Source organism: Polyodon spathula, chromosome 1 (genome assembly GCF_017654505.1).
Source record: "Polyodon spathula isolate WHYD16114869_AA chromosome 1, ASM1765450v1, whole genome shotgun sequence".
Taxonomy (NCBI): Eukaryota; Metazoa; Chordata; class Actinopteri; order Acipenseriformes; family Polyodontidae; genus Polyodon; species Polyodon spathula.
In genome coordinates, this window is record NC_054534.1 from 89,455,728 (window position 1) to 89,717,346 (window position 261,619).

General features: G+C 37.9%; 4 protein-coding genes and 1 pseudogene across 10 annotated transcripts; 3 read left to right on the forward strand and 2 right to left on the reverse strand.

Moving 5' to 3' along the window:
• The first annotated feature begins 13,580 nt into the window (after window positions 1–13,580).
• LOC121323855 lies at window positions 13,581–30,280 on the forward strand. The gene is made up of 3 exons (XM_041265142.1): window positions 13,581–14,001; window positions 25,867–25,918; window positions 27,531–30,280. Exons 2-3 carry the CDS (start codon window positions 25,887–25,889, stop codon window positions 28,411–28,413), a joined length of 915 nt encoding a protein of 304 aa, XP_041121076.1. The 5' UTR covers window positions 13,581–14,001; window positions 25,867–25,886; the 3' UTR covers window positions 28,414–30,280.
• A 4,937-nt stretch (window positions 30,281–35,217) lies between these two features.
• On the reverse strand, window positions 35,218–85,518 carry LOC121326146 (RELT-like protein 1). The gene is made up of 10 exons (XM_041269369.1): window positions 85,491–85,518; window positions 82,301–82,410; window positions 59,867–59,915; window positions 58,335–58,520; window positions 49,753–49,827; window positions 48,593–48,647; window positions 46,044–46,298; window positions 42,169–42,316; window positions 36,443–36,479; window positions 35,218–35,718 (listed from the first exon to the last, which is right to left on the reverse strand). Exons 1-9 carry the CDS (start codon window positions 85,516–85,518, stop codon window positions 36,456–36,458), a joined length of 930 nt encoding a protein of 309 aa, XP_041125303.1. The 3' UTR covers window positions 35,218–35,718; window positions 36,443–36,455.
• Window positions 85,519–95,972: 10,454 nt separating this feature from the next.
• Window positions 95,973–112,710, forward strand: pgm2 (phosphoglucomutase 2). 2 transcript variants are annotated; one of them, XM_041265155.1, is made up of 14 exons: window positions 95,973–96,169; window positions 98,907–99,074; window positions 99,260–99,366; window positions 100,150–100,234; window positions 103,145–103,228; window positions 103,642–103,835; window positions 104,179–104,368; window positions 104,659–104,756; window positions 106,541–106,721; window positions 106,853–106,946; window positions 107,053–107,182; window positions 108,549–108,738; window positions 109,874–110,007; window positions 111,038–112,710. In XM_041265155.1, exons 1-14 carry the CDS (start codon window positions 96,095–96,097, stop codon window positions 111,138–111,140), a joined length of 1,833 nt encoding a protein of 610 aa, XP_041121089.1. In that variant the 5' UTR covers window positions 95,973–96,094; the 3' UTR covers window positions 111,141–112,710. The 2 variants fall into 2 exon arrangements, with proteins under 2 accessions (XP_041121089.1, XP_041121097.1); XM_041265163.1 differs by lacking the exon at window positions 95,973–96,169 and adding an exon at window positions 97,095–97,276.
• A 4,196-nt stretch (window positions 112,711–116,906) lies between these two features.
• LOC121323871 (TBC1 domain family member 1-like) lies at window positions 116,907–207,182 on the forward strand. Of its 6 annotated transcripts, none has more exons than XM_041265174.1 (22): window positions 116,907–117,120; window positions 118,275–118,762; window positions 158,629–159,147; window positions 160,093–160,182; window positions 160,736–160,840; window positions 161,270–161,402; window positions 161,927–162,018; window positions 163,208–163,324; window positions 164,169–164,297; window positions 164,688–164,780; window positions 165,386–165,648; window positions 166,032–166,190; window positions 167,959–168,081; window positions 168,997–169,136; window positions 174,793–174,978; window positions 184,544–184,705; window positions 185,678–185,836; window positions 197,418–197,662; window positions 198,872–199,031; window positions 200,741–200,910; window positions 205,247–205,423; window positions 206,565–207,182. In XM_041265174.1, the coding sequence occupies exons 2-22, from the start codon at window positions 118,301–118,303 to the stop codon at window positions 206,748–206,750; spliced, it is 3,870 nt and encodes a 1,289-aa protein (XP_041121108.1). In that variant the 5' UTR covers window positions 116,907–117,120; window positions 118,275–118,300; the 3' UTR covers window positions 206,751–207,182. The 6 variants fall into 6 exon arrangements, with proteins under 6 accessions (XP_041121108.1, XP_041121117.1, XP_041121126.1 ...); XM_041265183.1 differs by having other exon boundaries at window positions 164,178–164,297; XM_041265192.1 differs by lacking the exon at window positions 166,032–166,190 and having other exon boundaries at window positions 116,908–117,120.
• Window positions 207,183–233,726: 26,544 nt separating this feature from the next.
• On the reverse strand, window positions 233,727–236,822 carry LOC121326223 (annotated as a pseudogene).
• Between the last annotated feature and the right edge of the window lie 24,797 nt (window positions 236,823–261,619).

A 261,619-nucleotide genomic window follows, 5' to 3' on the forward strand; every position in this document is an offset into this window, starting at 1 on the left:
ACTTCCTTTTTGACTTGTGTTTGCAGTTCTGTGTACTCTTTCTGCGTACTTTCTTTTTGGTCCTTTTTTAATGCTCTGTAAAGTGCCTTTTTTTGCTGAATATTTTTTTTAATTGATCTATTAAACCATTTTGGCAATTTAGTTTTACATTTAGATTTGTCTACTTTAGGGATGTAATTGTTTTGTGCCTCTAGTACTACATTTTTGAAGAACAACCATCCTTCTTCTGTGGGTGTTTTCTCTATTTTACTCCAATCTACTTCTGTTAGTCTTTGTTTCATACCTTCATAGTTTGCTTTTCTAAAATTGTAAACCTTAGCTTTAGTCATTACTTTTGGGGTTTTAAAAAACACTTCAAATGTGACCATGTTGTGGTCTGAGTTTGCCAGTGGTTCTCTGACCTCTGTTTTAGTTATTCTATCTTCGTTATTTGAAAAGACTAAATCAAGGCATGCCTCCCCTCTAGTCGGTGCCTTGACAAATTGTGTTAGGAAGCAGTCATTTGTCATTTCCACCATTTCTATTTCATCCTTCGTGCTACCCACCGGGTTTTCCCATTTTATCTGGGGGAAGTTGAAATCCCCCATTAGTATGGCTTCTCCTTTGCTACACGCATTTCTAATGTCATTGTATAACAGATTATTTTGCTCACCGTCTGAATCTGGCGGTCTATAGCATGCTCCTATTATTATGCCCTTTGAATTTTTGTCCGTTATTCTGACCCATATTGATTCGGTTTTATTTTCTTTGTCCAGGTTTAACACCTGGGCTTCAAGACTGTTTCTTATGTATAGCGCTACCCCTCCTCCTCTTCTGTCCTGCCTGTCTTTCCTATACAGTGTATACCCACAAATATTATATTCGTCCCCATCACTCTCAGACAACCAAGTTTCTGTAACACCTATCACATCATAGTTACCTGTTAGTGCAGTAGCTTCAAGTTCTAGAATTTTGTTTCTGATACTTCTAGCATTTAGATAAATACATTTAATGGTTGTCTTACCTGAGTTGTTGTTCTTGTTTTGATGCAGTCTCCCTTCTGTTTTTTTGTTGATTTCTCCCCCCTTCCTTTCTAGTTTAAATGCTTCTGAACCTGCTCGAGGATCTTTTCTCCAAGTAGACTGGTTCCCTTGTTATTTAAGTGCAGTCCGTCCCGTCTATACAGATAGTCCTCGTTGTAGAATGTGGTCCAATGATCAAGATAGGTGAAGCCTTCCCGTGTGCACCACATCTTCAGCCATGCGTTTTGATTAATTATTTCCAGCTGTCCATATGGTCCTTTGCAAGGTGCTGGTAGTATACCAGAAAATACCACAGTTTTGGTTTTCTCTTTTAATTTCCTTCCTAGCTCTCTGAATTTGTTTTGCAGGGATTTTGGTCTGTCTCTTCCAATGTTGTTTGTACCGATGTGGTTGACTACTACCGGGTCGTCTCCTGTTCATTCTACGAGCCTGTCCACGTTCTCAGTGATGTGCTTGACCGAGGCTCCCGGAAGGCAGCACACTGTTGTAGTAAGGGGGTCCAAACTGCGAATTGAACTTGCTGTGTTTCTCAATATGGAGTCCCCAACAATCATGACCTCCCTTCTTTTTGCTGTCTGGTCACCACTGTCAATGGGGTCCTGGATGTTGTTCCTTTCATTCTCTTGTTGTTGGTTCTGCTCATCAAAATTCTGCAGTGACTCAAATTTGTTGGTTGATTTCTGGTGGTTGTGTTTGACGAAGTTTCTTTTTTTCCCTGCTTCTGCCTACCTGAACCCAGCTGTTCTGATCTATCTCCCTGGTGGCTTTCAGTCTGTTAGGGGTGATGCAGACTTCCATGAATTGTGGGTTTTTTTTTTTTTTTTTTTTTTTTTTTTTTTTTTTTTAGTTTCTTCTGCAGCCATCAGCCAGCTTTCAAACTGCTTCTAAACTGCTTCTAAACTGCTCTGTACTTTTCCACGCCTGTACTTCTCCCACTCGCTGTCGCTGGGAAGACTGCCTCGTTTAACTGCGTTGTTCTGCTGTGCTGTTGGCTCCTCCCCTTGCCCGTGTCTCAGAACGGCACTGAATTTGAATCAGCTGCTCCGAGTTTCAGCTTGTTTGTTATCAGAAAAACACACGCGGCTGTGTGACTTTGAGCTGCTGCTGTGTTTCCACAATGTCCTGTGTTTTCTGATTAAAGCAATTAAAGATGCAATTTCTCCTTACTGCTTCGAAACTGCTCTGTACTTTTCCACGCCTGTACTTCTCCCACTCGCTGTTACTTCCACATGCTGTCGCTGGGAAGACTGCCTCGTTTAACAGTCGCTTCTCGAAGGAATATTTGCATACTGTAGCGCTGACCACTACAGAACTGTGTGGGATGCTGGGACTTCCCAGGAGCAGGAAATTGGATACACAAGACTTGGGGTAGACCTGGCAGGAGGCGGAGGCAGGTTTGGGACAGGGAGCTGTGATTAACCCTGCGTATAAAAAGCAGTGGTAAAGTGCAGGGATAGTTTGCAGAGTAGGGATATAAATCGTGGTGGAAAACTGTGTTAAGGGTGCAAGTTTGGAGATTGGTGGGAGCCTGCGACACCCAGTAAGAGAATAGAGGATGGAATAAAGTGTGTCCATTAAAAAAATTGAAAAAAAATGAAAAAAATGACGTTGGTTTATTTTGTGGCCATCAATTAAGCAACAGCAATCGAATGATTATATTGAAAGACTGCTGGATAACACCGTACCGTTTCCCGTGCCTGGCAGTGTAGACCACAGAAAAAAGAAACTCACTCTTCAGCACAAATGGCTACTGCAATATCCATCGCTGGCATACAGTGCTGCACAGCCAGGTGGATTTTGTAAATTTTGTGTGGCATTTACACCTGGCAGCGTTACACGAAGCAGGAGAGATGTGGAAAGCTATGATGCTTGCTGCCTAATCATCTGGCTGACTCTTCTGAGGAATCAATAATGGAGCTAGTTCAGGTAAGAGAGTACTTATTTTATACAGTGTTGTTACTAATTAGCAAATTGTCTTTGTTAAAGAATATATTCATTATATTTAGGAACACAAAATTATACCTAATTTTACTTTGGTGATGGAGAAGTCGGGGAACTGCTATTTGTAACACTGGAATTTGTTGTGCTTGTATTCAGTGTGTATCTGCAGTTGCTCTAAAACCTGAACATTCGTTGATTAAAAATGAATATCCTTCAGCACCCTCAGGCGAATTAAGAGCTACACATGCTCAAGTGTGGAAAAACATAGGCTCACTGGGTTAGCATTACCAGGCAGTGTGTCGCAGTCTCTGCCACTTGGCAGGTAACCTGAAGCTCTGGCAGTAGGTCGGTGTTAAGGTCACGTGATTGCTCTCTCAGCAGATGTTACAAACGGATGATAAAAATACAGTATTTAAAAAAAAATACAATATGTTGAATCTGCTACTAAAGAACAAATCTGATTGTTCAAAGTGATAAAGACAGCTTAACACAGCTTTGTCAAAAAGAAGCAGTCAATGAGTTACTGTTTATATATAATTAATATATATATATATATATATATATATATATATATATATATATATATATATATATACAGTGCCGTGAAAAAGTATTTGCCCCTGTCTGATTTTCTGCATTTTTGCACATTTTACACATTGAATTTGGTCAGATCTTTTTGTAGATTCTGGTAATATATAGAGGGAGTCTGAGAGAAAAAATTACACCAAAGTTTGGTGCTTCTTTCATTTATTTGGTGTGCAAGGTAATCAAACATGCAATCTTCAGGTGTGAAAAAGTTATTGCCCACCCTAGTTAACTCAATCCAATTAAAGGGATAATTAGGGTCAGCTGTTTGAATACTTTGGTTAACAATCAGGCCTCATTTGGGCCAGCCCTGCCAAATATAAATCTGACTAACTTTGTCCCTTACCATCAGAGTGAAGTTGTCAGCACACAGGTTCTAGAGGCACATCATGCCACGATCAAATGAAATTCCTGAAGACCTCCAGAAAATTTGTTATTGCCTATCAGTCTGGAAAGGGTTACAAAACCATTTCTAAGGCTCTGGGGCACCACCAAACCACAGTCAGAGCCATATTGTCGAAATGGAGAAAGTTTGGGACAGTAGTGAATCTTTCCAGGAGTGGCCTTCCTATCAAAATCTCTCCAATAGCAAGGTATAAAATTGTCCAGGAAGTCACAAAGAACCCTAGAACAACATCCAGGAATCTGCAGGCCTCTCTCTCCTCGGCTAAGGTCAGTGTTCATGACTCCACCATCAGAAAGACACCGGGCAAAAATGGGATTCATGGTAGAGTAGCAAGGCGGAAACCACTGTTCACTAAGAAGAACATGAATGCTTGTCTCAAGTTTGCCAAAAAGCACCTGGATGATCCTCAAGAGTTCTGGAACAATGCTCTATGGACAGATGAGTTACAAGTGGAACTTTTTGGCCAACATGGGCCCTGTTATGTCTGGCGAAAACCAAACACTGCATTCCACAGTAAGAACCTCATACCAACGGTCAAGCATGGTGGTGATAGTGTTATGATTTGGAGATGCTTTGCTCCATCAGGACCTGGACGACTTGCCATCATTGAAGGAACCATGAATTCTGCACTGTATCAAAGAATTTTATAGGAGAATGTCAGGCCAGCTGTCCATGAGCTGAAGCTGAAGTGCAGCTGTGTCATGCAGCAGGACAATGATCCGAAACACACAAGCAAGTCTACATCAGAATGGTTGAAGAACAAGAAATTTAAAGTTTTGGAATGGCCTAGTCAAAGTCCAGACCTAAACCACATTGAGATGTTGTGGCAGGACCTGAAACAAGCAGTTTATTCTTGAAAACCCACAAATGTTGAAGCAGTTCTGCATGAAGGAGTGGGTCAAAATTCTTTGACGACGCTGTGAGAGACTGATCAATAACTACAGTAAGCATTTGCTTGCAGTTATTGCTGCTAAAGGTGGCGTAACCAGTCATTGAGTCTAAGGGGGCGATTACTTTTTGTCTTTTATTAGACCTTTTTTACCTTTTTAACTTATCTAATATTAGATTTTGTTTGAAGATCTAATAACATTGAGTGTAAAAAATATGCAAAAATGCAGAAAATGAGACAGGGGGCAAATTCTTTTTCAAGGTGCTGTGTATATATATTTACACACACACACACACACACACACACACACACACACAACACACACACACACAGCTCTGGACCATTGCATAATGATCAGTCACTGACTCAGCTTATCGAAGGTGGCTGGGCATGTGTGTGTGTGTGTGGGCGGGGGGGGGGGGGGGGGGGGGGGGTGGGGGGGGCTGGCCCTCTTTATGTGTTTAATTCTTTATTCTCTTTTCCAGCGCTTTTGTTCTCCCTGCATAGATTACGATTCTCTCCATTCGGCCTTGGGGCACCTCTCTCGATTAGATGACTTAGTGAGCCAGGGAGACCTTGGTTCGTCCTCTATCCTTCCTTAGTTTCCCCTTGGGGATAATTCCTCGCTTCCCTGCCTTGGAGGTCAATCTGTTTGGCCACACCTCAGCGAGGGTGGTTCTCTGAGTAGTCAAGGGGAAACCCCTATCTGTTGCTAAAGTCACAAGCACTTTGTCTTTATTCTAGTAGCCCTTTACAGCTCGGCTTTGTTTGATGGCTAGTGACCATCCATCTTACTCTTGATCACATTCCAGAGGTTTTCAATGAGGTTCAGGTCTGGAGATTGGGCTGGCCATGACAGGGTCTTGATCTGGTGGTCCTCCATCCACACCTTGATTGACCTGGCTGTGTGGCATGGAGCATTGTCCTGCTGGAAAAACCAATCCTCAGAGTTGGGGAACATTGTCAGAGCAGAAGGAAGCAAGTTTTCTTCCAGGACAACCTTGTACTTGGCTTGATTCATGCGTCCTTCACAAAGACAAATCTGCCCAATTCCAGCCTTGCTGAAACACCCCCAGATCATCACCGATCCTCCACCACATTTCACAGTGGGTGCGAGACACTGTGGCTTGTAGGCCTCTCCAGGTCTCCATCTAACCATTAGACGACCAGGTGTTGGGCAAAGCTGAAAATTGGACTCATCAGAGAAGATGACCTTACTCCAGTCCTCTACGGTCCAAACCTTCTGGTCTTTTGCAAACCTCAGCCTGGCTCTTCTTTGCTTCTCATTGATGAAGGGCTTTTTTCTAAGCTTTGCATGACTTCAGCCCTGCCCCTAGGAGCCTGTTTCGAACCATCCTTGCTGTGCACTTCACCCCAGCTGCCATTTGCCATTCTTTTTGTAGGTCACTTGATGTCATCCTACGGTTGCTGAGTGACATTCGAATGAGTTGGCGATCATCCCGGTCAGTGGAGAGTCGTTTTCGCCCTCTGCCAGTCTGTAGCTTTGTTGTCCCCAATGTGGGCTGCTTGACCTTGTTCTTATGAACCGCCGTCTTTGAAATTTTAAGGATGGAAGCAACCCGACGCTCACTGTATCCCTCTGCCAGTAAAGCCAGAATTGAACCCTTCTTTTCCTCACTCAAAACTTTCCTTTTCAACTCTTTGGGCATGGTCAATAGTTATTTTTTGATTCCAATTACTTCTGAGGTACTACTAGCACTGTTTTGCCATCCAGCTGGTCCTATTGCAAGATGATAGTGATGACCACAGGAGTGGTTTTTATACTTTTCCTTGTTAAATAAGATTTGGTTCAGGTGATTCCCTAATCAGTACCTCATTCAGTAGAATGAGGTGTGCTTGTGTTGGAATTCAACAGACACTGGAATGGAATGGCTGCCATACATGTAGAGATGCATGTAGAGATATATACAGCAGAGCTGTATATATATATATATATATATATATATATATATATATATATATATATATTAGCTCAAAGAGCCATCTGCCCAATGTTTCGATATGTTGTACATATCTTTCTCAAGGGAGCCCTTATATATAAGAGTTGGATGTTTGTTTTGCTTCCATGATTTAGTACTATTTTAATGTAAGTGTCTTTCTTATTTACTACCTTGCTACAATTTAGAGAAATAACCTTGCTTGCTCATCTCTTACCCTATGGAAGTGCATTGGGGCCATGCGAGAAAAATAAAAACTAGACATTTTGAGCACTGTTACAATTCTAAGTTGCTAGTGCTGAGCAATCCTTCAGTAAACCATCTTCGATAAAGAATTACCTGCGGTCAACAATGTCACAGGCGAGATTGGCTGCATTGGTTGTAGTGTCAGTTGAAAATTGACTTGCAAGACAAGTATACTTTTTTGATGTGATCGAAATATTAGCATTAATTGGCTACTTTACAGTCTTGCACCATACCCACTAAATCCTAGCACTGGCACTGCATCAGTCAATCAACTTCCAGCCCTAGCAGGGTTCTAAATCCTCTTTCACACTGGCATGCTCTACCCGGTGTCATGACCTAGGTGACAGACACAAGTACACAATGTGCGTATCAATGCCCTGGAAGCAGCTTGTTACGGATGCTTCCATCCAAGATTCTCTGAATTGAACCGTCAGCCCAAATGTTGATTAAAGTAAATGTTTTTTCATCCCTGCTGCAATCTGGCTCATGGTGTGTGATATGGCTAAACAGAATAAACACATATGTCTTGTGGAAGTGAAACCTTCACGTAGGCGTGGCTGTTTGTTATTTTGTCAGTTTATGAACGGCCGTCATACATTTTGTCTCGCTCAACCCGGGTACGACTCGGGTACATGGTTTTACACTATGCGGGATTGGGACCCGGGTAGCCAGAACCCGGGCTGGGACCTGGGTAGGAAAGCCAGTGTGAAAGGGGCTTGCTGGAACATCACAGCATCAACTGTTACTCAAATTTCCACACAAGTGCCGACTTTTTCATTTTGACTTGCTGTATTGAAGTATTTAGCTATGTGTAAACAATACCTTACTACAATGATCTAGGGGTTTTACCACAATATCCTTCTATATCACCATCAAAACTACATTCATGTGAAGAAAGTTGAAACAGTCTTACAATGAAGAATTATATAGCTCAGCTTGGTTAAAACATTTCAATTTAGAAACTTGAGATCTGAAGTGTAGTCCTCTCCATTCGAGGTTGTTAAAGAAAAAACAAGATGGCTTTTTCTTCAGAACTCCATGTCCCACAATGCAACAGAACCACACACCAAGGGGTTTCCTCTTCTTGTTACAGGCTAGAGCGGCATCAACTCAAACTGGTTTAAAAAGCACTTTGGTATTAAGCAACTTTAGCATTGTTCTGTTTACTTCTTTGTGTATTTTAGTGTACTTTTAGATTTAGTAGCAACAAAAGTATTTTTATTAATTGTTTGAATTAAGGTATTTTCTTCAAGAAGTAATTTTCTTGTTGTCTGCAGCTGTGTTTGTTTTCATTCCTTGAAGTTAGAATGTCGAGAGTTGTTGTTGAGTCTTCAGTGATTCAGTCCAATTGTACATAGTTAGATGTTTCCATGTTGCTTTTCCAAGAGTAGTATTGTCTTTTGAGAGAGCGAGAGTTCTTTGAGAGATGTTATTGAGAGATTTCCTTTGAGAGAGTATATGGAGAGAACTTTTTCCAGTCTGGCTGACGAACACAGCAGGGATTCTCGCTAAACAAATTTCTCTAGTATGAGATGAGTTGGTCTTTATCTCTTTTAGAAATACAGTCAATGGTATATTTTCATTTAAGCAATTATAAATTGTATTTTTTACATCACAATAGAAAATCCACTTTAACAATCCATGTATAGGAACACCGCCTAAGGGCACACCATTGTGGTTTTCCGGCTAAAGGTACAGGAATTTCGCTTGAAAGAACACCTTCTTGGCACCAACAGTGATTCATTCACGATGGATACAGTACTGTTTTGTAAAAATAGTAACTTGTCATCACGTGAGGGACACTGATTGGTTTATTAAATCTTCCCAGGACTGCTGTCATATTATTGAATTATTTTGTATTCTGATGTCCACGAGTGCACCTCATCGCTACAAAATGGCAGGTAAACAAATGTCAAAATGCGCCGCTGTTTCTCTTTATACAAAGTTGAAAATTTTTCGTGCAATTGCTAAAAACCTGAATCAGGCACAAGTCGCCAAGCAAGTTTCTGTTTCCCATTCTGGTGAGTTGCTTCACCATCCTGTTACATAATGTGCATGCCTTGTTGCTGCTGCATTTGCAACACGTGCGGGGGAGCTGTGTTAATTTAGTTTGACAGCTAGTTTATTAACATTAAGCTAACCCTAAGTAACATTAGGTTATTACCATAACACTGGTTCCCTGAAAAAGAATGACAACCATTACTGAATGGGAAGAGCCTCTCTGACCCGTCAATCACTGAGTATATATAAAAAAGCTGCCCTATCAGGGCCCTGCTGTGAGGAGGAAGTCCCTCCCACCTCCTGCTGAAGAGGGTCGTCCTCACAGTAACATATTGACATTTTTTTTCAAAATCGGAGGTCAGCTAGGGACATGACCTCGAAGGGTAATGGTTGTCATTCTTTTTCAGGCAAACAGGCTTATGGTAATAACCTAACGTTCCCTTTCAATGAAATGACAACCATTACCGAAATGGAAGCTGTACCAAAGCTGTCATGGCTCCAGATAACCGACAGTACAGCCTCAAGGCGATAGCCACAGAGCCCTCATGATGCCTAAGGGCATGCCGCCTGCAACAGCCAAGAGCCCAGAGGGCCTCGCTCGGTTTGTAATATCAGGTTGGTAAAAACGTGCAAATGTCTGACTACCTGTCCATGTAGCAGCATTGCAAAGCTCATCCAAGGAGACACCATGAAGGAGAGTCCACAAAGTCACTTGGCTCCTGGTAGAATGGGCTGTAATGTCCCCCGGCATGGGGTCGTCCACCTGTACATACACCAAGCGTATGGCATCTGACACCCAGTCCACTAGATGTTTCTTTGATAGGGCTTGACCTCTAGAGTGATCCCATAGCAGACAAATAGCTGGTTGGACTGTCTAGAGGATGCTGTCCTATCCAGGTAACAGCGCACAGCCTGACCCGGGCAAAGCATAAGCTGTCTACTGTCCTCCTCTGAATCATCCGGGCGAGGTGTGAAAATTTCCAAAACCACTGGTTGGTTAATATGGAATGAAGAGACCACCTTTGGCAAAAAGGCTGGGTTTGTTCTTAATGTTACCTGCGAGTCATTTCCAGTGAAAGCCATACATGTGTCATCGATGGACAGCATATGAAGCTCACTTACTCGTCTGGCTGACGTAATGGCTATTAAAAACGCCACCTTCAAGGAAGGTTCGGGTGCCATAATAGCCCCTCCACTTGGCTCAGGAGGGCCTTGCATAGCGGGAGTTGCCACAGTTGACCCAACAACATGTTGGAGAGGAGAACAAACCAGGGGTGCCTCGGCCATCAGGGTGCAACCAGCAAAACCTGTGCTCTCTCCACCCTGATCTTCTCTAGTGTCAGGGGTAATAATGGTAGCGGAGGGAATGCATACAAGAGTCCCTGTGGCCAGGGGTGAGCTAGCACATCTACTCGCAGGGGGCCCCCGGCTCTCTCCATAGAGAACCATAGGGGGCAATGAGTGGACTTGGCTGAGGCGAAGAGGTCGACTTCTGCAGTATAAAACCTCTCCCAAATCTGTTCCACCACCTGAGGATGCAGTCTCCATTCTGAAGCCCCCTTGGTGCAGGCCGCCTTGGTGGTTTATGTAGGCTACCACTGTAGTATTGTCCGTCCGGACCAGCACATGTTTGTGTGCTAACTGCTAGAGAAAATGAGATAACGCCAGGGCTACTGCTCGTAGCTCTTGGGCATTAATGTGCGCTTGCTGCCAATGTCCCTTCCACTGACCTCTTATTCCCCTCCCATTCCAGACCACTCCCCAGCCCAGGCTGGAGGTGTCCGTAGTGACATCTTCCCTTCTGTGAGGGGAGCCGAGGGGAGATCCGAGGTGCAGATTGTCGGGACGGAGCCACCACTCCAATGTCTTCCGGTATTGTCTGGACACTCACACCAGTCAGTGTCGATCGCGGACCGGGTGCACTTTGAGTGTATTTACCCAGGCTTGAAGTGGGTGCATTCTCAGCAGCCCTAAGGGAAGGATTCTCGTGGCGGTTACCATCAGCTCCAACAACCTTTGGAATATTCTGACCTGTAGAAGGGCATCCTCTCTGAATTGGGAGTGTCCGGAGTCTATCAGTGCCGCGACTGTCGGTGCTGAGCCTTTCGATGCCGAGACTTGAGGTCAGTGCCAGGCGGTCGGGGCCGAGTCAGTCGGCACCGAGGTCGGTGTTCTGACCAGTGCCGAGTTTAATAGGCATCGGAAGCGGCGCTGAAGATGTTTTCCACCAGTGCCGAGTGTCGAGATGCTGTCCAAGCTGTAGCCGAGTCAATTGGAGTCGGTCAATCGCAGTTGTGCTAGGAAAGCCCGAGGCTTGGGAGGGGCACGTAGGCCCGAGTTGCAAGGTAGCTGAGGCCAAGTAAATCAACATAGGGGACGATGCCGCGAGCCCGCGGAGTCACCCTACAGCACCGCAATAGCTCACACAATGGTAATTTTGACTACACGAGGTAGTGAAAAGAGAATTACGGCTGCTTACCAATCTCAAAAGAGGGGTCGAAACCAGCTCTAATCAGTAATACTGACACGATGCAAGAGCAATCTCAAAAAAACACTCGAGAGTGTAACTTGCCATGCGAATAAATTTGTAGGCTCGAAGAACCAAACAAATCAGCCAATTTCTAGAACAAAGACGCACGAGGCAATCTGTGACCTGACTCAGTGGACTGAGAGAGAAAATGGCAATATGCTACGGTGAGGACGACCCTCTTCAGCAGGAGGTGGGAGGGTCTTCCTCCTCACAGCAAGGCCCTGATAGGGCAGCTTTTTATATATGCTCAGTGATTGACGGGTCAGAAAGGCTCTTCCCATTCCGTAATGGTTGTCATTCCATTGAAAGGGAACAGCCATTCCTTTTGCCTCCGCCATTGTGAGACCCTGAACCTCACCTGCCAGCTAATTTCATACAGTACATAGCGATTTTAGATTTTTGACCGGGTTGGTTTGCTTTAGTTTTATTAACGTTAGTTTGTCTCTTACTTTATTATTATTGTTTATTAACATACACTTGCCTACTGTTTTGCTTTTACTTATTCAGTTCATTTCATATGTTGATGCATGTGTGTCATGACAAGTAATACATATTTATGGTGGAAAACATTGTGTCTATATTGCTTGCTTCCCGGGGGTATTTTCTTAGCCAGAAACTACTGTACTACAAACATAGTCTTATGGTATTAAAAGAGTAAAAATATATATCTTAAAGTGTAATGTAAATGCATAGATTTTATATCAAAATGGTTTTGCCAAAGTAAAAAAGATAGCATAATCTTATGAAATGAGCAATTCTCTTTAACAGCCTTTTCCCATGTTCTAAACCATTGATCTCAGGACTCAAATGTCCATATTAAAATTAACACAAACACATAATAAAGAAAATTCAGCTAAGTGACTGTCTAACATAGGATTATAGTACTATACAACAGAGGGTGATTGGAACTGAAGGATAGAGACAATAAAAGAGCAACATTATATTACAAGGACCAAAAGGAAGATCGGGGTCTTGCATGCTGTAGTAGCCCTCGTTATCACAAAATGCACCCACTGCAGGAAAGGTTATAAAGGGTCTCCTGGGACAGAAATGAGACTGCAACAGTGAGTAGATGAAGGCTCAAGCCGTTTATTATTTACAATAATTAAGTAATCACAGAATAAAATCATAAAGTGAGGGAAGGGAACTGGGAGTCAAAAATGAAAATAAATGATTGCAATTGTACGTATTTGATTCCTCTGATCCTTTTCCTCTCTATCGCTATCTGCCCTCACTCCCCCGTATTTTGCTCCAAACTTGCACCCCGGTTCTCCTCCACACACATGCAACCCCTGCACGCATACACACAGCATGCAACCACAGCCAGCCCTCGGCCTCTGTGTGGATTGCCACGCCCTGTGTGATGCGCCTGCCAGCGGAACAGAGAAACCCACAATACATATGGTGGGCGTAGAGTTCCCCCTGTGAGAATCAGCTTTGAAATAGTGGCCCAAATCGATTTTAGTGTTACATTTGCGGGATGCAATAAAATAATACATTAAAATAAATAATACATTAAAATAATTACATTAGTCAACTGCTGTCTAATATTTACCAAAAAAAATTGCCTGTAAGAACCCCATTGAACTAAACTGCTACTTAAAACAGTAAAACCTTTACTTGTTTTATTAACTATCGTATTCTGTGTACGTATTTATTTTGCACGTTCACATAATCGGGTAACTAACTAAGACACCACACTTTGGACCCCGTTTGTCAACAAGAGCAAAGGCATTCCTATGCGTTTTACATAGTTTATCTAAATTACGAAAAAAAAACACTTTTCAATTTTACACCTGGTGTGTGTGTGTGTGTGTGTTGTGTGTGTGTATATATATATATATATATATATATATATATATATATATATATATATATATATATATATATATATATATAAAATGTGTGTGTGTATAATGTTTCTTCTAGATAGCAAAAGTGTTCTATAATTATATAATTCACGTCTGAACGGGAAAATCTAAAGTCTAAATACAAAACCAGCATCAGTTTAAAATAGGGGAATGTTTACTAAAATACTGGGCTTAACTTTTTTGTAAAATCCTAGTTAATTACAATTCATTGTTAATTATTTGTGGAAGTGGCGGCAAATAAATTGGTAATGTGTAAAGGAAGTTTGAGAATGCATAGTTTTAAAGGAATTAAGTTTGATCTAAAGGCACATGACACATCATTAGGCGGCCATGCAAATTTACAATTGAACGGAACAGTACATTTAAAATTCAAATACAGATGTAAGTCTAAACCACCGGAGAGACTGTGAGCTCCACTGCCATTTGTAAATCTGCGCTCAGATTCCTGCCACGCCTACACCGCAGGTAAACGCAATCCCTTTACTTGTGAAACAAAAGTACTGTACTAATGAGCAAGGTTAGAGTCTTCCGGACTTGCTGAATGTTTCAGTGGTGAGTAGCGGCTTCTGGCTATTTGACTTTTTTTTTTTTTTTTTTGTATCAATAAAAACAAGTGTTAGTTTATGTTTTAGTGATAATGGTTGTAGTGGCGTCTAATTATACACTGGCGAACTTGTCAACTTCTCTGACTAGTTTAAAATGTTGTAACCCTTACATACGGCGGATATGTGTGTGTGTGTTACATTTACATTTAAACATGCAACAAACATGGTATAAACAGGATTTCGACAAGCACGAGTTTATTGTGTTTAAGTTGTAAATCCAACTGCTTTGGTAGATTGTAAAAATAAATGTTTTTTTTTTTTGTTTTTTTTTTTTTAAACCCTCTGACCAAATGCAATGCCCTTTTCGGTAGTACTGTATTTATGAATTGTTTTGTATGCGAACATGGCCGTATTTAGTAATGCATATAAAGCAATGTATATTGTATTAGTGTTCATAACATACTGGATTATTTGGAGTTTTAATGTATGTTGGATTTCTACATTTCGGTCGGAGGTTTGCCACATCGTAAGCATATTTAATCACAAAAAGTATAATAATAATAATAATAATAATAATAATAATAATAATAATAATACATAAAATAAAGATTTAAAGCGAAAGCAAGCAGTGTAACGTTGGGTCATTCAACACAAGGACTAAATTTGTGCATCTTCTCCACCTCACCCTCTCAGGTTTTGATGTTGCAAAAAAGAGCCTGTCAAGATATCCTCTTGATAATCGCAGCACACAGGGAACTGCTCTTCTGGTTTATTAATGTGTCAACATATTACTTATTGGTGACCGTGGAGTTAATGTGTTTGAGCTAAATGTTATTTAAAAAAAAAAAAAAAAGTGCAATTACAAAGGTGAGAAGCTATATTGTACTTGGGAGGACTGCTGTAGTCCTTGCCTTAACTGTAGTTTCTCCAGGTTATCTAACAAAAAACAAGATTATGTATGCAATGTCAGTCTCACTGGGTCATTGCTTACTGATATGAGGTCAGATATGGCACCCCTTCAGCACCCAAAAGAGATGGTGGATACTTACTTCAGCTTTTAAAGTCATAAACCTGCGTTTTTTGGGGAGAAAAGTTGTAAAAAGCATGGCACAGTTGATTGTTAAAATGGCAAACATTTTGTACACACACCACATGTATGTTAGAATTAATTAATTTAGCGATCAGATATATTATAGCTTATCCCAGTGGTTTTCAACTTTAAAACTGTACCCCTTCTGTCTGGAGGTTTCAGCTTAAGTACCTTTTTAAAGTTTTCGATCCACCGAATGATACCACAGTTGCAATAAAAAAGTAGAATAATATTTAATTTATGTCATTAGTTTGGGACTGAAAAAAATGCTAGTTTAGGACAGAATACAAAGCAGTAATTCTTTGTATGAGAGAATCAAAAGACAGTAATTTGGCAATCACATCACAAACAAAACACACATATTTGCTTCCTATTCTGCAAAGTTATTATAGCTAGCCTGCACTGTAAATGTTTCACATAAATATTTACTTCCAATCTCAGCATAAGTGTGTGTTATTTAAAATGTTTACAACATAAACATTAACCTCAAGAAAAAACTAACTATTAATGACAAAGGGATTCGAAACAATAAGCAGGATAGTTTGGACATATTTAGAATGGGCTTGATGCTCGCATTGCTGGCACATGATTTTATATATGTTTTTGCTCCTGTTCCATCAATTTGTTGTCCAGGTGCATGTAAATTTATCTTCAAAATACAATTGGTAAGTGTACAAAAAGTGTGCCAGTTTGAAGGATAGTGTGCCATATTTAACTAAAAGGATACATTTTGCAATTCAGTTTTATTCCAGACTGGGCGATAGAAAGAAAAAAAAAAAAAACTGACGTGAAAGCACACGTGTTTATCTGCTGTCTTGGCTTCTGGGGTGCTCAGCTGAAAGATGCAATTTTTGATCTGACATCTGCTTTGGGACATTGAGAAAGCCTATAGTCTTTGCTGTTAGATAACCTGGATAAATTTGTATTGGTAACAATTGCACTGTTTACTACATTTGTCTCAACATCCATGGCTGCCACTAGATAAAATATGATTAAGCTAGAAGAGCAATTCTAAGTGCAGCGAGTATTAAGAACAGCTCTTACTTAATAATACTTTGAAAGATATGACCTTTCAAACTTGGCCCCTTCACTGTTTGTTTCATCCATCCTGGGCACCCCCCCACCACCCCACCCAAGACTAGGGCAAATGTTTCTGAATTATTTAAAACACTTCCAGGTACTTCAATATGCGATATCAAAAGAACTGGGAATGCGGTGGGGACCATTAGTCCATTTAATATGCAGTGACCTTATAATGTGTGTATTTTGAAACTTGAGGCTCCGTGCATCCTGTTTTGGCTTTTCTGTGGTAGAACAATGCAAATATGTGTTCAAAGTACGACTGCTTGCAAGTACAAAACAAAAGAAGTATAGTAAATGGTTTGTACTGCTTTGGTGTAATCATATACACTTCTGCCTTAATATTTATATTCTGTAGAACAGTTAATTCCGTCACAGTATGTCTTTATTATCATCCCTAGAGGATTGTATTGATTATGATTACACCGTGTAACAATTTTTTTTTTTTTTTTTTTTTTTTTTTTTGTTCCTGGGTAGTTAGTGTTATTTCCTAATTGCTTATGCCTCAAAAGTATAGAAAATGGCTATTATTCCCCACAAACTTTGCTTTTGTGACCAGGACAGTGATATTTCAAAATATCACTATTTCCAGTGGGAAAACGGGCAAATGTGTGTCTTTTCGTTCACATAAAGTCGGAAAAAAACAACATATGAATCCAAATTAACATGTATTTATACTAAAGTAATACAAAAATGACTACAAAAGATTTAGAAGTGAGTAGTTTTTCGAGATTTACGATTATACTGTAAATATGTCTACAAAAGATAATGTAAATACAGTATAATCGTAAATCTCGAAAAACTACTCACTTCTAAATCTTTTGTAGTCATTTTTGTATTACTTTAGTATAAATACATGTTAATTTAGATTCATATGTTGTTTTGAAATATCACTGTCCTGGTCACAAAAGCAAAGTTTGCGGGGAATAATAGCCATTTTCTATCTTTTCTGGCATAAGCTATTATGAAATAACACTTACTACCCAGGAACAAAAATTGTGTTACATAGTGTTATGATTGCTATCATACTGACTTGTGCTCCATGACGTCAGGTCTCCTAGTAACAATGCAGGTACTGTCAAGTACCTGCATTGTTAAATATTAGTCAAATATTAGTTTATGCGGAAATATATTCTAACAAAACAAAATTCTCACAGTGGCTTTTATTGCACACTTTTTGTCTGTGATCATTCAACTTCTTTAGATTAGCTATCATTGCTTGAGATTAAAATGTCTGTGGGGTATCACATTTTTCCACAACATGTTTTTCCGAGTTTCCGGAAAGGACACCCCTCAATTTTCTAACAGGTTATACGAGGTAATATGAAGTCATTCAGGACTATATTACAAGCAAAAAGAAAACCTGACTTACTCATATACCCAACATCTCAAATGAAATTAAAAAAATCACATAAAAAGGTATACCAAATTCTGAACTGGTTTAACTAGTGGATGTTTATTCTAGTCCCTAAAATAACTTGAGCTGTTTAATTACTTTATTGTTAGATAGCTTCCTGGCAGATTTATAGCATTACAATAACTTTAATAGTTGCCATTGAAGACCCAGATTTATCAGTAAATGCTATTAATAAACCTTTCTGGTGAATTGAAGTCATCCGCCAAACCAAGGTTTTACTTCTACCTTGAAATCATAAGAGGAAGTTTCTAGTCTCTTAACTAGTCTGGCCATTTGCCACATTGAGTGACTAGACTAATAAGCTCAAAACAGGAACCATTTTTAATATTTGAACACTGGGGAAGCCCCAGTGGGTTAAGGTTAACAAATTGGAAAGAAATCAGGTGAGATAATGTAGGCTGTATATTATAAAGTAAGTGTTAGTGATGCAGGAGTGATGGCAACAATGCAAGTCCCAGCAATGGTTAATAATTAACATGATGTCAAGTTGTCTAATAGTGCAGGTTGAATTCAATACCTGAGGCTGCTAAAGTGCTGCATGTGCGCCATTTTATAATGCCAAACAAACCTGCAAAAGATGTGCTGCTAGTGGATACTATTGAATAAACAGAAAGGTTGGACTGGAAAATTAGAGGTCTGCTCCTTATTGGTTTTGGATTCAGGCCATGAAAGTGTGCCATTTCATTGCCTGTAGCTCATGTCAGAATGCAAACCCCAGAAGGGGGATTAAATGTAAAATGCAGTTTTTTTCCCTATTTTAACATTTCAACTGCGGCTGTATTTTTGTTTTAGATCAATTTAATTTTAGAAGTATATTCTGACATTGAGAAAACAGAACTACAACATGTGTTCGTTTGCTTTGAGCGGCTTTATAAGGCACAAGAGGGCATGGGTCGTGCTGGTTATTGTCACTTCTTGGTGCTTTGTTAGGCACGAGACACAACTCATACCCTCAAGTGCCTTATTGCTTTTATAAAACAGATTTATAAGAGTTTTATTAAAAAAAGAAAGGAGAAATCTGTTTAGTTTCTAAAGATTTGTTAACATTTTGAGGTACAACCTTCCACAACAGAAAATGGTCCCTATGAACTGAAAAACAATATTCAAGTAAAACATGTTTGTTTTTTTGTTTTGTTTTTCAGTAAAAGCAAAGTTGTTGCTAGGTAATTCACTCCCATTGGCTCTAGCATATACCAAACGGCGCAAGAGTTTAAGGTGCTTTGTTGGGATGAAGATTATTCATTAAGTAGTTAATTTAAAGTCAGATTGTATTTTATAAGCGTTTAACACCCCAAGCTGTTTGTTTTGTGGTATTAATTCCATTTTGAGTTTTTTCCCTAGCACGTCAATGTTACATTTTTTTGTACCTATAAAGAGAGTGAGTGCGCGTTAAAGGAGACACAGTAAAGAAAAATATTAAATATCCACAGTTAAAAATTAATGGAGTTGGTTTCACAAAATGACTCCTGATACCAACTGGAGGAAGATAAAACTGAATATCTGACAACTCGATCCAATCAGATGTGGAAAAGTGCAGAGCTGTTAGAAGCAGTAAAGAGAAATGTAGTCTTTAACTGCTTTCATCAGAAAATACAGTACATTGGGAAATTATTGCAGCTTAAATTCTAACCGTTGCTTGTCTTTTTCTAATAACACGCTGAAACAGACCAGCTGATTCAAACTCGGCTCCCTTCTGAGACAAGGGTGCGGTGAGAAGCTAGCAAAGCACGAACAGACACAAAGCAAGGCAGTTCAAACAGCGACAGCGTAGAGAGTGACAGCGTGGGGAGAAATGCTTTGTTTGAAAGAGGGTTGACAGCTGCAGAAACAAAACTTAATAATAATAATAAAAATAATAATAATTTAACATGGCCTTCAAGCCAAGAATCTGTGACACCTGCATGATGTGAGAAATCTGAGAAAACCCAGCAGAGCTAAACCAAGTCTGTGTGAAGTGCTGCAAAATCCAGGACTTGCTTCAACGAGTAAGTATGCTAGAAATGGAGCTGCATGAAGTAACAGAGCAACAGGACTTTGAGGAGCTGGCACACCCGTAATTCTTGGAAGTTTGCACGCCTAACAATCAGAAAGCCACCAGGAAGATAGAAGAGGGTCAAAACAGCTGGGTTTAGATAGGCAGACAGAAAAAAAGAAACAGTCAAATACAACCACCAGAAATCAAATTGAATCTATTCAGTCTTGAACAAAGACGACTATGGCAATCTGATTCAAGCGTTCAAAATTTTGAAAGGTATTGACAGTGTAGACCCAAGGGACTTTTTCAACATGAAAAAAGAAACCAGGACCTGGTGGAGATTAAGTAAAGTGGCATTCAGAACAAAATAGGAGGCACTTTTTTACACAGAATTGTAGAGTCTGGAACTAACTCCTCAGTAATGTCAAGAAGCTGATTGATGAGATTCTGGGATCAACAAGCTAGTAACAACCAAACAAGCAAGATGGACCGAATGGCCTCCCGTTTGTAACCTTTCTTATGTTACAGAAAATGACTGGTATGTACTACAAATAAAATATCAAAACAGTGTTTTGTTTAAAATAGTAAACAGGTTTGTAGTGCAAATTAATATAAACTGGTGCAGTGATGCGTGGTTAGCACAGATGCCATGACCTTGTGCTGCTGGATGTTGTAACGGCTTGGAATGTTGATGGACCAATCAGCATGCAACATTTTAACAATCCATTTTATAAAAGGGAAATATTATTGATGATCAGTGTTTATTTGTCTGACATTTGCTTGACAAGTATGTTCTGAGGAAATAATTGCAAGGGTAGGTGTTTTAGGATTACCTGATCTGTGTCTGTCTTCTTCAGATGAGCACTGTGCAGTAAAAAATAAAAAAATAAAAAAAAGCTACTTGACAAGAATTGGAGCCACCTCTCAGCATCCCAGTTGCCTGGTGCCTCACTCTTTGTGACAGATGGGGTATTTTAAATTGAACTGTGTCTGATACAGTGCACTGCTTTTACAACCCCATACAAAAAAATGAAATAGGTGTATAGCTAATAAACACAGAAAAAACACTGGAAATGGTTACTCAAGTCACTGATTTGACCCTTTTCCCCGTGGGGTAAAAAATAAATAAATCAAATACAGTAACCTACAAAATAATAATAAAAAGAAACTTCTAAGTGCAGCTGGGCAATGTCCGTCCTTCCTGACTTGTATCTCGCATTGATTCATTCTGAATGTTTAAACCAGGGGTGAAATTCCCAATAAAAAAAGTGCAGGTACTCATATGCGCAGCCAGTACACAATACATTTATGAAAAATAAACCTTAAAAAATAACTGATAAAATAAAACCAATTAATTGTAAACAAAGAAGCTGAAAATAATGAAAGCTGTGTACCCTTCTGCAGGAATCACTCAGTCATGCACTATAATATAACACTTAAGTTAAACCTTAAAATATAACTATTAAGAAATATTACACTATGCAGTGACTGCTGTAGAGGGAGTTTTGTTTCAAGAAATCCTAAAAAGGTGGAATGTTATACAAAATGTGTATAAAAGAAAGAAACTGCTATGAACAAATTTTACAAAAAGGTCTAAGTCAAACAACGCACAGTACGGGCTGAAATACCCCTCTTTTTAAAAAAAAAAAAAAAAAAAAATTAGTAGTCGCCAATTTATTTATTTTTTCTTCCCAATTTAGTAGTGTCCAATTATTTTGTTTAGCTCAGCTCACCGCTACCACCCCTGCGCTTGACTCGGAAGGGGCGAAGACTAACGCACGCTGTCTTCTGAAACGTGTGCCGTTAGATGCCTGCTTTTTTACGCACTGCAGACTCACCATGCCACCGCCCAGAGGTACAGCGTCAGAGGACAACGCAAAGCTTGCAGGTGCCTGGCCAGACCACAGGGATCGCTAATGCACAGTAAGCCGAGGACACCCTGGCCATCCTAGCCCTCCTTTCCCTGGGTGGCGCCCCTTGGGAGCTCCCGTCCTCGGTCGGTAAAGGAATACCCTGGACTCGAACCAGTGACATACGGACTGTAGAGCGCATCCTGCACTCTATGAAAGTTTTACTGGATGCGCTACTTGGGAGCCCCCTACCTCTATTTTTTTAACATGCCAGGCACTACTGATGATGACTTGGCCATTTCAACCTCCAGTACATTCTCTGAAATCCTCCCCATACTTTCCAGACCCTGAGTGCTCACCTAGAACAGGACCTGGCCATGCTACATTAATAACCTTGATCCCTGTTTTATTTATTTTTATGGATTACTTGTCTCAATATATTCTGTGTAGATTAATTATACTATGATCTATTCCAGAAAAAAAGATTAGTAGATTTCAGGCAGAAACACTATAAAAGTAGACATCAGTTGTTTTTGTTTGTTTTTTTTAAATCCCTGGCATTGTGGTTCCTACACAATAACAAAGTGACAAATTACATTTTCATAAAGTAATAGCATTACTGTGGTTTACGTATGCCTTTACATGGAAGTGCAAACTCAAATTTAACTTCAATAAACTGTAGAAAAGGGGGCATTTGTATATTTACAGAACACTAGGATCAAAACAAAACAAAACTTTGATTACTGTACTTAACATTTACCTTGCAGGTTGGGCCAGTGTTTGGAAAGCGTAAAAGCACACCAGCATCTGTATGCTGATTCTGACTCTCTTGCCCAGTCTGAAGCAGCACTTTACTTTGTTGATCCTGTTTTTTTTATGTTAATCCCTACTGTCCCACACATCACTTTCCATTTTATAAATCGGTGAAAGACAAAGCATGTTGTCATAATGATTTCTAATATGTATCAACTGTGTCATTTGTGGCGGACACTAACATTCATTTCTGCCTTCAAATTCACGAATTTAAGAAAATAATAATTACTCCATGCTGCTGTTTCACATCTCACTGACGTCTTTCACTAAAGTCTTCTCTCTGATCAACCAATGAGCACTGACACAAAGCGAAATGGGCAGAGATTTGTGACGCATGCCAAAACGAAGTCTAATCAGAATGAAAGCTCAGCCTTTGACTTTAATGGTGGCCAATAGCAGGTAAGAGACAGAGAAGCAGTATTGGGAAAGAATGCAAGCAGTGTGAACTGTGCTGAATGAAAGCACATTTGAAAAACGTTGCGCTAGTGTGAAAGAACAGAATGCAAACGTATTGGATGAAAAGCAGATATAAGTACCGTTACCCAGGACCAAAATTAAAATAAGACTCAGTATGGAGTTCAAGTAGAATTTCACCACTGCTTTAAACCCACCCCAACTACTGACTGGCAGCACATTCCTACATTGCTATTGGATGATTGTAACACACTTGCAAAATTTAAAATTAGATTAGAATTATTTGAAGCAGAGTATTGTTCTTGCTCGTGAGATTTAAAGCTCTACTACTGTTCGGTAGTAAAACACTCGTGGAATTTAAACAGAATTGCAAATTTGGCGAACACAGCACCAGCACTCACCACTGAGCACTTCCCTCACCACTGAGCACTTCCCTTCACCTCACAGCACCACCACTCACCACTGAGCACTTCCCTCCCCTCACAGCACCAGCACTCGCCACTGAGCACTTCCCTTCACCTCCCAGCACCAGCGCTCACCACTGAGCAGTTCCCTCACAGCACCAGCACTCACCACTGAGCACTTCCCTCACCACTGAGCACTTCCCTTCACCTCACAGCACCAGCACTCGCCACTGAGCACTTCCCTCACAGCACCAGCACTCGCCACTGAGCACTTCCCTCACAGCACCAGCACTCACCACTGAGCACTTCCCTCACAGCACCAGCACTCGCCACTGAGCACTTCCCTCACAGCACCAGCACTCGCCACTGAGCACTTCCCTCACAGCACCAGCACTCACCACTGAGCACTTCCCTCACAGCACCAGCACTCGCCACTGAGCACTTCCCTCACAGCACCAGCACTCGCCACTGAGCACTTCCCTCACAGCACCAGCACTCACCACTGAGCACATCCCTCACCACTGAGCACTTCCCTTCACCTCACAGCACCAGCACTCACAACTGAGCACTTCCCTTACAGCACTCACCACTGAGCACTTCCCTCCCCTCCCCTCACAGCACCAGCACTCACCACTGAGCACTTCCCTCCCCTCACAGCACCAGCACTCACCACTGAGCACTTCCCTCCCCTCACAGCACCAGCACTCGCCACTGAGCACTTCCCTTCACCTCACAGCACCAGCACTCACCACTGAGTACTTCCCTTCACCTCACAGCACCAGCACTCACCACTGAGCACTTCCCTTCACCTCACAGCACCAGCACTCACCACTGAGCACTTCCTTTCACCTCACAGCACCAGCACTCACCACTGAGCACTTCCCTGCCCTTACAGCACCAGCACTCGCCACAGAGCACTTCCCTCCCCTCACAGCACCAGCACTCACCACAGAGCACTTCCCTCACCACTGAGCACTTCCCTCCTCTCACAGCAGCAGCACTCACCACTGAGCACTTCCCTCACAGCACCAGCACTCGCCACTGAGCAGTACCCTCACAGCACCAGCACTCGCCACTGAGCACTTCCCTTCACCTCACAGCACCAGCACTCACCACTGAGCACTTCCCTCCCCTCACAGCACCAGCACTCACCACTGAGCACTTCCCTCCCCTCACAGCACCAGCGCTCACCACTGAGCAGTACCCTCACAGCACCAGCACTCACCACTGAGCACTTTCCTTCACCTCACAGCACCAGCACTCGCCACTGAGCACTTCCCTCACAGCACCAGCACTCGCCACTGAGCAGTACCCTCACAGCACCAGCACTCGCCACTGAGCACTTTCCTCCCCTCACAGCACCAGCACTTGCCACTGAGCACTTCCCTTCACCTCACAGCACCAGCACTCGCCACTTAGCACTTCCCTCACAGCAGCAGCACTCGCCACTGAGCACTTCCCTCCCCTGACAGCACCAGCACTCACCACTGAGCACTTCCCTCCCCTCACAGCACCAGCACTCGCCACTGAGCACTTCCCTTCACCTCACAGCACCAGCACTCACCACTGAGCACTTCCCTTCACCTCACAGCACCAGCACTCACCACTGAGCACTTCCCTCCCCTCACAGCATCAGCGCTCACCACTGAGCACTTCCCTCACAGCACCAGCACTCACCACTGAGCACTTCCCTTCACCTCACAGCACCAGCACTCACCACTGAGCACTTCCCTCACAGCACCAGCGCTCACCACTGAGCACTTCCCTCACAGCACCAGCACTCACCACTGAGCACTTCCCTTCACCTCACAGCACCAGCACTCACCACTGAGCACTTCCCTCACAGCACCAGCACTCGCCACTGAGTACTTCCCTTCACCTCACAGCACTAGCACTCACCACTGAGCACTTCCCTCCCCTCACAGCAGCAGTACTCACCACTGAGCTCTTCCCTCACAGCACCAGCACTCGCCACGGTCTCCGCTTCTGAAGAGGACGCTTTCGTGCACAGGATTGTTTTGTTGGTAGAGGGGTGGCCCTTTTTGTTAGTTATTATTAAAATAAAGCACAGACGTTTGGGAAAAGTACTGTTTGAACATTGGTTTTGTTTCTAGACCACACGCACCTGAGGCACCTGTGATTGTTTTCACTAGTAAAATGATAATATTTGATGCAATGGAATGTGGCATTGCTTTTTGTCCTACGTTTTCTTCCTGTACTTTATGTACTCAGCTTATTCTTTATGCCATCTGGGTGTTCACTCAGCATATGGAAGTGGGTGACGGACATACTGGTTCCAAGCTTAATATTCTTGCGTTCTTAATGAAAATGATTCCTTTAAGCTTGCTGCAGCACAGTACTGCAAGCATTATTTTCCACTTGGCTGATTAACTTGGAACTTAAGTTAGTCCAAGATTAGGACTAATTTGGGACTGCAAAACCACCTTGCTGTGCTTCAATAGTAAAGCAGGACTTATTTAATTCACTTTCAGTAATTAAACCTGTTTGACACTGCACTTTTACTCTAAACTTGTTTACATATTTAACGTAAATGCAGGTGTGTTTTCAGCACAACTTACTTTTAGAAAATGTGCTATAAAGTACTATGTGCTCCCTCATTTCATATTTCAATAATTACAATACCTTATAGAATAAAGGCCTTTATTCTATATAAGTGCCCCCTTCAGTGACTCACTTTCTTTTAATGTAAAAAATAAATAAATGTCTAGGTATTAATGTCAGGCCAGGAAATTCCTGAAAATAACATTGCATTACACAGTAGTGCATTGGTAAAATAATAAATACTGTAAACAATTCTTGTCTTTGTAGATCTTAAAACAGCTGTCCAGATGGGGTGCAGATGCTGTCGGATGATAGAAAGGTAAAAAAAAAGTACTGTATTCATTCGAACTTAAAGACGCAGTCCAAATTTCCCACACTCAATTTGAGTAAAACATCAAGATGCAGTTAGAAAGATACAACCTCAATTATGCACACGAGCCATTTATATAAAGGAATACTACATTTTTTATTGTAATGCTACAAATTTGTCTATTGGACGTATTGGTAAATAACATGCCAGTGACAACAACAAATCTCGCCTAGTCATCATCCACTGAGTTGGAGGTCCTCTTTATTAGTTGACATCTCCCAGACAATGACTCCTGCTTCTTTGAGAAAGGCTGTCTGTCGGGGATAGAGATCAGGCAGTAACGTTTTTGTTCCTCTTTTCTCGGGCAGTCACTCATGTTCCTGTGTACTCTGAGAGTTACGTCTCTTGCTGGAAATGCAATACTTCCATTACTGTTACTCACTTTTATTGCAGTACCCCAGTATAGTTAGGTTTACTACTTTGTTACCAGTTCATTTTTTAATATGCTTTTTGTTGTTTTATAGTGTTGTTTGTTTTATCGTGTTTCTATGGACTTTATTTGTATTTGCTATTTGTGGTTATAATGAAATGTATAACTTTAATATATATATATATATATATATATATATATATATATATATATATATATATATATATATATATATATATATATATATAATGATTTTTCTCTTCATAATGCCAAGTTATTGAATCATAAAAATCAATAAAAAAAGCACTTCATTTTGTACTTATGTATTCATACATTTCAAGGCTAAACTGTTTTACATACAATTTGGCAATGTACTTTATTGTATTTTCCTCAGTCTGTACTATTTCCATGAAATAGCAGGCAGTGCTGAAAATAGGATTGTTTTAAGGCATTTTGTCACACAGACCGTGGCTCAGACAAAATCTTGTAGCTCCTCAAATGGTAGAAGATATTTGAATTTTTTATTTTTTTTTTTTTTTTTTTTAAATCCTCAGAAAATTTCACAACTATATTTTTTGTTATATCTAACTTAAGTGGAAGAAATTGGCAGCTTTTATTTATTTTATCATTTTTTTTTTTTAATGATTTTTTGGGGGATGTGGATTATATAAAAAAAAAAAAAAAAAAAAGTACATTCCACAACAAAATGCATTATATCATTGGAAACAGCTACTTAAGGCCTTTCTGTTGATATATTGGGTTGTATCAGTTAAGCAAAAGATAGTGTGCTTTGTTATCTTATGTATTTTAATACACGCCTAACCTCATTTTAAATTATTTCCCCGTGACCGTCTTAAATCTGCATGGCAAAACAGGCAACTTGCTTGTTTTTCTAGAACTGTGTTTTGTTTAAGTGCAATGTACCTTCAGAAAGCAGTAGGTTCAAGTTTTCAACAGAGAGGAAGGGGGGAATGTTCTGACTTCAGAATGTTTCAAAAAAAGTATAGCAAGATGAAAATCTTCAGGCTCTGACCAAATCCTTGGGCGCACATTATGCACAACTATTCTGCCGCACCAATGATGGCCTCATCATAATTAGAACTGAATTGTAAACTTATACTTTGTATGTTTTGTAATGGTTGATTCAATGAATTTAACATGCCTAAATTCTTTCTTTTTTATTTTTAAAAGCTACATATTTGAGCCAGCTGTTCCAGTAGAAGTGTATGGATGGAGTGATCAATCCAGTTCAGTTCACTCACACCAGGGGAAACCGATGGGTACACACAATTGCATAACAGGGCAAACGGTCAACAAGCAGGACTTTAATAATCAACAGACTTCAGCACAGAAACAAAGCGTCTCAAATATTGAAAATGACAAAAATCAGATCAATAGGACATACTTACCATCTGGAGAGAAGAAATATGGACTTGGGGAGAACAAGGAAGGTTTAAAAGGGGAAACTAATGGACTCTATATTTTGGAGAATAAGCGAACTCAAAGGAAGTGTACACTGCCTAATAATGAAGGAGGCAGTGACACCTCGTCCAGCCGGCTGAACAAGCCTTTAGTGGATAATTACATAGCTGCCCCTTCCCAAAACAACAGCAGTGTGGTAAAGGGATGTGAGGAACAAATTGAAGCCACATCAATACAAGCCACACCAAAAACTGAGAATATACTTGTTTCAAATGGAAATATTCAAGACAAAATACAACCCTCTTTATTGAATGACTGTCAACCTGAAGTAAACCTGCCTGCAATACAGACACATGACAGTTTTGAAAATGACTATGTAGGTGTTGCACACAATGCTTCAGTCGATGTAGTAGATGCCAAAATTACTATTATAAGTAATGCAAGTAGCTCCTCTGTGGATATAAAAGAATGTGTTACCCATCTAGGTGACTCGGATGAACTAAACTGCAGAATATCTCCGTTAGTAAGAGGGGAGCCTGATTCTGAAGAGAGCAAAAGTTCAATAGACAGCTTTGAGATTTGTGATGATGTGGACGTGGCAGAGGCACTTGCAGCTCTAGAAGCTGCTACAGCAGGGGAGGATGAGGAATAGCCATTTTAATAAAATATACCTTCACACTCCTGCAAACGCTGTCAGTGGGAGTCACAGCAAAGCATGTGTCAAAATGTAAGATGGAAGGAAAAAGACTTCTGTGGTTCGATGCCAAAATGTGGTCACTTTCTGTAAATGGACATAAAAGATTAATGCAACAATGGTCTATTATAAAACAAAGGTCAATGTTCTAAAAGCTGTATACTTCCAAATGTCATTCCCACTTTTATTTCAAAGTTACCACATGAGAAGTAAACAACTGAGACGTTTAATTTAAGGGCCTCGTCTGAAGTTGTAAATGGTGTTTTTTTTTTTTTTTTTTTCCACTTTACGGCAAAAATAACACTGACAATTTGGAGTGAAAATATAGCCCAGCGTTTTGGACAGGGTCATTTTGGTACGTCTATGGAATTCTAGTGATACGTGTTTGAAGAGTATAAATGTTTTTTGCAAAAACAAAGCTCACCCAAGCCTGCAGGTAATGTGAGACCTTCTCCTCAAAGCTGATCTTGCTATGCAAAAAAACATAGTCTGAATTTGTGGAGCCTAATATAAACAAACCTAATACAATAGCAAGAAAACACCATTCAGGTGACCTCACTGATCACCCAACGATGCCTCCTGTATGTAAATGATCAGAATAAAAACTAATATACCATATTCAGAAATACATATTGCTGCTGATGCCAGTGTCTGTGCTTTTCAATTAGATTGCTCTTGTGTATGAATGTGTGGTTCACTTTATTTTGAATAAAAAAAAAAAAAAAAAAAAGTTAAACAAGTATTTATTTTTTAAGTGTCAAAATATACCAATTTAGTGTGAATCTAAATTGCCACCTCACTTAGAAATTTTCTATACTTACATTTTTTTATATATAAGCCCTGCCCTCTCAGCTCTCACAGTATTACTTACTCAAATCCAAGGGGCCATGTTTTGCAAAGAATTTACCACTGTACTAAATTTTCACTATAAAAACTTACTGTACTACTGTATCAACAAACATGGTGCATGTAGCAATGGGTTGTTTTATAGAGCTTTTGAACATTATTTTCTTTTTAGACAATTTTAATTCTGTTTTAACAGGGTTGTAAATTATTTGTCTAAGGCCCCTTAGGTATAATTTCCTAACTTGCTAGTGTAAGAGCTACAGATTGAATGAAAGTGACTTGGAAGATTCTTGGGACAGTTTTAGTGGAATTTGGTGAACCTTAGAAAAACCATCACACATTTACATTTGGCATTTTCTCTAAATTAGTTGTTAAGCGATGCATGTAATTCATTGCAGAACTTTAGACTGGAAACTGGCATAGAGACATTCCTGAATTTTGTCACTGGATCTACACTAGTCTAGCAGTAATTTCACCATTATGTGAAGGGATCCATTAAAAAAATTCAGAGAACCTGGTGGAATTCTAGCTCACATACTGTAGGCCCATATTTACTGTTTTATAACTTGGTTGTTTTGAAGATAGGGTGGGAAAGCATTCGATTTTTCCCTATTTCAAGTGGTTTAAAAATAGTCTCCTTTAACATTTCAAAGATGCACAGTTACAAACCCCATGCTGTGCCTTCATGCAATGGTTGACCTTGTGAGTGCTACTGGGTCCTGCATTTCAGATCGTGCCTTTATATCAGAACTACAAAATCCGCCTATGGAGTTCCGTGTGTAAAGTCTGTTTTATATAGATAGAAAAAAGGCTAAAACAATTTAAGAAAAAAAGGTATGCTTGGAATATGTTGAATGGTTTGGATTTTTTGTGGTAAGAATGTCTACTTTTGTTTTGTTCATTTTACATTTCTATTAAGGAGAACAGAAGATGTACAATGTTACCCTTTTTTTTGTAAATTTTGATCTCTAGTATATACGGCCTGTATATAAAGTTTATATATTTTATCATTACATATTTATTAATGTATATGAATTGGGTAATTAAATGTACAGAATAAATAGTTTCTTGTATTCTAACTACAGTGTAAATGGTTTCATTTCAACACAAGCACCTGCATTCACTTCCACAATACATTTAAAAAGTATGATTAGGAAAACAAATAATATATTATTTTCATTAACATGATATACTTGCCAGATTATTATTATTATTTTAAACACTTTTTAATCTAACCATTTTCAGGAAAATGACGCAAAACTGTTAATATCCATTTATGGCCTTACCCATTCGAAAAGAAAAGGAATTGTTTGCTCCTGCATAAAGATGATGTGTGACAGGAGGAATGTACATGCAAAGCTGATTTATGTTTTGTTTAAAAGCAAACTTGCCTTGTAACATATTGGCAAAGATGAAACTTCGATACCTGAAACCTTGTGTGTAGGAGTCAAATCTGTGGACTGGAGATGCACTAGTGAACAAAGTGGCGATATTTTTAAGAGAGGTATTTAACTTTACCTAGAGAAAATCTGGAGAAAACACAAAAGCGGCTTTGGGTATTTTCATTGGTGACTCCACCATAGTCTAAACAAATTGGTGTTGTTTTGATACAGATCTATAGTAGACATTAAATTACTTCAGGAGTAAAAAGTTGTACTTCCATTGAAAGCTGATCAATGAAGGATAACGCACTAGACTCCAATAAGAGTACAAGTGGGTACTAGCCAAAGCAGACAGGGTTTAACAAGTTCAGTGTCATTTGGACTGTGTTTGTTTTCACAACAGCAGCCAGGTGACTTTGCAGGCACCGTGTATATCATTGTACCTAATGTAGTTCACATGATGCACTTCGCAGGGGTATTTTGTGTAATTAGCTTGCTTAGACTAACATTACCACTGATGATACCACTTGCAGCGTACCAAAACTTGATCAGCTCATTGGGATCATCAATTCATTTTAGCACTGTTTGCAGCGTACAACTGCAGACCCTTGCAGTGACAAAGTTCCACAGTAAGTGGATTAAGTTAGTCATGTGAAGGTAGAGACTACTTTTCCTTTCTCTGATTAGTCTCCCCTTTTCTCAAGTTACACACATTAAAAAAAAAAAAAAAAAAAAAAAAAAAACCATGTGTTCTTTATGTTCCATATGTGGTTATTACACTAGCCAGCATGCATCTTTTAATAAAGTGAACTACCAAATCAGGAATCCGCCATACCTGTAACAACTACAGCTGTATCCAGGATTTAAAAAAAGGCTTAAAGTCCATTTACTGTGTACCTATAGCATTAATGTTATTAATAAATGCATTGTATTCTTTAAAGTCATCACTATGAGCAAACATTTGCAGAGAGCAACCTTTGCTGCATGATTGATCTTCACAGTTATGCCAGGTGCTTTCCTGGATTTTTTCTTGCGTGAGCAAACTAACACTGGGTCTTTATACTAAAGACTAAACATGGTTTAATACCGCCCTACTTTACTTAACAAGGGATAGTCAAAACAACTAAGATTTGAGGTGTTTAACATTTGGTTTCATGATTTATAACTCATTTTCTGACAAGTGCTTTTCTGTTTTGCAATACTCTGCTGATAGATGTTCAGAAACTGCCCTACATGGCAGGATTTAATGCAAACAATATAAAAAAAATTAAATATATACTTCAATTTAATCAGTAGCAGACACTGCTTATACTGCAGTCAAAATTACCATCCTGCAAGAATTAGTATTAGAACGTATGTATTCAAAAATTGCTTAAACAATAAATATTTAAGGACTTTTAATTGAAAGAATCAGACATTACTCACAGAATCCAGGTGCTTGTTTACTGCAGCACACACAGACGACCAACTTCAGCTGCAGTACTGCCACAAAACAATTACAATCTAAGCAGTGGTGGAGCTACAGGAGCACAGGGGAAAGATTAACTGCTTCATGAAAACGTGGAAACAAAATAATACATGGCCCACGGTCCCTGACAGATAATAACCTCATTATTGCCTGGGGTAACCAACACTTGGAAACTCAACACATTAAGATTTTAAAGAAGTTAATTTTTTACTAGACAACACCAATAATAGAACCAGTAGTAGAACTTGAAAGAATCATAGAAAAAAAAAAGTATACAAACTGTAGAGACACTGTCAAAGTGTGTGTTATGTATCAGATATAGGCAGAGCTATAATAATAATAATGACAGGTAAATGTTTAACTTTTAGTGGACAAAACTGGTAATGGAACTTTGAGACATACTACTGTATTCTGCGATTCTCTCACTATTAGGTCATCCTGAAACCAAATAGTCACATGACCCCATTATGGTAACCATGTTAAGTCACAGTTTAAAGTCAAGGGTACAGTAAGATTTTGAACCGATACCTTTCAACAAAACTGACAAAAATCTGTCCATTGGAATCCAGGTCTTTAATTAGTTCAGTTATACAAAAGTATAAAAAAGACCTGTTTCTAACAAGGTTCTGTTCAATTGAATGAATGGAGGGGAATGGACTGAAAGAGCCACATGTGATACCCCAGGTTTATATCATTAACAAATCCACAGCCTACACCCCCTCCCTATCTATCTGACTCCCTATCTATGCTTCTTTAAATGGAATCAAACATATTGAGATTTTTTATTTATTTTAATGTCGGGGGGGGGGGGAGATAAAAATGCATGTTACAGTTTATAGAGAAAAAAAAATCAAACATGTTGGGCAAGCAAAACAATAGCAGAACAGCGACTACACAACCAGTGCCTTTGTTCTCAAATATATTCTTCATTACCCAATATGTAGTTTACCTATATAAATATATTGCTCACTATTTATAGCTAGGATACAGATATATAAATATCAATTTCTACATACAAACTGATATTATATACAGTGCCTTGCAAAAGTATTCAGACCCCTGACCAATTCTCTCATATTACCAAATTACAAATGGTACATTGAAATTTCGTTCCGTTTGATATTTTAAACTCAGAATCAATTATTGTAAGGTGACATTGGTTTTCTGTTGGGAAATATTTTTAAGAAAAATAAAACACTGAAATATCTTGCTCTCATAAGTATTCAACCCCTGTGCTGTGGAAGCTCCCAGTTTGCACTGATGAAAGAAATGGCCCTAACGAGGACACAATTACCTTACTACTGGCCTCCACCTGTGAACCTTTAAAGTTGCTGTCACATTTTCTGGATAAAAACCCCACTGTTGAAGGATCATTGGTAAGGCTGCGAATCTGAAGGAAAATGAAGACCATGAGCATTCTACAGAAGTTAGAGATAAACTAATACAAATGTATAGATTAGGGAAAGGGTACAAAATAATATCCAAGTGTTTGGATATCCCAGTGAGCACAGTTGGATCAATAATCAGGAAGTGGAAGCTGCATCACACCACACAGGCACTGCCAAGAAAAGGCCATCCCTCAAAACTCAGTGCTCAAACAAGAAGGAGACTTGTGAGAGAAGCCACAAAGAGGCCAACAATCACTTTGAAGAAGCTACAGAGTTCAGTTGGGAGTGGAGTAATGGTGCACCAGTCAACCATATCAAGAGCTCTGCATAACACTGGCCTGTAAGGGAGGGTAGCAAGAAAGACGCAGTTACTCAAAAAGTACCATCTGAAAGCACGTCTGGAGTTTGCCAGAAAGCATGAGAGTGACCCAGCTGCGATGTGGGAAAAGGTTTTGTGGTCAGATGAGACCAAGATAGAGCTTTTTGGCCAAAACTCAAAGCGCTATGTGTGGCGCAAACCTAACACTGCCCATGCCTCAAGACACACCATCTCTACAGTGAAGTATGGTGGTGGCAGCATCATGCTGTGGGGATGCTTCTCATCAGCAGGGACTGGGCATCTTGTTATAATTGATGGAAGAATGGATGGAGCAAAATACAGGAAAATACTACAAGAGAATTTGCTTCAGCCCGCTAAAAAACTGAAACTTGGGAGGAAATTCACCTTTCAGCAGGACAATGATCCCAAGCACAAGGCCAAAGCAACATTGGAGTGGCTCAAGAACAAAAAGGTGAATGTCCTACAGTGGCCCAGTCAAAGCCCTGATCTCAATCCCATTGAGAATCTGTGGCACTATTTGAAAATTGCGGTCCACAAGCGTCGTCCAACCAACCTGAACAACCTGGAGCAAATCTGCCAAGAAGAATGGGCCAAAATCACTCTGACACTGTGTGCAAAGCTGGTACATACTTACCCCAAAAGACTTAAAGCTGTTATTGCAGCGAAAGGTGGCTCTACCAAATATTAATGTGTGGGGGTTAAATACTTATGCAAGCAAGATATTTCAGTTTTTTATTTTTCTTAAAAATATTTCCCAACATAAAACCAATGTCACCTTACAATAACTGATTTTGAGTTTAAGTGTTTTAAAATAAAATATCGAACAGAATGAAATTTCAATGTACCATTTGTAATTCAGTAATATGAGAGAATTGGTCAGGGGTCTGAATACTTTTGCAAGGCACTATATATATATATATATATATATATATATATATATATATATATATACACATATATATATATATACACACACATATATATATATATACACACACACACACACACAATACACACACACATACATACACGTGTTACATCTTATATATATATATTGTATGTGTATATATATATATATATATGTATGTATTATAATATATATATACCCATATATCTTTATATATATATATATATATATATCTATATATATATATATATATATATATATATATTACTACAACAATATAATATATATATATATATTATATACACACACACACACACACACACACACACACACCACACACAGATAAATAGATAGATAGATATTACAAAAGTAAACATTTCTAAAAGCTATATCATATAAAACATTTTGTTAAGGAAAGATAGCACATTAAGTAAAAAGTTAGTTTTATTTTTTATTACAAAAAAAATACATATTGCTGACAGTAGAAATTCACATAACGTGGACAACAGATTTATCCTTGTCCTTTACACAGCTGCACATACAAAATGTGTGTTAAAGTACTGTTATTGTTGAATTACTGTAAACGTGAACACATTTTATGCAATACGAAGCTAGTACCAAATAAAAGAAAAGTAATAAAACAAGTGTATTTAAATTTTACTCAAAAGGCAAAATGGACAGTAAATAATACATTTTCAACGTTTTCTGGTGCGGTTTTCTAGTATATTAAAGTTTTGCTCATGTTCCACGAGCACTTTACATTCCAGTAAAAAAAAAAAAAAAAAAAAAAAAAAAATCTGTCGTGGCACCAGGGAACTATAAACTGAAGTAATTTGCTTTCTTGTTACAACAGGTGTGGAAAATAAGTACATATGCTTTACAATGTTTGCATGGAGTGACAAATAATGACATGGCACCACCACTACCAGGAACTGAAAGAAAAAAAAAAAAAATATATATATATATATTAATACATCCTGTTTCAGCTGACAGGAAACATTTCTAAGCACACATTATGTGGTATTTCTTTCTCTAACATATTTGGAGCAAAGGGAGCATTACTGTTGCAGGATTGAGGACTAAAACATTCTCTCAATTCTTCGGTTCAACTGTGTAAAGCATAGGTCTAAAAGCTATTATATAATTTGAAGTATTGCTTTTAACTTTTAGAGTAGACAAAAAAAAAAAAAAAAGACACAAATATGATTACTAGATTCCTACATCCATATGCCAAAAAAATGTTTTACAGTTTAAATACAGTAACAGAAGAATTCTTAGTCAGGTGAGTATAATGTCTGAGCAGGGTGGAATTTTTTTTCCCCACCATGTTAACGTGATACAAACCCTGCACAAAAATAAATTGTTAATGTTCCATGAAACCACAACTGAACATGCAAATCCTCAAGGCAACTCGGCTCTATTTGCATTAAAAGCATGTTTCCCAAACTGTAGTGACAATACCTTGAGAACTGTATGTTTGGTTTAAAACAGCAGTGATATTCTTATACCACTAAAAAGACTAACTAAAACATTTTTCTCCGTCAAGCATTTACATTGTGACACAGTAATCCCAGTGCATTGGGTAAAAGTAAGGCAGCCCATTCTGTATTTATTTATTAAGTTCTCAATAGCACTTTAACCATATCAAAAACATACCTTAAAAACTGCATCACAGGTCAGTACTACTTTGTTCCTACAAATCAAAGAAAATACACAAGTTAGGGTTGAGCTGGATTTGAACTACACTACACATCAATACAAAGCTGAACGAAATAAACAAGATCTTATCCGTCAAAAACTCAATACATTTTTTGAATCCAAAGTATGTGACAGATGTTGCATAACTATTATATTGATATGAAATTCGAAATACACGTCTGACTGGCTTGTATACAGTTTGCAGTTTGGTTTTACACGTGTTAAGGAATTAATTTTTTCATCAAACGCAAACCAGATTAATATACTTCTTGAGATCAGTTTCTGGTAGAAACTCAATGAAAGAGAAGTAGACGACCTTTCCATTGCACAGTATAAAATGACCTGTGCGCCTTGTTTAAATTCACAAAACAAAGCTAATTTAATAAAGCACTCATTCTCTCTATGTGGCAACAGTTGTTATTTTGGAAATCTACTTCAATTTCCATTGCAGATGCATTTCTAAAAACCATATAATAAAATCACATGTAAAAATGTAAACACTCAGGCTCAGTTCTGCAGTCAAGCATCTAGTTTATATCAGTTGTTCTACCCACTATTTATGTAGCAAGTTTTACAGTATTTAACATATTGTTTAAAGAAAAGAAAAACAAAGAATCTTTTTTGTTTGTTTTAATTAACTTGGCACTGAAAACATTTTAATGACGTAAATACTGGCAGACTGAAGCATTTGAAAATAGGTCACTGACAAAGTTTTGAAAAAAGTTATTTTGCATATTTGGGCTTAAAAAATGTGTGTGTAAACAAAGTATTGTAGAAATGTATTAATGTCACCATCTGGTGTTATAAAGTAGTATCACAATAAACATACAGTGTAGGTTAACATTTTTTGTTCTGAATATTGTTTGTGTATGAAGCAAAAATTTAGATGAATGAAAGGGAAATGCTGGCATAACCGATCCTGCAGCAAGACCTATTCTTGCCCCAACATTACTTGTTAAAGCATATTTGGTCAACTGCAACAAACTAAAATTAGTGTACTAACTGGGGATGATCTTGTGGTTTGTATGGAGGACAGTACTAATGCAAGTCTTCAGGACAGTTTCAATTGCAACAAGTCGAACGCTTCCAGATAAATTGCAGGTACGTTTTAAGATGTTCAACGAACATCTGCCCCCTAATGGATTGTAAAATAGGTATTAAAGTTATTCCACTGGTTCTTTAGACTAAGGACTGCACTAACTTGTTACTCATATGAATAGAACCATTTGATGTGAATTTTCCACCTATTAAACAAAGCCGTTATTTTTTAAATAATAAAGTTAAATATTATTCAGAACTTGTAAATAAAAAAAAATAAAAAAATCAGATTTCAATTCTAACAAGTAGCTAGGGCTAAAAAATAAGAAACTCACCGCTATGTCCGTGTTGTAAGGGTTGACTGAGAAGCCGACCTTAATACTCTAATTCCAAAAGCAGCGTCTGTAGAAACTAGTGAAGGTATGGGGAGGAGAAGTAGCAGAGGAAGAGGAGGAAGACTGTTCCCTGGGTGGGCTACTTTCCCAAGTGCGTTGTCCAGTCTAACTTGGCACAGAGCCATGGGGTGAGGACGCAGCCACTTCTCTAACAGAGGGTGATGAGGAAGAGCGCTGTGCAGGAGTAAGGGACGCTAGCTTTCTGTAGCGCTGTGGGAGAGATATGTTTCTCCAGCGTGCGCTTAGAGAAATGTGCAGAAAACTTGCTGAAACTGCGGTTCATCAGTGCCTCCTTGGCGTGCTGTGTTCTCAGGCAGGAAGAGCATCTGTCGTGCGTGTTTTCAACAGGCAGACTTGCCTTGCATGTCTCTCAGAGGTAAAACCCAGGCATGATGCAGGAAGCAAGCAATGCAGTGTACAGTATACAGATGTACAGCTGCTGCGTCAATCCGCTTATAGATAGCAATTGGGCGGGTCAAGACCAGTTTGGTACCGGACTGGGGGCGTGAGCACCGGTTGATAGCAGGCAGTGTAGGATCGGGTAGGAACCGGGTCAGTACGGGGCCGGTTTGGTGACTTTAGCACTGGGACGGTACGGTACCGGTTGGAACCAGGTAGGTTCGGTTACTTTAGCACCAGGTCGGTATGATACTGTACCGGGTCGGAACCGGTTCGATGACTTTAGCACCAGGTCGGTATGAGTCCTGCATCGGGTCGGGTACCCGCGGGTGACCTGCAAAAGTGGGTCAGGTTTGGGTTGGAATGTTAACTTTTACGGTTCGGGTCAAAAATTTTTAATTTAATTAAAATCCGGCTCGGGTCTGAATTTGAATCACTTAAAAATGTTTTTTTGTCCTTTCAGAGTACTCATCTGTAACTCTTTTCCAAATATTAGGGAGAAGTCAGCTGACTAAGCAGTGTTCTCAGTTTGCATTGGTCCTTTTATCAAGTCTGCCCATTTTGGTGATATTAAAAATGTCTGTGGATGAGGTGAAACAAAAGATAGCTCAGGGTTTATATCATGTAGTGGATAAATAGTTCGAGAGATAAATCAGAAAGCGTGGAATTCTTTTGGAATCAGCAAATTAAAATAATGAACATGTGACTGTATTCGTTGCTTGCAAAACCTAGCTTGTCATTATGTTTTTGTGAACGACAGCCACAAAACTGAAAAGGTGTAGCTCCCTTTCAACTGGTGGCATGAAAGGAACAGACAGGACTTTTACGGTAAAGTAAGTAGAGATAGTTAATATGTTACAATGTTAAAATATATCCAGACCACTAGATAAAGCTTTCACGCTGTACAGCCTATTGTATCAACTCAACCTGTGGATAGTGGCAGACATATGAGTGAGAATGTGAGAGCGTGAGAGAGTCAGTCGACGCAGGCAGTAGGTAAAGGATAAACACTTGCGGTTTCGGGTCAGGTTGTATGTCTTATTAAAGCGGGCTGGGTCGGGGGTAAGAAGACAGTACTGTAGCGGGTTGCGGGTTTAGGTTGGATCCTGTAGCAGTGGGTTCAGGTCAGCACTGGTACGGTAACCTCAGTAACGGTTCGGTACTGGGTCACTGGCAAAACCACTCAGGTCAGTACTCACGAGACTGAGGGATGCCTGCTTGTTAGAAACTAATAGGGATGCATCGAATCCAGGATTCAGTTTTGGATTCGGCACGAATATCTACTTTTTGAGCAGGGTTTGGATTTGGCCGAATACTTAGGATTCGGTCGACGGAATCTGAATTCTATATCTGCCCAGACGCACATCCATTTTAATACATCCCTCCAATGTGTGCAGTTCTTATTCAAATAAAATAATCTGGTATTAACAGTAACTGTTGTATTTAATAAGAACACGTTTGTTGAACTCTGTTGCAGCTCTCAACTCCCTAAATTACTGGTGGCGCACACACTAAACACACGCAGCTGCTGAATGCAAACATACCCCTGTATGCAACAGCACGTTCACATCACCCTTTTCTGGAGTAAAGTTATGCAGTAAACCTGGAATATATAGCAACGGCAAACTGTTGTAGACTGTTCTGCTTTGTTGCTTTGTCTTTCAAACGTGTTCTAGAGATCATACTGAGATAAAAGGAAAAAAAATCTGTGCACAAAATATATATATTTTTTAAATTTTACAACTGTCAGACGTGCAAGACATTGTTGAACAATATAAGTTAGTAAATTAAATCACGTTATTGTAATGTGCCAATACAAGTTGATTTATTTGGGAACGGCTGTGTTTTATTAAAATATTTTTTAATCTATTTCGTAGTCTATTTGATAGACCTATGTGCTACACACACAGTGCATTTAAATCAACGTGAGTTTTATTTTGCAGGGAGATTCAGGTCACTCACCACGGTAATTTGTTCCTCATAGCTCTCAGATAGAGTTGTCAACAGACTCCAGAACCTTGGCACACTAAAGCAGGTCAGGTTTTTTAACTCACCTCTCTAAACTGTATTTGACATGTAAAGTGAGTAAATTGATTCAGCAGATTAGTGAATGTATTGTTTAATTGGGGTGACGATTCTATCCGGAGAGCCTCATAACAACGATTAATCATATTGCATGAATTTTATTTAATTTTTTTTATACAGTAAACAATATCTGTCAAAATAGCTCAGCACCATTATTATAGATAACTTTGCACTCACCTGCACTCTTTAATTTAACCTTGTGACAGCAGATAAAGTTTCTATTTGTTTAATATTACTTGCTTCACACAGTCCCGCCCAGTCAGAGACTCACAAAGCCAATCAGCTGCAGTATAGGTCTGATTGATGGAAAAGATCCTAGCAGGTATGTGTGTGCTTTTGGTAACAACTATGTAAAACAATTAAATTAATTTAGCGACAGTTCACACTCACTTTACTGAATACATTGCAGAGGTGTGAGTTACAAAACCTGACTTTCCTTAAAGTGTCCCAAGATTTTGGAGACTGTTGGCAACCCTACTCTCAGATCAGGTGACACAGGTTGAAACGTCATTAAAGAAAATAGTGGGTTACGGCAAAGATGCAGCTCTCCTTTCTTGTAAAGGTAAAGTAGACGGCTCTGTATTTTGATGTTTCTGTTGTGGGGGTAGGGGGCTAGCGGTAAATTGTGCAAGTTTCAAACTGAAATCTTATTTCAAGGATATATTTCCATTTAGTAATAAAAATACTATTAACTAAAAGGCTCAAAACTATAGATTGTGCACATCCTTTGTTAGTAGCTGCCAGTCTGTTTTTCATTCAACAGTTTCCTTCAGTTTTCTTGACAGATTTTGAAGATTCGGTATTCGGTTCGGTATTCGGCCAAATCTTTTGAGATGTATTCGGAATCCCTAGAAACTAACAAGGTGAACTACAGTCACTCAGATATCCGTTACCCAGATACACGTTAGTGATGCTAAAGCTGTCACCAAAACTTCATCAGGCACTGTGGGAGAGACTGCAAGCAACCACAACCGAAGCATCCTGGTCCTGTGCAGTGCTGCTGTTACCCAGCAGCTGCTCTCACTACACGTGTGCTGTAGCACCACGTTGCAGACAGGCCTGCGTTTTGTCTCCGTAAAAACACTTCAACAAAATACAGTAATTTAACAATTACATAAATAATATAAAACATCTTGTAATTTTAGCCAAAGCCAAAACGAGAAACAAATAACTCCAGTCAGAGCTACTGCAGCCTGGGGGGAGAGCACAAAGTCAGCTGGCTTGATCCCTGGAAAGGAGCAACTGAAGACACAGGCTTCATGCGGGGCACAAGGCCGCAGTAGGACGTAACGAACTAATACAGCAATTCTTTTTAATATCACATATAATGTGTAAAAACACAATAAATGTAAAATGTATAGCAGGAAAAGTAACAAGTACCTCTGTCACTTTTGTGCAGCAAGATGCGAGTGGAGACGGCAACCAACTAAATGAGGGTACTGGCATTTCTTTTGCTTCCAGCATTATTATCCAAGGGAAACTAATTTCTTAAGTATGTTGTCAGCAATTGTGTAGTTTCCATTGGACAAATCACAAATGCAAGTGAAGCCTGCTCTTTAAAGGGGTAATGACCAATGCTTTAAACCTTCTTCTCTCTCATTAGCGTATGAATTCTCAGAAGTCCCTTATGAAATTAACTTAGTGAAAATAAAGTGTGGAAAGCTGAACAATCCACAAAAAATGACAAGGAATTAGGTTTTTATGCCAATAAGAACATGTTAAACACCTTGTTATTGCTCAGTATCAACATCAAGAGTCTCTCCTTACCTGCGACTCTGAGACGGTTCTGCTCTTTGATTCCTCTTGTGTAGGGGTAGCAGGGACTTCCCTATTTGAACCTGACTTTTCATCCTGTGAAATCAGACTCTTTCGTTGCTTTGGATTGGATTTGTTCTCTGTCTTTGTTACCCGGAACCTGAAAAAAGCAAAATATATACTTGCTATTTAGGATTAAGAACTATAATTTAAACACAGTAACCCATATTATAAACCACAAAGCCACTCTCAGACAATCTAAACAACATAAAAATGTAATATTAAATACATAGTTAATATGCTTAAAAGTACTAATAAAAAGACACTATTAACCATGACACACAGGTGTAATGGTTAACTTACAAGCTAAATGTAGTTTTATAAAATTCTTCAAAAATAAGAACAAATAGTTATTTTAATCCGAGATAGATAAACAGATAGAAAGATAGATCTCTCTCTCTCTCTCACAGTTCTATATATATATACACACACACACACACACACAGTGCCTTGCAAATGTATTCAGACCCCTGACCAATTCTCTCATATTACCAAATTACAAATGGTACATTGAAATTTCATTCTGTTTGATATTTTATTTTGAAACACTGAAACTCAGAATCAATTATTGTAAGGTGACATTGGTTTTCTGTTGGGAAATATTTTTAAAAAAATAAAAAAACTGAAATATCTTGCTTGCATAAGTATTCAACCCCTGTGCTGTGGAAGCTCCCAATTTACACTGATGAAAGAACTTGCCCTAACGAGGACACAATTACCTTACCATTGGCCTCCACCTGTGAACCATTAAAGTTGCTTTCACATTTTCTGGATAAAAACCCCAATGTTGAAGGATCATTGGTAATGCTATGAATCTGAAGGAAAATGAAGACCATGAGCATTCTACAGAAGTTAGAGGTAAAGTAATACAAACGCATAGATTAGGGAAAGGGTACAAAATAATATCCAAGTGTTTGGATATCCCAGTGAGCACAGTTGGATCAATAATCAGGAAGTGGAAGCTGCATCACACCACCCAGGCACTGCCAAGAAAAGGCCATCCCTCAAAACTCAGCGCTCAAACAAGAAGGAGACTTGTGAGAGAAGCCACAGAGAGGCCAACAATCACTTTGAAGGAACTACAGAATTCAGTGGCTGGGAGTGATGGTGCACCAGTCAACCATATCAAGAGCTCTGCATAACACTGGCCTGTAAGGGAGGGTAGCAAGAAAGAAGCAGTTTCTCAAAAAGTACCATCTGAAAGCACGTCTGGAGTTTACCAGAAAGCATGAGAGTGACCCAGCTGCGATGTGGGAAAAGGTTTTGTGGTCAGATGAGACCAAGATAGAGCTTTTTGGCCAAAACTCAAAGTGCTATGTGTGGCGCAAACCTAACACTGCCCATGCCTCAAGACACACCATCCCTACAGTGAAGTATGGTGGTGGCAGCATCATGCTGTGGGACTGCCTCTCATCAGCAGGGACTGGGCATCTTGTTACAATTGAAGGAAAAATGGATGGAGCAAAATACAGGAAAATACTGCAAGAGAATCTGATTCAGTCCGCTAAAAAACTGAAACTTGGGAGGAAATTCACCTTTCAGCAGGACAATGATCCCAAGCACAAGACCAGAGCAACATTGGAGTGGCTCAAGAACAAAATGGTGAATGTCCTACAGTGGCCCAGTCAAAGCCTTGATCTCAATCCCACTGAGAATCTGTGGCACTATTTGAAAATTGAGGTCCACAAGCGTTGTCCAACCAACCTGAACAACCTGGAGCAAATCTGCCAAGAAGAATGGGCCAAAATCACTCTGACACTGTGTGCAAAGCTGGTACATACTTACCACAAAAGACTTAAAGCTGTTATTGCAGCAAAAGGTGGCTCTACCAAATATTAATGTGTGGGGGTTGAATACTTATGATATTTCAGTTTTTGATTTTTCTTAAAAATATTTCCCAACATAAAACCAATGTCACCTTACAATAATTGATTTTGAGTTTAAGTGTTTTAAAATAAAATATCAAACAGAACGAAATTTCAATGTACCATTTGTAATTCAGTAATATGAGAGAATTGGTCAGGGGTCTGAATACTTTTGAAACCAATGTGTGTGTTGTGTGTGTGTGTGTGTGTGTGTGTGTGTGTGTCTATATATATATATATATATATATATATATATATATATATATATATATATATATATATATATATATAGACACACACACCACACCACAAACCCACAGTCTGTAGTGCAACTGTAATAGTTGATAAGTGGTAACTAATTTTGGTCTGAATTGATAAATCATGTTTAAGATTTATTGGTAACATATAATATGCTGACTACTTAAATAATGTATGTGTTACCTGAATGACTGAGAGAGACACTACATAGTTTTATATAGAGGTTTAATACTCTTGCTGTCACTGCATTTAGATCCACAAACTAATCGCCATCAATATTATCAGTTAACCTTACACAGTATATACCAGTTAGCATTTTACTATACAACATATACACTTGTACTGAATAGTTACAGCATTAAAAAAGACAATACAATCAAAACATGGTATTTCTTATTTTTGTTGTCATTCAATGCAGCCAGATGGTGCTTAAAATTTTAAATTATAAAAAGGTGGTATTTCCTACAGAAATAAATGCACTATTAGATGTAACCCACAATCTTTCCAAACTATAGCTAGAAAGGAAAGCTTACAATATGGCTATTCAATCCTGAATTAACTTACCTAAAGTGACATTAGGTAGTTCAGGATTAATGCCAATCAGGGTCTATAAAACTAGCCTTTTCCATGACTTTTTAGACGGATTTATTTAAAAGTTTAATTTCCCTAATATTAACATAAAGGCATTCTTGTTGTATACTTTTGTTACGACTTCTTTTTTGTTTTGTTGTCTCAACACTGCATTACACAACCTTACTGTTAACCCTGGATGCCTCTGAAATACTGGCATCTCAGCTAAATTCCAAAACATATGTCCTCAGTATGTTAAATTGTGTTAGTCACCCTATTTTAAAAGCATGTGGTCCGTGTCATTGACATGGCCAGCAATGCAGCAGGGAAAGTTTTACGGAACACTGGTAATGGAACTTAACCCATTAAGTACCAAAATTAATTTTGCTTTGAAAAACAACAGAACAGAAGCTCTACATAATTTGATACATTAGATTTAGACTTAACTTGTGCGGTTAACAAAATTAGAGTAAGATCATAACAATATAGTTAGAGAACAGTTAAATAACAGGCAGATGCCTCTCCTCAAATGATAACAATGGCACTTAATGGGTTAAGCTAAGTAAGAACACAGCTGTGTACAAAAAATAGACATAACTCAAAGTGTACCGCCTCTGAGCAGCAGTAAGTTTGAAGTCACAACACCTCAATATGTAAGACATATTAGATCAGAGTTCAGATTCATGATCAGCAACACATTTCGCATGAAGGTTTTATATAAACCTGCAAATATAAAGTCACTACCTCAAGTGGTTTCGGAGTTACAAGCAAGTTACATGGTGGCTGTTGCAGCTTTACCAAAATTATTCATAAACCAAAAAGTGACATGACCCCAAAATGTCAGCTATATAAAGTCACAGGTCAGAGTAAAAGGATCGGTTAGTGACTGCACAGTCAAAACACTGACAATAAGTAGTTGCCAGTTTTAACAGTTTATAAGAGATTAGCAGTAGTGGCTGTGGTGGTTGTAGTGATGGATTGACAAGCTCCTCTATACAGGGATGCTTAATAAAATCAGATCGATTGTAACTTGCCATTTTTGCCCTTTCCCTTCACTCCTTTCTGTAGGTGAACAGATGGAGGGTTCCTGCTGAGCTACTGAAGGACTCAAAAAAGTGAAAATGAAACTCTTACCTCCCCACAGACAGCACAGTGACCTCTCCTTGGCGAATCCTCTTTAATTCTCTTGACTTGCTGCCTTGTCGCATTAGAGGCCATTTCTTGTGGTTGCAGCGCGAGCAGACGTTCCTCTCAGCCACCCCACCGACTGTGTGCAGGTGGTTGCCTTGACAGGTGTGCTTAGAAGGTGTGGAACCAGGTTTAAGTGTCAACGGTGTGTCGGGGCTAGCTGGAATACTTTGGATACCTGGACTATTTGGAGATGTAGGACTGTTGAAAAACAAGACAGCAACATATTCTCAGAAAATGAAATAATTATTTTTTTTACTTATGAATTTGTACTGTGTATTTTTGAGTATAGTGATATTTTAACGGACCTGCAAATGCTGTCAGGTCAAGAGTTTAAGCTTTTCAAATTGGGATGATTTTTAGAATGCCTAGAGATGGAAACCATGTTCCCCAAGGACCACATATTTGCTTAACTGAACACCTGGGTTCAATGAAACAGTTAATTAAGGATCTAGTTGGATCAAGGTCCTGGACTGAAGGTAGCAGACTGAACAGCCACAAGTGAGTGTACCAATAGCATAAATTAAACTGTTAATTCAGCCAAGTCCATCAAATTTAACAAACTGTATATAATGGTTATTAAAGTCAATTTGAAATTGATAACATTAAATAAGTCAACTACATACGAGAGTTGAAGTGAGTCTGACCCAGGAGAAAAATCTCACAGTATTAACCTGTATGTGTTATACAGACACTAGAGACTTTGAAATCCCAGACACTCTCTCCTCCCTCCCCCCGTATCTTAACATCATCACAGTTAAATATTTTTGTTCATATTAAAAGTATGTGGCAACAGTGCTTTATGCAACTGTAATTACAGAAAATAATTCTGCTAAATTAAATAAGACGCTTTGTCCGAAGACACTGCTGAGATAAAATGACCTGAGAAGTTCACTAGTGTAGTACCAAGTGTCATGATTTTAAATGAAAATTCATGTTTGCTGTTTCTTTCAAAGCTGCACATTGAAGACAACAGGCAGCACTTATGAAATTAATTTACACCAGTTTAAAGTTGTGGTCTTGAAGTCTACCAGTTAAGCCTCATCAGCTATGAATTTGTGTGCTGACACCAGTCTATGAAAAACAGGGACTTCTCACACCAGGGGGTAGATTCAATCTAAAAGCTAAGATGGATCAGCTTTCCGAGTAGCTGTGAAAATTGTGCAAAGTAGCTGTGAAAAGAAAAATCATGTTACAGTTTGACTGCACTCACATTTCAATTTGTTTTAGAGACAAGATTACAAATCCTGCTGGATTCAATAATCTGCAGCTTTCAGATTGTTGAGGATATCACACCATTATTTTCAATAGGGATTTGGTTGGGACCCAAATCTTATGCAGATACAGAATGCTCAGTATGTAAAAGGGCAGGTTTAGACATGTTTTACTCTGTATTTGGTTACTGTACAAAAATAAAATGTATTTTCTTAAGTTTTGTGTTGTTCATACTTGTAGTCTACAGCTGCGCTTGGTGTAGTTTGGTATGACATGATTAAGGCCCTGTGAAAATCGTGGAAATTCTTTAAAATTCATGGCAGTATCACGGGTAAAATGTGTACAGATTATTGATTATTTATTTTTTAAAACATCAAAATAGAGATAATGCACTGATATCAAACCTGTACTACAAAATAATATGTATGCAAAATGTTAGGTTTAAGCATTTTAGGAATTAAACAGAAAAAGACAGTGTCTAGCTTTTTTTCACAACAGAATGGAAAGTACGCCACCTTGTGGAATCTAAGAATAAATCCTAAATATCACTCATTTCAATAACAAGCTTAAACAATGATATGAAAGCTTGGATTCTTCCTAAATAAAATGTCTCTACTAACTCGAATGCCACATTTTAGTTTCCTCAAGGGCAACCTTACACTATTTATTATGATATTTAACATTCTACCTGTTTTACTCTCAGCAATTTAAACTATAAGCATTTTTAAAATGCTGATGTATCACACGTTCAACGAATCACAGCGTAATGTGGACAGATATTTCTATATCCTATAAAAGTGTTTTACAATACAGAGGGTATTGACTTAGATTTTAAGCCAGTAATAAGGTTTTCTAAAGGGTAAATATAACTTAATAACATTTACAGGCTACTGCTCACACAGGATAAAGACTTCATCTTCGCATTTTATTAAAAACGTCAAATTAGACACAGCTGCCCCCTAAGTTCAACTTTTCATTTCTAATGTCATTTTGAAGCACCTTTGAGCAACATTGTAAAAGTCATTTCCACCACATTAGTCTTTGGTTATTACAGTCTCCCAATGCCACTGAACACATTTTTGATGTACGGTAGCCTGATGTTCATTTGTCTCTTGTTTAGTGTCTCTAAATCCAGGTTTGCTCAATTTAATGTAACTAGTGGTACGCCTGAGAATGACTTTACCTCCAATGCTGGGGTCTGTTTAACTAGAAAACGGCAATAAGTGTTGCTTTCACTTAAACAGTACAGTACATGCATCTTATTTAGTAACACGACTTACCTGTCAGGGTCAATATTGTTATCCTGTAGCATAGCCGTTAAAGCTTCTGAGTTAGCTGTGAAGGGAAATGAAAACAAATGTATTACAGAAAGAAAGAAACCCATAGGGCAAACTACTGTTTATGCTTTTATACTTTGTTCCATGGCTCTTGTGTGTGGTCATTTATGTTTCTGTTTTGGTACATTCAATATGGATAAATGAAAAACGTACTAAATGTGTCCAATTGCCATACATTTTCAATATATAAGGAATACTACAAAATAAAATACTGTAACATTAACTTTCCATCACAAAGGTGTTCTAAATAATTGTTAAAACATACGATTTATGACTGTCTGATAAGCGTGTCATTGTTATTTATTATATGACAGACTACTACTATTATTCTAAAAAAAGCATTGGACACACTATTGTGTCATTTTTAGTTTTTAGCACAAAGTAAAATGGCCAGACAAATACAATACAGTTTATAATATAAATGTAATGGTCTGCTATTTTGAGTAACAAGTTAACAAGAAAAATGTCATCAAATTTAACACTACTGTCTTATTCACAAATCATGAATACTAACTAATAGCTTACAGCAATAACAATACATATTTGCTAAACAGCTGCACCACAACTCACAGAATCTGTAAAGCATTAAAATATATTCAAATGACTGAACAGTGTTAAGCGTAGTCTGTATGCTACAGCATTTTCCTAGAATGTCACTTACAGATAGGTCTCCAGGAGGCTGAAATTCTGTTATAAATAGCCAATATAAATGCCTGATTTTGTCTGGTACCAAAATTCAAGCAAAGCCATGCATTAAACGCAGGCAGTAGTCCAATTTCCAATGAATAAAGTATTTCATATTTCAACCTGCTTCTAAAAAGGGATATTTTGCAGCAACATTTTTTCAATGATTAGCATGTGTTTTAAATCACTTTAAAACCAGTTAAAACAAACATTTTCCATCCCTATGGTTTTGTTATTATGACCAAGTATGAACACTAAGCACAAGTGAACTCGTCACTGCAAGTTCATAAATATGCTACTCAGAATGCCAATCTAGCACATCCAGACATGTTTTACGGTCTTCCCTGCCAGATCTGATACTTCTTTGAAATGCTCTGAACCACTCAAACTGCTGCTTATGAAAATAAGTTTAAAAATACCTTCATTCTTCATGATGTAATGCACAATTTGTCCAACAGTATCAGCATTGCACTCACTAAAGGTATCATTCATCTCTGTAAAAAAACAAAAAATATTAGTAGAAGGGTAGATTCATTAGCACAAGCCTGGAATCTAAAATCGGTCATTAATTTGTATATAAAAAATATCAACAGGTAATTTACTATGAAATAGTTTCATGAATAACTTTCTGTAACTAATGTCACACTTGGTGGGGTTTTAAAAAGTAATGATTCATGGAAAATATTATCAAATTATAATATGTATTTACATTAACACACACACACACATACATAATATACTGTACAATAATAGTTTCCAGAAATTATTCAATACATATATTGTATCTTTTACTGTTTAGAAATTAAATTAAGCAGAAATGTACTGTAACAGATATACAGTACGAAGTCAAAATAATCCATTTCAATTAAATCAAATAGATGAGTGTTATATCATTTACTGAATATAAGATCTGTGTCATTACTACTGGTAATGTTTCTTCACTGTGTTTGTTACTTCACCTGCTTTCAAATCCTCACATACAGTAGACTATAATTGCTTGCTGAGAAAGACAAAAAACTACAACTCTCAATACTAGTTTAGTTTAGCAAACGCTACCCATACACTTCTTACACATGTTGCTGATGTAATTTTACTACTTTTCTATGAAAACACAACTGTTAGTTATGTACATATATGCAATAAATGAGTTAATTATTAGTAGAGCGATTGCCCCAGGGTACTTTAGATTGTTAACCACCAGCACCTGCCTGTGCAATGTGAGACTCTGCTGTTGGTAATAAGCGGCCCCATAAAACGGAGCTGGAGGCAGTATCAAGGAGATTGCAAAATGCAGCCTGCAGTTTCAAAAGAAAACCCACACTAGCAAGGAAGAACATAGAAACGGGAGAAAAAGAAACAAAGTGAAGAGCAACCACGAAAGCATAGCAGTTTGTTTCGGAAGCCGGGGGTAGGAGTGAGACCTGCCAGGCCGACTAAGGGAGCACTAAACACTTTTTTTTTTAAATTTAATAGTCACAAATTATTTTTTGTATTTCCTCCCAATTTAGAATATCCAATTAATTTTAGGCTCAGCTCACCATTACCACCCCCACGCTGACTCGGGAGCAGCGATGATGAACACACGCTGTCCTCCGAAGCACATGCCGTCAGCCAACCGCTTCTTTTCACTCTGCAGGTCTGCCATGCAGCCAACCCAGAGCTACAGCGTCAGAGGACAACGCAGCTCTGGACAGCTTACAGGCAAGCTGGCAGGCACCCTGCCAGACTACAGGGGTCACTGGTGCGCGGTGAGCCGAGGACATCCTGGCTGACCTAAGCCCTCCACGCTGTTGTTTTTTGTTGTCCTGTCTTCACCCCTATGATTGGATAGTTTGTTTATTTTGAGCTGTGCCTGAGTCCACATGGAGTGTTTCCCATTGGTTATTCTCGTTCCGAGAGGACCCACTGTTCTTAATTGGTCTGCTGTTTCGCCCCCCCTAGCGGCTGTATTATTGAGGGGTACTGTTCTCTTTCAGGGGTGTCTGGGCATTCCAAACACTGGTTTTACCTTTTGCAAGACACTACCAGCACCAAAGGATTCATTCAGTGGTGATGGTGAAGATAAACCACTTGTCCAGCATTTGGGGGAGTTTGTGAAAAGAAACCAAGTGGACACAAAGAATGGCTTACGACCCCCCTCTGTATAGTCTATTTCATACACAGAATGATATTATGACCCAATCTGATGCTACAACACAGTGGGAAGTATTATTTGTGTTTATTACAGATGTATATGTAACACAGTTAAAATAAGGCAGCAAGTAGTACTGGGACTATTAATGTTTGATCAGATCAGAAAGTGATTTAAAGAGCCAGGGCTACTGGCATGTGCGCTGTAATGCCATTGCCTGCTGAAGGAAAAAAAAACATCAACAGCCACTGCTAAATTAGTGCACTGTGGAGAAGAGGGAGAGGTGATACGGCCCTGGAAAAACCTGACAACTGCAGAGAAGCAAGACGGTGTTTCGTTTTCACTTTGAACGCTGGGTTAGAAGCATTCAAATGGAACAGCGCAACGGGGGAGGAGCCGGCCTGGCAAGGAGTGAAACTGGCAAGAAACTGGCTGGCGAAGGGTGATTGTACTGAAGGAAGAGAAGTGCAAGTACTGTTTTGTTTAGCCTTCTGGCTATGAGTGCTGCAAAGACTGATTTTTAGTAAAGCCATTGGTGAGACAGGACTGAAATTACAGTATAGGGATTACTCGTCCTGGTTTAAATAAATATATTGTGGGACCAGTGATTTGGAAATAGCGGCCTCGGGGCAATCGCATATTTTTGAGGTCACTGTTGGGTTAATCATTGCATTCACACTGCCTGAGTAAATCCCAGCATTGTGGATTTTTACTATATTTAGTGTTTTAATTAGAATAGTAATTCAGTGCAATATTTTTTAGTATATATTCCTTGCTGGGGAGGTTCAACACTGGTTGCTGAAAAATCCTCATTAATCGCTTGTGCACTGTTATTTTACTTGTGTGTTAATAAAATATTCTGTGGAATTTACTGAATGGTGTGCGTGTGGTTGTGTATTACGGGTTGGGTTTGGGTTACATTGGTCCGAGGGCATTGTGTCGTCAGGGCCCTAGGGCCACTGTTCATAAAACTTAACAGGACATTACATATACCGTAAAAAGCGTAGTTTGCGGGACCCTTAAAAGGGGGGGATGTGACTAATACACCAGTGTGACATATGCGCCTGTGTGTCTAATATTAAACTACTGTACCAGTGCCACAATGGGATTACTGCAGCCAAGGTTATGGCTCACACAACCTTAACTGTCAGAAACCCGATTTAGTTGTTCAGGATTTACGGCATTCAAATCATGTTGCTAGGTAGAAAAACAAAACCATTGTTCTAACTAAAAGTTTGAATTTCTTACTCTCAATACCCTTAGTCATTTTGAATGTTAAACCAAGCTTTCAACTCTTGACTGACCTCCGACCTGTGCCTACATGTAAAAAATAAATTTGGGGTTAAAGTTAAAGTCTTCGGAATATGAAAATGTCACAGCTATACTGCTTCATTGTTAACACAATAGCTGTCAGTCTCTCATTGCTCATAAGCTCAAATAAAATACCGGCAGGTTAACACAGATGTGCGATATACAACCTCATTTTACGATCTGTTAATTATTTAACTGAAAACAACACAGTAAAATGATTAGTTATTTTTCTTTAGTTATTGGTGTTGAGAATGTAGGAAAAAATACATTTTTTTTTACAATTGATTTAACACAAAAAAAGTTATTTTCCAAAAATTGAAGTCTCAAAATGGGGGGAGCTACTTTTACAACCTAGAAAACGATTTTTGCGGTATGCATGTCTTGTATGTGAATTTGTGATAATATTTTATATATATATATTAGTATTAAGGGGGGGTATCTTATTCACATATATAGAAATGTGTGTAAAGCAAAACCAAAAACTTGACAACAAACATAAAAGGCAAAATGTACATTTCAAATTAGACTACAATGAAAACGTTGACATACATCAACAGTATTTACAAAACAATTCTAGAAGAAATGTCAATTCATCAATTAATGTAAATTGGGTAAGACCTACAGCAGATGTTATTAGGTGAGCAAATTAAGTGTTCAAGTGCAGTTGGGCAATGTCCCTTCTTCCTGACTTGTATCTCACATTGATTTGTTCTGAATACTTTAAACCCACCCCAACTACAGAGTGGCAGCAAATTCCTACATTTCTATTGGATGATTGTAACACGCTTGCAAGATTTAAAATTAGATTCCAATTACTTGAAGTGGAGGATTGCTCTTGCATGCAAGTGGCATTTAATGTGTGATTTACACATTGTCAGACGGTTTCTGTTAAAACACACAGAGCTTGAATGCCACCTGCCGAACCTGCGAAGGTCCTGGCTAGCGAACGAACGAACCGTTGAACGCAGTCAGTGTCCTTACATGACTTAGTTCCTGTAATATTTAACACAAATGGATGCCCTTTTTTATTCTGTTGTATCTCACTCCCTTCACCCTACTGCCCCAGCTTCTACACCCCATCAAAAAAAAGTAACATTCCACAGGCACTAAGAACCATCCCCATGCCTTATACTGTAAACTATAAGTGGCTCAATTGCTTTGTTTTTTTAGCAATACTTAAGTCCCATATAAGGGAGAGGGGTTACTGGTATTCTATTGGTGGGGTAATGTTGGGGGGTTAAACTGAACCCTGAAGAAGCAAACACAGCCCTCACATTTGAAGAAGTGTAGGTCTATTACAGTGTGTGTTTTCCAGCTCCAGTAGTAGCGATTCAAACAAGCAAAACAAAATAGAATGAGAATGGCCAGTCCTGACTCAACAAAACTGCAAGTCTGTCATCTGCTGCACATGCAGTGGGGAACAGATGAAGCTTCAATGTCAGGGAAAACTGAAAATAAAGGATCAACATCTTTACCACATAGATGAGCACTCTCAATAGCTTTGTTCATACTGAATGACCTGAGCCAAGGAATGTTGAATTTAGAATGCTTTCTAGAGAGATGTACTGTGTTTGGCTACTAGGTGAATCATTTATTACAAATGAATCATGCATCTGTAGTTCAACTGATTACTTAATTTATGTGTAAAATATAAAGATTACTACAGTATAGTGATGTTCAGCAGATTGCTTTACTTGGATACTGTATGGCTACATCACATATGCACATGCATTTTAAATTAATGTGGTTGTAGAACATTAGGAACCTAAGCAACAAAACTGAACTAGATTTTATATTCTGTTTCCACCCACACCCACTGCTAGTAGTGCTTTTTGTTTTGTTAAATGTGTATCCTAATATCACAACATTATCAACAGGACACGTTTGATATCACATTACAGGAACCAATTTAGCAGTAACTATTATTATGAAAGCAAATGTGGATTTAAATTGCAAATCATGCCTTGACAATGATGTTGACAAAGCATACTGCTGGTCTCTTTACCAATATTTACCCTCCACATTTCATTTAGCTGATTCACATTAAGAAATTAACCTACATACAACAGTATTTCAATAGTAATTGACTGAAATTGAAAAGTAGAAGCTTTTAGCCATTTAGTCTTTTTGGTTTGAAAGTACAGCTGCCTCTGGATTATACAAAAGCTGGCAATCCATTTATTTATTTATTTTACCTGATAAAAAATCCATTAAAAGGTAGCTATGTATTTTACACTTGGGGCCTATTGTGGCAAATCTTCAGATATTTGACAGTTACTTCCATCTTACTCATTGCCTACTCAAAAATGTTGAAATAAATATGCTTTATTCATGTATACGTAATATATACATAGCTAAAGTCTGGCTGCATTGATTCATTTTTATTAAACAGATATGTTTACATATAGTTATTTTGTTGGTCATTTAGCAAATTAAGTCGATATGATAGACAGACAAAAATCAAGCATTTCTCCTACCTTAACAAATTTGTTTAGAAAATATTTTATACAAAGTATGTTAAAGTGATGGGATCTTGAACTTTAAATGCTATATTAATGTTGTATACAGTGTATTTTTAAACACTCTGGCAGTGTGTAACACATATACATTTTCTCCACTAGCCAGCACAGAGTTAACTGTTAAATATCGGAATTTGTTAGACGATATGAAAAGTGTTTGTCAGTCAGAATACAATAAGAAGATTCTTCTGCTGATGGGGGCTTAAGGAGACCCTTAGCCCTCTGCCTTTTTCTGTCTCCCCATTTTTTTGAACACCAGCCACCACTGCAGAATTGTATAAACAAAGAATTAGCAGTGAAATGGTTAGCTATTCTCAAGATATACAAAAGGATGAACCGATAGACTGACGGCTTGATACATGCCCATAATCTATTTGTCTCAATAACTTAATGTTAATTCCAAGTTTAATGACAATTTAATAAGCAGTTCTCCAGACATATGGATCTGGCACCATATACATGGCTCCAGACTGAAGAATACTTTTTTGTATTGTAGCCGTCACCCATTTACATGCGCTATATGGGGGGGTTCTCTCTTGATAAGTGAGATTGGACAGCTTATTATATAATTTCATTGCTTACCTCAAAGGCTTGAATTAGCAATGTCAAGTACTCAAAAGATCAGTTTCAAGGATTGCGAAAGTATATGACCTTCTGCAATTGGTGTGGAAAACATGCCATTTCAGTCCAAAATTAAGCGTCAGTTGGCTCCTAATGAAAAAGTTTGTCTAGAGCCTGCCTACAGCATGTATGACTTCATCTTCTTTATCCTTAGGGATAATAATGTAGTGGGACAATGTCCACAAGGCAAGATAATCTAAAACTAAAAGTATTCCACCGTGTACAATCTGTAAATTTAATAGAGTATGATATTGGTTTTATTCTGGCCTGATAGAGTATTTATCTGGTAAAGCTACCATTTGAAATCAAGCAATGCTGTTCCTTTTTTAGCCTTGGAGTTAACATAAAGTACTGCAGAACTTGCTATACAGGCTGACTCTGTGCATCACTGCAGTCAGGATGTTGATTAAATGTGGAAAATAATGAAGTTTCATTCCTTAAATCATGCGATTCCTCAGTACCCGCTACAAAAAGCACCCTTCACATGGCAAATACTGGTTTTATCCTGTTATGATAATGACTGCTAGGCTGACTCACCAAAGCTGCAGAATTACAGCTTATCTTTGACTTTGGACAGCTCTATTAAGGACTTTGGAGCAAACTTGCTAACTTAAGGTTTACTCCGAGTATAGGGGGTAATGTGGTTACTTCTCAACATACTTAAGTAGGTCGAGATCAAGCAAGTAATTTGTAAGTTTAATGAAAAGCACTTGATTATTTAAAAGCAAAAATATGCCCACAAACCTGTAGTGCCCCTACTGTATATCTATCGGGTCAAAATGAGGTTCCTTTATAATACCATACTGCTACTGAAGACATTATCATTATCAATGGCAGTGGGCTATGCATGAATGGTTTATATAACCTTGAAAATACGATGTTGCTGATCTCAAATATTTTTCAAGTTATAAGGATTTGACTGTGATGGGAAAAACTGGCACAAAAGACTTAATTATTCTTGTATGACACCCATGATTGAACCTGACCTAGGGGATAACAGAATACACATTATATGTATAAAGATATGGACATGAATATGAAGCCAAGAACTCTGAAGCGTTATCTTTATCATCCGGGAACCAAAAGGTCACATGACCCCCATGCAGTGGCCATTTTAAGTCACAGTGAAGGGTGTTCTTTGAGTTCTTTGATATTTCCATAGCATTAATCCTTTGCAGTCCATTATTCGGCAAGTCAGGTCCGATCTATTTTCACACGCGCTGTTTATTTTACACGCACTTCAGAGTAAAACAGGTTTAAAATGCATTGCATGGCAAAACTTCATCAGTACTGCATCTCCAGCCAAGCCCCACCCCTTGTTCGTTGTATTTTTCACATACCTCTTTATAGACGCACATACTGATAAATCCTCTCCTGATCACTCATTTCATTACCAAACTCCTGCTAGTCATTATTTTATTACTATAACATCTCAAAAAACTCTGAAAATGTCTGTGATATTCTTTGAGTGCTGGATGCGGAAGCAGCTATCTCCTTTGTTTGTGTGCATCATTCTCTCTGTGGTGCAGCTGCTGGCTCTATTACTCACACGCCCCTTTTTAAAAACTAAATTTTGGCGTCATTCAGCTCCTATCAGTCTCACTCTGCTATTGAACTGTTTTCTCTGCTTTTTTCCGGAGAAAAAACGACCAGAGACCTGTGCTTTACGTCTTTTTGATAATGTCGGACAGGGTCTGACATCGGATTGAAAAGGGAAAAATCGGAATGTCGGACCGCAATGGGTTAAAAATGTGAAGTTGTCACCTTAAATAAAATATTAGCAGCTGCTGTGGCTGTGGTGGATTTGAAAACTTATGCAAGCATCCTTTATGGGTATGGTTTATTAAGCACATGTGAGCCGAGTGTAATATTTGTCAAGACTGAAAACGCCAACAGTCTAAGTCAAAATTCCTTCTCTGTATGGTTGACAGAAACTAGTCTAAAACGGGTGGTTAACAGTTATGTATAGATATAAATAGCTTGCTCGTACTGCATTTTTCAGAATCATTTCCTTCTTAACAATTGAACAGCTGTGTATGGTTTGCAACAAGCAACAGCACCATGAAAATGTTGATAAAAGTTAATTATGCCAAGCCCTAACTAGAGTGATTTCTTTTTATTTCCTAAGTTTCCTTCCCAACCCGTACACCGTGATCACGGAGACATTTCCTCCCCTTTCATCAACAGCTAATGCAGCCAGTAAGAAAAACTTTTCAGGCCAATCATTATTTTACCTCCCAGTACTAATGAAAGAACAGAACAATCAATCTCACAGAAATGCATTACCAGAAATGTTTTAAGCTTCTTCTAAGCTAAAATGTAAGAAATGTGGGACAGCACAGTATACAGTTCCACTATAAAGTATGCACCAGCAAAAGACAGCCAGTCGTAGTTACTTGCAAATTAAATGAGATCTTACCTGGCTCTTCCTCTATTTTTTCTTCTTCGATGTCTGCTTCAGCATTTGTGGTGCAGCGGTATCCCTTCTTTTTAAGAATATGACATAACAAGACTCCCAGAAGGCCCATTATAAAGAAGATTGGCACCAGGACAAAAGCAAGTGACCCCGAGTTCCCATCACCCACTGGGACACCTGTCCCGTTCACTGTAACACACAAAACAGGAACTTGAACATTGCAATTCAAAGTAAGAGAGCGCATTTTATTATTTTCAGAATATATTATTTAAATGTGTTGTCAAACAAATTATATTGAGCAGGTACTCCCATGTTAAACTGGTTACCAAATGAACAATTATAGCGGAAATGGCAAATCTCAAACCAGTGAGAAGGTTCCAAACACTGCCAATCTGTGATGCTAAGAACAGTGTTTTTCCAATGCCAGTTGTAGTTTTAAATACAGGTAGCCTTCTCTATTACAAATTATAAGACCACAAAAATGTGTCACCTGATTGAATACACTTTTAAAAATGTGTTATGCACCAGTACTTCCAGGAGGTGCCCATACTCCGGGCATACCAGGCACCACAGAGGCCCTTCAACTTTCAACTCCCTCTGATGGACATGCCACCTCTCCATATCCTCATCCACTTTGTCCATTAAAAATAAATAAATAAATAAATCCTTAAAAAAAAAAAATAATAATAATAATAATAATGTTAATAATCCCTGCAGTACTGTTCCTGGCCTGAGTCTGTGTAGCGCCGTTTCCCACTTTCTCACACCACGTGTGAACAGGCTGGATTGTATGGCGACATCAGGCCAGAGACAGCGCTGGGGTATGAAGGCGCTGCTGCACGTTTTATTGATAAATAAAAAGTTTAAACAAAACAGAAAACAAAAGGGCATGCTGGCCAAAACAGACAGACAAAACAGACACGGAACACACAAATATCGCGCTGGTATAAACCCAGCATGAATAGCAATTGATTTCTTTTAGTTTCTCTTTCACTCACGACTCATTCCGCCTCTGAACATACTCCCCAGTCTCCCAAAGCTGTAGGTTTATATACATGTAACTGTCTCCAAATTAGTAATAAATAAATGAATTAATCAATCAACCTGGAGACGGTTACATTCTGCACGAAGCATGCATGGTTTAACCCCATCCATGCTGCAAAAACAGTAAACAAACATCATGTTTTAAACAAATGAAACAATACGTTTTAAATAATAATATAACAAATACAAAATAACACACACATACACACAGGGCACTGCATCCAAGGAGGCAAGTGATAGCAGTTTATAACACAAAGACTGTAGACAAATAAACCGAAGGACAGGTTTAAGAAGACTACTGCTGGACAGAGTCATTATACTTACCTGTGACTGTGATAAACAATCCAACAACAGTTATTTAAGAAGGAGACAACGCAGTGAACAGTACTTGTGGAATTGTTTTATTAACTACTGTAAACGAATGCAGTGCGATTCCACGTTTCACCAGCAGAGGTCTTCGGGGGGTGGAATGCGAGAACTGGAGCACTTACCTGCAGTAAGGACGATAACGTAGGAGGTGCCAACGAGACAGTGAAGGACCTTTGGAAACGAAGAGAATTAATTAACAAGGAAAAATAACACCAGAATACTAAAAGTAATTAGATGGACTTTTTAAACACAACTTACCTTGGAAAGTTATCAGGAGATGATACAAACCTGTACATCGTGGGGGTTTGTTTTCTTATTGTATAGCTACGGCTGCAGTTAATTTCGAGCCCTGTTTTGTCATTTACACTTTCCAGGAAAACTACATGGCGTTGGGTTTCAAAAGCTTTCCTACTGCACACAAAATCCACATATACAGTAGAAAGTTTAAAGTAGCGAATTAACTTCAGATTGTAGGTTTAATACATTCTAGAAAACTTGATAGAAATGGCAGTATGTACAAAAACAACATCATTATTACAGTTCCGGACAAGGCCTTTAAATTGGCCATCCAGTCTGCTTTTGGAAATGAAGGCTTACTGTACGTTGTAATATCTTCAGCAACTTTTGCAAATATACATTTCTTCATGCTCACATAACTTCAATGGGCGTTGACCAGTATATTTAAAGACGTAAGTTTTGACGCGCAAACAAGAATGGACAGGTGTGGTGTGCATCCAGTACAGTATATTTCATTATATCTTGCAGGTGTAGGCTCATAATAAATATGCATTCCTCTGTATGAAGTGTTATTATTTACAACAACTGAAGAAACCGCATTTAGCTTTTTAAAGTTAATTTTGAATAATGAAATCATGAAAAAAAAAGAGGTTGATGAAATGTTCTCAACTGTTTGGAGAAGTTGAAATTAGTTGAGTCTTATTTTTCAGAGCAATGTTTTATCTTCGAGAATGCTTATAAAAACAGTATTTTACCTGGGCCTATATGTAAAAATGGGTGACATGTAGACAGGCTCCTAAAAACAGCCAATATCTATCAATTATCAAGCTGCTTCAAGTGTTGAAAAATACCATAAGGCTATAAAAACACCATAACGTAGAAATATACAGCCATAATAATTGCTGCTTGACTTGGTAGCATTTGTACTAAGACTTACTTTTACCTGATCATTTATCATATAATGTCTCCATAAGTGTAATTTAGTGATCGCCCACCTAAAAACTATAAAAGTATCAGTGGAAGCCACAACCCTCAGGAAGTAGGATCAGAAAGAATTTTATAAATACTGCAACTCGTTATGATTTTACACCACACTGTTTGACGTATTCTTAACACTAGAAGGACCGGAGCTATACTCACACCTAGAAGCCCCGACGCGGTCTTTTTGTTTTTGTTTTTGTTTTTTTTCTTTTGTTTGTTATTACGTACGCCACAAACATCTGAACAACTGAAGCACATATGTATATATATATACATACATACAGTGCCTTGCAAAGGTATTCAGACCCCTGACCAATTCTCTCATATTACTGAATTACAAATGGTACATTGAAATTTCGTTCTGTTTGATATTTTATTTTTAAACATTGAAACTCAGAATCAGTTATTGTAAGGTGACATTGGTTTTAGGTTGGGAAATATTTTTAAGAAAAATAAAAAACTGAAATATCTTGCTTGCATAAGTATTCAACCCCCACACATTAATATTTGGTAGAGCCACCTTTCGCTGCAATAACAGCTTTCAGTCTTTTGGGGTAAGTATGTACCAGCTTTGCACACAGTGTCAGAATGATTTTGGCCCATTCTTCTTGGCAGATTTGCTCCAGGTTGTTCAGGTTGGTTGGACGACGCTTGTGGACCTCAATTTTCAAATAGTGCCACAGATTCTCAATGGGATTGAGATCAGGACTTTGTTCCTTTTTGTTCTTGAGCCACTCCAATGTTGCTTTGGCCTTGTGCTTGGGATCATTGTCCTGCTGAAAGGTGAATTTCCTCCCAAGCTTCAGTTTTTTAGCAGACTGGAACCGATTCTCTTGCAGCATTTTCCTGTATTTTGCTCCATCCATTCTTCATTCAATTGTAACAAGATGCCCAGTCCCTGCTGATGAGAAACATCCCCACAGCATGATGCTGCCACCACCATACTTCACTGTAAGGATGGTGTGTCTTGAGGTATGGGCAGTGTTAGGTTTGCACCACACAAAGCGCTTTGAGTTTTGGCCAAAAAGCTCTATCTTGGTCTCATCTGACCACAAAACCTTTTCCCACATCGCAGCTGGGTCACTCTCATGCTTTCTGGCAAACTCCAGACACGCTTTCAGATGGTACTTTTTGAGTAACGGCTTCTTTCTTGCTACCCTCCCATATAGGCCAGTGTTATGCAGAGCTCTTGACATGGTTGACTGGTGCACCATTACTCCACTCCCAGCCACTGATCTCTGTAGCGCCTTCAAAGTGATTGTTGGCCTCTCTGTGGCTTCTCTCACAAGTCTCCTTGTTTGAGCGCTGAGTTTTGAGGGATAGCCTTTTCTTGGCAGTGCCTGGGTGGTGTGATGCAGCTTCCACTTCCTGATTATTGATCCAACTGTGCTCACTGGGATATCCAAACACTTGGATTTTATTTTGTACCCTTTCCCTAATCTATGCATTTGTATTACTTTATCTCTAACTTCTGTAGAATGCTCTTTGGTCTTTATTTTCCTTCAGATTCACAGCCTTACCAATGATCCTTCAACAGTGGGGTTTTTATCCAGAAAATGTGACAGCAACTTTAATGGTTCACGGGTGGAGGCCAATGGTAAGGTAATTGTGTCCTCGTTAGGGCAATTTCTTTCATCAGTGCAAACTGGGAGCTTCCACAGCACAGGGGTTGAATACTTATGCAAGCAAGATATTTCAGTTTTTTATTTTTCTTAAAAATATTTCCCAACATAAAACCAATGTCACCTTACAATAATTGATTCTGAGTTTCAGTGTTTTAAAAATAAAATATCAAACAGAACAAAATTTCAATGTACCATTTGTAATTCAGTAATATGAGAGAATTGGTCAGGGGTCTGAATACTTTTGCAAGGCACTGTGTATATATATATATATATATATATATATATATATATATATATATATATATATATATATATATATATATATATATATATATATATATATACACACACACAGCTCTGGAAAAAATTAAGAGACCACTGCAAATTTTTCTTAAATCAGCATCTCTACATGTATGGCAGCCATTCCATTCCAGTGTCTGTTGAATTCCAACACAGGCACACCTCATTCTACTGAATGAGGTACTGATTAGGGGATCACCTGAACCAAATCTTATTTAACAAGGAAAAGTATAAAAACCACTCCTGTGGTCATCACTATCCTCTTGCAATAGGACCAGCTGGATGGCAAAACAGTGCTAGTAGTACCTCAAAAGTAATTGGAATCAAAAAATAACTATTGACCATGCCCAAAGAGTTGAAAAGGAAAGTTTTGAGTGAGGAAAAGAAGGGTTCAATTCTGGCTTTACTGGCAGAGGGATACAGTGAGCGTCGGGTTGCTTCCATCCTTAAAATTTCAAAGACGGCGGTTCATAAGAACAAGGTCAAGCAGCACACATTGGGGACAACAAAGCTACAGACCGGCAGAGGGCGAAAACGACTCTCCACTGACCGGGATGACCGCCAACTCATTCGAATGTCACTCAGCAACCGTAGGATGACATCAAGTGACCTACAAAAAGAATGGCAAACGGCAGCTGGGGTGAAGTGCACGGCGAGGACGGTTCGAAACAGGCTCCTAGGGGCAGGGCTGAAGTCATGCAAAGCTAGAAAAAAGCCCTTCATCAATGAGAAGCAAAGAAGAGCCAGGCTGAGGTTTGCAAAAGACCATAAGGATTGGACCGTAGAGGACTGGAGTAAGGTCATCTTCTCTGATGAGTCCAATTTTCAGCTTTGCCCAACACCTGGTCATCTAATGGTTAGACAGAGACCTGGAGAGGCCTACAAGCCACAGTGTCTCGCACCCACTGTGAAATGTGGTGGAGGATCGGTGATGATCTGGGGGTGCTTCAGCAAGGCTGGAATCGGGCAGATTTGTCTTTGTGAAGGACGCATGAATCAAGCCAAGTACAAGGTTGTCCTGGAAGAAAACTTGCTTCCTTCTGCTCTGACAATGTTCCCCAACTCTGAGGATTGGTTTTTTCCAGCAGGACAATGCTCCATGCCACACAGCCAGGTCAATCAAGGTGTGGATGGAGGACCACCAGATCAAGACCCTGTCATGGCCAGCCCAATCTCCAGACCTGAACCCCATTGAAAACCTCTGGAATGTGATCAAGAGGAAGATGGATGGTCACAAGCCATCAAACAAAGCCGAGCTGCTTGAATTTTTGTGCCAGGAGTGGCATAAAGTCACCCAACATCAATGTGAAAGACTGGTGGAGAGCATGCCAAGACGCATGAAAGCTGTGCTTGAAAATCAGGGTTATTCCACCAAATATTGATTTCTGAACTCTTCCTAAGTTAAAACATTAGTATTGTGTTGTTTAAAAATGAATATGAACTTATTTTCTTTGCATTATTCGAGGTCTGACAACACTGCATCTTTTTTGTTATTTTGACCAGTTGTCATTTTCTGCAAATAAATGCTCTAAATGACAATATTTTTATTTGGAATTTGGGAGAAATGTTGTCAGTAGTTTATAGAATAAAACAAAAATGTTCATTTTACCCAAACACATACCTATAAATAGTAAAACCAGAGAAACTGATAATTTTGCAGTGGTCTCTTAATTTTTTCCAGAGCTATATATATATATATATATATATATATATATATATATATATATATATATATATATATATATATATATATATATATATATAATATATAAACACAACATTTATTTTATATAAAAGTTAACAAGAAAATCTAAACAAATAAATAAACAAACATCTGAACAGACATCAGTTTACAACATACAGGCCTTTCTGCACAGGGCACAGCTGTTTGAAATTGTATTTTTATTAGACTTGCCAACCTGGCATTGGCATCTCTTCCAGCTCTCAACTGGGTTTCCAGCTTCAGCTGTGGGTACACGTTTGGTAGTCTCCCTGTTCAAAATGCTTCTTGCGACGCTCCTGTGCGAACTGTAAAATATCTCTTCTTGGTAAATTATTCACTGTGCATTCTTTGTAAAGTACCCAAGAGTTGATGGCTGCTAGGTCCAATACATTGTAAAACACCTGAACAGACCACCATCAGGAGCCAGCTTTCACTGAATACTTCCATGCCATCTGATACAAAACATCAACTCCATATTTTGTTGCGTAGTAAAACTCCACGGTCCCTGGTATTTATTTTCACTAGTCCTGATGCTAATTGACCGACCAAAGCAGCACAGCTGGTAAGCAGACGCCAGCCTTCATGAGGTTGATTGAAAACAATAGACTGTCCATCATTCACTCTGGCAGAGAGCAGAGACTAATCTGATTACAGCTAAACACATTGCAGACTGGTAAATAAAAATAATAAAGTAGAATACCGTTCTGTATAATCAAAATACAGTTGTTTTCTGCGTAGCCATCAATGTGACTGCTGGTGAGGCTTTTAGGTATAATGTAATATATCTCCTTTACTTCTGCATTCAGGCTTTGTGAGAATATTTAATACATACTGAGAGAAAGGTACATGAACGCACAGCCCCATATATGTTACACAACTGGAGAAAATTACATTTTAAAACCAAAAACCGCCAAAATGATCGCTGTGGTCCTGCTAATGTTAATATGAAGAAGTTCGCCATCAGATTGACGTGTCAACTCATCAACATCTTCTGTACATAAAATAATTTTTCTTTAAAGTAAATCAATTTAGTATGTTCTCCGGTAATGCTACGCTTTAAAATCATAAACGGCAATCGAAAGCAAAACCTAAGATACTGAAATACTGCACCTCATAATAAAAGTTCTCTATTGGCTTGAGGCTTTAGTGAAATTGGAGATTCGTGACGTTTGTCCAATGACTATTTTACTATAGTTAATATTTTGTTAATTTACTTTTGGGTTTTTAAACATTTTGGACGATTTAGAATGACTTCTGGTAAGCTTTCAGGGCATGAGTTAAGGTTGTAAAGGGCAAGGCACTGTTGCCTTCGTTGGGCGTGAAGATTCAGGGGCACCAAGGCAGTTCTAGGGGGCAAAACAGCAAAACATAAATCCAACCCAAGGGCACCAAGGTGATTTCATACTCATTCATAAAACAACAAAAAAGAAATGCAGAGCCTATTATGTTGACGAAATTTTAATTCAACCAAACACAAATCAATGTTTTCTGAGTGATTAACACACTAATTGTTACAAAAACAAAATAAGAAAATAAGAACATAAGAAAGTTTACAAACAAGAGGAGGCCATTCAGCCCATCTTGCTCATTTGGTTGTTAGTAGCTTATTGATCCCAGAATCTCATCAAGCAGCTTCTTGAAGGATCCCAGGGTGTCAGCTTCAATAACATTACTGGGGAGTTGATTCCAGACCCTCAAGATTCTCTGTGTAAAAAAGTGCCTCCTATTTTCTGTTCTGAATGCCCCTTTATCTAATCTCCATTTGTGACCCCTGGTCCTTGTTTCTTTTTTCAGGTCGAAAAAGTCCCTTGGGTCGACATTGTCAATACCTTTTAGAATTTTGAATGCTTGAATTAGGTCGCCACGTAGTCTTCTTTGTTCAAGACTGAATAGATTAAATTATTTTAACCTGTCTGCATATGACATGCCTTTTAAACCCGGAATAATTCTGGTCGCTCTTCTTTGCACTCTTTCTAGAGCAGCAATATCCTTTTTGTAGCAAGGTGACTAAACTGAACACAGTATTCAAGATGAGGTCTTACTAATGCATTGTATAGTTTTAACATTACTTCCCTTGATTTAAATTCAACACTTTTCACAATGTATCCAAGCATCTTGTTGGCTCAAAAACTCATTTTTTCATAGATTCATTCTCAAATTTCAGTATCTCCCATATGATATTTATAATGCACATTTTTATTTCCTGCGTGCAGTACCTTAAATTTTTCTCTATTAAATGTCATTTGCCATGTGTCTGCCCAGTTCTGAATCTTGTCTAGATCATTTTGAATGACCTTTGCTGCTGCAACAGTGTTTGCCACTCCTCCTAGTCTGCGAATTTAACAAGTTTGCTTACTATACCAGAATCTAAATCATTAATGTAGATTAGGAGTAGCAGAGGACCTAATACTGATCCCTGTGGTACTCCACTGGTTACCACACTCCATTTCTCCTCTAATCAGTACTTTCTGTTAATGGTCGCTTTTCCATCGTATAAAAAAAATGTATATATAAAAAAACTTTCATAATGAAAAAAATGCAAAGGGTAATTAGGAAAAAATAAATATTCAGGGTATTTTTTTTCCAAACTCTATCACATTAGACTAGAGCACGGGTGTCAAACATATGGCCCGTGGCAGCGATGTCAACGGGCCCGCAAAATACTATTTTTTTTATTCAATAGGGTACAGGTAAAAAAAAAAAAAAAAAAAGGCAAAAAAAAAAAAAAATAGTGCTGGACAAATATCTGAATAAGGGTTTTATTTTTTTTTTTTTTTTTGTTTTGTTTTTTTTTTTTTTTTATGCATGTCACGCAGAGGCCAGCGGCAGGATTTACTCTCCTGGAGCTTTTCACTTTTCACTTTTCCTTGCTTGTCATTGTAGCTGCTGCTGTGAATCGGGGGCGTGTTCTGCCACTGATTTATTTTATTTTTTTTTTATTTAGCACTCAGCAAATGAGAAAGACAAGAACATTAGGTACTGCTGCTACTGCCGCTTCCCGATACCTGGGACCTCTGCTTGAACCAGCGCGTCAACATCTGGAGCAAACGATTGGGCTGAAGATATCTTGAGTATCTAGATAAGCTGTGTGTCAGTTAGTTGAGAACAACATTTTGATTTATTGGTATCCATGACTGAGAAAGTATGTCCTGAGTAGCAGCAAGCTATTTCAGCAGAATTTTTTCAAAAACTCCGTTTTGAAGAAACAGCTATGTTGTGAGCAATCACATAGCTTGCCTTAACAGCAGCATCGCTTCTGCTACAAACATTAGTAAACATGGATTGCCACTTTTTCAATGACTGCTGATTCAGAGTATTTATGTTCATGGACAATTCCTGTATATGTATCATATTTCTTGCCATGGTTTGCTTCATAGTGTCTTTTAATGCTGTTTATTTCACGACACAAGTTGCTTACAAATTAAGCACATAGGCTTTCCATTCATGCCCTCAAAGAAATACAAAATTCCCCATTTCTCTTGAAACACACGGCACTCTTGTTCCACATTTCTCTTCATGGATAAAGACATGATTACACGTGTCACTACAAAACTTACAAATCAGAACTAAAGCCCTTTTTCTGGTTTCACTGGTGTCATAACTCAAACCAGCTGACGCACTCCCACGTGGTTGCTGACTGACAGCAATCGCAGCAACATGACAATTAGTGTTGCTCCTGTGAAGGAATTGGATGGAGGCATGTTTGCACATGTGTTCTAAGAGGTGACAGTGAGTAAAATATTTAAGGGAATGTAAATATGCTATGTATGATCATTTTTGTTAAATACAATAACTTTGAGGTTTTGGGTTCGTCTTTGTGTTTTTATAATTGTCACTCGGCCCGCGCCAAGCGCCAGGGTATCGGATCAGGCCTGCCAAATGAAATTAGTTTGACACGCCTGGACTAGAGGCTTGGATACAGCCTTAGTGATATAACAGCACAAATAAGTGATGTCAGTGAAGGTAAAGTTAAGAGACAGATTTTCAGGCAAACTAGATAGAGATTTACCCATGGCTGGAGTTTAATAACAATAGTGGTCAAATTCATTTTTCAGTCTGCAGTGTCTGCGCAACTGTAGTTTGTTAACCACTGTTACAAGACCCGCAGAACCTGTACAAACAACGTGGCTTTGAAAAAAAACTAAAAATAGAAACTTTGTCAGGCAATGGAAAATGCTCTGCATCACAATGGTGAACAGCTGGATGTACCTATTGTTAGATGTTTACATTTGAGAGACTTATAGTTTCACAATTCTTGAAGTTCACAATTGCACAGGATTTACAGTTTTTTTATGGTGCATTGCTGGACACTTGATTCAGGAAAAAAACGGTATGCTGGTTACCTACATAACGTATTTCAGAGTTGCTGCTGCATCAACCACAATGCATTGCAGGTGAAATTGTGATGTTTTCAAGACGTATATTCAAATTGTTGCATTTATACCTTGAGATGTTTTCAAAACATAGTGTCGCGTGCACGGGGGAAGGCAGCAGCAGGGCTAGTTGGTGATGTAATATACACTCCTTGCAAAGAAGTCGTCTCTTTTGTACAGCGGTATCGGTACTATGCTTTAGTGCGAGAGGTCCCGGGTTCGCGCCCACCCTCCACCAGTGTATGGGTTGCCTCACCCTGTGTGATACGCCAATTAGAATATATGTTTTTAAAACACCACAATTTCGCCTGCAAAGCATTGTGGTTGATGCAGCAGCAACGCTGAAATATGTTAGGGGCGTCAGGTTAACCCAAAAACTGAAATCGATAATTGAGTCCACAATATCAAATCGATCGATAAAAAAAAAAAAAAAAAGATAGAGTTATTTTTACCTACAATATAAAATAAGACACCTCTATATTATACTCTTACAATGTTTTAGTATCTTCGCAACCCTTCATGTTTAGAAAAACATCTGCATCTCCCCGCGGCGATCAAAAGTCAAACTAAAATAAAAATCTATTATAAAAGAAGTGGGTATATATGGTTACCCAGGTACACAAAACATAAACTTCCAAATGAAAAAATATGTACGTTAATGCACAGTAAGTTACTTACTGTGTGTTGTCCTTAGGAAATGTCCAACTAGCTCACAGAACTGTAACAGCCCAAAAAGAAACAAAAACTATGTATATCCAATCTAGTGTCCATTCAAATGTACGTGTTTTAAATGTTGTTTGCAAGGAACACAACGCTCTCCATCCAGGGCTGCTCACTTTTTATTTACAATGTTTCCTGCTGTCAAAAAGTTCAGAGCACACAGATGTGCCTGGCACACAGTGGTATTTTTTGGCTAGGTGTGGATATTTCAGGCTTGATTTTTTCCACCATTCGCGTGGATTGCTATCTGCTGAGAATGGTGTCTCCTTGACATTGCACGCCGTCTCCTTCATTAGTTGTATTTCTCAATTCTGTTTTTTCTTGCCCGCAGGTGTAAATGTCCCCAAACAGGACCCCCATTACAGTCAGCGCAGTTTTTCTGCTAGCTTATTTATTTTCAGAACTGCCATATTCCTTTACCAAACCAGTTTCATTTACAAAACACTATCACTTCTGTTTGAATTTCTTCCTGTACCTGACACTTTTCTTGTTCAGATAAATGTATCAATCGATGAAAGCGTGGGTCAGAGAATAATGCTTTTGAACAAAATGCCAATTTTGATTGTCGTTCTTCTTTGTCGTACTTCAAACTCAGATCACTGTAGATTTTGTTTTTCATCTCCTTTATTACAGGAATTTCAGATGATGCAAAGTTTTTAACTTGATTGAACAGGATATGCTGAAGAGGTAAAACAGCCGAAGCTGTGGGGTATTTGTCTGTTGATCATGCAGCGGTTGCCGTTTTGAATGGTGTCACGGATATTTTTAACAACCATCCATTCGTTAGATGTTAACTCCAGATGCGAGAGCTTTTTCTCAAAGATTACAGTGACCACTGCATCCTGTTGTTCTGATGCTCTGCAAATGATGTCATAGGTGATGTTCCAGCGTGTAACACAGTCATTGATTAAATTGTCATTTTTTAAGCCAAGCAACTTTTGCTTATCCTCCAGAAGACATTTGTCAGTTGGTGATCTATTGAAATGTGCAGCCGAATGTTTAAGTCAGGTAAGTGTTCTTTCGATCGGTCCAGTATTCAGTCCCTTCCGTACAGCAAGGTTAATTGTGTGAGCCACACACAGGATGTTGTTAAAATTGAGATATCTTTGTATTGCGTTGACGTAGTTCAGTGCATTATCAGTAGTGACAGCAATTACGGAATTACGCGTATATTAAAATCATCCAGAATTTCTGAAATACACTCTGCAGCATTTTCTGCTGTGTAACTTCCTCGAAGCTCTTTAGTTTGCAGAACAAAATCTTGCAGTTACCAATGTGCAATGTGATGTTACAGTAACATAAGCATCGGTGGCTAAGGAGGTCCAACCATCTGAAGTTAAAGCAATGTCCTTGTTTTACATTTGCATGAGTGGTATTATACAGTGTAACTATGTTCCTTGAAATTGTTGTGTGACTCGGAATTTGGAATCTCGACTCCACTTCACTGCAAAATTCCCTGAAACCATCACTCTCGACAATGCTGATGGGTCTCATGTCTTTGCAGATGAATTTTACAAGAGATTTTGTAATTGCTTCACTTCGTTGACCGGGTAATGCAGCAGCAGAGGTTTGTTGAAAAAACGTTGTCATTCGTGGCTGTTTAGGTCACGAAGGCCCAGCTGTTTCGGATTCCTCCTCCTTACCGTGTATTTTGCTGCACTCGATGGGTGGTGTTTTTCCAAACGGCTTCTCTCGTTCGTTGTATTTGAATTGTAGGGGAGTTCGAGTTTGCATAATTTACAAACAACTTTTTATTTTTATTTTCAATCTGTCCTCCAATCGTCCAAAATCCAAGATGATACCAGTATTTGCTTTTCATACTGGGTGGTTTAACAACTGTCTGCTCAGAAGCACTTCTACCTGCCGTGTTATCACTTTTGTCAGACATCTTTCAATTATGAAAACGAACCAGAAGAGAATTCATCAGTTTCGTGCTGCACTTGGGGGTATTGGTGTCAGGTGTTTAAAGTAGCCATCTTGGTGGCATCCTGTAATTTAAATGCCAAGATAGGAAGTTTGGTGCAACATTTAGTTTATAAATTCCAGAAATGTAACAAACTTTGCCATTATCGAAGATCCAGCTTTATTATCAATCATCGTAATAAGGAGGAAAATCGATAAAAATATTGATTTTAGATTTTATTGTTGCAGCCCTAAAATATGTTATGTAGGTAACGTTTCAGAGCCTAGTGAAAACGTTACACAATGATAACCTTTCTGTGTGAAAACAGGTTGAACAGGGAGCTGCTACTTACTTAGTGACACTGCCAGTGACCACGTGTGACTGAAAATTGCTGAAAGCACGGTCATACTGAGCTCAGTCTAACAGCGTCCTTCCCTCTGTTTGTCTGTAATTAACCAATGATACAGTATATCTTTCTCATGGCTTAGTACTGGGAGGTGCACAGCAAACAGAATGGCAACAATAATACATTATAATAAGTCATTTTCTTGCAGGGCGAAATTAGACTAGGGATGGGAATTTCAAATAGTTTCCTATTCAAAATACACGGGGGACATTCATTTTCATGTATTCGAATACCCAAAATAAAGACTAAAAGGCAAACACATACACACACACACACACACGTACTAAAGCAGACAGCATAAAAAAGTGTAAGCCACTGAAGTTTAAGTTCACCCTTCGGAGGAGCCAGCAGGGTTCAAAAAGTGTACAAAGAATGTCCAAGACAAGAGTTCTTTGTTCAGTTTACTTGGTTTATTCAATAACCTGTAAATAACTGAAAACAAGGAACATACCTGGTTGTACTTTTAATGGTCAGTGCAAATGTTTACGTTACTCCATCCATTCACTGAAAGTCAACAGTAGGGCCCAGATGTCCGTAGCGATGCGTAATCTCTTCGCAAAATTTGTGGTGCGCAAAAATGAGTCCTTTTGCACAAAAATTGATATTTTCCAATACGACACAAAACAATTGTGCAAAGTTGGAAAACAGCAGTTTTTTGCTCAATTTGTGAATGTGTTTGTGCCTTGCAAAACCACCTGCACATTCATTACCAACATAGCAGAAATGCAAAAGAGCTACGCGTGAATGCGCAGGATTACACGACAACAGACTGTCACCCTGCCAAGCAGCTATCATAGGTGTACAGTACATTCCAATATTTCTCACACGAGTCTACACTTAAATGTAACCTGCACATGGAATGCAGAATCAAAGCTCAACACACATCGGTAGCATTGGCACCCCCGAAGTTGCATGCCCACCCCCACACATACATTTAAAGCTACTAAATGGGGAAATAAAACAATGAGAAATAAATAGCACCTTATTTATACCTTAGTGTAGAATTGCCTGGTGAGTGGCATGAAAAGGGAGTCTTTGGAGCCTTTCTTGTCTTCTGTTGTTGCAGTACCATCCATTATATATATATATATATATATATATATATATATATATATATATATATATATATATATATATATATATATATATATATATATATATATATATATATATATATAAACCACATATTATATAATAATATATAAACTTGCTTGACAAACCTGGGGAGCAGTTAATTCAACTTAAATAAAATGGGCTGAACGGGCAGTGGAATAAGAAAGAATATGGCACATTTTGCGCATAAAGGCCATTTGCGATTCATATGACCCTCTCCGTGGTGTGCAAACCTTTCCAACATCTGGGCCTAGATGTTTTACATTGTACTGCAGCCTACAGAGTTAAAAAACTGCTTCCAGGCTGTTTTCTCATTGTTCATTGCGTTGTTCTGCTTAGCATTTACTATGTCTTTAGATTCGTCATAAAGCTAAATTAGCGTTCTAATTTCAATGTTACTAAAGTCTGGCTTCCTTTTCAGTGCTTGCTATGTAAATGTGTTTACAAATTTAAAGTTAGCTGGTGCAGTGCTCTTGGAAGCTGTTTCAGGACTGCCAAACAACAGCAGCTGTGTGCAGCAATAGATGGGAACTCAAGTGGGGATCTGCTAACATTAGCTGAAAACAACACAACAAGATTGGCAACAATTTCAAACAGAATACATTTACTGTAGAACTTTACCGCTACAAAATATTGCATGATTAATTAGGGTCCTTACATTTAATATGCCAATTTCATTCACAATAACGTGCAAGGTTTAACACTGATTTTGAACAAAACAAAAAAAGGACCTCTTTACTTCTACTAGTAGCTAATATAAGTCTTTTTAGTGTACTCAAATACGTAACATGCTATTCGAATAGTTTTTTTTTTTTTATTTCCGTGTAATTGTGTATTTGACTACACTAACCCACAGAATTAATTTGTGACAGAACAGGCAAGCTGACGCCGAGCAAAATTTGTGAATGGGTTGTAGATGAGATGTGCTGGTGCTGAGGGGCACTGGTGGCAACAACGTGCAACTTTCGACGTAAAGTTTTTTTTTTTTTTTTTTTAATTTGAGAGGCACTGCGGCAAGCAGCTTGGGCACTATGGCAACTGCCGCTGGTGCTGTTGGTTATTTCAGGACTAAGGTTGCCACCCGTTCTGTATAAAACGGAATCGTCCCGTATTGGTAAATAAAATGTTGCGTTCTGTTTTAAATTGATACTAGCGCGAGGAAGTTCTAAATCCTTCCTATTGAGTGGTGTGTGCCGCTGTCAGCTATGTAGCCTTGAAAGATATAACCTGGCTGACCGATTTCGGACACGATGGCAAATTCGGTAACACCTCAAAAAAAGACAAAACGGATGCAAAAATATAGAGACGAATGGGAGAAGGACTTTACATGAGTGAACAAAGTTCATCACAATATTTTCAAAGCACAGTGCACAATGTGTGCAGAAAAGAATTTTCGATCTCTCACCGCAGAGTTTGTGACCTTAGACAGCATGAAGGGGGAGAAGGCCATGCTCATAACTGTCGAACAAGGAGATTCAATCGTTCTTTGTTCCAGAGAGATCACCTGAAGCTGATAAGGTAGGCAGGCTACTGTACTTATCCTTGCATAATTTATTCCTCTAGCCAGAGCAATTACAATTATATTAGCTAACGTTAGATAGCTAATGTTACCCACCGCAAGCCATTCACAGACCCGAGCACGAAGTTATGATTTTCTTCGGTAATGCGGTCTCCGGTCCTTTTTTTTTTTTTTTTTTTTTTTTTTTTTTTTTTTTTTTTTTTTTGTGTCTATTTAAACTATTGAAATAACTAGCTATATGATAATGTAACTTACATTGATGTCACTTCATAAATATATATATATATATATATATATATATATATATATATATATATATATATATATATATATATATATGTGTGTGTGTGTTATTTAAAATGTATTGAAATAATATTTATATACTCACATATTTTAATACTTAAGATACAATAATTGTCAGATACATTTTAATACAGAATTAGTTGTTTATTAGCCTATTTCATGTTATTTCTATTAAATGAAGTATATAGTGTAAGAGGTTTCCTTTATAACATAGGCTACTTTATTAATAGGCGACAGCTGCTGAGTTGGTTAATGTATACCACACAGTGAAGCACAACCTGAGCTACAACTGTACAGACTGTGCTTTGAAACTGGCACAGAAAAAGTTTAGTGGTTCATACATCTGTAAAAGACTTGCCTGTGGGAGAACAAAATCAGAATCACTTGTGAAGGATGTGCTTGCCCCAAAAGCAGTGGCCAACGTCATCCAGACCTTATCATCCACCAATGGGAATAAGAATCCACTTTCCTTTTCCATATAAATGGATGCCTCAAACCAAGGGAAAAGGAAAATGTTCCCTATTGCAGTCCAGTTCTTCATTCCTCAGGATGGTGTAGCAAATAAAATGATTGATTTTGTGGAAAATCCAGATGAAACTGCAGATGGCATTGTGAAATGCATCACCAGCTTACTGGAGAGGTTTGGATTATCTCTGAAGTGCCGACAACACACGTCAACTACGGTGTCCATCACTTTGTCTACACTGAACTGAGCACACAAAACCAATATCTTCTTCAAGGAAACTGCCATGCACACATTGTGCACAATGCTGTCAGGCATGCTATAGATGAGCTTTCAGTTGATGTTGAAAATGTAATGCTTAAAGTCTACAGCCACTTTTCAATTTCTGCAACAAGGAAAGAAACGCTGAAAGAATTCTTTGAATTTATGGAAATAGAATGGCGAGAAATAATATGGCATGTCCCAACTAGATGGCTGTCCCTCAGTCCAGCAATATGTAGATTGCTACAAAGTTGGACAGCCATCAAATCCTACTTTGCCAGTCTTGGTGATGGCTGTCCAAAGCAGATCAGAAGTGCACTGAAACTACCTGAAGATGTAAACAAGGTGCAAGAAGACCCAGATGTGGTTGAAGTGTACCTATTCTTGTGCAGTAATATTCTTTGCATTTTTGAAGAGGCAGTTAATAAATTGGAAGGAATCAACAAAGCTGCAACAGAACTGTACACCGTCATGGAAACTGTGCAGAGTAAGCTACTCAGGAGAAAGGAGGATGAATTCTACGGCTACCTTACCAAGCAGAAGATGCAACACCTTCCTCCACCTGCAGCAGATAATGCAAGAAAAGACTTCTTAGCCTTTTTCAACATTGCAATGGCCTACCTCGAGAAATGGTTCAGCTTCTCTGAGGACAGCTGCCTTTTCTCTGTCCAGCCTCTGTCCCTCCACACTGCAGGACAGCTGAGATATTCCGACATGGAGAGAGTGGACGAGAAACTCAATCTTGTCAATAGATTGCAGGTCAACATGGATGAGTTTATATGATGAGTTCACCACAGTCTAGGCTATTTTGGAGAACTTTGAAGGAACAGAAGACTGGAAGCTACAGAACACTGCTTTCAAATGGAAGTCTGTGTTTCAGACCGACAGCATTCCAAACATGCCATCTGTGCTGTCATTTGTCCTTAGCACACCTGTATCAACAGCATATGTGGAATGCATATTTTCACACATGCAAAACAAATGGAGCGACAGCCGAAACAGGTGTTCAGTAGAGCTTATCAAAAGTGAGCTCCTTGTGAGCCTCAATTTTGATGTGGGGTGTGCAGACTTCCACTCCTTGATCATGGAGGACAAACCTCTCCTTGCTGCTGCAAGAAGCAACCAAAAATATGTATGGAAAAGGAAATAAAGAACTTAAAGGTTGCCAATAAAGATTCAATATATGTTGGTACCATCCATGTTTGGACACAACAGCATTGTTATTAGCTCATCATAAGCAATTTGTAAGTCAGTAATAATTTCTACTTTACTAACAATTTCTAAATTCACATGTTAGTCATTTTGACAACCAATTCTGATTCTGTAAAGACTTACAAAGAATGTAGCAGAATTTATATATCCAGAGAGTTTATGAAGATCAATATAGCTTTTTTTTTTAATTTATCTTTAGCTTTATTCAGCATATTCATTCTGTCAGCAGAAATTTCTACGGGAACCATGACAGGTTGAATGTCCACTGCTTAAGTTGAAATGTGTAATAGCTTTGTGGTATTTATTTTAAAGAGGAAATTTATTTTAAACGGAACTTGTAATTCCACATAGTTATAGCTTTTTCATTGATCTTTGCTTGTATTGAATGTGTGTGAAATCCTGACATTTGTTTAAATTGCCAAGAATCTACAAAAGTGCCCTGGAACTAACGTTATATAAATGTTTTTGGCCAATAGAAAACGTAAGGCGGCTATGATGCTTGTCTGCGAGAGTAAAACAATAAAAATGGGGGGGGGGGGGGTTTGCATGGTGATGCGTTAGGGTCTGTTCCTTATTTTTGAGGGCATGAGGTGGCAACCCTATTTACGCCCTAAGCTGGTACTTGTGATCGCCAAATCTCCCAACAGGAAAAAAAAAAAAAAAACTAACTTTCTAGCTTTCTGTCTATCTAACTTTAAATTCACTTTGAGTATATAAAACCAACCCTGACTGGTTGTTGGAGCCTTTGGAGATCTCAGTCATTTGGTAAGCAACAATGTTTTTTTTTTTTAAAAAACAACTTACAATGGGGGTCTAATGTCACCATTACATCATCGTTCAAATATGAATGATTTCTAACGGCGCCATAGTGGAAAGGTTAATAAATAAGGGGCAGTAAAAAAATAAATCTAAGAAAAGGCAATTAAGCTACTGCATCTTCACAGAAAATCCGGACCACAAGTACATTTTGATCAGGCCGCCAAGTCATATGCCAATGTATGTTTTACTTGCATTCACATTGGAAATGCTGTGAATTTTTCAATCACAGTTGTTACGAGAGTGCGGTGTGTGAGGGTACAGTAGGGGTCGCTGTGATAGTAAGTAGCACACACTCGGAGTGAGCTATGAATGAAATAAAATGTACAAGTCAACAGTAGCAGCTCAAATGAAGTGAAACTCAGTGTGTTGGCTGCTGTGGCATCAACATATCCCCTCTCTATGGCTAATAAAACAACCATCATTGGTAATTTTTTTGAAAATACACAAGTAAGATACAATTTTCATGCCTTATGGTACAAGTTCAGACAATCGCACTTCACAAAGACTAAGAAAACAATGACAAGTACCGATGCTACAAAGCCCATCTTTGTTAAGTAGCTTTTCCAAGCTGATTAAAAAATAGTACCATTAAAACATGCAATATAATGCTCTTTTTAAAAACACTAGGAGTCATCGTGTATCTGTGTTACTGCTGGTACCCCTGACTCAGGGAAAATACACAATACAGTACCGTACTGTACTACTCGTGTGTACAAAACTTCACTTTGCAAGCAATGATAGCGCAGCGGACAGAACCCCGGCCACAACAAACATCACACCATTCCACGATCCACCAAAATCTGCTTTATCTGCAAAATTTAGCAAGGAGTATGCCGATTGTATTTCCGATTAAAATTGTCAAATTCTGCGAACCTGTCAGGCTTACAACACATGCAGTTAAAGTGCTTAGTGTCTTAAGTATCTTCAGATCACACGATGTGTGCGGATATTCGTTCTCCAAGACCAACATCATTAATGTTAATATCAGCGTTCTGTTCTGACTGATGCAAATCTTTGCGTCTCTGTATTGCTCTTTCTGAGCTCACCTGTAGCTCAAGACCCTTGAGGACCCACCACTTCTCTCACTTACTGAATGCAAAATGACTGTGTTTATTTATTATTTGTAAGATTTTTTTTATTTTTAATTCACTTGAAAAGAGAAAGCAGTTATTTTTTCAGTTCAGTTTTTTCTTCTTGTGCTTTAGTTTTGTTTGCTACAGTTTGCTATGTTTTTGCAAAGGTCAAACACAACGTTTGGATCTGCAACCAAATAAGAATACAATACAAGTCTATGGTTGTGGCAGGGAAAGCACTCCTGCAGTAACAAATCACTAAAGACAGACTAGTGAAAATGACACAGTTTTGATTCCCCCAAAAACTCTTTAAACCTAGTGAGAACTCTCAAACCAACAACATGTGTAAAACTATATTTGTGTAGCTCTGTGTTTGTTTGTCGGTATGGGGATGAGACTGAAAATGTGCTTCGGACCTAGACCTTGCTGTAACCAAGAATTTTGAACCTTCACTAAAATAATGGAGTACCCCTGCTCCAAACACTACACTAACTGTGTGTCTAGAAGATAGAGGGTCTTAAATGTTAACACTTTAAGACAAAAAATACTTAGTTTCTTTAGAAATTGATCCAGCTATTCGAGCAATAAGACTCAAAACAAGAGAAAATTACTAAAATCAATGACACTTTTTTTGAGGTATTGGCATACTGCCTGTCAACAATTTCTGGTAATGGCTGCTGTGGATGGGTAATATTGTGATTATACTATGTTCAAAAATATATAGTTAGTGCATTTTATTTGTTTTATTATTTTTTTAAATAATAAATACAAGTTTGTTATTTTTGCTGTGCCGGTTAATAAAAACAACCCTGAGAGCTATAAACAAACTATAAAAGCCAACAGGGTTTCAATGAAGGAAAAAATGGAAGTAAACAGGCTTATCAAGTAAATATTTTGCAAACAAACCTTTATAATGGCACACCCACATTGCAATGCATACTGTTTTAGGAATGCCGTTTTATATGTTACCGTGCTGGATTGGATATGGGCTTGGTGCTGCATACCATTCAAGAATACTGTTTTCAGTAATACGGAAATGTGTAAAGAAATGTATTCCAGCTGACAGATGTTTGGAATACAGCTATTACTGTAAAAGGAGTTTGGTTACTTTAGAGGTGCAGTTATTACACAGAGCGCCACCCATGTATTAAATTGTGATGAAACCTGGCCTGCGGATACTGTACTAGTATGCCGCATGTAGTCTTCCACCAACCTGTCTGTATGGCAGTCTTAAAATTGTACAAATGGATACAGTGCAAGTCTGGTGATCTACTTTTTCATGCTGCTGAAATGTTGTAATTACAACGAAGACAACAGATGTATGTAACTGATGCTGGGCATGGCAAGTTCAAGGATTCAAAGTTCAAGGATTACACTGTACCTGTAAGAGATACGGAGGAGCCCTTCTGTGATTTGGCCATACTAGTGGATTGCTGATGAAATAGTGTATTTAGTGGTTTACCTACATGTAAAACAGTTACATTTTCCTCATACTACATATTTTTCATAATCCTACTGTAGTACTGAACATTATGACATACATTATTCCGATACGGATGTAGTTAGCAAATGGGAAAGAGAGTCATTCTCCTAAAGCTGGTTAAGGAAACAGGGACTGAACTGCTAGCAGAAGGAAAAGTCTATTCTTTGTCTATGTCCTATAGTTTCAATGCACTGTGAATCATACTGTACTGTAGTACTGTGCTTTCATTTGTTCAAGCTACTGAATCTTTACTTATTAAATCAGGCAAGACCTTTCAATGAATCGAAAGTTCAGGGGGAAATGGCTGAATTAAGCAGAGTATATTCACTCAGCTGACACTGGTTTAATTCTTATATTACAATGCAGTCAATAAAAACAGTTTCCATAATTTTCCAGGTACTCAAATGATCTAAAATAAAAAATAAAAGTTTTTAACTTTACTAAACCAGGTTTGTTCAAGCTACAGCAATGTAGGCAGATCATGGGCACTTAGTCGGTTTCACGAGGAGCCGTTTTAAAAGTGACAAGCACAATTACACTACATCCGAGGTTAAGGTGCACATGAGAAAATGCCCAGGCAAACAAGGCAGACATTATTTATTGTATTATTTTATTTGGGCAATCTACTGTGCTGTATGTGTTGTTTCCACTGCTGATGGCACTGAGCTGGGAAATGTTTTCACCAGCTGGGTGGGAGTTTGCCAGTTGACATGGTTGGAGATCCTTGTTGAGCTCTTACAGTTTAAATCTATAAGCAGTATGGTGAATGCATTTTTCTAACATGTCCTCATCGTGAACGATAAAATTGACAGCATGTGTCGTATTTGCAGCAAACTACAGTAAGTGCACCAATTCCTGGGATATGTTTCACCCTCATTTCTGTTTAGGTGTAAGGTTTGTCCTTGTGAAAATCCAAATTCTAATAAAATGTACTGCTTAGGTTTGCTGTGAAAGTAGGATTTACCACAACCAGTATATTTTTTTCTCCAGTATTTAGTTAAAAACGCTAATGGAAAAAGAAAGCTGTTTACAAAAAAAAAAAGTTGAGTGTTTTTGTTTCATGCCATTTCCTCTCCTCTAATATACAGGTAGTTGACAAAAAAAAAGGAAACACCAAAGTCACTTAATATGGCGCTGGGCCACCACGTGCGGCCAGTACGGCCTGTATGTGCCGTGGCATAGAGTCTGCCAGCCTCTTGAATTCTGCAGGAGGGATGAGGCACCATTCTTCTACGAGAAAGTCAACCATCTCACGCCTGGCTGATGGAGGTGGAAAAAGCGGACTCAGGCATCGTTCCAGAATATCCCATAAATGCTCGATTGGGTTCAGATCTAGTGACTGAGAAGGCCATGACATATGCATAACATCAGTATCATGCTCATCAAACCATTGGGTGACCACACATGCTCTGCGGATGGAGGCATTGCACAGTATAATCGTAAATCTCAAAAAACTACTCACTTCTAAATCTTTTGTAGTCATTTTTGTATTACTTTAGTATAAATACATGTTAATTTGGATTCATATGTTGTTTTTTTCTGATTTTATGTGAACGAAAAGACACAAAAGCGCCCATTTTCTCATTGGAAATAGTGATATTTTGAAATTTACCTGTCCTGGTCACAAAAGCAAAGTTTGTGGGGAATAATAGCCATTTTCTATACTTTTGAGGCATAAGCAATTAGAAAATAACACTTACTACAGGAACAAAAATTGTGTTACATAGTGGTATCACTAACAACTGTTGTTAGTATAGTGGCAATTTGTAGGTGAGCTCAGCTTGAATTACTACGCATTTGCTTTTTGTGTTTAATATTAAAATTGCTAAAACACATACAAGTTGTGGTTTATGGACATTATTATAGAAGTTAATAAATGACCCAAAACTGTCTTTGTTTTAAATCACAAGAAGGAATTCAGAACTGAACACAGATGCACTATAGCACAGTTATCAAACTTTTGGCAAGAAGTCCAAGCAATACAGTTAAGCAAGTTAAACAAATCCGTTTAACTGAAATTATTTTCTGAAATTCTGACTTACCTGTTGTTGGAGCCATGAATAAAGCAGCAGAGGGTTGTTCTTGCGCCTTGATTGAACTCTTTGAATTGTTGGAAAGTACGCGTACGTTTGATCCTCCTTATGGCGTTTTGCTGTACTTCCTCATTCTACTCAGATTTAAAGAAACACCCTTTAAAGCTGTAGCACGCCTAATTCAAAAATGATTTCTGGCAGTTGCTTTTATTTCTACTAACACGGCAACAACCACACCGTGACACCAAATGTCTATATTTACTGCAGATAATAGACTTTCCTGGTTGTGATAAAACTGTTACCAATGTAGTATTCCACTGGATATTATCATTGTGAGCTGTAATAAACGCAGCTGTAACTCAGGTAAATAAATGAAAAATGTTACAGAGTCCATAATACGCACGAGTTATTTAAAGTCAAAATTTTCAAAGTCAAAATAATGTGCTTGTATTATTAACACAGAGGTACGGTATTGACTTTTTTTTTTAAAGTGTAAAAACTAGCCAAGTGCTATAGACACCTCAAGTCACGCCAAGATTGTGTTTTTATGCTTCAGTAATAAAAATGAACTATTTTGCATCTGTTTCTAAAATGTGGAGGACTTTATTGTTTTGAAACTGTCCTGCCCTAGAAAATAAAAACATTTGGCATGGAGGTTACAGAAACCAGACGGCGATGCAAATGTAACTTATTTGACACGAAAGTGTGTATCACTCAACGTTTTCCATAGACACAAAATAGCTTCAATAATTCATGCAACACCCTAGCAGAAAAAGCAAAAAACATTGCCAGTTTTAAAAAAGCCACAGACAACTTAGCCTGTTGCTGATAGGCGTTTAACACAGTCACGTGAACAAAGGCTGCGTGCTGGCATGACGTACATCGCTCGTCATAGTTGCCTCCGTGGAATTAAACACAGGAATCATGATTTCCTATGTAAAGCATCTGTCAACTTTGCGATTACGAGAAGAAGCTTGGCCACAAGTATATTTATAAATCTTTACGTATAAAACAAACTGAGGGACTCATATTTATTTTCTTATTGTACTCTGGGTCTAGGTTAAATATTACAGTACCACTGTGGGGTTAGGTTAAAATACTGCAGGGGAGGAAGTGAGGTGTGTAATATTTGTTGCTTTGATAAGAGATACAACACAGACTAAAGCTCTATAAGACTGGCCATTCTAATTTAATATGTATTTATAAGGTTACTGTGACAGGCTGGTGAGTGGATAGATGCACAGAGACAGTCTGCAGTTCAAAAAATATACTACTTTTATTACAAAAACACAAACTTAAAGTGCAAAAGGGCAAAAAAGGGATTTAAACACAAATAAAGCAATACAAAAACAAAACTTGCAAAATTAAGGTTTCCAGGCTGGGCAATGCCTTTACTCAAATCACAAATCACAAATCACAAATCACAAATCACAAATCACAAATCACAAATCACAAATCACAAATCTGCTTCCTCAGCTCCCTCCTCTCAGATGAGAAGCAGAGGCCTCCTTTTATGTCAGGTGGCTAGGCGCTGATTGATCGTTAATTAACCTAATCAACCCCAGCCACCTGAACATAATAAACCCAGGCAGGTAGGGGAAATTAACCCCATCCCTGCCAATTTAAAAAGGGCAGAGCTTTGCTCTGCCACAATTAGATTCTGGCTCTCTAAGAAGCTTGGATGGACTACCAAGTTACTTACTCCTGCAGCTTTGAGGATCATTATGCCTCTTCAAGAGCACCTGCTTTTGATCTGTTATATTTGTCTAGTCTTGGTATCTTGCTGCCTTCTGGGTTTCTCTTCCACTTGATGTCCCGAGTGTTGCTGAGACCCCAGCCTGATCTTCAGATTGGACCTGTTCAGTTACTGGTGGAGCTGTCCCTGAGGCTGTTGTGTATGGCAAGGCAAATTATCATTTAGAGATATCTCAAATTGCAGTTTAAGATATCTTGAATTATACAGCTTTTAAGATATCTAAAATTAATTTTAAGATTTCTGTAAATCAATTAGAGATATCTACAAATGAAATAAAAATATCTGAAATTGATTTAAAGCTCCATTTAAAGATATCTGGATATGATTTAGCAATATCTTCAAATATTTAGAGTTATCTCTAAATGATAATTTGGCTTGCCATAGTTGTGGATCTTCCCTTTCTTACTTGCAGATCACTTTCAGGATTCCGTCAGCTGACTCACCCTGTACTTCCTCTCTCATTGTCATAGTTGTCTGCAGTTGCTTAAAAAGTTTGATGTATTTTACAATGTCGAAAACCAGCAAAATTTCTTACGCCTCCATTGACTCTCCACAGAAAAAAGTGTGTCGCGCTCTTTGTATATATCACAATGCTTTGTGCGCAGTGAGACGGAAGTCTCCATTGAAAATCAGCAGAGTAGAGTGTCTTGTTAAATAGAATATATTTGGAAACACCCTTTCTAATAAACTGCAATATTATTGGCTGAAGCAGTTTGAGTGAGGATGTTTTTTCATTGGTTAAAATATTAGTGTATGCTCCCATTGGCTAGAAAGGTTGCAGTATTTTCGGCAGTGCAAGATTGACAGTTGAAAGTTTGTTTTTTGGGAAGTTTGTCTGGTTGATTGGAAATTTGCAGGTCAAGCGCCGAGCAAACACTCACACATTAAAGTCTGTACAGCCGTTTGTATTAATTCATTGACAAATTAATTAATTAATTATTAGATGAATCATCAAATAAGTTTATGAATTACAGTATGAATTGATGATAGATGAAATGGTAGCCGTATTAGTCCAGAGATGATAGACAAAGAGAAGGAGATGTGATACCTTTCATTGGACTAATTAAACAATAATTATTCACAAGCTTTCAAGACCTCAAAGGTCTCTTCTTCAGGTGAAAGTAGGAAAGAGAGATTGATGTTTACATTCAAAGGTTGCAGCAGAACTTTAACAAAAAGAACCCATTTTGAAGCAGTACAATTTTAATGTAAGGAAAAAAGCTGCATCTCGTACACACACACACACACACGTGTATATATATATATATATATATATATATATATATATATATAGATATATATATATATACTATATATCTATATATTACATATATATATATGTGTATGTATGTGTATTTATGTAATATATTATATTATATATAGATATATATATTGTCTATATATATATCAGGGGACTATATAATATAATATATATAACATTACGTACGTCGTCCTGTCCCCCGGACGTCATATTTTTACAAAACAAAATACCGTCCCTGTCGCAATTTTATCTCGGTCCAGCGTTTATATTTTCCCAGGCGTCAGGATATAGAAGGGCCCGACGCAAATGCTCACTTCTCGTAGGCTGCTGCTGTTGAGTGAAGAGCCTGACGGAAAGTGGCAAAGGTCTGTTTAAAACCTAGGTTTGTTTTTGTAAAAAATTGTATTAAAATGTTTTGGTGTTATATGTCAGGTAAACAGCTTAGCTGTCCTGCACGTTAGACAGGCACCTACATATGTGTAGTGAGTGCTCAATGAGAGCTAGGGTTTTGTTTTGTTTGTTGGTATTGTGAATAAAAGTGCGCATAAGCGCTAAAATCAAAGTTTTTATCTCTGGGTCACGTTTTTAAAGGGGCACAAACCCGAAACTACATCCAAGCTTGGTCACATATATATATATATATATTATATATATATATATATATAGTGAGATAGCAGGGAGGGGGTTAAAATCCTTCCCTGATAAAACCATGTGAGAATGCACATTTGGGTGTTATGGGGTTTAATTGTGTAATTGTTTTATTGTTTAATTATCCCCTGCACCTGGTGGTAATTGTAAATTAGAGCCAGGTGCAGGGTATTTAAGAGAGGCAGCCAGCCTGTTCTAGGTGGCTGCTGAGAGAAGAGCCTGATTGTGTGAGTGAGCAGAGGTAGTGAGGGTGTGTTTTTGAATGTTTGTGGCAGGTAAACAGTTTAGCCATCCTGCGTGATAGTTAGGTTCCTGTTTATGTTTAGTGAGTGCTCCAAATAGGAGCTAGGTGTTTGTTTTGTGTTTATTTCATTTTGTGTTTATTAAAAGTGTGCGTGAGCGCTGTTTCAGTATAATCCTGTGTGTTGGGTTGTGATTCAGAAGGGAGAAGAACCTGTGAGAGCCTGTGTGGTGAGCAAAAAGGTGACTAATATATATATATATATATATATATATATATATATATATATGTGTGTGTGTGTATATATATATATATATATGTGTGTGTGTGTATATATATATATATATATGTGTGTGTGTGTGTATATATATATATATATATATGTGTGTGTGTGTGTGTGTGTGTGTGTGTGTGTGCAGCTTTTTTCCTTATTAGAATTGTAGTGATTCAAAATGGGTTCTTTTTGTTAGTTCTGATGCAACCTTTGAATGTAAACATCAATCTCTCTCTGTTCTACTTTCACCTGAAGAGACCTTTGAGGTCTTGAAAGCTTGTGAATAATTATTTAGTTAGTTCAATAAAAGGTATCTAATCTCCTTTTTGTCTATATATAAATTTATGAATGAATTGCTGGACAAATGGACCAATTCATGAATTGACAAATTAATGGCTGGATAGTTTTGGCACAAATGGTGCTCCATAATTCGCTGTCTTCTAGAGTACAGTAGTTTAGCCTCCTATTCATCAGCATCTGGACTAGAGAGCCACATTCTTTAATGGGAGTGTTGTGATATTCTAGAATGCTGAGGTACAGATTGCTCCCATCCATTCTGGCTTATTCCTGTAGTTTCAATCTGTAGTCTTCTCTGCTAAGCCATTAGCTTGTGGATTTGATACAGTTGTGTGTTTAAATTCCTACTCTTGCTAATTTCTTGTATTCCTCACTTGTAAATTATGACCCATTGTCAGACTTTTTCATCTGGAATTCCATGTCTTCCTAGTATATATTTTGTATGAGTGATTATAGTCTGACTCTTTGTATCTGTCAGTCGAGCAGTCTCAAAGTACCTGGAGTAGTACTCCACTATTAAGAGAGATTCATTTCCACGCCATGAGAATAGGTCTGTCCCCAGGATTTGCCATGGGCATGCTGGGGTCTTTTGCTGTGAGTTCCTAGTTATAAACAAGTGTCACACCTGGACACAGTATCCTCAATGTTACTTGACATTCAGGGTGAGAACATTACTTCCCGGGCCCTGTGCTTGCATTTCTCATTTCCTAGGTGAATTCGTCTTTGCATCTCCTGTCTTGTTGAACTTGGGATCATCAGCTTTTCATTTTTCATCAGCAATCCATCTGTCTTGCTATGCTCACCTCTGATTCCAGTATTCTCTTAAAGCCATTGGAGTATCTTCCTTATTAGACCGTCCATTTGGAATAATTGTTTTGAGTGTGGAGCAGGGTGGAAGAGCCCTGATAATAAATGTAGTATTGTGGGCTTAGTTAACAAATGTACTGTGGGAAATTATTTAAATGTATTGCTAGTTAAATGTGGTCTAGCAGAGGAGATGTTAGCAGTTCGTCTCTGCCAGACATCTAGTGTTAATGCCTGGTTGACAGGGAATTAACAAATTAGCTATTGACCACGCAAATCTAAAACTCATGCAGAATGTGGTCATCTCCAGATCGATAAATTTATTACTGATCTGGGGATGACCACATGTATAAAAACCTGCAGCATTTGTTGAATGAGGTGGTTGTTGAAGAGAGAGAGAGATGGGAGAAGGAAAAATAGAAATAAAAATAACAATTGCTACTTGTGCTGGAAGAACCAGCACGGTACTTGTTTTGGGTGGTGGTATTGTTTGTGATACAAGATTGTTTTGTTCAAACCTTTTATTATACTCTTAGCGTTGTTTTATCAGTCTGTTTTGTTTATTGAATTAATAAATATGCGCACAAGCGCTTCAGCTTGTAGTACCTGTGTTTGTGTGTCAAATTCATGGTCTGGGGACATCGCCACATACGTCACAACAAAGGTGTTTTCCTTCTCTGTCTTTGCTTTGATTTCCTCCAGTTTGTTCCCATACAGGGAGGTTGGTTACTATCAAATGTACTTGTGCGATGAGTTCCTCCTCCAATTTGTCATCCATGTCTGCATCATCTTCCTTTAGAAATGCTCTGGAGAGGGTGTCTGCCACATACATCTTTCCCAGGCTTGTGTGTCAGTGTCAGCTGATATAGCTGTAGTCTCTATTCTGAAACTACATTCTGAAAATAATTTGTATTCTGGGTGTGGTGCTGCTTAGTGGTTTCTTGAAGATAGACACAAGCAGTTTGTCTGTTTCTAGTCAGTTTCTTTGCCATAAATAAACTGGTGGAATCTTTGACAACCAAACAATATGGCAAGTGCTTCCTTCTGTAGCTGTGCATAATTGGTCTGTGCTTTTCTTAAGGCTTTTGACACAAGCTACAGCCGAGTTGTTCTGCTGCAGTACTGCTCCTAGTCCTGATTTGGAGGCATCGGCTGATACTTTCACTGGCTGTGACACATCCTAATATTTTAATGAGGTTTCAGCTGGTCGATTGGTGTTTTCTTTGTTCTTCACTGCATATTTGTAACTTGTCTTCCAGTGCCATGCACTTCTGTAGCAGTTCTGAGTGGGTTTGTTAAGCTGGGTAGGTGTGGTATGAACTTTCCCAGGTAAGTAACCATTCCTAGAAATCTCTCAAACTCTTTCCTGTCCCTTGGTGTTTCCATCTCTGCAATGGCTTGTACTTTGATCGGATCTGGTTTCACTCCCTTCTGACTGAGTGTGTGTCCCAAACACTTAACCTTCTTTTCTCAGCATTGAACTTCAGATTTATTTGTCTTGTTGTTTCCAATACCTGTCTGAGTCTGAAATCATGTTCTTTCTCATTTTTTTCCAGTGATTTAGGAGTTAATCAGTGTTGGTTACAACTCCTTCCATGTCTTCAAATAGTACCTGTATTTCCTAAACAGAGTGTTGAATGTGATGAGATGCTGTGACAGAGACAAACGCATTCTTGGTGATGCGTATCCCTCCTGATTGAGGGTTCTGGGTAAAGGGAACACAGTGCCCTGGACTGGATGGACAGACAATTAATTGCCAGGGTTAGGCAGAGGTTGGTGATTCAGAAATGAGGCAGAGCTCCGGTACACGTAATCATTGACCCGGAAGGGAAACTATATGGCAGCCTCCATGTTGCTGCCGTGACATTGTAGATGCTATAACAAGTAGGGATGTCCTCAGTAAACATCGTGACGTTGTCCCAATGTTAGGAGTACGTTGGGTCAAAGTATTTTTGCTCATTGGCCAAACATTACCATAACAGTGTTTACCAATTTAAATATCCCGTTTCGCCAACAGTGGTCCAACGTTGTTTTTATAGTAATTCATCGAATACCACGTTTGCCCAACTTACGGTAGGTGTATTAATAACGTTGATTAGTTAAATTGGTACTATTTGCAACAACCAATTTAATTCAATATTGTAACAAAAGCACACTGATCAAGTAGTTTTTTAAATGGGGGGGGGGGGGGGCACACGTCTTTGAGATTTTGTTTATTTTTTTTTATATGTTGTATGATGCAATATTGCTTTCTTATTGCATTTATGGTCTTTGTTTATATTGCTCTTTGATGTTAGCTTATGTATTTGAATTTTTTAGTAGAACTACCCTTTGTACCGGCATATTATCTGGGACTATATTAGCATTAAATCACACATAAATTGCACAAACAAGTGGTAGGTTATCATATTATAAAATATATAAATGCTTACACAACTCAAATAGTTTATATAACAAACACACCTTTTATTGGTTAATATTTCTCAAACATTTTTGTAAACATATTAAATTTAAGACAATAAAATAAAAAAGTAAACTAAACAAAACTTTGCTGCAGTGTAAAACAACTAAACAAGAACAAAAAATAAACTGCTGTCTCCCACCATTCCGGTCCTTGGCGTACCACAGCCATTTCATCGCAGATTTTAATTTATTCCTCTTCTATGGCTGTTTTTAAAACTTGATTTTTACATACTGCTTCTGAAAAAGAATGCACAATAATCACGATTTAAACAAAACCACATACAATACTACTACTGAGAGGTCATATTTCTGAGCTCCTCCAGTAGCAACCAGAAAATAGTTTTAAAAAGTCATTTAAACTTTCCATTTATCAAATATTTTCATATTTATTTGTCTGTAGGAGGGTGGCCATTTTGCTTTTGTTTAGTTTCTATTTTTAAATTCTTCATGTAAACAAAGGAAAAAAGAAACAAGGAGCAGGGGCTACAAATGGAGAATAGATAAAGTGATATTTGAAACAGAAAATAGGAGGCACATTTTTACACTGAGAAGTGAGGGTCTGGAACCAACTTCCCAGTAATTTGTTGAAGTCAACACCCTGGGATCCTTCAAGAAGCTGCTTGATGCGATTCTGGGATGGATACGCTACTAACAACCAAACGAGCAAGATGGGCCGAATGGCCGCCTCCTCGTTTGTAAACTTTCTTGTGTTCTTATCTTAGGGCTGTAGGTAAGCAAAACCTTGTGCAAAAAAATGGTATTAATTGAGCAGAACAACTGACAATATAGCCCTTGTTAGCAACTGCCTTTATATGTAAGAAGATAACTTCGTTAAATGGGAAGTTAGTGACCGAAACTAATGGTGAAACAACTATCAATTGTTCCAAACTTGTTTGTTTTTAAGAAATTGAGCCAAACATGTCCATGCTTCCTAATTCTCATTCATAAATGTCTGAACTATGAAGTATCTTTTTAAAAGACCTTAATGAGAGAATGAATATATATATATATATATATGGCTCATGAGTTAAGCCACAAGGCCACAATTGGTTTACCATTACAACAATTGAAAAAAACAACAAAAACTGTTGCGATAAATTAGTAATGCCTGTGCACCCTGAAATTAAGTGTGACAGACTGCAGTTATGCTGCCATCTAGTGGACATGTGAAAAAGCTTTACTTGAATAAAGCGAACTGAACAAGTTCGAAGTCTGTATCGCATCTATTAAGCAAACATTACATGGTGTCAGAAGAAATAACTGGATTTTGTTGGGTTTTTTTTTTTTTTTTTTTTTTTTTTTTTTTGCAAAATGGAAACTCCACTGCCGTCCAAGCTATTAAGCTTCGAAGAAAATGTCTCAGAAAACTGGAGACAATGGATTCAACAATTTTGAATTTACGTGAACGGAGAAAGACACCAAATCAAAGAAACTGCAATCCTCAACACTACTATGTTTACTTTTGAGGAGGAAGAACAAAATTTTGATCCTAATTAAGAAATTTGATGAATATTTGCACTCCGAAAAACAAAAACAAACAAACAAAAACCACACACACAATGTCTTGTTACTGATGCTTCCGCCCATCTAAGCTTCTCTGGATTGAACCGTCGGTCCAAATGTTGATTAGAGCAAATGTTTCTTCATTCAAACTGCAATCTGGTTCATGGTGTGTCTTAGTCAACGAAAATATGGCTAAACAGAAATATTGTTTGTTATTGCGCATGCTCTTGAGTGTCAGTCAGGCATTTTGTCTATTGCAGGTACGACAATGCTATGTGGTTTCACACTACGCAGGCATGTGACCCGGATAACCAGGACCTGGGTAGGCATGCTAGTGTGAAAGGGGCTGGTTAAAAAAGCAAGTTGTGAAAAACACAGGCCCCTAAAGCCCATGGGAGTCCACTGCTCAAGACTGTACATTTGAAGTATACATATGTGACAGAAAGATGAGGTTTGGTGATAAATCTCCCTCCCGACCGATGAGGGCGCTAAAGCACGGGAGGAGAAGTATCTGGACTGGCTGGCCTGACAGTTCGTTTCCGGAACCGGGAAGTCGGCCAGCCTGGAAAGAAGAGAGACTCTGTTGTAAGACCGTATTGACCTGAAAGGTAAACGAGGGGCAGCTGGAAGTAATAAGGCAGCTGCAACCGTTTACCTAGATGTCATGCGGGATTACATATCGCTGATCTTTTCCTTCGTTTGGGTAAAACGCTGGAGAGAGAACAGTCGAGAGAGGAGTTCTCATTAAAAGAAAAAAAATGTGTGTTTTTGTCTGTGTAAATAACTGTGTTTTCACCACTAGACAGCTAAACGCACAAATCCAGAGCTGTCGGCGACGGTCAGCACGAACCGGATCACCAATGCACCAACCGTCACGAATTACCCGTGTCTTCACCACCGCACACGCACGTCTGCACTCACCCAGGACTGGTGACCGTGTATTTGTTTTTGTTCGGGACTGTGCCCTGTTCTTGTTATCCCCGCGCTTTACACATTGTTGTGTATTGCCGGGGATTTGTTATTTTTCGGTCAACAGACCTGGATAAATAAATAAAGCACCTTTTTCACTGGATTACCGTTGTCTGCCTGTCACTCCTGCACCGCTTCGCCTGTTCCCCTTTACCAGCCACTTTAACACAACAGATTACGTATGTTAGCCGGAAGTAACGGCACAAAAAAATAAATTAATTAATTAATAACAGTGCACAATACTTATAGGAAACAGAGGTTACCAGTTCCTGATTAGTCATGCCATGTGTGGGATCTGTACTCTCCTTCACAAGAAGGAAGCAAAAAATAAGATAATAAATAATTAACAGTCAGTGTTTTACATGTGAAATATTTTTTAAAGGATATACATGTGTATTATAATGTCAGTGATTTCTGGTACCTCTCAAATTTTTCATTGTACACTTATCAAAGTTTCTTGGTCGTCTCAATTTTATAGTTATATAATATATATATATATATATATATATAATATAATATATATATATCCGTTATATGGTAATATGCATATGCATATCACTGTGTGCATTATTACATTTTATTATATGTCAGATTATATGTTATCCATATCACACTGTATGACTTTTCCCAAATAATAATGCATCTCAGTAGCTGACAAAAGAAGCATATGAGGAACATTTATATGCGACTGGGTTCAAAAAATAATGATTAAGATTATTTAAATAAATGTGTAGGACCTCCCCAGGAGCAGATCATGAAAGGTATTTATTTGAAAAAAAAAAAAAAAAAACACTAATATATTGCCTTAATTTGATTAAACCATCGTTGTTTCATAGATCGTTTAAAAACATTATTACAGACATTTAGCAGACTAATAATGACATCCATTACAACCTGCGCCCTGCATGATTGCACAAGAGCTGCATGGCTGGAGGATCCAGGCTGCAGAGAGACCCCTCTCAGCATAACTGCAGAACCGTCTCCAGAGGCAGTAATCTCAGCACTAGAGCCCTCCTCCACTGCTGTTGCTTAAAGGTGTAAGTGTATGATGATGTCCTTGGAAGCTGTGAGCACAGAACCGATGAGGTCAGAGCTCTGAGGCTCCATCAAAGATTATATAATGGCAAGTTGGTAAACTGATATTTTAACATTGGTAGTGCTGGCTTTACTCTGGCAGGAAGTTATGTGAAATGGGTGAAGAAATGAGAAGTGATCATCTCCCTATAACTATTACGATAGATGGTGTAAGGTGGAGCTAAAAGTGTTAAATGGGACGCACTTCAGCATATAAAGCTCCCTTCACTCGTTCCCTAAGGAATTGGGGCAACCCTTAAGAAGGCAAACAGTACTTTATAATGAATAGTTACTTAAGCATAGCAGTAGTTATGATTAGCATAGTTAAGAACAGAATCTCTTACACATACAAAAATATCAATGACGTGTTGAGTTTCTTCTATGGCAGACATTACTTTTTAAAATGCTTTTATTGAAACAAAATTATACATCAATAGGATATCAACTCCTATCAAGACAAAAAAGAGAGAGAAATAAACTCTATACATTGTCAGGAATATTACAATCATGCTTCCAAAATAAATAATTAAAAACCACTTTTTTTTTTTTTTTTTGCTTTCTTATTTCTAATTGTTTTAATCGTGTTGCTATAATGTTTCATCCCTATTTTAAATCAAATACAATGTGACCACTTCATTTTTGAATACATTGTCCAAAAACTAATACATTAAAGATATACACAAACTTCTGTTCAATGTTTGTTTGCTTTAAGTAAAACAACGCATCAACACCACCAAACATTTATAACCAACTTCCTTAAATAAAAAGCGGCCTGTCACATTATGGCAGACTGTAACCATTTCTATCACTGACTAACAATGACGCCTTTCCCTGGCCCTGAATGATGAAGCTAAAGTGTATTCCAAATAAAACACTTTTGCGCCCCCTACGCCCATCTTCCCTTCGAAGTGATCACTCCTGGAAGTTATCACTTTGAAGGGAGTAGGGCATACGGGCGAAGGTTTTGGAATGGCACGCGGCCTACACTTTGCCAAGAGGGCCATAACGCTTTTAAACAACGTTTTGGCACATGACCATTCAGTGTATAGTTTTTAAAACACGCAATAATTTGTAACCCTACCCACAATGCGTTGTGGAATTTCAGCCACAGCAAATCCCGACTGTCGTGATAGGGCTACCTAATAAATGCACAAAACACTGAACAGCTCAGAGTAAGAAGACTGACTTTATAAGCAGAAAGTATATAATGTGTGTATATGTATATGCATCTTAACCGTTCGTGTTTATTAATTCTTATTCGAACAAGTCAGGAAGGCGGGTTAAGATTTTGTATTATTAAAAAAATGTATTTTTTTTAATAATACAACGAAAATGTTTACATTACGGTGTCTTGCATGATGTTTTATTTATAACTATTATTTTTTAGTAACAGTGACTAAATTCTTGTATAAAATTTAATTAGTAATATAGCGGGGTTGCTCACGTCACTTTAAATAGGAACGTTTGATTTAATTATTGTATTCACTTTTATTTATTTTTGTTGTTGGTCACTTAAGCAAGTTTATTTTGGCACATTATTTTCTCTTAGTTAATGCTATACTGTTCGTAAGTCCCATACGTGTAAGTTGATTGATTTTGCAGAAACTGAGCAGTATAAATGTTCCTGTTTTTATGATTCCAGAAATTGGCTTGTCCAGTGTGATGTGAACCTGGGTTTGTTTGGAGTCGAGACTGACGCGCTGCCAGCAGCGTATTAGCAACTGGACCCTGATTCGGCGGTGGTTGGAGAAGGAAAATGAAACAGATAAGAGAGCCACCAAATTTAAGAGCGCACCTGCTTGCGCTTTAGGTTTTCATTCTGTCGTGTTTTGAAACAATTTTTTGTATTCTAAAATACTAGTAATAAGAGTGCTGGAGATGGGGGTGTATTTGTTTTATAATCTTTCTAATCACGATTTAAAAATATGTAATATATAATTAAGTCAATTTAGAAAAAGTTACAATTGTTCAGCACTGTCATTTGAACATTCAAATCTAAACAGTACGAAAATAATGTTGTTACAGTACATTTCTGTCTCCACATAGGATGTCTACTCCCTCTCCGCAGATACATTTGGAATTTACGCTGATGAGCTATTAAAAAATAAACATTATTCAGATTACAATGTCATTAATTAATTTAGGCCTATTTTATACATGACACGTGTTACTCACCTTACAAAGAAAAAAAAAAGCCTTGATTGGCTGTTACGCGTTGGGTTTTAATAGTATGGCCCTTTTGGCGTTTACCATTGTGTACGTGTTGTTTAATCACAGTATTCTTTACGCGTTGATCAATACCGGTTCTCATTGGTCACTTTCTCCTGTGTTAACATGTTTCTGGCCCTCATGGCTTGCCATAAACGTCTGTTACTTCCGAAGCACAAGCAAAACTCCGCCCTTACGTTCTTAATTTTCACATTCATTCGAGCGTATTGTACTAAATACAAAAGCTTGCTAGTACTAGGCAAGTGAGTGTTGTGTAAACCGAATCAAAATAAAAACGGAGCAACATGGACAAGATAATTCCTAACACTGGGGAAGAAAAGCTGGATCAGGCAATCAAGCAATGGCTGAAGTATGATAAGGTGAGGCAAGGCTGTCATCAGACAAGTAACCCGTTTACAATATTACAGTAGGTCTAACAACACTGGCCCGGTGGCGGTGTGGATTATAAAGCGTACAGCTGCAATACTGACATCTGTTGTACTGCCTGTAGTTTGAGAGCCTGATTGCACTGTTGTACGTAAGTGATTGAGTGAATGGATTAAGAGCACACTGAAGAGTTGTATACGTTTTATTTTTGTGTGTGTGTGTGTGTGTGTGTGTGTATATATATATATATATTATATATATATATATATATATATATATATATATATATATTAGTGTGTGTGTGTGTTTGTATATGTATCCGCGCGCCCCCTGGCTAATATAAAAAATCACATATTTTGGAATATTTCAGTCGCTCACTTATCTCTCAGACATTAACCTCGGACATGCACATGCCGGTAGAACAAGCCAAGCAATTTAGGATTTATTCATTGATCAAGTCTGACCCATAAAAATAGTGTTCAAGACTGAAATCCATACTGTACAGTGCTGAGCATTAGTTATTCAGTCATAAGAGAGAGTGAGAAAAGTCCATGGAATGGTATGGTATGATAACTATCTTAAAGGTACAGTAGCATCACAGAGATGGTACTGTATAATGCTGTCTGTGTCAAATGTGCATACCTTGGTATGTAGTGTTGCAGTTTCCACAATTTTAATTTGAGATAGTATATAAAAAGAAAAACAAAAATTCATATGGCAGGTATTTTTTTGGTTATTTGTACATGTTGATAAATTAACATAAAATGTAATGCATTTGTACTTTAGCCTAGTGATCTCTCAGTATTGCAAAACAGTTTCCTGTTGTCATCATGGAAGGTTTTGGGTTGCTTTTCAGCAGTCTTTTGAAATTCTATTCTGTGTGCACGATTCATCCTGTAGTTTAGGCAGAAACTGAACGGCTACTGCTGGGTACCAAAATAAACAAGAGCAAATTAACATGCCTGTATTTCTTATTGGGGGTGGGGTATGTGAGAGAATTTCTGTGGAATGCTGGAGGTAATGGTGATTAAACTTGTTAGCTTGTGATTTAAAAGTGTAGTATTGGAAGTAAAGATGCACGCAAAATGCAATTCAAGTAGGTGAGTAGAAAAGCTTCTTATTATATGCAGTCATATGCTGTTTCAAACATGCTAACATTCTGAGAATTAAATATGGTTAAATACTGAACACTTGACTTAGCATGTTTTATGTTTATAAACGTATTACATAAAGGTTGGGTCCCACAATAAGGTCCTGCACCAGGGTTCATCTTTCTCATCCTCTGCCACTGGTGCCCATTGGTATTGTACCTGTACTATTAAGAATTGATAATAGATGACACCTTTTGACAAACTATATTATAACAATAATTATCTTAAGATTGCGTGTTAAATGGCCTCAGTTTCCAAAATGTGCATTGGAATTTCAAAGTAAATATAATAAATAAAAAAAAAAAAAAAAAATTTGTAAAGTTGAAAGAGAGAATACACACACCAATAAGAATACCATGCAAAAAAAACAAAAAAAAAAAAAAAAAAATGGGATTCCATATTATCTCAAATTCCTACTGCCATTCTGGGTGGCCCATTGGATTGATACCTGTACTATTAAGAATTGATAAAAAGATGACAAGGTCTGTACTATACAGGGAGTTTTTGGAGCCGTGTTCAACTACCCTTTGCTAAATGTGCAATGAGCAAAACAATCTAATACATAAAGGGAATACTTTAGGCAGTATCCTCTTTTCTAACCACCACGCTTTTTTTTTTTTTTTAATTTTTTTTTTTTTTTTTTTTTTTAATGTTATTCTATAGAGGGAGCATGGTATTGTACTTTTTTGTCTTCTAGTTTGTCATTTTATTTTTCTGTTAATTTTGTGAGGTAGTGCAGTTATAGAATGATTTAAGTTCCCAGTGTTCCAGGGTATTATCAGTATTTGGCATTATTGTAATAAAACATGTAAGGGAGACAAAAATGGGCATTGTCAAGTTGAGGTTCATGCTGATGAGGCCAGTCATGCTTTGCACATTAATTGAGTTAGCGTTCTGACTAACGGAAATGGGAAAGAGTCAGTACTGTAACTTGAAATTGGAGAATTGGTCTTTGATTTAATCAAAGTTAAAGAGATCATTTCATTAAGTATGCGTGCATGAGATTAGTTCATTAAAAAAAAATTTAAGCGAGACATTAAGTAACGTTGCCTGAGCAATTAATTTTTGATCACATCAAGGCCTCCAATGTTGGTATTGTCTATCAAGGTTAACTCATAACTGTACTCTTGAGTTCATGCTTTCTGGAGACCACATTTTCAGAGCCCAGATGTTAAACCCCATGACCTGTTTGAACTCTGCTTATCACGTAACTCTGGCATAAATCAGTGTCCCACGCTTACATCTGCAGATCAATACATGATTCTTTTAGTTATGTGCAGTCAAGTATATAAGTTGTGTGATCAAAAATGTGTGTTTACTTGGCAGTGGTCGTATGACTTTTTTTGGTTACATTTGCTGGCTTCAAATTTGATACTCTGGTGTATTCTGTGACTGACTCTGTCATATTTGTCAATCACTCAGTAAAAGCTGTCGGACATTTAACACCTAAAATCTCACCATTTGTATGCATTTTAAAATAGATAATTTATATGTTTTAATCCATAATGATATTCTCTTGAGCAGTATTGTATTTTGTAATTTTTCACAAAACTCCCAATATTTTTTTCTATTGTTGCAGAACCCTAAAACTTCTGAGGCAGTTCAGCAGCTGGTGGCCGATGGCAATGTAGAGGAACTGCGGGTTTCCTTCGGCTTACGGATGGAGTTTGGAACTGCAGGCCTCAGGGCAGCCATGGGTGCAGGAACTTCCCGGATGAACGATCTGACCATCATCCAGACAACACAGGTGACCTTAGCCTCTTTTTGGTGTTCATGTGGCCCTCTGCCATCATTTGTCCTTTGTGATTTATAGGCCCCCTTATTGGTCATGGGAATTTTTGAATAAATGTAGTAATACTTCAGCCAGGGTCTTTGGATGTGTAATACAGATGAAATAAACCGTTGTAAACCATACTTTTTTTTTTTTTGCAGGGCTTTTGCAGTTACTTGGAGAAGAGTTTCCCAGACCTGAAGGAAAGAGGAGTCGTTATTGGATTTGATGCTCGAGCCCACCCTCCAAGTGGAAGCAGCAGCATTAGGTATTTCAGTGTTTTTATATGGATGGGTTCCAAATTCCACTTCCTGTCTCTCTGCCTGAATCATAAAAGTAGATTTGTAGTATGATGTAGCCATTTTAATAATTAACAGTAAACTTACTTCTCATCCCATATATGTCTGAATGTGAAGGCATGAAGATAAACTGTTTAGGTTACTGGTTTTGGCTTGGGTTACAAGATGGTATTACATTGTCTCCATCCCAAAACCACAACCACCTTTGCAGTATGAATATAAAGTGAGATAAGGATTGAGAGGGCATTGAGACTGAACTGCTTGAGGTGTAAATAGCCTCATCTAAACTGAAGGAGGCAGTTTGAACTCCCAAGGACAATCAATGTTATTTTGGGCTTAGGTAATAATTGACTAATAGTAATAAATATTTATATAGCGCAATTCATGTGCAATACAGCTCAAAGCAGATTACAAGCAGAATACAACACAGAAACAAAAAGTAATTATTAAAAGCAGAAGTAAAAACTAAACTCAAACTAAAACATGTTAATGTTAAGAAAAAGCAATATTATAAAAATGTTTTTAATCAAGATTTAAAAATAGCAACTGAGGATGAATCTCTAATAAGACGGTATAGAGATATTAATGCTCCCCCAGATTGTGGGAGCATTAAAACAAAAAGCAGCCCCTCCTATGCTTTTATGATTCACCCTCGGAATACACAGGAGGCCAGCATCAGTTCCGGCTGATATGGAATTGGAATGTCATTCAAGTAGTCTGGAGCTAATCTGTGTTGTGCATTGCTTCTCCAGATTTGCAAAGTTAGCTGCAGCTGTTTTCATCAGCCATGGAGTTCCGGTGTATCTTTTCTCAGACATCACTCCAACTCCATTTGTGGTACTGTGTTTTTTTTTTATTTTACTCTTTTAGTTTGTCATTGATGCTTGCCTGACACTACATAACCAATGTACCTACATGCAGAGATTCCTCATAATCGCAGGCTGTTTACAATCAAAGCACAAAATATACCAGTGTAGTTTTTGAAACAAACACTGACTTTCTCCACCAGAATCACATCACATAACCTTCTATCCCCAGCCCGCCTCCCTACACATGCATACACCAACCCAAAGTTCAGAATTGCATTTAGAAATTCAAATATTTCCTTAATATCAGATGTGAAAGTAAGCTTGTACACCCCGGTACTGCATACAGGTAAAACATTTGCTGTCAAGATAGTTTTATATTTATCAAAACGATTGTTTAGGTTAGATCATTTTTTCTCTATTTTAAGTAGTTTCCTGCCTCACGGCTGCTTCTTGGTTGTCTGATTTACTAATTGTTCCTGATGTTTAAGCAAAATAACTCGCAATCGCTCAAGTCCCATTCACATGACTTAGGGGTTATCACCACGGTAACAGTCACAGGCTAGATCATTATATACTGTAATTATTTATTTTTAATTTAGTGGTCGCCAATTATTTTTATTATTTTCTCCCCAATTTAGAATATCCAATTATTTCAGCCCACCGCTACCACCCGTGCACTGACTCGGGAGGGGCGAAGACGAACACACGCTGTCCTCCAAAACGTGTGTCGTCAGCCGCCTGCTTCTTTACACGCCGCAGACTCGCCATACAGCCACCCAGAGCTACAGCGTCGGAGGACAACGCATCCCTGGGCAGCTTACAGGCAAACCCGGACAGACCACAGGGGTCACTGGTGTGCAGTGAGCCGAGATCACCCTGGCCAACCTAGCCCTCCCTCCCCCGGTCCGCACCCTGGGAGCTCCTGTCCTCAGTCGGCAAAGAAATAACCTGGACTCAAACTGGTGACGTCCAGACTATAGAGCGCGTCCTGCACTCTACGCAGAGCGTGTTTACTGGATGCACCACTCGGAAGCCCGTATATACTGTTATTTTAACGGCGTCAGAGTAGGCACGCCGTCAGCGGAAAAAAGTCCCAGTTTTTCACTGTGCAAATCTGGAAACCCAAATTGCATGGACAGTGCGAGAAACTAAAGCTCTCGTATAAATTTGGTCAGACACCAAAACCCAAGCTGAACAACTAGAAAACTCAAATGAATGCCTACTGTAAAACAGTTCAGTGTTGTGTAACTGAATACTGCTCTATTCCCCTACTGCAAGCCATTCAGCTCATGTATTAATTAAATTAGCGAAGAGTTCCCCACCCAACTTCCCTTCCCCAAGTTTTCTTCCACAGCAGTGTGTAAGAATATCAAATGGGGAGATTTTTTTTTGACCGGCAGCGGCGGTGCAGAATTAAGGTATATACATACTTTTTTTTTACTACTGTTTCCTATGTAAAGCAAGCAAAACAGCAAGCCAGTGGGGTGTAGGGCTGGGGCGATTGTTAGAGAAGGTAATAATACATTAAAATTGGCAATCCTACAATATTTGGTGTTTCTTGTGTATCATTGGGAGAAGGGGGAATCATGCCCTAAATAGAGAGGCTTGTTAGGTATGGAATATGTACGAATCTAAAACATGCTATTAAAAACCGGAGCAATACTTCAATGGGGGCTGAGGGGCTCAACAATAATGCAGTACTGGTAAGTTACTTTCACCTCTGCTTAATATCTAATGCATGTTTAAAACTGGTACTATTAAAATAGTACTTGTTCTGCTACAATATGTAGACTCTGGAATTATATTGGGATGTAGTCTAAATCAAAGGTCGCCATTGACATTGAGATTTAATTAACTTTATTTAAGCTACATACTTATTTCTATTGAAGCTGCTGACAGATAAGAGCTTGAGGTATGCACAAACAATACGCTGGTACCTCGTTAGTTATACTAGGTTACAATGTATATAACATTAATTATTTAAATAAAATTTTAACCAACTGTTATTTGAAGGGTCTTTAAGAGGTTAGGTGACTGTGATGGAAGTTCAGAGAGAATTGGTGAAAATTCAGATAAGTTCTTATTTTCACTCTGTAGAGTGTGACTGACAGATGGACCAGCTCAGTATATAGGGGTCCACGTTCTCTTCGACCACCTTCCTTGAACACCCAGCCACCTGAAGTCAGAACAGGGAGTTTGTTATAGGCATCATTAAACTGACAGTGTAGGTTATGGTGACCTGATTTTGCATGTTCTTGTCTCTTGGGTAATAATCGCTTGCCTAAATTTGTAATTTTTATGGAAACTTGTTATCCTACATGCTAGCTATCTAGTTGACTGACTCAGAAGGCTATACATTGTAAACTGCTTGGCCAAATTTGAGTATTGCATGAACATAAGAACATCAGAAAGTTTACAGACAAGAGGAAGCCATTCGGCCCATCTTGCTCGTTTGGTTGTTGGTAGCTTATTGATACCAAAATCTCATCAAGCAGCTTCTTGAAGGATCCCAGGGTGTCGACTTCAACAACATTACTTGGGAGTTGGTTCCAGATTCCCACAACTCTCTATGTAAAAAAGTGCCTCCTATTTTCTATTCTGAATGCCCCTTTATCTAATCTCCACTTGTGACCCCTGATCCTTGTTTCTGAACATTTCTTACAACTTGGTATATGGCTTACTGTGTACGTAGCTCCATGGTCACTGGTACATTTGCGTAGTACTGACAGTTGATTGCCCGATCCATGAGAACCTCTATTATGAACTTCACTGGGTTCACAGATTGACAGTGGATGTATAGCAATTTTGCTTAGAAAAACCTCCTTTGAAATACTTCCAATAAAATCGAATGATCATAGACCCCTGCATTCTATATTGTTTTAATGAGTTTAACGATTGTATCTTGGCATTGTAATATTATGCTGTTCCTTTCTTTTAGCCATATACAGTGACTCATCTGAGTCTGTGTGCTGGGATTATGGTGACGGCGTCTCACAATCCAAAACAGGACAATGGCTACAAGGTATTTCTTTTGATAAAGATAACTGGAATACATAGTCGTGTGAGCCAAACAAACCTCTGTTTCTGTTTGTACAACAGGCTCAATTTGTGCCAAATTCTGATATTGAACCTGCAATTAAATTAATTCATTGACTAAAATGTCATACATGAATGATGTTTAAATGAAATGAAATCTTTTATTCGACATATTCATTGGTTTTATAGGTCTCAGTCATAAGTAAAGGCACCACCTTTAGTCCACTTCTGATGAAGTGACTTATCCTGCACTACAGTGAGGGTGCATATCCCCAGAGGCTGTAAATCAATCTAACCCTGGTTTAAGAAGTACAATAAAGGTAAACTTAAATCAGTAACTAGGCCCTGTGTGCTCTCCTGTGGTGACAGTCCTCTTGCTTTCTGCTTGCTGCCTTCAAGGTTTATTGGGCCAATGGAGCTCAAATCATCTCTCCACATGATAATGGGATTGCCAGTGCCATTGAAGAGAACCTGGAGCCTTGGCCACAGTCCTGGGATGAAACCATCATTAAAGACAGCCCTCTTCTAAAAGATCCTTATGCAGACATCAACAGGGATTATTTCCAAGAAATACAGAAACACTGCTTTCACAGGTATGTTTAAATGTGTGCTCCATGCATGTGCATCAGTGCTGCTATCGATAAAGATGACGTCAGTGCCTATAATCTCAGAGTTTTCCAGCTACCTTACAATCAAAACAAGATCTGTCCCAGCAGCTGAAAGCAATCTACAGAGTACTTTAAAAACAGAAACAAGCACTGTAATTTGGGTCAAACATACAAAATTGCAAAAAAAAAAGTTGGGCCAATTTTTTTAAAGTTCTGAGTTGAGTGTTTTGTTCAGAATACGGTTGGATATTCACAGAAATGTTCTGGACTGCTGTAAAATTTTTACTTTTTAAAATGTACAAAATGTATGCATTTTTTGTAATTGCAGGGAAATTAACAAGGCATCTAAAATTAAATTTGTCCACACATCTGTGCATGGAGTAGGACACAAATTTGTTCAGTCAGCTTTCAAGGCTTTTGACTTTGCCCCACCATTGGCAGTCGCAGAGCAGAAAGATCCTGATCCAGAATTCTCTACTGTGAAGTACCCTAACCCCGAAGAAGGCAAAGGCGTACTGGTACATTCTACCTTACTCTTCTCTATTGTAGATTTGAAATGAATACCAACCAGAGTCTCTAATTCAAAACATGTACAGTACATTAGCAAATTCAACAACGTAATTAGTCTGTGATTTGCACTGTTGTAAATTACGTTGATTTGATAAGCATTTGCATAGCATGATATAAAGTATTTCCCCGAGTTGTGTAAACGTACTTTTATTTCCCATATATTGTACTTGGCATATAACCAAAATACTACATAATGTCCTCAGTCTGTTTTAATTTTTTAATTCTTTTTTTAATGCAGACGTTGTCTTTTGCGTTGGCGGACAAAGAAGGAGCTCAAGTTATTCTGGCAAATGACCCTGATGCTGATCGACTCGCAGTAGCTGAGAAACGAGACAGGTAAGTCTTAATGACTTTTGTTTACTACATAGCATTTGTAACTGCTGTACAGTATTGGTCAGGGTTGGGGTCAGTTCCTGTTTTTCAATTCAAATTCCTTTTTAAAATCAATTCCCAATTCAGTTTTAGGAACAAACACATTTTTTGTGTTTTTCAACTTTTTTTTTTTCTACAACACTGATAAATAAGTAAAGATAGTTTTGGAATAATCCTGCTTTGCAGCATTTTATTCCATTAGTAATTTTACAGTGTTTTAGGTTAAACTGCTAGAAACTGTTTGTTTTTCAAAATTTTAAAAAGTAATAATTAACAGAGCGTAAAATCAAGTTATTATTGTATATTATTATTGTATTAAACTACCGGTATTTTATTTTATCTTATCAAGTACCCAGACAAGTTCAAGAACATATCATCTTGCTTTACTGAACATTTCTTTCCAAAACCACACTTACACAATATTTCCAGCTGCAGTGGCTTTTACAATTATATTGTATTAATTAAAATTTAAAATAAAAGTATTAAACAGTGCTGCTTCATCAATTTAAAAAGCAAAAAAGTAAATAAAAAAACTAAACAGTGCACCATTTAATTACCAGTAAACAAAACTTTTTAGTGTTGCATACGGTGCAGTACAATTGCATTACATTTCCAGCTGTACAAATACATTCATTTTGTTTTGTTAATCATAACCCTACACATACTTTACAAGCGTACCACTGCGTTGCACTGACATGTAGAACAAGTTACAGCATGTATTAGTCATTTAAAGTACTCCATTCAAGTAAAATGTTTTCTACATCAGGTCATAAACACTTTCCTCTTGCCAGCTCCTGTTTGCTTTGGCCAAGTCTGTCTTTGTTTCGTCTCCAGTCACATACTGTTTTTTCAGCATTGTGATTTAACATGTGTTTTGGTAAATTCAACAAAGCGCTTTTCAAACCTGTTGACTAGCATTTTCGTATGTTTCTCTTTCTGTCCTACTTTATCCAGTTTCAGTCACCTGCATTATTGTAGCACTGCAGTTACAACGAACAGAAGACTTGAAAAGTTTACTACTCCGCTTTCTAACCAGTAGCTATTTGGTACAGATGCCAGGGGTGGGTTCAATGTGAATGTTGACAAATTAATGTCTTGGGAGGGTGAGAATAAGGAAATTTATAGAGACTGACAGCTATTGTGTTAACACTAAGTGAAGCAGTAAAGCTGTGAAGTTTGAGAGGAGGTCAGTCAAGAGTCTGAAAACTTGCATTTAACATTCAAAATGACTAGAGGTATCAAGAGTAAGAAATTAAAACATTTAATTAGAACAGTGGTTTTGTGTTTCTACCTAGCAACGTGACCTGAATGCCGTAGACCCTGAAAAAATAAATCGGGTTGCTGACAGTTAAGTTTGTGTGAGCCGTAACCATGGCTGCAGTAATCCCACTGTGGCACCGGTACTGTAGTTTAATATTAGACACACCAGCGAATACATCGCACTCGCTCCCCCTTTTTTAAGGGCCCTGCAAAAATGCCTAGAAAATCGACTTATTCAACGTTTTTTACGGTAATTGTTCAACTGCTTTAATTAGATATTCTAAATTGGGAGAAAAAATAATAAAAAAATAATTGGTGACTACTGAATTTGGATAGGGAGTTGATTTTTTAAAAGGAACTGGCAATTAAATTTGGAATGGAAAACAGGAGTTGACCACAACCCTGATACTGGTACCTGATGTGGTATAATTGCCACATTCAGAAGTGTATATATAATTCTAATTTCTTTGTTGTTTATGTTGTTTAAGTGGAGAGTGGAAAGTGTTCTCAGGAAATGAGTTAGGTGCCTTGTTAGGCTGGTGGATCTTTACCTGTTGGAAGGAGAAGAACACAGACCCTTGTGCTTTAAAGGAGGTATACATGCTGGCCAGCACAGTCTCTTCAAAAATCCTCAGAGCCATTGCACTTAAAGAGGGATTCCACTTTGAGGTATACAGTTCAGACATTTTCACATATTTTACAAGTCTTCACAACCCTCAAAGCTTGTTTAGACAAATATTCAAAATCTTAAATTTACTTCCCTTGGCTAATGACTGACATTATTTATTGTATTTAATTAGGAAGCATTGACAGGGTTTAAGTGGATGGGAAACCGCGCCAAGCAGCTATTGGACCAGAAGAAGACTGTTCTCTTTGCTTTTGAAGAGGCTATAGGTTGTGCAATTCAATACTTTTGTCCTAAAAATACATTGTGCTACCCTTGTGAAACCTAGCATATTCTAACTGAATGTTGTGCTGTTCTGCTTTTGTGTTCCTACAGGATATATGTGCAGCCCTGTTGTCCTTGATAAAGATGGCGTCAGTGCCGCTGCTATAACCGCAGAGCTGTCCAGCTACCTTGCAATCAGGAACGTGACCCTGTCCCAGCAGCTGAAAGCAATCTACGAAGAGTAAGTCTTGTGACACAGCGTGCTTTACAAACAAGAAGTGTATGTTGCACAATTTTGTACTTCTCCGAACATAAATTGTTTATTGTGTGTTAGGTTGTGTTGAAATTGGCACAGTTAATGCAACAAGCAACCTTTGCAGTGGTCACGAGTGCTGAAAGGTTAAAGACTGATCTTTCCAATCATTCAGATGGGAATTTTAGTCCAGGCACGATCCTTCTGAGGTAGTAAGGCAAGTAACCTCTCCTTGGGCATGTTTATGCTGCTGTAGTAGTGCTATTTTTAAGTGCTGGTGTGGGGTCCTTCACCAGCTGTCAATGATGATAAAATTCTACTTGGCACCCCCTAAACAAAAGGGGGTGCTAACAAAGCCAACACTTAACTAATTAAAACAAAGTCAGGTAAAAGGACTGTAAATTAAATGTACAACTGGAATACAAACCATGATACAGAGCACGTTAGAGCCCACTGGTCGACAACGGCCGTCATGTCGCCAGTGGACTCTGAATGGGCGTGCTGTAAATTAATCCATAAATGGACAGGGGCCCTGAACATGGCCCCGCAGTCAGAGACCATCCCTGTTGATCTTGGTCTTTGGAAATTGTCAGTTTAGCGAGACCCAGGAGCAGATTTACTAGGAGGTCCCTCTTCTTGGTGGAGTCATGAACAGGATGCCCAAAAATAAAGTGTTGGCGGGGGGGTTTGGAATGCAGCCAGAAACTGTAGCAGAAGGTTCCTCGCAGAAAGAAAAATGCCTGCAGCCTGGCACGCAAAGAATAAATGTGAACCACCAACTCTGACTGACCGCAGAAAAGGCATGCGGCATCCCAGTCAGCGAAGTGACGCAGGATCTCTCCTGACGTAGCACCCTCCATCCCAGCTCCTGTAGGGACCAGTGGGGAGTATTGGGGACTCGTCCTCCAGGGAATGGAGGGGCTCACGCTAAGTGGTGTCTTGGTAGTTGCAGTAGTCGTCATCGTAGTAATAATGATAATACAATATGATGATGATGATCATGATAAGAAGAAAGGATAACAAAAATAAAGGAAATCAATATACAGTAAAACCTTGCTTTCAGTATAAAGGCCTGCTCACATCTTTTTTGCTCTTATTGATGGCAATATGAAGTCACCCTCAGTATTAAGGCCACCCCTATAAAAAAAACAACACTGTCCCAAAAGTATCAAACTGCTGTAAAATGACGTCTCTAAGATTAACATATTGTACAACCTTTAAAAAAAAAAAAAAAAAATCTGTTCATTAATATGTAACCCCAAAATAAAATAATATATTGGTAAGTGAAATCACGGGTGCGAGAATGAAAGAGCAGTGTTTTTTATATAAAGACAATCTTTCCACTCTCAAACAGATATGGTTATCATATTACGAAGGCCTCCTACTTCATCTGCCATGATTCAAAGACTATCAAACAATTATTTGAAAGGCTGCGAAACTTTGAAGGGGAAAACGCATACCCCAAAACATGTGGAAAGTTTGAAGTATCTGGAGTAAGAGATTTAACAACTGGCTATGATAGCAGCCAAGCTGACAAGAAAGCTGTAAGTACAGAGTTTTGATAGTGCTTTTTACTGTGCAACATTTAATGAAAATGTATCTTTGGAAAATTGCTCTCTTTTCTGCTATCATATTTCTTGCATTGTGGTTGAAGTCTTTCTAGGGTATAATGGATGACATGTTTTCACAGACTTTTAAACAATGCTTATACAACATCATTAAGCCATTTGTTGGGTGCTCTTGGCCCTGACCTTCAATTTAAAAGTGGATGTTCCGATAAGCATATATGGTACAAGGTTAATTATTACATTAGAGTTTCGCTTCAAACAGCCATTAGCTTGCCTTAGCTGGTAGTCTTATGATTGAGCCATGTGTCCATATTATATCCTAATGAGGTGGTGTGTTCACAAAACCCCCCAAAATCTTATTACAATTTGTCAAAAAACAAAACGGTTTTCTAGTTTGTTATTCATTTGTTTGTTATTGAACAAACAGAAAAATGAGGTGCTAATCCCATGAAGCTTTTCTTTGACCTAAATTTGATAGTGCCTATAGTCCAGGAATAATCTATGTTACAGTAAAGGACTGTTTTAAAGAATTGGATTATTGCTAAGTGGAGATAGGCGTAATGGAAAGCACGTTTGGCATGCTCACCAGCAGACCGTTCATTTGGCAGACAGTGGCTTTCAGGGCTTATTTTTATTTGGTGACTGATCCAATTTGCTGCAACTACTTTCACTGGCAATTAGACAAATCTGCTGTGTCAGATATGGTTTCGTGCTTGTTAAAAATTAAACCAAAACCAAGCAATTATTCCAGGTTACAGCTACAGCTGTACAGTTCATGGGCCAAAAGGGCAAACATTTTCAGAAACTTTGATTTAGTGGCAAATCTCAAGTTAAGTAAAATACACTCATCAAATGGACTTGGTTCAATTCCGTAAACCCTGTTCCATTAGAAGTGGATATTTTTTTTTTTATTTATATAGAAGGATAATAATATTTACAGTATTAACTCAATGGAAAGATTCCCTGCACATTACCCAAACTTTAAATAATGCCCTCTTATAGTTTACATGCAAGTATATAAATAATTGTGCATTGTTAAATATAATATGAAAGGGGGCGGGGGGGGGTTGTGTTGTCTGCTCTTAATGAACATGTGTTGTGCATTGTACAGGTGCTCCCTACCAGCAAGAGCAGTCAGATGATAACATTTACCTTCACTAATGGTGGAGTAGCTACAATGAGGACCAGTGGAACTGAACCCAAAATCAAGTACTACACTGAGCTCTGTGTGCCGCCCGGGAACAGGTTAGTCTAAAAACCTCTGTCACATCCCTTAGGATGAGTGTGTTTAGTTGAATCACGATAATGTACCGGAAGTGCAGATTGAACAAACATGAAGCAGTACATGTGCGTGATAGTGCTGTGGTCTTGCTTGGTAATGAAGGTTCAGTATAAAATGTTGATAGTATAGTTTTGCAGTATGTTTGGTGTGTCTTTCATGTTACAGTGTAATTGAATGGCATGTAGTCTGTTTGGAATTAACAAGATATCTGCAATGCACTTGAACAAAATTGGACCCACTTTGTTATGACCTACTTTTACATGTACAAAACATTTACACAGATGTGTGCATAGACTTGCCTATTGGGATGTCCCGTTTTTAAACAAATAGTGATGATAAAAGGTAGTTATAATGGTATTCAGATTTGGGATTTTAGCAGAGCTCTGAAGATTCATTAAGTGGCCATGCTTAGAACAGGTTCCAGGTTTAGCACTTGGCTGGGTTTTTTTTGTTTGTTTTTTTTTTTTCACCAATTACACAACAGCTGTTTGAGAGTTCTCAGGACTATATTCTTACATGACTTTCCGTACACGTGATCTTGTTTGAAGGCCAAATTGTTGATGGCACACAAGCAGAAATATTCTATTTATAAATATAATCTGATTTTGAAAATATTTCCCCTTGGAAGTCAGTCTGTATTTTTTTTAAATTACTGTACAGTAGTAGCGCTGTCAAGATCCCTAGATGGCGCTAATCTTCAACTAAGCAGGGCAAGATGCACATTCTCCAATAATTTATTCCAGTGCAGCACTTATGTTTTTCTAAAAGGACAAACAAACTGGTAATGTAAACTAAGCCAGATAGAACAAATTTTTACATAGGCATCCTTGACTTAATACACTTGGGTATTTAGATAAATGGTGCATGTGCAGCACTGGATGTAGTACACAGTTTGGGCCTACTGTGTAACATCAAATAGGTACCCTTCATTCCTTCAGCATACAATGATTAACATTTGTCCTTGTTTTTTTTTTTTGTTTTTTTTATTCACAGTGACCCCGAACAGCTAAAAACAGAACTGAGCAGCTTGGTGGATGCAATTGTGGAACATTTCTTTGAACCACAAAAGAATAATTTTAAACCTCAGCCAGAGTAGAGTATTGTAATTCTACAGAAAAAAAACAAGCAGCCTTACATCATTGAACTTGTAACTGAAGACTATAGTATGTCATATTTACACAGTAGAGAGCATGTTTGATCACACACTTCAAATAACACAGAACAGCCTGGAACAAATTGAAATACCATAAATACTGTGTAATACCAACACATTTGAGATACTGAAGAAACTATTGGTGAATTTTGTAACAAGGTGTAGGACTTTGTACACAGAACACAAGCAGACAGAAGTCTGGAGGGCAGTTTAAACTTATGTACGATGGCCTCCTTTTTTTTGGTAATCAAGTCTTACTTAATAGCTTGAACAGCTTCAGCACTGACTCTCCCTCTCATTGTGGTCAAACTCTTTGTTATTTTTTCTTCAAGTTCATGTTGAAACGAATATTCCACTGTCACTGTTTTACACTAAGCACGAACAATGTTTACAAACCTACATATCCCTATTTGTAGTACAAAAAACAAGAAATGGGACTGGGATTCTTTAAGAAATAAGAATTATTAACGCTCTTGTAAATTGTTACTGTATTAAATGAAAACAGGTCATAAGAACAAATACAGCAGTAGCTTTATCAAAGGTGCAGCTGTTATATATAAAGGCCCACTCATGAATCCTGACCTGTTCCACTGGACCAAAAGCTTCCTTGGGCAAATGACTAGCAATGCTCTCTTGCAGAGTGGTAGGGTACATTCCAGCAATGTTCTGCTTTTAGTCTCCCAATCATGCAGTATATGTATGTTTTTAATATTATGCTTCAGGACACTACAGTTTAAAACACCCTCACTACCTAAAATATCCGAAGCATAACAAACTTTAATTGACCCCCACCCCCCCTGTTTTGTAAAACCTAGAACAAATTGTCTACATTGAACACTTTAAATTGTATTTTTGGCGAAAGAGATAGATAGATAGATAGATAGATAGATAGATAGATAGATAGTCTTAATAAAATGAAGTCTTGAAGATTATGATTTTTTTTTTTTTTCTACTTGCACCGACTGATGCAGTTTACATCCGCAGTGTTAACCGTGGAGAGCAGGGATGGTCATTTATATTCTTCTGACAGGCTCCTCTGTAAACACTTGTTCAGTGCCAGAATAAAATCAAAACTTGCCTTAATCACCAAAATGTCTCCAATTCAGAGGTGGCCTGCTCTGAAGAGTTCTAGGTGCAGTACAAAGATATTGCCTCGGCCATAATTTATGCACAGCTGTCTTATCTAATGTGTGTTGTTCCTAACATAGTTTCATTCCCATCGTAAAAATGGTAAAACTTATTAAAACATTTTTAATTTAAACAATATACTGTGTTTTTATGGGCCTGAGTTGAGTCCCAGTTGTCTCATGTAGAACCACTGGTAAAAAGAAACCCTGTCGAATGTAATTTACCTAGATTTACTGGATGGCTGGATATGTGAGCAGTTATTTGAGGTTTTGACCATTGTGTTTCCAATTGTGTGTGTATTTTCTGTTAAACTTGCTAAAAAGCTTTGGCTAATCATTGATATACCTTACTAATGTATTTCAATAAAGAGATGGCTTAAGCATTACATGAGTGTTTAGGTGTGATGTGTTTGAATTTGAAAAATTGAAACAGGCATACATTTACCTGTCCACTTGCATGGAGTATCGCCCCTGCTACTTTTAATAATTGTTATTTCCAAGTCGATCTTATCCGTAGAACTGCTCATTTGTAAATTATTTAATAGTAGACTAGCTCGATTATGACCTTGGGCAAAAAAAAAAAAAGTAAATAAATAAATACAAATACCATATTGTTTTAATGATGGTGTGTGTTGTACAGCAGGTTAAGCTGAGACATTTGCAGCAATGCAGATGAAAAATATCTGCATTTAAAGTTATTACGAGGTACAGTGGGTTGCGAAAGTATTGACCCCCCTTGGCATTTTTCCTATTTTGTTGCCTTACAACCTGGAATTAAAATGGATTTTTATTTGGATTTCATGTAATGGACATACACAAAATAGTCCAAATTGGTGACATGGAATGAAAAAAATAACTTGTTTAAAAAAAATCTAAAAAATAAATAACGGAAAAGTGGTGCATGCATATGTATTCATCCCCTTTGCTATTAAGCCTCTAAATAAGATCTGGTGCAACCAGTTACCTTCTGAAGTCACATAATTAGTTAAATAAAGTCCACTTGTGTTCAATCTAAGTGTCACATGATCTCAGTATATATACACCTGTTCTGAAAGGCCCCAAAGTCTGCAACACCACTAAGCAAGGGGCACCATGAAGACCAAGGAGCTCTCCAAACAGGTCAGGGACAAAGTTGTGGAGAAGTACAGATCAGGGTTGGGTTATAAAAAAATATCCAATACTTTGAACATCCCACGGAGCACCATTAAAGCCATTATTAAAAAATGGAAAGAATATGGCACCACAACAAACCTGGCAAGAGAGGGACGCCCACCAAAACTCACGGACCAGGCAAGGAAGGCATTAATCAGAGAGGCAACAAGGAGACCAAAGATAACCCTGAAGGAGCTGCAGAGCTCCACAGCGGAGATTGGAGTATCTGTCCATAGGACCACTTTAAGCCGTACACTCCACAGAGCTGGGCTTTACAGAAGAGTGGCCAGAAAAAAGCCATTGCTTAAAAAAAATAAATAAGCAAACATGTTTGGTGTTCGCCAAAAGGCATGTGGGAGACTCCCCAAACATATGGAAGAAGGTACTCTGGTCAGATGAGACTAAAATTGAAGAATGGGCAAAAATCCCAGTGGCTAGATGTGCCAAGCTTATAGATACTACCCCAAGAGACTTGCAGCTGTAATTGCTGCAAAAGGTGGCTCTACAAAGTATTGACTGGGGGGGGGGGTTTTACTGATTGGATAGTTTACTCTTACACAACTGCACCCTTTAAACTTGGCTATATCGGCATAAAATTCCAGTGGCTCGACCGATCTGTGCTAAGCTTATAGATACATACCCCAAGAGACTTGCAGCTGTAATTGCTGCAAAAGGTGGCTCTACAAACTTGGAAATTAATCTTGATTTCAAATATACTTTGCAAAAAAAGTGTGCTTTAAAAATGTACTTCCTACATTATTTTGAAGAAACATGGAAAATACAGAAAGCCTGACATTCTAGAATTTAAGAGACCAACCTTATTTAAGCAGATTTAACAGGAAAATATATATATCTTTTAGACTTCAAATTAAAATTAATAGGGTCCTGTGACAGGCTGGCGAGTGGCTAGAGGCCCAGAGACAGACTGCAGTTAAAAAAAAAAATATATATATATATATATATATATATATATATATATATATATATATATATATAATTTATATATATATATATATATACACACACACACACACTTAAAATAATTTTGTGTTAAACACAAAATTTAAAACTATTAAAGCACAAAACAACTTCCAGAAAAGTGGGGGACGGTAACCCCATCCCTGCCAATCTATATAGAACAGAGCTCAGCTCTACCACACACCTCCTCCCACGTACAAAGGGCAGGGGGGGACAAATTTGTCAAACTCCCCCCCCCCACCCCCAGGCAGGCAGCACCCTGGAACAGTGTGGGGCCCCTAGCAGCGTGGGACCTTCCGGAGATGTCGGACCTTGGAGCGGCTCTACAGCCTGGGGAATGGCGGCCCGGCTCCCTTTGGTGGCGGAGGCGGCAGGGGGACGGCGGCCGCCGGGCCGAATCGGCTATCGTCCCTGAACACTGTGGGACTAGGGGGCACTGCTCCTGAATCAGCAGGTCGACAAGGCAGGATCAGCAGACGAGGACGGTGGCCACTCCGGTAGCAGTAGTTCCAGATCCTCCACCGGCTCTTCCCCTCTGGGCTCTAGGAGCTGCAGCTCCTCCCCTCTCTGGCTCTCAGGATGGCTGCTCCTCCCTCTCCGTTTGAATGAGTGGGGCCTCTCCCATATCTACCGCCAGTTAATTAAGGACCATGAGGGCAACCTCTGGGAAGGACGTCGGGTGATGTTGTTCCTCCCACTCTTCCCACCTCCACTCATCTTGAAACCACAGCGTGTTGATAACTACGGGGATGTCGTGGAAGAGGTCTGCCTCAGGGTGCATCAGCCAATCCCATATCTCCTGGAACAGTGGTGAAGGTGGTGGCGCTGGAGGTAGTGGGGTGGCCGCTGATCCCCGGGGTGAAAACTGCTCCTCTTCCTGGGCCCGATTGTAGAGGCATCCTGCCCAGTTGTGGCTGTGTTCCGCACAACGGCAACACCAGTCTGCTGGTGGCACTTCTGGGAAGGACCTCTAGCGATGGTCCTCCTTCCCGCACCAGGAACACCAGGGGAAGAGGCTGGCTGGGTCCTCCAGTGGTGGCTGTTGTTGCAGCAGCTTACATTCCTTCTGCTGCTGTATCTCAGTCTGCCTTTGCCGCTGTCTGCTCTTTCCCATTTTTTATTTAATTTTTTTGTTTTATTTTTTAAAAAAATTGTCCCAAAAGTTCCAAAAAAAAAAAACCCTGCAGTACTGCTCTGAGCCTCTTGGAGGCGCTATATCCCACTACTGACACCAAGTGTGACAGGCTGGCAATTGGATAGAGGCCCAGAGACAGACTGCAGTTCAAAAAAATAATACTTTTATTAACAAATAAACACAAAATAAAAATGTACAATGGCCAAAACAAAGGTATTTAAGCACAAAAACACAAAGCAAAACTTACAGAAAAGGTTCCCAGGCTGGGTGATGCCTTCACTAGATCAGGAAATATTAAAAAAAAAAAAAAAAAAAAAAAAAAAAAAAAAAAAAAACCCTGAAACCCAGCAAACACAACCATTAACTCCCTCCCCTCCATAATGGTCAGCTGAGGCTTCCTTTTATGTCAGGTGGCTTGGTGCTGATTGATCGTTAATTACTCTAATCAACCCCAGCCACCTGAATACAATAAATGAAGGCAGGTAGGGGAATTTAACCCCATCCCTGCCAATCTATAAAGGACAGAGCTCTGCTCTACCTCAAGGCCCATTAAACTCAAATTAAGTAATATCAGCCAATGGGGCAAGATAATTCTCTTGTTATGAAAATTGTCTTGGATGTGGGCAACCTTTTTGTCAACCAAATATGGCAGGTGATTTCAGGCACATGCAAAGCTGAAGAGTACAGATGGTATATATATATTGCGAGTGAGAGAGAGTCTTCATTATAATTAATCATTTCATGAACCAGAAAAACTTGTTTTAGACTATCCAACCCATACAAAAGCTCTTGCATTCATGTTTGGCAGTAACAGCATTACTTAATTTGTGTTTTCTTGTGGCACTTCCCTGTCCTAATACTTTGTGTAAAAACCCTGCTATGTCACATGCAGCAGAGTGGAGTGCAGAGATTTGTGTTCTCACGTTCACTGCTCTGACACTCAGGCAGTTTTCATTTTATACCTGGCTATGCATTTACTTATGTACAACACCTTCACAGGTTTATCTGGATCTCCAAATAAAGGGGACTGTAAAATAATCCTACCTTATATTTATCTATACTTTGTGTAAATACACATACTGAAGAGTTACATTTACAGTAGTAGACATGTCTTAGTCCCTTTGCTTCTTTAGAAGCCCCTAACTTTGTATGGTTAGTGAGACGAGAGACAGCAAGTATTCAGGACAGTATTTATAGAAGCACATTGTCGGTTCCTGCACTCAGTGTGTGTTGCTGATTTGTCAGTGTGTGGGGGTGGGTTGTGCTGTTTGTGGCATTCACAGCTCTGACTGTCTCAGGGAGGTCAGATTAAACACATTGCATTGGCTTTGCAGAGAATCAACCCACAAGAGGCTGGATGGAGGGGTTATCCTGAAATCTTTAGTGTTCAGTACAGAATAATTCTGAGATAAAAACAGGTGACTTGCAGATGTCGAACATGATCATGCAATAAATACAAATCATTGTTCCATATACCTCTTGTGTGACGTTGTAGTTCATCAGCAGGTGACTTTGTTGGGTTTCATTTAAGGTAAGTAAATGTTTTCGTTGATTTTTGTGTTATGTAGTTTTGTACTTGTATATATATATGCTTATCTGTTGTATACATAAATATGTTTTATATATTATTTCACGTACAACTGCTGCACAAACTGTAACTGAAGTACTGTTTTTCTTCAACCTTTTATATGCACAACTGTTGTACATTTCGTTGCTATGGCAATGCCTAATGGTTCCATTGTGGAATTAATAACATCTGCACTCAGTATTCCTATTATGCTTATTCTGTGTTTAAAGTGCAGCACATACAAGCATAAACTAGGTGCTGATATTTAAAAGGGGGCATGTCCACATTAAACATCTGCACTGTTTGTAAATGCGCCTTACTGTATTTATAATGAAACCTACTTCCTGTTTTCAAGAGTCATTGAACACCAGCACATCTATTGCAATGAAAGCTTATTATACTTTTACACCTTGCTTTAATGGTGCGTTGCAGCAGCAGGTGCTTATAGATTACATGCAGTGAATGAGGTCAGTGATCAGCCGTGTTTACTCTGAGAAGACCACAGCTTGTTTCTCTGGAAGGCGTCCAGGGATACTGTACATAGTGCCTGCAAGAGGCATGCTGGGTCCCCAGTGCTCTAAACATACGTATATCCAGATGGTGCAGGCCTGCTCGTCTAAGTCAATGTCATATCTTAGCTGGCCAACTGAAAATTGTTGTATATATTTTTGTGCATGTAATCAGATGTTCTGCACCCAGTCCTTTTACTGTACATGCTACTAAAATGATCAGATGTCAGCATTATGAACAAACAGACTTTGAAAGTCTGGTCTGAACTGACCAGACCATAACAGAAGTAAATCAGTAATTAAGACAGTAATGGACAACAAAGGCAATCAAGCTGAACATTTCCTTTAACCTTCTATAGTAAAGTTATATTTAAAAACAAAATGAAGACATAACATGTGCTTCTTGTAAACCTACTCATTTGAAATCTCATTAGCAAAGGTTATACTCTTTCCTTGCTCTTATGACTAAGTTGACAATACTTGCTGGAAGATTGTGTATATTGCTGCTCAGTTTTTAGTAATAGAAGAAACATTTCAAAATGTCTAATTAACCAGACTTGGTTGCTCTCTGAGGTGCAAGCACTGCTAAAGACACTGTATAATTTTCAGGAAGGTCTGCTAGAAGGAGCTCCACCATGACAGACACAGGGGGCTTATTCTTTGAAGCGAAGCAGAGGACAGAGCCATCATCACTGGCCGAATTGAGCTCTCCACAGCCTGAGGAGAACTGTCTGCACTACAGGCTGCAACTGGTGGGCTTCTTACCTGTGCACACTCTGACCACTGTACCCATGCTGCCTTGGATTGTAGCAGAAATACGGCGTCAGAGCAGCCAGGGATTCAGATCTGCATTAATACCGCGCTGGGTTAAGCTGTACATCTCCCAGGCAGCGGTGCGCTGTGAATTGGATGCCAGACACAGCCAGCAGTGGGACCCCTTACACTACAATATCATCTTTGAACATCAGCCACAGTGTGTCTACAAACTCATTCACAACAGCAATGACCCAAGCTACTTCACCTGTTTGATCAGGGAACTGGGTCCTGGCCTTCATAAGAGCACCTGTTATGTATTTCGGTCTCCTGATCAAGCCATGGTAAGTGAAGCATGAAACACTCTGGAAAAGTCATTGCCTTTTATCTCTTTCCTGACTCATCTTCAAAAGGAAGAGTGTTTAATGTTTTAACCATAGTGGTCCGCACATGCAGGCACCTTGCTGCTTTTAGTTGCAGTCTACAGTTCACCTATCAACTACCTAGATAGGCACCTCTTCAGAAAGTATTATACAATTATAATCAAAATCCAATGGTCTGGATGCATTGGCAATATGGGACATATACTGGGTGGTGTTAGTCAGGTGTCCAAAACTGTGGATGTTCAGTGTCTAAAAAAAGTGCTTGCTGAAAATGTCTACGTTTGTTTTTGTGCTGTTTTCTTCCCTTACAGTAACCCCCTTGCACCTCACTCCCATTCAGATGTAAAACTATGTACAAGTAGGAGACCCCTAAAAACAAAAAGATTAGTTTCAGTTTAGACTATTTTAAGATATTGTTTAACTCAACTGAAAAGGTCAACCAACGCCTCTGTTGCTCTATAACTGTCCACTTGTATTGTGGAGCTGGTGACACACAAACTATCCACTTGTATGATGTATGATCCTGACACCTGGGATCTTGTCTATACAAAGCTATTCATTCAGATACATACAACCACTCACACTAAAGTTTTTCTATATAAATAATGTATCTGTCTGCTATGAGCACATTAGTCATTCTTTAATACAAATCATAAATTAAGTAAAACTGGTGTTAAAGACCACCTGATCTAGCCTTCAGACATATTTCAGTTCTGTTCTAGGAGGTTGAAAGTAAGACTGTCAACTATATCATTAAAAAAATACACTTTAAACAAAAATATGAATAATGTATCTATGACAGGGGTCTTGCTACCCGTGATGCAAGGGGATGACATACATGCATGTTCGCTGCTGGATTGACAGGAGATGGAGACAGAAGGTTGGGATTACTCGCCCCGCAGGCACGCGGGTTTATTTACAGACACACAGAGGAACACATCATGGCACTACCAGCAATGGTAGCTTAAATAGGACATACTGCCCAGCGTACAAAAAACCAAACCAAACGCTGTACAAAAACTATCAAAATAAAGTTGCCATGAAAAACGGCTCACACTACTCCACTATTAAAATGGAGGTTCCAATTCCACACTTGTGTGCTATACTGGGTGGGCTCTACTATCCCGAAAATAACTTCCTGTTCCTTGGGCAGTTCATCCAACTCCAACTGCTTAAAACATGTTGAAATGATTCCAGCTGAGCCAGACAGAATTATTTGTAATTCTCATACACCTGAATGTCATAACCAAGGACACGGTAAGCAGAAGTGTTAGGGACAGAGCAGCTTTAGCAAATGTCAAATCCAGGCTTACAGCACCACACTGCAGAGGGAGAATGAACACCAAAGTAACTTTGATTAATACAGCTACATACCAGAAAAGGTTACAAGCTGGCCTGTCTTAGTTGCTCAGCTATAAAAAGATAAATGTAATAGTCAATGACCTCAGAAGTATTTGTTTTGATATTTAAACAGTTGTGATGTACAGTGATACTCTGCTTGACATTTGTTTTTGTACACTTGTATTAGTCTGTGACAGTGTTGTTCAAATACTGCAGAATTTGGTAATTCGAGATGCAACATTCGTTACACAATAAATTATTGAATTAAGTATTTCTGCTCATATATTATAAAGACCAGGATTAGCCTAAACTCCAAATGAGGTACAACCAACATTAATTAGTATTGCGATTCATGGACAGTCTGATAATCATCAAGTCGGCATTTGGATATGAAGATTGCAGATATATTCAACAGCAGTAAATCGGAAGAAAAGCTACAGTGCACTTTATATGAATGAGGAATGCAACAGAGCATGCAGTGCCAATCTGCCTAAAGTACTTGGGAAGCAAGCTGAAGAAAAAGAGCATGCTATTGCAAGTAGATTTGAAGGGAGGTGAATAACGAACGATTACCTGTAATATGAAAGGACATAGAACAACTAGTAAAATCTTAAATGTAGTGTACAGTCAAGGGCGCTGGAACTAATGGTGCTGGGGGTGCGATAGCACCCCCTGACTTTGCATGGCTTCCATCATAGACAGGGGTTACAGTTTTGTTAAATGGCTTTCAGCACCTCATTTTAAAAATTGTTCCAGTGCCATTATGTACAGTACTGTATATATTGTAACATGTTGTGGCCGATAGGTCTTACTAGCTGCATGTTTTGCTTCTTGTTCACACACAGACTCCAAATGCCGATATATGCAATACTTTGTCTAGAGGGTTCCATATTTTCGTTTAAATTGTTGTTAATTCAAGTATCAAAATAATTACTTACGGTAAGTATAATCCAAAAACTCAAAATTCCTTCTTCAGTAATATGCATAAACTGACAGTCTTCACAGCTAATTTGTGTGAAGTACCTGTGAAGGCCAGAAAGTGGTACGCCTACCAAAATGGGACCTGTGTAAGGTCAGAAAATGGTACACTGTCAAAAAGTTTATGTACCAGTTATTTTTTTTCTTTGGTTTTTTCAATATATACACTGACAGCGGTATAGCCTACAGTACAATGTGAAGCAAGAAAGTACTGAATAGGCTACTGGTGTATGCTTGCTTTAAATATATACATTTCACAACCATTAGTTGCCTTCATAAGTTGCTACAGATCTTAACATTGCGTTGAAACAATATACAGATTTAAGCTTGTGGAATCTACTTTTTTTTTTTAAATTTTTACATGTGATTATGTTCCCCCATTTAAACAGATGGATAGAATATATAATAGTTGTATTGAATGAGGTGTTGATGCATGCTGCCTGTGTGCACTGTATACCAAGGACTCAGCATTGGATATGATATGTTGACTATAGCTAGATGATAAAGTTTGGAGATACAAAAGTGTTTGCAGTATACCTATTTACTCTATATCGGAATTTTACCATCTAAATGTAAGCTATACTATATGTACAGTTGACCCCGGCTCTAATGGTATAAGAGTGTCTTAGTGCGACGAAGTGTAGTGGGCATATTTCCTGACTTCTTTCACATGAGATTATGTCATAAAAGTGAATAAGGCAAGTCACCAAACCAAATTACCCACCTTCTTGACCTTTTCAGGGTCCTTCACTTTATGAAGCCTAATCAACATGTTGACCTCCTGCTGAACTTCACTGCAGTCTAGGCCCCACCTGGCCCCATAATTCCAGAACACTTTGGGAGGGCACATGGTTTTTAAGTTGCCCTTAAACTGAAAGCAATAAACATGTGAATTGAGCACTAAGCACTTGCTTAATTTATACTGCTTCTTAATTATCTGAATCATTGTGATAATACAAATCTTACAAAATAAAAAAAAGCATCTTGAATAAACATGTGTGTAGGTTTATTCAAGATATTTATTTTTATTTTGTACAAAATGATATTTCAGTTCTCAATATTTAAAAGATGCTATTTATATCCTATTAATTAGTAATATATAGCCCTAATTTACACTGACTCTCCCAATTAAATAACAACACTGATCCAGTGTTCACGCTGTCTGGTGTCAGGAATAGTGAACAGCTGCTCAATATTAATGATTTTAGTAGGAGAGGGTGATATACTATTAGAAACTATAAAGAAACTTTAAAATATATATTTTTAAAACTATTAATAAAATAAATTAATACTGATGATGTACTTATTTATTTATTTCATTTGTTAAAAGCTATTATTGTATTGTCATGCTGCCTCAAGATAATTAATCACCAGAATCAATTTAGCAAAGGTTTCGGGCTCAATTCACATGTTGATTTCCTTCAGTTTAAAGGCAACATCAAAATCCTGTTCTGTCTCGCAGTGTTCCGGAATTATGGGGCCAGGTGGCAAACCTACTGCAGTCCAAAATACCAAAACACTACGAAAACACCTCTACAATATTTCCATTACACAAATTCATAATATATACACCATAAAGCCAAAGACAGTATCAGCTGTGAGAATTATTGTCATTGTTCAAGAGTGTAGTACTAATATTGATGCATGTGATGTGTAACAAAAAAGGAAAAATACACAAAATATTTAAATGCTTGCACAACTACAGTATACTGTACTGCATCCCTATACAAAATCTTATTTCTGCAGTGACATAATTTAAACATTCTAGATTATACTCTAACATTAAGACCATATATATTTTTGTATTTAATGAATATTGTTTGCACATTGTCCTGCCAAACCGAGAGTAGTCTTGAAACGGAAAGAGGGTAGACATTCATTTGTTACCTTCAATATATTATTATTATTATAATATTATTATTATTATTATTATTATAATAATAATAATAAAAAAGTCATTTAGCACACTTTTAAGGCGACTTACAGAGACTTGGGGGTGAACTATGCACCAACTGCTGCTGCAGAGTCACTTACAATAGGACCTCTTTTTATGTCTTATCCCAGTTTATATACCTTAATTCCCTGTGCATGTTCTTCTTGGCTGATAGCTTAAAATATATCATGGAAACAACAAGTTATCAGTAACAGCAGTAAGTAGCTAATTTGCATATACAGGTGCAAAGGACGATGGGAATGCAGGTTATGGGGAAAATGTGTATTATCTATTACATTGCTTAATGTTGTTGCTAGATTCATGTTATGTCATCGTCAACAGTGATACAGCGTCGCAAATGGGGCGTGACTCGCTCATGCAGTTGGTAATGTCAGAGGGGCATTCTTTCGTTTTTCTTTACTGTTTTCTTTGAAACTTACCTGTAGCAGGGCGATTACCCTCGACAAGTAACAATAGTGTTGGTGTAATTTATATGTGGAAACGGGTTTGTTTTGTGTGCTTTTCGAAGTTGCTATTATGTTTGATAAAATGATTGTTTACAGACGAGCGCTGGACTGGGACTTGCTGCCTTTTCTGCCGGTCTTCGGTTTCTGTCCTCTGTGAGTTACAGTCGTTGGTAGCGTCACATGACCCGTTTGTTTATTTTCTGTTTTGTGCTTAATAAATTCCGCGCGCCTTGCCGGCGTTTCAACTCAAACTCCTCTGTCTTGCAATGTGGTTACCCACACATGTGACACGAGTAAATGGTTATCAATGATTAGTAATGTTCATAAAAGTACTTGATGTTTAATTCAAATTTGACGTTTTAACATTATTCTGATACAGAAAAATCCCAAACCCCATTAGTGAACACCCTGCTACAACGATCTCTCCAGGTCGGATGGCGGTTCGTTATAGTGAAGTTAGCGTTATATATATATATATATATATATTTATATATATATATATATATATATATATTATATATAGTATCGATACAGTTCTTCTCAAAAAACAGCTTCTCAAAGTACAACACGTGGCCTTATTTCACACACACACAACACTGACCAAAATAACACGTTTAAACAAATTCCAGGCTCAGTACCTTTTCTCCAGGCTTATCCCGATGTCAGCTCCCAGCCCCTTTTATAGGGGAGCCGGAGGGAGGCAGTGCCTGCTTCAGCCAATCCAGAGCGGACACTTCACCAGATGGGAAAGTCACTGCCTGGCAGCTGTGGAGAAACTCCACAGACCAGGGATCCGGGAAAGTCACTGCCCGGCAGCTGTGGAGAAACTCCACAGACCAGGGATCCACAAAAGTCTGTCTGCTATGTCCCTCATCCACATTACTCCAGCGAGTTTCCTAATTTCACCTTGTCATATTCCTGAAGGTCTTTTCATTGGTCTCTTTATATCTCTTGGGATCCAGTCTAGTATATCTTTGGTCTAGCGATGGTCTATTCTTCTTGCTACATGTGCGGCCCACTTGCATTTCAGTTTTTTCATTATTATAATAACATTGCATACTTTTGTTTGCGCTCTTATCCATTCCTTCCTTTTCCTGTCTCTTCTTGTTATTCCCAGCATGTATCTTTATATATGCTTCACAATATATTTTCTAGTATATTGTAAGTATATATGTACTATACATCTGCACATATTTATTTGTATATTTTATGAATATATTGTCTCATATATATTACCTTATATTTCACAATATATTTTTCCAAACTAAAATATATGAAAATGGCAATAATTTGTATATGGTGAAATGTAATATATTGAGGTTAATATATTATAAAATATAATTCATTTTCATTGTAAAAGGCAGTTAATATTCAATACAATAAGTCAAATCAATAAACAATACAAATAAACACCTTTGTTGATACCATCCACCCAAGACATGCAGGGGCTATGGATAGAACAATCCAGAAAAAAAAAATGGCATGCAAGGAATTTATTAAGTAGTTAACAGGGCTGTAAAAGATCGTCAAAAACAAACAAAAATACTACTCAGAGTAATCGTTGTGATCTTAGTGTAGCCCCATACCCTTAAATCCTATTGCACTTAAAATACAAATATCTTATAATAATAATAATTTAGAAAAATGATATTGATATCTTTTAAAATTAGACTTCCAGCCATTGATTTGGGAGTGCTATGATTGACGACTGCACAAATCACTACGAACAAGACAAACTTTAGTTAACCCACAAAATCGTATATGTTTACAATTTCAGATGACCCAGTTTGTTGCTCATTGTTGAAAGAAATTATACTAAAAAGAATTTAGGGACCAAACTCAGTACGCCGTACCCAGTTCAGGTAGGTGCTTCCTTGTTTCCTGAGCTAAAATCATTTGATCATGCCTGGGAGGGCACAGTACACGGTGTACTACTGTTTAACCTGTACCACAAAATAACAACACCTGTTCAAATTATTTCAGCACTTTCACTAAGTACTGATCAAGAAAAAGTACAGAACACATATCCTAATTCATCATTCTTTGTGGTTGGATGTTTGTTTTAGACTAGCTTTTTAAAACAACATTTATACAGGAAGTTGCCATATGCTTGGTTGCCAATCTAATAGATTCCTGAGGCTGGTGACAGGCAGCAAATCTCAGTAGAAAACTTATTGGTTATCAATTAACATTTTTGTGCATAATTTAATCAATTACAATTCTAAATGTCCCATATCCCATTACAAAACTGGCCAATTTTCTTAAGAGTACTAGAAGCAATCACTGTATTTATACAATTTACAAAAATACCACAATTGGAATGTTTCTAAGTTTGCAGTTTCTTTGTTTTTTGTTTTTGTTTTTAAGTCTTCCATATTAAATTAAAAAATAAAGTCAAGCCGTTCCAAACTTAGGCATTGCTGTCCAACTCGGAGGATAGCTAACATGATCAATGTTTTAAGTTTCTATTTTGGACTGGGTTGCTTAGCTAAGGTTTCTAAGAATTTGTTACAGATTCAAACGATTCTAACGGCATATACTTGTCGGATAATGAGTGCTTTACTTAAGGTGTATAATTAAACTTAACCCAAAACTAATTGTATACAGGCACAATCATGTGAATAATGCACATTGTAAAACAGGTGTTTGCTTCATATGATTTCAATATGAATTTCATAATTCAATAGTTAAGACTATTGAAAATGATCTATGCCACTGGGAAATACTTGATAGGTGTGAATGAATGGAGAAAATCTTATTGTTTAATATTGTGCCATAGCACTGCAGTGAGTACTTATTCCCAAGGCAGCTGAAGGCCTATAGCCACCAGGATTAATATAGGACTGCTGCATACTTGAACTTTAGCTGGACACCTGATACTGAACGAACTTACATTGTACTCAAGTACTGTGGCATTTTGGGTACAGTGCCATTGATTACCATTACTGTGGTGATATTCAGCTGTTGCTGGGTGGGTTGTGAGGTGTAAATATTATTTTTTAACGTTTGCATATGTGAGCTGGCAGGTCGCTCCTCTTCATTTTGACGTGTCACCTACTGGTGCATTTCAGAAGTGACTCCTTTGAACTAAGCCAGTTGGATGACGACATGCAGCGCAATGAAAAAATAAATCTCTCCAGCTGGATACTTGAGTTTAATTTATTTCATTCTGGTTTCAGGGTTACTGTGATATTACTGTATTATCTTCAGTACACAATTGTGAATTGAGGCTATTTTGCTTTGCGGTTTAGGGACATACACTACTTGCTGGAATGTGTTCTGACAGCCTTACCTTTGACCTTGTAAGACCCACTTTTGTGGCTGTCTCTCTGTGACAAAGTGCCTGCCCCTGTGTATATTATCTGTTATGTGTTGCGTGTTGTGTGTTTAATGTTGGTGTATAGTCATTGGTACACGGGATATAAACAGGTCTGTGTAACACAAGTGTTTAAAATGTATATTTGTATTTAGGCATGAGGATTGCACAGCACTTCACGTGCAAGTAAAAAGTAGTAATATGTGAGCACTGGGAATTGCACTTTATTAATTCACGTGCAGTTGTACCGAGACTCCAATTGAATGATTGATTAGCAGTAGAGTCTTGGTACAGCTGCATAAAAGCAACATGTTTTCACCCACTCGGGGTTGGGTGTTCGGTGAGTGGTGGACCAGCACGATACTTGTATTTATCTGCTCACCGTATTTGTTAGTGTGTCTGTCCGTGCATCGTGTTTTGTTAAGTATAGTCCGTTTTTGTTTGTCTATTTATTTTGACGTAAAGTGCCGTGTCCTGTTTCTGTTTTTTTTTTTAATCCACACAAAAAAAACCTCTCCCTGTCTGATGCTTGGAGGCGCTGTTAATCCCACGCAGGACACCACGTGTCACAAAGATGGTCGAAGTGGGCGGCGTCAGAACCAGGAAATGAATACACAAAACAGGACGGATGAATTGAAATGATGAGGGCGCTTGCTTGCGCTGGTTTATTGCAAAATAAAAAGGTTTAACAAACAAACAGAAACAAGAATGGCACATTATGCGAAAATAAATAGACAAACAGACTATACTTAACAAAACACGGTGCACGGACAGACACGCTAACAAACACGGTGAGCAGATAAATACAAGTATCGTGCTGGTCCCATCAGCACGCAATAGCAATTGAAATTATAACACTCCCACTCTGTCTCCCGTTCTCCACTCACCGAACACCCAACCCCGAGTGGGTGAAAACATGCTGCTTTTATGCAGCTGTACCAAGACTCGATTGCTAATCAGTCATTCAATTCTCGGTACAACTGCACATGAATTAATAAAGTGCAATTCCCCGTGCTCACATATTATTACTTTTTACTTGCACGTGAAGTGCTGTGCAATCCTCGTGCCTAAATACAAATATACATTTTAAACACTCGTGTTACACAGACCCGTTTATATCCCGTGTACCGATGACTATACACCAACATTAAACACACAACACGCAACACATAACAGATAAGATACACAGGGGCGGGCAGTTTGTCACACTGTCACATGATTCATTTATTATGCAAGTGGAATACATCACATATATTTTGTAATATAAAAAAGCTGTAACCCCCTGTTGCAAGTTTCACTCACAATGGTCAAGACAACAGATCTGCAAGGCTTGGTTAGAGGGATGGAGATATTGATTTGGTTGGCAGGTGTTTCTGTTCCTAAGATTGCACAATCCTGAGAGCTCCCAAGTGGCACACCTGGTAAAGGTACTCTGTGTGGCATGCAGGATATATAGCCTGGAAATTGCCGGTTTGAGTCCAGGCTATTCCACTGCCAACCATGGACGGGAGTTCCCAGGGGGTGGTGCACAATTGGCGGAGCGCCACCCTCACACCTCAGCTCACCGTGCAACAGTGACCCTGCGGGCCTGCCAGTAAGTTACCCAGAGCTGTGTGGTTTGAGGTGGCTGCATTGCGGGCCTGCAGAGTGAAAAGAAGCTGATAAGACACTTTTCGGAGGACATGTGTGTCCGTCTTCATCTCTCCCAACTCAGCGTGGGGGTGGCAGCAGTGAGCCAGGTTGAAATAAAATAATTAGGCTTTCCAAATAGAGGAGAAAATGAAAAAAAAAAAAAAAAAGCGATTAAAAAAAAAAAAAAAAAAAAAAAAGATTGCACAATCCATGGATACTGTCTCAAAAGGGAGGGCTCTATGAAAACAAACTGTCCAATCCCAAACCAATGCTAATGGAGCTTAAATTAATCTTCTATTTTTTTTTGCAGATGTAAATGCTTTTACTAATCCTAATCTCTTTCATAACTTCTGCGTATTTAACCGTGCTTAAGCACTGAAGGACAACTTAAGAAGTGGACAGATTCACAAGAAACAACTTACAAGTTTAAAAAAAAAAAAAAAAAAAAAGCTTTATAACATTACCGCTTTTAGACTGTCCCCAGAGCATTGTTTTGGAAAAATAACCTTTTACCCCCCCCACCCCCCACCCCAAAAAAGAAAATAAATTAATAAATAAAATAAAAATGCCTGGTTTAACCTTTTAAAAAAATAAATAAGGAGACACAGACAGTTAGTCTATGATACATGAAATAGAAATTGATAATAAAGTAGTCCACAGCAATTTAATATCATAAATATCGAACTTCACTTACATCATCAATACATCTTTAAAAAAATGCTGTAAAACTTTGTGAATAGGGACTACTAGTTTTCTGTTTGTTGATTTCGTGGTTTTCAATATACAGTACAAGGTACATTCACACAATTATTTTGCAGTTTACAATGTTTTATCATGATAAGCTTTAACATAACTATGATTTCCCCTGCTTACCTGGACTTTACCATATTTTACCATGCTTTACTTTTAGCATGGTATACCATAATTACATTTTTAAAAGGTTTGGCAAAAATAATTTCATTTTGAACTATGTCACTGAACGATCAAATTAGTACAATCAACATTTTTAAGTCCTCAAGTTTAAATCAGTTTCCCCCCACAGGAAGCTTAGGGGTATTTGATGATTATAGGGCAAGACCTTTATTCTAGATGCTCTTATTTAAGCACACTGCTGATACTGCCAAGGGTGTGTGTTAATTCATTCAAGATCCAAAGTGTCTCAGAATTACTACATTATTAAACTCATTGTGCAGAATACATGATTGCATTTCAGTCGTCAGCCCATATATATATATATATATATATATATATATATCGATATATATATTCTATATATATTATATATATATGTTTACACAGCCTTTTTCATAAATCAAGGTTGCATGAGATGTTCCAGAAATATTTAATATGAAAGAAAATAACAGGAAGTGGTAGAAACGGGTGGAAATGTCAGCTGTATTAGTCATCTGGACATCCTTTTTCATCTAAAGTCATTTTGAACATACTATAGATATGACCCCCTGCCCCAGGTGCTGCTGTGGCAACCTTAATATTCTGTATACATCAATAAACCATAAAACATGAAAAAGATGTTAAAAATAACACTAGTTATTGCCTTTGAAACATGTGATTGACACTTTTAAATGTAATATAATACAGTACAATATTACATTAAAAAAAAAAAATACAAAAAGCTGCAATCAACATAAACAGTTATTCAACTTTGAGGAAAATGCTCTCCTTTATTGGTGAAAAGTTCTGCCTGGAAGTCAAATATCACTTCTGTTGAGTTGTAGTTTATGTGTTTTTAAGCAGGCAGGGGGTGGCTGTCAGGGGGGAGGCCAAACTATGTTGTATATTTAATACAGTACTGATATTAAAGAGTAAGCAGCTTTAAATGTCATGCCAGTTGCTTGTTTGTATGCCTTTACCTGGCTTTGAGATGGAGTTTGCGGTTGGCAGAGTTTACAAGTCACAGAACCCAGATTGCAAACACCAGAAAACTGTGAGGTAATTTCTATAAAGAAATTCAAATGGCATTTGAAACAAGCTTCTCCTTTAGCATCTGTGATGTTTCAGTCTAAGCTACACTCAATACCCCTACAGACAACAAGATTTAAAAGCTGGCAGCAAAAAACAAGAATACCAGGGGGAGTAAAATTCAAACATTCAGGCTTTCATTTGAAAAAATGCAATTTATCACTGTTCTTTATCATTGTTTCTGGGAAAGGGTCAGGTATTACAGTAATATTATCTCAGCAACACAGTATCTGGGCACCAGTGTTGTCTGGTTGTTAAATTTCTACTGCATTTGACAATAATATTTATATGACAACTATAACAGTTTACTTTTTCAAATGTCTGAAAGAACTAAGTTTGCAGGTGCTATTGATACACCTTGAAGATAGCTCATAAAACCTCAAACCCATAAAAAAGGCTCCGAAATGGCAGTGTAGCACACAGCACTTTCCGTTACATAAGCATGCAGGCTTTGTATTCAACAGATATATCCTTACAGAAAAGTTGAAAAATACCACTTCGGTAACATTGATATTGTCATAATATGCAATATTACTGTGGTACCATACTACCAATGGTCCGTCATTCCCATGTAGCTGCCCTTGTGCTATCGTTGCCCCCAGACATTGCAGCGTTCCAGTTGTATAGTGTCCGGGTGAAGCACTAACAATATTGGATAAAGATGAGTCTGAATGAAGGAATCATAGAAGCTGAAGAAATGTGGCTCATTAAACTGAGAAGGCAGGGCAACTTCTGGAAAAACAGAAGCCAAACCAAGCAACATATCAAACTGTGCTGACATTAATGGGGTATAGCAGTAGTAAAGAAGTGCAGAAGAAAAACAACATGCAGATTTGGAGCAGATTCGGAGCAGATCGCTGGGATGCAGTTCTATAGTCCAAGAGCTATAAACTGCAGCTCCACTCTACTCAGCTGCAGCACTCCTCAGCAACAACAACATATTGCATGGGAATTCTTTCCACATGTCCTGACAAATAGGATAATTTGCTGGAGGGGCGAATTTGCTTGTTTTTCTACATTAATTTAGAACAAGCAGATACTTCAAATGTATAATCTGTAATGCTTTTACTACCATTCTGTTTTAATGCCCTTTAACTGTGGTGGTGAAAGTGTGTGCATGCATAAACAACCTATTCACACTACCTGATCTCATTAGGCATTAGACAGGACTCAGTACAATGCTGCATTAAAACAAAACAGTATTGCAAGGAGACCCCATGGTGCTGCCACAAAGTTACCATTACACATTGTCTACAAAATAGTAACTTCTATGTCACCAAGAAAAAACGAAATGTTTACCACAGAGTTTTTTTTTTTTTTTAAAGAACTACAGTACCAGTACTTTTACAGTGGAAAAATACCAAAAATATGGAAGGCATAAAATGAAAATGCTCATTATAATAAATGTGCATTACAAAAAGTAACAATAATACTAAAACATTTTTGAAAGCCATCTTTATGCACCCATAGTTGTGGTCTGTGAAAAATATCCAGGGAAAGGGATGGGTTAGGTTGCTTACTGTCTTTTACTTCAGTAACACATTGAATACTTGTCTATTACAGCCTTTGCTAGTTGGAAAACGATTAAGGGACAATCAGCTTTACTGGCATTCAAAACTTTTTATGACTTTGTACATTATAATCATAAGCAGAAAATGGGATAATCCCATATTATCGTTTAGTTGTGTAAATCATTATACACAAAGTACATTTCGTTAATAAATATCCAAATGCATAACGAAATGGCAACCTGTTTACAAACCTTTGCGTTCATATAGGTTAACTTGTGACTCAAGGAAGCAGAAGACGCCAGAGTATATATATATATATATATATATATATTAATATATTATATATATATATATATATATATATATATATCTATACACACACACACACACGCACACAACACATAAACGTGGGGTAAAGACAGAAATGTTTAGTATAACACATTTCGCCAGCTGTAAACAATACTTCCTAAAAACAATGAAAGCTGTCTGACAAGTTCTTAACAACATGTTTCAATCTATGTATTTACAGATTGGCGGTAAATGGCCCATAATTGACCATAACATTATTAGAGGGGCACTGATGTCAATGTGGTTAAACGTAATCTTACCCGAAACAAAATATTCTCTAGGAAAGCGCGCCTTGCAGGATCTGACCCACTTTTTTTTTTTTTTAAGTGAAGATTAGCTAGGGTCAAAAGTGAGTTTATTGTAGGTTTTTTTTTTTTTTTTTTTTTTTTTTTTTTTTTTTAAACCACAATACTAGTTTTCCAGTTGCTATTGGTTAGACAATGAGTTACGAGAGTGTGAGGAGGAACCTTTCCGATGCACACAAAACCTTGCAAATGTTTAGATCCCGTCAAATAATTTGTGAAGGCAGTGTCATGAAGGCAAGACTGCAGAAACTTACTTTTCTGAAACGAGACAGCGGGAATGAGAGGCAACATACTGGTAACGTAAGTGTTTTATTTATTTATTTATTTATTTATTTTATTTGTTATTTTTTATGTACACTTTATTGCTGAGTTAATTGTGTTATTAATTGCAACGTAATTGCATTACCATATTTACATTACACGTTTCAGAGTTTAAAACAGACATGGAATTTGGAAAAAATAAATACAAAATAGATCGAACTAAATTGGTGTTAATTGCAACTCGCTACTCTTATTAGTAATAAGAGTTACATAGTGACAAAAAGCTTACAAGGGAAGGAATTCAATTTGAGTCCCCTGTTCAAGCACATAACTATCAACAAGGTAAACAATGCTGTAAACCAAAATTTGGTTAAAGTCACGTGTGATATGACTACAGTCTTCTCTTACACTCCGACCACAGAGAGGCATTATTAGTTAGAAGAGCCTTAAAACAATACCAACTTCAAACTTGAGCGATGAATAGCCGTATCGGTCCTTTGACCGCATTTTTGTCTATTCTCATACAGTATATGTCCTTGGTGACACTGGCCTCATCATTTTTACAGAGCTGTTGGAGGAGTGGTAACCAAGGATTTAAATTCCCAGGCTGTTTTATCTCTCTTTTTGAACTACACACACACACACACACACACACACACACACACACACATATATATATATATATATATATATATATATATATATATATATATATATATATATATATATATATATTTTTTCTCAACTCAAGTGAAGAACATTCTCAGCACAGTGGAAGCAGTAAACATGTTATACAGTATTCTCCATCTGGTCATTTAATATTCTAAAGTAGTAAGTTCAGCGATTGGCCAAATCTCTAGGTGTAACTTGTTTTATTGTTGTATTGCTATTATATTTATTTACTAATTAGGTCTTTATTTGAAATGCTTGGCACTGTTGATGCATCTATGTTATCCCTGTTGAGCACAACGTGAATAAACTAAACTGAACTGCTAGTTTCATGCCTTGTTCCTGGCATAGTTCACAAGAATGCATATTTGGTTTTTGTTCTTGGTATTTCTGTTCTTCCTACAGTTTTGCATACTGTACTTCAACAGAAATACACTTGCACTGTTGAAATTAATTAGTTTCATAATCTTGGTATACAGAGAGTCAAATTAAATGACCAAAAGTGGTAAATATATGGCCACTGAGAAAAACTGTTCTGGTCAATACTTCTGTTTGGTTAGGGCATTGTTTTTCTGTGGCTGCGGAGTGTTTTTCTAACTCCTGCAGACTTACCTCCATCACCTGAAAACAAGGAGAAATAGGCATTAAATCCTGACAACGCTGTGAGATCATGATTGTCGAAACAATTGCTATCATTGTGACTCCTATTTACGATATAACAGCTAACAGTACAAAGCGTTTTTGCATGTTCATGCTAAAGTACAGTGTGCACACAAGTGCAGTAAAGTGGACTTTAATAAGCAGCAACAAAGTAATGTATTCTGCTGACAGTGCACTTTCCTTGGTGTTACAAACAGTAACTTTTGAGTAGGCCTATATTTCTTATTTATTCCATAGCAATAAACAATAAACCACAAGATACAATCGCTGTGCCGTCATTGCCGTAAACATTTTACTTTATTCTGATAGTGATGGTGTATTTATCTCACTGTCTTCCAAAAAAGCTTATGGAAGTCCAAATATACAGTTACAAAGTAAAAGCTACATTTATATTTAATTATTGCTGCTGTTGTTGTTAATATATATTTTTTTTAACATCGTCAAGTGTTTGTGAAAATAAAATGTTTATAGGTAAGTAACAGCCCTGTGTAACAATTACAGCACAGATGTGCAGATTTCTAGTACAGCATGTGCTTCAGTGGCACAGTGTTCTGAAAGGGATTGTTTTTTCATAGAGCTAAAAATGGGTATGGTAATTTGTTTTCTTTTTAATTTTTAGATTTTTGTATTTGTTTTAGTGCTAGAAGTTAAAGCCGTATGATTATTATTATTATTATTATTATTATTATTATTATTATTATTATTATTATTATTATTATAACTTTAGAATTTGGTGCTCTATCACTATTAGAACACATTTATTTTAAAAAAAAAATAAGGTATTTAAATGATGGATATTGACAAGATGTTTTTTTTTTTTTTTAATGACTTAATCATCTAATTAGTGAGCGAGTTGATTGGACACTGGCTATGGAGTGATTTCAGCTGTTGAATTGCAAGCTTGAATAAAAACAAAAAAGAAAATCACAGAAAAAAACAATATGCCACGTCCCTAAAATCGGCTTGTTGGAGGCCGGACTAGGGCAGTGTACAGTGGCTCGCCATCTTGGGTGCTCACAGCCAGCAATTTCAAACCTGGCTAGATGGTATAACCAGACACACTCTGTCATTGACAGGCCACAAACTGGGAGACCAAGAGTCACAACACCTGCCCAAGAGTAACAGATCATTTTGCAGCATCTTCGTGATGTCAATTGTTAATCAGCACAATAAAAAGTCACTGCACCTGCTCTAAAACAGTTTTTCATTTTTTCGATCACATCTAATGAATTTTATCTCCAAATATGTGACAAGTTTCTCTCTCTCTCTCTCTCTCTCTCTCTCTCTCTCTCTCTCTCTCTCTCTCTCTCTCTCTCTCTCTCTATATATATATATATATATATATATATATATATATATATATATATATATATATATATATATATATATATATATATAGTGCCTATAGAAAGTCTACACCCCCTTGAACTTTTTTCACATTTTGTTGTGTCAGTGCCTCAGAGTTTCATGCATTTAAATGAGGATTCTTTCCCACTTATCTACACACCATATTCCACACTATTAAGGGGGAAAAGTTTTCATTGAGAAAACAATTATATATTAGAAATACAAAACTACAAGATCATAATTGGATACATCTCCACCCCCCTGAGTTAATACTTGGTGGAAGCACCTTTGGCAGCAATTACAGCTGTGAGTCTGTTGGGATAGGTCTCTACCAACCTTGCACACCTAGATTTGGCAATATTTGACCATTCTTCTTTACAAAACTGTTCAGCCTCTGTCACATTCCTTGGGGAGTGTTGATGGACAGCAATCTTCAAGTCATGCTACAAATTTTCAATTTAGGTCGGGGCTCTGACTGGGCCACTCAAGGACATTTACCTTTTTGTTCCTTAGCTACTCCAGTGTCGCTTTGGCTTTGTGCTTTAGGTCGTTGTCATGCTGAAAGGTGAACTTCTGTCCCATTTTCAGCTTTCTTGCAGAGGGCAGCAGGTTTTCCTCAAGGACTTCTCTGTACTTTGCTCCATTAATTTTCCTTTCTATCCTGACAAGTGCCCCAGTCCCTGCCGATGAGAAACATCCCCATAACATGATGCTGCCACCACCATGCTTCACAGTAGGGTTATGTTCTTTGGGTGATGCGCTGTGTTTGGTTTGCACCAAAAATAACGCTTTGCATTTAGGCCAAAAAGTTGCATTTTAGTTTCGTTAGACCACAAAACTTTTTGCCACATGGCTACAGAATCTGCTGAGTGTTTTTTTTTTTTTTTTTTTTTTTTTTTTTTTTTTTTTTTTTTTTGCATACTTCAAACAGGATTGGGCTTTCTTAAGTAAAATACAGGCCAGATCTGTAGAGAGCTTGGGATACTGTTGCATGCACACTTTGACCAGTCTTGGCCATACAAGTCTGTAGCTCTTGCAAAGTTGCCGTTGTTTAGAGGGACTGCCTGATCTAGGCGGGGTCTTAGTGGTACCTTTCACATCTTAATAATCATCTTGACCGTGCTCCAAGGGATATTCAAGGCCTTTGATATTTTTTTATACCCATCCCCTGATCTCTGCCTTTCAACAACTTTGTCCCTGAGTTTTTTAGAATGCTCCTTGGTGCTCATGGTTGAGTCCATGCTTTGAAATGCGCTACCCAGCAGCTAACCTACAGGAACTGCTGAATTTATCCTGAAATCATGTGAATCACTACAATTTAGTGCATCTTGTCCCCACGCACAGTGAGGAAGATGGTGCAGGAGGCAAAGAAGAATCCTAGGACCACAGTTGGAGAATTACAGAACTTGGTTACATCTTGGGGTCACCAAGTCTCCAAATCAAGAATTAGACACCACCTATGCCAATAGCCTATTTGGAAGAGTTGCCAGAAAAAAGCCTTTATTGAGAGCAACCAACAAATGTAAGCACCTGGAGTTTGCTAAATGGCATTGGCACGTGGATTGGAACCGGGTGCTGTGGTCAGAAGAGACGAAAATAGAGCTCTTTGGCCACGCACACCAGCGGTGGGTTTGGCGTCGAAAGAAGGATACATATACAGACAAGAACCTCATACCTACTGTAAAATAGGGTGGTGGATCTTTGATGTTATGGGGCTGTTTTGCTTTCACTGGTCCTGCGGCGCTTGTTAAAGTCAATGGCATCATGAACTCTACCAAGTATCAGAACATTTTAACCAAAAACCTGGTTGCCTCTGCCAGGAGGCTGAAACGTAGCCGCAAGTGGATCTTCCAGCTAGAGAATGACCCCAAGCACACATCAAAATCCACAAAGAAATGGATAATTGACCACAAAATCAAGATTTTGCAATGGCCGTCTCAGTCTCCGGACTTGAATCCCATTGAAAACCTGTTTTTTGAATTGAAGAGGGCAGTCCATAAGTGCAGACTGAAGGATATCAAGGATCTGGAAAGATTCTGTATGGAGGAATGTCTAAGATCCCTTCCAATGTGTTTTCCAATCTCATAAAAAAAATTATAGAAAAAGGCTCAGTGCCATTATCCTTGCAAGGGGAGGGTGCCAATCGTGCTGGTTTTAAGAAAATGTAATGTCACCTCATGTCTTGGAAATGCAGACCAGAGGCATTTTTGCTGCAAAGTTGACTTACATAAGCAGTAAATGCACACATTGTGATCCTCATTGACCCACCTGCTTGTAGTATATACCTGATTCTGAGCCCTTTAATGTAAGTTTTAAGTTGTAAGAAAGTATCCATTTTAGTCTTCAGTTTTATTTTATGTTGAGGCATTATAAAAGCATCTGAAGGGCTGCATTTGTAGAATAAACAGTTACATTTAGACTTAATTTTTGCAGTTAATAAAATTAAACATCATAACACTAGAGTTAACAGATAGATGCCATTTAAAAATACTCTAAAAAAGAGGACAATAGCACTTAATGGGCTAAGAGTTTATGTCGGGACTCTGTTGTGCTGACTTGTAGAGTTTACAGCAGGTAAGGCTTATTTTAAATATTTCTAAAGCACAGTCCTACTGCTATGTAAATTGTCTGTCACCGTTGTCCAAAGTGCATTTCGATTAGTTCTGATCATGTTTTTGCTAGGCTGTCATCAGCATTAAAGCTGAATCTTACTGAGACCTCCTTTACCTTTATTCATTCATGAAGTTTTATAGTGTCCAAGTCTACACATTGTAAACTAGTGGCTATTTAGTGCCTTCTCTTTGCATCTTTAAACCTAAAATAACAATTGCCACATTGAGAAAAATAACAGATGACTGTAGCCTTAAAACATCCAGGAACTAGCTCTTGCAGTCTAACCGCCTGTGTACCTTTAAACTACAGTAGGCCGATATGATCCAGAGAGCAAAGCTAAATGGGCTTCTTCTCCATACTATGCCTGGATGTAATTAATTGCTGATAGTTCAACAATTGGATAGGCTAAAATGTGGGTTTGTGAAACCTCCATCTGGAAAACAGTTTAGTTTGAGTATTCCTATTATAACTAAGAAATGCTATTATCCAAAACGTGCATCCAAACCTTTTGGAATGCAAGCAAATAAGTCTGCGTCTCCCCTTTACAATACAATTTCTGTCTCAATGTGCTGTATTTATTACTGATGCTTGGCCATAGAAGTGAAAACAGCTTGGCAAACATGATGACTAAAGAGCATCATAATTTATTATGGATTCATGCTCAAGTTGCAAATATAGGAAGACAACTACAGCCAAAGTGTTGAACAAGAGACATTTTTCACAAACCTTCACATTTCCTAAAGGATTTGAAAAACAGTAATTGAGAAATGGTCATGTGTCCCTTTTGATCCATTTAAACACCTGCACCTCATTGAAGAAGTTGCTTCCTGGCTGTCCAGTGGCCACACATTCCTGAATAAACCATCTGCCATCTCATTGGGAACAACGTTGTTGAGCTACTGTATTATTGCTAGCTCTTAGATGACCTGTTGATCAATTAGATTACTGTAAAGCCATAAATATTTGCGAACAAAATATTCGGCGTATCGCACCCATAATACCTATTTTGCTCCAGAAAGGTTGGCATCCTGTTGCAATATACTAAATATGTATTGTTACTGAATTTTTGTATTTGTGCCAAAAATGTTTGCGGCTTTTTTTCAGATGCAAAAAATGATAATAAAAGGCTTGCAAATATTTATGGCTTTACAGTACTGAATTTAGCCTACTGTTTGAACTAAAACTATAATTTTTGGACAGCATTGTTTGAATTGTTAGAAAACATAAACAATCTTATATGGAGAAAAATATTTTATAGAGCATAGTTAAATTATTACCAATATAATTGGAGACATATTGGAGATGTATAAATTTTTTTGTTGAAAAGAAGTATCTAGCATATAAGAATGTCAAAAGGTTTATTACAGTAGATTGCAATAATAAAATGCTGAAGAAAAAAATGTCTGAAGCAACTGGCAAATCTTTAGAACGTCTTGCAGTTAGTGAAGTTAAACAGCCGCTTTCTCAGTGCAGCCTTTATACTGGAATCATTATGCCGTTGGCCAGCAGACTAGCTTTTTAATTATGCCAGCCCATCCGTGTTTACACAAGACTGTCGAGCGAGAGCTATTGAGTTTTGCAAGCTTCCTGGCTAATCCACACTGCAACTCTGTGTTGGTATGGTTTTTCAAAATGGGAGGGGTTGTGCTAAAAGCTGCCTCTGCATTCTTTCCCCTCTGAACTCTGTGGATAGGACAGACTGAAAGAATAGCAAGGAAGAGGGTGGGAACAAGGAAGAGAAGCTGATGACATCATAGCCTCTGGAAACTGGAAAGTGAACATGCTGCTTAGAAGGATGGGGCGGACTGCTTTTAACTTTGTTTCAGAGAAAAGCAAACTTTGCCTGCATTCATTCATGGCTGCTGTTTGAGCTGGAGGGGATTTTTTTAAACTAAGTTAGGGGTGAGACTCGGTGAAGAGCAATCTGGAAGGGAATAATACAAAGAGGGAACAAAAGTTTTACCCAAGCTAGGAAATGTCACCATTGTTCAGCTGGGTGGCCAAGGTAAGAAATTCTTGTTCACATCACTTCTTCATGTGAAATCAGAATTCTAATGTCTCTAATATTAATTTGTGCGTATTTAAATATCTGTCGTCCCCCCCCCCCCCTTTTTTTTTTTAAACTGGTAGTTGTTTGCAATGTGCAAGTTGCCATTGCATACATAGTTATTCATACCTTCGCTTCTGCCCAGTTGTGGCAGCAGGAGGTATTGTCAGCATGACATTTTATTGAAGTGAGATCATACTCTTTTATGATAAGGGTAAATGCCAGCCACTTTAAGGCACGTAAAAAGAAACAAGACACGTCTCATTTGGGTACAGAGTTCATGTATATTTTTCACAAGTGTAAAAGTATGTTCTACTTTTTGCAACTGAAAGTATAGTATTTTGACACACTCCTGCAAAAAGTGGATGGCTTTTGTGAAAATGGCTTTGAACTTGTTGAAGAAATTCATCGATGATTCTCTCAAAGATACCGTTTAATGCATTTTACTATTTTAATTGGTTTGGTTTTGAGATTGATAGTTACAAATAATACCTTCATTATTATTGTTATTATAAGATGGTTTAAGTCAATATGTTAAAGCCATCCACTTAAAACTCATGAGAATTGTGTAAGTACTATAAGTTAGTCTGGAATTTTAAGTAATACACCTTCATAGGTTTTTTGTAATCTTCCAAGCTGTTGCTTTATTTGCCTAGTGCTGTGAATAGGTCAGCTGTAAAAATGCAACGCAGTGGAAAGAGAGACTATAGCAGAGATTGGAACATTTGACTTTATCATTGGATTAGGTTCAGGGTTGTTACTGTAGAATCAGTTGCAAGAAACTGTGACAATGTGGGCCAATTAAATCATTAAAGTAAATCAAACTTTTATGTTACAAAACTAGTAACAAACAACTTCATTTCAATTACTGTCTCACTAACTTTGTAACTGTTGGAAGTTTCCACTCACAAAAATGTTACTAAGGGAATAAATACTGTAACTTTATTGTAAAGCGGAACATGATAGAGTGCTGATAGATTTTTCCATTATTTTATCCAAATATTTGATGGGTGATTTCTTGTTTGTAGAATAATAAAAAAAATAATTCTTAAATCTTCAAGCTAACATTGTTGGTTACAATGTCCCTACTCTGAACCAAGAGTATATAGTCAGACCTTAGAGTTATTAGTCCACCTCAACTTTGTAGGTGAACAGTTTTTAGAATTAACACACGTGGAATGCAGCCAACACCCATTTATGGTTAGAGTAACTCCCTGCATGTCCTAATACAAAAAAAAAAAAAAAAAAAAAAAAAAACATAAAATGTGCTGATGCATCACATCAAGATTTAAGACAACATTCATCTTTGTAGTTAAGAAAAACACCTATTGGTCTGCTAGTTACTGTAATGTTTTGGAAAAACATGCTGCTTCTTGTGTGTAAAAGCTTCATAAAACTGTAGCCTGGGTGCCAACTTTTGAAAGTGCAGTCCCATTGCATTCCACATTAAGAAAAAGGTTGTCTTTAGTATTATGGTGTTAATGTGACTAAAAATCACTAAAGCAGAACTTTGTCTTTTTAAGTGCTACAGATATGGAGAAGGCAGGAGCATGCAATGTAGGCACAGCTCCTTAACAGGACTGAACATGAATGACATATCTCATGTTTTACAGCTTGCAAAGTAATTCCATACATCTTCTGTCACTCTTCAGGTGAAATGATGAGGAAAGTGCAGTGCTGTCTAAAAGCAAGGCCTGCAAACTGAGGTTTCTCAGTGTAGTGCAGATATTTCATTTTAAAAAACTACACATTGAAATGGATTTGCATGGTGTGAAAAATGTGTGGCATAATTTTGTTAGCTACAATCAGTTTTTTTTAAACAAATACTCCGACCTAATAAAACATTTGCTATAATGTTGGACAGTCAGAAACCCACCTGCAAATTGTCATTCATTGTTAAAACAAACAAAAAGAATCCTCTTCCCTCTCAAAACAGAAGTAAAAGTAATGAGACTCTTCCTAAACAAAATCTCATTTTCAAATTTAAGTAAATGTCTTTGTTTTCTTGTTTTAAAATTTCATCGCTTGCAAAGTAGGGATGTCACAGGGGTCCCCGAGTGGCTCATCTGGTAAAAGCACAGCCGCGTGGTGTGAGTCAACAGCGCAAGTTCTCATCCTGCCTGTACGGAGTCGCCCGTCTTTGAATTTTCTTAAAACTGACAGGGACAGCTTCTCATATCGCTGCAGCGAACCCTGCTGGCCAGGCGCCCAGTGAGCTCAGAGCCGACACCTGCAGGGATGGTCTTTGTCATCCGGGGTGTAAAAGAGGAAGCTGGCTTGGTCGTGGGATCAGAGGACATCCACAGACCCTTCAGATCTCCTGAGCTGTGTGGGGAATTGCTGTGGTGAGGAGAAAAAATAATGGGACATTCCAAATTGGGGAGCAAAATCTGTGGTAAAATAATGGGGCACACAAAATAAAATAAATGAAAAAGTAGGGACATCACGGTGTACCAGTTTCATGGTATAGCATGGTGTGCATTGCCACAGTTTTGATACCATGATCGTTTATCCATACCACGGTTATTGAGTTTGCAGTTTACCATTATATGTAAAATTAGTTTGCAGTCCCTAATGTAATAGTGTGTCTGTCCCTAATGTCTCCTCAATCTATATTTGTTTTTATTTTTCGAAAAAAAATATTTTAAACTTTGCTCTGACGTGGAAGCTTATTGAAAATATGGCCTTTTGTATAGGATGTTTATTGTATTATGTAGTTGGAGAGAGAATAGGGGAAAATATGCTGAAAATATTAAATACGTTAAAATATGGAAGGAGTTAAAACACATCCAGCTATGTAAAGCTGTTAAAAGCTCCATGGAGTTTATTTTGAACATGACTTCTGTGTATTTCTTTAAATTGTTACTTTTTATGGTTACTGGTTGTAATAGCTGTATAATAAAAAGACACTATAACAATAGGACAATAACCTTCAGAAAATATACCATGGTTATCATAACGTCAGAATTTAATACTGTGGCATCCCTATTGCAAAGTTGTTTCATTTTATGTCGTATGCACTTTTTGATTTGCAGTTTGTCCACAGCACTGGAGAAGGGCAGGGAGATGTAATGAATAACAACTTTCACGTCTCCCATCTGCCCATTTTAAAAAGTGTGCACCGAATATGCTGCGTTTTGTTTATTGTTACAGTGACTAGGGATTTGGATTGTGACCTGACTGGCACAGTTTGTCTAGTCTAAACCTCTCTGTGTTTGTAGTACAGTAGGTGGTCATCTCTGGAATTAGGAAACTTTTTTGTGGGGATGGAGGGATTGAGGGGGGACTTCTGCTTCCAAGGTAAAGGCAGTTGGTGTCCTCATTTAGATTATCAAAATCCTCCAAACCAAGACAATGCAGGAAAAGAGATAAAGAGATGCCTGACTATTTCCTAGGTATATAAAAAAAAAAAAATAACCTGTAAAAACAATGCTGTATGGCTGTTTGTAAGAAAAATGAGCCAACAACATCTTTGCTCATTAGACTTCGAGTGGTAATGGGATAAAAATGTACCTCACATTGACTTTATTAAGATAATCATAATAACCCTCCTGTGACGGTGTGTTCTGATGGACTCCCAATCCCTAGAATTTACACGCAGTGCTTTTATAACTCACTTTTTGTGCTGCTTATTTTATGAAAAGAAACCTCCTGCTTTTATTTATTTTATTTAATATAAAAATGTAGAATGCTACTAATTTGTGCAATATGTTTGTTCATAGAAAGATATATATTAAAGGAAACTTAATCAATTCAGTAACAATCGTTTTTGACTAGAAGTCTTTCTCAACGTCTTCAGTTGTAGTTTTTACTGTGTAACCAAGTGTAGTGCATTTGTATTTGCCTGGGTACTTCAGTAGGTATAGCTGGAGCATGTCTTTGTGATTCCAACACATTCAGATCAAGGCACCTGTAGCCTGCAAACATGCGGGTACAGTATAATCAGTTAGCTGCACACTGTATAGTAACTTCTGTAATGAAATAGATCTAGCATGATATTATTTCATTTCCCAGATTAAACTGTGATGCTGCTGATATGGCAAGGGGAACTGACTCATTCATTTTGATGCTTTTCATTCCATTTTATAGAGGTTTGTCTTATGTCATAAACCAATCTGAGTTTTATTTGTATATAGGCATATATGGAGACTACACTGTTAAATACTCTCATTGCTTAACTATAAAACTTGATGGAAAGTTAATGACATATTATTAGCCCGTTACACTCAGGCCAAGGAAGGTTTTTACAATATTCCCACAAGACTGAAATGGTTGAAAGACAAACGTAAGTAACGATTACGCTAATGGATTCTGGACATATAGGGAAGGATTAAGCACTGCTGATATTGCTGTAAACTACTGGAACAATACATTCATTTAGAAGGGAAACTATAATAAGGGTGGAAGGCTCTGGCATTTGTCACCCTCAAATGTCAGACTGTAGACCCTGATAAGGAAAAGCAAGTACTATACATGTAGCAGCTCCAAACGGACTTGACACAGTGTTTTGAAATAATGGCTGAAGATTTTACTGATTAAGCAGGATGTTGAGTAGCTTGGTTTAAATTAAACTAACAAACAATTACTTCAATTTGAGTCACATACATTACCATGACAAAGTACAGTTTGGTTAATTTTGTATTGGCATGAAGTAGAGGTTTGTGTATAGTTGTGATTAGATGATGAAGTGGCATGTTAGGGTTAAATCAGTGACCTCACATCCCAGAGGAATTTGAATGTTAGTCAAGCATAATGTCTGCCAGCCAGAGCTCTAGAGACCTTTGACTATTTTAACTGTATGTAAAAGGACTGACCTAAAAGCTAATAGCAAACTACAAACCTATACTTGATAGTGGTTATATTTACGAGTAGAAGAAAGAAGCATCTGACAAAAATAAAGCCGCCACTGAGTTGTAGTTTTCTATTAGTGGGTGGGTCAAAGTTTTCATTTAATCCCAGCCACAGTCTCGATGTCATTATCTTCTTTTATTTTTAAGAGAAATGTGTAGATGTTGTGCATTTCTATAGTATGCTAAAGTTCCTTTTGAAGGAAAGTATGCAGCATATTGTGACAAGTGGCATATGTGCTACAGCAGCCCAAATCACAGAAACCTTTAACACTGGACACCACACCTGTTTCCACTCGAACAATGCATTAGAAGCTAAGTGGTCCTACCCTTCTCAAATAACGGGGGAAAAAAGCTAATTAGCCCAGCAGTTGAAGCCAGTGGGTATGGGAAGCAAAACAGAAGGTTGCAGGTTGTTTGTTATTTGTTTAAAGCACATTGTAATTAAGCTGGTTCTGGTAAAGCAAGTTTCTTAATTACATTTTAAGCAGGATACTAGAGGGTGAGGAAGCAAAAGTAACGATGCTGAAATGCCAAAATACTTGATGTACAGACTGATAAAGAAAGATTCATAACCTATTTATTTTTATTTTTATTTTACCTAAACATTATTCAAGAGTTTGGCATCTTATAAAACAGCCCCTTGGTGACCAGAGCAGCATCATGTGCACACTGAAAGCCTAATTACTGATTTGTTTTATCATTAGAGTAAGCCATAAGAAAATTTACCAACACTTTGTTTTAAGAAGAATCTGTTTATGTGGTTATTCTGCAGGTCTGTTCCTTTTCCTGTTGGCACTTCATGCATTCTTAATATACAATTAAACGTAGCCAAATGCAGCCCACACAGTTCAAGATGAGTAAGCAGTGACCCTTGCAGGCACGAATCGCTGGCCTTCTAAGGAGATCTTTCAGCACCCTTGGTTTTGAAAGAGTCCTGTATGTAATTAGCCCAAGGTAAGGTGACATGACTAAACTGCATCGCAAGTTTTAATTTAAATTTTAAAAAATAATTTGTTGTACCAACTGTCTAACCAAAGTTAAAAATTAAACTTATTAATCAATAGAGTGAATTCATAATTTATATATTGTGAAGTGCTTGGGAGAGTAATTTAAAAAACGATGGTCTTTACCCAAGTGTTGTAAATAATATTATAGTTTGATGTATATAATAGTGTAAACAATGATACAATAATGCTTCTGTTAACACCTATAACATCCAAAGCCAGCAAGTTTATAAAGGGCTTATTCTATAAAACAGGATTTCCAAATGATCTGAGCTACCACCCAGACACAGAGTTTGTAACAAGAAGTCTTTGTTTGCTGATTGTTTTAAGCTTATTAACCGTACAAATGTTTGGATCAGCTTTAGGACCCCCTGAAACAAGGCCTCTGTTAAACGTTGTGAAACTTGCTCATTCTTGAATTAGGGAGGGTGAAAACATATTCTCTATTAGCATAGCTGGAAGATTGTTTGTTTTTCTGCTGACTTTCTAGACAGGAACACACAATTTAAATATTTCAACACAGCAGGTCTGTATAAAGCATGGGCCCTTCCACTCATGATCTTTATTCTGACCCTGTTTTAAATTGTTTAATTGAACAAATTAAACCTCAATCCAGGCCCTGAAGTAGTTAAATGTATTAATTGTACCTGTTAAACCTGGAGTGGAATGGCCCTCCAGGATGTGATTGGGCACCTTTGGTATACTGGCTCCATTACATCACAGGTGGCACCAGTAAACCATATAAGATGCAAGGGCTAAGTTGTTAGTTTCAGACTATTTGGAATTGACTGAAAAAAAGGTGGATATTGCAGTTTAATAGCTTTGGATTTAATTGGATTTTTGTACCAGTAGCATGGATGACTTCTCCACAGAATGGATTTGGACTGCAGGCTATAGATTCAGAGCACTGTTTTAATTAAAGAACGTAGTTGATTTTAAAATGCAGCGGATCAGGGTCAATGTACTGTGCTTTGTATTCAAATTCTGTGGCTTTCTCTCTCTCTCTCCTTGCCCTGGAAGAACACATTGCTTCACTGTTGAGCATTCAATCCTTCCTCTATGTATTTTATCACCAAACTAAACAGCTGCACCCTTCAGCTGTTCCCACACTGTCTAGGAGAAAATAAAAAAAGAACAGTTGGAATCAACTAACTTGATTTTCTTGTAACCGATATTTGAAAGAAATGTCATAGTTGAAAGATTAAGCCTTCTGGGCAGCTGGGAACTGTTTCTATGTTTTTGTTTTTTCAAAGATCATGATGATACAACAGTTTCGCTATAAAGTACACAGAACGTCTTCTGCAGACTAGTAGTGTTTCTCTGTGATGCTGAAATTTTTGCTCAAGAAAAGCAAAAAGATGTTATACAAGTAACAGTCATGTATTGTGTAGGTCAGCTCCCACACTAAGTTTTGACACATAATCTCCATCCAACTTGGGACGCATAACTCCTAGCATAGTGAACTACCAGATGAGCGAGCATCCATTGACAGGCACTATTAGTTATATATTAGAGGTCTTGTTATACAAGCAGTTAGGATATTATCAGTTTTAACCATATATAGAGTATTGTGTTTTACCATATTAAACAATATCTGCTGTTGCTTAGATCCCAAACGAAGTCTCAGCTGTTTGTCTTTTACATTGTATTAGGTACTTGGCACAAGGAATCTGGGGGGGGGAGGTGACCCAGCACAGATGCATCCTGTAAAGGCACAGTGCTAACGTATTGAATATCTGAATGATCTATTACTGTGGAATACATTGTGCTATTGTCGGATAGAATGTGGGTTATTACAGACCTAAAAATAGTCTGAAAAATATTGTGAAGCTGGGTTTTGAATGGAGTAAGTTTCTGAACAAACCTGGGAGTGAACAAATTTAATAATGACCTGATACAGCACAGACACCCACGTATTACGTGAGGGGAATGTTATTTTGATAGTTTAGGTGTTGCTGTATTAAAACAGGTTATAACACGTCTGTCATTCTAATCGCCCTCAGGTAATACCGTTCTTGTTTGTGGAAAGTGTACTATAGTGTACTATAACAATAGGACACACAGTACATTTTTGTGTAGTTAGCAGCCATTAAGGTTACATGGCCATTGTAAACCTCACTAATTTGTGAATTTATTGCTCATGAAAAGTACAGGAACAAATAGCATTATGCGTCCTGACAGATTTTCCACATCTCCATCTAGACTAAATTATTATATGCTGTTCAGATCTGTGGCTTTAATACTTTACACTTATTCACTGCATTTTAGATTTACAAAAAAAAAAAAAATTATGTTTCTATATAGCCCCCTTTCCATCCATATATCGAGCGAGTTTATAATTTAGTTTGTAAAATTGCTACAAAAATAGCGACATAAGGGCAAAAAATTAGTTTTCCATTTGCAAATTGTAGGACGTTGTAGGACGATGTGGTAGCCAAGTTTCAACCTTTTCCACCAACTCTCATAAAATATATTCGCTAGATGATTTTCCATACAGTTTTTTTTCAATTCAGCAAGTATACTCTACTGAGCAAGTACCTTAAAAAATGTAAGTGAAACTTGATCCAGTTGCATAATAATAATAATAATAATAATAATAATAATAATAATAATAGTTATTATTATTATTATTATTATTATTATTATTATTATTAATAATGATTCCTTACAGATTTTAGTTTACATTTTATTACAAATGTTCCATCGCGTTTATTTATTGAAAAACTATTTTGTTTCTTTGGTGTGCTGATGCAATATATATATATTTTTATGATTGCCAATTCTCTTCTCTTTATTTATTTGGCTATTGTTTATTTATGATTACTGATCTTCCCCTCCTTTATTTAAATCAACCTATTTCTGGAATATAATTTCTTTTTCCTTTTATTATTTTATACACCTTGTGTTTTGGTTAGCATTATTAATTATTGAATGTGCCTTTTACACTGTAACTCAATAAAGTACAACCCCACCACGGCCTGCGTGGACTGTGTAGATGCAGGAATTAATGATGCTGTTTGATTTTATTTGATATTTGTTTGCACATTTATTTTGCGTTTTGGTGTTTTTGTGGTTTTTGTATTTGTTTCTTTTTCTCTTCATGTTTTATATTTTATATTTATGTTTGTGTCGTTATCACATTTCCTGTATCTGTCCTTTTCCATGCTCTCAGTGGTGTGGTTGTCATTTTTAACTTCTCTACATACCCTCAATACTTGGCGTTTCTTTTTTAACTTCAGCTTCACCTGCTAAACCATAGAAACCTGATATTTACTACTTTTTCATTTTAATAAAAATATAAAGGCAATTTTAAACTGCACTTGTGACTACTGACTTTCATTTAAGGGGCTTGTGTGAGGGAACCCATATCTTGGTCGCGACTTAGAGGTCCCCTACCTCTACATAAACAAGGGGTGGTGTAGTTTTTGTGGTGTATTCGATTACATTTGGAATAAGGTTATTCAACTTTAAATTTCCCCTGCCCTAATCACAGCTTTTTTTTTTTTTTTTTTTTTTTACTTACTTATCCTCTTTGTGCCGAGTGGTACATAAGGCTCGCACAAGACTTTGCCAGATTCCTCTGTCCTGGGCTTTCTTTGCTGCCGTACCCCATATGAGCCCAGCAGTCTTCAGTTCTTCTTCCATGGTCCACCTCCATGTTTTTATGGGCATGCCTCTTTTTCTCTTCCTCTCGGGGTCCATGTCAGTGCTGTTTTTGCTGGTAAGTTGCTGGCCATTCTGGAGATGTGTCAAAACCATTTCCATCTTCTTTTTAGGATTTAGCTGATGTTTTCCTGTTGTGACAACTGATGTAGTTTGTGGTTGGGGATCGTGTTGGGCCAAAATACTTGTAAGGTCTTTCGTAATCATGTGTTTTGTAAGCTGGCCAATCTGTTTGTATCCTGCTGTGTCACGCGCCACCATTTCGATCCATAGAGTAGTACAGAAAGGGCATTACCGCTGTATATTTTTAGTTTGGTCTTCCAGGAATATCCAGAAGAATTCCACAGAGGCTATAATTTTACAGATGCCGCCCTAGCTTTCCCCAGCCATGCCTTGGTGTCTTCTTCAGTTCCTCCCTTAAGAGTGATGGTACTGCCAGGGTTAGTGAACTGATAGACATGCTTGATTTGATGTTTGTTGATTGTGATGGGTTGCTATGGTGTAGTGCTGTTGGTCTTTTTTACATCGATCAATTTGGCATGCAATTCTAGGCTTGTTAGCTTTCCTGTGTATTTGGTCATGGGTGTGAGATGTCAAGGCAAGGTCATAGGCATAGTCCAGATCCTCTAAAGAGGTGAGGATGGTCCATTTGATGCCTGTCTGTTTATAATGGGTTGTGTTTTGTATGACCCAGTCAATGGCCACAGTGAAGAGGAAAGCTGGCATGACACAGCCCTGACGGACACCGGACTGCACTGGAATATTGGTAGTTGAGTGTCCAACACTACAGGTGAAGTTCTTGTAGAAGATCTTGATGAGCTTCACTAGCTTTTCTGGAATTCCGTGGTGCCTTGGAATCTTTCAAAGGCTCTCCCTGTTCACAAAGTTGATGAAGACTGTTCTCTGCCACTCATTGCACTGTTCTAGAATGTTATGTATTGTAAATATGTTGTTCCTCTCACTGTTCTGAAGCCTGCCTGTTCTTCTTGGTGAAGCATTTCAATGGTTGTGCTCATCCATATCATGATGACCTTGGTGAAGATTTTGCCAGGTATTGAGAGCTGGGTGATCCCTCTCCAGTTGCTGCAATGTGCTTATTCCTTTCTTAGGTAATTTGGTGATCTTCCCTTGAAACCAGTCATCTGGCAGCTCTTCCTCCTCCCATATCTTAACAAAGATTTGTGGAGGATTTCAGCTGCTGCCTTTGGGTCAACCTTGAAGACTTCTGTGCAGAGTGAGTCTTTTCCTGGTGCTTTGTTATTTTTCTTTGTGTATATTGCAGCTCTGATTTCTTCTCTTGTTGGTGGAAATGTTTCAAAGTCCAGGTCTCTTTCTGCCGGTAGGATGTCTGCTAGATGTACAGGGTCTGGTCTGTTTAGAACTTCCTTAAAGTGCTCTGTCCATCTTCGTTCTTATTCCTGTTCAGAGGTTAATAGCTTTCCATCTTTATCCATGACAGAGGTGTTTATCCTTAGCCTTAACCATGGCAGACGCAACATTCTGGACATTTTCTTTCAATCAACTAAACAATTTGACGTCACTGGAATGGCAGAGAAGGGAGGACCAGAAATCCACTCGTTACAGGTTTCCATGCAAGTGTCAAATAAAATGTTGCTGCGAGTAAAAAATAAAAACACCTGTAGCGAGCGAACTTGTCATGCAAGTAAAAACTTCTTAAAAGACTACTTAAACCGTTTTCCATAGCATTTGTCGGATATACATTCTTATTCACATAAATTTTACCAAGGTTAAAAGTAGGATGGAAAATGGTTTTATGACTCAGTAGTAAGTCTTATCATTTACAATTTAGTGTTTCTGAAGAATTATGTACATGTGGCAATTTGGTTAACAGTGTGCAGTTGCAGGAATGCTGTGATTATCTATAAACAGACAGACAACAATAATCCAGGTGTAATGGTGTTTTATTTGTACAATCCAAAAAGTCTAATGACAAGCAGCAGTAAATAATAACAATGAGAACAGGCAATACAGCGGCGTGTATTGCACTGTTTTAGTCCACAGGTTGTTGCCGAAATAATAACAGTCCGGTCCTAAACACCCACACGCAACACAAAATACAAACACAAGTCCACAGTGAGTGCGATAGTGCTTGTGGTGCAAATGCAGTTATTCATGAACAAGGTGCAGTGTTGTCTGGGTTTACTGCTGGCCTTTAGCGACAGCTCCAGATCATGATAGCCGTCTAATAACAACAAACAAACAGTTTTTAGACACGACCAAACAAAACACTCATGATTACAATACAAGTCTCTTTCTGGTTTTAGCATTTAACCACAGCAAGGAACAGATCACTTCTCTACGCTCACTTTTGTACCATCAATCATGACCCCTTGGTTAACTAGTGCAACCACTCCTCCAATCCGCGGCTGCCACGTCATTTCCCTTCCGGGTTGATAATTTAGTGTATCGTAGCTCTGCCCCCTTTCTAGGTGACCGACTTTGTCCAATCCTGGGAATTAATTGTCCAGGGCTCTTTTGTTCCCTTTGCACAGCGCTCTCACAGGTCAGGAGGGAGATTTATCACCAAGAATCATTCTGTCTCTGTCACAGTACATTATAAACACTAACTCATTGGTGCCTCAGGCCTCGTTTGCAGGGTTGTATAATTAAACGAAAGTGCGCGTCGATGAAGGCTCTGCCGAGTGGTAGTTGATCTCGGCTGGAGTTATGCATCCCTAGCCAAAGGCAAGGGTGCTGACCAAAATCATGGTCAACTACCACATAGTATATCCTTCATCAGGAGTGCACAATCACTGTTAGAAAACAATTTTTCTCATTATTACTGTCAGAAAAACCCTTTAAAAACTATATTTAACTTGCAATGATTCATCGGGTACCCTTCTGCTGAGAAGTTTTAGGAAAATAGTCATAAATGTTCATGAAGGATCACATACATATTTAGAGAGAAAATTTGGACAGTGTTTTCCAAATTTGACAATAGATGTGAACTGAGCTTTCATAACGGCTTGTCAAAACGACAAAGCCGGCACTTGGACAAATTTAACAGTTGATGTTGTGACATTCCAGCGGGCATCTATTGTCTGGTAGAAGCCCTCTAGAGCGGGAAACTGATTGGCTGATAATACTGAATCGTTTTCTAATTTATTGTCCCATGCATATATGTAAAGCCATGTACATAAAATGAAAGCCATGCAAATAAAAGGGATAAATAATATTGTAGAATCCATCCATTATGACTACCAGTAATAGAGATCTTCCGATTTGTCTCAAAGCTGGTTAGAATGAGGGAGTTTACTTAGCCTTTTGATGAGACTGATATCTAATGAATTTAGCTCACATGTTTTGGTTTATGTACAATTTACATTTGTTATGGTAAGACAAACAACATTGCTTCAATATGAGGAGGTTCAGTTACTGGGACCCTGCCTGACCTCACTTAGAATCCTGTGTGCATGGAATTAGAGTTTTGAGCTTCAAATCAGGCCATATTATGTGTATCATGTGGTAAACAGGATGGGAAACCAAGTTCTTATTCTGATTTCACCAGCATCAGTAACAAAACAAAGGACTGCTGAATAGCTATTCCCCCTAATGTTCTGCATCAGTCTTTCTGTTTGAATGGGTAGTCTTTGCCATTATTAAACCAGAAAAGCAAAAATCATACTAGTACTGAACTGCTTCATCATAACTGAGGGACTACAAAAAGGAACAATGAGTCCAAAATGCCAGCCAGGGGAAGGGCTAACATCATCTGTCTGAATATTAGGGATCAAACTGTAGTGAGGTTCTAGCAAGAATACAAAATATATACCACGAGACTGAGGAAATCGACAACTTTCTTATGTTTTTCACAAGAAGGACCAACAGCAAGGAGACACTAGAAACTGACCAGAAGTAGATTTATCAGACTGCTATTAACTCAATAACATAAAATGCAGACAATAAACCTTTTTTTTTTTTTTTTTGGCCTAAAAAAAACATTTATAGGCTCAACATTTTTGTTTTCAGCAACCAAGTTAATAAAACGGCAATCGGCAATCAACCAAGTGCTTCATCGTGTTGTTTAAAGATGTTCCTGCTTTGGTTTTTGTATTTTTGCCACGTGTTCTGCAAATTGGATGGCCACCTTTGATGGTATTTCCCTTTTTATATGTTTTTTTTTTCTGTTCAAAATCCACACATACGATTTTACCCTCTTATTTGGAGAAAATAGCTCCTCCTGCTGTGCTTCAGTTATGTTGAGTAATGTGACCTATCGTTTGCTATGATTATCAGGTCATTTAAAAATGTCCAGGATAGGATTATCGTGAATATTCGTAATCATGAGATATAGTACTATCGAAAAATCGTTTCATCCCTACTGAGTACACAGAAGTTAGTTAGCGTAATCGAGGAAATGCTGATGAGTGGAGAAGTTGGAGACTAAAAACTTGGATTGCGTTTTCACTATGAACGCCATACACATTTGAAATTGTTTAAAATGTAGCTATAGCAACCGGCCCCAACAAAAAGTGAATGTTTTGATAACTGAGTTGAGAACACGATCTCTTGAGAGAGAAGTCTTTATGAGCATATAGGCCAGCAGGATCAGAATGTCCTTTAGAATATAGTATGGGTGTGGGCGTGGGGTATTTGTCTATTGAAAGGCTCGTCTTATCACAAAAGAAAACGCATTATGAGTTTGTTTATCTTATCCTGAAGTTGTTCTTGGAAACGCTTACAATAACACAATAATCCAAAAAGGTCAGGACTGATGGCTGTATGCTTCTTCTACGGACAAAGATTAGTTCAAGAGGTGACCATAGATGTAATCATATTTGTAGGTGGTTTGTGTGAAATAAAACCAAAAAAAGTAAACCAAGAAGGAAAAGGATTTGCTTTTTCTTTCTTCTTTCTGCCATGAATGAAAATATGTGCCTGTATTTATTTCAACAGTTAACAGTTTGCAATCTTATTCCAGTTTTGTTGTTAATTTTAAAGTATAGCACGTGTTGAGTCTAATAGAAGAGTGGTCCCAGTCCAGTGTTTTCATGTGTAAATATTTTTGCAGGAGCTTTGTTTAGCAAGATGATATGGCCATAAATGGTACTGGTTTATAAATGTAAAAATGCTGAGCATGGCATGTTCATTGCATTTTATTTGATTTTTGGACCCAAAAGGATGCTTTCTTACTTTGATGTATGCCTGTGGAGGTGCTAGTCAGTTCTACCAAGTATGATACAAATCATTTGGTTGTATGTATAATTCTTTATATATTTGTTTGTTTTTTTAAGCAAGTTGTGTGTTTAATTTTTAAAAAAAATATTTATTAAACATGGTCCAACGAATTTTAGAAATATAGGTATGCATTGGCAATGACGAGTTTTATAGTATGATCAGGGATTTAGTTAAACGTGGCTCTACCTCAAAGCTTTGACTAAATATAAATTTAAGGTGTCCCAGCCTTTGAAAAAATGGTTGGCACATGGAGATTAGGCTATACTGAGAGACATGGAACAATTTGTTTGGATATGATATTTGTACTGTTTGTAAACCATCATGAGAAGCCTACATAGGTAAAACTTTGAATAATTAGCATTGCACAGTACATGTACTACCTAAAATTTATTGTTTTGTTCCCTGTATCAACAGTTAAATAAACTATCTAGAGAGAGATAAGTGTGTGTTTCATGGCTTTAAACCAACCCAAGTGTAATCTGAAAATGCATGATGCTCCATGGGTTTGTTGTTGAATTAATGCCAGGTGTTTGGTATAACAATATCATAAGAACATAAGAAAGTTTACAAACGAGAGGAGGCCATTTGGCCCATCTTGCTCATTTGGTTGTTAGTAGCTTATTGATCCCAGAATCTTATCAAGCAGCTTCTTGAAGGATCTCAGGGTGTCAGCTTCAACAACATTACTGGGGAGTTGGTTCCAGACCCTCACAATTCTCTGTGTAAAAAGTGCCTGCTATTTTCTGTTCTGAATGCCCCTTTATCTAATCTCCATTTGTGACCCCTGGTCCTTGTTTCTTTTTTCAAGTTGAAAAAGTCCCTTGGGTCAACATTGTCAGTACCTTTTAGAATTTTAAATGCTTGAATCAGATTGATGCATATTCTTCTTTGTTGAAAACTGAATAGATTCAATTCTTTAAGCCTCTCTGTATATGACATGCCTTTTAAACCCGGAATAATTCTGGTCGCTCTTCTTTGCACTCTTTCTAGAGCAGCAATATCCTATTTGTAGCGAGGTGACCAGAACTGAACACAATATTCTAGATGAGGTCTTTTTAATGCATTGTACAGTTTTAATATTACTTCCTTCTTCCTTGATTTAAATTCAACTCTTTTTACTATATATCCAAGCATTTTGTTGTTTGTTTTTTATAGCTTCCCCACATTCTCTAGATTAAGACATTTCTGAGTCAACATAAACTCCTAGGTCTTTTTTCATAGATTCCTTCTTCAATTTCAGTATCTCTTATATGATATTTATAATCCACGTTTTTATTTCCTGCGTGCAGTGCCTTACACTTCTGTATTAAATGTCATTTGCCATGTGTCTGCCCAGTTCTGAATGCTGTCTAGATAATTTTGAATGACCGTTCCTGCTGCCACTCTTCCTATTTTTGTGTCACCTGCAGATTTAATAAGTTTGCTTTCTATACCAGAACAGAATCTAAGTCATTAATGTACAGTACCATGAAAAACTATTTGCTCCCTGTCTGATTTTCTGCATTTTTGCATATTTTTGACACTGAATGTTATCAGATCTTCAACCAAAAACTAGTATTAAATAAAAGGGACCCTGAGTGAACAAATAACACAAAATGTTGATACTTATTTCAATTACTTATTAAAGAAAGTTATGCAACACCCAATGCCCCAGAGTGAAAAAGTAATCACCCCCTTAGACTCAATAACTGGTTACGCCACCTTTAGCAGCAATAACTACAACAAAACGCTTCCTGTAGTTATTGGTCAGTCACTTACAGCACCGTGGAGGAATTTTGGTCCACTCCTTCATGCAGAACTGCTTCAACTCAGTGACATTTGTGAGTTCTCAAGCATAAACTGCTTGTTTCAGGTCCTGCCACATCATCTCAATGGGATTTAGGTCTGGACTTTGACTGGGCCATTCTAAAACTTAAAATTTCTTGTTTAACCATTCTGATGTAGACTTGCTTGTGTGTTTTGGATCATTGTCTTGCTGTATGACCCAGCTACGCTTCAGCTTCAGCTCACGGACAGATGGCCTGACATTCTCCTGTAGAGTTCTGTGATACAGAGCAGAATTCATGGTTCCTTCAGTGATGGCAAGTTGTCCAAGTCCTGATGCAGCAAAGCATCCCCAAATCATGACACTACCACCACCATGCTTGACCGTTGATATGAGGTTCTTACTGTGGAATGCAGTGTCCCATGTTGACCAAAAAGTTCCAATTTTGACTCATCTGTCCATAGAACATTGTTCCCAAACTCTTGAGGATCATCTAGGTGCTTTTTGGCAAACTTGAGACGAGCATTCATGTTCTTCTTAGTGAGCGGTGGTTTCCGCCTTGCCACTCTGCCATGAATCACATTTTTGCCCAGTGTCTTTTTGATGGTGGAGTCATGAACACTGACCTTAGCCGAGGCGAGAGAGGCCTGCAGATCCCTGGATGTTGTTCTAGGGTTCTTTGTGACTTCCTGGACGATTTTACGCCTTGCTCTTTGAGAAATTTTGGCAGGATGGCCACCCCTAAGAAGATTCACTACTGTCCCAAATGTTCTCCATTTGGACAATATTGCTCTGACTGTGGCTTGCTGAAGTCCCAGAGCCTTAGAAATGGCTTTGTAACCCTTCCCAGGCTTTTTTCCGGAGGTCTTCGAGAATTTCTTTTGATCGTGGCATGATGTGCCTCTAGAACCTGTGTGCTGACAACTTCACTCTGATGGTAAGGCCAAAGTTGGTCAGATTTGCATTGGGCAAGACTGACCAAAATTAGGCCTGATTGTTAATCAAAGTATTCAAATAGCTGACCCTAATTATCCCTTTAATTGTCCCTTCACCTGAAGATTGCATTTGTTTGATTACCTTGCACACCAAACAAATGAAAGAAGCACCAAACGTTGGTGTAATTTTTTTCTTACAGACTCCCTCTATATACTACCACAACCACAAAAAGATCTGACCAAATTCAATGTGAAAAATGTGCAAAAATGCAGAAAATCAGACGGGGCAAATACTTGTTCACGGCACTGTATGTTAGGAATAGTAGAGGAACTAATACTGATTCCTGTGCTACTCCACTGGTTACCTTGCTTCATTTTGAGGTTTCTACTCAAATCAGTACTTTCTGTTTTCTACATGTTAAACACTCACTATCCATGTGCATGCATTTCCTTGAATCCCTGCTGCGTTCAGTATGAGAATGAATCCTTTATGTGGGACTTTGTCAAAAGCTGGAAAACTAAGTAAACCATGTCAATGCTTTGCAGTTATCTGTTGTCAATGTCATCTTTTCTGAGCACTAATATGGAGAGCAGTTAATGTGGATCTTTTTGGTCCCTGCACAGTAGTTGTTGTCACAATGGTGATGTCTATTTTTGACAATATTTCTGACAGTGGTTTTACAGGAAAATCCTTGGCATTAAACACTAAACCAGAGGTTTTCAACCCTGGTCCTTAAGAACCGCAAGGAGAGCAATTGGTGTAAATTTTCACTTGGTACTAAATCAGGAAACCTAAACGATTTTTTAAATTGAATCATTTAGCATGCTGCCTGTTGGTTAGGCTCTGGCTGTTGTTTGTGTTTTAAAATGTGACCTTCAGTATCAGAAGGATTTTTGTTGCTCAGGCTTATGGAACTGAACAACAAGTTTTGTAATGTGTTGGTTTAAGGGGGCTTTTTGTCCTTAGTTCTAACCAAGGATTATTTTCTTCCTTTACTTTCAGGTTCCTGAAATCATCAGCAGTATCCGACAAGCTGGGAAGACAGCCCGTCAGGAAGATGCCCATCCTCGTTATCACGACCCAGAAGATGCTTTCTCCAAAAAGTTTGAGGTTTTGTTCTGTGGACGAGTGATTGTAGCACACAAAAAAGCCCCACCAGCACTGATTGACGAATGTATAGAGAAATTCAATCACATCAGTGCAAAGAAAAAGGATGGAGAGAGCACTTCTGACCAAGACATTTCCTTGGATCAGCCACAAGGCTCTTCGGCAACAAGTAGCAACCATCCATTATTCTTCCAACCAGCAACCAATGAGATGGACTGGAACAAGTCGGGGGACTTTACCACAGCCAATCCCAATTGCCAAGGGACTGTGTTTTTCAAAAGAGAGTCAAGCCTCCCATCTTTCACTACTGTAGGTGAATATGGTGGATCTCCAGAGATACGGAGGCATAACATCAATGAGCCTTGTGGAGTGCAACCAACAGATATCCAAGCAAATAGGACGATGTTGTTTACGGTAATTTTTAAAAATATATTTCAATTTTCCTTCTTTAACATGGTATGCTGAGGCAAAGACAAAGCATATCCAGAAGGGTAAATCAGGTTAACTTATTAATGAAAACCCTTTCCCTCAGTGGATGCCTAGGTATTTTAATTGATTGTCGGGTGAACTCCTTTCACAGCTAATGTAGGAGAAGAACAATTTGTGAAAGAAAGAGGGCTGAATTCATCACTGAAACTTTGTTGTTTTATTTAAAAAAAAAAACGTTTATTAAATTTTCCTTGTGCTTCCATGGCAACAGCTGGGGTTGATGCCTCTGTTTTGTTCACTCCTTTGGGAGATTCACACAGGCTTGTTCTCATAGCCGCAAGAACAAAAAAAAAACACAACCTGTATACAATTAGAGATGTTACTGTATGTTTGCTTTTGAGGTCATTAAAAAATATAGAATAGATGTAATTTTAGAGGCACTTTCACCTTTAGCCCATTTGGTCATATAATGCTGTCTGCAGATCTGTGGTTGCTGTTTTTGATTTAAAAACAAATATCTATTCCTCAAAACCCTGAAGGCATAGAGAAACCCATGAGGCAGCCTGATACACCCCTGGAGGAGGGCACAATACACACTGGCCTCCAATCACTAAATGTCTTCGGTGTTGTTATAACTGTTTATATTAGTGGGAAGCAGAAAGTGAGTTATTGCCTTATATTGTAAACAGGAACCTTGTTTTGAAGTTTAAAAATAAGCATCATTTTGGCTTCCTTTTAACCCACTTTACCAATTCAGCTGCTCCTGTAATGCCAAGACTCCCTTGTGTACCTGAGCACAGATTTAGTGTCATGAAAACTTTACGTAAATGCAGCTACATTAAAGGTAAACAGTAGTACCTTCATCATTACTGAAACTGACCATAATAAATTAAGATTACTGTTTGTTTGTTTTTTTCTTGTCCATTGCAGATCGGGCAGTCTCAGATTTACCTCATTAGTCCAGACACAAAGAAAGTTGCCATTGAGAAAACCTTTAGAGAAATCTCCTTCTGTTCTCAGGTTAGTAAATCGCTATTTAATATGTACTCTGTTCTGCTGTTAGTCTGCTGTAAGCGGAATCATCGTAACAATTTGTTCTGTGTATCCTGGTAAGTCGGGTCATGGTTTTAGTAATCTTTCAAGCTGTCTCTGGAATTGAGGGGTTTGTGTTCTTGAAGTACATATGGCACATAATAAGCTACAGTTTATGTAACAATGTTAAACTAGCATTTAGTTGTTTTTTGCTTTTCTTGTGTGAATAATGGCTTCTTAGTTCTTGCATGTTTCCACTTAAAAATCCAAAAAATCCTTCTTGTCTGTGAATATGCTTTTTAAGGAGACATTTTAAGCAACTGGAAGGCAAGAGGTCTGAGTTCAACATACAATATGCATAATAGACTGGTCTGCGTTGCTGTGCTTCATCATGGAGAGATTGGAGAGTGCTTCTGAAGCCATTCACATTCACACTGTAGTGATGTTTTTCGTAGTGCAGAGCCTTTTGTCACCAGTTTATCTTTTTGTTAACAAAAGTTAGCTTAATCAGTGGGAGTAATTCTAGTTGTTTTCTCCTCAGGGAATTCATCATGTGGATCACTTTGGCTTCATCTGCAGAGAGTCTTTAGAAAATGGAAACTGTCATTTTGTCTGTTATGTGTTTCAATGTACAAACGAAGCACTGGTAAGAGCTCACATTTGTTCAAAAACCGTTAAGTTGTTTTAAAGTATTTTGTTTTACAAATTAAAGCACATAAACAAAATGATAATGATATGACTGATAAGTGAATCTGATCAACCATGTTATGTGAAATTCAGTCAAAAGCTGAAATGTTTCAGTAGTGAAAAAAATTGCCAGATTGAAAGAGAATCCAACTAAAACACACTCAAAACACATTTTCAGTGCATGACGAGTTTAAACTCCTTTTTTGTGCATGATATTTTTATCACACAAAGGTTACATGACCTTTGTGGTTGTTTTTGGCTTGCCTGCAAAGACTAATGGGAAGCTATACAAATTCCTTTTGTATTTTGTTTAAAATGTTTTTGGTTTATGTCTTGATCAACATGAATGTGTTTTTCACTCTGGTTCATTGATATTCTGTTATTTCAGGTTGATGAAATCATGATGACCTTGAAGCAGGCTTTCAGTGTTGCTGCTGTGCATCACAATTCAAGGACACAAGCTCAACAATGCGAGAGCTGCCCAATGCATCATCTGCACAAGCTCTGTGAAAGAATTGAAGGTACTGCAACCAGCACAGGATTTTAAATGACAAAATATTTGAAGTGTTTAATTGAAGTGGAATAGTAATCATTTGATAAAATGAAAAAGTGTCTATTGAATCCAGAAGCCAATATGTGTAGCTTGACCTAACCTTAAAAGTCAAGAATCCACACAAAATCTTTTATAACTAGATTAGTTATAGGAACACTGTTTTCTCACCCATTCATGTTTTTTCACAATTAAAAAAAAAAAAAAATCCTTAGGTAGTCCTCTTAGAGAATAACATTTTGATAATCCAGGGATAAGGATTGTAGCTGCTGGTGTGTAAAACGTGTTTATGTGTAAAACTGTGTGCCATACAGTACAATATGGAAATCCTTAATACTGATCTTAATGTTGTTAAAACAAATCTATAGAAATACCATACTTGTTGTTGTTGGCTACAATTATATAGTAAGCATTTGGTTTCTGAAACTCACTGTGTTGGGGTTAAAGGACGACATTAATTCTGTTGCTATCCTTGTTTTTTGTATGTTTCTTTAGGTCTGCAGCCATCAAAAACTAAGCTTGAACTTCAGAAGCATCTAGCAACTCTAAATAACAAAGAACAGGCAGCAGTGTTTGAGGGTGTCCTGGTATGTTTACTGCTATTAATGTGGATTGTTTAATAATTTATTTTTGTAATTATAATATTTATGTAATAAAAAAAAAATACCAAGGGATTTGGTGGAGGCTTTAGTGTACTAAACACATAAACATTTTTTTAAGATGCTGATTAATTAAGACGCATTTATTTTAGTCAAGTGGGTCCTTCTCTGCACCCATCAATAATTGATGGAAAGTGAATTACTGAGGTACTTTCTCTGCATTTTATGGACCATTTGGAGGCATACTGGGCCTGTAAATGCATACCAGTGTTCTGGGGTCTTTGAAAGTTGTATCACAAAATGCTGCTTCCCAGGTTCGTAACCCTTTAAGGTACAAGGGACATGTATGGTATGACCCACAAATACAATTATCCTAACTTTCTTATCTTTGCAATGAGATGCACGAAACAGTGTTTAAAATGTACTGAGAGGTTGGATCTCGTTATCCAATCACACTTGTGTCGCTCTCAAGTGTATTTTAAAAAGAAACCGTTTGAACAACCACTCAGTTCCTTGTGTAGGGATTAAGGTGATCAAAGGAGATCACAAAAGGTAGTCAAGCACCCCATCTAGTGGCCATTATTGAAAAAAAGCTTAAATTTTTGTATTATTCAAACTGCATGGATTTTGAAATGAATTTAAAAATACTGTTTTTATTGTTTGCCTATCGGTGCCTTTATTTGATTACCTTTATTAGTGAGGGTTTATTTTATTTGTTTTAAGGTGAATCTTCTATTTTGTTCCTTTCTTATTTTATGTTTTTCAGCTTTCCTATCTGCTGCTTTTTAATTTTTAATTATTTTTTTAGAAAACATACATTTTCTCACTGGACAAAGTGGAATCATTGGAATCATTTTATAATTATATTTAACAGCCAGATGGTGTGATTTTAGACAAACTAGTAAGAATTCACTGTACAGTTGCATGTGCTTGCATGCAACACTGCCTTCTACTGTACAGTACATTTAGTATACAGTATTGTTCATATTACTACAGTATCTGGTAAACCTAAAGTTTGCATGCACTATTCATAAATAACTGATGGGATAACTGATACTTTATAAAGAAAGGTTTACTAGGCATAATGGATATAACTCAGATGTGTGAGTAAAGATGAATAATATAGTCACAATTTAATATTGAATATGTAATATTTATTTTATGTGGTTTTTCTCAGAAAGCAAAACCAAAATCTGAACATGAAGAAAACGAACTGATTATGTTGAGCTTAAGGAGTCTGTATGAGGAGAAACAGAAGAACCATTTGCATAATAATAATGGCGAGATGAAGCAGGTAAGTTGGAACGCAACTTGAACAATAGAGTGTATAATATGTCTGTTCAATAATGCTGACATACCGGTACATATCATTCTAAAATAATTTCTTTGGACCTTTTGACGACTGTACAGTCATTTTGGTGAGACTATATGCATAGTCCTTAAGGTGTTACCATTCCCTTTATTACCTTCAGTTTGAGATGTAACAGAAATTAGTTGCACATCCCTAGTGGTCCTTTCTGAAAATCTGTTTTTCAATGGTTGGAAATGGATCCATGTTATTAAGCCCAGTAAAGAATGATCTACAGTAAGCATAAACAACAACAGAGCATAACAGAGCATAGATAATATAAAATTAAACAGGTAGGAAATGAGCTTTCGTCATGGATGTGATTTAAGGGTTAATCGATAACCTTTATTTTGTCAGACTCTGGAAAATGGCAGTAATCCTTCTTAAGAGTGTACATGATACATTGGGGTTCATTGGACCCATTTCTGCCTTGCGAGGTTTGCAAAAAATAAACATTTTTACTGGCAGAATACATTGTCTAGAGTTGCTGGAGAGCTGAGGGAGATATATAGGTGGTGTATTGCTTCTAAAATTAATGCTTTATCCATAAATTCACAAGTTTTCAGCACTGATATCTACAGTACCCTGCTTGTACTTGGAAGTAGATATAATTTTAAGAAAAAATTAAAACCTTTATTACTAATCCTTTAACTATATAATGGATGGTTATTTTGGTTGCAGAAAAAAAAAGTTTGCTGATAATTGAGGAACTTTTTTTTTCTTTAATGTCTTATACAAAGATTTAATGAAGTAACACATGGTGCAAACTAATTATGGGGCTCATTTTAAGCCTTCACAGAATCTATCAGAAGATGTGCCAAATGAGTTGCAGATGAGTGCTGGACGGTTACGACTGGAACAGCTAAAAACTCGAGCCAAGAGGTCTCTCACTGAGTCTTTGGAAGGTATTTTATCCAGGGTAAGTAGATGTAATAATGTTATTTATATTCCTCTGAGAGAGTGGTTGTTCTGATACCACTTTAGCCAATGGATTTGGCAACCTTTAGATTTATATACTTTATGAAAGGTATTTCCAGTTGCAGATTTTAACAGGGGAGTATGTTAGCTTTATACAAACTGAAAATGAAGACATTAGCCATATTTGTCAACTAATAGCTTTACTTCAGAATTTACTTTGTTTAAAGTTATAGATCAACTGTGCAATATCCAACTTGCACCTTTTATTGCAGCACCCAAAATATTTGGGATGGTCATAAACAACAAGCTTACAGTAGTTACGTCCGTAGGAGGCTGATTTGACGAGTCCTTGTGAATAAAATGTTGGGTATCTGTCTGGTCATCTTCCTAGGGGGGCAGCAAACTGAGAAATCAGAAGGAAAGCTTTGAAAGTCTGGATACAGACAACTCCTCTTCCAGTGCAAACTTTAACAGTGCAAGCAAGGTAAGTCTCTTGAATGCATTTTACAAGTCAGTACCATGTGTTTTAGCATCTTTTGTCCAGTAGTAGTTCAACCATATGGTAGTGTCATTTACAATATCCATAATCCATAAGTAACTTTAAAACCTGTTAAAACGTTAAAACCTGTGAGTTTGGTGGGGGTCCTCCGTTTCAAATCCAGTGAAGGCATTAAAAGTAAATATTCTCGTCAAGTAGCATGATTTTCAATATGTAGAATTAAATCACAAGTTGAAAATGGTCTTTGGCCATCGAAAAATGAGCAAACTTATGGCTTTTTCTGTACATGGAGCTAAGAATATGATTTTGAAACCATTCTACCGATTCCTGCAAACCATGGACAATCTACATACATGTATGTGACCTTTGCATTGTCTATATCTTAAGAACCGGTTATCCAGCACTTTCAATACTAACACCTGTAATCTTGTATTCATATCCTACAAAACAGACATGCATGTCCCACCTTGTTTAAAGCAGGCTGTGTAATTTGCTGCAAGAGGGCTATTTATTAAGTGCAGAACTTAACAAAGAATGACTGCAGCTGGAAGTCTTTGCAATGTTTTCTTGGTGATATTGTACCCCCTTAGGAGCCTTCCATTACTGAAGCGCTTGCACAGCCACTTAGTACAAGCCTTGTGAAGGCACATGGGTCCACAGGGGACTTGAAAAAGCTGGACAACCCTTCCCATGAGTCTCCTGGGCATGGATTCAGACGGAGGGCCAATACTCTAAGTCACCTGCCTATTCACAGCGAGCAGCTCCTGCAGCCAGTGGAGGAAACAACAAGTATCCCCAAAGCCAGGCTCATGAGGTATTATTCAGTCAGCACGGAGACACAGAACGAATGCAGGTGAGAGCTTTAAATCTGTATGAGGAGGTCATATGCCATTTTGAAACAATACTTTGAAAGTTTATTGATAAATATGTAGATCACTGTCACAAACAGAAAAAACAGTCTTTCCATATCTTCAGGCATATAGGCCCGTTTTGCTATCTTGATTTTGATCTATTTATCTTGATCATTTGCTGTCTATCTATCTATCCATCCATCCATCCATCCATCCAGACAGGGATTCGCCTATCTATAACTCTGTAGGCACCAAACTAATTGTGCTTCCTTTGTTTCACAGAACACAGCATGTTTCACACTTTTAAACCTTTTTTTCCAATTCTAACTTCACTTTGTAAGATCTGAATCTTGCTCTGTTTTTCTCTGTACTGCTCCTGGGTTAGCTTGAATGCACATGACTCTGAAGACAAGGGCCCCACTGCTTCTCCCTCCGCACCCACACCTCCAGCTCGTCTGTTGCCCTCTGCTTCCTCTCCAAACTTTTTTAAATCCTTAAAGCAAAATTCAGGTGGAGAACAAAGTGGGCGCATGTTGAAAAGGAGGTGAGATTGCAAACAAATAGCTTAGATCTTTAAACCTTTTCCCCGTCACAAACTGCAGTTGTAATATAAAATGTTCTCCAGGAAATAGGAATTTTAAGATTCACAGCAGTTAAGAGGCAGTTATTGTGAAGCTGATGCATACTGCAGGGTTGCCTTTATTTTGAAATTTGGGACCACAGTGTTTCGTTGGCAACAATCCATCTTTTGCTGGTACACAAAAGCTACTGTTTTGTTGTCAAATTGATTACCCCCACTGTCCAGTGCAGGGAGGGAGGGTAGCACCTCAAAGTTACCTTCCTAGAATGTCGTAGTTGTACGAAAGGCACTGGGAAATATGCAACCGGTCTAAATAAAAGGGCCCAATATCATGAAAATCAAACATCCAATATTGTATGTTAGCCTCTATGTATCTGTAACAATATATAAAAAGTAATAATATATATATTTTTTTAAAAATTACTGTTTGAACATTGTATTGATGATCTGTAACAAAATGTAATTACAGGAAAAGTGTTGAAATATTGCTTGTAGTGCATTGGCCAACTATCTGTTGCGCATATGTAGGTCCAAACATCACTTTGCATTCTTATTTTCTCTTTAGTTTGTAGTAGTAGAACATTCAAAAGAGGGGCTTCTCTGCAACTACTCATCATCCAAGCACAACAGGAAATGTACAAAGATCATTATAGAACATCTGGTTGCACAATTGTTCCTTTAATATCGCTGGAAATGTTACTTCCAGTTATGACGATGCATCTGTTTACAGAAGGGTTCATAATAGTAAAGGCATAAACTGTAAGCATTATCAATAAACAGACATCGTATTGTGTACAGTTAAGAAAGAAAGTATACTATAAATCATTTGTTATTTAAAATATACATTTAGGGGGACATGTATCAAGATCAACCGACGCAGACATTTTGGCGGTGCTAAGACAGCCTTAACTTGCCAAAAGTGTCATGATACATACAAGGCAATTATAAGGCTGGCGTAAACTCGATGCTATGGCCTTAATGCTGTCGCAAATGCTTTCATCACCCCTTTAGTATACAAAAAATATATACTCGCTTTTTAGGTTATTTAAAAAAACAAATCATGTTTTATTCATACATACAGCTTGGTAGCAGTGTAGGAAACCTTTCTAGAGCACCTAGGGCACCTGTCTTGTGGATTCTTAGAACCCTCTACACCTGTAAATCTTCTACAACAGCAATGCTGTGCCTGTTGACCTTTTAATAATCACTAGAAGATGTAGAAAAGGATATGATAGGGCACTGCTGAGCTTTGTTGGAAAGGGTACCCCCAGGCTTTCAGGACTAACTTATTGACAAATCTCTGAGCATTTTGTCAGACCCGTAATCATCAACTTAGTCACAGTTTCTCGTTCATCAGCTCGCTCATGAATTATTATTTTTTTTCTTCCAATTTTAATTAAAAATAAATAAATAAATAAATAAATACAATTAAGTAAAAACCAAACACAGTTTTGGGCATCAGTACCCATTTCTGACGCTAAAATACCTTATTAAACTTACACACACTGCTGGTACTTTTCACATCTTTTATTTTTACTTTTATCTGTATATTTCAATTTTGTTACGTCCAGTTTTTGGGAAATTCGAAGATAAAATAAAAGAGAACAAACTAGCAAGGGATGAAAGTGAAATGTACAATGGAATTTGAATGTCTTCTGCTATCTGAGCTGATGCATTTATTTCCCTCCTTTTATTATTCCTGTCTTTTCTAAACTGCACTTCTCTTCAATAGCACCCTGAGCACCTCTCATCTTAGTGGCCTACGGGCAAGGCTTCACTCTTCTTCTTCTGTCCCCAATTTTCTGAAATTTCTGGCTCCAGTAGCTGAAAACAGCACCGTTGACTTTAAGAAAAGGTATGGCTAATTTGTGAAATGTTCCCCATGGTTATTAACCCCTTGCTGATTCTAGGAGTGACAGGAGGCACATTTGTGGTGGTGAGTAGATGGCTAGTGAAAAAAAACAGTGCTTTATTGTGGGTTTGAGCGCTGTTTTGTTATTTTAAAAGTCACTTATTTTATGCTGGCCTGTGTTCAAGAGGTGAAGCAGTAGGACCAGTTCCCACAGAAACCTAAGAAAGCCTATAGTGTTCCTGAACAACTCTGCTTGTCCTGTTTCCAGTCTCCCAGAGCATATAACAAGGTTGTGGAATTTGGGAAAAAAACTTCTTGCCCAAGGGACTAAATGCTAGAGAAATCAAGTTGCCCACTCCCCATTGCACAAAACACACACAAAAAATAGAATATAACTTGTAGGATTTTGCTTTTAGTTAACAGTGAACAATAAAAAAAAAATTTGCATAATGAAATTTAAGATAAAAAGTGACAATGGCAGGATTATCACACAAAGATGTTCCGTTCACCCAAAGATCCAAGTTATATGTTTTTTTTTTTTTTTTTTTATCTGGCTTTTCACACACACTGTTCATCAGTTACATCCAGCGTATTTTTTTTTTTTTAACCATGTTTGTTTATTTATTATTTTTTTTTTTTTTTATGATCTTAATAATGTGCAAATGTGAAGCTATGCGTATTACCATATCACCATCACCATTTCTAATGGTAGATCGTGATTTCAGTCCTCAGGATCTGGACCTGCTCTTGTATTTATTTCTGCTCCCAAGCATCCAAGACAGTTTCTTTAAATATGTGCCCTCTTCTTTTCAGAGGGGAATAAAATACATTGAACTGCTCTTTTGAACTAACTTGTTGCTCTATACAGTTACAAGTGTTTAAATCGCCATTGGAATAACTTTAGATTATTCATTTTAGTGACTTGAAGCATCGGTCCAGTCCTAGAGGTAACGACTGCGACAGTCCAGTGAGGAACCGGCGTCATTCGTGGCGACAGCAGATCTTCCTCCGAGTAGCAACGCCACAGAAAGGTTGTGACTCGCCCAGCAGATATGACGGTAGGAATGTTATAGAAACTGTTATGTTTCACAATTGCATAAGAAGATGATACAGTGTATGTCAAATGAAGCATGTGAGGCATGTCAATATTTAACATGCTACACACACAGTTCAAAATCAATTTCTGGTTCAAATATGTGAGGAGGGCAGGGTGATTTACATTTAATAGGTGTTAATAAAGTGTTGCCTACAGAACATGCATTTTTACATTTAGCCACTAAATGGCACTGTTGTTCATCACAGCTCTCTTCTAGTGTTTAGAAGCAGCATGATCTGTTCAGCCCTTTGATGTGTACATCTATAGGATATAATCTTTACATCTTGGGCTTGGGCTTTTGTTAGAAATGGCTGTCTTTTGACAGATGTTTGCTAATGTGTTTGCCATAATCATTCATTATCTTTCTTTATGCATGTAGCATCAGGTCTATGGAATGCAGCTTAATTATGTTGTTCAGACAGTGACTCCTGTGGTGCTGTGGCGTGATTTACAGTGTGGTGTATCATGGTTCAGGCAACCCCTTCTCGATCTGTAAAATGCTCTATGTTTTGGACAAAAATAATTATTAGAATTACACCACTGGTGACACAAAATATTGAGTTTTCTATACACTGTAACTTACTGATATTAACTTATTATATTACTGGTAAACCTACTTCAAGGAACAGTGTGACCAAATCTGTGCAGGTAATGTGCACACTGTTAAAACAAAGCAGGATAAAATGTGATTGCATTCACCTCAGGTTTACATTCACCCCAACAAACCCTCTATTCTGAAGAGAGTGGTGTTTTGTTGAAAGAATGATTTGTGAACAATTTCTTTGGATGTGGAAAGAATATAGAAATACCTTTTGTGCTATCTGGCATGTTAGGACAAGGTATCTTGTAGAAAGGCAACATGATTTGTTTTTAGCAACACACAATGCGAAGAAATCACGTAATTTTTTCCTAACATATGCAGATCTAAGTAAAATGGTCCCAGATCCCTTTTAAAAAGTGATGATTGGAGGATATGTGCATCTATTGTCCTTCACCCACACAATCTTAATTATTAACAAATCCATAAAATATAAATAAAGAATAAAAACAAATTAACTCTATAGAGCACATAAAGAACATGATTTGTAAAAATAAAGGCAATTGTTTTCATATTAAGTAAGCCATAGTGCAAAAACTTCAAAGACATGATAACACACCAGTGCAGGGTGACATTTATTTTATATCTTTGGGTGATGTGTTGGTACATGACTTCAGCTTGATTTTTAAGCTTTAATTACAAAGTTTGGAGTATGCACTTCCCTTAACTAATAAACCAGAAATGAATACAACATCTATATTGGTAATTCCTTCTGGATTTGGGAGTTATTTAAAGATGGTTTGTTTTTGTTTTTTTGTTTTTTTTGTTTTTTTTTAATAAGTCTGTGCTTTATTTATTTGCTTAAATAAATAAATAGAGGTTAGATTAAGAACCAGTGAATTATCAGAAAAGTAGACCTTTCGGCACTGGTTATATAAAAGGGTTGTTCATGAAACTGTTCTAGACTGTTAAGGATAACAACAACACGTTTTGTGAGTACCACATGAATATAGAAAAAGTTCTGTGAATAGGGTCCCCAAATTGCATTCAGACTGAAAGAATTGTATGAAAATATGTGCCTTATCTGAAATGATACATTATCTGGAAACAAACATGCTCATAAGGGCGGCGGGCAGACCAAGCAGAGGCGCCCAGTGAGCTCTGCAGTAAAGACGTTCATTGAAAGATAACAATCAGACTTGGGTTGGGTTGTAGGGCGGGTATGGGATACAGTTTCCTCAAATAGAGGCTTGCTTTTTGCCTTGGGAGAACAGTAGTGCTTTGACAGCATTTTTTTCTTTTCTTTTTTTTTGTATACGGGGTGAAGGCCCTTCCTCCAAATAACTGAATAGCTCTCTCAGGTCTAGAGTTACAACACAAAAACTGTAGGAGAGATTTGTGTTCAGTTATCTTATGGCTCTTTTGACAGTAGTTAGGAGGGTTTTGTTTATTTGTACATGTTTTGCCTTGCAAACAGGAGACTTTTGCAGGTAAATCAAATTGTTGTTGACATTATAATGTAGTTTATTATAAGTGCAGCATTCTGATAAATTAGTTACCTGGTTGACCTGCATATAACTGCTAAGTTTTTTCAAAAACTCATATAAAAAAAATTATGTGGTAAAAATGTGGTTAGGGAAAGTATTTGTTTTTATTTTCAAATGTTATATAATGTTTAATGAGTAGAGCTACGAGTGTTGGTTGGTGTAACTAATAATAAAGGTTTATACATTTTCACGTTCAACCATTGACAAGATTTTAAATATTAACAAGTAAATAAAGTCAACAATGCTGTTTTATATTGAAAAATTAATTAAATTCTTGTGAAATCCACTCCCTAGTTTTTTAAATGAGGTGTTGCAAAAAAAAATGTTCATATTGTCAGTAACTAATGTATTTTCAGGAACAATGGCATTTATTTATTTTGTTAATTAAATCTGTTGTAGATACTTTCTGAGATAAATTCCCATGCTTGGCATTAACACAGACTTCTTCAAATTGTTTCACACTGGATTATTCTAGTTGTAACACAGTTAACTGTTGCCAGTTGTGTACCTCCTAAGACGTTTCAAGCAAGCAAGTGATAATTGTGCTTGGATGGAGTTATGTGAAGACATAATCATATTTTGCATAGTTTGGCATCAAATCAAAATCATAGTACATGAAGCTGTTATGTAACTTCAGAGTGTAGCAACTGCCAGCAAGTGACTCAGGGTTTCTTTCATACCCCTCAGCTTTTAGTAACACTAACATAGCATAAAAAAAAGAAAATGTGACCCTAAAATAGCAAAATGAAACAAGAAAAAAAAAAAAAAAAAGTTGTTTGGTATCTGGTATATTTCTGGAAAATACAGCTGACTAATGTTGAATTGTATTTTAAGTTTAATACTTTGGGTGTAAAGTGTTTGATTGTTGTTAGAGATGCCACCGTATAGTGTAATGCTGGATTCAGAGGGTATAAACACAGTTGTAGGCCAATCGGGTGCTGTTTGTGTTGGAGGGATTTTGTTAACAGCATAGCTGGTTCTAAGAACATAGTTCTTGAGCAAAGGTTAGGAGAATATAATCTTAGCATGGCATCACGGATGAGGGCTCCTGAACCTGGATTCTTTACGACTGCTGTAAAATATTGGATAAACTAGCATAATAGTTTGTGGATTGTGGATGTTTTGCAAAACTGGGAGGGTTAGAATGAGCCTTTTTGTCCTGACCAATTTTTCAACTTCTGCCTTTTGAAAGAGCCTCACCTTTCCTGTTTGAATAGGGAGTGGATAGCCACAAGGGACTTTCCTTTATGACAAGAACCGCTTAGATAATGCTCCGCTAAATAATACCCTTAAATTCAAAGAGCTTAGTTAAAAAACAGCGAGGTTGCATTCTCTTTGGCCTTGTTTCTGGATTTAAACAAATGATAAAATAATTGAAGCAGATTATGTACATTTTTATATGATTCCAAAATAATTATCAGCTATTGTTATCGAATTTAATTATAGCAATTTAACTTTACCCTACAAGCAAGTCTTTAATTCATACTAACAGAATTCAAATGCTATCATGGAGTTATGATCAGTGCGTTTGTCCACTTTGTTGGTATCCAATAACCCCCTTTGCTGTGTTGCTGCCGATTATACCCAACAGCAATATTAAGAATACAAAAAACATGTTTTTTAACATAAAAATAAGTATTTCAATTATTTATTTTTACAACCTGTTAAGCCCTAGTATTCAAGATTAGAGGAGGTACAGTAGTCTGACAGGTTTGGACATAAAAAATAACCTCCAGTACACCAAACATTAATTTTATAAAGATTAGAATTAATAACACCACCAAGAAAACTACAAAAAAAGAAAACTTGCAGGTTTATTCTGAACCAAGTCATACCTTTTTGTTGTTACAAACTACTGTAATTACAACACTAACAGTTGGCTTCACAGACCTTGGTTAACGCTAATCTCAGACAAGGTAGTTTTGTGCTAGTTATGGTCTGTGATGAAAATGTTATATAGTTCACTTGAATTTTGTAATTCAGGAATACTTCATTTTGAAATAATCTAGAGTTTTAAAAAATGTAGTCAAGTATTGAAAACAGCCAGATTTAACATGGAGTTGATAATTACTAGATCGGGACATAAACTCTGATTTACATCCCCTTTAATTCGAACTTGAGCACGCTCGGGAGGAGCACGGCCCTACCCAAGAGCTGTGTTCAAAACCACAGTTTTCAAACTTTTTTGGGACAACAAATCTTTGTGACCTAGCAATATAATTGTTAGATTTAGGCTAACCATGTAGCAACATGTGCCTATAAAACAACCGAAAAGGGAAATCAAGCAAGTGGATTTTAAATATATTCAATTAAATAGGTACTTTCTTTTTGAGCAAGTTATATACTAACAAATAGTCAGGAAATTCCTACAAAGGGATTTCCCAAATAAATATTAGACTGGTTTCCTTTTATTTTGTTATTTTTGTTTTCTTTGTTTAACCCCGTACAAGTTCTGCTTAATCATTGTGTCACATTTTGTTTTTTTGTTTTTTCTAAAAAGTACTTAGTCACAGCAGCAACTTTCATAAATGAAATTTCTTCTCAGTTGTTTACTGAGACACATGAAGTCCAGCAGGATCATCAGAACTCCCTGATGATTCAAGCCCCCAGAATTCCCCACTGTGAGGAAATCATTTGTTAAAGCTATAGACAACGAAGTGTAACCCCCTTTTCAGCTTACAGATGTAAGACAGCAGTAAAACTGTTTTGAGTCCAGGCTATTCCACTGCCGAGCATGGACAGAAGCTCCCAAGGGCCAGCGCAGTTGACCGACTGAGTGCCACTCGGGCGGAGAGGGCTAAGGCCAGCCAGGATGTCCTCGGCTCACTGTGCACCAGCGACCCCTGTGGTCTGGCCAGGCGCCTGCAGGCTTGCCTGTAAGCTGCCCAGAGCTGCGTGGTCCTCCAACGCTGTAGCTCTGAGGTGGCTGCATGGAGGTCCTGCAGTGTGAAAAGAAGCAGTCGGCTGACGGCACACGCTTTGGAGGACAGCGTGTGTTTGTCTTTGAAACTCCCGTCAGCGTGGGGGTGGTAGTGATGAGCTGAGCCTAAAAATAATTTTATATTCTAAATTGGGAGAAAATATTAAAAATAATTGGCGACTACTTAAAAAAAAAAAAAAAGGTGTCTTTTAGTTTAAAAAAAAAAAAAAAAAAAAAAAAGAAAAAAAAAGTGTCCTTTAGTTTAAAAAAAAAAAAAAAAAAAAAAAAAGAAAAAGAAAAACCCTTTAAAAAATGATACAGGGCCATTTACATATAATTTTACACTGGTAAGTACCAAGGAATTTGTGCATTAATCTCTGCATTCTGAGAAGGATTTGTATGGAAGGGTAAAACTCAGGGTTACTAAAGTTCATTGCGGCCTTGAGTCAGTAAAGGACAGGTTGTATCTCAGTAAAAGTGTGATATTTAATTTGCTTGCTTGTTTATTTTGTTGGATTGGATTGCCAGCAAACACGATCACATAAATAACTTGCATTTTACAATGTGTTTTCTGCAGACAGTACATAGCACGCTGTTCATCTTTCTCTCACAGAATGGACAGATGTAGCTGAACTGCCCTCAAGAGCACCTCTGTCTCCTGTGTGTGGAGATGGATTCTTGGTTCCAGTGGTAGAAGAGAGAAAAAAGACCCAGCATGAGCTTCGGGAGCTGTGGAGGAAAGCCATCCTGCAGCAGATAGTTCTCCTGAGAATGGAGAAAGAAAACCAGAAGCTACAAGGTGAGTTTTTACTTTTTATTGAACAAAGAGCCTACTGAAACTGAGGCCTCTCTTATTAGGAAGGTGGCAGCAAAAAAAAGGACTTAATAAACCCATTAAAACACTTTAAATGACATATCAGTATAAAAACCATGAACAAAACATGAAATCCAAGTTCAGAAACTGGGTGCTTCAAGGCTACTAATTGGATGCATTGAAAACGAAGACTGGATGGTCATTTGCCATAAATGTGCTATCACTAAACTATAATTTGTTTTATATATTTCTAACATTCCTTGGTCTATCATATTACATTTGTTAAGTTTAGCTTTGAACATCCTACCCTGTAATTTATTAAAAGATGAATCTGCTCAGTGTGTGCTCGTCTTCGCCGCTCCTGAGTCAGCACGGGGGGTGGTAGCAGTGAGCTGAGCCTAAAAATAATTGGGGAGAAAATGAAAAAAACAATTGGTGACTACTAAAAAAAAAAAAAAAGAAAAAAAAAGATGATCTACATTATCCTTCTATAGTTTAATGCAATGTTTTTGTATTTTAGTATTGCATAGCTCTTTGATACTGTTCTGCAGCCATTTCCTTTGTTGTAGTTTGCTACGAGTGCTTTTCTCAAACGTGAATCCAACTCCTTTGTCTTGCCCAGCATCTTCTGTGTTGCCAAAATGTTTTCTTCAACAGACATTGAAAATAATTACCTCTTTTTTGGCTGTTGGTTTTATAATGCAGCTTAATTAATGTGTAATGGTTTTCAATCAACGCATATATTTAATTAGTTTTAATACATTTTTACAGACCTTCTAATGCAAAGGTGCCAGTACTTTTGTCATGAACAAATATTTGATATTGTATATAAAGATTTTATTTTAGTCTGTCATATTAATTAGTGGCTAATGTATACTAAGTGCTTGTATGTTTTCTTGAATGATCTTATATTAAGTGTCGGCTGCCAATCACTTTTCTTGCTACCTACTCCCACCAACCCCCCCCCCCCCCACAACAGCTGGAGATTCTCCCAAACCAGCATTTTACTAGGATGCAGGATGCTGTGGACCTGATTTTATTTTATTTAAAAAAAAAAAAAAAAAAAAAAAAAAACATCTGTTGGCTTTGAACAATTAGAGATCAATAAAAAAATCCATGATGTTTTAATGTAAAACTAAAATCACACATGCAGTATTACATAAAACTATCTGATTTCTTTTTTCAGTTTTGAAGTTTTTTATTTTTAAACTGCAAATACTGTAGTACTCTCCCTCCGTGTCTCTGCCTGTTTGCACAGATGGATGTGGGCTGGCTCTGTGCTTGTTGACAGTTGCTCGCTTTATATAATCCCAGAAAATAACTTGCTGACGTACAAAGGGCAGGCTGTGCACTTGACTGTAGGTTAGAAGATGACAGATGTGCAGCCTGGGGCAGGGAAGGGAAGGAAGGGAGTGACTGAGCAGACTAATCAGAGGGTGTGAAAAGAAGGACACTTTAAAAATAGTTTTCCTCGGGCAGAAGTGATGCAATGCATACCATTTTTACAGGAGCTTGACATCCAGTATGTTTTTTTTTAGGTTAACATTTCACAAGTCCCATTTTTATTTTTTATTTTTAAAACCCCTTTGGGGTAATCTTTTTTTTTTCTCTGCCCTCAAATTATCGACGGTTTTCAGGTTATCTTTTACCAGAAGCTGGGATTGCAATTGCAGCATCTCTGTTCTACAATAAGGGGAAAATTAAAAAAAAAAAAAAAAAAAAAAAAAAAAAGGTACAAAAACAGTTACTGTATATGACCTTGTGTTTTTTTGACATTATTCAATCAAACTTCTAAACATAAGAGGACACCCCCTGAACATAGCACTACATTAGCAGGGTTCTCAAAATTGTGTTTTAACAGTACAATACAAAAATATATATCAGAAACTGTAGCTTCTGGAGTGTTTTTCAAAAACTTCTGGTTTGTTCAGTCTTCCCAAAATAGTGCTGTAATAGCTTGATTGCTTACAAATACCTGTATGTATTGTAGCATATCATAATTAGGGTTAAGTTGCGGAATAAAATTAGGATTTCGCAGACATTTCGCTGACCTGTTTAAACATTAAATAAACCTAAGGAGACAGTATTTTAGAAAAACTATAAAGCCTAAAAATAATGGTGCTTGCTTCCTTACTAAAATAGAGTGCTGTCATCTGTTAAAGGCAAACATGCAACATCCTCCTGCAGTTGACTTGCACATACATTGAAACTGCACCTCTGCATCCACTGAATTAGTATGAAGTGTAAGGCAAAGCTTTGCCAAGTTATATAGATGTGGAAATAGATTAGAAACAGCCTCAAAATTCGAATACCCAAGGGCACCTGGCATGCTTTAATAAAGGCAGTGTAGGCACCATGTTCGTTGTCATGTTATTTGTATCATCCATTAATTAATTTTACTAGTACTGAGTCAAAACAAAGAAAACTTGAAATTCCAACTGCAACAAAGTAAGGGAGGTGGCTGTGCTGGATCGTTTTAGCACTGATTCAACTTGCAGAAAGGAATACTTTTTGGGCTGACTTTCCAGTTGGCGAATTAATAAAAAATGGCTATATACAGAAGGAAGATACGTAGTATATGAGCGTTGTGCAGTAGTTAATATAATCCCATTATCCCATAATCTCTCTCTCTGTACTTGTCCGGTATGCATTGGCCCTTAAAAGAGGTGAATTTCTCGGTGACCCCTCAATTTGACGATTTCCGCAAAATCGCGATTTCGGTAGACCCCTAATCATAATGTACTATACAACTATACAACTGCCCCACCTATTTCTATAGGGATTTAAATTCAGTATATGTATGCTATAAGGCACTATGGGATGGCCGTATACGTTGATGTAGCAGGGGGAGACCTGTGCTGCAGGAAGAGGGCAGCAGCCTTACAATATCCACCTGTCGTCATGGCAGTGAGGGAGAGAGGGTGTGGCTTTCCCTCTCTCTGAGCGGCTGAGCAGCGGGCCTTGGGGGATTGCTGGCCCTATAAAGACTATGCTGTCCTTTTTAGACGTAACGAACCAGCTAGCTGCCAGACTGCGCATGGCCAGCGAAACAAAAACAAACTGAATAAATAAAAAAAACATTGGAAAAAGAAAGATTTTAGAAATTGGGGAATCCTTGGGGAGACCCCAAAACATGTATAGGTGGAGGGTACACCGTAGCATAGGACGGAGACCCGGACCGTGCGGATAGCAACGGTCGGGGTGACGCTGCTGAGTGCAGCACCTTTTGTTTTCATTATTAATTGTAGCGTTTGGATGTGCACTGACCCTATACCAGGACTGGTAATTCCGTGATCCTGTTTACTGTTGGCAGTATTCAGGCCATAGACAATAGCGCCCTCTGCGGGATGCAATAAATCAGTGCGCCTGAGCGGCGTTACAAAGGAAGTTCTTTTTGTCAGTGAATTGCCCACAACCCTTCCACAGTTGAATATACAGACGCTTCAGGACGTTGAGTCGAGTACTTCTAACTCCTGAGAGGTCCGTATATTCAACATATGTGGACATCCTGAAGGGCCTTATTGCATTTATAACACTGTGTAACAATTTTTTTTTTTTTTTTTGGTTCCTGGGTAGTAAGTGTTATTTCCTAATTGCTTATGCTTCAAAAGTATAGAAAATGGCTATTATTCCCCACAAACTTTGCTTTTGTGACCAGGACAATGATATTTTGAAATTTACGTATTTTCCAGAACATTCCAGATAGATTCAGTGCTGAGTAAACTTGGAGTAACTTCTAGAACTTTCCAGTAATATAAATAGTAGTATAAATACAGGGGCCTTAAGCCCACCAGTTCAGTTTAGTTCCAGCTGCCTAAGTGGATACATATCTGCATTCTTCTGAGATGGCATCAAGAGGCTGCAACGGTGGCATTCCTGATAGGTCTCCAAGGCGGCTTTACCAAGTTTCCCTGCTATCTTTGCCTTTGTGACAGCAGGGACACCAAGGCGCACTACCACAGGCGGGACTGGCCACAGCGGACCGAGTTCTCTGGGGGGAGGAACAACGTCAAGTGGGAGCCACTGGTGGACCCCCGGAAGGTGCTGATGCCACTACTGCACATCAAATTGGGCCTTATGAAACAATTTGTCAGAGCTGTAGATAAGGAGTCGGCAGCCTTCAAGTACCTTCAAGACTTCTTCCCTAAGCTGTCTGAGGCAAAGGTCAAAGCCGGTGTCTTCGTCGGACCACAGATAAAGAAGATGCTGGAGTGAAATGAATTCCCCAAGAAGCTCACTAGTAAGGAGAAAGCGGCTTGGAACAGCTTTGTCGCAGTGGTTCGGGGCTTCCTGGGCAATCACAAGGCCGAAAACTATGTGGAGCTGGTTGAGACTCTGGTGAAGAACTACGGCACAATGGGCTGTAGGATATCCCTCAAAGTCCATATCCTTGATGCTCATCTTGATAAATTCAAGGAGAACATGGGAGCGTACTCGGAGGAGCAAGGCGAGCGCTTCCACCAGGATATACTGGACTTTGAACGCCACTACCAAGGACAGTATATCGAGAACATGATGGGAGACTACATTTGGGGGCTGATTCGTGTAAGTGATTTACAGTATGATCGTAAGTCTCGAAAAACTACTCACTTCTAAATCTTTTGTAGTCATTTTTGTATTACTTTAGTATAAATACATGTTAATTTGGATTCATATGACTTTATGTGAACGAAAAGACACACATTCGCCCGTTTTCTCATTGGAAATAGGTAAATTTCAAAATATCACTGTCCTGGTCACAAAAGCAAAGTTTGTGGGGAATAATAGCCATTTTCTGTACTTTTGAGGCATAAGTAATTAGGAAATAACACTTACTACCCAGGAACAAAAATTGTGTTACATAGTGTAATCCAAGTTAAACATTGAATTTTTTAAAAAAATGTTTTATTAAATATCCTTACACCTTATGCCAATAAAGGAACCACAATATAAGTCTCATTTATAACTTTGAACTACATACTGATAAATACTCACAAGATAAGCTGAGTAAATTGATTTAATGAGCCATGCAAAAGTAAGTAAATATATTTATTTTGATGTGTTGAATTTTATATTGCCATTGAAAAGATCCATCAGGAGGTTGAGATGGCACTGAATAATTTTTTTTTTCTGTGTGTGCAAGACGATGTTTCAGGAAACTTTCAGCAAAATGGGAGAAAAACAAATTAAAATTTCAGTAGTGGTGGATAATGTGCAGGTGTTTTTTCTGTAGTGTTTACAAACCGCTAAAAATACATTATTTGAAGTGACAAAGTCGGGGTCAGTGAGTATAAAGAGAGCTATTTATTTAATTGTTGGTATCTTCCAGTTCATTTAATTGTTCTTCATCCAAATCGTCATGTCTACTAACTACTTTTTTTTGCAGCTAATTGGTCACTCAGTATTATAGTAACTGTAAGCAAGATGGCTACCTGTACTTCAGATTCTGTGAGGCAGCGCAGTAATTTCGAATATGTGACAGGGCTCCAACTGTCCATATCCATCCAATCTACGGCCAGCTAGAACCTTGCTCAACCAATCACATTGCTTGCTTCATGTTCCATTGCCAGCCCTGGATTGTAAGCTATGATATACCAGCTCGGTACAGAATTGGTACATCCTGCGATAACCACAGCATCATAAAGGCTTTACTTTACCCTTTTCACGTTCAAAACATAATCCTCATTGAAAGAATCTTGCCAAAATGTCCATTACTGCTGGGTTTTACATTTCCATTTTAAACCTGCTACTGATTTATTGAATTATGTAGAATATCACATGAAATTCCGGACCAACAAGAATTAAACAAGACTGTTCATGACCTAAAAAACAATGTTGTTTTGTATGTGTTTTGCCATGGGCTTTGAAAGGGAGGAACACTGGGAGGTACAGTACAAGTTTGTTAAACCTTTCAGTATACAGTACATGTAATTGTGGCTTTTACAGAACATTGGAATGTATTCCTCTGAGACGGTGGCATGCTATTATGCATTGTGCCAGCTATTGCTTACATTTTAAAATATGGCTTAATACAAGCACAGTTGTATTACAAGTCTGTGTGTATTGCTTTGAAATTTGCTGATGAAACTAATTGTGCTGTTTCAATGCAAGAAGTGAGCTGAATAATTTGATGTGGAATCTGCGTGGACTACAGTTTTATTTAATGTCTGACTGAGCTGGACTTGAGTGTAGTACTGATCACTGCAACTCTATATTCAGGGATCTGAGACCAGTAAAGTTTAAAAATAAAAACGTGAATTTTAACACAGTAAGGTCAGTTTATGTATTGTTATTTTAAAAAAAGAACAAAAGTTTACGTTTTTAGTAAGACCGATATGGATACAATTTAGTAAGACAGTGCCGGTAGTCCTTGTTTTATTATTTTGAAATGATAATGAAAGGTTATTTGAAGTACCAGGTTGGTGTCAGTTTCCATTGCAGGCTGGAGGCTGAATGGATGTTTTGAAAATGTACAATAAGCATTGGGTTTATCACAGCATTTGTTGATTTATGTACTTGTTTTCCTTATTTAAGTAAATGGGACAGTTGGTACCATTGTAATATAACTCTGTATTTACACTATACTATGGAGATTCCAATAAGATTCTCTTAAAGCGTGTTCTTGGGTAAGTTGTGTACTGTAATGATTATCATATCAAAAAGTATTGCTGGGAAACAACACTTTTGTCGAACCTGTCTACAGTAATTACAGTGGGCATTGGAATGATTATGGAAACCTAATTTAAAGGTGTACATCCAGACACGCAAACAAAACATTTTCACCAAGTGTCCTGAAGTTTGCGCTATGATACAAAAATGCAACACCCTTTATCTGATTACTGTTTTCTCTGTTGATATTATGTCATTGCTTTTAAAATGTCTTTTTGATCTTGCCTTTCTTGTGTTTCTTTGTCTTTGCCTTAATTGTATTTTACTGACCTAAACCGTGGTAAATCCTAGTACTTGACTCAAAACCTGTCACTGCTAGGCCCCCACTGTTTGATTACCATATCTTTAAAAACATAAATACACTGCATCTACTGTAGCAGTCAATCCTGCACTGGAACTTTGTCACAAGCATTTTGAATGTTGACTTGTGATAGGTGTCCAAAGAAATTAAAAGGCAGCTGTATTACACCACTGAAACCAGGTGGAGTTACAGAGCCCTGTATTCTATGCAACAGTTACTGAGGCAGTTTTAAGCAGCGGGTGATTCTGTGGGGTTTCCTTGATCTTACAATGCTATACAGGAGGTATGGCGACCTAAATCTGTATTCAATGGGCAGTCTCTTGTGTCTGGATGTTTTCAAGGATGAATGTCTCCAAGTATGATGGGCCCTATTTTAAAGCCACTGCAAAACAGAAAAAAAAAAATAGACAACATTTGGAGAATTTGGTCAGTGGGTGTTCTCCAATCCCACTGCCAAACCATTGCCTCTACACCCAGAGTGGATAAATGTCAAACCTGCAGGTGTTCGCTTAAGCTCACTAGTGAGGAAATTCAGTCCTTGATTTTACCACTAACTAGCGTTAACTTGAACCTGCGCTCCCTTCTGTAAATGTACAAATAATTACGAGTTTAAAACTGTAAAGAAATTGGCATTAATACAGGGCCCTGTGCCCCTTTTCAGCATTTTCAGTCACTCTAGTATTTCCTGTTTTTGCAAAAAAGTATAAATTGAGTTGCTTGCGACAGCTTGTTACTGTTCTTCAGTAAGTATATCATGACATTCTGTGGAAGCTAATAGCATTTCATAGTACAGAAATGCTTAAAGGAAGTCTTGATTCACTCCCAGGAACATTCTTGCACTCAATGACTAATCCGGTGGAAATAGGTCACTAGAAGGGGAATGTTTTACAGGAGAAGTGTTTATCAAAGAGCATGTCTCTGGAATTGAAAATGTAGCATATTATAATCCAATAAGCAAAAGATGTATGTGATATAAGCATGGGGAAGCACGTGGAAGCATGGCAAATCATAAACAAATGACAAAAGCATAGAAGGCTGTGGTAAATGCATTAAATCATGGGGAAAGCATTAGAAAACTCATAAAGTAATGTGGAAATGTACTGTGTTAAACATCAATAAGGAAAAGAGAATTCAGGCATAAAAAGTTGCATTGACTTGGATTTTGGCGGGCGGGTGTAGGGTTCACAGCATGCCATTGTTTTTGTTTTTTATTTGAATTCTTGATGAAACACCCATGTAAACTGCTTTTGGAAAGATTCCAACCTGTTGTTTTAATATACCAATGTGTGCTGTTTAGCACGTAGTAGGGATACATGTGTAAACCATAGTTCTGTTTCTTTTCAAACGAGCAGGGAAATGTGCACCAGCATAGCCCAAACCTGCCGTGACAAAAACACTCTCTTAAGGTATAAGGGACAAGTTCATTCTGCATCCCTATTTGAGCACCTACCCATTTTTCAAACATCTATTGTATTAGCTTTTACTCTAACATGGGTGCAGTATCGTTTGTGCCACACGGTTTAATCCTTATTTAAACATTCTATGTTTTGAAAACACTGTTTACAAATATTTAAAATTATGTAACCAGATTATTTGACATCTATATAAATTTATAGGAGTAGAATTATATGCATATTGAAGTTTCTATTTTTCTTTTACATTCTGTCCAGGGTCATCCTTTTTTAATTACAGTAATCAGTCGTGTTTCTGCCCATCACCTGTCCATCCTAACCGTTTATCCACCATGATCAAGCTCTTTAGCACACTGTGTTTATGTGCGTGCAGGTGTGTGTGGGTGTGTGTGCATGTAAGTGAGTCAGTGAGTGAGTGATGGAGAACCAGAACCCGGGTTGGAGACCAACGAATGAATAAGGAAGTCTTGGATATCGAAGAGAGGCGAGCGAGCACCTGGAATTCGTTTATCATTGAACAGAGTTTGTAGATCCACCCCCACCCCCCAAAGTGTTCAGTCACTGTGTTGTATAGGCTGTGTGCGCTACCATTGTTTGTAGTGTCACGTGAGCTGTTCAGTGTGTTGATATGTAAATAAATCCTGTTCCCCAGCAGGGCGTCTCAACTTCAACCTCTGTCTCGATCTCCTGCCTGCCACTCAGCAGTGAATGCACGCACCCACACAGCAGACGGCTACCATGTCACAAGCATTAATACCTTGTGTCTTTCTTAACGAGGGATTTAGGAGAGCTCCCTAATAAAAGCTGAATCTCAAAACAGTAGTTCTTTGAATGTAGTGATTGTTACAGCTGTGTATAATGGGATTTCATTTATCCGACTTTTTACATATCCACCCTTACTCTGAATCCACTGCAATCGGATGTGCAACGCACTACTCGTTATTTTTAGGATATTTTCCATGACATAATTTGTAATCTTTAAATTGAGTTCGGATAACGATGATGATGATGGTGATTATATAACTTTATGAAGTTTTTCCAAGATTGAATTGGTGATAGTAATTTGTATGGGTGTATGGTGTTATTCTGTGTATAAAAGTTATATTTATATTGCCTTTGTGTACATTGTTATTTCTCTGTGAGGCTGTACCACATGCAAATAAACAAGCTTCTTCTGTTTGTTGCACAGCTTCTGAGAGCGACCTTCAGAATAAACGGATTAAACTAGATTATGAAGAAATCACGCCTTGTCTGAAAGAAGTAACTCTTGTTTGGGAGAAGATGCTAAACATGCCAGGAAGAGAAAAGATCAAATTTGACTTGGAGAATATACATGTTGCTGTGGGCCAAGGTAATGTTTACATTTAGGTAAATGGGTTGAAAACTTCCTTTTGTGGCTATCCTTTACTGTGGTTGTGTGAAAATAAAAACAATCTTAGGGAGCAAAACATTGCTTTGAAATGCAAAATGAGCTTGTCTTATGCCCTGCCTTTCACTTCACTGCACCTTTTAGTGGAGCAAGTGTTAAATCTAGAACAAATCTTCACCCAGTTTTAGAACTGTGTAACTGATGTCCAAAGAGAATAGGCCATACTTCATATCTACTGTTCGCTTGCGACATTATCTTGAATTTATTTTGCATGTGTTTATTTTGTTGTCACTATAATTCCCAGGTATAAACCTGTACCTTGACAGGAAATAAAGTTAGAATTGAAGTGCTGAGTGATTCAAACTCAGACAGCAGCCAAGTGGAAACATGCATCAGCTATAGGAAGAGAGATATCAGAAATTCAGTTTCCCTTTGTGGAAATTTGGGCAAACGTCAATGATATCTGGATCTGTTATAATTACATAAAGAAATGTGGCCCCTTGGGTGTGTCGCACCCTGCACAAACTTGTTGTTTCCATATGGGTGCCAATAATGAATGCTCGAATGAAAAACAAAAATGGTCAGACCCTCCCCTGTTAATGCTGTGGTTTTTATAAATATATACCAAGCATTTTATGTTTATCTACATATACTATACAGTATACTGAATTTGTTGTATCTATCTTGAAAGAATGACACAATACATGTATCGATCCAAAGTGGTGTTTTAATGCAATGCACAATTTAATTTAAAAAAGGTACCATATGCAGGGGTTCTGGAGTAGCACACATTTAAGGCTTTTGTTATACTGTTTTGTGATGAAACAAATACATAATGAGGTCTGTGTACTATGTTTTAAAAAGCAGCCGATATCATTTTCAAATCATAAGATTATAAGGTGGCGTAAATATAACCACTGAGTTTCAAAGTTATCCTGCCTGTTTTGTTGACAGGTGTACCTCGACATCACCGTGGGGAAATCTGGAAGTTTCTAGCTGAGCAGTACCAGCTCCGTCACCCATTACCAAGCAAACACCAGGCAAAAGACACGCCATATAAAGAACTATTAAAACAGCTCACCTCTCAGCAGCATTCCATACTGATTGATCTGGGTAAGGAAATGTAGACACGATTTATTGATAGAATTTATTTGACTTTATTATTTATTTATTTATATGACTGTTTTAATGAGATTTATACTCAAGATAATTTAGCTTAAGATGTAAGGTTCAGAATATCGACACCGTCATCCTTGTAATTAATTAGTAGGGTTTTTTTTTGTGTGCGTGTGTTATTATTGTTTTTGAAGTCTCATATTTAGAAAACACATTTTATTTTCAAGAAAATATAAAACAGGGACAGACATTTCAGTGGCACACCCCTATTGCTAATTTCTAAAACCATTCCACTTCAGAAATGCAGCTTTTATTGCAGTTGAAAAAAGGAAGGAAGGAAGGAAGGAAGTAATTAAGGAAGGAAGGAAGGAAGGAAAAAACATGGTGTATTGTGATCTTCACAGAAACAATAGAAGTCTGAGAGCACACATAACATGTTTAAAATCCTAGAACAAACTAAATATCTGAAATATGTATAAGGTATAAAACATTGATTTCATCCCAGATCATCAAACAAAAGAATCTGTCCTTGTGCTACGCTTTACATACATTCCATAAACAACAACCAGTGAATTTTACTGCGGTTACTGATAAAGATTAGCTCTGCTGATTACAAGAGTAAGAATCGACTTGGAGTAGGGGACATTGCATTTGAAAACTTTGCTAAAATATTTTTTTTTGTAATCTGTTAATTTCTTCTCTGTCAATTAAGATGCATGATTCACAAGCATATCAGTTAATGTTGCCTTCTCTGAATTATATGGAAAAAAGGTCATTGTGGTCCAGTGGTTAAAGTCCAGGGCTTAACCTGAAGTTCAACGGTTCACATCCCACCTGTGCCACTGACTGACTCACTGTGTAAACCTGAGCAAGTCACTTAACCTCCTTGTGCTCCATCTTGCGTATGAGATATTAAATCAATGTCCTATTGTAAGTGACTCTGCATATAATGCACAGTTCACAGTCTATCACAGAACTACACTCACAGATCTCGGCGCCATTTTTCCTTTCAAGACTGACCTGATAGGGGAGCCTTGTTCAGATTATAACTTTGTTGCTTCTGTCTTCCATATTTAGCATTGTTTTGTGTTTTACACAAATCATAAGTGATATTTAAACTAATCGCTGTAATAATTTTATAATTACGCGTATTGTGTGCACTACAGCCTGTCGCTACTTACGTCCCCTGTGGCCTTGTGTCCTGCATGAGTCACTCCTTCTCAGGGATCCAGCAACATACTGTATGTCAGCTGACTTTGTGCTCTCCCCCAAGTCTGCGTTGCTCTGGCTGAGGTTTATTTTATTTCTCGTTTTTGCTTTTTAGCACAACACAAAGCGTTTTATATTATTTATGTAATTGTTGAATTTTTTTTTTTCTTTTGTGTTGTACAACCCTATACTGCACATTACAACGCTTGCTTCTATTCTTGTGAGACATGCAAGGCCATTATCCCTATGGAGGACAAGCAGGGCAGGTTTTCTTCCTGCCTGGGACCAGAGCTTACCAAGGAGGTACTGGTTAATCGTAGCTTCTACAAATTTTGTGACCCTTTCCTCAAGTGCACTCTTGAGAAGAGGTTATACTACAGCTCGATGTAGCGTTCTGCATCCCTTACTCGTGCTCAGTGCTCTTCCCCATCACCCTCTCTTAGAGAGGTGTCTGCATCCTCATCCCATAGCGCCAAGGGAGGGTGGACGATGCACCCAGGAAAGTAGCCCAAATATGGAACAGTCTTCCATGTCCGCCTTAAGCTCTGTGTCTCCTTCCCCTCCCCAGCGAAAGGAGTCCCCGTTCCAGGCAATCGGCAGACTCCAGGCAGATGGAAAGATCTGGGCTGCTGTTTCCCAGCAAGGAACTGTTCTTGCTGAATTACTGTGGGAACGTTCAGTGCCACCTGCCCCCTTGGGGGCCCCATGGGGCTGCAAGCACAGATTGGCCACATTGTCTTCTCAGGGAGCCATTTGGACTATTGGCGTCCATGCGCTACAGATATCTGTGTGCTTACTGCCATTCAGACGAGCTATTATCAAGCTCGGTCCCCCTCTTTTTCGGGGCGTGATGGTGACATCAATCGCTGACCCACAGGACGCCGCTGTGGTGTCTCAGGAGGTAGCAGCTCTGCAGCAAAATGGGCTATTGCCATGACAGACCCCCTCCAGTTGGACTCCAGTTACTTCCTAGGGCCCAAGCGGGATGGTGGCATCAGAACGATCCTTGACCTCACACAGGTCAACCTGTATCTGAGCCGAAGGCGGTTGAAAATGTTGCACCTGTTGCAGTCAATCAGGTGAGGCGACTGGTTCACCATGACGGACCTCAAGACGCCAATTTCCACATCCCCATAAAACCAGCACACAGGAAGTACCTGTGGTTTGTGTTTGAGTTCTGTGTCTTGCTATTTGGCCTCCCCCTAGCTCTACATGCCTTCTCAAAGTTATCTTGGCCCCATTTGAGACTGAAAGGCATCAGTACTCAGTTATCTGGACAACTGGCTAATTTGTGCCCAGTCTCCAGCACAGGCCCCTTCAGTGGTTGCGCCTTACAGCGAATCACATTAAGAGTCAGCTCAGGCTTTCCCAGACAGCCTCCTAGCTAGGATTGGGTTTGGACTCTGGGTCCGTGCTGGCCACACTGTCGGACAGCACTGCAGACAATAGCTGCCTGTTTGGAGCTCTTTCAGCTCAACAGAGCGCTCACGGTAGTAACGTTTTAGATACTTCTTGGCCCGATGGCAGCAGCTTCCCTGACTCTTCCATTGGGTCTTCTGCATATGCGCCTTGTACAGGCCTGGTTCAACAGCAGGGTTTTTCAGCCCACGCTGAACCGTGACTGTCTATTGTCAGTGTCCCACCATTGTCTAAAGGCACTCTCTTGATGGAAACAGTCGGCCTATCTATGCCTAGGCGTAGTGCTGGGCAGCATCTCCAGATCGGAGGACGTCACCATGGACACGTCCAACTGGGGCTGGGGCGCTGTGTGCAAAGGCCAGGGTCTGCAAGGTGTGTGGAACGCCGCAGGGTCTCCACAGTAATGTTTTAGAGCTGCAGGCAGTTTACCTGGCCTTGCAGAATTTTTTGCAGGAGGTTCATGGCAGACATGTCCTTCTCCATACAGACAACACAACAGTGGTGGTGTACATCAACCACCAGGGTGCCCTCCAGTCTCCATCGTGTGGCCCGAGAGCTTTTGTTTCTCTCACTATGGGCAGTGCATCTATCTGGGGTGACAAATTGGGAGGTGGACCTCAAGGGTAATGCCCAGCAGCTCAAGTGGAGGCTTCACCCTGAGGTTGTGAGCCTCACCTGGGAGAGGTTTGGGAGAGCAGAGGTAGACGTCTTTGCCTCGCAGGAATCAACCCACAGTCCCCTCTGGTTCTCCATAATAGGAAGCGGGGACCCGCTGGGAATAGATGCCTTGGCATATCAGTGGCCAAGGTATCTGTTATATGCCTTCCCACCACTCGACCTGCTCCCACTGTGCCTGGAGAAAATCAGGCAGGACCCTGCCTGGTGCCTGAATGACTGCATTTGAGCCATCTGGGTCTGTCCGACAGGATTCTTGACACCTACAAAATGCCAGAGCAGCGTACACGTGTTCCCAATATGGAACCCCACAACTTCTCCCATGATAGTAATACTGCAATTTTTGCAGGACCTATTTGACGAGGGGACATCCTCCTCCACATTTAAAGATCTATCTGGCAGGTATTTCAGTTTGCCACGTAGATTGACTCTGTCTCCTCAGCAGTTCAGTTCCTGGCGGGGCGATTTTTGAAAGGGGCTTGGTGACTTTGGGCGCCTATGAAGGTCATTGTTCCTCACTGGAGCTGAGCTGAAATTTGTGTAATTTGAAGTGGCTTTCTTGCTTACTATCACCTACACATAGTCGGTGAGTGAGATGCAGGCATTCTCTACAGCGAAAGCCTGCTTAATTTTTACAGAGGGACAAAGGTCGTGCTCTGCACCAATCTTGCCTTTTTGCCAAAGACTTTCTTGGCATTCCATCTACCTCTTTTCCAGCCTGACAGACAGCAATAGCTCCATACGCTCTGCCCAGTTCAGGCCCTGGTGTACTATGTTGACAGGATGAAAAGTTGAAGGCAGTCCAAACTATTTTTTGTCTGCTGTGGGGCCATGTCCCATGGTCAAGCCCTGTCTAAGCAGTTGTTGTCCAAGTGGATAGAAGACACGGTCAGAACTGCCAATGAGCTGGCCAACTTGCCCACTCCAGAAAAGCATACTGCCCATTCCACCAAATGCAACTTCGTGGGCTTTATTCCAGGGTGCATATGTGAAAGACATATGCAATGCAATACAGTGGTGTGGTGTGGGAATTTTGAGAATCCCTTTTCCAGGTCTTGAAAAAGTTTGGAAAATATACAGTGTTGCTAAAGGGTCTGGAAAAATTATGAACATTGATAAATTGATAAAATCAGCAACGTAAGAAGTCTTAAGTGTAACTTCAAACTTTGTTGCTATGTGGTTAAACAATGCTTCGGGTCTAGTAAAAACAAAGACTGCATTTTAAAACATCTCAGGATATTGACAGTGTATAGCAGGTGTATAACGTAACATGGTTATGAAAAGTGTTATTTTTGGCATTATTATGGGATTGCTAATTTTCCAGTTTCTCAAAACCAGACACTGCAGCTATGGCCAAAAGATTCATATCATCACCTTGTAGAACTGTATTTAATTTTGCTTCATAAATTTGAATGAAACCCTCTGAAATAATATTATTGAATTGCATACTGTTTAAGGGATGTCCCAGTACACCATTGTCAAGATATACCACGATATACAAAGTACATTTTTCATTTCAACACCGTTATTACAGAGAATGTTTTACCACGGTGTACAAAAGAACCTTAACTGGAGCGTGGTTTAAAAATGGTATCACTAATTAAACTTAGGAGTTAGGTTGAGCAATCTTAATAATAAAATGATATCCTCACAGTTATAATAGTAATTAATTACTCACAGTTGCGATTTTGTAATTTTGGTTTTATGTTAACTGTGGTTTTTTGTTGTTGTTTTCTTAACACTCTTCTGGTAGACTTTTGCAATATAATTTTGAAGTTTCTTTGTTTCCATATAAATTGGATCCTTTATTTTTCTAAATAAAGGATAGAAATGATGTTCATTAAGTTTTTTTTTTTTTTTCTGTCCTAAATGTGCTAAAATTCAAGGGTGATATTGTAGTTTTGTAAGGTTTCTCTCAATATTTTTATTTCCAATGTTTCCCTTTTAACATGTTTGATGTGAACAGGTAACACTTTATATGTAAAAGTCATTGCACGATGATATTTTCTGTCTTTGTTTTCAATCAACACGTTTGTTTTAGATAATGAATGTTAACTTTGCAGTTTTTATTCTGCTCTTGTCAGATGTGTCGGGTCCAATTTATTTTCACATGTCCTGTTTAATATATATATATATATATTTTAGGGTAAAACAGGTTTAAAAGGCAATCGAATCGCAAAAGGACACTCAGTTCTGTATTTACAGCCAAGCTCCACGCCTTGTTCGCTGTATTTTTAACATACCTCTTTATAGACGTGCATACTGATGAATCCTCTCCTGATCAATTCCTTGATAATGCAATCCAAGTCATTATTTCATTACTATAACATCTCAAAAAGCTCTGCAAATGTCTGTGATGTTCTTTGAGTGCTGGATGCAGAAGCAGCTATCTGCTTTGTTATGTCCATATCTCTGTAGTGGATGGGGCTATGAGATATGCCCAATTATTTATTTATTTATTTATTTATTTATTTATTTATTTTTATACCTGTTGTTTTACTGGGCAAAGGCCAGATCATCTACACAGATAATTGGTATAACGGCCCAGCCCTATTTGAGTGCCTGCACAGCCAAGACACTGGTGTGTGTGGCACCATGTGATCCAACAGAAAAAGAATGCCCCAGTTCAAAACAAAATTAGAAAAAGCCGAAGTCTAGTTTTTACACACGGACAAGTTGCTGGCTGCAAAGTGGCGTGACAAAGGAGATGTGCATATCCTCACTTCTGTGAATTGGCCTGCGATGAAAGTGACAAACAAAGTCAATCACGCCACAGAGGATAACAAGGTGAAACCAGAGTGTGTGCTGGAGTACAACCAGAAAATGGACTCAGTAGACAAATTAGTCATGCAAATTAGTTTTGTCGATTTGTGCAAGGAAGTCTCTCAAGTGGTGCAAAAAGTTATTCTTACACTTGCTTGACATGGCCGTGTTGAACACCTTTTTCCTCCACAAAACTGCATAAAAAAAGTCACTTTCAGCAAGTTCAGGCACAACCTCATCTTGCAGCTGGTAGAAAAATACCACACACCGCGGACGTCATCCAGTAGAGGACGCCCAAGCTCAGACAACCCCACGAGGCAGCGCACACAGTGCAGGTGTCACTTCTGTTGCCAGACCACTCGTAGGATCAGGCAGAGGAAGGACATATGATTTATGTGCTTGGAGTGCAACACAGTTCTGTGCATTGCTCCATGCATCAAGGAGTATCATACACTGAAGCATTATTGACACCCTCACTCCCTCCGCACCCACCACCTGTTTACCCAGATATGATTTATTCATCTCTCTCTCTCTCTCACTCTCTTGCTGTTAGAATGTGTTGTAGTAGTTGTTCCATCCCGTTGTTTATTGTTTATTGCCTACCTGTTATTTTTTAAGTAAAAACTTTTCCCTATGACAAACAAAAAATTCATATTTATTAGTAATTTATTTATGGTAAAAATTGTTTGTTTACATCTTTTCATAGCAATGTAAATAAACTGCTAATAAGACCACGTACAAAATGTATCGAGATCTGTCTACGTGATGTGTGTAAATAGTTATAATGATTAAATTTCTCTTTTGTCTGTATTTTGTCAGTATTCATTACATACATACTGAACAAACATATACCTTTCAGCTTATTTGTACGCTGTACTTGTAATAATCAAGCACATGTAGAAGACCAAAAAAAAAAATCACTCCTGTAGGGCCAGCAGGGCATTTTAAAACTCACTACTCAAAGGGTTAACTGCGCAGCACTGATCTCTAGAAGAGATGTATATGACAAAAGAATTAAAGAAGCATATTATTAGATACATGTATTATAAATGACAAATTAAAAACTGGAAAATATTAAACAGTGTTTGAAATCACAGTTCTCGCGGCCGCCTATTTTATTGTTTTGTGTTTTTCTGCGCATTCTCAGACTTGGTAGTTAAGAGAAACGGCGCCATGGGAAAGTGTGTGTATTCAGAATTTTGGAAAACTAAAGACAAATTGGATTACAATCGATCCTTCTTCCAGACAGAAGGCCAAATGTACCGTATGCCAGTAATCATTCGATATTTCAAACTTAAACAAAGCAGCGTTGATCAGCCACGTGTTGGGTAAGAAACATCAGAGTTTAATGCAAGCTAAAAATCGACTGTCCTCAAGTGTTGTCAATTTCTTTACTGTTCAAAATTCAGTCAACAACTGAAAAACTCAGACAAATGCAAGCAAGAAAGTGAATGTATCTTCAGTTGGAACCTTAACTGGAAACAGTGCCCTAATGGCTGAGATTTACTGGGCCTTAAATGTTATTGACAATCAGTACTCCTTCAAAAATTGTGAGGTCAGCAATCTTTTTTGCAAAATGTTTCCTGACAGTGAGATTGCTTTGAAATGTACTTGTGGGGAATGAAAGACTGCCTAGGTGACCAGAACTGCACACAATATTCAAGATGAGGTCTTACTAGTGCATTGTACAGTTTTAACATTACTTCCCTTGATTTAAATTCAACACTTTTCACAATGTATCCAAGCATCTTGTTAGCCTTTTTTATAGCTTCCCCACATTGTCTAGATGAAGACATTTCTGAGTCAACAAAAACTCCTAGGTCTTTTTCATAGATTCCTTCTCCAATTTCAGTATCTCCCATGTGATATTTATAATGTACATTTGAATTTCCTGCGTGCAGTACCGTACACTTTTCTCTATTAAATGTCATTTGCCATGTGTCTGCCCAGTTCTGAATCTTGTCTAGATCATTTTGAATGACCTTTGCTGCTACAACAGTGTTTGCCACTCCTCCTACTTTTGTGTCGATTGCAAATTTAAGAAGTTTGCTTACTATACCAGAATCTAAATCATTAATGTAGATTAGGAATAGCAGATGACCTAATACTGATCCCTGTGGTACACCGCTGGTTACCACACTCCATTCTGAGTTTTTTCCTCTAATCAGTACTTTCTGTTTTCTACATGTTAACCACTCCCTAATCCATGTACATGTGTTTCCTTGAATTCCAACTGCGTTCAGTTTGAGAATTAATCTTTTGTGTGGGACTTTGTCAAAAGCTTTCTGGAAATCTAAATAAACCATGTCATATGCTTTGCAATTATCCATTATCGATGTTGCATCCTCAAAAAAATCAAGCAAGTTAGTTAGACACGATCTCCCTTTCCTAAAACCATGTTGACTGTCTCCCAGGACCCTGTTACCATATAGGTAATTTTCCATTTTGGATCTTATTATAGTTTCCATGTTTGCATATAATAGAAGTCAGGCTTACTGGTCTGTAGTTACCTAGTTCAGTTTTGTTTCCCTTTTTGTTGATCAGTATTACGTTTGCAATTTTCCAGTCTGTCGGTACCACCCCTGTGTCAAGAGACTGCTGCATGATCTTGGTTAGCGGTTTGTAAATTACTTCTTTCATTTCTTTGAGTACTACTGGGAGGATCTCATCCGGCCCAGGGGATTTGTTTATTTTAAGAGCTCCTAGTCCCTTTAACACTTCTGCCTCAGTTATGCTAAAGTTATTTAAAACTGGATAGGAACTGGATGACATGTGGGGCATGTTGTCAGTATCTTCCTTTGTAAAAACTTGTGAAAAGTAATCATTTAATATATTTGCTATTTTTTTTTCTTCATCTACGATTTTGCCATTTGTATCTCTTAAACATTTAATCTCCTCTTTGAATGTTCTCTTGCTGTTGTAATATTGGAAAAACATTTTGGAATTGGTTTTAGTTCCCTTAGCAATGTTCATTTCTATTTCTCTCTTGGCCTTTCTAACTTCCTTTTTGACTTGCGTTTGCAGTTCCGTGTACTCTTTCTGTGTACTTTCTTTTTGGTCCTTTTTTAATGCTCTGTAAAGTGCCTTTTTTCGCTGAATATTTTTTTTAATTGATCTATTAAACCATTTTGGCCATTTAGTTTTACATTTAGATTTGTCTACTTTAGGGATGTAATTGTTTTGTGCCTCTAGTACTACATTTTTGAAGAACAACCATCCTTCTTCTGTGGGTGTTTTCTCTATTTTACCCCAGTCTACTTCTGTTAGTCTCTGTTTCATACCTTCATAGTTTGCTTTTCTAAAATTGTAAACCTTAGCTTTAGTCATTACTTTTGGGGTTTTAAAAAACACTTCAAATGAGACCATGTTGTGGTCTGAGTTTGCCAGTGGTTCTCTGACCTCTGTTGTAGTTATTCTATCTTCATTATTTGAAAAGACTAAATCAAGGCATGCCTCCCTTCTAGTCGGTGCTTTGACAAATTGTGTTAGGAAGCAGTCATTTGTCATTTCCACCATTTCAATTTCATCCTTTGTGCTACCCACCGGGTTTGCCCATTTTGTATGGGGGAAGTTGAAATCCCCCATTAGTATGGCTTCTCCTTTGCTACACGCATTTCCGATGTCATTGTATAACAGATTATTTTGCTCACCGTCTGAATCTGGCGGTCTATAGTATGCTCCTATTATTATGCCCTTTGAATTTTTGTCTGTTATTCTGACCCATATTGATTCGGCTTTATTTTCTTTGTCCAGGTTTAACACCTGGGCTTCAAGACTGTTTCTTATGTATAGCGCCACCCCTCCTCCTCTTCTGTCCTGTCTGTCTTTCCTATACAGTGTATACCCACAAATATTATATTCGTCCCCATCACTCTCAGACAACCAAGGTTGTGTAACACCTATCACATCATAGTTACTTGTTAGTGCAGTAGCTTCTAGTTCTAGCATTTAGATAAATACATTTAATGGTTGTCTTACCTGAGTTGTTGTTCTTGTTTTGATGCAGTCTCCCTTCTGTTTTTTTGTTGATTTCTCCCCCCATCCTTTCTGGTTTAAATGCTTCTGAACCTGCTCGAGGAACTTTTCTCCAAGTAGACTGGTTCCCTTGTTATTTAAGTGCAGTCCGTCCCGTCTATACAGATAGTCCTCGTTGTAGAATGTGGTCCAATGATCAAGATAGGCGAAGCCTTCCCGTGTGCACCACGTCTTCAGCCATGCGTTTTGATTAATTATTTCCAGCTGTCCATATGGTCCTTTGCAAGGTGCCGGTAGTATACCAGAAAACCAAAACTGTGGTATTTTCTCTTTTAATTTCCTTCCCAGCTCTCTGAATTTGTTTTGCAGGGATTTTGGTCTGTTTCTTCCAATGTTGTTTGTACCGATGTGGACGACTACTACCGGGTCGTCTCCTGTTCGTTCTAGGAGCCTGTCCACGTTCTCAGTGATGTGCTTGACCGAGGCTCCTGGAAGGCAGCACACTGTTGTAGTAAGGGGGTCCAAACTACGAATTGAACTTGCTGTGTTTCTCAATATGGAGTCCCCAACAATCATGACCTCCCTTCTTTTTGTTGTCTGGTCACCACTGTCAATAGGGTCCTGGATGTTGTTCCTTTCGTTCTCTTGTTGTTGGTTCTGCTCATCAAAATTCTGAAGTGACTCAAATTTGTTGGTTGTTTTGATTTCTGGTGGTTGTGTTTGATAAAGTTTCTTTTTTTCCCTGCTTCTGCCTACCTGAACCAAGCTGTTCTGACCTTCTATCTCCCTGGTGGCTTTCAATCTGTTAGGGGTGATGCAGACTTCCATGAATTGTGGGTGTGCCAGTTCTTCAAGATCCTGTTGCTGTCTCACTTTTTCCAGCTCCATTTCTAGCATACTTACTAGTTTATGCAAATCCTGGATCGCGCGGCACTGGGTTTTCTCGGATTTCCCACATCAAGCAGGTGTCACAGATTGCTGGCTTGAAGACCATGTTGAGGGTTTTTTTTTTTAAGTTTAGTTTCTTCTGCAGCTGTCAACCTGCTTTCTAACTGCTTCTAAACTGCTCTGTACTTTTTCACGCCTGTACTGCTTCCACTCGCTGTCGCTGGGAAGACTGCCTCGTTTAACTGCGTTGTTCTGCTGTGCTGTGCCCTCACCTGTGTCTCAGAACGGCACTGAATTTGAATCAGCTGCTCTGAGTTTCAGCTTGTTTGTTATCAGAAAAACACACGTGGCTGTTTGACTTTGAGCTGCTGCTGTGTTTCCCCAATGTCATGTGTTTTCTGATTAAAGCAATTAAAGATGCAATTTCTCCTTTCTTTCTTCTAATGGTTAGAGGGCAATACAGCTACAAACATTTAAAAGTATTGAGAGTAATTTTCATTATTCCCCATACAAACTTCATAATACAAACATGAATTGGAACATTTTCAATTGAAAAGATTGTCAGTACTTTTGGGCGCCATGCATAAATATTTTTTGTTCCTGCAATCTAAAAGTTTGTTCCCGTTTTAACATACCTCTCTAATTACAGGCCGCACATTCCCAACACATCCTTATTTCTCTGCTCAGCTGGGAGCAGGGCAGTTATCCCTCTATAACTTGCTGAAGGCATACTCTCTACTGGATCCAGAAGTTGGCTATTGTCAAGGCTTGAGCTTTGTTGCAGGAATCTTGCTGCTTCATATGAGTGAGGATGATGCTTTTGAAATGCTGAAGTTTCTCATGTATGATATGGGCTTGAGAAAGCAGTACAGGCCTGACATGATTATCCTACAGGTATGTGTGAAATACTGGATGTTCCCAAACTTATAATGTCTCTTGACAAAATGAAAGTCACTTTCACCAGCAATAAAGGTGCCTCAAAAGTAAAATTGATAGGGTTATTCATAATATTTGGTTTCCATTTTTTGTTTTGCTTCTGTTTGGTTTTCTTTTTGTTTTGTTTTTTTTTTTTGTTTTTTTAACATACATAAACATTTAAAAATATAGGCTCACCAAGATTCATAGCCACAAGTAAACAAATGTTTCAGCCAGTGCCTTGTTTAATGTACAGTGAGAGATATTGTGAGTATTTGCTGCTTCTTGGGATGCCATAGGTACTGTAATCATTCATAACTTATAAACGCAGAATTCTAAGGTAAAACTACAGTACACCCTCACTATAACGAAACTGTTGGGGTCCAAGCCTTTTGTTCGTTGTATTGAGGGGTTCGTTATAGCAAAAGGACAATAAAAATGAAGGATAAACTGTTGGTGTTGGAGTAAGTTAATGAGATGAGATTGTGAGTAAAAGTAGAATTACATGTACTCATCTCATGTATTCAACGCATAAAATGCAGTGCAAAAAACAAAAATCCTGAATTGAAGCTGAACTTTTATTGAAAATCAATCTGACATGAATCGTTTCACAGTGCACCAAATCTTAATCCAACATGCAAGAATCCCAAACTTGTCTTTTATTCCAAAGCAACACAACGTGAAAAGTTCCTCAGGTCCTCAAGTTTGTTGTTGTTGTTGTTGTTGTTTTTCTTCTATTAATTTTGCTTTGCCGTGTGGTTGCTGAACAAGCCAAAAAACTTTTTTTCGTGCTTTTTGATAACATATACACACGACAGAGGTATCCCTTTTTTCAAACGATCAATATAGTTTCCAGCTTTGTTGCAACATAATTATTTCCGTTTCTGTTTAGTCACACGGCACATACTGTTTATTGAGACAAAAGAGTTGACTTGACTGCGGAGGTGGCATCCCATACATGCAGACCGCTATTTGTAAAAGCAGCCTGTATCAGCATGCCAACATTCTACTGCTTTCTGTTTAAATTCCTATTGAAATCATACAGTACATTTCCACGGTTGATCTTAATGATTCAGGTTATCCAGTTCACAGACAGATAACGCAACTGTTCTGTCTCATAGTTGAAACAAGTGTCAACATACAAAAAAAATATTCAATTTTGTAATTTATTTTTATCTATTTTTACAGATTCAGATGTACCAGCTGTCTCGCTTGCTGCATGACTACCACCGAGACCTGTATAACCACCTGGAGGAGTATGAGATCAGCCCCAGCCTTTATGCTGCACCATGGTTTCTAACAATGTTTGCATCTCAGTTTCCTCTGGGTTTTGTTGCCAGAGTCTTTGGTAAACAGCTTTTTTTTCTGAATCATAAAACATAGAAACATAATACCACTAAGTCTGCAGTCATACAAATAATGTTTACACAGTACTATCTATGCAGATAAATGCATTGAGTCACTAATTTGTCAGATTTTGTTATGTTACTTTTTCCAAACGCTTTCTGCGTCTAACCCTTTAAACCTCCAACATCACTTTAGCTGGCCCACTGTAAATGGTTACGTATGTTCAATTGGTAAATGACATGCTAGTCTCCAAAATAAAATGACGACTTAGGGTTTTTGTTCAGTGAATATTAATTGCGATCGGCTCTTTCCACGTAATGTTTACTAAATTTATGTAGGTGTCCATTGCAACCAAAAAGTATCTTACAGTTTGCTCTCAGGTTACTTGCCAATTATTTGAAACCAAGTGCTAGTAACAATTGTTTTAATAACAAACTACAGCTTGCGCAGAATGATTTAGTAAGCTGTCTTCATTAAACAAAGAACATTTAAAACTTACTCATCCCATGTAAGATGTGAACCTTACAAATGGTACATTTTTTGTGAATTTGCTTTCACATGTAAATGTAGCCCTAAACAAGGTACTTCTTTTTTGGAGACATTGTAGGCTAAGTTGTTTGAAATGCTCAAGTCCAGCAGTCATAGCCACAAAACACACTGGCAACCAAACCGCACTCTGGGAGTCTACTTTGAGGAGGTTTTAATTATACAATACAATAGAGCCTTGTTGACTGCATCCTATCTGAACAAGTAAGAATATGTATTCTGAAAAAATAAATCAAATAAGAGAAATGACAGCAGCAATCACAAACCAAACATTCATTTTCCGAAGTCTGAGCTGTCAGAATGACCACATGGAGTTCTGTTACTTGATGGCTTCACTGGGGTTACTTTCAAATCTACAAAGGAAATGGATGAATTGATTATCTTACATTATATATATACTGTCATTCCTTATGTACTGTACCTGTAGGGTGCAAAGCAACACATAGAAGCGATAGTAGTACAGTGGTATGAACCATTTCAGTGGCTTAACTATTGGGAGCTTTTTGCATTAGTTGTTCTTTTAGAAGTTTGTCGCCTCTATGTGGTTATCCAGGATCAAACTGTATGTATATATATATATATATATATATATATATATATATATATATATATATATATATATATATATATATATACTACTCCTATTTAGCGGGCCTCGATGACTGACTTTGTGAAAGTCAGGTCCAAGGGAAGGCAAGGAATTTAAATCAGTAACTCAAGTCCTTGCCTTTTGGAGTTACCCTGTAGTATCTGGTTTGAACTACAGTAGGAAGTAATTCAAAGGTCTGTTCTTAAATCCGTGTTTGCTGTGAGTTGAAAGAAATATGCACTATATAATATGAGATGCTGGTAGTGCACTAGATTTATGTGTTTTTATTACCTTTGAGCTATCTAGAGTTGCAGTTTGCTACGTGTTTGTTTTTGATTACTTTCTCAACTAAGTAATTGTTCTCAACTAGAAATTATTTTCATACAAATTATGACTAGATTAAAAATCTTCAGACAGGGTTTCAAATCCCAACTGTATACTTTTTTTTTTTTGTTTTATTGTTCTTTAATTTTTATTCCTACTAATTGTGAAACAGCAAGGCATTATGGGACCATGTTGTTTTAACTCGTGCATTGAAGTTTGACAGTTCATTGGAATTCCTGAATGTTTTGCAGATATGATCTTTCTTCAAGGTGCTGAAGTCACCTTTAAAGTGTCTCTGAGTCTTCTGGGACGCCACAAGCCTCTGATACTGCAGCATGATAACTTGGAAACTATCGTCGATTTTATCAAAACCACTCTGCCAAACCTTGGCTTAGTACAGATGGAGAAAACCATTATCCAGGTATGTCTTTGTCTGGGGTACTGTGCCTTTTTAAAGGAGATCAGAAAAGTTACTGATCAGTTTGAATGTTCCTGTTTCACACTGATAGATACGGTCTGTGGGAGCTGTCCGGAATCCATGTCCTCATCGTTAAATGGGCACACCTTTTTAGAGCATTGACTGTTGTGGTTTAGGGGATGCTCTCAAAGTGACATCCAAACCATTTCCTCATACTAAAACATACTTTCAGCGTTTTCCTCGTTGGCTAATAAAAACAACAGCATGGAATGTTGTTTAGAAGAAACAGGTGCAAATTCTTTGCAGTGACTCAAAAAAGCATTCAACCAACCATGCTGGTTTGTAGTGCTTGGGGCTGGAACATTTGTCACCCCACTCAGACCACCTGTTTACTACTGTAAATACTATTGGCATCCCTGAATAGACAGTTGTCCCCCCAGCCAGTCTACAGGGATCACTGGTATGCAGTGAGTGAGGAGATCCTGCCCAACCTAAGCCCCTTTATCATCGCTGTTCTGTCCTGTTATTTTTTGTTTTGTTATTAAGTTTTTAACTTAAGGAATCATGTCTTGCAGTGTTTTCTTTATCAGTTAATAGATATTCTTACCTCCTGGGTTTTTGATCTTTTCTGATTGTTTGGCTTTCCACTGGGCTGGTTTGGATTGACTGATTTGGGATTTGCGTTGTTGGCTGTTAACAAAGGATAACAAAGGACTGATTTTTATTTTCAGACAGCTGTTGTTTTTATTCGTTTACTCATACTGAGAAAGTCTTTAAAGTACTCTGCTGATTCTTTGCTATTTGTGCAGTCAGCTATATTCTGTTCACAACCTAGTAAATTTGCTATGTCTGGATGCCGTTACTGGGATTGTACGCAGACCCCGGTATGTACACAGCGGCTCATGTAGGGGTTCTAATCGCCGATCGTATACGAACATTGGGATAACCTGGACCCAACGGAGACTGCCTGTAGCCCCAGGCAAGTCGCGTAAATCTGGCCAAACTTTCTTAAACAAATACTTTGTTCCTGCTGTCAGTACATCGCCACTTTTCAATATAAGAAAATACTCTATTAAATGTTAGCTCAGTAAATAATAACGCTGTTTTACTCGATGAGTTAATTATTGATCAGAGCATTGACTTTTTATTTTAACAGAAACGTGGCACAAGCAAAACGACTTTCTGGGATTAAGTCAGTCAACACTTCTCTCTTTTTTCTGTTGTGGATCAAGCTTGTTTGTCAAAGTGAGGTGAATCACTGGTGTGCAGTGATCGCTTGACATTTACATTTACATCAATCCCTGTTCCTGCTGCTGCTACTTATGAATTCCTGGCTGTTAAATTAGTAGCTGATCTACCTGTCTATTGTTTTGGTTTATATACTACCCAAGTACAGCGCTTTATTTTTAACTGAGTTGCCAGAGCAACTTTCATTCTTGCGCACTGTCTCAGATAGGGTTCTGATGCTGGTTGATTTTAATATCCACATCGATACTGGAACTGGTTTATCCACAGTCTTTTTGGCATTATTGGACAGTTTGGGGTTTGTGCAACACGTTAACACATCAACTCACACATGTGGACATGTGCAGGACCTTGTTTTTGTTTTTGGTTTGACTGTTGTAAAGTAGAGGTGACTGATCTAGCTATTTCAGATCACAGTGCTGTGTTTTTTTGAAGTGCAGCTTCCTGGACAACGTGTGAAATCTAAATGTTCTGTGACTTGTCGTAATGTGAAAGCTGTTGAACCATCCCAATTTACACAGGCTGTTTCGCCCCCTTAAATGACACAATTTCTTTAACTTTGGTTTATGTGCTTAATCAGTATAATGCAGTATTGTCTGGTATTTGAAATGCTCTTGCCCCTGTCGAAACACGTTTAGTATCTTTTGTGTGCTCCTCCCCGTTGGTTTACTGGTGAGTTACGGTCCATGAAGGCTGTAGGCAGATGTTTGGAGAATAGATGGCGAGCCACTGGGCTGTCAGTTCACTGTCAGATATGCTCGCCAGCTAGCACACAGAGATGCACTTTCATCAGCAAAATCTCAGCTCAGTTCTAAACAGATTGAAAATAATTATTTAAACCCTAAATATATTTTCTCTGTAGTGGATAGGCTGCTTCAGCCTCAATATAATTCTCTCCCCCACTTTGAGCCATCTTTTAGCATGTAGCATGTTTTTGAATTTCTTTCAAAATAAGGTAACAAATATTAGAATTTGCCGCATCCCCATCAGATGCTACCTCATTAAGATCTGACCAGGCCTTCTTGGAAGCTCCTATGGTGGATTTCCAGGTGGTTTCTGTGTCCGGGGTCACTATTCTTATTTCAGAATTGAAGCCCACCCCATCTTTTCTGGATCCTGATCCTTCTTCATTAATTTGTTCAAGTATCTCTGTAATTGGGCCAGTTATTCCTACTGTTATTAACTCCTCTCTGAATACTGGGGTGGTTCCTGTGCTTCTAAAACATGCAGTACTTAAACCATTACTCAAGAAGCCCACCCTTGATCCTAGTCAGCTGAGCAATTACAGGCCCATTAGAAATGGCCAAAGTTGTAGAATATGTGGTTGTTTCTCAATTACAACAACATCCAGCTCGATATAACCTCTTTGAGCCCTTTCAGTCTGGTTTCCGTAAACAGCATAGTACAGAAATAGCTCTTTTCAGAGTTGTAAATGATCTACTAATGCCTGCTGCTGATTCTGGATGTTATTCCAGTTTTCCTTGATCTTCGTTTAGCATTTGACACAGCTGACCACAATATTTTACTTAGAAGGTTAGAGGAGACTATTGGAATTTCAGGCATTGCTCTCGATTGGTTTAGAATAGATGTCACTCAGTTTCTCTTGGTACGCATCTGATTCTGAATTATTTCCGGCATCCCACAAGGCTCTGTGTTGGGCCCTCTACTATTTAATATATAGATGCTGCCTTTAGGTCAGGTTTTCAAACATTTTGGTGTAAATTTTAATTATTATGCCAATGACACCCAAGTTTATTTTTCTTTTAAAACAAATTTTGACATAGCAGTTTTTCTTCTGTCAAACTGTATTGCTGGTGTAAAAAGATGCATGATAATTTCCTTCAATTAAATTTTGATAAATCTGAAATTTTGCTACTGGGATCTGTGAATCATTTGTGCAGAGTTACTTTCTCCTCACTGTCATTAGATGGTTCCGATATTAAAGTCAGTTCTGGTATTAGGAACCTCTGTGTTATTATGGATTCCTCAATCTTTGAATCTCAGGTACGCAGTGTTGTTAGGGCAGCTTTTTTTGACCTCTGCAACAGTGCCCGTTAATGTCTATTTCTATCATCAGTAGGTGCAGAAAGGTTAGTTCATGCACTCGTCAGCTGAAGATTGGATTACTGCAATGCTTTGTTCTATTGCCTTCCTAATAATAATCTTAGAAAGCTCCAATATGTCCAGAATGCTGCTCGTATCCTAACAAGATCAAAATCTTGTGATCGTATTTCACCTGTACTATATCAACTCCTTTGGTTGCCTCTTAACTTTTAGGATTGATTTTAAAATCGCAATGCTAACCTATAAAGCTCTAACTGGCACTGCTCCTTTATATATTGCTATTTCTTTGTTAAAATGACTTCTTTATAATAGGACACTCACTAGATATTGTAAGTCATCTGGAGGTATCAAACTGCTGAATGCCATCAAACGGGCTTACAGGGTTTATACAGAATATGTACAACTGGAAAGGGCATGCATGGAACAGCTGTATTTCACACTTTTAATGGGTGTGTCATTGGATTACAACAGTAATCCGTTCCTGCAGCTTATAACTGTACACAGAAGCCTTTGCATGTTAAAGCATGTAAAATGGGGCAGCCTGTCACAACTATGTTAAACCGCAATTCAGTATCTGACTTGTAGCACTTTGTGTTTCAGTCAATATCGAGGCACCATTTTGTCCTTAAAAGTAGAACCTACTGCAGTAACTGGTAATATGAAGCAAGGACAGCTGAAAGAACATTTAAACTGTGGATTATCAAGCTTTCCCAGGGCACCATTAACATTCTTGAGCGTTTCAGTGTATCCCATATTTCCATAAATTTGCATAGATGCCAGACAGCTTTATCTTGATTTGTCTTTCATAACTGTTTCATAACTTTGTTTAAAGTGATTCAAGATATGTTTGCAGTTCCTGCTCTCCTGTTTTCAAGAAGTTACATGAGAAAGTCAATTGAGGTACCTGAGTTTTCTTCGTGATGATGATGATGGTGATATAGGAATCGGTCATATGCATCTCTACTTGCTGTTCATGTAGAGGACTGTGATTAAAGTTGATTAACAACCTAGTCTGTTGCTTTGTCTTCAGGTGTTTGAGATGGACATCTCAAGGCAGTTGCAGGCCTATGAAGTTGAATACCACGTGCTTCAAGATGAACTGATGGACTCCTCTTTGCCTTTAAGTGACAATGAAAAGATAGAAAAACTAGAGAAGACCAGTAGCAGTCTGTATCAACAGAACATTGATCTTCTGGAGGAGCTACAGGTTTGTAAGCTTTGTGATCTCTAGTAGGACTGTTCAGTGCTGTATGCTTTGGTTAAAATGTCACACTATTGTTCAGTGTGTTGTTCAAATCTAGAGGAAGACCAAAATTTTGAAATTTTAAAGCTCAGTTGGTGAAATCCTTTTTTTTTTTTTACTAAAATAAAAAAAAATGGCATTTCCATTTCCCGTCCTCCTCCTGCTCACTGGTAAATCCATCTCAGTTACATGTGTGAGCAGGAGGATGATGGGAAATGTAGTTCTGAGAGGTCCATTCAGGTACACGGGAAGCCATCTTGAGGCAGGGAATGCAATTTAAAAGTTAAAAAAAAAAGTGGTCAAAATCTAAAAAAAAAAAATTTAAAAATTAAAACAATACACACGCCTTAAATAAACAGTTGTTGCAACACATGAGAACATGTAACACAATAAAATAAAAAGGTCCTTCTGTACCCTTTAAAACTACAATAATTCAAAAGTTAACATTTCAACAGATGTATGAAGTACAGATCGAATACAGTGCAAAACAACTATGTAGGGCACCTTACATGGACAAGCACTTGAATGCACTACTGCAGGTCAAAAGCCTTTTCAAACAAGTAAGACTGTACATCAATGCAATTAGGCAGCAAGGCCCACAACCTAGGAATGTAACTGCTAAAATTTCTACCACCACAGGACTCCTGCCAGTATATTGAGGCAGCAGGTTTACCAGTATCCGCAAACAGATGGTATGCCAACATATATAAGCATAGTTAATTTTAAAGTCTCACACTCAAATTTGCTTAATTTTAAATGCTGAAATGTAAAACAGATTAAATGGCTGGAGACACATTTTAGTGGCACAATTATATAAATAACTCCAGCAGCACAATACAGTAACTCAAGGCAGTTTTAATCATATGAGGTTATAAGCGAGTTCGGTAGGCACAACACTACTGTGGACTGGAGTTGGTGTAATTCAAGGTCTGGAACTTCCATATGCTAAACCTGTTAAAATCACCAGAAATACTTCCATGTAATTACATTAAAATATGTGATTGAAAATGCAATTTATTTTTTTTATTTTGCATCAACTTGTTTTGCCTTTTTTAATTTTTGTTTTTTTTACTAAATTTTTCCTTCTTCCTCCTCTTTCTTAAAGGCCGCTAATGCAAAAATTCACAATCTAGAATTGAGTGCAGAGAATTTTGTCAGAAATGAGAGAAATTTAAAACAGGCCATCCGCACATTGGAACTGGAGAGATCAGCTCTGCTGAACAAAGTGGAAGAACTACAAGGACTGATAAAAAACACTGACATCACTGAAAGAAAAAATGTTGGAGTTTAAAAAAACATGAAGCCGACCAGCCCTGACATCACATTTACAAAAGGAAACAAGGCTTACAATTTCGATTCTGTGTTTTTTTTTTTCTTTTGGACGAAGATTTGTGCGCAAAAGAGTTGTCCTATAGCAGTACATTTTGTTTCTGGAAAATAGTTTGAGAACTCATACAGAGCACTCCATAGGGCATCTAGACAACCAATATCCTGAAAATGAAACATGTAAGCAAAACCAAGCATGGCAATGCTTTAAGTGTTTTTAATTTCTCCTTCTAAAACTGTAGAAAAGTGGAGACATTTGTCAAAATTAGTTTTCTCTTTAAGAATGGTAACTGAATAGTTTATGTAAAAGTGTAACTGATCTTTTAACTGCTCCTATTTTTTGTATACATTTCTTATTGTTTGAGTGGAATGACAGTAAATAATTGATGTTTTATGACCATTGTCTTATTTTTGTTGGATTCTTTTTAGATTTTGCAATAGTTTTCTTTTTTATTTAGGGCTGTTTCCTGCACTTTGTTTTGACATGTTTTTGATGATGATTGCGGTTCACTAAAAGGACACGGCAAACTGTTAGAAGAATGACAGGTTGACATATTCTCAGTCAAAACAGCTTTTAACTAATCCTATTCACACCACACCATGAATTAGCATAGGACTATAACTTAACAATAGAAACAAAAGTATTCTAGTAGTGTGTGTGTGTGTGTGTGTGTGTGTGTGTGTGTGTGTGTGTGTGTGTATATATATATATATATATATATATATATATATATATATATATATATATATATATATATATATATATATATATAAGCGATATTACCGTATTTCAAATTTACTTGTCATGAGGGAAGAAAAATAATTAAAACACTTTTTTAAATTAGAAAAAAAAAATAAACCTTGAATCTTGTGTACAACCACAGTGTTATATAGTCCAAAATGACATATCCTTTAATTTGTATTTGTTAATTAAGTTTAAGTTTCACTTGTCAAAAATAAACTGCACATTTCCGTTTATTGTGAAGTCTTGTCTTGAAAATGGGTGGTCTGGGCAGAGATTCAAATGAAACTGAGGAAGGAAGTTGAGGAGCTGCGATGGATGTTGGGATTTTGAGGTGAGTTTGAGGATAAAATTGAACTCCATTATTTTCTGTATTGCAGCATTGAAGTCCAATAGCTTAGCACAGAGTTTCCCAATCCTGGTCCTGGGGGACCCCTGTGTCTGCTGGTTTTCATTCCAACTAAGTTCTCAATTACTTAATTGAACCTTTTAATTGAACCATTCATTAGCTTAATTTGACCTTTTTTCAGCTTTTAAACAGTTGGAGATTTCAAGTTAACTATACAATTTGGTAAGTAACTTGAAATCAGCAACTTTTTAGGTCTAATTAAGTACATTATTAGTTCAATTAAGAGTTTGATTAAGTAATTGAGAAAGTTGTAATGACAACCAGCAGACAGGATTGGGGAAACCCTGGCTTGACAAATGCTTTCAGATCGATGTCCAGTTCCAGACATTATTTTACTTGTCATGTTAAGATGAAAATAAAACCAGACCTTGCATACCAAACCGACCACATTGTCCGTTGAAGGCGCTTTAAATCCAGTTATGCAGGGGGGTCTTTGGTCTTGTCTTTAATGGCTTTCCTGAAAGTTTTCATGACTGCTGGTCTTAAACACACTGTCAACAGAATCTGTCAGTCTATTTGTTCCAAGGAGACTGAATACTGGTCGCCAATTGAACTTCTTGCACTTTTATAAAATTCTCTCAGAATGTTTGAGGTTTTATGGACTTATTTACATTAAAAGTTCATGTTGCAGTTTTTTCATCTTTTATCTAATTTTGCTGTGCTTTATTTAATATTATATTTCTGCTGTTAACAGTTGCTGTAGAACTTTTTTTTTTTTTCAGGTGGACTACTGTCTTCACTGGCAAAATTGGTGCTGTACCAGTTCTCTGGAGTTTCATTCCAAATATATTAAAGAAAATGGGTGGAATGTCACGCAATTTGTGTCATTTTATAACTAATAAATACAATCTCAGTTTGTCGTGGAATTTACGTGGTGCGTATTGAGTTTATACAGTGTGAAGAAGCTCATTAATATGCAAGCCGTGCATATATGCAGTTTTTATATGATGCTGTTTAACCAATCAGTGGTTATGTTTACAAACCAAGTTTTATATATCTACAGTACCAGTCAAAAGTTTGAGTACACCTGCTTGAAACCAGGTTTTTCATGATTTTAAATGTATAAACGTGTCTATAAACACTTAAAATTTCATTATATGATACGCGTACTTATATAAGCGGATAATCATAAGTGAATTGCATTCAAAAATGTAATTTTTAAATGAAAATGTAAATCTTGTCAATTTCAATGAAATGGTCACTCAAAGCAAGGGCATTTCAGTCTGAAGCCCAAGTCAGAAGTCTGAAATGTGTATAACAGTGTTAAAACACTGGCTTAAGTATAAAAGTGTCTTTGTTAGACGTTCTCCGAGTTAACTAGCATGTTACCTAATTAACCTTTTGTCACCAATTATTGTTAACAGGTGAGGGTCCATGATTACTATAAATCTAGATAGCACCGCCACAAGTTTGTCAAGTCTGTAATTACTTTAAGAAATGAAGGTCACTCTTTAAGACAAATTGCAAGAACTTTGCAAGTGTCTGTAACTGCTGTGGCCAAGACCAAATGATTTGAAGAAACTGCCACTCATGAGGACTGAACAAGGTCAGGCAGGCCAAGGGTGACATCAGAAACTGCCCCTGAAATACAAGCTCAGCTAAATGCTACTAGAAGTACAGATGTTTCAACATCAACTGTTCAGAGGAGAGTGCATGAAGCTGGCCTAACGAAGGATTGCTGTAAAGAAACCATTGTTAAGAGTGCAGAATAAGAGGAAGAGACTTACCTGGGCCAAAAAAAACACAGAAATTGAACATTTTAGGAGAGGAAGTTGGTCTTATAGACCGATGTATCAAAATTTGAAATATTTGGGTCCAACCGGTGAGTATTTGTAAGACTGAGAGAGGGTGAACGCATGAGTTCTCGAAAAAAGCATATGCATCGATTCAACGACTTTATGAAACTAAGATCATTTTAAGATCTCTAAATAACTTTGTGTACTTAATTTGCCTGTAAGCTGCCCAGAGCTCCGTTGTCCTCCAAAGCTATAGCCCTAGGTTGGCTGAATGGCAGGCCTGCAGTGAAAAGAAGTGGTCGACTGATGGCACACACTTCGGAGGACAGCATGTGTTCATCTACGCCACTCCTAAGTCAGCACAGGGGTGGTAGTGGTAAGCAGAGCCTAAAAATACAATTAGATATTTCAAATTGGGAGGAAAAAATAGGCTGAAATCAAATTGCCAATTACTAAATTAGGAAGAAAGAAAAAGGTATTAGCCCATAGGAAGAAAAAAAAGGTTTTAGGCTGCACAGAACGTTCCTTGGGCATTCCGGTGTTCTTAGAACGCTGATACTCAGGCCGTACAACTGGAGGGCAAATATAGTGAAGCTGTTTTACTAACAGCTCAGGATTGGACTAGAACAGGGGCACACTGCTGTGGCTGTGAGTTCAAGAGGGTAGAAAGAATAAGTCAAACAAATATGCCATTTACAAAGGAGTGGAGCAGGTATATTATGATAAGTAAGACCACACATGATAAAAGTACTGCATACACAATGTTAATATTGAGATAAGCCATTGTTTGCAGAACACCTAAGACCAGGCAAGTGCATTATGTTTTTTTAAGTAAAACAGCAAGTACATTTGAAGATCCAGCAGCCACCAATTAAAACAGAAAGTCAGCTTTGCATAAACAGTTAGAAAAAACCTGGTTGATAATTAACCTTTGTTATAATTCTCTGGCAGAAAGCCAGAAAGCATTTTTGTTCCATGACACAGTATCTGTAAACTGTTAGATATTGTATAATATGGGTCTTGAACAAATTAAGCTGCACAGAACATTGCATTATAATAAATTAATTAGGTGCTAAGCAAGCTTATGCAATATAGTTTATTATTTTAAAATAAAATGCCAATATACAGTATTACTACTATATTCAGTGCTACATGGAACACTATAAGGCATTCTATTGTAAACATTTTTTTTTTTTTTTACCATGACAATAGAGTGCTACAGTATATTGCCCTTCTATTCTTAATCTATTACAAACTGCCTTTTCAATTTCTATAAATAGCTTCCCACAAGCAGATGACACATGTTGTTTTACAACTCAGGCCTTATCATTTTGAATTAAACAAATCCACTGGTAGCTTTTTGGAATAGAAAAGTGACACAATGCATGGTACTTTATTATAATATATTGTGGCATTCTAAAAACGAGAATTCAATACAAATGACTTAATTTAATATTCCTGGAAGCTACAACTCTACTAGACTAACTGAGAGGGGCCTCTTGCTTTTGCCTGTCTGAGCAAGGCAGCATTAGACATTCAGAGATAAGGGAAATGAGCCTTGGCATAGAAACTGGATTTATCGGTCAACAGCTGTCTCAAGTTCAAGGTTCTTTTACCATGTATAATCTTTCACATTAACTAATAAAATGTACCTTATGGTGCAAGAAAACAGAGCTAATGGTCTTACTTTCATTACTTCATTATGTTATCTATAAAATGAATGAGAGCTTGGTAGTAAAAATTATGGATGTAAGCCCCTTCGTATCAGTAGGGATACCGGTGTGAGCAGTTTCTTAAATCCAACAAAGTCATGACCTAATGTTATGGATTTGGGAAAGTGCTTACATATGCAGTTTCTTATTACTTAAAACTCGGCTGCGGCTGGAGAGTAGGGCCTCTTGAATCCTTATCTATAAATTGTCGAGGAATGCTGAAGAAGGGGATTTTTTTAGCTAGAGAGAAGCCAAGTTTGTTAAACACTTATAAATGAAAAGAAACAAGCTTATTAAGAACACACTGCAAAGCAAGTTTTTACTGTTTAGAAGGAATTGTATTTTGGACTAAGGCTGGAATAATTAAATGGAGCTGGTGTTATATATTAGAAAACATCTTCTTATCTCTATATATATATATATATATATATATATATATATATATATATATATATATATATATATATACACACACACACACACACACACACACACACACACACACACACACACACACTTGTATCTTAAGTAATAAGAACTTTATGGTATCGGGAAAAAAAAAATATCAGTTCGAGGATTACCTCACATATTTTAGAGCTTAGAAAGTTAGAGAACATGAGATACAATTAATTTGAAAAGAGTTGCTGGGATTTTTAAATATATTATTCACTTACAGATAAGAGCTGCCAAAACAGACCAAATGTTTAGATTTAATTAAGTCTTCTGATGCATGAAGCGGAGGAAAAGTTCTGTAAAAGTCAAGACAAGACACCAGTCAAATATCATTCAACTTGCTAAAACAAGTTGTTTGGTCCATCCTTTGAAGATCTGTAGAAAGCTGTTCGCTGTTTGGTCGTATTCAGCAGCCTCTGCCTTCGAAGACAGCTCATGTCTTTATTCATACTCTACAAAAACGCTTCCATATATTGGAAGGTAAGAATAATCTTGAATTTATATCTCACTTATATTGAAGCATTGCTATAGGGATAGGAATTCTATTTTAGCTTTTAATGCTTTAGGATTTAGCGGTGGGTGTTTTAGTGTTTTGCATGTCTGGCCTAAGGTCAAAACATGTGATAACCATAATTGTTTTGAAGTGTTAACACTGTTAAGTTTGTAAATGCACCAGACCACCCAGATTGCCCATTAGATGGGATCTGATGTGGTCTGTACCCACTCGATCCATTTTTAAGCATTTAATAAACCAAAGGAGTACTAATACTGTTCTGATTTGTTAAAACTTCAAATTTGATTTCGCTTGATTACTTAAAAGTTGTCTGGATATATTAATGTCTGTAAGTGCACAAGCAATCCACTCATAGGAGTCCAAAACATCTCTGTGTCCTCTTTAAATGTCTCCCCTGAGTTTAAAAGTATGCTCAGAACATAAACAGATAAAAGAAAAATGTGGAACCTGACACCTTCCGTTATCCTTTCTCGATGCTATTTATAGACAATATTAATTTCCTTTTATTTAAGTAATATTTCCCTTTCAAATGTGCTCTTCCCTGTTACACTCCCAATGTAGTTAGGGCAGTTCAGTTCAGTACCAGATAATGAATGGCACTGTACAGAACACTGAGATGCAAACTTGAGAAAAAGGTTTCAGACGTATGAGCATTTCTGTAGCTGGGCTTTTGTGATACATACGATACCATTTCAGAAACAGTAGCTTTGCTTTGTACAACCCCCCCCCCCCCCCCCCCCCCCCCAACATAAATAAATAAACAAAATGAAAATAAAATCCATCATTACATGTGGATGCCCCTGCTTTGTAGATGTGCTGTGACTTCTACCATCACCTTGTTGAACACTCTGGGGGCTATGGAAATCTCAAAGGGAAACACCCTGAACTGGTAAGGCAGTGATGTCAGTGTCCAAAGATACCATTTTGATTTTGTCTGTCAGAATGTATTTGTTCAGACCTCTGAGGTCTAAAATGGGTCTGAACTTCCCATTCTTGTGTATTAAGAAATACCTGGAGAAGTAGCCCTGCCTCTGCCAAGATGAGGGGACCCGTTCTATGGTGAGGGAAAGGAGCATGGATCATATATCCTGTAGAAAGACCCCTTGTGGACCTGCCCAGTCCAGTCATGTCCAAATGATGCCTGCCGCTTGTGGTTGACAATGGAGTGGTACCTTGTAACCATGCTGTATGAGCCCCAGGATCCAGGGATTCGATGTTATTTTCTGCCAATTTGTAAAAAAAAAAAAAAAAAAAATAATAATAATTAAACTCTTCACCCTACTGGCAGAAGTGAGGGGGTGAAAATATGTTGGTTGCTGATTGAAGAAATGTTAGGAAGACGCAGATGGTCTACCTCTACTTCTAAAAAAAAACACAGAAGGATCCATACGGCCTAGGGCCTTGGCCCCATTGGAACCTGCCCTGTCCTCCAAAGGATGATTGAGCTGGCTGTGATCTATTAAAGCAGCTTCCATGCTGTGTATGTCAGCAGAGAAGCAGTGCTCTTGTGTACTCCAGCTTTTTCCTTTTGTGTCGTGTGTCCGACATGTCAACACACATTAGACAAAACTCTCTACAACAAGATGGTGAAAGAAGAGAAGCACAGTGAACACACAGAAGGCATGTGTACAATAACCCCTTATAGCCAGAGATAGAATAACTAGCAAATGCTAAGAAGAAGAAAATGAAAAAAGAAAAATATACTATATAATTGTGACAAGAAGGTTCCCAGCTCAAAGCCTGACTCACTGTGTGACCCTGAGCAAGCCACTTATCCTCCTTGTGCTCAATCTTTGGGGTGCGACGTTCTTGTAAGTGACTCTGCAGCTGATGCATAGTTCACACATTATTATTATTATTATTATTATTATTATTATTATTATTATTATTATTATTATTATTATTATTAAACGAGGCAAGATATAATATATATTTTTAATTTACATAGAAAATGTACCGTATTACTTCAATTTGGCGCCACCCTCATATTAAAGACGCCCTCGTATTGATGCCGCTGTCATATATCAGCTTTATAAACGCCGCTGTCAATAAAGAAACATTTAGGTATTTTTTTTTTTCTCCCTCTCCTATAAAAACACACACACACAGTAAACAAATAAATGCGCAACACTTACTATGTACATGTAATGCCCCCAGATGCCCCTCAATCTATCACGTAAATTACAAACTATTGTATACACACATAGTAAGCACATTTTGTTTTATGGTAGTACAGTTCTGAAAGAAAATCCAAGATAAACTACGTAAAGAACAGCAATCCTTCTGAAGTCAGTTCAATTGAAATTCCCGTGCTCAATCCCGTACAAATAAAAATGATGTGCTTACTATCTATGAGAAGATTTAGTTTTGGTTTCTCTTGCAGAGAAATTACAAACAAGCAAGTTACAGTGAGAAAACAAATAACCGAGTAGGATATATTGTCATTTTTACAGAAGATCATCTATGTCACACTCCTGGATTTAACTGCCACATCAGCATTGTACTGCCCTTTAGCAACCAATACCACCTAACAACCAATGCCCCTTCCAACTCCCACCTAATGGGCTCTCGGTAACTGTCATCGATAAATGTACTGTAGTCAAAGTAGGTTCACTACACACGCTGCTACATACAGGTAGGCTACCGTATTAGAGAAAATAAGCAACCGGGATACTTCTAAAATGTCATAAATCATGTAATAAAATATTGCAGCATTTGAAAATCGTAGTATTAATAATAAAGGTCGCCCTTGTATAAAGGCTGCCTTTTTTAAGCGGCGTATTATTTTGATCAATTTAAAATAAACGCAGCGGCGCCTAAATGAAATAATATGGTATTTACAGTAGTGAATTTGGACGGGCTGAATTGACAATTGTCACTCAGATTAACAAAAGACTTATAGTCTTTTTTTTTTTTTTTTTTTTTTTTTTCCAGAGGCAAATTTGTGAAGTATGTTATCAAAGTTAACTGATTCTGCTTCTTGCACTCAGTCATTCTTGTGACATCTGTGACCGGAGATAACCTTTATAGCTTGATTGCAGTTTTTTTTTTTTTTATTATTATTATTTTGTTTTTGTTGTAATCTTTTCCTACCATTTTTGACATCTTGATTTGTGTTTCTTTTATTTGGAGGTTCAAGATGTTTGGCAAGTTTCATTTTTGATGGTTTAAGATCGTTTAATTATAATAGGCGTTTAGGTGTAAACACTTGTCAAATGAAAGTCTTGATTGTTGTAAATTAGGATGGAAATGAGACAATATTAAATGTCTTTAATTAGTGCATTTGTAGAACTGTATGTTGAGATCAGCGGTTATTAAAAACCGAAATGAATACGTAAAACATGTTGACATAACACAGCTTTAGTCGGTTATCGTTGACGACGACCGAAATGGGGGGGGGGGGGGAGCCTCGCAGCTCGAATGCCCCGCTGGCCCCCATGGTGGTTATTGTTTTACTGTGCCAACGCTGTTTTAGATTATTTTAGGCAGTTGGGGATTACTATATTTACTCATTCATACTAAACAATCACACATCCATAAGTCTACATTATATAGGTCTGTCTTAATAAATAATTCAACTTAATCCACAAATAAAAGTTTTGTTCCATCACCACAACCCACTCAACAAGACTAAATGGCAATGCCAACTTTGATTTTAAAGGATTTCAGTGTGTAATAATAGCTACACAGGCATTCTTAAGGTGAAATTTGATATACTGATACTGGCTAAACCTGGAAACTGCAACCTGACAGTGAGAATTAAATACCCTTTAAAATAAATATAACTGCTTTCCATAATTGTATATGTTTGCACTTATAAAGGGCAGTATGATGTTTTGAAATCCAAGTGCTGCTTTGACACTTAAAGCCACAGGATCTGAATAAGCATTCTTCAGCATTTCACTTAAATCTAAAATGAAGAAAATTTTAGCCTGTGCAATAAATGAAAAAGACATTTATTAAAAGTTGAGGTTGAAATTCCATTTAAAAACTTCTACTAAAGCAACTGAGACGGTCATCCAGAGAAAACTGGATGATAGCGTCCAAAACAAGTTGTTTCCTGGGCATGGTTACCGCATTGTGTACCCAGGTCAACTGTGCTTTATCAAAAGCAGTGTAAAATTACGTAGCTGACCCGCATGACCCCTGTTCCTGATCCAGGTTGGTTCTGGCCCGGGTAGAACATACAAGTGTAAAAGGGGCTGTAGAGGGTTTCAAAAGATAAATAGCTATTGTAATAATAGATTAATCCCTTAATGAACAAGTTAACAAAATGTGTCTTAATGAGGTAAAGTTTTGTATGGAACTTTTATTTTGCAGAACAAGGGAAGCAGTTAAATGCTACTTGCTGCAACTGCCATTTTAATCTCCCTCACGTTATGTTTTAAACATGTATTGTTTAGGTTTATGACACTGTTGAAATGCACACTTAGAGTACGATTAAGTAATATATACTGTAAATTTGTAAGTAAACTAAATAAATGCATACATAAATAATATACTTTATTACTTATGTGTTAAATGTCTGACTGTGATGAGTCAAAGGGGTTTCGGTCTGCAACTCAGCCTCCCAACAGTAGAAGGCATCAAACCAACTCGGGATTTCCCTTACCAAAGTCTTGTGACCATGACAAAAGTCATCTTTTTGAGGGGCGGCACCTTGGTGAGGGGCGGAAGTACGAGTATGTAAATTCCAGCCACTGGAGTCAAGTGAAGTTAAGGATACCTGTCAGTCTGGGATTGGTGTTCCACTGACTACCGGGGCGGGGTTTGCATACTAAAGAGAACGTGCTACTGTGTTCAGGGTTGGTCCTGAGGAATAGAAGCAGGAAAAAAAGGCTGGAGGGAAGTACGTGCGGGGTGGACCGTGTTATTTACTTTTAATTACGGACGGAGGCCTTACTTACTTTGCTCTTTTCAATTTTTATTCCTTTTTGTTTCATTTTGGATTGAACAGATCACGAAGAGGATTAAGAGGCTTCCGTTCCTTTATTTTTGATTACTCCAGCACTCCCTCCCTCACATCCTTCTTTATTGTTTTTTTTTTCTTTTCCGTGTAATATTAAATAAAATTTTTTTTTTTTTTTTTTTTACACGTAAATCGCTGTCTGGAAAATCCATTTTTACTCACATGCCTCACACTGACTTTTTTTTTCAATTTAGAAATTCCATTGATCATATATCATACCGTATATGGCTGTAGGGCTCTTGCCAGCCTGCTGAACAAAAACAAACTGACAAGATGTACAAACCAAGACAAATTGCTTTGCAGAACCTGATATTGTTCTGAGGGTAATTGTGGTGATATTAACTAAAGTTCAGCCATATTTTTTGACCCTTTAACTCAAAGAGCTGTCAGGAACTAGGAATAAGTTTTGTCAGATTTGGTGTCAATATATTCCTTGTTGTTAATTTAAGAATTAATACAGTTTCTGACAGTAGAACTTAAAGCTACATTAAGATATTTTAAAGGTTTTGAAAGTTAAACATAAGTTTAAGATGTTTGTGATTAAGCTTATAATCGTACTGTATGTTCTGAGAAAATCTATTGGTTATACTTTTGAAACATTTAGCAGTATTAATATTTAGATATGGTCACTAAAGTACAGTAGGGCGACCCAGGTTAATTAAACCAAATGAAGCACAGGTGAGAACAATGCCAGCTTATTACTGGCAGCATATAAAGGTGTAGCATTCCCATACTTTAAAACAGACAGTTCAATGGCATACTGGTGTAGCTTTCTTGGGGCTGCAACTCTAAGTGTGTTTGCTTGGCGGTAACCCTGGTTACACCACAATCTGCATTGTTTTCTTTTTGTATAATTCTTTTTAAATGTTATTTTTTAAACATTGACGTTTATTGTTGAAGGTTAAGTTAGATGGAGAGCCTGTGAAACACTTATAGCCCTGTTGTGCGATGGACTCTCCCTAGGAATATCGCGCCAACAACTGTTTTTGTTCGGGTTCCTTTATAGGCATTGTTTTTAGTATTGGTATTTTAATTCTCTCTCATAATTTTATTAAAAGTGATTTGTTTGTCAGTCCTTTAAGACATAATAAGTGTTTTTGCTTATAATAGTTTACTGTGGGCATGATTATTTAGGGGGACACACATACTTACACACACACACACACACACACACACACATACCTTGTTGCTGTCTTTGAAAAGGATGTGTGGTCCAGTGGTTAGGATGTGTGGTCCAGTGGTTAAAGAAAACAACTTGTAACCAGGAGGTCCCCAGTTCAAATCCCTTAGCCACTGACTCATTGTGTGACCCTGAGCAAGTCACTTAACCTCCTTGTGCTCTGTCTTTCAGGTGAGCTGTTGTTGTAAGTGAGTCTGCAACTGATGCATAGTTCACACACCCTAGTCTTGTATCTTGTAAAGTGCTCTGTAATGATGGTCCACTAAGAAAGGCACTATATAAAGATTATTATCTGCTTCTTCCCCAGTAATGTTGTTGAAGCTGGCACCCTGGGATCCTTCAAGAAGCTGCTTGATGAGATTTTGGGATCAATAAGCTACTAACAACCAAACGAGCAAGATGGGCCGAATGGCCTCCTCTCGTTTGTAAACTTTCTTATGTTCTTATGTTCTTATATATATAACCAGAGTTAATATTGTTACATGCTATTTGTGGTTTATGTTATTTAACACAAGAGGTGAACGTGCTTTTGTTGAAACTATATATTAGTAAATTGGCCTGTGGCATTCTGAAAGAGCAGGGGGAGGGGCTGGGCCTTCCGCCGCACCTTTCATGTCCTAGCACGGGGCACCATTGTGTAGAGGTTTACTTATTTCACTGGTGTGTTTTTTTGGTTATTATATTGTTTGCACGCTTCCTTTTGACATAGGTCACTTAATTTGGGTTACGTTGTCACATCTGGTTGATTTATTTATATTTTTCTTTATCTCCAATAGTTCTTACTGTGCTGTGGGCTGGAGAGGGGGGAGCTGTTCTTTGATCTTGCTGTGCACTTTGCAGCAGACTGCAATAACCTGTTGCCTCTCTTGTTTAGGTTGAACACTCCTGGGTGTCCCAGGTTATTGTACAGTACACCAGCAAAAAGTATTGTCTTTGTTTTATGTCTAATGGAAGCCCCTTGTGTTTTGAAAAGCCTTTGTTAATTTCTGATATACTCCTGCCTTATTGTCTCTTCATTTGATTTGAAGGGAACTGTGAATTGGGGAACTCAAACTTGGTCTTCAGATTTCTATTGTATCTTAACTATAGACCCTCTATCTTATTCAAACCTCCAGAGGGTGGCGTAATCTATATTGCTGCCCCCTCCCTAGCTCAGAACTAAGGGGGCATCTCCAGCAAGAAATTATGATTTTATCTTTGTATCTCAAAAAAGCCTGAATTTAAGTTCATTTTACTTTAGTGGTGAGATTTACAGTAATCGCTATTGGCTAGTATCCTCAGAAATCATCTCAGAATTAAAGCCTAAATTGGCAAGTGAAATGTAAAGAACTGATGAGGAGATTTAGCCCAACATATCTCATGTTTCAAAACAACCATCACACTTGCACCAACCTCAGCATTTCCTAAAATTTCAGTGCATGATTCACACAAATGTGTGTATATGAAGAAGCAGGGCCTGTCCATAATGTCCAGGAAATAACAATATAACTAGGGCTGGGTATCAGCAGTGTCTTTGTGATACAATAAGTATTGCAATACAAGGATCACTATACAATACGTATCATGATACAACAAATGAAGCATGAAACATAATTTTATTTTTCCACCATTAAGAAAACAGTATGCAATTTTTGATCATATGCAATACATTGGGCTTGTACATTTATTCATTACTTCTGCAACTTTGCGGTGGTGTTCTCATTTTGTCTTGGTCGTCGTGAGTTGATTTTTCTTTTTGGAGAAATTGGCCAGAGCAGGTTTAATTTTGCTGTCACCCTGATGAGAATATCAACATTAATAACCCGCCTCCTCTCAGCTTCCGTTTCACTCAGCTGCCTGCGGGCTTGACAAAAACACCCTGAACACAGTGAATGGTAGGCGAAGCTGCTAGAGCACATGATAATAAATAATATCTAATTATCACTGTAGACACACATTAATGGTTGCTAATGTTTATGTTAGCAGACAAAATTTTACTTAAAAAAAAAAACAGTATCGATTCAGGGGTCACTGTATCGATAATCGTATTGTCAAGAAATATATCACGGTGCACCGTTTGAACTGATGAATCGGCACACCCCTTATATAAACATGTGCATGTGTTCTTAGGAAGATTTGTTTTTACTGTATTTACCCAAAACTGAAAGAAGTAGTTTTTCTAATATGAAATCTTTTTACTGGAGAGTATCTAAATTCCAGTAAACAAGGTAGTCTGTAACCCTATCAACGATGTATTTTTATGAGTCTAATTACCACATTAGAGTTTCCTGATAATGTTTGAAATGTAAGAATTGCCTGCAGATTATTGGTTTTGGGCCCCTGGTGTTTTTCCACTTTATATGTGACTGTTCTATGAATGCCCACATCATTAACTTAATGTAATACATTGTAGTAACTTTACTGAGAGATTTATTTTTGTTATTTCCTTCATGGTGAGACATAAGCAAGATTATACATTCCGGAAGGGGACATGAGAGAAAAAATATTTATCTCATGCGCATGTCTTACTATCTCATGGCCACAATACCTATACTGTGTGCACAAGATATATGTTTTATTTTGTGGCCACTAGATAATATCTAATAAATTATAAATACAGTATAAAGTTGAGCTATACACACCTCTAAACTTTCAGCAAGCCAAACTCTGTGTAGCTCAATCAATGAAGCCTTAGCTGGCAGTGCAGATTGTAGCATTGAATACCGCTTTTGAAAGGTTCTTCCAGTGCTTAATTTGTGCCGGGTCTTCTCTGATAAGTTATGAAAAATAAAAATAATATACTATTTGTGCTCTCAAATACATGTTGTTTGATGATTTAGCATTTTTAGCCAGGCATAATAAAATGCACCAACGTTTTCTTAACACAGACTATATTTGAAGTATTTGCAGGTGTTAATGATCTTAGTCTTACATAATAAACCGAGTCTCAAATAGTCGCTGGTCTCCAATAGGCACAGGGGCTACTGGCAAATATTATAAATAAACACTGGGTCGTTTATTTAAAGTTTTACGGCGCACTGCATTTTCAGTCCACATGTGAAAGTGTAATTAAGTGCTCCAAATCACAATGTCTTAAAGGTTCCAAATTGTATAATTACATCATTACACACGCTGATACACTTAACAAAATAGGAGAAGATGCAGTTTTAATAATTAGAACACAAATTACAGGAGAGAACATGCCTTAACAACACCTTAACATGTATTAGATGTCAGACATTACATTTTAAAGTACAATTTTTATAACAAGGTTTAATTAAAACAAGACGCTATAATAGTGTATTGGCAACTTCCCTTTGTTTGACTTGGTAAAATTGCCAAATTGTGACATCACTAGCATACTGAAAACAAAGTTTTACTTGGTATCTTAAGGGACCTATAGAGACTCTGAATTTTTGCCACCTTGTTAAGTCACAGACTCACATAATAATGTAACTTTGACCACTGTAATAGAAAACTTGGTTCATAAAAATGAAATGCATAGGTTAAGATGTGAAAGAATTGCTCTGATCCCACACAAGCACTCTCCGTCATTCTCAGTTTTTTGTAGGAATACAAATGCTTCAAATACAAATAAAATATTTTTCGAGCTAATTCAAACCATTTTATTTTAGCATATTGAGATTGCCTTGAACATTGTTTGTAACCTGGAAACACCTCTGACATTTCAATCAGGCATAATTAGTCATTCTTATGAAACACAATATTGATTAAAAACAGAAGAGGTATTTGTTGTGCAACACTCCTACTAAGTCACATGCTGTTGTCTTTGTAATGCAAACAGGATTTCTCAAAAGATGTTTTGTTATTGGCACTAAACCTCGGCACTGCCTGGAACAAAAATGTTTGCAATGGGGTTCATTTAATTAACTTTAAGCAGGGAATACAAGCTTTTAAAGGAAAACATAAATATAAAGTCATTTTTTGTTTAATTTAATTAACTAAACAATGTATTATATAAGTAAGTGAAGATGCAACAATTATTGAATCCATGGATTATGTATTGGCAAGGCTTTTATATTGTCAACTTTAGTTATGTAAGTTTAAGGTAGACAAAGTATCTAAGGGAGCCTCCTGGAGACAAAATAAAACTTTGATATATTATATATGTAAAACAGACTTTTTTTAGTGCGTTTAACAAGCTAACATTAGTTTCCTTCAGAAATAACAATGGACTTAAACGATATTAAGGGCTGTCATTTGTCCACCTGTATCCCACAGTTCTGCTTCGCTGTTTCCGTAACCAAAGCTTTAAGGGATATTTCTTACATCTCATTTTGCATAACAACACTTATCCAAAAACACTTTGCTGTTGAGGGTTTTGTTTTCTATATTTTAATAGGGGAACACTATTAACCAATTTATCCTTCAGCTATATGCTCAGTCAGTGCCTCAAGAGTTAATTTTGAAAGTACAGAAGGTTAGGTTTCACATAATCACCCATCATCTTATATATATTAAAAACTAACAAAGCAAGATCAGATTTATACATAAACAAAGTTTTATTGTGAGAAAAAACAAAAATCCCAAAACAAACAAACAAAAACATGTCCTGGTTTACTCAAGTGATTGACTAATAGAAACAGGTATTACTGGGTGTGTAACACCTTACTAATATGGTGCATTTTCTTCAGAACAGGGCTTTAGTCCAAAACAAATGTTGGTGAGCCTGAAGCAACCTTTCTCTAACATGTAAGACATTAAAACATGGCTGAGAAGTTAGGCAGGTATCATGCTCCAATGTACTCATTAACAACCCATGTTAACACTAGCAACCAGGCAGAAGAGTCTCTGGAAAACACAAGTTGCTGCAAACCTCTTTTTTATATTTTAAGGGAGATCATTGACTGCTAAATGCTCATTAAATGCTCAGTCTTGTAAAAAAAAACAGAACTCAGACTTTTTGTTGTTTCTATTTAACACACATAGTTATCTATGTTAAATTAACTTTCTTATACTTAATTTAAAAATTTAATTGAAAATATATGAATATAAATTAAACTATATATATATATATATATATATATATATATATATATATTGTGGCAGAGTAGGGGGAGGAGAGAGGAAGGTGGAGTCCTTGAGGTTTGGTGAAAGACTACATCCCCCAGAACACCATAGGAGTGAGCCAGGATGAGTAACACCTGGCTCTAATAGAACGAGGGACACCTGCCTGTAATTAGGTATATAAAAGAAGGGTTTTTCTGTGTTTGAGGTGGCTGTATATGTGAAGGCCAGTGAAGAGACCTGAGAGGATGAACTTGTGTGATTCTCCTGCAAATTTGAAAAAGGAACTGTGTTGATTTGTATACTGTGTGTTTTGTTGAGCCGGTTAACAGCTGACCCTCGGGAGGTGGAAGCAGGAGCACTGGAATCCATAAGGGGGCAGTCCACTGACCAATGCCCAAGCTCTCCACAATGTTACAGCTGGTGCCACTGAGCACTCCTGGTGTGGTGACGGTGGCACTGGAGACGGTAGGGTTTCTGCCAGTGGGTTGGAAACTCAGTTCCCCCTTCATGGGTGCTGGACACTCAGACTCCCTCTTCCTTGGTACTAAAGGCAGGGGCTCCCCCCTCTTGGGCACTGGTGCATACAGTAGATATAGAGCCTGTTTGCAGAATGGCAGCTACACAGGTGTACCGAGTTTCATACCAGTTAAGACTGAGATTTCACTATCAGTTATATCAAGTAGAGGTTGGCTGTAGAGGATTAATGGGTTGGGTGCAGAAGTGAGGGAGAGAGGAGCAACACAAATAACAAACCATTGCCTTCCCAGGAGGATTAAGCACCATTGTGGACCAGAGAACCACAGGGGTGCAGAATGCTGCTGAGAGGCGAATCCTGAACCTGGCAAAGAAGACAGCAAGAGACACTGTGTTGTTATTATTAATTGTGCACTGTTACTGTAAAACGGGTATCATCACTTCTTACCACACTCCACCACATATTAATCCACACTTTGACTCCACCTAATAATCTTTTTTTACCTACTACTTTTGGTTATAATGTAGTTTAATTAACTATTTTTAAAACATCAACAGTATACACATCTTATTAAAAGTTTTGGTAATTAACCCTTTGTAGTCCTGTGTCGGACCAGGTCCAACATTACAATTTTCCCTATCCAGTCCGATATCGGACCCTGTCCAACATCATCAAAAAGACATAAAGCACACGTCTCTAGTCGTTTTTTCTCTGGAAAAAGCAGAGAAAACCTTTCAATGACCAAGTGAGACCAATACTAGCTGAATGAAGCTGAAAAAAGGCATATCTGAACAATACAGATAGCCCCATGCACCACAGAGATAGCACAGACACAAACAAAGGAGATAGCGGCTTCCGCATCCAGCGCTCAAAGAACATCAGACATCTGCAGAGCTTTTTGAGATGTTATAGTAATAAAATAATGACTTGGATCACATTACTGAGGAGTTTGGTGATAAAACAAATGATCAGGAGAGGATTTATCAGTAGGCACGTCTATAAAGAGATATCTGAAAAATACAGTGAACAAGGGGTGGGGCTTAGCTGGAGATTCAGTACTGATGTCCTTTTGCTATGCAGGGCCTTTTAAACCTGTTTTACTCTGAAAAAATAATATTTGAAAAAACGTGTGTAAAATAAACAGCGCATGTGAAAATAAATTGGATCTGATGCGCCTGACAAGCGCTGAATAAATTGACTGCAAAGGGTTAATAATATTTCAGTCGGGTAACAAAAACAGGGATACAAAGATTTAATGGTTTTAGCTGTTGCAACGCACATTCAATATTCACTGCAATAACCTGTCCCAGTGGTCTCTTTGAGCCATCTACAGACACAATGATGTGGACAAAAAACCTTTAGGAAAGCAGCTCCCTAAGGGAGAAAAACATCTTGATCTGTATTAGCCAGCAAAAACTCATTTTTAATATTCCAAATGGCTGTTTATCTTGGTTTTTACAATCAAGGGACATAGCTGCAAGTCCTAATACTGTACTCGCTGTGGCTGTGTACCTCCGCCCAGTGCGTATGTTGTGTTTTATGTGGTTTGTTATTGTGTGTATGTATTGGTGCATGGGGTGTGGGATTGTTAATATTTAAAATGTGTATTTGTATTTAGTCACAGGGATTGCACAATCACTTTACCAGCAGATTAAAAAAGTATGTGAGCACAGGGATGTGTGTGTGTGTGTGGAGTAATGGGTGACAAAGAGAAAGTTAAAATCCAAAAACATGAGAATATGACTGGAGCTGTGAATAAGTGATTAAACGATTAAGGTTCCAGCCACAGGTGTATAAATAGGATGATCATGGCTGATATGAGGTTGGTGTGTTCAGGGAGAAAGAACGGAAGAGAACGAAACTAAAAAATAACAATTGCTATTAATGCTGGAGGAGCCGCACAATGCTCAAGCGCTTTGTGATGGTGGTCCACTATGAAAGGCGCTATATAAAATAAAGATTGATTGATTGATTAATTGTTGTAGGGTTAGTTTAGCAATCCTTAATTAAATATTCATTTTCTTTGTGTTGAAACATACAACAACCTCCTAAGAATACTGTAACAATGGTAAGATTACATTTGGCACAACAATTTTCTGACAGTTTTGCCCTTGTGTAAGGCACTGAACTATCTGTTGGCTCTCTAGTTTATGTAGTGAGCATGCAATGGCATGTATTTGAGAAACTTTTGATTATAATTTATATTTTAAACACAGATTGTTGTTTTTTTTTGTTATCTTAGTCTACGTACTCATGAGACGAAAAACCTTTCACCAGATGTCTGTTATGTAATTTTTGTATTTATATGAGACCGTTGTTAACTTTTAGCCTTGAATTTGCTTTAGTCCCAGGGGGTAGGATTAATGACAGTCCAGCTGTAAGAGATGAAATGCACATTGCTATTACTGTTCTCCTTAGCAACCACAAAATACAACATTTATTTTTTAAATCAGAAATTCTGAGGGAAAGTTACATGTGTTAATCAAAATATGTGTGTAGTGGGACATATTTACTACAGTGTTAAATGTAACTTGTTTTCTTCTAAAGAACGTAAAATGCTGATGTCACAAAGCTTTCAGAAAATGTAGCAGCTCCTACATACAACCCAGTTGTTCCTTGCTAGGTTTTGGTTTTACATTTACCTAATGGCCTTTTAATATGACTGTTATTGTAGATTCATATAATTTGATCCTGATGATGTATTTATTGTGTTTACAAATGTATTATTATTATTCATTTATAACAAAACAAAAGCCCAGCATAATCATGAAACTGACAGTTTGTATATTGGTATCATGTGGATTGTGTACAATAGATTCGTTTTCTGTTTTCACCACTGTATCTATGCACGAGATAATCATCAAAACAACCTCGGGGCACCGTGCCAGCTATATCAGTAAAATTAAATCTTGGAAATGGGCTTCTTTTTCCCTGACAGATTATGTCACACACCTTTCAATATGATCTACAGTAAGCTGGCAGTGTTGTAGATACATGGTTTGTTTTACCACCACACCTAGCAACTAAAGGAAAGTAAAGGATCATTTGCATTTTACAGACTTTAAGCAAGTGATTGATTGTATGACAATATGCAGAACAGCCCCCCCCCCCCATGTTTCATAAAATATATTCATTTTAGGAACAATACACATTAATGCAGACCTGTCAACTCTCCTGTATTTTGCTCAAAGCTACTGTTAAACACCTTTATGTCAGCAAACATTTAATTTCTGCAAATGGCATGTGCTATGTCTGGTTACTGTAATCTCCATTGGTACAAAGCAGACTTTAGGTCCCAGACGAGTCCTATGGCAGGTCTGCATTCAGTGCGTGAGGCGAGCTCAGTTCACATAACCCTTTACAATGGCTGCGTGTGCGATAAGCCCTCCTCAGCCAGTAAAAAAAAAAAAAAATATATATATATATATATATATATATATATATATATATACACACACACACACACACACACACAACACACACACACACACACACACACTACCGGTCAAAAGTTTTAGAACACCCCCATTTTTCCAGTTTTTATTGAAATTTAAGCAGTTCAAGTCCAGTGAATAACCTGAAATGGTACAAAGGTAAACGGTAAACTGCCAGAGGTTAAAAAAAAAGTTTAGGTTAACAAAAACTGAAAAATAATGTACATTTCAGAGTTATACAAAAAGGCCTTTTTCAGGGAACAAGTAATGGGTTAACAACTTACAGCTGTTCTGCAGCAATGGAAGTAAATTAAGCCTTGAAAGCTGATGCTAACAATTCCTACAGATGCCCCAACTTTTGTTGATTACTTACAAACCCTCTGTCTGTATAAAAACAGTGTTGGAACAGACTGTGTTACTACACCCTCTTAAGCATTATTTGGACAGTATTGTACTGCAGGAAGTAGTATATTGATATCATAATGGCAAGAAAAAAGCAATTAACAAAGGAAGACAGACCATTATAACCCTTAAAAGTGTAGGTCTTTCCTTTAGAGAAATTGTAAAGAAAGCCAAGGTGTCGTGAGTACAGTTTCCTCAAAAGGCACTTGGAAACTGGAGGAAACTTTGACAGGAAGAGGTCTGGCAGACCCAAAGCCACAACAGAATCAGAAGACAAGTTTCTGAGAGTCAACATCTTGCGTGATAGGCGACTCTAAATCTTGGATTCCTCAAAATAGCCACCCTTTGCCTTAATAACAGTCTCACAAACACAAGGCATTCGGTTAACAAGTTTCAGCAGGATATCACCCAACATGTCTTCCCAGCTCTTCTCCAGCAATTCCCAGAGATGTAGGGCACTTGTGGGTAGCTTTGCATTGACTCTTCTGTCCAGTTCGTCCCATACAAGTTCTATGGGATTAAGGTCTGGAGACTGGGCAGGCCAGGTCATTGATTGAGTTGTCTTTCACTTTCCTTCTTCGCCAGATAGTTCTTGCACAACTTTTAGGTGTGTTTCGGGTCACTATCTTGCTGAAGAATGAAGGACTGCCAAACTAGTCATAATCCTGATGGAATGGCATGCCTCTGAAGTATGCTATGATAGCCATGGTGGTTGAGCTTGAAAGATCACCAACTCTGTCAAAAGCAAAGCAACCCCTGACCATGACACTGCCTCCTCCATGCAAGAGGGATAATCAGTGCCATTGAAATGTTCTTGTACCCTTCTCCTGCTCTGTGCCTCTCTACCACTTTATGGTCTTTATTTAAGTATTTATATACCTGAGGGAAATGATCTACAAGTTAAACCGCTTTGATTACACACAGGCTAAAACCATTTAACACATTTTGTGACATTTTAAACAAGTCATTTGAACCTGAGCTGATTTAGGGCTGCAGTAGCAAAGGAGTTGAATACTTATGCAACTGAGATTAATCTTTTTTTCTGTCTAAATTTTATTTATATTCTATATGCATTTTTTTACTTTATCAATGTGGAGTAGTTTGTGTAGATTCTACATTTAAAGTCTAATTTGAAAGCATTGTGGAGTACGCGCAGGTGCCAACAAAATGTGAAAACTTTGCAGGGCGGTAAATACTTCTGCAAACCACTGTATATTGTGACGAACCTCCGTTTCTGCAAGCAGGGGCTTCTCAAGGTCAGACTTGAACCCAGGACCTCCCATTTGAAACACAGCATGATACCCCTACCCTATGCACACTACAAATATATATATATTTCAATTACATGAGAGTAGATGTTAATTTGAACTTGGCTCTCGCCAAGATAAGCACCAACTAAGACGTAGCTTTACAGTAAACTAATGTGATCTACCTGCGTCTCCATCAATTTGTGATTTCTTCCATCTGATGAAGCACACACAACGGCTGTGATGCTGACTCCAGATATCAACCACAGTGTGGTCTTCCCAGCACATCAGCATGACAACTATCTGGATTGATCAAAGAAGGGTGCATCTCTGGGGTCTTCAAGTGGGCACCTTCCATCCTCTGTGTTTTGTCGTCTTGCCCACGATATCTCAAGAGGGCTCCACAGTGATTCTGGCATCCCAGCACCACCCCCGTCTGTCCCCCACTCAATTCAACCCAGATTACTTACCTGTACATCAGCTTTTCTTTCTATCTATTATGCATGAGATCCCCAACCAGAATCTTTACATCTCAACCACAGCCAGTTGCTGCCCCACTCTGCTGCTTCAGACAAGTTCTTCACTGTGTAGAGTGTGCCACAAATCCTCAACAACCCACCTCCATGGAAAAACCCGGACTCTCCATCCTCACTGTTATGCTTCAGTGGCTAGTTGAGCATACCGCAGCTTCTTCCTCTCATATGCCCCATCTGCAGTATCCTCCCTTGACACTGTTAACTACCAGGTGAACAAGGCTTGCTGATCCAGACCACAAGCCATTGACCAACATCTGCCAGCATTTTTCAGTGTCTAGCTGCTTGCTCTCCTGGAAGGAGGAATGTTGTCTTTTGTGTGTAATGTTTTTGATGGAACTGGTGGGAACTTATTGGTCATGTTATACTTGTCTTCCAATGCTAAGGCCAAACATCGCAGCACCTGGTCATGGCACCAAGTAAACCGTCCTTGGCTAAGACCCACCTTACATTCTGTCAAAATGTGCCTACCCACAGGTTTAGGTTCTATAGTGATGGGAAAGCATCATATGTTGACCTGATGAGGAAACTGATCCTGCTCTGTTCCATCGTCCATAGGTCTTGCCAGCTGATCTTGTGTTATTCCACATTCTCCCATCTAATCCATCCTGCTTGGCCTGGGAAACAGCCTTTATACACCTCATCCTCTCCTGCTTTTGTACCTCGTTGACTACCAGCTTCCTCCATTGAGCTGGGGCTGCCTTGTGCCATGTAGGAGGAGCTGAACTGAGACCAAGACCCCCTCTTTCATGCTGAACTTGTCCCATGATTTCACCAATTCCAAGGACAGCCTTTGCATCTTCCAAGGCTTTCTCTGCCGCCCACTTTCTTCCAGTTTTCAACACAGGTGCTGCCTCCTTACGCATTTGTTGGTGACTCTGCTAATGTCCTTTCTAGTGAGACCTTGACGCACTTAAACTTCTCTGTTAGAGCGGAGACTGGTAGCTGCAGTATTCCTTTACCATAAAGTCTCACTATGCTGAGGCAGCGTGGAACTCCCAACCATTTCCTGACTGAGTAAAGCTTCCAGCTTCTCTACTTTTGTCAAAGAAACCTCATACACAGTCAGTGGCCACAGCAGTCTCGGCAGTAAGCCAAACTGAAAGCACCAGAGTTTTAGTTTGCTCGGTAAAGTGCTGCTGTCTATGCTCTTCAGCCCTTCCACTGCTTGTTGTCTAACTTCTCCAGCATGTGATTTAGATCCCTGTCGTACCATCTCCAAGACTTTTCAGTGGCTTCTCAGACACTATTAGTATTGCCTCACCATTAATGTAGAACCTTTTATCTACTACTTTACCTTTAATTATAGACATGCTCCTTGATTAGTGGGCTTGAATTGCATTCGTGCCCATTCAATGTTATTGGTTCATTTGCCTAATAACTGATTAGTGCAGGCTACTATTGCAGTCATGCTTGTCATGTCATCCATGTATGCTCATATTGGTGGTAGTTGCATTCCAGAAACCAAGCACTCTCTTCCCCCTACCCATTTTGATGTGTAAATAAATACTTCCATTGCCATGGTAATAGCCAGTGGAGAAATGGTGCATTCTGCCATTATTCCAACTTCTAGGCATTGCCATGTAGTGCTGAATTCTAAAGTTGAAAAATTAAATTGCAAATCTCCAAAGTAGACTTTTACTAAATTTGTTGATGTCATCGGTACGCTGAAAAAATCAAATGCTGCCCAAAGAAGTTAATGTTGCACTGAACCATATGCATTAGCCAAGTGCAAGAATGTCACATGGAACTCCTTCCTTTCCTTTTTAGCTGATTGAATTTGTTTTAGCTGATTGAAACTGATGTGATCTAAGCATCCTGGGAAAACTGGAATGTCCGCTTTTTGTACTGAAGTGTCAATGAAGTAGTTTTTTAATAGGTAAGTTGACAATCTGAGCAATAATGCAGAAAAAAATCTTTACATTTAATAGGGAAATAGGAGGAAACTGACTGATGCTTTATATAGACTTTATTATGCGGCATAAAGACTCCACTTGCTCGGCGCCATGCTCTTGGTACAACCTTCCCATGCCACTTTCATCAATTTCCAGAGGATTCATAGAACTCCAGAAGCACTCTTGTACACTTTGTATGGAACTCCATTAGGCCCTGGAGATGATGATGCCCTTGCTTTATTCACAGCTTGCTCTATTTCTTCCAACTTAAGTACACAGTTCTCCATTTTGCATTCTGGTGGATTGATAGGTGGGAAAAAGGCTCCTGCCTTTTTGAATCTGTGTGTTTCCTCCAAATATCTCTCCAGCTCAAACTTAGATGCTTTTAGTGTGCCATTTTTCTCACTGGTGAATAACACACACACAACACATATATATATATATATATATATATATATATATATATATATATATATATATTAGATCTTGAACTGTCAATCAATTACAATTTTTAATCGGTTAATTTATGTGCATTAGTTCATTAATCAGTAGATTAGTTAGTACACATTTTTATAACAGTAATGATATAAAAAGTTCAATAGAATCTAAATAAAAACAAAGCCAATGGGAATTTGGTCTTTTTAAAAGCATTTTTATTATTAGTTTTATTTTAGTAAATATAACACATTTTCACAGAACATCAGTTGTTTACACAGATACATACTTGGCTTCCTTCCTGTACTTCTGAATCTAGCAGAAGCTGAGGCACTGAAGAGATGAAGCGTTTTGGAATCTTGTTACATGTACTATTTGTGGCTATTGACAAGTGATTGCTTAACATGTTGTCTTAGTCACAAATCAGAGAAAGTAATTCCACTTAATTACCTCTATTTGAAGAATTGGTGCTTTCATCAGGTCAGGTATTTTTGGTGTACATCTCCATTTTTTCTGAGAAAGTTATTGAAAATTGATTTGTACTCAAATCAACTACAATGTCTCTGTGTCTTAAAACTTTTTTTTTTTTGATTTGTAAAAAGCAATTCAAAATATTACTTCGAAGTTCTCAATATAATTCTCAATAACTGTCTCTATAATAAGCAGTACCGTGTGGAATTTAGCTATGGTTACACCCTACCCTAACCCGTCCCGCCTCTGCTCACTAATGATGATGATGTAAAGCCAAGGCAGATCTTTGACTTTCCCATTGATTAAACTTCCAGTTATGTCTCTGCTTATTCAAGATTTGACACCTGTATAAGAAGGGGCAGGTCTTTGAGTTTTTATCTGTAAAAAAAACCAAGGGCCGCTTCGGCCCCTGGATCCCCATTTAAAGTTGCCCCCCCCCCCCCCTACTGAAATCTGAAATGGGGCTCCTGAGCCAGTAAGCAAAAGCAATTTCAAATAGATCTACACTGGAGACAAATATATTGTCCATCTGTATTGTAAGAAAATATACGAATTATGAAGACCCCTTTTATACAAAAGGCCATTTAGAATTAGATTTGTTTTGGTCAATAGAATAACAAACAAAGAAAACCCAACTGCACACTCTTTAGAATAGCTTAAGACTCCAGTTTGCAACTCTCACACTACAAACTGTATGCTTCGTCTTACAAACGACATCTTATTTATTTTCAAAATCCCAACCTTTCTTGTGGCAGATTCTCCAACAGGATATGGGGGTCAAATATACAATAAATCTTGTATCATACAGAAGTATAATAACGTGATTTGCACTGCTAAACTTTATCCTTTTTATTTATAAATGAAATAGAGGCAACATGTTGACAACATTCTGTCAACAGTAGGGCTCATAAGGTTTTTGTTTTTTTTTCCCAATATTAACTGTAAAGTATTCAAGCCCGACGTGTTTAATAAGTGAACTCTTGTTTTTTTTTTATTACACCAGCCATGTCCCAGGCTCCGTTCTCCAGATAAAACCTGTTTCATCTCGACTCCCGCCTTCGCCCTTTGACCTCTCTAGCATACGTTGCTTAAAGCTGTAACACCCCCAATACTCTACATTCCTCCCACTTTAAGTATTTATCAAACCCTAGTTATTTTTTTTTTTTTTTAAACAAAATACTATTATTAATAATAACATGTAGAACAAGAACACAAACAATCCCTGATCCCACTATGAGGACAGAGGTGGACTACCCTGTTCCTCCAGACAATTATTATTCTGCCCTCTCTTCGGTAACTGCCCGTAACTATATGGTTTTAGCTTTTACAAGTCCATCAGTACCCGAGGCTTCGGGATACGACTAGAGCGACGCAAAGGGGCTGTGTCTTCTGTTTGGTCCCCCACTGCAATGTCCTGATTCTCAGAAGTGTCTTCTAGAATGTCTTGTTCTTCTTCATTGTTTGCAAGCTGATCCTGTGACTTTGTCCTTGAGTCACCCTGCTCCACACTGGGCTGGTCAGACACAGTGTCCTCTACTTCTAGTTGGGGACTGTCAGGCTGCGGCATGTCTGTCTCAGGTTCTTTAGGAATATCCCTGCGGACATGGTCCACATGTCTCTGGCAGGCTCTACCATCTTGCAATTGTACAACGTATGACACTGGACCTGTCTGCTTGCTTATGGTGCCTGACAACCACTGCGGCCCTGTGCCAAAGTTGTGAGCAAACACACTGTCCCCCACCTTAAAGAACCGTTGTCTGGCGTGTATATCATGATTTGCTTTCTGTTGAGCCTGTTTCTGCTCGACCCAGGCTCTCTCATCTGGGTATAACAAATCCAGGTGGGTGCGAAGTTTCCGTCCCATCAGGAGCTCCGCTGGTGATTTACCTGTGGTGGCTTGGGGCGTCACCCTGTACTTGAAAAGAAACCTGATCAGTTTCGACTCCATATTCTCCTTTTCCATTTTCTTTAATCCTTCCTTGATTGTCTGAACTGCCCTCTCTGCTAAACTGTTAGAGGAGGGGTGATAAGGGGATGTGTTAATGTGCTTAATGCCATTTTGGTCCATAAACTGCCTGAATAGTTCTCCCACAAACTGTGGTCCATTGTCGGAAACAACGGATTCTGGCAGTCCTAAAGCAGCAAAAGTGACTCTGAGTCTGTCAATAGAAGCCTCAGCTGTGGACGAGGTCATCGGGTGGACCTCGATCCACTTCGAATGCGCATCCACTATCACCAGGAGCATCTTTCCATTAACAGGACCAGCATAATCCGCATGAATTCTTTCCCATGGTTTTTGTGGCCATTTCCAGGGATGTAGAGGTGCCTCTGGAGGGGCATGTCGATTTGCTTGGCATCTGGTACATTCCTGGACGTTCTTTTCTAATTCCTGGTCCATTTTCGGCCACCGCACATAGCTCTGTGCCAAACACTTCATGTGCACTATCCCTGGGTGTGCCTCATGCAGTAATTTTAGGACTTGCAGTCTCATTGTAGGTGGAATGATGACACGGGCTCCCCACAGGAGACAACCTTCCACAATGCTTATTTCTTGTTTCCTGCTAAAATAAGGCTTGGTTTCACTATTTGGCAACCCACCCAACCATTTGTAACCATTCGGCGTATCCTTGATAACACTGGGTCTCTTTTGGTAGCCTTGCGGACCTGTCTCGCATCTAACGGGGACGTTGAGAGCCATTCCAATAAAAGAACTGTTTCAGTTGGCATTGGCACTTTTTGTGGGCCTTCTGGTAAAGGAAGTCTGCTCAGTGTATCTGCGTTGCCAAGGTCCTTCCCCGGTTTATATCGGAAACTGTAGTCATATCCAGCCAACGTTAGAGCCCAGCTCTGAATTCTAGCTGAGGCCATTGGGGGTATTGGTTTATTTTCATTGAACAAGCTCTGGAGAGGCTTGTGATCTGAATTTATTGTAAAACGTCTGCCCAGCAGATAGCAATGGAACCTTTTTACGCAAAAAATAACAGCCAGCCCTTCCTTCTCCAGTTGAGAATACTTTTTCTCAGCAGGTGCCAAAGAGCGTGATGCATAGCTGATGGGCCGCTCTGAACCACCCGACATCCTATGTGCAAGTACAGCTCCCAATCCATAAGGTGAAGCGTCACATGATAACACCAGGGCTTTCTTACAATCAAAGTGCACCAGTACATCTGAAGACTGCAGCAGAGCCTTTGCCTGCATAAATGCCTTTGTCTGCATCAAATTCTAATGCCACTGGACCTGTTTCTGCAACAGTTTGTGCAATGGTGCTAAGACTATGGACAGATTTGGCAAGAACCGTCCATAATAGTTGAGCAGGCTGAGAAAGGATTTTAGCTCAGTAACAGATTTTGGGGCTGGAGCTTCTGATATAGCTCTCACTTTCTCTTCCACAGGATGTAGACCGGCTGCGTCTATCATATGTCCCAAATAGATGACTTCAGGAGCCTGGAAAACACACTTGTGTTTTTTTAGACGCAGTTTTGACTGTGAGAGCCTGTGTAATACTTCATCTAAATTTGCAAGATGTTCCTGTTCAGTTCTGCCTGTAATGAGAATGTCATCAAGGTACACACACACACACACCCTGTATGCCCTGTAAGAGTGAATCCATTATTCTTTGAAAAATGCCAGGTGCTGCTGACACTCCAAAAGGCAAGCGGTTATAGCAAAACAGTCCCCAATGTGTGTTAATGGTCACATAAGGTTTGAATCCTTTGTCCAGTAGAATTTGCAGGTAAGCGTTGCTCAAATCAATTTTTGTAAATTTCTGTCCTCCTGCGAGCGTAGCGTAAAGATCTTCAATCCTGGGAATGGGGTATGTATCTATCCTTGCCACATGGTTAACTGTGACCTTGTAGTCCCCACATATACGTACACTGCCGTATGCTTTTAGGATTGGTACTATTGGGGCTGCCCACTCAGAAAACTGTACTGGTTCAATAACCCCTTCTGCTATCAATCGGTCCAGTTCTTGATCCACTTTGTCTTTCATGGTGTATGGGACTGGATTCAGTTTGAAAAAACGTGGCCTAGCTGCTGGGTCCACCTGAATTTTTCCTGTCTTTCCCCTGAGTGTGCCTAAGCCACTTTGAAAGATTTTGCTATGTTTCTCCACCAATGTTTGGTATCTTGCAGCTTGTGTCCAAAATAGCTCTGTCCAGTTTAGTTTCAACTGTTTTAACCAGTCCCAACCCAGTAGACTGGGGCCTTCCCCTTTAACTACAGTGAGTCGTAAACGTATCTCTTGTCCTTGGTATTTAACCAAAACGCTAATGGACCCCAGTATTGGAACTTGTTCCCCTGTATAGGTGCGTAGAACCACATCAGATGTGGTAAGTTCAGGTGTATTGTCCAAAGGCCAGTTTCTGTTGTAAGTTGATTCACTAATTATTGATACTGAAGCTCCAGTATCAATCTCCATGGTGGTTACTTGGTCATTTATAATAACCTGTACAGTGATTGGGTTTTCCCTCTACTGCCTGCTTCTTACATTCAACATTGTATACACTTAATTTTCCTCCTCCACTAAGTGCATCGATTCCTCCTTCCTGGGATGTTTCCGTGTATCTTTCTTTTTACTACGACCAACTCTGGCAACATGGCCACGCTTTTTACAGGTGTAACACTCAGCATCTTTAAAATTACAGACATCAGGTGAGTGCTTACCCCCACATCTATAAAATGGCAATTTGCGCTGGTTCTCTGAGTAACTGGTCTGTCTTCCTGATTTATTGTATGAAATGCTGCAATTTCCATCCCTTGCGCAATATCCAGTGCCTTTCTGTAATCCAGCGTCGACTCTGACAGTAATCGGCGTTGTATGTGTTTGTCGTTAATTCCACACACTAGTCTGTCCCTCAAATGGTCATTCATTGTGTCTCCGAACTTGCAATACTCTGAAAGTGCGTGGAGTTCGGCTACGAACCCAGCTACAGATATGCCTGGTTTGCGAGAACAGCTATCAAATTTAAATCTCTGTACTATGGCTGATGGTTTCAGATTATAATGCTCTGTAAGAGCTGTCACGAGCTAGGCAAATGTTTTTTCACTAGGTTTAAGTGGAGCCACTAAACTTCTCAAAAGGCTATACGTTTTAGCCCCGCATACACTAAGCAAGATTGCACGTTGTTTTTCAGTTTCTTTAATTTCATTTGCGATGAAATACTGGGACAGTCTCTCCGTATACTGAATCCAGTCCTCTTGTTCTGCCTTATACTCTTCAATTTTGCCGTATGCCACCATTCTGTTTTTTTTTCAGGGAGATACGTGTGCTTTATTTTACAGCAGGAAACAGAAAGCTGTGGAAACGACCCTTCTACAGAATTTATGTTATGTCTTTTCTGTCACGTAGCTTTTTTTTTTTACCTTGGAAACCTTCGGAGCAGTTTTATCCTCGTCGCCAATGTAAAGTATTCAAGCCCGACGTGTTTAATAAGTGAACTCTTGTTTTTTTTTTATTACACCAGCCATGCCCCAGGCTCCGTTCTCCAGATAAAACCTTTTTCATCTCGACTCCCGCCTTCCGCCCTTTGACCTCTCTAGCATACGTTGCTTAAAGCCGTAACACCTCCAATACTCTACATTAACCACCTTTAATTTCTTTAGGGAAGATGGGGGTGGAAATCAGCAGCTCATAAAGTCCTAAAAAATGGATCTTTTGAGACGGTTCTTTTTGCAATTTCAGTTACTTGTGCGGCCTTGGATACAGAAGCACCATCCAACCTTACCCACAACTGAATCTGACTGCAATAGAGAATTTTTAAACAGTAAAGAATATATATTAAAATGTCCACTGGAGTCTTAGTTGAGACCAAACAAATTAATTTTCTCTGTGACCTGAGCTGAATTATAAACCAGGCCTCTTGGCATGATGAATCTGTATATATATATATATATATATATATATATATATATATATATATATATATATATATATATATATATATATATGTAATTGTATAACGACCTGTTGAATTGTAACTTAATTCTTAACTTAAGGTATTAGTTACTGTTTCAATCCACAAAAAAAAGGTGGACCTTTTGTAATTGACGGATCCTAGATGTTGATGACAGTGCTTAGACACACACCACCTACATAGAATCCTTGCATGCCTAAGGGACTTTCAGAGTGCAGCAGGAGTTTCAGCAGACAGTTGCTGAAGATTTGTCAAGTAGGGTACTGTACCTTCAGGAATAATGCTGCACAGATACAGCCAGCAAAGGTTTCTGCATTGCATTGACCAATTTAATGGGCTCTCTGACTGCCAACCTAAATACTGGGTAAGCTAAAATAAGCAAGATTAGCATGACTGAAAAAATAAGAGTTGGAAGCAAAAAAGTTAAAGTTAAACAGAAACCATGAATTCAAATGTGGTGTAGTGACTATCAGAGGCAAATACAGAGGTTGAAACGTTGGGAAGAACAAGTGCACTGATCTTAGGGACGTTATCCAGATAAGAAAGGAAATTGGCTTGTGCAACACCCAAGATTATTATATGGTCATCCCAAGGCTTGGCAAGGTTAATTAGTTTGATAAAACTGCCAGGAAAAACAACACACGCAGACCTGATGTACACACACGCAGACCTGCAAAAACAAAACAGAACAAATGCAAATAACACAATGAGAATACAGGTACGTTTTGTATGTAACCACAGCTATCTGCAACAGTTTTAAATAATTGATTAATTTATGTACTGTACTTATTTTTTATATAAATCCTGTTATTTTGATTTCATAAATGGTTATTTGTTTATTATGTAATGTAATGAAATGCTTTTCATGCTTATGCGATTATCAAGTTAGTGTTTCATTCTTTGTTGCTGACATTGGTTTACTCTGCTGGGGATTCCTAAGGAAGCATCGCATTGGTTCTGATGCGCCCGTGGGTTAGGGAGGTGAAATACCCTACAGTAAACCCTGCTGACATCACTCTCAAGTTCCTGGTTACATTTTTTTCTAAAGTCTGTGTAACACTACGTTGCTCAGCTGTTACTATACTACTTGCTAAAAGAGGAAGCTGTCTTGGCTGTGAGATTGAAGGAAGCCCAATAAACCTTCAGTTCTCCTGTGCTGTGTTGGGAATGCTGTGGCGAGGGGGAAATGGATTGGACATTTTAAATGAAAATCAGGGGTGAAATAATTGGGCACATGAAATTTAAAAAAAGAAAAAAATGTAAAGAAATGACAGCAGAAATGACATTCTTTTATTTAAACTACTGTTGTATAAGAGCCTTGAGAAATGTGTTTAAAAATGCACTATGTACAGTGAATCTGTATTGCATTCTATTATCAGCGTCACTATGCTGGGCACGAACCTGTGACCCCTCACACTGCAGACGAGCATCTCAACCACTGTGCAAAAGAGGTTTGTCTGCATTAGTGATTACACAGCTTTAAACCTCATCTCATCTCTCTGACAGGGCAGAATCACACAACACTGCCTATAGGAGGTATTCCTGGAAAACTGATTAAATACTGGCAACCTGACTAATTCATTAAAAAGGTATATGTATGGGCAACCTGGCTCTATTATGAAACAATTGTGCCAGTGTTACACCAGTTAGGAGTTTGTTTGCTGCAAGTATAAAAGGTCACAGAAAGGATAGCAATGGACAGGACCTTCTCGAAGAAGTAAAGGCAAAGTTTCCAGGCACAAAACATTATGATGGAACAGATCTTCTTCTTTCTTAAAATCAGTCAAGGACTTCTGCGTAACCCAACTGTGTTTGTAAAAGGCCATTATACTGTACATACAAAGGCTAAAACTGTTAAAACTAGAATTATTACCTCTATGGAGAGTACACCACAGACCCCTACTTGTGAAAGACTATATAAACCCAACCCAAAAAGAGCAGATAGCTCTCAAATTCCAAAAACCCAAAGGTGGTGCTCCTTGGCTGAAGAAAACCACAAAGCAAACCTCAGCTGCAGATGCTCTATGGTGGGGAGAAATGGAGAATGAGAGCCTGAGAGACTGAGGGAGAAAAGCCCAGAGACCACACCAGGGTAACAAATATAACTGCTGTGTATTTAAAAGGACAGTTCAGACCAACAAGTCTACATCTACTGGATTATAAAGGATCCAAAAGACTGTCAGATTACATTTGTGGTTGAATAATTAAATAAGAGGGTAACACACAAGGACTGTGGTGATTCCACTGGTGATTGAAGAATCACTGCGGGGAAGACTTTATAGTACAATTCAACAAGTAAAGTTCCACAGCTGGATGGCGATTGAGTCAGTGATGTTGAGTATAATCTGTGTTACATTCTCCACATGAAACCTAATTAAATGAAATATAGTTATATGAAACATAACTAGAGGAACTGAATTATATTTACGTAGCCTTCAAAGAATAACTTGATGAACCTTAACAAGTAACTGAAGATATTTTAAGTGAACTTGCTATCTGCAGACAAGTATATTTATTTAAGTTAGATTGAAGGCTTGATACTATTGATTACTGTGACAGGGTAGCGTCACATCCACGCTGTTACCGGCAGGAAAGAGACCCAGAGACAGAAAGCTTTATTTAACAAAAACAAACAGAAATACCAGAACAAAATAAACAGGGCACAAGGGCCAAAATAAAATGTTCAAACAAAACAACAAAACACTTGTAGGCTGGGCTTCAGTACACTGTTGCAAAAACCACAGCACAAACTCCTCCGGCAAACTATACATGTGGCCACTCCCCAATTAGCATCAAATACCTAACTGGGAAATGGCCACGCCTGTGATTGCTGGCAGGGACAGATTTAACCCCATCCCTGCCAACCTTACATTCCCACACACATACTATTTACAGCAGCAGGGCTTCTGCCCTGCCACAATTATCTTCGATTCATAGTACATGCTTAAGATTACCACTTTTTTAAGAAGGGACATTGATTAGATTTGCAACTCCACTGCCATACAGCCTCACATCCAGCTGGAGCAGATTTTTTACACCCCATTTAAACAGCTCTTTCAGAAGCTGATCGTCCACCAGGATATTGAACTCATTCCGGCTGAGCTTTGCCTTTCCTGTATCCCTTTTTTTTTTTAATTAGATCATAATGATCATAGATTTAATGATCATAGCAATATATTTTTCAACATAGTGATTTTTTTATTTTTCATTAACACAACTGTTGGTAGTTAAACCGAAAAAAAAAGTCAGGTTTAAAAACTCTGACAAAGAGAATACATTTGTCTATCCAGATCATTTTCCATCTTGAAACAACGCTGCTGGTTTTTATTTTGTTCTCACAATAGCCATTTATTTCAGTCAGAGCATTAGCAGTATTTTACCTGTAATACAAGGTACAGCAAAGGTATAGTAAGGTGTTTCTTGTAAACACTACACCGTGTTGCGTAACCCTCTGCAAGATAAGTACACCCAGTAAATTGGACTCTTCATTCTGATTAGCAATTCTCTCTGAGACTTTAATATTACAAGGTTTTAACATTTTGATGCCATTTCACCACTGTAATTTGAGCTGTAGTTCTGTTTGGGGTCAAATCTGTCACCAAAACAAGTGGGATGGCTTCAATAAAGTGTAATTGAAGTGATATGAACATTAGATTACCCTAAATAATATATCTATAGTTATTATATTATAATATTATAATATATATATATATATATATATATATATATATACTGGGAGTAGTATAACATTGTCGGGTACAAGTATCGACTTGTCAAAACTACGGTAAAGGTGTGTGACATAGTAAACTCGGATCATCTAACGCAGCAACTCACTGTTAGATTATCATATATATATCATATATGCTCATGGGTGTTAGCTTAGTGAGTGTTGAGAATTAATGTTGATGTTTGTGGTGAAGATAATTGTTTCGTGTTTCATGCTCTGTGCTCTTTTTTTTTGGAAGTGTTTTGGGAGTTTTTGTCAAACCTATTGTTTTGGTCCTTGTGCTTTTTATTTTGACCGGTGTGGTTGTGTCAGTGTTTGTACCATTTTGTTTTTGTTTATTTGTTTTTTTAAAAAGTGCATTAGTGCAATTTAACCATGTAGCTTTCTGTGTCTGTGTCTTTATCCCTGCATTACCATTATCTGGGCTGGGAGGCTACCGCGCCAAAATACCATATAGATATTATCTTCCCAGGAACGCAACACCATGACAGGCAACTCCTTGATAACTGTTAAAACCCCAGAGTTGGGACTGCCAGTTTTTCATTATAAGTCCCTTTATCCTCTTTAGAGCCACACACAGGAAACAGCAATCTAGACAGAGAAGCTGTGGTTATTAAGCAAGCATATTACCCGTCAAATCTGAACAGAATGTATTCAGACAACATTATATTTTCCCCACACTGACGTGACAGAGGGGTAGATTTTAAATGGCTCACTCAGGTGTTGCGAAAGCACAATTCTCACAAAGCAACTTGATTTTTAAAAGCTTGCCCCATCTTGTCTTGTCAAACATGTTCTTCCTTGTAACAATTCAACACCCAAAGAAAGGAGAGGTAATAGTTAAATTATTCAAAGATTTCAACTAAATGGTAAGAAAAATGTCTGCTAGGTAGTCTTTCTGTCCGACTGATAAACATTATTAATACAGTGGTGTTCAGAGCAATGTGATAAGCAACAACACCTGTCCCATGTACTGTTTGTGATGCCACTGCAAATGAATACCGCAAGGGGATTGCTTTCAGTATCGCAAGTAGGGCTAAATTGCAACCCATTTAAAAACTACTGCTAAGTTGAGCAACACGAAATGTATCATATTACATCTGAAAACATTATTTTTATCTTACCCCTTGTACATTAACTTTCCATACAAAGTTTTCAAATCCAGGTATTTTGGTTTGAAAACAATATCTGAGCAATTCCACCATTGAAAATCATGTTGCATGAAGAATCATGGCATGAAAAGACAGAACTGCTTTAATCTGTTTCATCATAACATTCCAATTCACAGTGAACTGCTAGGTTGCGGACCATTGTACGATTTTGACACTGAATTTGACACTGAAATAATAGGCATAACACAGAGGACTGTTTATAAATACTAACAAAAACAGCTTAATACTACCTACTTCAGACTTCAATTTTTACCTTTGTAACAAAAAAAAATTGACTGCATACTAGTATCCATCCAATCCCATCCATCTGCTATTGGCATGTTACTTTTTAATACACAGTCTCCCATTCCTTTCTGCCTGTCTGCTGCGATCACCCCATAATGCAATGTGCAACAATCCGTCACCAGGGGAATCCTGGACTCTGAATCGATCCGCCCTTTCCGCATAGAAAGATGGATGTAAAGAGAATCTCATGAACTACATAAAGTTGAACTGTACATCAATACATGTCAGTCGTGGGGTAACAAGGTTATATTGAATCTTCACTGTGCACAGAGAATTATTCCATTCATGAACTGGAGGTCTCAAACAACACCCTCAAGGCTATGTGCTTCGGGAGGTTATTAGGAGGCTGAAATAGAATACGTGCTGTTGTCCATCTAGTGACCAAGGGCTAGATTCTCAAAGCTATATTTACTCCAAAAAACATCATTAGCACAAGTTAGCAAACCAGAAATATACAATTCATACAGTTAAATGCTTTTAGTAGTCTGATGTTGTTTCTTTATTTGCTTGGTATTTTTACCCTTCAGACAGCTTTTAGAATCTGAATCTGTGACCCCAGGGGACACGACTGGCTTCTAATCATGCCAGTCATTAGAAGCTGCTGCTCTGCCAAGTTAATAAGTGCAGAATATGATGTCAGAGGGTACAAAAGCAGACTGAGAATTTATTTATTTATTTATTTATTTTTTAGGGGAAAGCAATAGAATTGAGACCTGTGCCAGTAAAAGTGATCTGGATTTAGTTCCACTTCTTCTTCACTTTTTTTTTCTTATTAAATACATTCTTGTCAAAACCATAAAAACTATTTTCTTATTTTTACAGAAGTGCTAAAACAACAACACATCACACTTGAGAAACACTGAAGATAAAAATAATTATTGTGAGTGTGAGCTCAAAGCTCAGCCGCCAACAATAGCAGGCCAGGTGCAAAGCACAGACCTGCGGGCAAGGCAGCTGTCCTTTGAAATCAGAACCACCCCTGTTCCAGACTTAACAGACATTTTCTACACCTCACCTCTTATGTGACTCTTGTGACAGCAAAAGAAAAAGAGAAGTGTTAGGGCACAGTACACAACCTTCAGTATATGCTTCCATGAACACCTTTTTAAAATATTTGTTATAAAATATAAACACATAATTAGATGTCACTTGTATTGTGTAGTGTATTAGTGTGGTTTGATTGGTGTGTGAGTGCCGACTGTGTACAGCAGGGATTGGGTGGGGATAGTATAGTTAGTTGGGAATTGAGATGCTAGCATGCTAATTAGGGAAACCTTAGTTGGCCAATAGCCAAGCCTATTTTAGGGCAAACAGCAGCGCTGCTTGGGATGAGTTTTTTTCGGGATTTATAACGAGCAATAAGCAGTGCTTTTATCAAATCAAATCAAACCAAAGTATATTTATATAGCACTCTTCATACAGGTGCACTTTACAGGACAAAAATGTTGGCAGATTTATAAAAACAAAACAAACAAACATGTCAGATGAAAAACAAGTTTAAGATATATATATATATATATATATATATATATATATATATATATATATATATATATAAAATACATATAAAAATACAAAGTAGTACATATCAAACATATACAACAATAAAACTAAACCAGATACATGCACACACACACACACCACATATACATACATGAAAATGCCAGATCAAACAAATATGTTTTAGTTTAGTTTTAAAAACAGGTAGAGTCTCAGCTTCCCTCACATGTGTTGGCAATTCATTCCAAAGTTTGGGGGCTCTATAACAAAAGGCCCTTCCTCTCCATTTAACATACTTTAGTTTAGGGAATACCAGCAATCCCATATTCGGGGATCTAAGGTTACGATTGGGGATACATGGGGTAAGCAGTTCTCCTAAATAGGTTGGTGCCAAATTATTTGAGGCCTTATAAGTTAATAATAGTATTTTAAAATCAATTCTAAATTTTACAGGAAGCCAGTGCAAAGAAGCCAACACAGGGGTGATATGTTCCCTTTTTCTCGTTTTAGTCAAGATTCTAGCAGCAATATTCTGAACCAATGGCAAACATGACATTTTCCGATGCCAGAAGATAACACATTCCAATATTAAATTCTGGAGGATACAAAGGCATGTATTAGTCTTTCCGCATCAGATGTACAGTAGATACTATAGCTCTAAGTTTTGCAATATTCCGAATTTTCTCATTTCTAGCATAGGTTCAGAAGGTAGTCTGTTGAAATCCAGGCCAAATGATTCAGGCTTATCACTAACAAAACCTCATTTTTTTCAACATTAAGAAATTTTGAAAAATCCAGCCCTTAATGTAGTAAGACCAGATACTATATTGGTCCCAAAAGAGGCATCACCAAGTTTTAGAGACAAATACAGCTGGGTGTCATCTGCATAAAAATGGAAATTTACTCCATGTTTGCTTATAATAACACCCAGAGGGAGCATATACATGGAAAATATGAAAGAAACTAAAATAGAGCCCCGTGGAACACTACAAACTAATTCAGACAATGCAGGTTTTTCAAATCCTAATTAAAACAAATTGAGAACTATCAGAAAATAAGAATTGAACCAAGATAAAACAACTCCAGATAAACCCAAAAAACTTTGCAGGCGATTGATTATGATAGAGTGATCCATGGGATCAAAAGCAGCACTTAGATCTAATAAAATTAAAACTGATAAATAGCCAGTCAGTGCCAATTAATAGATCATTTAACACTCTATCAAGGGCTGTCTCAGTACTATGTGCATGGCGAAAAGCAGACTGGAATGTTTCGTAGATGTTGTTTTGTGTCAAAAATTGATGCAACTACCCTTTCTAATATCTCTGCAAGAAAAGGAAGATTTCCTTTTGTAGAATGGTTGGATCCAGGTTATGTTTCTTGATCACTGGTTTTATGACAGCTGCCTTAAGTGCCAATGGAACTAGCCCAGAAGAAAGTGAACCATTAATAAGATTAAGAATATAGGTATTACGAGAACAAAATATTTCTTTCAATAATTTAGTTGGAGTAGTATCAAGAATACAGGTAGTAGGTTTAATATGCATGACTGGATCTTTTAACCCTAGGAAGGTCACTGGAGAGAAGGAATCACTATGGAAATAGTCAACGAAGTCATTGCAAGAGACTGTGGCAGCGGAAGGATTACACAGAGGATTAACTAGTTTATTTAAAACAGAAAAAATGATGTCTATCTTTGCTAATTTCAGTTAAGTTTGAATAGTGAATAGTAGGCTACTACCAAAGCTTCTCTATACTTTACTTAATGGTCCTTCCATATAAGAAAATGTACATGTAGTTTAGTATCTCTATCTTTACATTCTAATTTTCGACCATCCTGTTTAAGTTTTCGAGTGGAATCATTAAACCATGGCGCCTTTCAACCTCAAGCTTGGTCTGCCTGAATATTTCATTGCTGCCACCGCTGAACCACCCTCCCACATGGAACCCACAACACACACCCAGCATTATATATATATATATATATATATATATATATATATATATATATATATATATATATATATATATATATATATATATATATAGTGCAGAGAAAAGGTTTCTGAACCTCAATGATAATTATGGAAATTCCATAGTTTTACCATGATAGCCTACTTGAATCAAAACCAGTCTTTTCTTAAATATCCAATAGGGTTTATCTTAACCAATTCCATGTCTTTTGAAACAAAATGATGTATGAATTAGATAAACAATGCGTAATTAAGATTCAGGGTATGTGAAAAAGTAAGTGAACCCCTGGTTTTATCAGCTCAATTAAGGGGATAATCAGAATCAGGTGTTTAAATAATTAGGTAGATCTTCAGGGGTGAGTTTGGGAGGCCCCACCCTATATAAAGATCAGAAATTTTGTGAGTTTGGTCTTCACTATACAGATGTGTAGAAACACGTCATGCCACGATCAAAAGAAATCTCTGAAGACCTCAGAAAAATAGTTATTGATGCTCATTAGTCTAGAAAGGGTTATAAAACCATTTCTAAGAATTTGGAGCTCCACCAATCTGTCAGACAGATGGAGAAAGTTCAAGACCACAGTTACTCTACCCAGGAGTGGTCATCCTACCAAAATCTCTCCAAGAACAAACTGGAAAATCATCATGGAAGTCACAAAGAACCCCAGCGTAACATCCAAGGATCTGCAGGCCACTCGCCTTGGCTAATGTGAGTGTTCATGACTCAACTATCAGAAAAAGACTGAACAAGAATGGTGTTCATGGAAGGATTGCCAAGAGGAAACCACTGCTCTCTAAAAAGAACATTGATGTCTGTCTGAAGTTCGCCAAAGGGCACATAGATGATCCACGAGACTCCTGGAACAATGTTCTCTGGACACATGAGTCAAAGGTAGAACTTTTTGGCCTCAATGTGAAAAGTTATGGTTGGCGAAAACCAACCACTGTGTTCTAACAGAAGAACCTCACTCCAACCGTCAAGCATGGTGGTGGGAATGTGATGGTTTTGGGCTGCTTTGCTGCTACAGGACCTGGACAGCTTGCCATCGTTGACACAACCACGAATTCTGCATCGTATCAGAAGATTCTAGAGGAGAAGGTCAGGCCATCCGTCCATGAGCAGAAGCTGAACTGAAAGTGGGTCATGCAGCAAGACAATGATCCCAAATATACAAGCAGATCTACAAAAGAATGGCTGCAGAAGAAGAAATTCTGCGATTTAGAATGGCCTAGTCAAAGTCCAGACCTAAACCCCATCGAAATGTTGTGGCAGGACCTAAAGCGAGCTGTCCATGCAAGGAAGCCCTCAAATGTCACCGAGCTGAAGCAGTTCTGTAAGGAGGAACGGGCCAAAATTCTTCAAAACTAATGTGAGAGACTGACCAACAGTTACAGGAAATGCTTAGTTGAAGTCATTGCTGCTCAAGGGGGTGCCACCAGTTTCTGAATCTAAAGGTTCACATTCTTTTTCACCCATGGATATTGAATGTTGAATCATCTGTGGATAAATAAATGTTGAAAAAGTATCATGTTTCTGTGTCGTTTGTTTAACCAGGTTATCTTTATCTATTATTAAGATCTAATAACAATTTAGGTTTGAAATATGTGAAAATCCTAAGGGGTTCACAAACTTTTTTCTCAGCACTGCACATTATGGGTGAGGAGGTATCAGTGAATACAATCTGAGACTAGAGGTCTAGGTAAGGACAATTCTAATGTCAGACTGCATTCTTTAAAAACCTAGTAACACTAAAAATAATGCACAACTATCTGCCTATGTTTATGTCAAATATAGATAACATTAAATAAAATAACAAATGTATATTTACACTGATCCCCCCATTTCTTTAAACATTGTGGGTAATTTCCAAAATGCCTTGTTTGCTAATTTACATAAACTGGTGTGAATTGGCTTCTCCATTCCAGAACCACAAACTTCAACATACTTCGGCTCTCCACTTGCTGGCAGACCCCTGAACTATATATTTATAACACTTATTTTAACATTGGTCTTATTCATAATTACCCCCCAGTTTTTGATTAATTAATCATGAATACAAAATACAGTCGCGTTTAAGCACCAATAGAACTCAACTTTTTTATAATATAATGTACTTGTACCTTTTTTTCCTATATGAAATGGCAAACTTAATTTTGCTTTGCCTGGACATCATTTTGTCAAGAAGAGGAGTAACTCTGAATGCTCCAGCTGTGAAGTCACCCTGTTCTTGCAGATGGTCTGGCTGCTCATTCAACAAAGATCAAAACAATCATAATTATATAGCACATCAACCAGAGAATATTGTGGGATAGGATTTCATGTACTGTCAAATCTAATGGGAAACCAACCAACTGCGGATAAGAGTTTAGTAATACATTTAGGAATGCACATGCTGTTTATTTCTATGACATCCAGTGTGTTCATTTAGTTCCCTTGTGTTTTTTGTTTATTGGAACATTTTGCAGCAGGAATATCCTCATGAGATTTAACATCTCAGTATTGATGCACGCCAACATAAAACAATTTGACAAAATAATAACTACAGAACCAAAACAATGTAAAACAACTTGAGGCTTTTCAAAAGAACCAGTACCAGACTTCACACTATTTCATACTTCACTATTTCTAATGTTTTGGATATACAGTACACTATTGGGACTGCAGGCATACCCCTGAGCCTAGACACATTTATGAACATAAGTAATTGACTACATGAATAGCAGATTGTTAATTATTTAATAGATTTGAATACTGTTTTAGTCAACTGAGTTCCATTCTCTGAAGTAATGAAGCCCATTTCAGAGTACACTACCCTTCAATTGCACCGCAAGGTGTGCTGAAGCTTATTTCAATACAGACAAAGATTGTAGTCAAAGATTAGGGCTGTTGAGCTACATTACTTCAGTCTGTTACTCTAACACAGGGATATGACCTCCCAAAGGTAAATTACCTGGATTATTTGACTTTCCTGTGGGATAATCATATAATGAATTACAGTACATTTTTAAGTAAGTGAATTATCATGAAGATATGATCTTATTGGTCCAGCAACCTTAATTTAGTTAATCCCTGTGTCTTCAGATTTACATAACTTGGGTTATCATAATAACAGGCACAGCAGCTTATTTTTGATAAAATACACATGAATAGTGACTCTAACTATCAGACACCTAGCTGTGACTCATGTGATTTTCAATAGAAGTGCTGAATTGATATGGCTCTTTTTGTGTTTTAAGACAACAGTGGTAAAGAACATTGATGGCCTACTTAAGAACACAAATATTCAGTCAAATAAGGTGAGAGGTGACTAATTCAACAAGGTATAAACAGACTATTTTATATTCATATGAGTAATTTTAAATGTGTATAAAAATGATTTCACTTGTCTTTTACAGGTTTTAATGTTGATTTGTATTTCAAAAGAAATGCAAGCATCTGCAAAATGTGTTAGAACAATTGTCAGTTATGTATAGCTATGTTATGCCATTGTGTAGTGCAGACAGGAGTCTCTAGTATAAACAAATGAAAATACTATACTGGTAAACCCCAGGGTTAGAAACTAACACAAGTACTAGTACCTTTTGAAATGCGATATAGTAGTCCTGATGTAAACTTACTACTAGCCCTTATCTGAAGTGCCTAAGTTGGAATCAACAACAACAGTTGGGGTCCCTGAAAATATCTGGCTTAAATTTTATTTTCCTAAATTTATATTTGTATCTATTTATTTATTTATTTATTGATAACAAAGGAACCTTAGTAAACTACTGTACTGTGTGCTGAGAAACTGACAATCATGAGGTTTCCATGCTGGGCAATTTACAAGTGAAATGGCAAGGCGCGTGCACGTTTGGGAGAATTACTCGTGTAAATCAGGTTTGTAGCTGAAAAAAACAGCCAAAGAGAGGGATAGAGTGAATCTCATTTACTCGTGGAACAGAGCAGTCAGTCCCACAAGTTAGGGACAAATTAAAAAAAATCAAACAGTCCTACCTGCAGGAACTAGCAAGGAGGTGCCATTCAGGAAAAAGAGGGACGGTCCCGCAGAGCAATACTTTTTGCTTCAGTTATATCTGGCATAGCTATGTACGTGTTGCAGTACAAACTTGTAAATGCAGCGATGAGCTGTGGCTTTATGCACCCCAAACACATTGCCAACTACCCTGTACACAGCTGAGTAACCCTAAAGATGTACTCAGCTGAGGATGCCAGTCTATACAGAGCAATCGCCACTCTTTTTTCCACTAGCACAGAAGTCAGTATGTAATTCTTTTTTGGCTGCATATCTTCCTTTACCAGTTCTACTATAATGCTGAATGTTGCCCTGGTGATGCAAAATGACTGCAGATATGAAAGAGTGATGCAGCACAACCTCTTCTCACCAGCAAGATGGACGAGTATGTGTGCAAACCGTCCTTTCACTAGCCATTGGCATTAGATAACAATGCATAAGGATTTGCTGGTAGAGTAAATTTGGTGGTTCAAGCTCCCAAAACAAAGGGAAAACATCCACTGATCCCAGTCCAGACAGCCTTGGGAGAATACGTGTTTCAGCCAAGGTGATCTGCAATACCTGTGTGGGTCAGTTGGTCAGTTTCATTTTATACCTCAGTAAATTTTTAATAAATGAGTGTAAGATAAATTAGTTGAAATGGATTCAGTACTAACGACATGCCACCCCGCCAATGACATTTAACAAACAATTTGGGCAACAGTAGTAAAACACATTATTAACCAGCCAGGCACAAGGTATTTTGCTTTATTAAAGCTTAGATTCACTCGTGTACCAGTTCTCTGCGCATGGAAACCACATTTTCACAAAATTTCACTAGTAATCTACAAAAACAGCACAAGTACTTTACACATTGATAATTTACATATTGCCCCCCAACTTCCCATAAATTTGCATGACGTCAGATGAAAAGCCTGGTTTTTTTACTCCAGGAAAATAAACTGAGCGAATGGAAACCCCAGAACCCCAGGGTAATTGCTTCAATTTAAGTTTCCAATTAATTTCATGAGTATCCCTCTCCTTTCACAAATGCACAAACCCGCTGTATTTAATTCCATTGGAAACATTGGAGACTTGTTCCTAGGGGCTGCCCTGTGGCCTTTACTAGTGCATTGCTGCCACAAGTGAACACCTTGTTGGCTAAAATAAAAAACCCTTCAGCAAGTAGATATTTAATTTGCTTTGTGTTACTATGCAATCTGTGCGTAGACTAGTAAAGAGTGCAGACTGCAGCTAGACTGTAAAAACTCCAGGACCGCGATATATCCAAATCCACAATATAGCGAGGGGCGATATAACGAGGGGTAAACAGTAAGCAAAGCAGATTCATTCATTCAAATCCATGCAAAACCAAAACAGCATCTGCTCCAAAGTTTGCACCACTTGAAATAAAAACAAAGAATTAGCAAACAAGCAAAAAAGCCACATTTTCCCCAAAAGGAATAAACAACTAATGATGACAGTATCTTTCAATTCCCATTCCAGCCGACAGTTGCAAAATCTGCACATCATTACAGCCTGCATACATCCCCTCGTGCTCAAATTCTCTGCAGCGTTGTTTAATCGTTATGCGCGGTTTAGGCATTTTAAAAACAAACGTCTCTTCCATCACAATTTTAATTCCCAACCCGCTTCAAATTATATATCGGCTTAAGTGCTAGACAGCGCTTCCGTTTCCCTTCAGACCGCATCTATGGTAACGGCTGATCCTTGAGAGTATTTATTTAAACTGTTCTGAATAAACCTCACAATTAAAAAATGTCTATGATTGTTTATAAAGATTTTTCGTGTTATTTCTTTTTACATTTCGATTTATTTGGATCTATATGTTACACTGCTTGTTATTTTGTGTTATTTCGTATTTGCGAAAAACATGGGGCTCTAGTAAATGACATATTAAGTGGGGTTGGCATTGCAAGGGAAATGAAGGGAGGTTTTAGTGCCGAGCGACTGTTCTGTAAGCTTTACCAATGCTTACCATATTACTTTGAATGAACGTCTCGGCGTTTATTTTAAATTCCCCAAAACAGCTGCGGCTCTTATTCAAGGGCGGTGATAATTAGAAGTACTATGGTTTTCGAAAGTCTTAGTTTTTATTGCGTTTTTTTACGGTACTTGAGGGAGCGTATATTTGATGGAGCGTATATTTAAGCGATAGAGCCCGTAGATGCTGGCTGTACCGTGGTCATCTGCCACTCGGTAGAGCACACATCAAGAGGGCTCTATCGCGATTAGAAAACGATTTATTTTATTGTATTTATTTATTTGTTTTTATTTAGTAGTCACCAATTATTTTCTCCCAATTTAGAATATCCAGTTATTATTTAAGCTTGGCTCACCCACCGCTGCCACCCCTGCGCTGACTCAGGACTGTCAAATTTATGTGGACATTGCCAGATAAATGAACTGTACAATTGCAATAGTCCGTGAAGTATAGAGTCGGACTCGAAAGGTGTTGTTGGAGGCGGGGCGTCATTCATGCTTTCAGGGGCTGGTGCGTAAAGAACTGAAACAGGGTTGGCAGTTTGACTGGCTGGTTTTGAGGAAGGATAGTTGTTTGGATCCAGCTGATGACAGAACTGTGGACCAGTCCTGTGTTTGTTGTTCGTTTGCTGTCCAGTAGCTGCGAATTGAGTCTTCATTAAGGTGTCCTTTCACAGACATGATTTCCCTTGTCTCTAGACCAGCGTCAGAAAGTATCAATGTTTAAGTAGCTTTCTATGTTATCAGATTAGTTGTAGATTAGAATGTTAAGGGAAAAAGCTGGTATTTTTGTGCAGATTGATTACAAATTTAATTCACAGTTGTTAAGCACTTCAATGTTCCAGTGGGTATCTATGCAAAATAGAAGCCCGCTAGATCTGGAAGCTGATTGGCTCTTCACACTCAATCATTTTCTAATTAAGTTTATTTCTGCGTATACAACTTGTTTAGGATTGCTTGCAGATCAGGTCAGTGTTTGACTAGAGGTCACATACAAGAGGGAAATAATAACAAGAGAGAAATGTCAATTCAACACCGAGGAGGTCGGTTTATTTTCCCTTTCTTTTCTTACAGCAGGCTGAACTTTAAAATGCGGTGCATTCCTTTCTCTTCATCCAGCAAGACAAGAAAAGACTCACAGTCTCCGGATCCAGACAAGGCTTTGTGAGGAAGATGAGTTGATCCCATGGCTATCCCCTGGCTATGCCCTAAACAGCAACACCACAGCAAAAGCTACACTAGCTTCTGTTTGGATCAGGACTGCAGTTCCTGTCTGGATCAGGATTCTGCAGTGTCTCTTATTAGCCAAAATACCGTACATACAACCAAAACAGAAATACATTTAAGAAACTTAAATAATAATCATACAGCTCTTGCTTTACAACTAAAACATATTACTTTTCTTGCTAATTTCTAAATGTACAGTATACATTTATTTTAGTGCTGCTGTATTAACTCATACACCAGTATCAGTATATAGTGCTGTGTGTGTATATGCTCCAGTGTGTAATTGTATTCTTTTAAAATACATTTTATGCAAGTTTATTTAATTCATTTTGTTTCTATTTGTAATGTTTTGCCAGCTACTATAGCTCACGGTGGCATGAATCACCCTGCAGTCTACATGCTTTCACTAGGTCTGCTTCCTTTATGTTAAAGTGCAATCCACAGAAGGCTCTTCTGTTTATTGAAAAAAATTAATTGTACTTTGCTCCATACAGCATCTTCAACTTTGACTTAATTACAGCCTTGGGTAGTTAGTAACATCATATCCCCTTCAACTCCCTCACCATCCGGCTTCTGAATACAGATCAGACAAGTGAGAAGCTAAACCAATGACTGATGGACGTTGATACACAGCAATTAGCAAGCTTTTGCTATTGCAAACTTTGAATTGACAGAAATCTGCTGTTACACTAGTGTGTCTTATTGTATGGATTAAACCAGAGTGATTCACTCAATACAACAATTAGTCAGTTTAATACAAATGCTTTATTAAACATCAAAATCAGCATGCAATAGGAAAAGGCATTTCATGCACAATTTTGGAGACAACAGAGGGTGCAGTCTTCATTCCTCTGGTCTATTAATCTTTAAACAAGCCTTTTTATACCTAACCTGTGGTTATGTCATTATTCACCATTTTTTTGTTTTGAAAATGTTTTCCAATATAGCTTGGTACTGTCATGGTCCTTCTAATAAACATACTCACAATACACCCTGCTAATAGGATATAATAATGAATGTTTCCTAATCAGTAACTTGCCTTTACATTGAATTTAATGAAATACACAGACAAAGTATATCAACATATAAATAAAAACAAATATTACAAAAACAATGTCCTTTTCTTCTAACACAGTTAAACCTGCCTTCTCAAGGATCCAGTATTTTGCAGTTGAAGTCAAGGCTATGTTAATGATATTGGCGCAAGTGCAGTACTAGTTGTCCTGCCAAATAGTATGTTAAACTTTTTTAGTTGTGTATAACTTGAATGTAGAAAATGTATTTAAGCTGTGGCAGTGGAACAAATCTAAACTTATTTTCCCTTTTCTGCCAAATTAACAGTGTAATTGGAACTTGACATCTCATTTTGCTAACATTCACAATAGGCCCAGTATGCCAAGACAGTATTGTTTCTCAGCATTTGGAGAGAATGTGAGATTAGTAGGGGCCCAGAAAGCCAGTATTTAATTAAAAACCCAAGCAGAAAAATGTAGGAGTTATTCCAAAAAACAAACTTTGCTTCCTACAGGGCAGACGTTGTTGTGAGGAGGGAGATTGACTGAGCAAGTCCATTATCTAGTTAAACATTGCTCAATGCAGGCGCAGAGTTCAGAAGGTGGAGACTCGGGTGTGGGGGCTGGCCTGTAAAGAACAAAAATCAATTGAAGGAAGCCAGCTGGGAAGCTTCAGACAAGAAAAGTCAAACAACGGACAAATGTCCCAATACGTTGTGCCTTTCCATTCTCTATAAAGATACGTTCTCTGTAAAAACAATATTTATTCTTTTGATTTATTTTATTGATTTAAAAAAATCACTTTCTTTCTATATATCTATATATATATATATATATATATATATATATATATAGATATATATATATATATATATATATAATATTTATTACTGTATATCAAAACTATATACAAGAAAACAGGCATTTTGTCCCTTTATTTAATCATTTGTTTACAATAAAAGAAGAAAAAAACTTTGTACAGTACAAACCCTCAATAAAATGAATGTCTAACAATGTTTTTGTGTGGCTGATTGACAGTGTAAAGCATAACTTAGCATATGACATGTGAAAAAATATTGGCTACTCTCCACCTGAGACATCTGTGGAACGCTCTTATTTCTTTAAACCTTATGAACCTCTTAGTGACCCTCCTGTCTGTTTGCTAGTTTGAACAGGAGCTGTTAGAACAAAAAGCACAAAACAAAACATACTGGAAATATTTGCAGTGTACAGTACATGACACTTTGTAATCTTGATATACAAATAATAGAATGACAGCCCTTCAACTGAGCTGGCACAGAAGCACAACTGAGTTGCTTCTGATTCATTTCAACAAAGTACATGATGCAACCAATAAGATTAAATGTGTGACTGGTGTGGTTTGTATTGCCTTCTGTCCCAACACTTCCCTCTGGGTTACCTGTTTTACTGTGGTCCTCTTGAGTGCCGTGGAGGATTTTGTCCCCATATAAAGCCTAAATTGATATGAAAATTGGCTTTGTTGCTCAGGGTATGCCTAATTACAGACTCCTGTGCTGTCACCAAAAATTTTAATTATAGAAAAACTAGTTAAGCAATAGCAGGTTTACTTACTATAACTACAATTTTCTGTCAGTCTACCTGATATGTACAATAAATACCTGTGAATATAGACTCTAAGACAATATTGGTCAAATGGCAGAGATTCCTGTTATTGTCAGTATTAATATTTAACAGACACTTTCATCCAAAGCAATTTACAGAGACTTGGGGGTGAACTACGCATCACAACTGCTGCTGCAGAGTCCCTTACACTAGTACCTCAGTTTTACATTTTTGGTGCACAAGTGACTTACTCAGGGTCACACACAGTGAGTCAGTGGCTCAACTGGGATTGAACCAGGAACCTTCAAATTTAACCAACAAAAATGTGGATGTGCCTGTCACAAAGACAGCCGGAGTGGGTGGCGTCAGACCAGAAGCAGGAAAATAAACAAAGACCGAGGTGGAGTCTGGTGGAGCTGAGCGAATGGTCTCGCTCAGCATTTAATGAATTAACAGGCAGACAGAAAATAAAAGGTTGGAACAATACAAAAACAGGACACGGCACATTCACCAAAATAAATAGACAAACAAAACGGACAAAACAAACAATGGACAAAGAAACAAACACGGTGAGCTTCTAACGATTACTTTTGTTATTATTTCTACCTCCGTCCCCTATCCCGTTCTCCACTCACTGAACACCCAACCCCGAATATGTGACAACGTGTCTCTATATACTGTTGTGCTGGGATTCAATTACCAATTAATTATTCACTTGAATCCCAGCACATGAATTAATAAAGTGCAATTCCCCGTACTCACATATTACTACATTTTACTTGCACGTGAAGTGCTGTGCAATCCTCGTGTCTAAATACACATATACATTTTAAACACTAGTGTTACACAGACCCGTTTATATCCTGTGTACCAATGTCTATACACCAACATTTAAACACACCACACGCAACACATAACAGATAATATACACAGGGGCGGGCACTTTGTCACAGCCTCCCACTCCTTTGGGCAGAGAGGCCTGGATGTAGAATGAGAGTTCGACAGGGTCAATTTTGATGCCCTTTTGGCTATAATTGACACACCCTGTACTGGTACTCCTCTGCACTGTACCTAACACAAGAGATGTTGCGGGATTAAAAAAAATGTCGCAAGGGAGTGGTTGGAAATAATGTAACGGGAGGGGTCTTCATTTTGAAGGACCAAAATTAGAATAATAATGAAACACTATTATTCTGGTAATTTACCTTTTTATTTACTATTTTATTTATTCTGCATTCAGCAAGCATTAGTATAAGAGGCCAGCATGGGTACCCAAATACCTGGGTACCCAAAAACTTGGGTACCCATCAGGTTTAAATTACCTGACCTGAACTGGACCTCTTTTTACTACCCGGGTAGCGAGTATTAATTTGAGAAATTTAAGAAAATGTAGCAAATATGACAATGCAGTTGTAAGTGTGGGTCTCTGGCTGGCGTAATAAAGACAACATTAAAACAAGATTTGCATTAGTGGCAAATACACCTCAACTGCGGTGACTATTCTTCTCAGGAACTAAATCAGAAAGACAACATAACATCCTGTCGAGTTTATGACAGTAATAATAGTAACTGTAACTGTGTGGCTTCCAATGCAGAATGCTTTATCTACAGTTACTGCACAGATGTAGTTTCTTTACAAAAATATAAAATAAGTAGCCTTTATTTAAAAATAAACAAATAAGTAAAGTATTGTGAGCAGTGTACCCCAGAAAACAGATTGAAAACTAATAAAAAAGGAATGAATGAATGAAAAGATTTACTAAGAAAAAACACTCCAAAATGCGTAGGTGCAAAGTACAAAATGAAATCAGTATGAGAAACTGTCACAAAGACGGCCGGAGTGGGTAACGTCAGACCAGAAACAGGAAATAAACAACAAGAGAGGTGGAGTTTTGTGGAGCTGAGTGAATGTTCTCGCTCAGCATTTAATAAATAAACAGAACAGAAAATAAAAAGGTTGTAACAAACAAAAAACACAGGACACGGCACTCGTCGCCAAAACAAAAATACAAACAAAACGGACTATACAGACAAACATGGTGAGCAGACATTTAACTAATATTCTTATCACAAGTATTACCTCCGTCTCCTATCCCATTCTCCACTCACCGAACACACAACCCCGAGTGGGGGAAAACATGTTGCTTTTATGCAGCTGTACCGAGACTCGATTGCTAATCAGTCATTCAATTGGAGTCTCGGTACAACTGCACGTGAATTAATCAAGTGCAATTCCCTGTGCTCACATATTATTACTTTTTTCTTGCATGTGAAGTGCTGTGCAATCCTCGTGCCTAAATACAAATACACATTTTAAACACTTGTGTTACACAGACCCGTTTATATCCTGTGTACCTATGACTATACACCAACATTAAAACACAACACATAACTCAAAATATACACAGAGGTTGGCACTTTGCCACAGAAACACATTACTCACAATGCTTTGCTTGGATGCCATGTTAATGTAATACTGAAATATTTACGTTACAGTTTGGATATGGAGGACTGCATTTTTAAGTTTCGTTTTGAACTATTGCGTTTACCAAATTTGTACAAACTACACTGTGTGTTCCGATTGAGAAAATAAATAAAACCTCTTAAAAGATGAATATATGTGTGTGTGTGTGTGTGTGTGTGTGTGTGTGTGTGTGTGTGTGTGTGTGTGTGTGTGTGTGTGTGTGTGTGTGTGTTTTGTATCACTACTCGAAAAAGACCTGGGTATCAGGATATTCTACCCATGCAGACCTTTAATTTGTATTGTGGATTGTCTCAGGTAATGTCTTTCCCTCTACTAGTAGTTTTAAGTACTGACTAACACCAAGCTATATAGAATAGTAAAATGTATAAATGAAGTTGAACCATTCAATAGACAAAACCTGCACAGCTGATGGAAACAACGCTCAATCAAACAAGGAAATGAGAAATCAAATGTTACATTATTAAAATACATAGAAACCACTGAATATTTATTTTCTTTTATATAGCGCCTTTTATCGCGAACCACCATCACAACAACGTCTCACCCAAAAGACGGAGCATAAGGAGACTAAGTGACAGGCTCCTCCTGGTTATAAACCCAGTTCTTTAACCACAGGTATTCCATCTAATTTACCAACAAAACAAAGTTCTTCTGCACTGGATAGCATACTGGAATATTTTGGGTATTCCAGGACCATGTCATCTTTCTTGAAGCATTATTTCCTATGCTTTAAAACTTCTCCAGGGAGGGTTCCTAAGCCCTCCCTGCCCAATTCCCCCCATATTATCACTTGTTGTTGTTGCTGCCATTGTGGAATGCCCAAAACATGGACACTAAACTAATCCAAGGTACAGACTTTTCTAGAGGATCAGTGCATAACCTGGCCTCCAGAGAAAACTTGAGAACAAAAACCCAAGATGATACCACACCCCAAGTTAATGAGTGTTACCACCCTTTTCCTGTTTCAAAGCTCCCTCCATTATTGAACAAAAGTAACTGTTGTTATATATGCAGCAGTAAAACAGTAAAACACTCAAAAGAAAGATAGGAATTAAAGTAGACAAACGTTTTGACAGGAAATCTTCGTCATATTATTTTCTTTTAAATGCTAAATTACTGACACTTAAACTTTGAATGTAAAGCTACACTCTCAAAATCCATCCAAACTCTTGTGACACCATTACAAGATTACATTACATTTAGTAATACTTTCTTTATACTGAGGTAAGATAATCAAAGTTGTGAAACAGGGGTAGTAAACTATATGGACATGTATGACTATGACTACTACAGCAACTACTACTTCTACAACAACAACAACAATAATAATAATAATAATAATAATAATAATAATATTTGTATATTATTTTAAACATAAGGCTGGGGCAAATACTGTATTTAAGGAATTTAAGTTCAAATAAAACTGACACTGATCAAGACACGCTGTTTAATAATTTGGAACACTACCGTATATAATATTTGTGTTCTAGTGTCAGTTCAGAGATTGTATATTTTTCTTCGTATTATAATATACTAAACTATTTGGGTAAACAGAGAAACCTGTATGCCCAGCATGACAGTGCAATTGTCTTTTCAGTAACAATGGTAAAGGAGTGGTATTGTGGTAGAAACTGGAAGGCTCAATGGCAATTCACAAAGCTTAATGAATACACACTTTTTTAAAAAAAGACACTTTATCTGGTTAGTACTATGGTCATAAAATAACCTACCAGTTAAAGCTTTGTGCATACTGTAGGGCCAGGTGTTCTTTTTTGTTTGTTTTGTTTGGGTTTTTTTCTCAGTTGATCTTTTTGAAAATTGGTGCTAAACTGTTTTGAAAGTTTAGCCCCAAAGAGCCAACTTGTGTTAAATTATCAAGCCCCCCCCCCACACACACACACTTCCCACAGGGCACAAACCTTCTCTCCTGTGTGTGGGAGCTAGAATCTAGCGCCATAGCACCAGATTTTATACCCCTGCATACAGAAAGATTTTCTAAGTTTTCATATTTTATTTTCTGGCGTTAGAGTCACATTAGGCATATATCTGAAGGCAGTCCTCAAATTTTTGAAAATGAAAAACTCACTTTTATTTCTTAAAATGGAAATTAAACACTATACTTAAAAATTGTGGTATTTGGGTCCAGCACTTTTTAAATCATTAAAATTGACTGGAAATTGGCCCTGGCTTAAGGTGTCCAGTTCCTTAGTTCCTTTTGAAATTTTTATTTTGAAGTTTCTTTTAGTATTTTGGAAGGTTGCACTATTGTGTGTTAAATAGTTACAGAAGGTTATACAAATAAAAATACCTAGAAGTCTAGCTGACAGAGAAACTAGAATG

What these genes read in the sequence shown, in the direction of transcription:
- LOC121323855 (XM_041265142.1), top strand. Translation starts at nt 25,887, where the DNA reads ATGGGGTGCAGATGCTGTCGGATGATAGAAAG. An exon ending in TGCTGTCGGATGATAGAAAG is followed by an intron (nt 25,919 to 27,530) that starts GTAAAAAAAAAG and finishes TATTTTTAAAAG; the next exon opens with CTACATATTTGAGCCAGCTG.
- LOC121326146 (XM_041269369.1), bottom strand. Translation starts at nt 85,518, where the DNA reads ATGACGTCCGGGGGACAGGACGACGTAC. An exon ending in AAAAATAGAGGAAGAGCCAG is followed by an intron (nt 49,828 to 58,334) that starts GTAAGATCTCAT and finishes GTTTTTTTACAG; the next exon opens with AGATGAATGATACCTTTAGT. An exon ending in GAACCGTCTCAGAGTCGCAG is followed by an intron (nt 36,480 to 42,168) that starts GTAAGGAGAGAC and finishes TTTGATTTGTAG; the next exon opens with GAACAAAGTAGTACTGACCT.
- pgm2 (XM_041265155.1), top strand. Translation starts at nt 96,095, where the DNA reads ATGGACAAGATAATTCCTAACACTGGGGAAGAAAAGCTGGATCAGGCA. An exon ending in AAGAGGGATTCCACTTTGAG is followed by an intron (nt 106,722 to 106,852) that starts GTATACAGTTCA and finishes GTATTTAATTAG; the next exon opens with GAAGCATTGACAGGGTTTAA. An exon ending in GCCAAGCTGACAAGAAAGCT is followed by an intron (nt 108,739 to 109,873) that starts GTAAGTACAGAG and finishes TGCATTGTACAG; the next exon opens with GTGCTCCCTACCAGCAAGAG.
- LOC121323871 (XM_041265174.1), top strand. Translation starts at nt 118,301, where the DNA reads ATGACAGACACAGGGGGCTTATTCTTTGAAGCGAAGCAGAGGACAGAG. An exon ending in ATAGGACGATGTTGTTTACG is followed by an intron (nt 159,148 to 160,092) that starts GTAATTTTTAAA and finishes TGTCCATTGCAG; the next exon opens with ATCGGGCAGTCTCAGATTTA. An exon ending in CAGTGTTTGAGGGTGTCCTG is followed by an intron (nt 162,019 to 163,207) that starts GTATGTTTACTG and finishes GGTTTTTCTCAG; the next exon opens with AAAGCAAAACCAAAATCTGA.